General features: G+C 29.5%; 2 protein-coding genes and 1 long non-coding RNA gene across 6 annotated transcripts; 2 read left to right on the top strand and 1 right to left on the bottom strand.

Moving 5' to 3' along the window:
- The first annotated feature begins 30,129 nt into the window (after positions 1-30,129).
- Positions 30,130-128,318, top strand: LOC142332720 (MFS-type transporter SLC18B1-like). Of its 2 annotated transcripts, XM_075379307.1 has the most exons (14): positions 30,132-30,396; positions 36,863-37,255; positions 69,238-69,333; positions 82,491-82,564; positions 86,189-86,336; positions 96,296-96,364; positions 100,134-100,251; positions 103,684-103,799; positions 105,591-105,784; positions 109,510-109,605; positions 110,656-110,824; positions 113,090-113,327; positions 120,872-120,958; positions 127,588-128,318. In XM_075379307.1, the coding sequence occupies exons 2-14, from the start codon at positions 37,139-37,141 to the stop codon at positions 127,683-127,685; spliced, it is 1,620 nt and encodes a 539-aa protein (XP_075235422.1). In that variant the 5' UTR covers positions 30,132-30,396; positions 36,863-37,138; the 3' UTR covers positions 127,686-128,318. The 2 variants fall into 2 exon arrangements, with proteins under 2 accessions (XP_075235423.1, XP_075235422.1); XM_075379308.1 differs by lacking the exon at positions 120,872-120,958 and having other exon boundaries at positions 30,130-30,396.
- Positions 128,319-162,745: 34,427 nt separating this feature from the next.
- Positions 162,746-255,470, bottom strand: RhoGAP93B (MyTH4 and RhoGAP_KIAA1688 domain-containing protein RhoGAP93B). 3 transcript variants are annotated; one of them, XM_075380180.1, is made up of 24 exons: positions 255,164-255,470; positions 241,111-241,212; positions 239,358-239,496; positions 236,203-236,343; positions 234,610-234,761; positions 231,928-232,120; positions 227,123-227,438; positions 223,751-223,938; positions 220,188-220,480; positions 211,584-211,693; positions 209,397-209,717; positions 208,053-208,298; positions 202,980-203,120; positions 197,242-197,360; positions 193,204-193,344; positions 191,782-191,925; positions 188,251-188,477; positions 184,136-184,234; positions 180,751-180,913; positions 177,592-177,749; positions 175,246-175,507; positions 171,700-171,901; positions 167,157-167,294; positions 162,746-163,045 (listed from the first exon to the last, which is right to left on the bottom strand). In XM_075380180.1, the coding sequence occupies exons 1-22, from the start codon at positions 255,175-255,177 to the stop codon at positions 171,707-171,709; spliced, it is 3,864 nt and encodes a 1,287-aa protein (XP_075236295.1). In that variant the 5' UTR covers positions 255,178-255,470; the 3' UTR covers positions 162,746-163,045; positions 167,157-167,294; positions 171,700-171,706. The 3 variants fall into 3 exon arrangements, with proteins under 3 accessions (XP_075236295.1, XP_075236296.1, XP_075236294.1); XM_075380181.1 differs by having other exon boundaries at positions 171,708-171,901; XM_075380179.1 differs by having other exon boundaries at positions 171,713-171,901.
- LOC142333204 (uncharacterized) lies at positions 168,267-180,149 on the top strand. Its single transcript, XR_012758552.1, has 3 exons — positions 168,267-168,659; positions 178,447-178,581; positions 179,818-180,149. It is a non-coding gene; the product is annotated as an uncharacterized LOC142333204 (long non-coding RNA).
- Positions 255,471-261,251: the final 5,781 nt, after the last annotated feature.

The raw sequence follows: 261,251 nt of genomic DNA, 5'->3' as shown, positions 1-261,251 counted from the left end.
TCACCTTAATAGGTACTTACCTTAATAGTAACGGTCATATATATATTTTATAATCCATAATCACATTTTAATATGTCAAATGTTAAACGCAAGTGTTAGTTTACATTTGGAGACACTGAAAAGGTAAATTATCATAATATAACATTTCTAAAAAAATGACACTATTAATGATGTGATGCAGAATGGTCCTTTTCTAAATAGTGGACTTTATTCCACAAAAATTGGAAGAGATTTGTTACAAAAATTTTATTAAATTTTTTTATATTCTCCCAGAATATCAATAAAATATTCTCTCAGAATATTGTGGTTACTATGTACTACAACACCACAAGATTATTATCAACATAATTGAAGAAATTTGATCGATTAGTGAATACACAACATTCACTTATATAAAAAGGGTAAGAAAAGTTAGGAGATTAAAGCTTAATTTTTTCAAATTTTAGAAAATAAATATTTTTATTTTTTTTTAGCACAAAAAAAAATTCATTCCCTATTATAATTTTAATACTTGTACTATAATATATAATGAGATTTGTAATTTTTATCTTAATAGTAAAAGTCTCACACCTTCTGAAAAAAATTCAAAATTTTAAAAATACCACTAAATGTAAGTCTGAATTTTGAAAATGAAAACTAATTTTTATATCTAAATAAAACAGTATGAAATAAGGAAAGTAATGACTATTAAAAAAAAAAAAAAAAAAAAAAAAGATTCCAGTAAAAATTAAATAGGACTGGTGATACAGCTTAACAAGTACAGAAATATCTTGTATAGCGATTGAGTATGCTCAAAATCACACAGCATTGTACAGTCAGTTTTTGGTAGATTATTTTTTATATATATATATTTTTTTTGAGTATGTTATTTTATATTTTTATTTTATCAGGAGCATTGACATAGAAATGCATGAACTGAATTATATACATAACAAAAACCTTATCTTAAAAAAACATATAACCGTAATAAAAAAAATTGTGGCTGTGGACCATATTCTTGTGGTCTGCTATAATACAAAATTAAATGTTTCAGTACAGGAAAATTTATGATTGTACCCCTGGTACTGTAGTACAATATTGATAATTCAGTGGTCCAGAAACTATGATCAAAAAGTGTTATGATAAAGCAATGCTAAAAGAACTAACCATTATGGAATGTGTTACTGTACAAATTATTCTTATTATCATTAACATACAAAATTATGTAATGTGCATTACTGTATCATCATGTACTAGAAAAAATATGGTTTATGTTTTAAATAATAAAAATGTTGTATTATCTGAACAAAAAACATTAAATTGTATAAAGAATCAGACATTATGAATTAATATTATACTTAAATAATATTTTTTTAAATAAAATAATAAATAACAAGTGTTTGTCTTTTTTGTAAGCAACTGACTGAATATACTGACCTGAATATAATCAGAACACAAAATTTGAGTTATGTTTTTAAAATCTGAATATCATTAATAAAGTTAGCAACATTAGTGTACAACTCAAAAGTAGTGTAAAATATGTACAACTCAATCACCAGCTTTGATGCTTTGATGCTTAGTGCTTTGATGCTTTGATGCCACTAGTCCTTTGATACTTAGTCTCATGGAAAAATGTCATTCTGATAACTTAAACTTGTTTAAAGAAAAATAATACAAACACACAAAATTAATTAGTTTAAATGTAACAAATAATTAGTAATACTTCTATAATATATTAGTCATTAATACATACAAAATTAATTTGTTTTAAATGTAAAAAAAACAATCAGTATTACTTTTATATTATACGAGTATTACACCATTTATAAAGCTGAACACTGAATTTAATTACTAATTTTTTTATATAATAATAAATTTTATAAAAATAAAATTATAAACGTACGTTTGGAAAATAGTTTGCATTTAATAATTGTAAGATTAACTAAGTAAATATGAATAAGAATAATTGAAAAAAAAAAATGTTTTTCTTACTTTTACATTTCTTTTTCCCTTATAAATCTTATTATATCATATTCCTTACATTTTAGAGAAATATTGAGTAACAAGTTAATTAAAATTCATTAAATATTTCTGTTGACTGTAGAGTAAAATTGTTAGATAATCTATTTTCATGGAACTATAAAAAATTGATTTCAGTTGCAAATTATCTCTCTTCGAAACATCTTAACCAATCACTAATTTTTGTCATGATTAAAAAATATTTATTACGCCAACATATGTTCTTAACAATGGATTATTATCTTCCATTACTCTTCTTTCCATTTATTTGTGTATTTTTGGCAGAAAATTGTACTAGCATTTTTGGAATAATATAATTTTTTGATTATTACTTTACATTAAAAAAAGAATTAATAAAAAATGTAAAAAAAATAAATGTGCGATAATTTTACAAAAATTTTTAAAAACTTGCTTTATCCTTTTTAGTCATACTTTAATCAAATTATTATCAGACATTGCATGAGTTTAATTAGTAGCTTAATTTGGATTTCAAAAGATAACATCATACATTGAAATTTTTAATATATTTATAAAATATCAAACATTTACTATACAAAGTAACAAAATAGTGAAGTTTTTGATTATTTAAATACAATTGTTAATTAACAAAACTTTTTTTTGTCGATATATACATTTTACAAATTTATACCCATACGATGAGATAGTTGCAAAACTAATGGTGGAATATTGTATTGTTACCCGACCTTCATAACTGTGGAAAATTTTATCAACTGGCAATGTCAGAAAGTATGTTAAATTAAGGATGCAAGATTTGAGGACAAACATGAAAGAAAAAAAACATTGTGTGTTAAAGAAAAGCAAGTAAAAAGTTCTTTTTTTTAAATATTAAAAAAATTTCAAATTGAAGTGATTAAATACAAATTATTAAAAGCTGAAACTGAGATAATAATATCTGAACGATTGAATACTTATATATGAACAGAAATATTTATTGTGGAGACTAAGAAATGGCAATATCTTCCAGAACTGCTTGAAACACATCACTATCTTAAACTTAATTTTACACTGCTTTAAAATTTAACAGACAAAAATTAACATCAACTTGAGTTATAGATTTTGTTAATACAGTATTTTATATCTACAGCTATAAAAGTATTATATAAATTGTGTGGTAATAATGTTCAATGGGGGAGGGAGGGTAATGGATGGAGAACAATGCTTGATTGAAACCTTGAGGTTACTTCAGAAACTCATATTAGTTTTCATTATTGAAAAATGTATTGGCACATCTTTTTTGGTGCTGGTAAATATGATTCAAATTGTAATATTTAGTAAATTAAAAAGTCTTACAGGCACTTTTATCTAACAAATTTACAACCTTTGCTTTAAAACAAGTCATTAATGCTTAAAAAATTAAAAAATGATAAATTATCAAACCGGACTGCAAAATTATTTCTATTTTGTGATATACAGTTAATACTCTGGTAATAAGAAATTACCTCATTATATTACAGTCTCTATTTAGGCAACAGAAATACTTTCATGTTAAGTAGCGCCAATACTTTACATTAATTCATTTTCTATTTTTAATACATCAACACAAAAAATCATTCAACCAATTTCTTTAAAATTAAAATATTCCATTTTATTGAGATAATTACTCTATAATGATTTTTTTAAATAATAATAATTATGTACACCTTAATTTTCTACATAAATTATTTAAACACACATTTAATTATTAATCAATTAGTTCAATAAAATTGTTATTTTATTCAATACAAATTTTGTCATCACACACATAATTATATTATTATTATTGCATTACAATTGTTTAATACAATTATACATTTATGTATTAATAAGAAGTACAACTAAATTTCTTTTTATTTATTAGTTTTTTATTTCATAATGCTTCTTTCAACAAGAGTTTTCCATGGATTTCCTTGATTTCCTTTCAAAAACAAAAATACTGGAGCAATTTTTTTTTATGCACGGATTAGCATATTTATCAATTGCAACATGACCAGTATGTAATACATAATGTGTCTTCTGATCTGAATAGTTTCTTTTTGATTAATTATGTAATTTTATATTTTGATACAGCGAATGATAGTTTTTATACAAACTATAAAAGCAAACGCACAGTATATTAGACATCATTTTCTGATGAGGAACTGGCTGAATGATTTATCATTCAATTGGATATTTTCACTTCATATAGTTGAGGGAATATAAAGAGAAATTCTGTAAGAAAACTGAGCTTGTTCTCAGATCATTCTTTAGAATCTGATGGTATTTGTTTTAGCATTTATTTAATTTGAACAATAAACAATTATTTATCGCTTAACATATTGTTCCCATCACACATAAAGATTTCATAATCTTCCAGAACTACATGTAGTTGAAAATCCATTACCTGGAATCTGCTTTAAAACACTCTTATAGGAATGAATGTTTGTTTATATTATATTGTAATCCCTCTTTGATTAAATCATTATTCAGTTATTTCCCTTACTATGGATCTCTTTTCCCCTGTGAAGTTCCATGGATTTTGGCAAGATGTCCATCGGATCTAATGCTAACTTAGAGCAACCTGTTTCAGTTACTTTGTGCTTGCTGTTAAATAGATTGGTTGGGATGATTCTGTTCATGGATATATCAAGGGACTATGTTTTATAGAGTGGCTACACAAAAAGCCCAACTTTGAGTTCCTGGCTATGCATTTAGCATAAATCTGGGAGGTCTTGTATTCATTTCAAATATATACATACAAATATTCAGGGAATTTCTATATAAATATGCTCTGATCTTTACCTTCAGTCATCAACATTGTTTTTTTAGAAATGTTTTATAATAAAAAATATAAAGAATATTATGAGTATAAATATGATAATTTATTACAAGACCTGTTAATTTTAAAGGAAATAGTTCAATGAACTCTATGAAGAAATAACATTTGAACCAAATTGACAAAAAATACTAAGAAAAAAATTGCAGAAAGATAATGAATGACAATGTTACAAAAAATAATGTGAGAACATATGTATATATTTATATCATAAATACTTGTAATTTACATTCATAAACATACACACAAATTTGGTAATAATAAAAAGAGTTAATTTAAAAAAATTAATGTCCACTTTTGAAAGATTAAGTTTAAGTTTAATTTATTACAGGAAGCAAGATAACAAACATTGTGTGTGTGAGCGCACGCGCATAGATTAGTGTGTAAACACTCAATGCGTGTATGTATCTAGATCAATAAATATCTACAACATAAAAATATTTATTTTTTTCTATTATAATAAAAACTGTTTATAACTGTAAGTTTATACTTTTTAAGGCAGTTACATCTACCTTTCATTAGTAAAAAAATTAATCATAGAAGACTTGCAAACAATCAAAAAATAAAAATGTTAGCTTTTCATTACTTTTATATAAGCAAATAAAATTACACACGGGCCTACACACACACACACACACACACATGCACATGTGCACACGCACACATACATACACACACAAGTTTCGAACAGACAATCAAGGACAAATTCTATATGGAGGGTAAACGTATGTTTATATCTGATAAAATTATACTTTCTTTTATTAACTGATGACATAAATTTGATTTGTCTTTATTGTAAGTTTTATTTATTTTTTTATTCATACATCACAAAACATAATTTTTTCATGGATTAATGAATCCATTAACTACTCAGACAATGATAAAATAATTAAATAACATTGAAGAGCTTGTTAAATGCCCCAAATAAAAAAAGAGGTCACTATAACTGTTATTTTTAAACAGAGTAAAAAAAAACATATTTTTTAAACATGAGTAAATTCAATTATTAAACTAAACTAGTTCAATACTTTTAATCTGTGCTACAAATTTAGTGTTATAAAATTATTCAAATTAAACCGTCTAAAGAGGTTTACTTTTAATATTTTAAGAATTTTACTATACTTACTAATTCTGAAGTATTCAGCAGATGACCTTTGTTGTAATTGTCTCTTCGTCTGTATTTCTACATATGCTGAAATATCATTCCATTTTCTCACACAATCAAAAAATAAATAAATATGAATAAATAATTACTGATATTTTCTTGAACAATGGTTTACTTAGTTAACTAAAAAGCATCATAATTCTAATAGCAAATTTTAGTATAACATGAGTCCTTCTATTCAATTGGTACCACCCTATGGTCTTTAACTGTGTGTTGAATTATCTATTAGATTATAAGTTATATGTCTTTAGAAAGAACTTACATCACACTTCAATAATAGACAACAGACTGATGAAAATCTTTAAAAAATGTTGTGATACTCAAATTTGATAATTTATTGATATCCAAATCTACTATCTGCTGCTGCTATATACTGGAGCATTTAAAAGTTGTAATTTTTCACTTTACTAACTAGCAACAAACTAGTTTTATTTTCATTAATTTTTTTTTAAATGTGTGATTTTATTTTCACTTTCTAATTATGGTTATGGTAACATCATCAGCCAACCGCAGGTCCTAGTATTATCAAATAGATGTTTTCGCAGCACTTACACATATTACGAACAATAAAGTTTCAAGAACATTGACCTGTTGCATTCTAAACATTGTTAATGTTACTGGAAATTTATGCTATTACATTATGTAAAACTTGCAATTAAACATTTTCAGTTAGAAAGATTGTTTATCGTCTCTTATGCAATAACATTTCAGTTTCTCCAGTATGATATGGCCCCCGGTTCAAATAACATAGAGATGTTGCATACTAATCTATACATTCATATGTAGTCTTATATTCTAAATGTATATCACCTCTAACAATTAGTCCAGTATGCTAAGTTTTGATTTTACACAAATCAAAATAACCATTTGATAATATTTAATATTTTTTTAATGAATTGTAAAAGTCAATTCTCCTTTTGCAAGGAGGAAGGAATTAGCTCAAGTCCAGTTTTACCTGACAGATGCTTCATATATGATTTATTGTGCAGCCGCTGACTGTAAAAAAAATCCGCTGCACTTTGGAATAAAAATTCCAGAATCGATTCACTGTCAACACTCTACCAATTGCCAAGGATGTGCAGGCTCCTCATGTCCTGACACCCTTAGCAAGGAGAGCCTAGCGCAGTCAGACCTTCATGCATAGAATAATAATAATGCATAATGAATAACATAATCATTTGATCTGCAATTGATTGATGATGACACTACAACTAGAAAATGAAAATGAAATGAAACGTTTAGGAAAAAAAAGTAGAAATAAATAAAACTAGTTTCTTATCAATCGCTGAAATGAGAAATCACAACCTACTAATGAAGATAATGTTCCAGTAGATGGCACCAATCATATTTGGGCATCAATAAATTATCAAATTCAGGTATTACAGAATATCTATTAAAGATTTTTATCAGTCTATTGTCTATAATTGTGGTTGAAACATAGTAAGCATCCTTCTGATGGCCAATAACTTATACATGGATAATTCATCACTGAATTAAGTCATAGAGTGGCAGCAATTGAGAATAAAGGACTTGTATTATACAGAAATTTGCTATCAGAATTATGATACATTTTAAATAAACCACTGTTGAAGAAAATGTCAGTAATCATTTATTCTTATTTATTTATTCTTTGAATGAAAAAATGGACTTTAACATACGTAAAAGAAGTCTAGACAGAGACAATTACAACTATATATAAAAAACTTGTGAAAACTCAAATAATTCATCAAATGCTGATCACTGTGCCAAATAACCTCAAATAACAACAAAATAACTACCAAACACAACAAGAGAACCTAAAAAAGCTAGTACCAATTGCTATTAGTTGTGTTTGGTGGTTATTTTGTTGTTCATTGAACTACACATATACAAGGATATATATATAAAATATAGATATATCAAAGCTATTAGACAATAATTTGACATTACATAACTATTAGACACAACCAAAATAGAGCTACCATCTTCAAAAGGGCTAATATGTGTTATGAATATTTTTTATTTTAATTTTTTTATCAGTAACTAGATATTAACCATTTCAATCTATTGGATGAAGATAAATTGATTCTTTTATTTTGTTCATTTTAGAAAAAATAACCCTAAAAAATAATTAATACATTTTACTATAGTTTACAAATTACTGAATACATAAAATAAAGAAAAGAAATATATATATATATATATATATATATATATATATATATATATATATATATATATATATATATATATATATATATATACATTCATTTTTATTGTAACTTTATCATGTTGTCTACTACCTTACTGTTTAATAATTATTTTCCATACATTTATGTACTTTTAGACATTTAATTTTTTTTCATCTAAAATTTTATTTATATCAGTATTGTAGTTTTCTTCGCTGCTTTAAATTTTTATTACATATATATACTATAACTGAGTAATATTGATAATTAAAATGTATTTTTATTGTATTTCTTTATTATACATTACTTTTATATTTAGTAATACAGCTCTGATTAAGGCATTCCCATAATTTGCTTGATCCTTCGAGACAGTTGCTTAAGCAATTGCTTTTAATCATTCATAAAACTTCAACTAAATCAATCAGTCAATAAATAAAATAACTACAACTAACATAAGACAAATATCTCTTAGTGGGACATGATATATATAAATAAATTTATAATTTATATATATATATATATATATGTATGTATGCATACTTGTGTTATACGTATAATGTAAAACTACGTATTATATTAATACAAATTTAAAATATTTATCTTTACAACAGTAGCTTTGCAACTTTTTAATGAACTTTGGCCAGACAGATAGACAGGAATCCAATTTAAAGAATTTTTATACAATTTTACATTTATTTACTAAAAGTAGAAAATATCGACCAATTGGAGTTTCTTTAAAAAAAAAATCCAATGAAGATTAGATAAAACACAACCATGAAATACATATTTTTAATATTACATTTTGGGTACAAGGTGCAATATTTTGGTAAATAAAACTAACCAGATGGTATAAGCATGATCCTGTATAAGTAATAAATAAAACTATTCAAAAATTTTAAGGGAAATTATTAATATTTTTAATTTAATTAATAATCCTTGATTAAATTTCAATCCATGAAAACCATACCATGATCCATTTTTTTTTTTGTTTTTTTACAATGTTGTAGTGATTTATATCTATTTTAACAAGATGAGTTAAAATAATTGATCTAAAAACCGCAGTGCTAACCAAGTTAGCATAATTAAATCTTTTATTAACTTCAAGATGGATAAACAAACTGGTAACAGGAATTTTAACATCTGGGAAATCAAAAATTCTCAAGAAATTTTTACTAAAACAAATTTTTATAAAAAAAAAGAAAAACAGACACGAGATTTCATTTTATTTATTTGCTCTCAAAACTATAATAAACAAAAAGAGGCAAAAAACTTTAAATTACACATCTTTACTAATAAATTAAAAATAAAATAAAACAATAATAGTGTGAAAATATCTATAAAAAAAAAAAATCTATAATGAACAAAACAACAAATCTAACATTTAATACTTTGGCCTACAATAAAAAATCCCCTTATTATGTTTCATTTTATACTTTTAATTTAATTACCAAACGATTAAAAAATCTTCAGTTACTTTATTTAAAATTAAATGAAATCATTTTACAGAGAAGATATTAGTTTTAATGCATTCTTAAATAATATCAATTCAATAAATCTTTATGTTTTTTACACTCATGAAAGGATATTTAACAGCATACTACAATAAGCATTAAATCTTAAAAAAACAGTATGATTTGCAATATCGATTTTTTTTTGTTTTACAATAACTTTTTTTTCTATTATTAATGAATGGCTGTGTAAAATCTCAGAAGTCTTACTACTGGAAAAACAGGCAGTATTTCACAAAGGACAATCCTGTACTGACAATACATTTGTTCTAAAAATACTGACTGAAAAGAGATGAGAGTTTAATTTAGACACACCTCACCTTCATTGATTATAAGAAAGCTTTTCCACAGAGTAAAGAAATCACTTCTGTGGGATATCATGAATAAAAGAGGTTACCCCAAACACCTCATATAGGTTATTAAGAGTATGTACTATAGATAACATTAGATATATAGGTGATGAATTATTAAAAGAGATTTATATTAATCAAGGTATACGCCAGGCTTCAGCGTACTTCCTACATTCTTTAATATATATAGATGATATAATAAGGAAATTGAAAGTAGAAGTTAATCCAACAATTATTGTGGACAATGCAAACATAAAACACAATGCTATTTGGTGACAACCAAGTTATTATATAGCAGAGCAAATATGACCTTCAAAGAGCAGTATACAGATTACAACAAATTTGTTTACAGCACAATGTGAAAATTTCCGTACAGAAGACCATTCTTGGGGAAATAACCAGTCCATACGAAAACAGTTATAGATAACAAGTTTCTAGAGCAGATATCTCATTTCTGTTTTCTGGGTTGCGAAATTATATATAATGTAAATCAAGATATTCACCATAAACTTAACAAATTCCCATAAATGTGTGGAAAAATCTGGTAAACATTGATGAAAACGAGTAGGAAAGGAACAGACTAAAATTTTATAAACTATAGCCGTACCAGTTTTACTATATGGTATAGAGACATGAGTGTTAATACAGCATAAGAGCAGAATTCAAGCGTTGGAAATGCGGTTTCTGAGAGCTTTGAAAAGTTTTACAATACTGGTCAGGTTCTACAATGACAGTATCCAAAAGGTGTTAAATTTATTTAAGATAGAATTTTAGAGAATATAGCACAGCTGGAGAGAATGAAAGATTACTTAATAACAAGGTATGAAGATACAAACCTATAGGTCAAAGAAAGATGGGAAGACCAAGGAGGCGTTGTGACACATTGAGGCATTCTTTTGAGATCAGAACAAGCAATTCACCTATACCCTGAAGGGTAAAGAAGAAGAAGAAGACAATAATTTTCGACAAAATTAGAGTCAGCTTCTGGGACCAGTTTTAAGCAATTTTGAAGTTCAAAAGCCACATTTTGTGTTATGAAAGAGCGAGCATTAACAGCTATGGTCATTAATCATTAAGCCAGTGGAAATTGGTAGCATATGAAAAGATGCCATGTCTGACCAGGATTCGAACCCAGGACCTCCACATGAAATGCTGAGACACTACCTATCAGTCAAAATTCATATGAAACCATCAAATTTATTCCTTAATTTAAGTTTAAATGATTTCCCTATAGGTTGCAAAGTATAGGTTTTAATATTATGAAGTCATAACATGGAATATGTTCATTAAAAATTGAAGGATAAAATGTAATTCAAATATATTACTGTAAGAATAGAAGTACTTACTTCTGGACACAAAATTAAGACAGATGTATAAAAAGATATGTTATGATAGATGCTAAAACAATAGTAAATCATGGTTTTGCATGTAGCAGCAAGTTTAATTTTAGTAAGCTTTTTTTTAAAGTACTGATATATTTGTCAATAAACAGACTTCATTAGTACCTCGAGGAAACCATCAAGACCATCTCTGAAAAAGAACTCTAATGAACGGACGAGCCCTCAAACTGGGACTCACATCCGAAACAACTACAATAAAAAATGTATATCCAACAACACCAACATCAGCTGCTACAAAACCGTCATCCTACCCGAATGCTTGGATGCAGCAGAGTTCCTGGAAGCACTAACAAAACGCGACACCTGAGTACCTGAACGCAAAGAAAGAAAGTTCCTCAGATAAATACTAGACCGAAGGAAAACCAATAAGTTAACCAAATTCCAAACCGACAAGAAACTCTACACACACTGTGAAAAACTCACAGATATAATCCGAAAACGCAAGATTCAATTCTTCGGCCATATTTCTCGCGTGAATGACAAGTACTATAAAATGTATCTTCATGTACATAAAAACGCAAAACAACAGTAGATGGATAACCGCAAATATATGCAAGAAATAAAAAACACCGATGAAATAACAGAAGACCGGAACATTTTTGAAACAAAATCAAGAATTTCAATGAATTTCAAGAACTAAACAAAAACTAATCTACAACTTGACGTGATCTGAGGAGAGAAAACAGCTCCATTAAAAAAAAATTGCTGGAATAAAATGATTAAAAACCATACGTAACCTTTTTCACGCGGTCCATAAATAAACTAAATTGAAAACAACACACACAAATAAGCATTTTACGAAGAAAATTAAAAAAAATTATAATAATCAAAAGAAAGCCGTCTGTACGTAATATGTAATATAAATAAATTTCGTTCAACTGCGTAGTTAAAACGTACATTATTTCAATGGCCCGTAAATAACAAGACATTCTATAAACGGTTCATTCCCATTCAACACTGATGGACTACGTACTACGTACATTTATACACAAAACTTCGAAAATAAAAAATAAAAGATATGTATAAAAAAGGCGTTCTTATATAAAAACAAATATAAAGAAAACATTAATATAATTCTTGTAAAACTTCCTGCTACTTTAAATCGGTCTATAAAAGACTGTAAAAAAAATTTATATGTAAAAAGAAACGTTTAATTTTTTTTAAACCTAACTCGACTTTACGGCCCTGTTACAACCACAAAAGAAAATAATAAAAGCTATTATAAAAATTAAAAACACGAACTAAAAAAAAAAAGAAAAAAATATATGGAAATAAAGGAGTAAACATCAGTATGCAGAATTTAATTAAATAAAATAATGGGTGACAAATCAACTTTCTGACAGTTTTAATTTGTTTAAATACATTTTTCATGTTGTAGAAATAGAATAAGAAAATTTTTACTTTCAACGGAAATATTCTTCTATTCGAAAATATTCCTTTGAAGAGTGATTGTCCTATATTAAAGAGTTCTAAATAATAATTATTCTGTATTAAAGAGCCCCCGACTACCCTTAAATATTTTTGTTCATGGTCAAAAATTTTCTTATCGATGTACAACTTGGTAAGAACTTAAAACATTAGATAACCTTAAATGCCTACTACTTCTGCAACATGAAAAATATATTTAAACGAATTAAACTTGTCTGAAAGTTGAATGGTCATCCATTATTTTATTTAATTAAATACTGCATAACGATATTTAGTCATTTATTTCTGTACATTTTTTTTTTTTTTTAATTTTTATAATTGTTTTTATTATTTAATACTTTTTAGTGATCATAGAGAAAAGATCACGTTTCAAAATGTTATGGATATAACGAATTTAACGTACTGAGCCAAGTGAAGAAACTTTAAACATTTTTATTTATTTATTTAATTGGCGTATACCAATTTAAACTTATAGATTTCACAAGCGATTGAGCTCCTCAAAATACTTTTATCGTGGGGATCATGCAGCAATTTTCTGGGATTCAAACAACTAATGGCTAAACTCTCCAACTGTCTCAGCGACTCAGTGCTGTATAGGCCTCATCCTTAGCAAAGATGTCACTGCTCAGACCTACAACAGCTCTATTTATGGTAGTGGCTTGTAGTTTATGAACTGCCCAGCACAATACGTGTTTTTAGTGACAGCATACGCCGTTCTATTTGCCCTGATCCCCTCAAGCATCAAATTCGACAATATTGGGCTCGATCTTCATCCGATGCAGACAGCATTACCTTTAATTATATTGACATCAAACTCTACAAATACTGTTTGTAGGTTTGTAGGAGCTCGCTGGGCTAAAGCTGGTCTCGGCGTAGCGCAGGCCACTCGAGTTTTCTGAGTATATCATTTAATCTTTGTTCTGGTCTGTTCCATCGTGATTTTGTATTATACTAGCAAATACCTCGTTTGAATTTTGAAAATTAGAAGATCGGTTGCGAAGATATAACAATAATCCTAAATAACCGTGATCTCTTAGGTCGACAGCGTACTTGATGCATGTAAAAGTTAGCCTTCAACCTACTAACAAATATCCCCGTTTGAATTTTGAAAATCGGACGATTGTTTCGAGAGAAATTGTAACAGGACCCCATTGCACCTCCCAAAACAGTGCCCCAGGGGCACTCCTTCGGTTACCAGTTGATGGTAATGATTGGTCCAGTCTCGCATTAGGTGCTCGCATTACCTCAACAGCCACTCTAGCCGCAGTCCCCAAAAACAGAAATATTTTTAAACAATTTTTTTTTAAATTTATTTAATATTATTTTATTTTTATTTAACGTATATTTAATTCATTATTTTGGTAACATTATTCATTCGATTGATTCGAATCATTCAGTTCAAACCGCTACTCACACAGTGTAGAGGCTCACAGTTCACAGTTCATTAGTTCAATTCAATAACGTTTGTGGTTCAACCGGCAAATCTCCACTCTCTCTCTCTCTCTCTCTCTCTCTCTCTCTATATATATATATATATATATATATATATATATATATACACATACATACACACATTTATATAGTCATTGACACTCCCGGTAACGTAAGGATTCCAACTTGGGATCATACACCTAAATCGGTTCGGCCGTTGAGCCGCTACGGTTGAACAAACAAAAATAAATAAATAAACAAACAAACAGACAGACAGACATACAAACATATATACACCCTAAATACATTACACTCCTCTTTGGACAGTCGTATAAAAATGAATACTATTCGCCGGATTTAAAATAAAATAATTTCTATTTATAATACAGACAGGTATTTCAGTCAAGAATGATTTTTTTTTTTAATTAAAAAAAAAGTTGTAACTTTGTTTTGATAAGATGATTAAATGCTTACTCTGAAAAAAGTAACCATTATTACAAATGGGGATGATGTAATAATAAAAAAGACGCATTTAAAATAAGACCGTTTCATTGTAAAAAAATTTATTCTGAAAACTTCAAGTATTTTTTATTTCTCTTAAATTATATACCTTATACAACTTCTCTATATAATCGCCACATGAACTACCATATTTGTCGTAGCGATGCAATAGTTTCAATATACTCTTGTCGTATTCTTCTGCCGCCAGTCCATTCAGCCACTGATTAACAGCATTTTTAAGTTCATCGTCACCTGCAAATTGCTTACTACTCACAAATTCTTACAATTCCCCAAACAAATGGTAATCAGAAGGAGCTAAGTCCGAACTATATGGTCGAACTATTATGGAACTATATAATTTCCCATCCAAATGTTCTCAGTAAATCACGTGTCGGACCCGCAACATATGAATGTGCATTATCGTGCAGCAGGAAAACGCCGTCGGTCAGCCGCCCACGTCGCCGATTTTGAATGGCGCGCCTTAACTTACGTACAGTTTCGCAGAAGGCTTCTGCATTTACAGTCGTTCCGCGTGGAATGAAATCAATCAGCAGTACACCAAACCGATCCCAAAAGACTGTGGCTATCAGTTTGCGTCCAAATGGTTGTGGCTTGACCTTTGTTGGTCTGGTTGGTGATTGAGGATAACGCCTATCACTTGACTACCATTTTCTTTCTGGCATACGAAATCAATGTTTCATTGCCGGTAACAATTGAATTGAGGCACCTTTTTCTGTGTAGGGCATCAAGAATTCCAAAGCAGATCCCGTTCGGATTTTTTTGTGACGTTTCGTTAAGACATGCGGCACCCAACGTGAACAAACCTTTCTGAAACCTAAACGGTCATGAACAATGCTACCGATAACAGCTCTTGAAACATCAGAAAAAAGAAGGGCGAGATCGGAAATGGTTGAGCGACGATCTTTTCTGATTTCATCATCGACGCGTTTCAACAAGTTCTCCGTGATTATCCAAGGCCTCCCCAAACGTTCTTCATCATGCACATTAATTCTGTTATTTCTAAACCTTTCACATCATTTTCGGACGGTTCTTTCATTCATTACATTATCAACGTACACAGCAACCAAATGCCTATGAATTTGAGCCGGCTTAACGTTTTGATGATTTAAAAACGTATGACTCACGTATTTCACATTTGGCGGCAACATCGATTTTCCTATTCATTTTATAACGTAATAACTCAGACGAAATCAAAGATACTACAACGCGACAACTTACAAACAACAATGCAGTGTGTACATTACTAGCGTGGCCATGAACGACACAGGTTCGCCAACCTTAAGAAGAGAAATTTCCCAGCGGTCTTTAGAGATATCCCTCATATATATATATGTGTGTGTGTATGGATTAAGTAAATCAAATCCATGTCTGATAAAAATAAAGATCTAGTACAGCAGGACGCGATTGAAATAATTACAGCAAAGAAGAAGTTTCTTGTTGGTTTGGAATTTGTAGTTATATATAATTATATATGTATATAACTACAAATTCCAAACCAACAAGAAACTCCTTTGCTGTAATTATTTCAATCGCGTGATGCTTTTCTTGATGGTTATTTTTATCAGACATGGATTTGATTGACTTAATCCGTAAGGTACCACATAAACAACATGCTGTTCGTTTTTTACAATATTTATAGATCTATGTATAAAATTATGTGGCTCAAAAATCTCCAAAACTACTAGTTTAATTTCATTAAAATTTAGATGCTTTAGTAATGTATCTGAAGTTGTGCATGTGAAAATTTTAAGATTGGTTGAGTCGTTTTTGAGTTACGCTCAATTTAAGATAGAAAAAACTTCGGCAGGTCAAGGTAGAAGCGTGGTTCGTTATTATGATGCAAGTTGGAACGTTGCCATTTCTTTATCTGCGGTATCTATTGTTCGTTAGCAATATTAAACCAAATTAAAAAAAAAAAAATATTAAAACCAAATTTAATTAACGAAACGTCGGTTTACTTGCACAAGTGTTTTTTCGTTATTATATATCAACGAGCATATTTTTATGAAACTTATTAAACAAAGAACATACTAGTTTTTTAATTACATACTAGTTTACAAGAGATTATAGCTGCTAATAAAACACAAAAAACACGAACAGTAGGAAGATGTTGCAAATGTAGCAACAAACATTTGTTATATAAAACAAAGAAATTCGATCCTTAAAATTTTTATTCTACAATTAGAACTATTTGAACTAATTGATGGAGAAATAAAAAAAAAATTCATTTAACAATAATATAAAAAGTGTGTCCACAGATACGATAAAAATCGAGGGTCACACTTACAATGTAATAAGTGCAATATTACATCACGGATCTTCGATTCGTGAATATCATTGAACTATTTTTATTAAAAAAAGAACAATATGGTATGAAATTAATAATATGACTATCAACAAAAAGAAATTGCCCGAGAAATCAAGCCAAAACCATAATCAAACGTAAAATCCAATTCTCTGAAAAAGAAAAGGAAAGAAAGAAACAATACTGGACTAAAAGAAAGGGACAGAACACAACAAAGTGATTGATCCAATGTACCTCCAAGTCGGATTAAACAGAAAATAAAGAAAAATAAAGTAAAAGTAATATTATTATTAGTGTATGATTTTTTTAATAAATTATAACTTTCTTTGTAAGTGGCTGCGTAAACAATAATCTCTCAATTGTCTATTTTTATCATGTGAAGATATTTTACTGGTGACATCAAATCTAAAACAGACAAATTTTTTTTCTAACAGCTGATTAAACAGTTAGCTTTACCAAGTATACCTTCAGTTATTTTGTTTTGTTTTTTCTGTGTTATATATTCGCCGGAAGTTTATTAATTCCGTTCTAAATGTTCTTCTTATCGCTATAATTTGTCGTACATATCAGAATTATATTAATAGTATATAAAATGATGAACGCACGTACGCACTAAATTTCTTTGTATTTTTTTTTTTTTTTTTTATTTATTAATGCAAGGATAAATAATTTAGAAATATTTCACTTTGTTTTCTGGGAATTACTGAAATAATTTTTTTTTGTTCAACGAACTCTGAATTATGAAAAGGGCAAATGATTACTTAAAAATCAGGTCTTATTTCGAGAACAGATACATTTCCTAAATTAGGACTGCAATAGTAAAAAAAGGTCTTACTTATATTCACTATTGTGGAGGCTGAAATAAGGTGATATCCTGCAAAATTGAATGGGTCCCTGTCGTTACGTTTGCGCCACATAAATACACAAAATTAGGAGTCTAGCGTAGATCTCTATGTACTGTACTTGCGATACAAATTTTTAGTTGTGGTCCATTTAATCTCCATAGAATTTTTATGCGCCCCGGTAATAGAATCTCAAAAGTTAACAGAGTAAGTCAACAGGTTGATCTATAAAATTGTAACCTTGCAGATTACACCTTGATTCTGCCAATAATCAGAAAGAATGTTCTTCCCAGATCTAATATACTCTTTGATAACACTTATTAAAACGTCTTTCGTTCGACTTGGGACCGCATATACGAAACATCATTTTGTTTCTCTGTAAATTCCCGCAAACATCCACTGTTGAGGATAAGCGTCCCAACATTGTATTTCCCCTTGAAAAAATAGATTCGTTTATTTCCATGTTCAGACCATTTCTGCCTATTTTTATTCTGTTACGGAATAATATCTCCGCACACACGTCCCTTACAAAATTTCTCGAATCGCTTACAGCGGCTCTACCAATACGAAATTCTTCGTTACAAAAATTAAAACTAGTATATTCTCTAGTCCATGCGTACAGGAAATAAACAATAACTTCCAATTTCAGTTTTCTGAATTGAATTTAAACATTTTTTTATTATCTCTTTTTTATTTATTGTTGTATATCTATTATCTATTACATATATTTAACATGTTTTATTTTTATAACAAAATTCTAAATTAATAACAGGTTTTGGTAATAGAAATGTAGTCTCTTAACCTTTTTCGATATCAGTATCATTTTGTTAAACTTTTTACGCGGAAGAAAGATATCTGCGAGACTCATACCGTACAGTTTAAAATTTGAATGTAATTTTTTTGATAAGATATGCATTTTTATTTGAAAAAAATGGCAGATAGAGGTAAAATGAAGCAATGTAGGGCATTTGTCCACATTAGTTTTTTATTTTGATGTCCCAAAATCCTAAATTTGACCAGCACCTCTCCGGACGCACTACATATATATATAAACCTTTGGACTCTCATTGTGTTCGTTATCCACATGCTTATGCTTATGAAAATAATAATTAAAGCTGTTCCATTTATAAAAACTTTCAGTATATTAAAATCTCTTTAGAGCAATAGTTTGGTCAGCACAGAACTGGACACACAGAACTGGAGTGATTTAAAGTATGCGGGTTTCAGAATAGATGGTCTCATTTTAATAACAGTAGTTATACCGTCCTTCGAACGGGTTAAAAAAATACTGTGCACGATTCTTAGCGTTACTCGACAAACAAAACGAGGATATGACCACGCTTCGTTTCTCCTTTTATTGTTTTTTTTTTTTTTTTTTGTCAAGTAATCGCAGGTAATTATAGCCAGTCGCGTCGCGTCGCACTCACTTATTATGATTTTTGTAGAAAATTTAATTTCAGTTACTTCAAGTTGTGTTTGAATTCGATTTGACCAAAGGTTTGGCCATAGTAAAGTTGAATATCGGCAAAAAACATAATCTAGTTTTTACTACAAACCGTTAAAAGGGCCACCATTTTGAAAAGGTGAAATATTTCATAACGACAATAGACCTATGTTGTTTCTATATACACAAGTTATATTTATATAAAATTTCAGCTCAATCGGTGGAGTAGTTTTTGCGTGAAAGACTTACAGAAACCATTTGGTTTTTATACAAGATCAGATTTAATTAGTTGACGTTTCTTATATCTACTGGGGACACACCCATTATAAGTAGATACATCAATAATAGTTTTTCATAACTATTCATAAATAAATTTATGCCCATCATAAATTAGACGTACAGGAATAATAAAAACATTAAAAAAATATTAAATACTTCTTAAAAATGTAAAAATAAATAAGACGTAATCAATTTGTTTCATCAACATAGACAGTCCTTCCTCATTTACAATCATTTTAAAAAATTTCACTGTATTATTATACGCTACAAAATGGAAGCTTACGTTTTGTTCCTAATATCAGTTTTATCTTTTATTTTATTTTTTTATTGCAAAAAATTACAAAATATAACACATCAATATGATGCAACAATTTCATAATTTCATCATCGTATCGACTAATTAGAATTATGTAAAAAATGAAAAATATATTTACAAAAATAGATTTTATACTATTGCATAAATCTGGAATAATTATTAAGAAAAATTCCTTTATAACATATCTTAATTTTATGAACATAAATTTTATATCGTGTTAAAAAATAGCACATACTTGTATATTATCCTTAAACATGGTAACTTATTAATCAAAAATGTGAAGTTACATCGCGATCTTATCCAATTATCCAACAAGAACTTTTCAATAATTAAAGGTGAAAACTGAAAATCGAGTAAGTAGTTATAAACCCACCGGGTTGGTCTAGTGGTGAACGCGTCTTCCCAAATCAGCTGATTTGGAAGTCGAGAGTTCCAGCGTTCAAGTCCTAGAAAAGCTAGTTATTTTTACACAGATTTGAATACTAGATCGTGGATACCGGTGTTCTTTGGTGGTTGGGTTTCAATTAACCACACATCTCAGAAATGGTCGAACTGAGAATGTACAAGACTTTACACTTCATTTACACTCATATATATATCATCATCCTCTGAAGTATTATCTAAACGGTAGTTATCGGAGGCTAAACAGGAAAAAGAAAAAGAAAGTAAGTAGGGTAATAAGGTTTGGGAAGCTTTTACATTACCTTGGTTTCGAATTCTCAGTAAGAATCAAGGCATTTCATCAATTATTTCATCTATTTTGCAATCATTAAAATACGTGTAAAGATCGATTTTAACTAAAGATAGAATAAAATCGCTGAAATAGAATTATCCATTACAAACGACGAGAGAAGTAAATTTTCTCTTATAGGGCTGTGTACGGACAAAGTTGTTTGTATCGATCCAAGGAAAAATACAAAATTACATTACACTGTTTGAGGCTTTCTTATACCTTCAGGCAGTACTGAACTAGTGTAAAGTGATAGTAATGATATGAATACCATCGAATAAGTTTGTATTTATTTTTAAAACTGATAAAAATATCGGTAAATTTCAATGAAACTTTGGTTTTATATGGGAAATTATGAAACGGAAAGGTTGTCCGAAACAACACCGTTTTTTGGAATTAATGGGAAAAATAACAGAAATTAATTTAAAAAATAAAGCAGTTGTTAAACAATTGTAATCCGTCTCACACACTATTTTTAATATATACATTGATGACGTGTTACGAATGTGGAAAATGTTATCTTATTCTGGAATTAAGCTGGATGACGATGAGACGTGTAGTTCACTGTTTTATGCTAATGATATCGTCATAGCTCAACAAAGCGAAGTTGAATTAATAAAAGCAATAATTCTACAGAAATGTCTGCGTTTTACAGTCATACTATATCAGAAACAAAAATTAAGATTAAGGTCCAGCCAAATTACACTTAGAGAAAAAAAAATTGTTACCTGGACTTTTATAAGTGGAAATGGTAAAGGGGCTTATAATAAACGTAAAAAAATAAATGCGTGAGCGGAGGTGGAGGAGAGATAATTTAAGAGGTTGGGGTTTGAAAAAAAATGTCCAATACAAAAGTTGTAGATCACGCAAAAATTTACAACTCTCTTTATAACCTCAAAATTTCCGAGAAAAATGCGAAAAATCTTTTTCTTTTTTAAGTTTTTTATTTTTTAATTTCCGCAAAAATAATTTAATTTTGACGAAACTTGGTGAAAGTATACCTTTCTGTCTTAAATAACCACAAATTTTTTTGACTTCAACTTTCGCCGGAAATCGCAATAACACAATTTTTCACCCCTTTTCCACCCCCAAAATCAATCCTTCACCACCACCGCTACCGCATTTATTTTTTTCCGTTTATAAGCCCGTTTACAATTTCCACTTATAAAAGTCCAGTTAACAATTTTTTCCCTCTAAATGAATTATTTCGATCGGTCTCGTTATTTAGTCGTTGGTTGAGACATTTACAGTCATAAATTATAGTTTTGAAACTGGGCTAGGTGCGAGGTTCGTGCTAGTCCAGTGGGTACAAATCTAGGATAATAAAGGTGAAGATATCCATTGATATCTAAAGGGAAGACAATGGTTGTAGACGTTTTACTGATATAAGTGTCTACCGAGGCATTTACACCAGTGGCATCCCGACTGAGGCTGGTGACTATGAGATGTAATCAGTTAGAGGGTCCGTAGACGATCTCCGGTAAAACCGTTCAGAGCTAGGAACGGAGGGGGTGGTGTGGCGACCGGAATGGTCGCGAGGTGGTTGTCTTCTCCTACGGAGTTGGAATGTACTTCATATCGTTTGAAAGTTTAAAATGCATGTTCTTTCTTCAAACTCCTCACATTTTCATTCATATTATACAACTGTCGGGTAATAAATAGGCTATATTTGAAAGGTTAAAATCAACAGGAAGGAATGCAAAGAAGATTTATATTTGTGGGTTGGAAAATTAGTAAAATTTTTTGTAAAAAAAAATGGATAGGCCTATGAAGAAATTACGATCCCGAGCAACCCCGGGTATATAATATATATAAGTTAGTTTATTTATATCAATGAAGTTTGTTTATATCAAAGCAATTAAAAAGCTCAGATTTCAAGCTGTTACTGATTCCTAACATTTGTGATAAACTTGTATATAGCTACCCGATAAAAAATAGTCTGCAAAACGAAAGAATACTCAAAATCTATCAGTTCCTTAGATCATCCCACCCACACTGTAGATCTCAGATGAAGAAAGAGCTGCACTTACACAAACCAAAAAAAGGAAAAAAAGGTTCAAGAATAAGAAAAAGGGATAAAGAATGACAGACATCAAACCTCGAGGAAATATCACGGAGGGAATGAAACAACTGCCCAGCCAAAACATATATGATTAAAAATCTTCCTCAATGAGAAACCGGTATATTTTTTTCCAGGATGAATGAATTTGTGTTGATTAACTTAAATACCCGTTTGTTTCAAAATGAATATCGGGATTTTAAAGTTATGTAACATTTATTAAGTTTTACTTCCACTGATAAATTATACATAAAATGAAAGAGCAACTCAAACAGTTTTTCCTATAAGTGTTTAATGTGAGCACCATTCGCCACACGGCACACATCCAGCCGATAGGATAGTTCATCCCGTACTTCAATCAGCAAGTCTGAAATAACTGATGCGGCACCTGCTTCAATCCTGTGTCTAAAGTCGGGTAAGTCAGTCGGTAACGATGGCACATACACTTGATCCTTCAGAAATCCCCAAAGTTAAAAATTACACGGGGTCAGATAGGGCTAACGTGAAGGCCACGGCAAACAAGCCCTGTCATCCAGTCTTCGGCGATCGATCCAGCGGTGGGGGAGAATTTCATTCAACCGATCATGTACAGCATTATGCCCGTAAGAAGGCGCACCATCTTGTACCCAAATAAAATTCAGTGGTTCGTATTGCAGTTGAGGAAAGAGCCACAATTGTAGCATAACAAGACAGGTCATTCTGTGCACTTACTTCCGCGGAAAAGAACGGCCTGTAAACGTGCGTCGGGATACGGAAAAAAAAATATTGGCAAAAAGTGGGAAATCTCGTTCACATTGTAATATTTCGTGAGGATTTTCTGATCACCAAACATGCACATTATGAATGTTTACTTTTAAATTAACATGAAATGTTGATTCGTTACTGAATATTACACGATAAAGAAAGTCTACATCGTCACGGTGTATCATTTCATTTGCAGAGCTAGCACGCAAACCATAATCTGTTGGCTTTTAAACTTGCGCACAGGTAAAACCGTTTGAGTTGCTCTTTCACTTCATGTATAATTAATCAATGTACGTGAAACACGCGAAATATTACATAGCTTTAAAACTCCGATATTCACTTTGAAACACACGGTATATGTTAAAGAATAACATTTTAGCATTTTTACTTCACAAACCCGAAATACGAAAGAGTAGTCTCAAAAATATTTCTAATAATGCAATCTCGTCCATCCCAGCAATCATGTGATATATAAAACAATTCCAATGATATAAGCCATTCTTTTATACTCCTGCTGTAAGATTAAGTAAATAATGGAATTGCTTTTGTTGCCGCAAATACTAAATGGAAATCCTATTGACATCTCAATTAGATCCATTCTCGCTCTTCCTGTTTATGGCAATTTCAGGTGAATATTTGGTGATAAACCTAGGGATAGGGACAGCCAAAGTGGCCTAATAATGCAAGGAAAAGATGTTACAATAAACAAAAACGACTATTAAGTTATGACCAACTGATGAAAAGAGGGTTATTTGATATAAGCTAGAACAGTCTTCTAAAGCGGACTTCCCCTCTTAAGGATAACATGTAAATATGGAAAATAAATAAACAGAATACAAGTAGTGAAATTAAACAGGAAGAAAAAACAAAAATTTATACAATATTACAAATTATAGTCTACGAAATAAATGCAATATTACCAATTTTTTAAAAACTAAAATTAAAACTTTAAATTAAAATTAAAACCTATAATTACTATTATTTTTATCATAATTATCACATCAACCACTGGTAATTGCTCTTTATATTTACATAAAAAATAACACGCTAAAATACTAGGTCAATGTCAGGTCGGTGAAAAAAAAAAAATAATAAAAGAATATTAACATAAATTTAGAAATAAAAATTAAAAAATCTGAGTTCTTTTTTAAACCGATTACATCTGTACTAATAAATTAGTATGTATGTGCGCGTACGCAAGAATGGAACTTTTCCAATATATCAATATACTATATAACATAAAACCCCTATCAGAAATTTTAAACAAGCAGAATAATTTATAAAAATAACGATACTGACAAAACAAGAAAATTAATAAGCAGAAAAAAAAATCTGAATAAAAAAAAACATTTGACCATGAACTTAGTTAACTAATAATTGTCAGTTAATATACTGTGTATAAGAACAATTAACGTTGTAACCGCTAGTTTTATCTGGATGAAGTATCTTTTTGAACGAAAAAAGTTTGTCTTCGATATAATTTATCTCACGAACCACATATTAAAAAAATGAGCTTAGTAACAATACTAAACCTATTTATTCCCCAAATATCTCACTTATATATTATCAATATAAAGAGACAATATCTCTTTCGTTGCTCCCGATAACCGCGAAATCTACTGAACCAATCAGTACAAAATTTTAACTGTAGCTTCGTTTTGTCTCCCAGAATGTTTACCGCAGTTCAAACCTCACCAATCTTACACTACTATATAAATCATAAATAAAAAATCTGATGTGGACACCACATAACTTCCTTGAACGCCTATTAAATCACAAATATACATTTTTTGCTGCACTTCATCTAAACTTATTTCATTTGAAAGTGAGATACGATCCTCCAATTCTTTAATAAAGTGGATAATCACACAACTGCATCGTGGCAAACACCACATTGCATCACATTTTTTGTGGCGTCCGTTTTAGCATTTTATATTAGTTTATATATTTACTTTGTTTCACGCCGCTCCAGAAGTTATTTGGTGTAAGTGAGAACGTGTAAGATCCGTAACCATACACATTTCGGTTCGAATCCGACTTCATATATATATATTCTTTTTTTTAATTTAAATATATTGATTTATTAATAATTATTAACCTCAGTAAAAACTTCGAATTAAAATGAAAAATACATAAAATGTTATTTTACAAATAACTTCTGATTTGTTTCATATCTTTCTTCAATCAAGAGGTTAATAAGTATTAATAAATCAATATATTTAAATTAAAAAAAGTTTAAAAAAAGTAAATGAAGTCGGATTCGAACCGATGTGATATTTGAATCAAATATTTCATTAATAAAAGTTTATTTGGCTACAACTCTGGAACCAATGAAAATAAGTACCACTTATCAATATCGTTTAAAAGCTCTCAATGGTGGCTTATTACTGCAGTTAAGAAAAAATCCAAAATCCAAATTGTTTGGATTTTGGGCTTTTTTAGACACTCTTGGTCCAGCCGATTTAAATCCAAAGTGGAGGTGCATGACTAGATGTTACAATAGTCCTAAATCCAAAATTTCAACATTTTACGGCTAATCGTTCTTGAGTTATGCGAGATACATACGTCACGCCGAAACTAGTCAAAATGGATTTTCAGGAATGGTCAAAATGGATATTTCCGTTAAAATCTGAAAACCGAAAATTTTCACGATCATTACTTCCTTTACTTCATACAAGAAAGTAAAAATGGGATGATTAAACTACTAGACTTTACTACGCTGGAGCAAAGTAGTTTTTGAACCATTTCAATATCCTTCCCATTTCATAATTTTTTTTTTTGGAAACACATCCTTTACATGAAATCAACATTTCTGAGATAATTCTAAACAGTACAATAGCCTATTTCAAATAACATCATCAGGAACAAAAGTGAATTTAATACCTACTTTTGAAATACAGAGCCGAGTTTAATATTTTATTTGTAGTTTACTCGTTAAATTTGAAAATATTCCCCAATTGTTACAGACTTATTTTATATCTGAAATTGACCAAATACAAACCCGACTTTGAAAAGGGAACCTATTGAATTATTGGAAAAACATTTACAAGATAATAATGGTCTCGTAGATAATTTTAATCTTGAATCGAGATCTATTAATGAATAAAACTATTTGAAATTAATTATTCACGCTGACGGGATTCGGGAAGGTGAACTTAGAGGCCGACATAATCCGTCTACAATTGAGTAACTGTATTATTATTAGTGGACGAAGACAAAGGCCAGAGATATTGTGTTACATGGTCGATTATATGATCTGATGGTCGATTACAATGTGTTTCTGAGCTTCATTATTTTTACGATCCGTTACAGTAATATAAACAAGGAATATAATTTACTAAGAATTTTTATAGTTCTCGCATTTTATCATTTTTATGAGATTTTATTTTATCGTTATTCATAAAAATTAAACTATCCTTTCCGATAAGCTGTGAATAACGAAATCTCGGAGATCAACAGCCTACACATAATTATTAAAAAAATATTTCTAGTTTTGAAATTCTATACGCATAAAGCGCGGACGAAGCCGCGACTGAATGTGCTAGTAATAATAGTAATTAGTGAATAGCAGAAATCAAAACGTAAAACGTTTTTCGTTTGCGAATGAATATTTCTATAGGGGGACAACGAGTGTTTAAATTAATAATCAAAAGCAGTTTTTTTTTCAAATGACCAAAATTATCATTTGAGATGTATATGACTAGATTTTACGGTATCCCTAGTATATAATTGGAACCATATCCATTAACTTCCCGCCGATTTGTGGTTTTAAATTAATCCCAACTCGAGAAATACATGTTCCGATTTATGTATTCCTAGTTTTAAAAACTGTAACAGTTTCTTCTCTCTACGATTAATAAAACTTTTTTTGATTTGGTACTCGTAATTACCACCAACAATTCCGTCAGTATTAACAGTTACGACGTTGCATAAAGATGTTACTAACTTCGTTAACTTCTATGCCTAGGGTGTTCGGTCCTACTCACGCGCAAGAGTGGGTGGGTCGGAGCTCCCCGACGATGGCACAGGGGACCCTCGAGGGGTATATGGGGGGACGCGTAACTGAGAAGGGCAAGCGAAATGCGTGTCTGGATCAGGTAGGGTATGCACGGGAAGGGTAGCTCCCCTGCGGAGAAACATTTTCATCACCGGAAGCGGTGATTAGAATGTTTTCGAGGAGGCACGGGAGACCCCCCGATGGAATGTCCGAGTTCGGACGAGCTAGGAAAAGCAGACTGCGCTGCCACGACACTCTGAGGCGACTGTGTTAAGTTTTTTAGCGGGGGCTGGTCGTCTTGGGGGTGTTTTAAAAAATAAAAAAAAAACTTCGTTAACTATGTGATAAAAGGATATCGTTAATCATGAGTTACAATATGAATTGCTTATCATTTATGATAACACACCAAGTAGAATCGTATAACATTTTTCCAATTAAAATATCGAATACTTTCCCTCAATTTTTTAATTTAAAATGGGTAATTAGTTTACAAAATGGAATGTGGGATAAATACAGAACTTGTCATGTCGAAAAGCCGTTCTAGACGGAGCGGAGGAAAGGTTAACATGTAGTAAATCTTTTTTTTTTTTCATTTATTCACAGGTAAACAAACCGATAACAATAAAATTCCACGATAAAGAATTTAAAAAATTCTCAAATCCGGTTTGATTTTTTGAGACAGTTTCTAATCCGGCTTGTTTGTTATTGTTTGAAATGAATTTTTTAAATATAAATACATTAATTTTCTCAGAATTAAATTCTCTTTTTACTAAACCTTTCTATTTATTTATTATTCATTTAACAAAGCTATTGTATTACAAATCTAAAAAAAATTGGTTTTCGACATCGAATTTTATAAACATCGAATATAGTGTAAAAACTACTGGAGATACAGTTCTGGGACCTATTTTATCCTATTTCCCAGCTCAAATTACATAAGAAACTATCAAACTTACTCCTTAATTTGAGTTTCAAAAATTACAGTAGAGCTTCTTTTTATAAGAAAAAGTGAAATCCGGGCGAAATCTTTTACTAGTTGTAACTCAAAAACAAAGCGTTTCCAGACATATGTTTATATGAACTTTTTTCATTATTTTCACCAGTAGAACATATCCTGAAAGTTACTCCGGTTCTTCGTGGGACACTCTGTATTAAAAGATCAAAAGATATCGCAGATAAATAATTTTGTAAAACTGTTACCTGTTTTACAGGTAAAGGTTTTACAAAAGGTTTCCCCCTTCTACCAAGTACCAACAGCCTCTCATGAGGGAGAATGAGCGGGTAGAAGGTAAAAGAATATTCTATGTGCTAATCCTTTAGTTATATCAAAAGTGTTAGTAATAAAATCAAATTTCTTGAGCTTGTATTTGGTTTTTATCGGGCTATTTTATATTAATTTTCTAAGAATTAAATTTTCTATAAGTTTTAATAATAAATTTTACTCATTTAAATTTTTACTCACTGAAGATATGGTTTTATTCAATTGGTCAAAAACTATAAGAAACTATCAGGTTTACCCCTTAATTTGGGTTCCTAGAATTTCAGTATAAGTTTTCAGATTTCAACTGAAATATCCATTTTGACCATCCCTGAATCCATTTTAACTAGTTTCAGTGTGACGTCTCGCAGCGTGTACGTATGAATCTCGTATAACTAAAAAACGATTAGTCGTAGAAATGTGAAATTTTGGATTTAGGACTGTTGTAACATCTGATTGAGCACATCCCCTTTTGATTGCAATCGACTTGACCAAAAATGTGCAAAAAATACCAAAATCCCAAAACTTGGGATTTTTAACTTTTTCTTGACTGCAGTAATAAGCCGTCATTGAGAGATTTTCAACGATATATCATAAGTGGTACTTATTTTCATCGGTTCCAGTTATAGCCAAATAAAATTTTAATTAATGAAATATTTGGATCTTATAAGGGGCGCATCGATTCGAATTCGACTTCATTTCTTTTTTTTCAGTTATGAATTTTAATATAGTGATTTATTAATAATTATTAACCTGCGATTGTAAAAAATGTTTTACAATAAATAATAATAACAATAAAAAAAATAAAAAAAAATATGAAAAAAAATCAGAAGTCGTAGTGAAATAAAATTTTATGTACTTTTAAAAATGTGTATATGTAATTTAATGGGCGTACAAGGAAGTCATGTGGTGTCCACATCAGATTTTTACTTCTTTAGATAGAATTTAATGTGTAATTTTGTAACAAGGAATGTATATTAATAATACAATGATATAACGACCAAAATATATTTTAATCAAATTTTTCTTTAATTTATTTCACACCGAATTTTTTTTTTATATATTGGTGACAATATATTTAAAATAAGATTCCATTGTTCTAGAGGACATACTTATAAAATATCAACTAATTTTGTAAATGTAACAATTTGTCCGTCTTCCAACAAACAAATATATATATATATATATATATATATACATACACACAAAAAAAAGAGTGGTTGTACTACGGTCAGTATAAACTGAATCTATCTACAGTGCTAAGGTCGTCACTGATAAAAGGTTCTGAGCCTTTAATAATATTAAAATTACATATATATATTTAAATCAAATAGATAACAAAATATATAATATTACAGAAATAATAATTTAATTTATATTAAGAAGAAACAAATCAGTCTTTATGTGTTCGTAATTGTATGAAGAAGTGGAGACGAAATTGTATTTTCATCTTTAAATAACAAAAAGAACATACTAAAAAATCACTGCCGCCGCCATGTTGATAAAACTTTCTATTTATAATACTACGATAAATTAGTTGGTTTTTTTTGTTATTGTTTTAAAAGTGTAAAATTAGTGAATAATATATATTTTTTTGTAAAGGTAAAACAAATTTTCAACGGCTACGCTTATAAAAAGAGGTATTATTTTATTCTGTGGAAATTATTTTTTTAAGTTTTTTTTGTGTAAAATGCTCTCAATTAATTAAAAAGATTAAAAAACTTAATTAAAATTGTTTTAAATAAATATGTTGTTAAATTTTATCAAACCACGTTTAATTGCTATTTGATATTTATATTTGAACACAATATTTCACCTTTTCATTTCATTTATAAGTTTCATAGAAAAAAAAATTATAAATGAATCCATTACGTTCGACCGTTTATTAAAAAATCTTACACGACTGGTTAAACCATTTTTAATAGAAATAAAAACAGGAAAAGATTTTCAATTCGGCCCGTACAATTTTGTTTTTTTGTAATATATTTTCAAATTCTACCTTTTTTTTTATTAAATACACCAATTTCTAGGATTTATTATTATACGATGAAAATTTTTAACAATAAAAAATTACACAACCTAAATACACGCTAAAAAATATTTTTTATTTATTTAGGATTGTTAATATCATTAAAATAATAAAAATTATTTTCAAGTAAAATTTCATTTTCGTTAATATCTCATAAATATAAAATGTAATTAAAAAAAAACCGTTTTAAAAAAAATAAATGTTTGATTTTAATAATAAATAATCTTTATAAAGGTTAAGTGTAATAAATTAAGATAAAATATAATCGATATTTGTGTATTCAAGAGAAATGATATATTTATTGTTATCTAAACTCTCAATATTTGGTTATATTACATCGATTCTTTGCACTACTTTATTAATTCTTATAAAGGCGTACGTTTTTGGCCGTTTTTAAATATTCTCAGAAGTTTTTATATCGTTACTAATATTTTAATTTCAAAATAAACGATTCGAATCGATAAAAAAATAACGCTATAAATTAAATTTATTTTCATATTTTTTTTTTACAGTATTTCTAAAGACAGTTCATTCTATTCTGCAAACTTTAACTCAATTCAATATAAAAAGAAAATAATTAGTTATACAAAGCTAAAAACTACTCCTTCTACTTCCAGAATTCTGCCGAACGTGACGGAAAATCAAAGAATCTCTTCTAAATATACAATCTTTTTGTTTAAGGAGGAGGTATACGTTAAAAATACTGAAAAACACTTTTCATCAAAAACATTTTTTTCCTATAATCTTTTCTCTGAAATTTCCTGAAAATCTTGTTATATACATTTTTTTTTTTTTTTGGTTAAGTAAATAGAAAATTTTAAAATTACGTGCAAGTCAGTGTGAAAATTTCCTTTGTTTTTATTTTTAAAAAACACATGTTTATCAATAACTTTTGATAAATACAAGCTAGAGAGGTAAATTTTGTTTTGAAGGATATTTTTTCTTCTGTCAGTTTATATATTTTTGTCTGTGGCGGTAGCACTAGTTAGTTGTACGCTTACAATTTTGTTTACCAAAAAGTGGTCAAAACCAAACAAAACAGTATCGCGCTCTTACAGATCACGCAATTATAAAGCTACATACTATGGAAATATTATTTTGGCTAACACAAATAATAGTACAGCCGAAATGAAGCTTAATTTTAGCTACACTTAGACATTATACTTCAACTGATGATAAACCTACACATCATAAGCGCCCAACTGGAGAGGAATCTTGATGCTTTTGTAATTTTGTAATAAAGCGTAAGCACATGGGAAAAATAAAGATAATATATACATATAAACATAAAGATCAGTTTGTTTGTTTTCCATTATATTTCTCCTATATATGAAAGACTTACAGACAGCCGATTGCTTTCAAGGTGTAACAAAACCTAGAGTGTTTCTCGAAAAATCGTTGAGACGGCTGTATCGATCAGTACAATTTTGGAAATATATCATTTTTACTAGAGGTGAACAGAGCAGGGGTTTCCCCAGGGCTTTCATCCAGTATTCTTGGAAGAAAAATGGACAGGAGAAGAAAACGGAGAATCACTAAAATCACATACCAGGAAAGAAAGGGAAGGATACGTTTAAAGGATGAAGGTGTAACATATGTAGCAACGCAGACTGATTCAGAGGGAGTTTTCGTGTTTAATTACTGTTTATTTAGTTGATCTTATTTTGTTGTTTTCCGCAAATTTATTTTCTCCATATTTTCATTTGGTAGATCAATCTTCGGTTCTATTCTAAGTAGAAACATAATTTTTTTCAGGAGTTCAGAATTCTTTGATCTACGTTCTGATATAACTATATAGTGTTTTTGGTATAAGGTATTTAAAAAAAAAGTTACATCAATGAACTTGACTTTTCAACAAATAAAATTAAAAAATAAATAAATAGTTCCTTGGAAATAGTATACTTTTAATCTGTTCTTAGAGTTCATAAAACCAAGTTAGACATTTTAAATGACACTAGTTTTGCTTTTAACGTATACTTCCCCTTAAGTGATTTAGAAAATATGAAGGACAGTCACCTTCTGATGGTGTTTGTCGGGTAAAACTAAGAACCGGGAAAAATTAATTTTTATCTGTAAGAAGTACAGGTAACCAGCTATAACTAATATTTTTAAAATAAAGAACGACTATTTTAAAACCCACATTCTTAGATCACTCAAAATTTCGGGTCCTGAACTGACCAAATTGCTGCTCTAAAGAAATTACAATGCACTGATAATTGTTATAAATTAAACAGGCTTTACTTTTTATTTATTATTATTCCCACAAGCATGAGTTTAATGAACACTGCGAGGTCCAAGAGGCAGAGCTCTCTAACTAGACGGGAAGGACGAGCGAAGCGAGCCATGACCGGCTATATATCCCCTTACCACGATGGGTAAAGTAACTATAGTGCGGGCGAAGCCGTGACGGGGATGCTAGTATATACATAATTTGTACTACACTACCTTATCGCTAACTTACAAAACAAATCAATAATATTTTCTTAAGTTATAAGATTCGTTTTATTTATCGTGAGTAGTTCATCGTAAAATCGATTTTTAACAGTACACTTGAATGATTAATTTGTATAAAAATCTGGAAATCTCCAATTTTCCACTGCAATCTTTTTCATTGAGGATAGCTGCGTCTCTTGTTCGTATAATTAAACTTACTGCATCCCTGGAATCGGTAGTCCATTGTGTGTTGTTAATAGGAACCCAAAAATTAATGGTACCGGATAAACTAGAATCGCTAAAAACAGAATTTTTCAAATCTTTGAATTTTGACGTTTAGAAGTCGGCGCCAAATTATCTAAATTATTGGCAGCTTTTTCTTTTTAACAGTCGATGTAGTCCTCAAATATCGAATTTTTTTTTCACAGTGTTTAATTATATATTTATTTTTTAAAAAGTTAGACCTAACACTACCCGTAAAAAAAAGTAGTTTACTAACACTGAATAGTCTGAAACCTACTACTTATTAAAAACAATAAAAAAGAAGAATGCAACAACATAAATAGACTATAATCGATAATGAGCTAAGGCTCACTAAAATTAAAAGACTGTACATTATTTTTCACTGAATAATTTTATCTTAAAATGAATGATCATGTTTTGAATTTATCGGTTAAAATACTTTCAATACCAAAATGACAATTGTATATAATTTTGGCATTTTTATTTAAATAAAGAGGTTAAATTTAATTTAAGCTATAATAAATGTTATGATTTGCCTGATGATTTAACACACATCGTAGTCGATGACGTTACGTAGAGATAGTAGTTACAATGTCCAAATTTGAATAGGAACACCATATCTAATCGAAATTACTTCTTTTTTTTCTAATAACTGCTTTTATTGGATGTTATGAAAACTAACAGATGTAGTGTTAATATATGTATATATATACATATATACATAATATTACGTATATATATATATATATATATATATATATATATATATATACGTAATAACTTATGTCACGTGCTAATACCACACCTCATATAAACACACATATAACACGTGCTACAGGCTGATTTATATATATATATATATATATAAATTAATATTAAAAGTAATTTTTTTATTAACTCATCTTATTTAATACTAATTTTCAATTTTTTGTAATAACACTGAGAGCTTTTGAAGAGATTACAACTTCATAGAATTATTCATAAATTAAAAATTATTTTAAATATATATATGCTCTCCCAACCCAAAAATTACCTTCCAAGAAAATCTTTTGATTTATCTGTTTCACTATATTAAAAGGAAGAAATTAACAGAATTGCACTAGTACTACAAAAAAATGCATCTAAGATTTCTTTTTTGAGTGTGGAGGGTAAATTATGATGCAAGTTCATAGTAATATTATTATTAAAAGTTTAGATAAACTAATAAAATTTTCAAAAAATAGATATTTTTAAACTCTGTTCGGATCTCCGACCCGAAAAATGTCGCGAAAACTTTTTTGGTTTCACTTGTTCTACTACTGTGCTTAGAAAGACGTAATAAAAAATTCGGTTAAAAAGAATGCGATAAAAAAAGACAGCGTTTTTTTAGATTTTTGGGAAAGGGAGAATTTTTGAATTTTTTTTTTTAAATGCTAAGATAAGTGTACATGCATGTATGGATAATCTACAGTGGGGTTGTATTTCAAAGGTTTTGAGAAAATTGACTATTTCATCACCTAGGATGGAATACTAGTCTAGGTAGACTATCTACTCCATCACCTAAAGATATTGACCACAAACTTTTACCAACAAAAATCGACCGCTTTCCGCAAAAATCTATCTTTATTGCATATTTTTTAACCAAATATTTTATAATTTCTTTCTAGCCATAGTTGTAGTATAAGCAACCAAAAAGAAAAAAATACTTTGGGGACAATATTGGGATTTAGGGAGCCGATCAAAGATTAAAGTATCGATTTGTTTTTAATTTTTCACAACTTTTTTGTATTAACTTTTCGTCTACTTAACTTTTATTATAAACCTTTAGTATTTTAGAATTTAATCATAATTCACTCCCCCCCCCCCTCCCAAAAGAAATTTTAGGTAACTTTTTATTGGTTGTATGTTTTTTAGTGAAATTTTATTTCAATTTCTTCAATTTAACTTAGCAAACGTGGAAAAATCAAAAAAATTCTTGGAAGGTGATTTAGAGGTAGGAAGCACAAAAATAAAAAGCATGGTTTTTTAACTTTTTAAACTTTTTTGGTTTATTATCATAAAATGATAGTTTTACAATAAAACGTCATCATAAATTACCCCCACCCAAAAAAGAAATCTTAGATAATTTTTTTTTCACGTATAATTATTTTTTCAGTATATATGTGTGTGTATATATATAAGAATAAATAACCAACGCCAGGAAACTATTACAACTTCGTTGTCATTTCTTTTTTCTAGTAAACTTTTGCCCGATTTATAAAATCAAACCGAGTTTTCAATCAACAGCTTGAATAGTTCGGATCATTTCGATTTGAAAAAAAAATACTACATCTTTGACTATTCCTCGAAATAAAAAATCGTATGACGTAAACTTACACGGATCTGGTGGTCAATGTATTATTTCTTGGCTCCATCCACTGAATGGATAAAGGATCGAAATTTTTCATTACGGGAAATCATCATCAGATATGGTAATTTAGTTAAAATCTAAATCCTCTGAACCAGTCAAGCTGTCGATTAAAAATTGTGTTTGATTTTATAAATCGGGGCAAAATTTTATAACTTGACGAACATACTACAATGAAGAAGTGTTCCATCATTGTTGCTTACATAGGGACGGTCCATGTGAAAGAAAATAGCTCGGCAATAACATCTCAAGATATGAATCGGCTGTTATACTTCTATCAAAAAAACAAGATTCCTGCACTTTTTTGAGATAAAAACTTAATTCTTCTGTAAATTCCTTTTATATAAAACTACGCGAGGATTTTTATCATATCAATAAACACAATTATTTCGGCTTATTAGATCATTTAATCTGATGTGTGCTTCATCAAATGATATCTACACAACGAATGTCTCATAAATATCATTTTTCTATAAAAATCATCTTCACGAAGTAATCTGAGCCTCTAATATATTTGAATTCTAATTCTTATAGAACTTCCATAAAATTCTTCTGAGCACATCTAGCCAAACATGAGCACCTCTGGTTGACGTTTGAGGCTCTTTAATAATGTCTCCGAAAAAACATTTTTCTGAAACCTAACTAGTTATAGGCCTATCTGAGAGTGGAGCACCTCCAGTAATCTTGAAATTTGATGTTCATCTTACCAAATTTTGACGGGTAGGTAATGGACAACGAAATTTCGTAAGCAATTCCTAATGGGCTACAGTATAATTATTTTCACCAAAACTGAAGCATAAAAAACTTGTTTTATGTACTTAAATCTGTCCCCAATACAACTTAATTAATTACATTAAATATACATTTATCAAATTAGGAATATTTAATTCTGATAAAATAATTTTTGTTTTTGATAAAATTTATTCCTTCCTATTTTTTAATTATTATTTTTTTAACAAGCGAGAGAGCATTAATAAAATAAAAAATTTAATTCTTTTTTATTTTTACATTTTAGAATTGAAGTGTAAATTATAGGATTAAAACATTATAGATCGATTTATAAAACTGATTTTTTTTTTATTGTGACTACTTAAAAATATTAAAAGTGAGTATTTATTGTTATATTATTATATAACGAATTTTTTACGTAAAAAAGTATTAAATCGATTTTTTTTTTACATCGTAAACTTCGTATTTAAAAAAAAAATATAATTCAAAAATAAAGACATTTTCAATTTAAAAAAAAAAAACAGACGAACATTAATTTGTAACTAAGTGCGCATTAGTGAACATGATAAGTTTATCAAAATTTACTAGAAGACAACTTTTGACTTTGGTAGTTCTTAGCATTGGAGATTTTTGTAACGCAATTTGCGTATCACTGCAAGCACCGTTCTACCCACAAGAGGTAAGCAAAAATACTTATTATTTTATTTGTTCACTTTTTTTAATTTAACTATTGCAATTAAGTTCATTCATAAAAATTACAGAAACTTTCTAAAATATACTCACTACAGAAAAGTATTGTTATATCGTGATGGAATTCACTGGAAAGCAATTATTTTTTTACGGTATTAAATATTAGTAATAATACCAATTAACATTTAGCTATAATTGGACAAGAGTTATTAAGCAAATATATACAGAGTGATTCATGAAGAATGTAACAAACGATCAGGATAAGTTCTACTGGTTAAAATAAATAAAAAATGCCATATAAACATTGGTTCGGGAACGCTTAATTAGCCAGTGTCGACTGGTGAAAAATTTCGCCCTGGTTTCTTCGTCTTTGGTAAAATTAAGTAGGACTGTAATTCTTGGAACCCAAAATAAGGAGTAAATTTGTGGTTTTATATGAAATCTGACCTGCAGAATTAAAAAAATACAGGGTGTCCATAAAGTCTTTCCATGATTACAAAAATGTATTACAAAAACCTCTTAAAGTTACAGCTGTGCGGTTTGTGGCAAAACAAAGAGAAAATTATCAATTTTTTTTGCAATATCAATAAATTTCAACATGTGCGCCTTTTCTTGCTCGTAGAATGTCCAACTGATAATCCATTTCATGACATGTGAAAATTATGTCTGGTGAACGTGGTGGCCAGGGAGTGAGACCGTCGCGCCAGATCTATCTGCCGTGAAACGATTGGTTCAGAAAATCTTGAACTAGTAATCCCCGATGTAGTGGTGCGCCATTACAAACCACCCTAGGTGGCAAACCACCCTAGGTTGCAAGCACTGAAATATAGACATACTGGAATGGGCACTGCCTATGTCCAACGTGAGCGAAAAACGAACGTGAGACAGATAGATTTAGAGGTGTAATTATCATTGTCGCACAGTGCAGCGCATGCGTATTGTACCTAACGTACCGTCCCTTCAGAAAGTGATTCCATAAAACTTAATTGCAGTTATTATTAAGTGATAAAATCTCATAATTATATTTAATTGATAGAAAAATGTTAATGCTTATGAATATTAAATGAATTTTGAGTTAATCATTGTACCATATAAATGTTTTTATAAAAAATTTCTACAATAACTTGAATTATGAAAGATAACTTGTGATTTGTGATGAGAGAGATCGTCACAAACTTTTTGAACGGACTGTAGACAAAGAGAGGTATACCTCTAAATCAGCTATCTTTGTTAGCACGGATTTCTAACGCTAGTGCCCATTCCAGTATGTCTATATTTCAGTGGTTCCAAGTCATTTAGTTAAGGTACAGCAAAGTGTTGCAGCACATACAGATAAATGTTAGCTATTGCTCGATGAAATAGACGGGACCGATGGGTTCTGTTGTACATCAAACCGTACCATAGATTCACTTTAGGGGCATCTCTAATTTTTTTCTGGTAAAGTACGGATTTTCTGAGCCCCATATTCTCACATTATGCCCCCGTTTACTTTCCCTGACATGTGGAAAGTAGCCTCGTCTGAAAACATATACGGTGCAGGTACGCGTTGCCATTATCAATCCGCTGTAAAATCTCGGTTGCAAAGGCAACACGACGAGGGCCGTCATCTGGCTGTAGATATTGCAGTATCTGAACTTTATACGCGTGCAACCTTAGTTTCACGCAAAATCTTTTATAAAATTTTGTGCACTGTTGACCGAAGAATCCCTTGTTCACGAGATGCACGACGAGTAGATTTGGAATGGGTATGTAGAAATGTTTGCTGCTCAACTTCAATCTTCTCTTCACTAACGGACGACCACGGAAAGTCGACCACACTTCCATTCTCCTTAAATTTTGTATACCAAGCAACGATACTCTTGCTATCAGGTGCTGGTCGTCCATATTCCCTTCAAGAATTTCGCTGCACAGTAATCGGTGATTTCGACTCGTGATACCGCAACACGCATTTCGCTTTCTCCTTGATTGATGCCATTTTATAAAAAATTGATCACAGTGCCCTCTACTTGCAACAAATCAATATGAAAAAAAAATTGATATTTTTTTCTTTGTTTTGCCACAAACCACACAGCTGTAACTGTAATAGTATTTTTGTAATCACGAACAGACTTTATGGACACCCTGTCCCAGAACAATATTTTTATTAATTTTTCAGAAATGTGGGGTAAAGTACAAAATTTACGGTCGAAAAACGTACTATTTTATGTTTGGCGTAAAATAACTTTGTTAAATGGTTTTAAACAGATCTTGAACAGAACTTTACTTTGAGTACAAAATACACCTGAGTATATATGATTTATATCCGAGTACAAAATACAGAAACTAAATATAAACAAAAGAATTTCCAAGTTTAAAAAAAACTTCGAAATTCTAGTGAAACAGTTAAACCTCCCCTGTAAAAAAAATGTTTTTTAACCTCGTTTTATTGCTGCTACGATTTTTCTTTCTTTTTTTTTTTGGTAACTTTGATTACTTATAACTCTAAATTGAAGGCATTTATCGAGAAAACGTTTTCACCATCTCTTTTCTCCTAAAATTTTACATTAAAAACATGTATCACGTGACCACCTTCCTTTCTTAAAAAAAAATTTAATTCTATGTGCCGGATCTAAAACGGCGAGAAAATTTTCAAACACATCATAAAGTATTAATTTTGTAAATATGTAGATCCGCACTTGTTTTTACCTCCTAGTATCCCTGTTTTGAAATATAAAGCCGTTCTCATACTTTTATCGCTCTGTATAACCAAATTTTATTAAATCATTGAGAATATGTAATATCAACTTAGAAATAATAACTTTAAAATTAATAGAGTCCACTACGAAACGAAAAATGTTTTCAACTTGAAATTAGAGATGGAAAAAGGCAATAGTAATTTTAAAATGAATACATTACATTTTATGAAACGCATAGTGAACAATAAAATTGTGACAAAATTTTAATACTTCCTGCCATTGATTATTTATTCTTGTATAGTGGAAAAATAATTACACGTAAAAAAATTACCTAAGATTTCTTTTTATTGTAAAATTATCATTATATGTTAAAATAAACTAAAAAAAGTTTAAACTTCCCGATCATTTTTTCTGCTTCCCATCTTCCAAGAATTTTTTTTTGATTTTACTACGTTTGCTATATTAAGTGAGAGAAACTAAAAACAAAATTCCACTAAAAAATGTATAATCAACAAAAAATTACCTAAGATTTATTTTTTTGGTGTGTTGAATTACGATTTAATTTTGTTTTAATATTATTACTAAAGGTTTATAATAAAAGATAAATAAAATAAAAGTTTAATAAACTCAAAAAAGTTTTGAAAAATTAAAATATCGATATTTTTAAACTTTTAACGGCTCCTCCGTCCCCAATATTGCCAAAGTATTTTCTTGGATTGCTTACACTACTACTATGCCTAAGAAGACATTAATTTTTTTTTTATGCAATAAATAAAAATAATAACTTCTTTCGATTTTTGGGTAGGGGGAAATTTTTGGACAAAATTAAAAAAAAAATGGTAGATAAGAATGCACGTATGTACTGTACTTAAGGGTTTTAAAATAATCGGCCCCCATCTTAAAAATGTTAGTTATACAGTCCTTCGTACGGGTTAAAAAAACATTGTGCAGGATTCTTAAGAGTTACCCGACAAAAAAACACGAGGAGATGACCAGGCTTCGTTTCTCTTTTTATTTTTTTGTTTTTTTTGGTCAAGTAAATGCAGTCAATTACACCCTTTTTTTTTCTTTTTCCTGTTTAGCCTCCGGTAACTACCGTTTAGATAATTCTTCAGAGGATGAATGAGGATGTTATGTATGAGTGTAAATGAAGTGTAGTCTTGTACATTCTCAGTTCGACCATTCCTGAGATGTGTGGTTAATTGAAACCCAACCATCAAAGAACACCGGTATCCACGATCTAGTATTCAAATCCGTGTAAAAATAACTGGCTTTACTAGAACTTGAACGCTGTAACTCTCGGCTTCCAAATCAGCTGATTTGGGAAAACGCGTTAACCACTAGACCAACCCGGTGGGTTAGTCAATTACACCCAGTCGCGTCGCATCGCACTCACAGTAACAGTGGGTGTGGTTGTGTGCTCGTTGAGCCGCCGCATTGTACCCCGTCGCAACTTTAAAGCTAGTTTTATCAATAACCAAAAGATATATCGTAAAAGGCAAACCAGAACATTTTTTTGTAAAAAATTGAATTCAAATAGTTGAAGTGGTCTACGAATTCTATTAGACCAACGGTTTCCATAGTAAAGTTGAATATCGCAAAGAACATAATCCGGTTGTTACCGCAAGCCATTAAAACGACCACCATCTTGAAACGGTGAAATATTTCGTAACGGCAATAGTTCTATGTTCTTTCCAGGTATAAAAACTATGTTCATGCAAAATTTAAGCTCAATCGGTTGAGTAGTTTTCGGGTGAAACTCACTGACGCAATTACATTTATACTAGATTTATCAGGTTGTCGAATGTAAACACCTCGTAAAAACCTTTAGATTTAACTTCACCCTTTGATATATCGAGTTCAACATTTTTATAATCAAAGCGTAATACTAGGATTCTGTTTATAATTTAGATTTTAAGGATCTCTATCTGATGACCGTTTCTTATGACACAATTTTCAAAGAACTGTTGAAACTAACCGATTAGAAGACGTTCTCGAAGGGTGTGCTCCTTTTTACTTCCTTTTACGAAGTAAAGGAAGTATTGTGATCGCGAAAAATTTCGGTTTTCAAATATAAAATGAAATATTCATTTTGATCATTCCTGAATCCATTTTGACTAGTTTTGGCATGACGGCTGTACGTACCAATGTATTTCTCGTAACTCAAAAACGATGAACCGTAGGATGTTGAAATTTTGGATTTAGGACTGTTGCAATATCTAGCTGTGCACCTCCCTTTGATTGCAATCGACTGGGCAAAAGTGTCCAAAAAAGCTCAAAATCAAAAAAAAATTGAATTTTGGACTTTTTCATAACTGCAGTAATAAGCCCTACTGAGAGCTTTTCAACGATATACCATGGTACTTACTTTCATCGGTTCCAAAGTTACAGCCCAATAAAATTTTAATTAATGAAATATTTGGATCTTACAAGGCGAAGCCATATCGGTTCGAATCTGTCTTCATTTCCAAATTTTTTTAAAATTTAAATATATTAATAAAATGTTTAACCTTTAACTGTAAAAAAATACAATAAATAATAATTCAATAATAGAAATTTAAAAAAAATGAATAAAAATCATAAGTTATTAATGAAATAAAATTTTATGTACTTCAGAAATGTGTGTATGTAATTTAATAGGCGTACAACGAAGTCATTCGGTGAAACACCTGAATATTTAATATTAATTGAAAATTATAATTTAGGATCGTATTATTTTTATTCATGCATTTGATTCAGTCTACTTGATAATAAAAATCGCTATAAAATTTAGTAACCTATTTGATGTTAATAAAAACTAATATTTTAGAAATTGTGTAACTGTCCACTTTTATTAAAGAATTGGAGGATCGTATCTCACTTTCAAATGAAATAAGTTTAAATGAAGTGCAACAAAAATGTGTATATGTCTAATATGTAATTTATGTATATATAATACACGTGTACAAGGAAATTATGTGGTGTCCACAACAGATTTTTTTTTATAACTGTATTTATTGATTCTAATTCAAGGGGTGTTTGTAGAAGGATATTTAGACATACTACTATATAAATAACATATAATTTTGACCGTACTTATTTGAAGTAATTCAAAAAATCACCAACAGCCCGTTATATTTGTTTTGCCATTTTGATAAGAAGTTAATTTTTAATAATAAATTCTTCGATGAAATTAATGACATAAATGTTTTTATTTCTCAATCTAATATTAGTAACATGAAATAGGAACTACTCAATTTATCGGTAGAATGATTCATATAACTGAAGTTTATTTTTATAACTTTTATCTAATAATTTATATTTGAAATTGCAAATCATGCATTTATCGGTAGAATAATTAATTTTGTGCTGTAACATCATTTATATATAATTAAATTATTTACAGTTTAATGGAATTAATTTTTTTAATTGCAACTAAACATTTTTAATATGAAATATTATTTTATAGCGAGTTCATGATTTTTTAAAGTGAAATGATTTTTACCGAATTTCCCATTTCTGGACCGTGTGAACAAACTTTGTTTTTCCTTTGAAGCTTTGATCTTCTATCATCACTCAGACATTATTTTTCTTAATCTTTCTCTGTTCTTTTATAATTCTCCTTGTGTATTTCGTTTTTTTTCTCTTCCGTTTTGGATCACTTTAAATCTTTTATGTATTTTTTTCTTGAAAATTTCTCTTCCTAAAATATCTTCTACTATTTCAATCTCATAGAGATTTCCTCTCTCTCTAGAAGCCACTTTTTTATTTTTGAGGTTATCAAAGAAGAATCTTTCTTGTCAATCTTAGTTCATTCATCTTCATTAAATAAATGTAAAACATTATTTACCTTTTTAAATTGTGTCGATTATGCTGTCAAATTTTCTTTAAATTACTTCGTTTAATTACAAAATATTTCTATTATTTTCACACTTCCGGCCTAATATTTTTCTTTCCTTTTTCAAAATATTAGTCTTCCTCATTAATTATTTAATGTTACAGTTCAGCCGCATAAAGATTTTCATGTTTGAAAACCGTATTATAATGTCTGAATTTCACACACTAAGAAATCGATTTTTTCGCTTATAATTTTGTACGTATCTTCAGCGAAAACAATTTCTATATTTTTAAAATTCGTTTTAATCACACTCATTTAAAAATATACACCAGTATATTTTTACCAAATACTGATGCATTTGGTAATGCATTTCTCGTACCAGTATGTATCAAAAGACAGAAAAATTTTATCATGCATGATACGGATTGATATGGTTACAGTAACTAAAAGTAAAAAGGGAAATTATTTTAAAATACCTTACACGATCCCTTTTACATCATAATGATATTTTTTTAACGTCAAAGAAGATAAATTACAATCAAAAAAAAAAATTAACAAAACATATTTGTTGTAACGCTACAATAAAGCATGTCGTGCTTTTAATATAAGATATATTATCTGTATTTGACAATAACTAGATAAAAAAAATTATACACACTCATATAGAGGCTAAACTAAGGTCGAAGTTTATCCAATAATGATTATTTATTAATAAATACGACTATCTAATTAGCAATATAAATAAATCGTTAAAAATAATTTATGAGATTATGTAATTAAATGAGTACTCTCATCTTTATACAAAATTTTTAAACTCTTTTTTTTTTGTTTTTTAATGTTCTGACAAGTCAGCGACATTTATAACCAATCGCCATTGCAAAATTGTTAAGCTTACATACATTACACCGGATTTTATATCGAAAGCGGACACATTTCTTAAACTACTAACACAACAGTAAAAAATCTGATGTGGACACCACATAACTTCCTAATTAAATTTAATTAATTAAATTACATATACACATTGTTTTGCTGCACTTCATTTAAACTTATTTCATTTGATAGTGAGATAATACGGACCTCCAGTTCTTAATAAAGTGGAAAGTTACACAATTGCATTGTGGTGGACACCACATTGCATCACATTTTTTTGTGGTGTCTGTATCAGCATTTTATATTAATTAGTTTATATATTAATTTTGTTTCACGTCGTTATGTGTTGTAAGTGAGAACGTGTAGGATCCTTAACCATGTACACATCAGTTCGAATCCGAGTTCATATACATAACTTTTTTTAACTATTTCTTTTTTTTAATTTAAATATATTGACTTATTAATAATTATTAGTCTCTGATTGTAAACAAATTTTAATTAAAATGAAAAGTACATAAAATTTATTTCACTAATAACTTTTTATTTTTTAAAAGCTTTTAACTCGCTTTAGGAATAATCAAAACTTGCAACTGCTATATCTTTTCATCTATTGTAAGAAATTTGGTACACGTATGTAACTTCGATGACAATACAGCTCAACGGTGTCGGAATTTGATTTGACCCACCCCCACGCACTAAACCCAACGCTAAATCATGCATTTAGTTGAAAATTTTCATTTCCCATGAACTATTGTATGAAAATGATTGAAATTTGGTACACGTATGTAACTTCGATGTGTAAAAATAAATATTTTTACTTTTTTTTAGTCTTAAAAAAAAATACAAAAAAATTACAAAAATATGTTTGATTATATATAAGAAATTATTTTTTTAGCAAAGCTTTTATTTAACTAATATTAATAAAAAAAGAAAACAAATTAGAAAAACCCTCTAAAGAGTAAAAAATAAGAATTAAATCAAATTGAGAATTTTTAACAAAAAAATATAATATATTAACAAATATAAAAATGCACTGAAAAGTAAAAAATAAATTATATAAATATCTAATAAACAACCAATAAATAAAAAATAAATAAATGTAATAATTATTAAATTTTCAAATTAAAAGTAACGAAAATACTTAGTTAAATAAAAGCGTGGCTAGTTTTTATAACAATCTTTTCGAATAAGTATTTATAGACATTTGCTGTATTTTAAAATATATTTTTTGTTTAATGAGGTTGTTTAGTATATGTATATACTTTATTTATCTGTAATAAAATAACTCAAGTTTTAATTCTTTGATGGTTCAAATTTGAGATGAAAAATAAAAATTAAATTTAGAAATTTTGCACAAAGTTTTGAAGTCATGCACATTTTGACGGTAATCTAAAAAATTATTAATTATTATCATTATTACAATTGTAATCGTAATTATGAATTCATTAAATAAAAATTCATAATTAATTAAAATGAAACTTTTAGCGGAAAGATTCCAGCAGACCTTTCCACCTCCTCACGTAGTTATTGAAAATGAAAATTAATTGTTGTAAAAATAAATGTTTTTTAAATAAATGATAAAAACTGCGCCACGCTTTTATTAAAATAAATAGTTTCATTACTTTTAATTTTAAAATTTAATAATTATTACATTTATTTATTTTTTATTTATTAGATATTTAGATAATTTATTTTTTACTTTTCAGTGCATTTTTTATTTGTTAATATATTATATTTTTTTGTTAAAAATTCTCAAATTGAATTAGTTCTTACTTTTTAGAGGGGTTTTCTAATTTGTTTCCTTTTTTTATTAATGTTAATATTAATATTAGTTAAATAAAAGCTTTCTTAAAAAATAATTTCTTATATGTAATCAAATATATTTTTGTATTTTTTCATTTTTTTTTTTTTTATTGTTATAACTGAATTATTATTTATTGTAATTTTTTTACAATCAGAGGTTAATAGTTATTAATAAATCCAACCAGTGTTAGCTGTATGTGCGATGCAACTGGCTGCACCTGCCTCCAGTTACTTGAAAAGACTAAAAAACATAAAACGAAAGTAATTAAATTATTTTTTTTTTTTAATGAGAAATGAAGTATAAACACCTCACCTCCTAGTGGTGCTTGTCGGGTAACGCTAAAACCGGGAAAAATATAATTTTACCCGTACGAAGAAGGGTAACCAGTTATAACTACTATTTTTAAGATGGAGGCCGACTATTTTGAAACCCGCATTGCTCGCATAGCTAACTCAAAGTTTCGAGTCCTGTACTAACCAAACTGTTGGTCTGAAGAAATTACTATACACTGATAGTTTTTATAAACTGGAGAGGTTTTAATTGTTATTTATCATTATTATTCTCACAAGCATTAGTTTAATGAACATAAATATGGTTCAGGAGGCAAAGCCCTCTGACTGGTTTATATATATATGTGCGTGTGTTTGCTCTCTCCCCTCACTCACACTCTCTCTCTCTCTCTCTCTCTACCTCTCTCTCATTTAATAATGAGAGAGAGAGAGAGAATTTATATAAGAATTTATATGAGAGAGAGAGAGAGAGATAATAATAATTTGATAGAATTTTATGTAAACTTGAAATAGATTAATATTTAAATTAGCAAATAATATTTTTTCTCTTTTTTTTTACTTACCCGACTGTTAAATGGACACAACGGACAAAATTTTAAGTAATTTCTTTCTTCCTTAATATATCCCCGTCATTTTAAAATATTTACATCCAGACTATTAAAAATAATTAATTCATTACTTCGGAGGAAGAGTTTTAAAGGAGAGTATCAGACCTCAAACGAACATAATTTCTGTTTGGGCGGAGTTACGATGATATACTTGCAAGGTTACAATTATTCAGACCAAACTCTTAATCACTCGGTTAACTTTCGAGATCCAATTAACGTGGCACATACAAACACAGTGAAGCGTTTACGGACAGCACTGAAAAGACGGAATCGCAAAGAGTGTGGTACAGATTGAGAACTACGATAGACTCCTATTTATGCGAATTCATCTGTCCAACGTAACATCGACAGGGCTCGTTCGATCAAATTTTGGGGATATCACATTACTTTTGGTCTCCACAACAGTGAATATAAGTAAGACTTATCTTTTACTATTACAATAGAGGTTTAGGAAATGTATCCACTTTCGAAATAAGAGACGCACCAATATTTTTTTTCTTAATTAGATGTTTACAATATCTAAGGAGAATATTAAATCCACAGGTAACCAGTTTTAACATTTTACGGGTGAATAAGACGGAAAATTTTTTAAAGCCTACAGGAGTTCTTTAAATGTTAAATTCTAGATTCTAATAAAAATTGATTATAAAATAAATGTGAACTAAAAAATCCTTGCTTAATACAATTTTATCCTTATTATAGGTGATTTAAAGAAAAGAACTGGGTACTTTATAATAATGTCACCTTCAATTTTTCCATACTAATTGTTTGACTTTCTTTCTCTTATTTAATGAACGTTGTAAGGCACCGAGGAGAATAATGGAAAAAGAAATAAGCTTGCCAGACGGTCGAGTTGAACCCACCGGGTTGGTCTAGTGGTGAACGCGTCTTCCCAAATCAGCTGATTTGGAAGTCGAGAGTTACAGCGTTCAAGTCCTAGTAAAGCCAGCTATTTTTACACGGACTTGAATACTAGATCGTGAATACCGGTGTTCTTTGGTGGTTGGGTTCAATTAACCACACATCTCAGGTATGGTCGAACTGAGAATGTACAAGACTACACTTCATTCACACTCATACATATCATCCTCATTTATCCTCTGAAGTATTATCTAAATGGTAGTTACCGGAGGCTAAACAGGAAAAAGAAAGACGGTCGAGTTGATGGAAATTTACCAGTGTTTATGTTTACCAGTGGGTAAAATGTTTATACTTAAGCTTTTTCTTCTTCGAAAAGTCAGTAAAAATATTGTCGCGTGTTCGCGGCTCTATCAGGATATTGAGAGATTAACAAATTAAAATGTTTATATAATTACAATTCATTGGTTTAAAAACATAAGTAATACCAGACAAATTAATAATAATAATAGTACGACAATCATAAAACAAATAATAAAAAAAAAGTATAGCAATCACAGCCATAATAATAATCAGTATAATAGTAATAGTAATAATAATAGCAACAGAATATAAAAAAAAATCCCACATTAGTAATTAGAATAATGACAACGGTAAACAGTAATAATACTAAATGTCAATAATAAGGATAAACATAGATTACATACAAAACAAAGTTTAAAGTAACTGTCAGGATTTATTCACAGATAGATAAATAATGAAAACCAGAATTCAGTCCCATTGACAAAAGACATAGCACGACCGCTATTCTTAACACTTTTAACCACTAGTCTTGTATTAACAACAATAGTACAATAGATAAAACAAGTATAAAGTTCCTTCACAGCAAATATCTTTGCTATTCACAAATAAAACTACCCTAACAGTTTATGAATGAAATTTAATATATTATCTCTTTCACTTTTAGTTTTACAGTAACTCATCGATCCATTTCTTGTTTACGTGTACTGGAACTATTCGTGGCGTCACCTTAGTTGCATCGAACCTGCATTCGAAATTCTCTCCTTCACTGACCTCCTCGTAGAATACTCTCGCTGACTGCAGTCTCGCGGACTGATTCGCAGAACTCTCCTCGCGGAACTGACTTTTAACCGGTCTTCGCCAGAGTATTTATACTGTCCTATCTTTTTTACCTGCCGGACCGGGCCCAACTCGAAGCGCAAGAATGATCGACCGCTCTCTCATTTTCCCATAAAATTCCTAGCCTTGGTCCGGTAACTCTTCTCGCGGAACGACACGTGTTTAATGTATTAGTAAGCAGTATTACAAAGGACCATTGTTAAACGGACCTGTTACCTTTACTAACAGGGTTCCTTTTAGTCCCTTTCTGAATTCCTTCCATTATTATATTTTCTATTACTTTCTTCTTAATTAGCAGGAATCCGTTACTCAGGTCCGCTCTACCGGTCTTGTTACAATATCATAACAGTATAACAGCAAAATATATCAAAATTTTGGAACTTTGTTTTTTTGTCCCAAATTGTCTCGTGAAGTTGTATACCATTTAATAGCGTTTTACATAATTTTTTTTTTCTCCCCGACAATTATTTATTTGCTCTCGACCTACTATTACTTCCTGTACTATTACTATTGTATTAACTTCATATATTTATGTACAATGTTGAAAAAACAATAAGAATCTTAAAGGAATTGGTAAAATCGTCGAAATACACGAAGCTAAATGTGGTCGACGCAAGTACAATAAAGGTAGAATTATTAATGATGGGCAGCGAACTTTGATGGGATACAGCGCGATTCCAGAAAAATTTTTCTAGTACATATCGGCTCCCGGGTAACTCAGAGACATCGCTATAAATAATTAAAGAATACATTCTATTGAGCTGTAATACAATCAGACAATCTTATAACTACCCGCAATTTGAAGATTTAAAAATTTCGTAGACCCCGATAATAGATTAAATTCATACTCAAAATATCGAAAGGCTGTGACGTTAGTTCTACTACGAATCCTTAAATTTGATAATCACACGCAAATCGACTCTAAAACCGATATATTTGTTACAAGCATTGATTCCTCAAGCCAACAATGTAATCGGATACATTCATAAATATTTCTCATGAATCTTGAGGAATTCATATATGGATATTCAAACCTCGGCTACTCTAGGCATATATATATATATATATATATATATATATATATATATATATATATATATATATATTTAATTTTTTTAAATCACTTAAGGGGAAGTATACGTTAAAATCTATTTTTTTAAACAGAAGACTTATGGCTACAATTTTTTGTCATAGGTTTAAAAACATTATGGGTAATGTGTAGTATAATTTTAAGCCCCAATATTTACTTACAACCCCTGACGTAGGGGTTGAAGTAGCAAAAACTTGCCAGATAAATCATATTTTCATTAGTTTTGAACCTGCAACAGCAAAACTAGTGTCATTTAAAATGTCTAACTTGGATTTATGAACTCTAAGAACAGATTAAAAGTATACTATTTTCAAGGAACTATTTATTTATTTTTTAATTTTATTTGTTGAAAAGTCAAGTTCATTGATGTAACTATTTTTTTTTTTAAATACCTTATACCAAAAACACTATATATAGTTATATCAGAACGTATATCAAAGAATTCTGAATACCTGGAAAAAATTATGTTTCTACTTAGAATAGAACGGAAGATATGATTGATCTACCAAATGAAAATATGGAGAAAAAAAATTTGCGGAAAACAACAAAATAAGATTAACTAAATAAACAGTAATTAAACACGAAAACTCCCTCTGAATCAGTCTGAGTTGCTACATATGTTTACACCTTCATCCTGTACTTGTTTTTCTTCATACTTTAAATTCTTTAACCTTCTCTTTCTTTCCTGGTATGTAATTTTAGTGATTCTCCGTTTTCTTCTCCTGCCCATTTTCCTTCCAAGAATACGGGATGAAAGCCCTGGGGAAATCCCAGCTCTGTTCACCGCTAGTAAAAATGATATATTTCCAAAATTGTACTGATCGATACTTTCTGATACAGCCGTCTCAACGATTTTCCGAGAAACACTCTAGGTTTTGTATGAATTATTCGCCGTATGCAATTATTCAAACTTTCTTTAGCATACACCTTTAGTTGAAAGCAATCGGCTGTCTATAAGTCTTTCATATATAGGGAAAATATGATGGAAAAGAAACAAACTGATCTTTTTGTTTATATGTATCTATTATCTTTATTTTTCCCAGAAGTTTTGCTATGTCCTTAAGTTTTATTACAAAAGCATCAAGATTCCTCTCCAGTTGGGCGCTTATGATGTGTAGGTTTATCATCAGTTGAAGTGCAATGTCTAAGTGTAGCTAAAATTAAATGCTTCATTTCGGTTGTACTTTTATTTGTTTTATCCAAAATAGTATTTCCATAGTATTTAGCTTTTTAATTGCGTAGTCTGTAAGGGCACCATACTGTTTTATTTGGTTTTGACCACTTTTTGATAAACAAAATCGTAAGCGCACATAGCTAACTACTGCTACCGCCGCAAGAAAAATATATAAGCCGATAGAAGAAAAAATTTCCTACAAAAAAAATTACCTATCTAGTTTGTGTGTATCAAAAGTTATGGAGATTTGTAAACGTGTGTTTTTTTTTTTATAAAAACGGAAGAAATTTTTACAAAGACATGCCACGCAACTTTAATAGTCTCCATTTATTTAGAGATAACTTATAAATAAACTAAATATATAAAAATGTTTAGGAAATTTCAGAGAATAAAATACAGCATAAACTTTTTTTCAGTAATTTACGTATACTCCCTCCTTAACTACGTGTTAGAGAAGTGAAACGCAGTTATAATGTTGGAATCCAAAAACGATGTCAAGTTAGCTGATTACAAGAGTAAATTTTATTCTGTCCATTTCCGACCTTAAAAAAATTACTTTCTTATACAACAATTTATCGTAAATTTTCGTATAAGTTTTATAACTAGTAGGAAGAAACAGTTGAAAATGATATCTGCATATGGTATAAGATTATCAAATCCTGATATTTGATTTCACAAAATGTTGAAGTTGCATATGCGTTGAATTTCACCATATACCACAATAGTTTCAAATTACAGTCAATGTAACTTTAGTGTTAACACTAGTTTTTCCTAATTTTCGTTCTCCTATGGGAAAATGAATAAAAATTCTATCTTAGCAACAGCATTGCGTTAAAGGAATATCCCAGTGAGGTCTTAAGTTTCCAATTGTCGGTCTTAGGATCCCGTTTGGAAAACCAAGGATAAATTTTATCTTTTTAGATAATTGGGAATGGGAAATTTAGTGATCAAGCTTTTATTTCCTAATAGATTTCCCGGTAAAACTAACAAAGATAATCCAAAAATACTTGGACATATTTTCTTTTCAACAATCCATTCCACTCATGTTTGTAAAGTAAACAAACATTGTACTCGATTACTGATAGAACGTGACTTTGAGCTTACTGAAAACGCTTAACGCGGCATCCCACCTAATAATATTAAAATTTATACAGTTATTCGTTTGTGCGTTTATTTTCAGTTTTCTTATAGCTACTGACGCCTGATTGTGTAAGATATATATATATATATATATATATATATATATATATATATATATATTGCCCAATAGTGTAAAAGTGGTTTTACTAACCCAAACTAACGCTAGAACGATTTGTTTTATCAATTCTAAACGTAAATGAGAAGGATTTTTTACATATGCCAATATGAACAGTACAGCAAAATAAGTAATGAGGTAGGTATGTATATACAATTTAAAAAATTGGCAAAGTATTGTATCAGTTTCCCGGCAATTAATAATAAAAATTAAAAGAGTTACAGACAAAAAACAACAAAACCAGGATATTTAGAAACGGGGAAAAAATTTAAAGAAATTTTTTTCTATAGATATCCATATATAGAGTTAAGCTTAATATATTTTTCTAAATAAAGTTTTCTCTAAATTTAATACCCCCTTCAATAGAAGCTAAAATAAAAAAAGAACATTTTCAAAAGAATTTTTTTTATTTCACATCCGGGGTTTGTAATTTTTTAAAAAATGTACATTTTACGATAGCTTATATGAAGAATAAACTTTCAAAAAATTCAGAAAAAAATTTAAACCGAAGGGAGAGGGAGCAGCGAAAGAAAAGACATACATTTCAATTTTAAGAGGTGGGGGTTGATTTTCTTAAAAAGTTTTCTTTTCACGTATACTATTATATAAAGAGGAAGAGAGTTTTTGTTTGTTCGAGATAAACAAAAAACTACTCCATCAATCGCAATCAAATTTTTACCCATGTTTTTTGGCATAACTGAGAAGGTTTTAAGATATAATTCATCTCGAGAAAAATATATAAAATCTATTCAAAAAATAATCGACCGAGCGATTTTTGTAATGTGCAATTTTTTAATGATTGAACTTTTGTCCCGATGTCGTAGCCGTAAACACAGCTTCCGTCTCCCGTTACGATCCTTTGCATGAATATTTCATCGTCATCAACTTATTCAAGGAGTTGCCGGCAATTGTCCACTCGATGGTCTTTCTGCTGTTCGGTCACCAAACGAGGAACAAACTTTGCTGCAACTCGATGCATGTTCAATCTTTCAGTCGAAATGTCATGGCATGATCTTATCGAGATGCTAACCCCTTCTGCAAGTTCCCTGACAGTCAATCAGCGATTTGCAAGCACCAGATCGTTCATTTTCTGAACGTGTGTGTCACCAGTTGAAGTCAAAGACCTTCTTGGTCGAGGGTCATCTTCAATTGATTGACTACCACTTTTAAATCGTGAAAACCGTTCGCAGCATTGCGTACGAACCAGAGCATCATCTCCTTAAGCTTGTTTCAAAACTTGAAAAGTTTCTGTTGAAGTTTTCCCCAGTTTCACGCAAAATTTTACGTAGTATCATTACTCCCGAAAAACGCACATTACAAAATACCTACTAACACGTAAACACGTAGCACTCAAACAACAATAACGCGAAAACTAAACGGGATAACAAAAATCCAAGGACATGTGGTTACAGAGGAGGTTATGCGGAAAACAATGCTACCAACTGCACGTCACTAAAAAAACAATGCTACCAACTGCACGTCACTAAATATGTCCGTTGGCGCGTAATTAAAACTGTTCGGTTATTTTTTGAACAGACTTCGTGTATATACATATATATGCAGTGGTGGAGATTTGCCAGTTGAAGCGCTAACTTAAAAAATTGAATTAATGAACTGTGAGTCTTTATCACAGTGTGGGCTGGGTTTAAACTCAACGATTCGAACCAATCGAATGAATAATATTACAAAATTAATAGAATTAACAATTTTCAAAATTCAAACAAGGTTGAAAGCTAACCTTTGCATGCTTTATGTACACTTTCGATCTAACAGATACGGTTATTCGAAATTGTTATCTAAAAATGAAAAACTATTTATTAAAACGGGGAAATAATAAATAATCCATTACGGTACTGCATTTCTCATTTGGATCGCTAAGTGGCGAGCCGCTAAATTTTCACGCTCCTTTCTTTCAGCGAGCCGCTCCCCAAGATATTTTTCAATAGAGGTCTTATTGAAATTGAAGGCAACACATAGTGAGCGATTCATACTCAACGCCAAGCAAAATCTAATGAAGACAAATTGATGAAAATTTTTATACATGTTCTTCTTACGGTGTAAGGGCACACTAAGAAAGGAATTTTTTGAAATTCCGAGTTTAAAGGGGTAAAACAGAGTAACAATGAAATTTACTATTATTTTAGTTTCTCAGTAACAAACGAAGATATCAACTTGACTTTTTTTTGTGTGTGAAATCTTAATGTGAATATCTAATAACAAATTTCTAGATTTTTGAATTCCGAGTTTCAAGGGTTAAAATGGATTTTTGAATTTTTTTTGAAACCCAGCTATTTTTTTTTAAATTTATCGGTAACAAATGAAGAAATCAACGTGATTTTTGGTGAGTGTAATCTTCATGTGAATAGACCAATTTCTAGATTTTCGAAATTCGACCTTGAAAGGGGTGAGGAAAGGTAAAATGATTTAGAATTATTGAACAATGATTCTAAATCTTCCCAATCCCGACTATACTAAACGAAATATTCAGTAGATCTGGGCTGGCTCTTCAGATAAATATTTAAAAACCATTTTCGTGTTTTTTTTTTTAATTCCGATTTTTCTAAGGGGTGCGAAGGTAGGTGCTGTGGCTCAACCAGCACAGCCACTGCCACCATTACTGTATGTGTGACAGTTACTGTATACCATTACTGTATACCTGGCTTCAATTATTACTTGATTGAAAAACATAAAATAAAAAGGCTGACCGCTACGGAGAACGCAAGTAACAATATTGGCGAAGCTGCGACGGGAAGCTAGGTATTTATACATGCATTGTACGTAAAACATTTTCTTTAATAAATTTTTCTCTAAAATGCCTCTGAAAAATATGTAAATTGTTTTTTCCTCAATATCCCCCTTAAATATTTGAAAAAAATAATATGAACTGTGCCCCACATATAGAAATATTTGAGCCAAATTTGAATAAATTCAGTTTGGTCAATTCTGAGATATAAGGCCAACTGCAGTGCAACATACATATATATATATATATATATATATATATATATATGTTTACCTCGTTACCTTATTTGTATATATGTGATTACTTAGCACATAAATATATTTACACAGACAGATGTGTTTTTTTTTACTTTCCCGTCTAATGCTATAGCAAAACTATAGCTCTAGAAGGGAAAGTATTGTAATCGGAATTTGGGCATATGCGGTTTTCACCGGATCTTCAAGTTTTAATTCCTAAGGAACCCAAAAAACCGGATGGACATTTTCTGGATGTTCGTATGTACGTGTGTGTTCGGTGTTGTATTCTTTATATCTCCAGTATTACTGGATCGATTTTTACCAAACTTGGGTCAGATTACTTCTACATATGGGGCATTGATGTCATTCAATTTTCAATTTAAAAGGTCAAGAAGGGGGTGAGGCTGTACAGCAAGGTCATCATTTCGAGATTTCACCTAATTAAGGTCTTATTTTTCTTAGGCACATTTGTTAACAATTAAAAAATATATAATAAAAATAATAATATATTTGTAAAAAAACACCTTTTGCAAAATCTCATCCCGACACAAAAAACGCTGTTGTATTCGTCTCCTACGTTGTGACGTAACAAGTGAACGGTAGGTAGAATTAAATAAATGAATAATATTTAAAGCGTAAAAATTATTAAAGTGGCCGCTAGTACCACCACACCTGCGCGAATGAAATAAGGTATGCGCGCGCGCGCGCGCTTTAGTCAGAATCATTGAATTAAATGAAAAAAATAGATATACTTAAATAATATGAAAAATAATTTAAATTAATTTGTGCGTGTAAGCCGTGTATCAGAAAAACCCGCGTGACGAGAAAGTCGTACAACTGTGTTGTCAGCTTTTTTTTTTTGGTATCGAAGAACTAGTTTGATCCTAAAACATAAAGATTTACAAAAAACCGATACCCTATTTTTCACATCATCATATCTTCTCCTTCAATATAGTTTTTATAGCTAACTTCACCCGTAAAGTAAAATATTAAAATAAATATTTTACAAATTTCGAAATCAATTAAGGAAAGACTGATCAGTATAACTCCATAACAATTTTTTTTTTTTTGTTAGCTCTTAAATAATGAATTATCAAATTTATAATTCCTATCCTGCAACTAAATTGATCATTTGCATAAAAACAAATATCTTTATTTTTTATACATAACATATAATGTTAGGTCAACATGTATAAAAAATATATTAAAAAAATAAAATAAAACTACTGATAAACGGTCATGGACCCTATTTTAAGACCCTCAATTCTTAAATAGACCCTAAATATCATGTGGATTAAATAAAAAAACATGTGCGAAATAAATAAATTTAACTTAGTAATTGCATAACAAACATTTTTTGTTTGCTTTTTATTAAATTTTCATACAATTTAATAAGGCAAAATGTCACTGGATTCCATATTACACAATAATATTTTTTCTGTGATAAAAAATATTAAATACTTCTATGCAAAAATATTATATAAGTAACAGATAAAAATGTTATCTCGAATAAACCGCAAACAATCAATAATAATTTATAATTAGAAAATATTCCTGTCATCAAGAAAAAATAAAAAAAATATCTGTCAGAATAGATCAAAAATATAAACCCGATAAATATATTATTAATAACTAAACTTTTAATTAATCAAAATTAATTATAATAATTAATCGCTTTTTAAAAGATTATATTGAACTAATTTCATTAATTAAGATCTCTTTATTCCTTTTTCTACAAATCTAAACACATTATATATATATATATATATATATAAAGTGATTTAGAAAGAAAAAATAATAATTTGAGAACTAATTCTACAGCTTGAAATAAGGAAAAAAGTTTATACAAACATATAAGCGAAAAAGCTTTGTTATCGAGTTACGGATAGCGAAAATTTTTGCCCGAATTTCAGTTCCGCCGGCGAAATGAATTCATACTGAAATTTTTAAGGCAGTATAATTTATTTTCAAAATTAGTGATCATTCTTTTTTTTACAAAATATATTATTTAGGAGCAAGTATGACACTACGTGGAACTATACAGAAAATTCCATCTTCAACTCTGTGCAAAAAAATGAAATCGAAACACATTCTGTCAAGTTTAACCTTTCAATCGATCGTCCTACTACATTAAGTTTCTTTTATATTTCAATATAAGGAATTTTTTCTACGTATAACGACTCTATGTCTAAACAAATTTATATTGAGCTAATATATTTTTTTTCAAACCATTTATATACTAGATATCAACGAAAGAGATATGATGAACAAACAACTTATTTTTAAATAATATTTTTAGTAGTGTTTCGAATCGTACAGAGTTCATCCTGTAGAATTCGTTGTACGATAAAAACAATATGTCTCGTATTGAAACGAGGTCCCTATAGAAAAAATGGAATGTACCAAGTAAAAACCACATCGTGACTCGATTTATTTTCAATCGAAAATGTACGGGACTTTGACCGTACTTGAACGGTTCGCCAGAAGAGATTTCTAGGTAAGTTATACTCTTATATGGAAATAATGGTCTGTTTGGACATGTAAAATTTTTGTATTACAGATTCTTTAGAATTCTTGTATATATTTTATATTTTCATCTAACAATGTAACTTACAGATGTGGGAAAAATTAAATTTAAATCATTCTAATATATGGCATCATTCCGAGCCGACACCAATTTTGTCAACTTTGCTAACATCAGATTGCATTAAAGTTCGTGTATACTCGCTTGAATCAATATTTGTCCATTCTTTAAGTTCAATAATTCGCTCCAGCTCCATTTAAAATGCGCAGGATACCGAGCAAATCAAATTTTTTTTTTTTTTTTTTTTGTCTTCAGTCATTTGACTGGTTTGATGCAGCTCTCCAAGATTCCCTATCTAGTGCTAGTCGTTTCATTTCAGTATACCCTCTACATCCTACATCCCTAACAATTTGTTTTACATATTCCAAACGTGGCCTGCCTACACAATTTTTCCCTTCTACCTGTCCTTCCAAAATTAAAGCGACTATTCCAGGATGCCTTAGTATGTGGCCTATAAGTCTGTCTCTTCTTTTAACTATATTTTTCCAAATGCTTCTTTCTTCATCTATTTGCCGCAATACCTCCTCATTTGTCACTTTATCCACCCATCTGATTTTTAACATTCTCCTATAGCACCACATTTCAAACGCTTCTAACCTTTTCTTCTCAGATACTCCGATTGTCCAAGTTTCACTTCCATATAAAGTGACACTCCAAACATATACCTTCAAAAATCTTTTCCTGACATTTAAATTAATTTTTGATGTAAACAAATTATATTTCTTACTGAAGGCTCGTTTTGCTTGTGCTATTCGGCATTTTATATCGCTCCTGCTTCGTCCATCTTTAGTAATTCTACTTCCCAAATAACAAAATTCGTCTACCTCCATAATCTTTTCTCGTCCTATTTTCACATTCAGTGGTCCATCTGTGTTATTTCTACTACATTTCATTACTTTTGTTTTGTTCTTGTTTATTTTCATGCGATAGTTCTTGCGTAGGACTTCATCTATGCCGTTCATTGTTTCTTCTAAATCCTTTTTACTCTCGGCTAGAATTACTATATCATCAGCAAATCGTAGCATCTTTATCTTTTCACCTTGTACTGTTACTCCGAATCTAAATTGTTCTTTAACATCATTAACTGCTAGTTCCATGTAAAGATTAAAAAGTAACGGAAATAGAGAACATCCTTGTCGGACTCCCTTTCTTATTATGGCTTCTTTCTTATGTTCTTCAATTGCTACTGTTGCTGTTTGGTTCCTGTACATGTTAGCAATTGTTCTTCTATCTCTGTATTTGAACCCTAATTTTTTTAAAATGCTGAACATTTTATTCCAGTCTACGTTATCGAATGCCTTTTCTAGGTCTATAAACGCCAAGTATGTTGGTTTGTTTTTCTTTAATCTTCCTTCTACTATTAATCTGAGGCCTAAAATTGCTTCCCTTGTCCCTATACTTTTCCTGAAACCAAATTGGTCTTCTCCTAACACTTCCTCCACTCTCCTCTCAATTCTTCTGTATAGAATTCTAGTTAAGATTTTTGATGCATGACTAGTTAAACTAATTGTTCTGTATTCTTCACATTTATCTGCCCCTGATTTCTTTGGTATCATTACTATAACACTTTTTTTGAAGTCTGACGGAAATTCCCCTTTTTCATAAATATTACACACCAGTTTGTATAATCTATCAATCGCCTCCTCCCCTGCACTGCGCAGTAATTCTACAGGTATTCCGTCTATTCCAGGAGCCTTTCTGCCATTTAAATCTTTTAATGCTCTCTTAAATTCAGATCTCAGTATTGTTTCTCCCATTTCATCCTCCTCAACTTCCTCTTCTTCCTCTATAAAACCATTTTCTAATTCATATCCTCCGTATAAGTCTTCAATATATTCCACCCATCTATCGACTTTACCTTTCGTATTATATATAGGTGTACCATCTTTGTTTAACACATTATTAGATTTTAATTTATGTACCCCAAAAGTTTCTTTAACTTTCCTGTATGCTCCGTCTATTTTACCAATGTTCATTTCTCTTTCCACTTCTGAACACTTTTCTTTAATCCACTCTTCTTTCGCCAGTTTGCACTTCCTGTTTATAGCATTTCTTAATTGATCAAATCAAATTACCTGAATAAAATTGTTTTTTTCGTGGTGCATTTCTAATGTAGAGCCTCAACTTCTTGAAGTTAAAAAAGATACTGAAGCGGTGTTAGTGGGAGAACTCATCTAATCCGATAATATATGAAATTCAAATGAAAAGATAAAAGTGAAAATTAGTAGTAATTCATTAAAAAACTCTTAGCATAATTGGATAAAGTTATATTTCTTAGATGCTTGAATTTTTTTGGCGGACCGGACCTTTACATGGTCATAAATAGTATTATTTACTTTTATTATCACAATATTTAATTTAAAAATTTATTCAAATATTTTCGGTCCTAAATTACTTAATAGAATAAATTTTGAAAAAATTATTATTTAATTTCATTTGTTTCTAAAAACCGCTACCCCATATAAAAAAAGAAAAAAGTTTTTTTACTGCAAAAGAAATCATTGCTATCAGATAATTTTATGAATATTCTGTAGAAAATAAATAAAAAATAGAAAATAAGAATATATAGTATAGAAAAATAGAAAATATATTTTATAAATATATATCATATAATCTTTATATATAAAAATGTTAAGTTCGTTTGTGTACGCTTCAAAAACTCAAAATGTTCTGCACCGATTGAGCTCAAATTTTAGCACGATATATAACCCGCATCAAAGATTTTTTAATCTATTTTTCGCATCAGTCACAAACCCGCGACCGCGAGAAAACAGTATTTTTTAACGGTCAGCTGTGTACCAGTGACCGCGCCATCTGCCGGAAGCGAAGGGAACACTCGCCATACTAGCTAACGACAACCGCAGTCACATGTGAAACAATACCTGTTCCCAATTACGTTGTTTATTAACAAAAAAAAAAAAAAAACGTATCCACTTGCATCTGATTCAGATTATTATAAAATTTTAATTAAATATTCACTTTAATCGAGGTACTTTTGTGTGATCGTGTCGTGATTGAGCTGCGCCTTTCACCAAGCTCTGAATTTATTAGAAAACGACCAACAGTGGGATATATGTATTAATTACGCGTGCAACACTGCACATCCAAACCAAATTCGCGCATTATTCGCAATTATATTGGCCGCTTGCTTCCCTTCATCTCCCTCAGAGTTATGGGAAAGATATCGATCGCATATGGCTGAGGGTATTTTGCATAGAGTACGCCTAGAAAATAAATACCAGTATGACCGTGGAATTTACAAAAGCCATTTACAACGAAGCATTGATAAATATTGAAGACAAGTGCTTAGCTATTGCAAATAAAGTTCTTAGTCAATTGGGAATGCCAGCACCCACCCGAGCTGCGATTGCTTCATTTGATGTGGATTTTGACAAAAAAAGATTTTGAATCACTTCCATATTTTGGTCAATGTTGACTGTGGTGGCATTATTCTTTAGAGGCCCAATAATTTTTTGTGATGATATTGCACAGTACAAAATTACTTTAAATGGATATAAGAATTTTCTGGTAAAGCCTAAGTAAACAGCTGGTATCCTAAGAGTATTAATTTTGTTTATTTGCAGGCACTTAAATGAAACACATCAATCGTGCACAAGTTTAAAATACCTCTTGTAGGTTTTATGAAAACATGGCAACATTTAGCGCGCAGTAAATATATCTTTGGTAGAATAATTTTGAACAATGAATTGTAGGAGGGACATACGAATGGGATATACATGTAACCATTCACCATAGTGTATAAGGGGATATAAAATTCACTCTAGTATGGCACATGAAATTCCCAACTGGGCTTTATGCAAATGAGTTGTGATTCGTGAATCCTATACCGCATTTTCTGACCAGAGTTCTGATATTATCATTGGATCGTAAGATTCTTGTTCTACTGGTTTTTCACCAATATCAATAATACCAGCGACTCCACCAGTGGCCAACCCAACCAATAACACACATAACCACCCTGACCAAGCATCATGTGCACCTTTTACTAGATCGAATATAGATTTTTGTTTCCGTCGCATACGATCTCTTGCAATATCACGCTACCAATAAATAATGTAAAAATCATCATACTGCCTGTTAACAGGTATATCATCAGTAAAAATTATGAAATAACAACACAATTAATTCTATTTAATATTATATTACTTGAAAATGTAGTTCTTTTTCATCAACATAAATTTGTTAATAAAAAAAGAATTTCTTTTTTACTAGTGTTTATATAGTGAAGAAGAGTCAATCCATTTGAAGCGTCCTAAAAAGACAAAGTGGTTGCTTGACCAACTCAAAAAAAAATCTGAAACTTACCCACTTGTTTCCTACATCTTGCAGGACATTAAAAATATTTCTTTCTTTTTTTTTAATTTTTTATTTAAGCAGTTTAGCTGTGGCGGGCATAACTATTTTATTAGTACAAAATAATCATATATTTTAAATAATATTTTTTAAATGACTTTTTAAAGTCTATCATTTTCCAGTTTCCGAATCTTACAGAATACGGTTATTCAATGTACACATGCTTATTAAATATAATAATCATAATTGTTGTATATGACCTGATATAAATTGCAGAAGTCACTTTTGAAAATGACATAGCAATTCTCAAAAATAATAAACATCCCTTGCAGGGTTTACAAGAAGAAACTGGATTGAGGTTTTTACGGTAAAACTGGTTTCTCTTTAACGTTCGTAAGAAACGTAAAAAAAAAGAAAGTAACCTCTATTTTTATAAAAATAATAAGAAATTTAATAAGCAGAAAATACGTAAAGAAAAATAATATTACCGATCACGAACTAACCGTATGGCATAATGAAAAAAGTAAATTTCAAATCGCCTAGAGAACTGATGCACTACAAAAACCGTCGACTCAGTTTAACTCAACAATCAATCAAATATCTAACCACCTCGGTTTCATACAAGTTAATCTTCAGTAAGTCATTTGCGATACGAAAGATACAAAACGAAACGAAGCGTATGAAAAAAAATATTCGCTTACCATAAAATTTGTGTCAGAATTGAATCTAACCGAAGGCAAGTCTTCAAAGAGAAATTTTTTAAATCGGTAATATTTAATATGTTTGTAACATACCAGAGAAAATGTTGGTGAAGTACAACTAACAGAAAAAAAAAATTACAATAATTTTTACATGTCAAGGAATACGATTATAATTTTTTAATAATTTTAAAGTGTTATTCACGTTTCGTTAACATAAAAAAAATAAAATAAAATCGATATATTTGGGAAAACAAAGTTCTGAACAGACATAACAAAAATTTCCTTCTTTTGAAAACAGTTAAAAAAATAATTAGACATTGATAATTTACATTACGTAATAATAAATTTTCTATTTTATAAAACTATGAATAAATACAAAGAAGAAAAAAATAGTACGTGGCATTGACATATTTACTTAACCGTAAAAATAATATCATTAAAATTTTGAACAATATCAATTATTTATAATTATCATTAACACCGCTCGGTCACTAATTATTCAAAGTTAATTATTTCAGGGCCTTTTATCTAAATAAATTTTTTATTTATTTTAAAAATAGGATATTTCATCAGAATCATGAAAGAAATATTAAATATTACTGACATTAAAAAAATACACGCATTTCATTTATTAAATCTCCAAAAATATTCAATTTTTCTATGCAAATACAGAATTATAGGATTGCAATTATATAACAAAAAAAAAAAAAACTAAAGCAAAATCATTAACTAATAATGACTTTAACCCACCGGGTTAGTCTAGTGGTCAACTCGTCGTCGTAAATCAGCTGGTTTTGAAGTCGAGTACTCAGGTTCAAATCCTAACAAAGGTAGTTGCTTTTATGCGGATAAGAACATCGTGGATACGATGTTTTTTGGTGGTTTGGGTTTAAAGGTATTCGAATGAATGCCTTTAAAAAAAATACTTTTTATGATTACAGTCTTTTTCACCAAAGACGTCATTTTCAGCCTTAATATTTACAAAATAAACTTTCTAAAATGGTTTCAAATAATGATTGGAGAAAAAGTTTGAGAATTCTGGTGAAAAGAGCATACCAAATGACAAAACCATATTTAATCAATCGGTTTACAAAAATTATCGTCACGTTAGGTTTAATTATCATTGCATGATTTTAGCATGAGATGGTTGATTGTAAAATATAACGTCATTTTTAATGAAAAAAATTATAAAATTATAAAGGATATATATACTACTTTATGAAAAAAGTAAACTGCTGCTCATTAAAAAACCATATTTCATGACGTAGCATTTTAAAATTGATTGATTTACTGATTGGATTACTCTATCGATAATGGCCGTAGTCATAGCAACCAACATCAGTACCGCCGCCATGTAAAGTCTGCCCAGTAATAACATAAACCCTGATGTTGTAACTGATGATTGGTCGCTACGAAAAGACCACACCCTGCAATCCGGCAGTTACGGTTTAACAAAACGGAATTTTTTCTCCTTTTAATATTCAATTCTGAATAATAGTATAGGCGAAAATTTAAATTTCCTTATAAATTACTTTTAATAATATACATTTCGTTCTTTCTCAACGTTTTAGATATGTATTTTTCCCAATTATACGATATCAATACTCTTTTGGAAGAGAAAAAAATGTTAAAACCACCGACAGAAAAAAAACTGATACATTTTGGTATACTAGTATTCTCGAAAAAATACTTTGTAATTATGTACAGCTACGGAGGTATTTCTGATTATGATAAAATTTGGAACTTAACTTATTTAGAATATAAGTTATTTTTTACAATTGAAATTATTCATCGGAAACGCCTTTCACCCGAATTATATTCCCCGTTAAGTTTCACAGACCCGTACCAAAATATTCGTTATTTTGTGCACTACAAACCTATAATGTATATTATTTGCTGACTAAATAATATGGTTTCAGTTAAATTTATTTAAAAATAAGGTTAGATTTTCTTAAGATTAAGTTGAGCATAAGTAATTTTTAATTGTGATGATTTCATCAGACAAATGACGGTAAGTTTTTGTCAAATTTATAAATGACTTACAAAACAACCTAACCTTATTTTTATTAAGAATAGAAGTCTTTTGAATACTCGGAAGAATACAAACTAAAAGACATAGCATCATGATGAACTGCCATTTTTTTTTTTTTTTTTTTTTTTTTTTTTTGAGTCGAACGTATTTCTTCAAAATTCCGGACACTTTATTAATTACACGAGACGAAGGGACATTATCATTACATCTCAATTTTATTGCCAAAAATTGGATAGTAGGATAACAACTGTTACTCAGTGTAACCCGCTCTCAAAAGCTACCAACAAACATTTTTTAAATTTTATAATAAAATATATAATAGTAATTAAGCATTTAAACAGACATATATATAAAAAAAAAGGATCATTGATAATAAAAGTATGATTAATAATATTAAATTATAAACGATATTAATTACAGAATAGTCTAGCACACAAATATTAAAGATCAAAACAATCCCGAGATAAAGCTATTAAAAATTTATTTTTATTAAATTCTTTCATTTTTATGTCAAATAAAACAAAAAAATTATTAACCTTTAAACTGTTTTGAAAGAATATTAATGATTACCTATCAACATTTAATTCTAAGATAAACACACAAATACACACACATTAAAAACTGCTTTTCTTATATATTCCTAACATTAATAATATTGCATAACCATAAGAAAATGTATGTCTAACTATTAAAGATCATAAATAGTTGCAAAAAAAAAGGTAGACAAATGTCGACGGTTTCATTTAAACAAACGAGCTGAAACAACTGGCGTTCCTCAATTGTAATTTTTTATCGCTTGATCAGAAGCAAATACAAGGATAACAAAAGTTATTTATGATTTTATTTTGTTATTTTTTCCTTTGACAATGCCAATTAACAAGTAAATTAATAAAATTAAAATGGCTGAAATTAAACAAAAAAATTCTTTAAGAAAGTTTAATATTTTTTGCAACCTGAATACGATTGATTTTTGTTTTTGTTTTAAAAGAATGCATTTTCCGACAGGAAAGGGGAAGGACTTCGTTAAATATGTTTTAAAAATATTTTCCGTAGCAATTGTTGCAAATGTTAGGAGTCTAAGAATTAAAAAAAAACCAGAGATTCTAAAGCGAAAATGAAAAGTTTTCATCTAAATTCAAGTCTTACAACTCACCAAATGGACCGAGTTCCATAACTTATTTTATATTATACAGTAAGTTCTTGTAGAGATTCTTTTATTGTTCATATACTAAATTAAATGGAAAATTTTTTTTACCGAAAAATTCTGTTGTTTACAGACAATTTGAAGATTTTTACAGACTTTTCGGAGAAAACTACGGTATTACTTTCGGTCGCACGATCGTATTGCGGGGGGGGAGTGAAAATTAATTTTCTTTACGTTCTAAGATACGAGGAGTACGAAAATATATGTAATTTGTATATACCGGGTGATACGTAAAGTACTACACAAATTTAAAAGCAAATAAAAATTTATTTAGATAACTTACAGATTCGGTTGAGGTCTTATTTCATAGAAAAACACATCAAGTTTGAACCACACAATTAGTACCGAATTCGGCCTCCAGAGTTGTCACCACTGTTGTTAAGAACGGCTTCCCTCCGCCGATGGCGGTCCTGATCGTGACTTGGTAATGCCACGCGAGACACCATGATGGGACTACGTGATGGTGCGGGGATTATCCCGGCTCCTGCGCGGACCGGAATGGGGTTACGTTCCTCTTGTTAGGTGATCTAAATTGGTCGACTTATTTGGGTATAGGTCTGAATTTCTATGTTGCGTAAGATATAATTTTGATTGGTGTGAGTGCTTCACTGATTTTACTTTAAACGCGTTCGTTTTCTGAGGCATTCACAGTTACGAACGGTGCTGTCAAATCTGGACTAGACGCGAGGTTCCCGCTTCCACGTTTTCGGTTAGTTAGTATTAGGGAATCATGTTAGGTTAGATGTGAAGATGTCCGTTTGAGGCCTACGTGAAGGCGAAATTTGATACGTATTTTACTAATGCAAATATCTACCGAGGCATTTACATCGATGGCATCCCGACCCAGATCTGCCTGATGACTGTGATATGTAATCAGTTAGAGGGTCTAAAGACGACCTCCGGCAAAGCCCCTCAGGAGTGGAGGCGGTGGCGTGGCGACCGGTAACGTCACAAAGTGGGTGTCTTCCCCCTACGGAGTTGGGATGTTGTTAAAAACGGATATATTTACTGATGCGGAACGTGCTCGGTGTGTGTTTTTGGTTTCACGATTTGCGGTTAGCAACTGCAGTTCAACGTAATTTTCGTATAGTACGATCGGGAGCCTCTTAGTAGGCATACAATTTATTATTGGCACCAAATATATATACATATAAGAAATTATATTTTAAATGATTAGTAATTTCGTCCTCTACTTACCTCAAAACGTAAAGAAAATTCATTTTCATTCCCCAATATACATATATTGTATATACAGGCCTATCTATAAAATTTTGCGGCTCGAAAGTTTACAAAAGTGTTAGATTAATTTCACTGATATTTATATATGGTGTAGTAAAGTTGTGCATGTGTAAACTTGAAGAAGATTGGTTTAGTTGCTCTTTTGTTACGCTCAATTTAAGGTCGAAAAAATATGAGGTTATGTTGACTGTGTTGTGGTGTATTTTTAATACGCCTTATGCAGTGAGTCACAGTGATGAGAGATTTGAAACTTGTATGTAGGGTCTACTCGTTAATCGAACGTATGTAGTGCGATGTACTCTGAAAATCAGTCATTTCTAACAGCGAAATACTGAGGTCGTCGGAAACGAAAAGTTTGCCTTCTTGTACAGAACTGCATAAGAGATTTTTGTTTTTGTGAGTATGCGTTACGAACGTATCTTCAGTTGTTATATCTTAAGAACTAAGTAAGAAAAATAATTTTCATAGCATATTCAAGCTTATCTTTTCTGTGTTGTTATAGAGATTTTTTATACTATTTGAAGAAAATTTTTTCTGCTAAGATCGTCATAATTTTTCAATCGAGTACAATTATCTGCCTTTCATAATTAAATTAGATTTAATATGACGAAGCTAAGAAAGGTAGATAATTGTACTAAATACAAAAATGACAGAAACGTTACTTTTTTTTGTTTTTTCTATCTTTTTTACAAAATTCGATTTTAATATGACAACTATTAAAAAATGTGTTGCCCAGTTTTGCGCAAGAATAAGGACTTTTCGTTAATTTAATTTGGTTTTAATATATTTTTTTTTAATTTAGTTTAATATTGTTAACAATAGATACCGCAGATATAGAAACATCAACATTCCAACTTGCAACATCTTAAAAAACGATGCGCTCAAATTTTTTTGACCCTAAACTGAGCGTAACTCAAGAACAACTCAACCAATTTTCATCAAATTTTCACACACAAAACTTCAGATACATTAATAAAGTATATCTAAATTTCAATGAAATTGATCGAGTTTTAAGGTAAGTAAGTAAGTTTTGAATATTTCGAGCCACAAACTTTTATACATATATTTTCACCCCCACTTTTACTGTACGACCGAAAGTAAAACCGGCTTTTCGAAGAAGTATCATTAAAAACAAGTTTTAATATAATATCCAACATAGTTTTTTTGATCATGCGATTCGTAGAATCAAAATCTTGAAAGATAAAACTTTCTTTAAAGATGAATATTACGAGTATGACGCATAAGGACCTAAACAGAGTAGTACAAAGTATTGTTATGTTTTAAAACTGCATTTTTATACTACTTAAAATAATTTTTGATTTTATCCATTTCAGGCAGAGAAAAAAGGTGCAAAAGCAACAGAATACGGTCTAGTTTTTGGAGTTTTTGAGTTAATTGTATTTGCTGTAAGCCCATTTTACGGACAACACGTAAGTTTAAATTATTTATTACTAATAATCTTAAAAATTAATTTAATATTGTATTTTTGTACTGCAGGTTTTCAGTATGCAAAAACGATTTAAGTAACATTTTCTTTATAGATTTTCATGCAGTGTTTACATATATTCACCAGAATTAGATAAAAAATAAATCAACGGTAAATGCTATTTTATAATTATCTGAAACTCATCACTTATATTTTCCTCTTCTTTTTCATCTTCACTTCACAGATTTCGCAGTCTTCCTTGTTCCGAAATCCTGATCGTTACACGTACGATCTCTTTCCTGATGTTAACTGTTTGAGGGGAGCCTCTTGGTTACGGCCGAACAAGTATATGACGTAATCTTTTTCGGGGTATGGCGCCTACAGAGGCAGATTGGCTCAATCAGCCTGGTTGATTCTGGGTTGTGTCCGCAATATGGAATGTTGGATGATGCGTTTCACGAGTTTTATGAATGTTTGAGGTATGAATTGAAGCGTACGGAGATGATTTATCGGGTCGACATTAGATCTTTGAGAGAATTGGAAGAACCAGGCCGAGTGGACGATAGTAAAGGATTTTATGGTTTTCCTAGCTAAGAAAAGGATCGCTGAGGGAGTGTAGGTTCCCGCTTGAGTTTTCCATTTAGTGATTTTGTTATATTTTTAATTATATATTAGTTGCCGAGTTAGGCGTGTTGTAGTTCATCTTTACCTAATTTTGGATATAGTTAATTTCATTACGTTAATTCAGTCAGTTCAGTCTTGCTAAAGATTATTGACTCGTTTAGTTTTTTTGGGTTAATGTTTGATACCAAACAAGGTTGGTCTAGTAGTTAACGCATCTTCCCAAATCAGCTGATTTGGAAGTCGAGAGTTCCAGCGTTCAAGTCCTAGTAAAGTCAATTATTTTTACACGGATTTGAATACTACATCGTGGATAACGGTGTTCCTTGGTGGTTGGGCTTCAATTAACCACACATCTCAGGAATGGTCGAACTGAGACTGTAAAAAGACTACACTTCATTTATACTCATACATATCATCCTCTGAAGTATTATCTGAACGGTAAATATCAGAGGCTACACAGGAAAAAGAAAAAAAAGGGTTAATATTTGATAGTTAGTAGTACACCGATGGAAATGTCTTTTGCTTGAGGTTTTGAAGATGACTTCCGGTAAGTTCATCGGGGCTAGGTACAGAGGGGGTGGCGTGACGACCGGAATCGTCACATGGCGGGTCTTCTCTACGGGGTCAGGATATTCCGAAATCCTTGGGGTGTTGTGTATGAAGTCCTACGGCATAAGCGTATGAAAAATATTCTTTTGTCAGCTCTCTCAACCCAGCAGGGTGTTGTTTCTAATAAAGCTGAGATTTTAAATATTCTATTGAATGATTTACTGCCGGATGATGACCTGACTACTGAAACCTCATATCGTCTGCGAGTCCGAGAGGAAGTTGCTGCTTTTCGTTCTGATATTTTATCAGTGGAAATTACAGACGCAGATATACGTCAGGTAATTTGAAGTGTAGTAGAAATAAAGTTTCGGGTTTCATGGAATCACGTTGGAGCTCCTTCTCCGTTCTGTCGGAATTTGTGTTGGTACTTAGACTAAACGTTTTTAATAGGATGCTCTTTGGGGTGTTCTAAAATTGTTGTTTAAAAATGGTGACAAGGACCCTATTGTGAGCTCCTCTTATAGGCCTTTAACGCTTCTGCCAGTTATTGGAAAGGTTTTTAAGAAGATATTGCATCTTCGTATTACTGATAGATTGAATTGTAGAAAGGGGTTGGTAGTGATCAGTTTGCTTTTCGCCCAGGCAGGGCCACGGAAGATGTTTTTTTTAATGTTATGATCATTGTTTCTTCTAGTGCGTCAGAATATGACTTAAATATTTCTGTTCCGAAAGCCATATTCACATCGAATGATCTGCTCTAATAATCAGCTGATAAAGTAAACCACGCATGATAAACACGATTTGCCTTATATGATTCAGGTAACTACACCATTTTCTTTAAGAAAAAATTACTAATTCTTAACTGAAATCTTTAATTTTTATCCCATCCTTCAAAATGCAGACTGCTCTAATTAATATTACTTCAGCGTTAATTAATATTTTCTGTCTTTGACAGCAACAATATCTGTCACTTCCGTAAAAAGCACATCCGACACTGCCACTCATACAGAATTTCAGGCAATTTTCTTTTCTTGTTTTACGTTTTAAGGGTCTCGTGAGTGGCTCAGAATTAAGCTTAAACCATATTAAATTTATTTATCAGATAATGGTGGAAATTAAAGATAATTCAAATTCCAAGTAGCTACTAAAACTAGGAAGTACCTCCTTCAAGATCATCCCACATAAACTCCACTTTAGATTTCACTTGATCACAAATATTTTAAGTTTCATGGAAAATGAGAATTGTTAATAAACGTTGAATTATAATACAGAGTGTTTCAAAGAATAATAATTCACTTAAATATGAAGTGAACTCCTCTTAAAATCTACCTCCCACCTCTTAAAATTGAAATACTGTATATGTTTTTTGTCCTGGCAACGCCGATCAAGTTATACAATACCTTTCACAGCTTTCATTAGATTATATTATTATATGTAATAATTTTTGTATGCAATAATTATAAATATATTATTTTGATAGTATACTGTTATTATTTAATAATAACGTATATAAAAATATATCGATTAAGTTTTATAAATTTTCTTTAGTTTTTCTCTAAATCTAACACCTCTTCATTAAAGTCTAAAGTAAGAAAAGGAACATTTTCAATAAAAGTTTTCTGCATTTTAGGTCCGGGTTTTAAAAAACTTAAGATATTTCTTGATAGATTTATATATTAAGTATAAACTTTCAAAAAATTTAAACCGAAGGGAGATAAAGCAAAGAACAAAAAACATACATTTCAATTTTATGAGATGAGGGTTGATATTTAAAAAATAAATGTTTGTATTATTTATACTTGCACTGTACATAACAAATCTGCTTTAATAAATTTGTTTCCAAAGTACTTATGAAGAAAATCGAAATTGATTTTTTCGCGATATCTCCAACCTCTTAACAAATTTTGAAAAAAAAAATTAATATGATCAATCCCCTATATTTCAGCCAAATTTGAAGAAAATCTACAGTGACTAAAAACAGTACAACATATGTTTTAGAAAGAATTCATAAGAAAACTACCAATTGTAATGGATACCATGATTCGACTTCCGGAAAATTTCGAAATATCTTCGCGTCTCACATTCCCCAGACCCCAAAACCATCGTCAGCTCAAAAGTTTATATATGCATATTTCACTTTTTTGTGGACACGTTAACTGGCGTAATTTTGCGCCAATCACTTTCAAATTTTTCCTTAAAAATAACTCATCCCAAAATCCCGATAGAGTAAGTTAACGGCCAAAATCGGACCATGGGGATATTAATAGATGGGCTTTTTTCGAAAAAAACTAAATAGCACTATAACTTTCTTAAGTAAGATATCGAATTCGTTTAAAATTCCTATTATGCTCTGGATAAATGCCTAAAACTTATGTAAGTAACGTTTTCTGGTATGTCCAACCATTGGCCCAGGAGGTGGTAAAAATGGAGTTTTGAAGAAAAAAAAAATCATACCTCCCTTAATAGGCACAGTATCGAATCGGTTTAAAGTGGTCGTTAGTCCTCTAAACATTACCTAAAACTTTTGTCTGAAATAAGTTTTGATATGACCCGCCCTTACGGCAAGGGATAACCAAAATGTTGCTGGAATTGTAAGAAGATGGGGCTCGTCGTTTGCTAAACATGCAACCATTGTCGTATTGATTAAATTTGAAGTTTTTCTTAACTTTAAGGTGGAAATTTTTTTATCTCCTACTCAGCACCGATGAAATCTACCTCCGCCTTCCGGCGTGCCGAAAGGGATTTTTTTTGGTCTAAAACTAGTTCAACCCTAAAATGTAAAGACCTCCAAAAAAAAAAAAAAAGGATACCGCATTTTTGTCATGATTAGCAAGCATACTTTTCTCTTTAAAATAATTATTCTAACTATATTCTCCGAGAAAGTAAATTATTTTCATAAAATAAAAATAAAATTCAAAATTTTTATGTAAACTAATTTACTATTTTAGACAACTTACAAAAAAAATATACGTATATATATATATATATATATATATATATACTTCATGAAAAATATTATTAATATAAGAGATATCGACATTAATAGCATACAAAAACAAACTCTAACACTCTTAAGAGATTACGGTTTTTGAACGATACAATGAAATTCGTTGAAATTTGAAGCAATTTTCTATAACACTATTTGGAAATTAATTTTAACTTTTCCACATGGCCTACACGTATAGTAAAGTGCGATATTGACAAATAATGCGATGTTAAAATCAATCTTTCTTCAAAAAAAACTTTCTTTTGCAAGTTTTTGAGTATAAATGAGCCCGGTCTTCTTGAAAATAGCATCACTCTGATTTGTTTATTTGAAAAAAAACATAGAAAATATTTTATAAATTTCTATAGTAATTGTATCGATTACTTCTTGGCATATTATATCATAAACCAACTTTTTGTTGATGTAGTAAGTGTAAAGATTTTAAACTTGAAATATCGAATACAAAATTGAGAAGCCATAGATATAAGGCTACATATTTAATACAATAGAGCCTTCATAATTATTGTTGTACAAAAATTGTATACGAATGACCTAGATTTTTAAGAAACTTTGAACATAGAAATGTGTAAATGTCTAGACATTGTGAAATCATCTGGTCCATCAACTGAGGTCGATATGAATGTTAGTAATTAAGTACGTCATTATTACAATAAACACAAAAATAGTTACAGTAAAAGCGGTTTTTTTACAACAGTCAATATAAATTTTTTACAAAACAATTTTATCTAATTTATAAATTTATATGCAATTTCAAATGTTAAAAAAAAAACATTTTCAGTGGAAACTAAGTAAAGAGTAAACTAGACAACTAGTAATTACTAGTAAACTAGTAATTCGTAAATAAACTCTGCACAATGTGTATACTTTCCTTATATATACGAGATGTAATCAAAAAATACGGTGAATGAATTTTTATAGCGGCAACTGCCGACGCTACATCCATATGCTGTAATTTGTCCAATAGCGTGATCAACTATGACAGGCAGGGACAAGTTGTAACACGTTCGAGCACGCCAGTCAGCTGCCAGAGCCGCTAGAGTGAGGTTGTGTTTATCGTGTCTGTCGCGCAACATGGTTTTTGAACAACGCATTAACATTGTTTTAAGTTGCAAAAGAGTGCCAAAGAAGCTCACGAAATGTTAGAATCGGTGTACGGCGATAATGTGGTAACTTTGAAGACCGTGTACAAGTGGTATGACCGATTTAAAAACGGTAATGAGTCTGTTGAAGACGAGCAACGTGCGGGACGTCCAGTAACCTCAAAAACAATTGAAAATGTGCAAAAAGTGGAAACAATGGTTCGTTCAAACAGGCGAATGACTATTCGAGAGCTATCGGAAGACCTTAACATCTCGTACGGATCCGTTCAAAGCATTTTAACTAATGAATTGCAAATGAGACGAGCGAGTGCAAAATTCGTTCCCAGACTTTTGAGTGATGAACAGAAGGAAAATCGTGTGTCAATTTGCACGGAGTTGAAGGGTCGTCTTCATGCAGATCCGGACTTCATGGCCAAAATTGTAACTGGAGATGAAATTTGGGTCTATGGCTATGACCCTGAGACCAAAATGCAGAGTTCCCGATGGAAAACCAGTTCATCTCCTCGCCCTAAAAAGGCACGTCAGTCAAAATCCAACATCAAGGTCATGCTCGTTGTTTTTTTCGATAGTGAGGGCATAGTGCGAGCAGAGTTCATACCAAGGGGAACAACCGTAAACTCTGAATTTTATAAGGGTGTACTGCAACGTTTGCGAAACGACGTATGAAGAAAGCGACCAGAAAAATGGACCGATGGCTTCCTTCTTCACTACGACAACGCGCCGTGTCACACCTCGCTTCTCATTCGCGAGTTTTTGACCGAAAAAAGTGTTCCTGTCTGTCCACATCCGCCATACTCACCGGATTTAGCACCGTGCTACTTTTGGCTCTTCCCAAAAATTAAAACTGTGCTTAAAGGAAAACGTTTTGACACCATTGCTGTCAATGAGAGGGCCACGACCGAGCAGCTGAAAGCCCTTCCGAAAGATGCCTTCCAGAAATGCCTCCAGTCATGGAGTCAACGTTGGGATAAGTGCATTGCTAGCCAAGAACAGTACTTTGAAGGAGATTAAATCGAATTCTATGTAACCTTATTACTTTTTTTTAATAAAAAATTATTCACCGTATTTTTGATCACACCTCGTATACCGGGTGAGCAACATAAAACCGAATCGCTACAGAGTAAACACAATTGCAACATTTCATGAATTAAATGAAAAAATAATTAAAACGTTACAGGTTTTTAAGAGGAAGTTCTACTGTTGACCTTTTATTTTCTTTCAGATGATAACACTAAAGATCATTTAAAAGAAAATCACACGATCTGAAATTATTTTTATTAATTTTAATCGTGCTTAGAAATGAATTATAATATCTAACGATATAAAACCTGAAATAATTTTTGATATTCAAACTACTTTCATGAAAGAATTAAGAAAATTAATTAGTAAACCTTAGTGAAAAAATAATTCCCATATTCCAGACATCCTTATCTCTCGCTCGGTAGTCGTAGTCTATATACCTGTTCTTATTTTTAACAAGTAGGTTTCTTAAATACTTCAAAGAGGCTTCTTTATTAAAAGCTGAAGCCGTCTTTAATCCAACTTACATTTCTATTTTAATATATATATATTTTCAAGTTCGTTCAAAAACTCCGAACGAATTTTCAGTAAACAAAAATGAATTGTTAGATCATTATTTGGCAGACAAAAATAAGAAGCATGTAGACTAATTTGATTTAATTAATAAACTAAAAATTTTAATTTTTCAATGTATTTAAATTTACGTATAGTGATGGTTAAAAAAATGTTATAATTTCTTTGACATTATTTAAATTAAATAATCATACACTATTTAAAATAAAATTTACTGTTTTTAAATTACAGAAAAATCATTATCACTTTATCAAAGGGTTTTTTTTAATAATACTAATTAAACAAAGTGAAAAAAGAGAATTTTCTATATTGATTAATATATATAAATTACATGTGCTAAAATTATTTTCATATATTTGTATTTTTTGAAAGATTAAAAAAAATCATCCTCGATATTCCCAGTATTTTCTCATCCATAGAAAAATTACGGTATTCAACTCTCTTAGTAGCCTTTAACGAACTCTTGCGAATTTTACGACACTCGCCAAGGCACGGGTAGTAACTTATTTCGCACTCCCGCATTAATGGCTATAATTTGCTATGATATGCTCGTTGCATAATGTACTATTATAATACTTATTTCGTACCTTCATACGTTTCTTTTAAAATACCATTTCATCTATTTATTGATTTATTACTATGGATTTTATCTTTTACTTATTTATTTCTCTATTTTTACTTTCCCTTCTAGCGCTATAGCTGTAGAAGGGAAAGTATTGTAATCGGTCCAATTTGGGCACATGCAGTTTTCACCCGATCTTGAGTTTTGACACCAAAAAACCGAATGGAAATTTTCCTGATGTTAATGTTTATATATACGTGTGTGCGTTCGGTGTTGGCCTCTAAATCACCCTATATCTTCAGAACTAATGGACTGATTTTAACCAAAGTTGGACACATTTCTATATATGGGCATTGATGCCATTAAATTTTCAACTTAAAAGGTCAAGGGGATGAGGCTGTAGAGCAAGGTCACCCACAATATTTCGAGATTTCACATAATTAAGGTCTTATTTTTCTTAGGAACATTTATTAACAATTAAAAATAATATTTGCAAAAAACGTTTTTTGTAAAATCGCACTTCCACCCTCCAAAAAATGATTTAAACTAGTGGCTAAATGGGTAAACTGCGTCAACAGTACCTCCTGTCACCACAATGAACGCTAGTGTAGCACTGACGTGCTAAATTAAGTTGTGTGTGTAAGCCGCGCGACGGGAAAGTCCTACAACTCCGTTGTCAGTTTTTTTATTACGTATTTTGTGTCGTTGTTCTTATTAAGGTTTCACTACTTGATTCGTCCAGGCAAATAACGTGGCAGTACGGTTTATTTATCCACGAATAGTACCCCTTCCCGTTCTAGAAATGATATACAGAGATACAAATACCCGTATTTAATTTATTTTTAGTGATCCTTACAAGGGCATTAATCTATCGATACGTTTTTTCAAGGACTTTGAAGGGAGCGGGGCCTTTTTCAGATCCAAAATGGTAGATTCCAATTCCGAGCCCCATTTCTGAGTAAACTTTATTTACTAATTTTCGAGCGGATCAAGTACAGAGCGTTCAGAAAGTCGCTGTTGAGTATGCTTTAGAATTATGTGGTACATTTTGTTCTTTCGGCGTTAGGTTGATTGTCCTGTGGGTTTGTTGGGCGTTACACAGTAATAAACAAAGACCTCAGTTGTACAGTTTTGATTGAACGTGCTTCGTTTCGTTTATCGGAATCAATACTTGCAAGAAACGTAATGGTTCTTTCGGTAGAGGAACGCATTTTCTCGCTGAATACGTCTTTCGTGAAGGTGACAAGTATAGTGATTTAGTGAAGCGCATGTTTTCTGAAAAGTTTTCAAATACTCATGTTCTTCACCGCAATGCAATTCGAACTGTTATCGAAAAATTTCGGGCAACAGGCTCTATTGAAGGCGATGATCAAAGTGGAAGACTCCTAAATTAAACGTACAGAATCTGTTTGATAATTCGGATGCTATGCCCGAAAGCCCATCAAAGTCAACGTCTAAGTTAGCAAAGCGCAAGATATCGAACTTGCTAAGCTGTAGGACAAGAACTGAAACTTTTCTCCTACAAAGTAATGCGTTCAAGAACTGAAACCTACAGATCGTGCCAAAAGACTAAATTATCGTCAACAGTTTAAACATTTTATTGACCAAAATTCCGTAGATATCCTTGAAATTATGTTTTTTACAGATGAAGCGTAGTTTCATCTGAGCGGGTATATAATAAACAAAATACACGAATATGATCGATAAGTAACCCCGTATAAATTACAAAAAGTGAAATTGGAGTCTAGGTTGGTGCGAGTAAAACACGCATTGCGAGTCCAATTTTTTTTGTTGAAAATACAGATAATAGTTAACGTTATTGTGCTGTTTTAACAAATTCAATATTCAATTAAAAGTGGAAATTGATAAAGAATGGTTCCACAAGATGGTGCCAAAGCGCACACAACTAACTGTTTGCGCAAAGGTCAATGATTTTTTTGGTGAACGAATCATTTCCAGGGGTTTGTGGCCTGCTCGATAGCCCGATCTGACTCCTCTAATTACATTCTATGGGGGGTAGCGAAACAAGCAGTGTACCGCAATAGACCAAAAAATTGAGGAACTAAAAACTGCAATAAATGCATACGTACCAAACATTCTTGTATAACAGCTGGTTAAAGTCTATGAAAACAAATTGAAACGTTTGGAGTGTTGTATTGATGTTCAAGAAGATCATTTTCAACACCTTTTATAAAGTATTCCAGTCATTGTAATATCCTTAAAAATACAAAGTAATAATTAAGAAAGTTTCGTCATTACACTTTCATAATTCCAGTGCACAGCAACTTTCCGAACGCGCACTGCAGCATATTTCTATACCTGCAATCACAGTAATTGAGTGGCGAACTATCCAGTATCATAATCGTGAGATATCGGATTCAAATCGATTTTTTTTTAACTTTCATTATTTTCTGACAAATATTCTAACGCAGATCATTTTTTTTTTCTTAATAATATAGTATTTATAATACCATATTTATAAAATCTAGAAAATAAATTACCAACAAGAAATTTATGCAGTTTTTTTCTATATTCTTATAAATACTGTATTATGGTAATTTTTAATTATCAAAAATTATTAAAATTTAAAACAATAAGAGTTAAAAAAAACTGACATGCAGACTCGAATCTGAAACCTCCTCGATTATGATACTGGATTGCACGCCATTCAATTACTGCCGTTGATGAGACTTCAGATGTAAAATAAGCTACCGGAACCACTAGAAAACCTTAAAATGGAATTTAAAAGCAAACAGGGCCAAATTGGAAGCTGCTTCTGATTTAAAACCTGCTACCGCCCTGCAAAACGGAATCAATAAACTCCATTGAAAGCTGACCGCCAAACCCTAATTAGTGATACCTGATTAATTTTAAATACTTTTGGTTTTACAACCGACATGATAAGGAAAATTTTGGGGTACATAAATTAAAATCTAATAATGTGTTAAACAAAGATGGTACACCAATATATAATACGAAAGGTAAAGTCGATAGATGGGTGGAATATATTGAAGAGTTATACGGAGGAAATGAATTAGAAAATGGTGTTATAGAGGAAGAAGAGGAAGTTGAGGAGGATGAAATGGGAGAAACAATACTGAGATCTGAATTTAAGAGAGCATTAAAAGATTTAAATTGCAGAAAGGCTCCTGGAATAGACGGAATACCTGTAGAATTACTGCGCAGTGCAGGTGAGGAAGCGATTGATAGATTATACAAACTGGTGTGTAATATTTATGAAAAAGGGGAATTTCCGTCAGAATTCAAAAAAAGTGTTATAGTTATGATACCAAAGAAAGCAGGGGCAGATAAATGTGAAGAATACAGAACAATTAGTTTAACTAGTCATGCATCAAAAATCTTAACTAGAATTTTATACAGAAGAATTGAGAGGAGAGTGGAAGAAGTGTTAGGAGAAGACCAATTTGGTTTCAGGAAAAGTATAGGGACAAGGGAAGCAATTTTAGGCCTCAGATTAATAGTAGAAGGAAGATTAAAGAAAAACAAACCAACATACTTGGCGTTTATAGACCTAGAAAAGGCTTTCGATAACGTAGATTGGAATAAAATGTTCAGCATTTAAAAAAAAATAGGGTTCAAATACAGAGATAGAAGAACAATTGCTAACATGTACAGGAACCAAACAGCAACAATAACAATTGAAGAACATAAGAAAGAAGCCCTAATAAGAAAGGGAGTCCGACAAGGATGTTCCCTATCTCCGTTACTTTTTAATCTTTACATGGAACTAGCAGTTAATGATGTTAAAGAACAATTTAGATTCGGAGTAACAGTACAAGGTGAAAAGATAAAGATGCTACGATTTGCTGATGATATAGTAATTCTAGCCGAGAATAAAAAGGATTTAGAAGAAACAATGAACGGCATAGATGAAGTCCTACGCAAGAACTATCGCATGAAAATAAACAAGAACAAAACAAAAGTAATGAAATGTAGTAGAAATAACAAAGATGGACCACTGAATGTGAAAATAGGAGGAGAAAAGATTATGGAGGTAGAAGAATTTTGTTATTTGGGAAGTAAAATTACTAAAGATGGACGAAGCAGGAGCGATATAAAATGCCGAATAGCACAAGCTAAACGAGCCTTCAGTAAGAAATATAATTTGTTTACATCAAAAATTAATTTAAATCTCAGGAAAAGATTTTTGAAAGTGTATGTTTGGAGTGTCGCTTTATATGGAAGTGAAACTTGGACAATCGGAGTATCTGAGAAGAAAAGATTAGAAGCTTTTGAAATGCGGTGCTATAGGAGAATGATAAAAATCAGATGGGTGGATAAAGTGACAAATGAAGAGGTATTGCGGCAAATAGATGAAGAAAGAAGCATTTGGAAGAATATAGTTAAAAGAAGAGACAGACTTATAGGTCACATACTAAGGCATCCTGGAATAGTCGCTTTAATATTGGAAGGACAGGTAGAAGGGAAAAATTGTGTAGGCAGGCCACGTTTGGAGTATGTAAAACAAATTGTTGGGGATGTAGGATGTGGAGGGTATACTGAAATGAAACGACTAGCACTAGATAGGGAATCTTGGAGAGCTGCATCAAACCAGTCAAATGACTGAAGACAAAAAAAAAAAAAACCGACATGAAAGAATAAAAACTGCATTCCTATCATCCGCTAATACTACAACGGCACTGTGTATATGTAAATTTGAAAAAGCAAAATATATTATTTGATACCTAATATTATTATTAGGTAACTAATTCAGTAAAAATCAATGCAGCAGTTTTTGGGTTGCAAGGGTATAAATATATAAACAAACAAGCGTAAAAAAGGAATTTAAATCTAATATAAGTTCCTATATATAAAGAATGTTTGTTTCGTATGCGTTCCTATGTCATTCATTCAATTGCGGTGAAACTTTGTGAGTGGGCACGCCCGCGAAACTATCAAAATTATTTTGAACCCGCTAGGTGGCGCTGGGATTGAGATAATTCGAAAAATTGTATTTATGGTCCGATTTGGCTCATGTTCAGGAATATAAATTAATTACGTGAAAAGAAATATTTTTATAAAAAAATGGACCCGCTAGATGGCGCTGGAGTTGAGATGTTTAGAAAAATTGCATTTATAGTCTTTTGGCTCACATTTTAGAATATGTATTAGTTAAGTGAAAAGAAAACTTTTTTGCAAAAACTATACCCGCTAGGTAACGCCGGTGTCGAGATATTTACGAAACAAACAAACAAACAAATATACAAACAGACTTTCTTCTTCTATACATTTAAAAGACAATGTTCGTATGTGTGTCCGCTGTAAACTAAAAAACTATTGGACCGATTTACGCACGGGAAAATAAGAAAGGGAAAAGGGGAATAGAAGAAAGAGAAAAGTGGGAGGGGAAAGGCGTCAGAGAAAGGGAAAAATTGAAAAGAGGGAAAATTTGGAAAGAAATGCGGAAATAGAGAACAGGGAAACAGAGAAAAAGGGAAATACGGTAAAAAAGAAAGGTTAAATTTTGTGAAGTTCCGTAATGTTCAGTTTTTTAATGTTTTATCAAACTTTCAATTGTGTTCATTTAATACTCAAATCTAGCAATAGCGAAGCATTGCCGGGCCAGGTAGTACATACTTATAAATATCAACCGAGTAGAACATAAACTTTAAATAAAATAAATATATTATTATAAAGCTTTCTCAACATTATAATATTGATTTGTTATAAATACTTACATTCACAAACAATTTTTCTTTTTTCAGCTAAACAGAATAGGGCCTAAAGTCTTATTCAACGGTGGAATTTTAACGACAGGAGTTAGTGCCATATTATTTGGGTAAGATAATTTAATTTTAAACTTTTTTAACATTCAATAATTTAACGATGATTTGCCAAGAACCCAGTACCGGATTACAGAGGACTTTTTCATACTAACAAACACTAACACCACACAGCTCGAATTTATGATGAAATTCTTCAGAATTTTTTTATCATATAATAACTACTTATTATTGTTTTTAAGTAATTTAAATTTATTATTTCCTTAATCCAATTAGAATATTCAAATTTTACTTGTTCATTAATTATATTTTCATTGATGGTTTTTATTATGTACATTTCCTCGAGAGTAGGAAATTAAAATTATTTATTTCTAAAGTATAGGCGTTTCTACAGTTGAAAAAGTATGTTTTATTATCCCTAATCTGATCGGCGTAATAGGATAACTTTTTATTACACCGGTTGTCCGAAAAATATCTCCGGCGTTTTAAGAACAAATATAGTTTTTATTTTACAGCATTAAACAGCGTTTTTTTCGTAACATTGAAACGACAATTAAGTCTTAGTTTACACATTTTCCGTCAGATAGCAGAAGCAGCAGCGTTAAGACTGTTGCAGTGACGGATTTACCGTAAAGCAAAACAAGCAGCTGCTTGAGGCCTCACTTAAATTTTAATTTTGAAAAATAAAAGTAAAATTAACAAAAAATAAAGAATATATTTATGATACTTTATGTATTACTTATAACTTATGTATAATTGTAAATATTATCTTCAATTATGTAAAAGCTTCATTTATATTTACAGCATACATTATAATGACAGTATATTTTAAAATTGGTTTGTAATGCAAACCATTTTTTCCCGCGCGTTATTTCCATGTGTAACAAAAAGATGGCGCCTTGGTCAAACGTTTTATTCGTCTTTGTCTAAACCGGCAGAGATTCTTGAAGCATCTTGTTTCGTTGCTTGAGTCAAAGATACAAGATATGTATTCGAATCATACTATTTCAAAATTCAAACGAAAATTTAAAATCAATAAAATTCATTAAAAAATGTATCAGGTTGTGTCTGATTATTTCTGTTATCATAACCTATATGTTTATCAAATGAAATTTTGTAGGATAATAGGCAATTGGAACTTCCGAGAGGGGCCTCATAGGGGGGAGGGGGCCACAAAAATATTGATTTGCTTGGGGCCTCGTCCAAGGTAAATCCGGCACTGGACTGTTGTATAGGCTAAGCTTTTTATGAGCCCAGGTTTCAGTATAATGACCCACCAGCTTGGTCTAATGGTGAACGCGTCTTCGCAAATCAGCTGATTTGGTAGTCGAGAGTTCCAGCGTTTAAGTCCTAGTAAAGTCAGTTAATGGATTTGAATACTAGATCGTGGATACCGGTGTTCTTTGGTGGTTGGATTTCAATTAACCACACATCTCAGGAGTGGTCGAACTGAGACTGTACAAGACTACACTTCATTTACACTCATATATATCATCCTCTGAAGTATTATTTGAAAGGTAATTACCGGAGGCTAAACAGGAAAAATAAAAGAAAGGTTTCAGTATCATGGCGTCGCCACAAAAGAAAACACAATGCATGTAACACTTCGCCGAAACGAAATCACTGATTATCATACAAAGAAATTGTACGGGAGTCTATCGTAAAAATTCACCGAGTCACAAAAATAAATGGTATGAACAATTTCCGGAGACCGGAAGCGTTTTGAAAGGACACTCGCCTAAAACAATGAAAAACAGAATGAATTCTATTATATTTCCGAGGAAAACCAAAACGTTACTTCGTAGTGTCAGTCGTCAACTAAATGTTCCTAAAAGCGCTTTTACATGATGATATTCGCAAAAGATTATAATGTGCAGCTACTTTACGAAATTAAACCTAACGTTAAGCCACGATATGCTCAGTTTGAAACGACACTTCATTTATGCAAATGAACACTACTTGGAGTGAATTTTATTTTCTGAAAAAGCAACATTTCATGTTTATGGAGTCTGAATCGCCATAACAGTCGAATAAGAAGCTCAAAAAATACACAGGAATCGGTTGAATTCATCCGCAACTGTCCGAAAGTGAAATTTCTAGTGTAGTATCATGCATAAACGAATTTTTCGGTCTTTTTTCTATAAGCAAACTATTACGGGCAAATTTTATTCGAACAAGTTAGAAAACTTTATTTTTCCGCAGATTGAAAATATGGAAGGCCTAATTTTTCAACATAATGGAGCCTCTCCATATCAAGAAGAAATTATGCGGACTGCGCTAAATGACAGGTTCCTGGATAGGTAGAAAAACTGTTATCTCTTAGCCAGCACGAAATCCCGATTTGACGCTGATGGATTTCTTCTTTTGGGAGTACGTAAAAGACACCGTATACCAAGAAAAAATGCAATCACTCGACCACCTACGTCAAAGAATAACAGTAACCGTGTAAGCGATTCCTGCAGGCAATCTCATGAGAGAGCGGAAAAGATAGATTATCAGTTTGACGTCTGCAGGGCTGAAAACGATGTTCATATTGACTTACATTAAGAACAATAGCGCCTCGTAGCTAAAATTAGTGGGGAGGTGCTCCAAAAAACTTTTTTGGGCCTTTTCATGGCCACGGTTGAAGTTTTTTGTAAAATAAAAGAACCGAAAAAATGAATCTATTAGAATAGCTGGAAGCAGGATAATAATCTAATTCTACATTTTATCACATTCAAGAATACGTATTCGTATTAGATAACAACTTACTAAAACGTCCGCTTAAAAAACACTATAGTCCAACGATGCTTAATTTAAATTTCTATGTACACGGAAACAAATACATAATTAGTTTTTAATAATTAACTTCTCTTTTGCTCTTCCAGCATCGTTTTTGGGCAGATTTGGTAATCCTTGCTTTCCACGATCTTCTGATCAGTACTGAAAAAACCACTTTCATATTCCTTACGTTCCATACACACGCGGAGTAAAAAAAAATTACCTTCCACCAGCACGCCAGGGTCGGCACTGCAGGAGCGACAGTGCTTTCTCTCCCTCGCATGCAGCTTCTTATGTGCACAACAGCCAAACACCACGTATCTGGAACTGTGAAGCGCACAGTTCCATACAAAGCTTTTTATATTTTTTTCATAAACTGGGGTATAGCTACTGACATTAAGCTTAAGGATTATATATATATTGTACAAGTATAAAGAAAGAATTAAAGAAAAAAGGATTCATTATATTAAATGTTATTGATAATATCAAGAGGAAATAGGGTGTGCTCCAGGTCCACAGTGCCTATATGCAAGCCGCCACTGATTAAGAGGTAAAACAAATGTAGACTTTGTACTTTTAAGTAATAAAACACACTCGTTCGTAATTCTAAAGGTAAAAAATTAATTTAATTTAAAACCACAGTTTTTTCGACACCCAATATTTTCTATGTAAAATATTTTCAATTTTTCTCTTCGAATATTTTTTATTAATTTTTTACTTCTTTATTGCTAATTTTAATTGAAATTTCATAATTAGTTAAATGTTTTACGAAACATTTTATGTGCGAGTATCACAATTTAATATTTATTTTTATAAATAAATATATTATGAAGCTAGCATGCTGTTTGATAAATTATTTAATACACAGTTACATCCTGCTGAAAAATATTTATATCATTATTTTTTTCTTTTTGTTTCAGTTTACTAGACAAAATAGATGGACATTATCCATTCATAATATTATCATTTGCGATAAGAATTGTTGAAGCGCTTGGAAATGCAGCTTTTTTAATAGCTACATTTGCCATAATTGCGGTAGAATTTCCCGAAAACGTCGCCACAACATTCGTAAGTATTGTAACAAAAAATAATTATTAAAATTTAAATACAAAATGGTTTTTAACCGACCTCCATTGACTTGAAAGGTAACACCTCTACCTTTCATCCAGTAAATCCTGGGTTCGAATCCCAATCTAGTATTTTTGATGCGCTTCAAAAATTTATTTTTCATAGGGTTTTAATTAGGTAGTCAGCCTATAGTTGATTGAAAATGGAAATAAATAAAGTACTATTTTTTATAGTATCGACCAGCGGAATTAATTTACGAGTATCGTTAACAATTCTCATCAAAACCTTTAGAACGGTGAAAATAATTTTAACAGGACTTGAATTTTTAATCCTTAATGAGGTTAATATTCATAGAATGCAACATTTTTTTCACAAAAAAACCACATTTTAAACATAATTTATAAGGACCCTTTAACAAAACAAAATATTTGGTATTTAGGTAAAACCTAAAAATCCAATTAAATAAGTTATTTTACTCCAAACATAAAATAATTCTCGATAACTCGAATCTCAAGGGTACAAGAAATTACATCGAGTAATGTATAGTTCGAGTTATAGAGGTTAATTTTTAAACTTATTCGATCTAAACAATTGTGCTTACAAGTTGTAACCACAACTGTTGTAAATTAAGTTAAAAATTCAAATACGAGAACAAGGATCACGCAAAAGGGTTTATAAGTTATAATAAGCTTGTTTACAAAATTACGGATTCAAGTAAGCCAGGCTCCTCGTCAAGAACTTTTAAGATGTATAGAGGAAACGCTGAATAAGGTTTCGATTTAGACATGATTTTTCGAGTAATAAAGGTATAATTTGATCACTTCAACTTATAAAGGTATAATTTCCCACAATAATTTTTCTATTATCCACGCCTTTTTAGTAAAGCAGGTTTTCTCAAAGGAAACCAAAAAAAAATCGAGTTATCAAAGTTCATATTATCGAGAGTCGAATATATGTTTTTCGACCTAATTTTTGTCTTTTACCCCAGATTTCTCAAACACTACTAAAACTACAGTTCTGGGACCTATTTTTTTAATTTTTCAGTTCAGATTTCATATAAAACCTTTATAGTTTATATAAACCTTAAAATCTAATCCTTGAGTCCCAAAAATTACATTCTAGCTTAATTTTAGCAGAAATAAAGGCGAAATGTTTCGCCAACCGACACTCGCTAACGAAACGTTTCCGAACCTATGTTTATATGAACTTTCTTCTTTATTTTCACCAGCATAATATATCCTGAAAGTGTGTTACATTCTTCGTGAATCATTCTGTATAACGTAATTTATTTTGCTTTACATTTTTTATCTATACTATTATATAGACAGGACGAGAGTTTTTGTTTGTTTCAGAAAAACAAAGAAATAACTCGATCAATCACAACCAAATTTTTATCCATGCATCTTAGCATAACTAGAAGATTTTAAATATATTTCATCTCGAAAAATCTCTAAAATATACATATATGTACGTAGTACTGGAGATTTGCCGGCTGAAGCACAAACTTTAATTTAGTAAATTAATTAACTGTAAACTGTGAGCCTCTATCACTCTGTCTGAGCTGGGTTTGAACTGAATGATTCGAATCAATCGAATGAATATTACGAAAATAATAGCTTTAAATTTACGTTAATTAAATAATATTAAATAAATTTAAACAATTTTTGTTTAACAATAATGGGATTCCCCGTGGGGACTGCGTGTGAGGCTATTACAGGCGTGTAAGGTATGTAAGCACCACATGGGAGGCTAAACCAATTATCACCACCGACTGGTAACAAAAGGGATGCCCTGGGGCACCCCGTTCTGGGAGGTGCAATGGGGTGCTCTTATACTTCTCTGCAAACAATCGTCCGATTTTCAAAATTCAAACGGGGTATTTGTTAGTAAGTTGAAAGGTAACTTTTGCATGCATCAGGTACACTCTCGATTTAATAAATCACGGTTATTCGGAAATATATATAATATATATAAAGTTTGTCTGTTCGTTTGTTCTCGCATCACGCAAGAACCAAACGGCCGATTTCTTTAAAATTTGCAGGATAAATTCGTGTTACCGCAGGGAAGGTTTTAAGTCATCGACCGAGGCTCTACCCCTCTTGAAGGTTAAGATATTAAAAATATTCACTGATTTTTGGCCCCAAGGAGGGTGAGGTTGTGAATTAAAAATATATTCATTAAGGAAGAAATAGATTAATCGTTTTAATTTATTATATTTCTGTCACCACGGCAAAGAAATAAGTTATGAATTTTTCGTCGTCAAAGGTAAGTGTACTTTATTTACAATAATTACTATTATTTTATCTTTTGTAATTTAGTTTCTCTTCCAGATTTCTATAAAGGCTGAATACCATAATTATTATTTATCAGTATTATTCTCACAACCACCATAAGGATAACGTACAGTACGAAGGCCCAGGTGGTGGTGCCCTCTGGGTAGATGGGAATGGCGACCGAAGCAAGCTCTGTGGGTGCCCAGGGCGCCAGCCCCTTGGCAAATTGGGAACGGCATGGGAAGCGAGTTTTTCGGCCATGGGGTAGGCTCCATAGCCCGCGAGGAGACCCTGAGTTGGCTGCAGGATTCGCCTGGGCTGACCTGAGCCCCGACCGTCCAGGCTCTGACGAGACGGGCCGGCTAGTATTTTTATATTTAATAAGCGAATGTAAATTATTTATTTTGATCTACTAGATCATATATTCGAGTAAGCTGGCACAAGTCGGTTACGATTTAACATTAACATTAAAAAAAAAAATTAACAATTGAAAATAAAAACGACTTCACATTAACTCTTCAAAAATCTAAAAACATGCTTGTAATTGTGTCTCGGTGATAATCGCGGGTGGTATAACCAGGCGACTACAGCCGATGTCAGTATTATGAAGCCTTTCAAATACCACGTAAGAAAAGGAAACCAACCCCTAACTGCTTCCGGAGAAATAAAAAAGGCAAGTTCTTCACCAATAATGAAATGGATTTCTTATCGCCTGGAATAAAATAATATCTCATACCTTTAAAAAATGTAGCATCACAAATTCTATGAACGGAACAGAATACTACCTAATGCGATATAATACTGATATTCATACCGCTTCAAGAAATAGTAGATACTAAAAGTGACCGTTTATCTGATTGTAATAAGTATACAAAAATATTGAACTTTTTGCGCACGAAACAGCGTTACTGTATTCTAGCAAAGTCGAAGAAGACCGGCGTATAAGTAGCCATGAAATCGCCAAAGCCCTAAACATCCATCACAAAACATTGTTAAACCATTTAGAGAAAGTTGGCAAGATAAAAAAGCTCGACGTCTGGGTGTCACACGATCAAACTCAGAAAAATTTACTCGATCGAATTTCTATCAGCGAATCTCTACTGAAATGTAACGAAATCGAACCATTTGATCACGAGTGATGAAAAGTGGATAACCTACGACAACAATGTGCGAAAACAATTACGGTGAAGCTCCACAGTCTGCGGCAAAGAATTACTGACTCCTAGGAAGTTTATGATGCTGTGCGTTTGGTGTGATCGGAAAGGCATCGCGCTCACAAGCTCCTGCCGCCAGGCAGAACAATAGACTCAGATCTGTACTGTCAACCCATCGGGTTGGTCTAGTGGTTAACGCGTCTTCCCAAATCAGCTGATTTGGAAGTCGAGAGTTCCAGCGTTCAAGTCCTAGTAAAGCCAGCTATTTTTACACGGACTTGAATACTAGATCGTGGATACCGGTGTTCTTTGGTGGTTGGGTTTCAATTAACCCCCTCTTCTCAGGAATGGTCGAACTGAGAATGTACAAGACTACACTTCATTTACACTCATACATATCAACCTCTGAAGAATTATCTAAACGGTAGTTACCGGAGGCTAAACAGAAAAAAGAAAAGATCTGTACTGTCGACAATTAGCATGATTGCAACTAGTAATTCAAAAGAAACTACCTGTACTGGTAAAAATCGTATACCACGTTGAAAAGCCACCTTTCTTTTTCCTGTTTAGCCTCCGGTAACTACCGTTTAGATAATTCTTCAGAGGATGAATGAGGATGATATGTATGAGTGTAAATGAAGTGTAGTCTTGTACATTCTCAGTTCACGTTGAAAAGCCAGGCCGCATACATCTTAACGATCGTTTGAAATTGACAGAACCTGACCTGGAGGTTTTAATGCATCCAACATACAGCCCCGTCGACTATCATTTGTTTCGGTCTCTGCAGAACTCCCTGAATGTGTTAAGATAAGTTTCAAAAGAGACTGTGAAAACTACGTCTCATAATCTTTTGACAAGAAACCATAGAAGTTCTACAACGATGGGATTTTATGCTTTTGCCGAAAAAATGGGAGAAGGTCATTGGGAAAAAATGGTGCATATGTGGTCGTCTCATAATGTTATTTTCCAATAATAATGAGAAAACTATTCTAAATTTCGGTCACCAAAGGCCGAATACTTTTTAGACAACCCGATATTAATATTTATTCAACTTAAATTACCTATATGGAATTATCTTAAGTATTACGGTATTTTATTATTTAAATTTTATTTTTACGAGTAATTAGTTAATTAATTTATCTAATTTCTTTATGCAATCCTTTGAAGTAATTCTGATTTCTTTTCTTTTTTTTTGTAAATTAATATTTTTCTTACTTTAACAATTTTTTGTCTTAAAAACCTTTTAAAACTCTATGGTAAGGCTTACGATTCGAGCAAATAAGCCATGTATGCCTTCAATTGATGGCATAAAAATAATATTTCTAAAAGTATTGAATACTAAACAACATAGTAAAATTTTAACAAAATAACGATAATAAATTCATTATTACATCATTATTATAATTAATGTTTTTGTTTATTTTTTTCCGTTTCAATTTTTTTATATATTATTTAATTAATTCTAATTATGTCTTATTAACGTAATATCACTTGAATTATGTGTGGGCATGTTTGTTGCAAGCTACATATTATAAATCAATAAATATATATAATTTTAAAACGAACTTTTTTTGAGAGAGATTTTGCTTGAGGAATATATAACTCAACTTCAGAATTCAATCTTGAATAATAACCTTAAAATAAATAGTTTCCACTTAAAAAAAAATTGTTCAACCTAAAATTGAGAGGTTGAAAAAGATAATACCAAATTTAAAATTAATAATTTGCATATTAATAATGGTTCCATTTTGAAAATAATCTGCAATTAAACGATCTTTAAAAGGATATTAAATTTCACTCCTATATAAAAAGGAAATTGTGTTTTATTTTAATCCCGGCAACCGCAAAAACTACTAACAAAATTTTAACTGTAGTTTTCATATGACTTAAAATTTCACCAATCTCATCTAAATTCTGATGGGGACACCACATGACTTCCTTGTACGCCTATTAATTTAAATATACACATTTTTAAAAGTATATAAAATTTTTTTTCACTAATAACTTCTGATATCTTTTCATATATATATTTTTTTTATTATTATCATTACATTACTATTTATCGTAAAACTTTTTTTACAATCAGCAGTTAATAATTTTATTAATAAATCAATAAACTTAAATTAAAAAAAAAGGATATTATGTCTGATTTGAACTGATGTACCTTCCCCTTGTAAGATCAAAATATTTCATTCATTAATTAACATTTACGTGGCTATAACTCTGGAACCAATGAAAACAAGTACCGCTTATGAAATATCATTGAAAAACTCTCAATGAGGGCTGATGCAGTTAAGAAAAAGTCCAAAATTCAAATCTTTTGGATTTTGTGCTTTTTTGGTCCAGTCGATTGCAATCAAAAGGGGAGGTGCACAACCAGATGTTACAACAGTCCTAAATCAAAAATTTCAACATCCTACGGCTAATCGTTTTTGAGTTATGCGAGATACATACGTACGTACAGACATCACGCCGAAATTAGTGAAAATGGATTCAGGGATGGTCAAGATGAATATTTTAGTTGAAATCTGAAAACCGAAATTTTTCACGATCACAATACTTCCTTTTACGAAATAAAGGAATGAATGTTTGTTTGTTTCTTATGAGTTCCTATACCATTCATCCGATCGCGATTAAACTTTGGTGAGTTGTTGCGTGAACGCCCGCAAAGGTTTCTGAATTAGTTTGGACTCGCTAGGTGGCACTGGGAGTCGAGATAATTCGAAAAATTGTATTTATGGTCCGATTTGGTTCATATTCAAAATATATATTAGTTACGTGAAAAGAAAATTTTGTTAGAGAAAATATATCCGCTAGGTGGCACCAGTGTCGAGATATTTACGAAACAAATATACAGACTCTCTTCTTTTCACCCACCGCGTGAAAATCAGCTGATTTGGAAGTCGAGAGTTCGAGCGTTAGTAAGTCCTAGTAAAAGTAGTTACTTTTATGGATTTGAATATTAGATCGTGGATACCGGTGTTCTTTGGTGGTTGGGTTTCAATTAACCACACATCTCAGGAATAGTCGAACTGAGACTGTACAAGACTACACTTCATACTCATTCATCCTCTGAAGTAATACTTGAACGGCAATTCCCGGAGGCAAGGGTTTAAAGCTATTGAAATCCTGGATCTGACAAGTAGAAAGAAAGTTAGGAGTATTTTGAACCGACTATTGTGTTTAGAGAGTAGTTTAAATTAAATCCGATAGGTAGTGCTGTTTTGATAATTGGATTTATTTACATTCTTTTATAAAATGAAAGGTTAAATTTTATGAAGTTGCTTACTGTTAAGTTTTTTAATGTTTTATTAAACTTTCAATTGTGTTCATTTAATCTATATATATATACTCAAATCTAGCAATAGCGAACCATTGCCGGGCCTGCTAGTTACTGTATAAATCATAAATTAAAAAAAAAAAGCTGACAACAAAGTTGTAATACTTCCCTAGCATTGTTTATTCTTAACCCACCGGGTTGGTCTAGTGGTTAACGCGTCTTCCCAAATCAGCTGATTTGGAAGTCTAGAGTTACAGCGTTCAAGTCCTAGTAAAGCCAGCTATTTTTACACGGAATTGAATACTAGATCGTGAATACCGGTGTTCTTTGGTGGTTGGGTTCAATTAACCACACATCTCAGGTATGGTCGAACTGAGAATGTACAAGACTAACACTTCATTTACATTCATACATATCATCCTCATTCATCCTCTGAAGAATTATCTAAACGGTAGTTACCGTAGGCTAAACAGGAAAAAGAAAGAAGCATTGTTTATTCTTAAATAACAGAAAAATAATTACAGATGAAAAAGTTACCTATCATTCTCCTTTGCGATGGGACTAATTTATAACGAAGTTTTATTGTAAAATAATCATTATATGTTAAAATAAACCGAAAAAGTTTTAAAAAATTCAAATACCTGTATATCTTTATCTATATCAATATAGACTTCAGAAAATTATTATATTGTAAAAAGACCAGTATAACGGATTTCTTCCAATTAAGAAAGAGACAAAATAATAAAGAAAAGAATCCAGAAGGAAGTAAAAAATCCTTTTTTCGGAGTAACAGGTTAGTTTAACAATCTGTCCTTTTTAATACAGACAATGGAATCTCAAAAAAATTTTATTTGACCAGAAGTGTTACTGGACCCAAATACGAATTTATAGAAGAATGTAACGACACGGATTATGAAAATTATTACGCTTCAACGATTAAGGGATGAGGCAGGTACTGGTTGTGCAGGTCAGGAGATATAAATACTGCCAGGGACCAGCTGAATTAGTAATTCTGCAAGCCCAGTTCGGCGCGGTTGACAGCGACATCAGTAAGCATGTGGTAACGAGTGATGAGTATTTCACGAGCATTCCATTGTGGAGTGAGTGAATGCAGGAAGTTGTTAGATGCGTTATTGGTAAACAGTAGTGAAAATGACATTATTCTACTCACTCATAAAATGTAGGGTAGTTCTATTGTAAGCACTAAAATGTTTTGTGTTAAACTCGGTGAGAATGCTACTAAACCTTTTCAAAATTGAAAAGGACGTATGGAAATGACGCTCTGTCACGAGCCCAAATTTTTAGGTGGTTTAAAGCATTTTCAGATGGCCGGGAATCAGTTGCGGATGAGCCACGCTCTGGTAGACCGTTAACATCAAAAAGTGACGACAATGTTGAGCGAATCAGAGATTTGATACGGTACGACCGGCGATTAACTGTCAGAATAATTGCAGAACAATCGAATTGAACCACACCACAGTCCATCAAATTTTGACAAAAATAGAACGTGAAAAAAGTTTGAGCAAAATTGGTCCCAAAAAAACCTCACTGTTGAACAAAAAAAAAACAGGGTTGAAGTATGCCGTGATCTTCTAGGGCGAATTGAAACTGATCCTGATTTTCTAAAAAAATGTTATTTTTGGTGATGAATCTTAGATATATGAGTACGACCCAGAAACATAACGCCAGAGCAAGGAGTGGCACACTTCACACTCACCACATCCCAAAAAGCAAAAATGATCTAATCAAAAATAAAAACCATGCTAATTTGTTTCTTCGATAGTAATGACATTTTCCATAAGGAGGTTTTGCGTACAGGACAGACTATGCATTAACATGTTTACCGAGAAATTGTTGAAGGACTGTAGAAAAGAGTTGCCCACATGAGACCAGCCGTCAAAGACAACTGGATGCTGCATTATGACACTGCACTCTCAATTAATGAGTTTTTGGCAAAGAAAACCGATTCTGTAGTTCCTCAACCACCATATTCACCTGACTTGAGTCCCTGCGACTTTTTTTCTGTTCCCGACTTTAAAAAAAAAAACCTCAAAGGACACCATTTTGGAACAGTAGAAAACATAAAATAAATGTAAGCGACCATCTGAAGCATATTCTGGTTTCAAAGTTCCAACACTGCTAAGAGTGTGAAAACCGTTTGAAGCTTTGCACGGCTTCCCAAGGGAACTATTTCAAAGATGATAGAATCCATGTATAATTGGATTGTAGTTTTTCTTTAGTAATAACCTTTTCATTATCACTCTAAAATTGACTATCTGAATTTGAAAGATTTGAAATATCAAACCATTGCAACATCAAAAAATAGACTGATGAAACTCCTGGACTTTGCTGTGCTGAGGACAAAGTAACTTTTGATTTCATTAAAAATCTGATGATGGAAACAATCTTTTACCTAAACATTTTACTTTATCCGGTAAGCTGTGAATAATAACTCTGAAAGCAGCCCACACATAATTTCCAAAAATTATTTCCAATTGTAGAAATTCTATACACATGTAGTGCAGGCGAAGCCAGTAAGTGGAACGATAATTATTTATAATGATAATAGGTTGTTGAGGATATACAATATTATGAGTGGTAGATTCTTCTATCAGCTTAATGACTTTAGATCTATCTGCATTACTTTTACCTAACATAAATCATATAGGTTTATCGGTAGAACACTTAAAATTAATTTTGATTACTTCAAGTCTATTTTTATTACTTTTATCCAATAATAAAATTTGAAATTGCATATTATAATTTTATCAGTAAATTAGTTAATTTTGAGCTTTGACATTTTTTATAAAGTTAAACTGAATATAATTTAATCATTTTTTTTTTTTTTTTTTTTGAAATGCTACCTAAACATTACACTTTTAGTGAATTTTGTTTGTTTTTTTGACATGAATTAATCACATAAGTTTCAAAGAAATTGTTAGTGAGTTTATAATTCTTAAAGGGAACTATTTTATTAGATAAAATTTTATATTTAAAAAAAAAAGCAATTAATTTAGTTAGCTACATTTTATATTTTAAAAGTTCCTAAAAATCAATATCATTCTGCTTTAATTTATCATGATTTGAGTGTTGATATTCTATTCTGCATATAAAATCTCATAATAATCATATCAGTCCTTTAGTTAACTTTATGTAAAATAACCAGATGGATAATGGACACTGCATGAGAACAATCTATTTTATTTTAAATATACTAAAAAAATAATAACTAACAAACAATTATTTTTTCAGGCTTCATTAGAGACATGTTTCGGTCTTGGATTAATAGTTGGACCCACTGTGGGTGGAATATTATACCAGGTACGGAATATCAGTAATTACAATTTTTTTCATATCAACTGGGCTGGTCAAGTGGTTAACTCATAATCACAAATCAGTTGTTTAACAGCTGATTCTCGAAGTCGTAGGTTCTGAGGTTCAAATACCACTATAAAAGGTAGTTGTTTCCTTTTATATGAATTTAATTACTAGACGGTGGATAGTGTTTTTGGTGGTTAAGGTTCAATTAACCACACATTTCAGGAATGGTCAGCCTGAGTCTGTACAAGACTACACCTCATTTACATGTCATACATATCATCCTCACCGGGTCATGGGGGGCTTATTGTTCACTAGTTGGAACAGATCTAGTTGTAATATCACATTAGGAAAATGCAAAAAAAAATTCTATACCTTTCTGTAGTTCTACATAGATGAATGTTGTTAGAACATCTGCTTTTTTTTTATGGCGACTCAATAGTATAGACTCTTATTTGTCCAAGGATTGCATAAAAAATAAAAATTTTGACTGAGATGCATATCACATAAAGGTAAGGTACTTAAAAACCTAAATCTAGAAAATAAATAAAATGCAAACAAAAGTAACTGTAAGGAGTTGGATTTTAATTTAAGGCAAATCAGAAGCCCAGTCTACCTCAACCAACAATGCTTTCCTGATACTTCTAACCCAATTCCAGGATTCTGACCAAACTCAAAACTTAAACCACCTGATCAGAATCTGTAACTGGAAATACTCCAAAAATTAGTATTTTCCAAATGAATATTCCCTTGACAAAATACGTCATAAAAAAGAATTACAATATATAATTAGGAAACATAATACCTACAAAGGATAACCTGTAAGCAGGTTTGAGCCGCTTTTTATAATATTTCTAAAAAGATAATATAAGAACTAAAACTATTTTTAAAATAAATAGTAGCAACTAAACGTTACTAAATAAATAAATAAAAGTTCTTACAAACAAAACATTGTTAAAGATTGAGATCAATTAAAATTTAAACTTACCTTAGAAAATCAAGGAAAAAAAATTGTACATAATAATACTATAACAAATGAACACCCACACCAATGCATTAAAATTCAACATTCTAGATATAGTAAGACATTCTACAGTAACATTCTGGATACACTACTTTGTAACAATTCAAAGTAATACAAAGTAATGCTAAATAATCTTAGTATTAATATTATGACTATAATTATAATAATAAAAATACTTCAAGCACCTTCTGATATTCAAAAATACTTCTGATATTCAAGCACCTCAAATTTCAATAGTAACATTTTGGGTTTTTTCAAAACGTCCCAAAGTTTTTAAATAGCTGAACATTCGATGAATTGGTCAAATATTTAGTATTTTTGTTAGATTTTTGGCAGGACACTCAAAAAATGTGATGTGAAATATTTACCAGATTCTTAAATGAAAATGTCGAATATAATTTAACATACTTTAATGTAAAAATAATCTTACTGATTTTTTTTTAGGCTGTAAAGTGCAACAGTTCAAAATTAGCAAAAGGTATGTTGTTGTACAGTTTGAACAAAGATTCCAATAGATCCCTAACATTGCTACACCTGACACTCCCAAATACTGACAGACCTTTACCCAGAAACATGATTTAAAAACTAATGAGTTAAAATTACAAGTAGAAAAACATAATATTCCAAAAAAATATTAAACATTCTATTATTTAATTAGCAAAATTACAAAGTATGAAAAATATGTGTAGATAAAAAGCACATGCATACAGATTTATACGAGGGTTACTTTTTTCAAGGTCCGATCGGTCACGAAATTAAAACCAGTGAAAAATAAAAAATTTTTTATTTGTAACAAGTACTTACATAGTTACACTATTTCTCTACACAGTCACCACTCCGATTTAGACATTTATCGTAGCGTGGTACCAACTTTCCAATACCCTCGTCATTGAACAGAGCCGACTGTGTTTTCAACCATGTTTCTACACTGGTCTGCAGCTCTTGGTGGAATTCATGGAACGTGGCACAACTATCACTGCAGCCTCATACTGTGTACCCTTCAACATCTACGAAGGGCAATTCAGAATAAGCGGAGAGGAATGTTGTCATCAGGCATTGTCTTTCTCCATGACAATGCTCGGCCGCACACTGCAGCTGTAACAAAGAAGCTCCTGCAGCGTTTTCATTGGGAAGTGTTTGATCACCCACCATACAGCCCGGACTTGGCTCCATCCGATCTTCACCTCTTTGCTCACATGAAACGCAGGCTAGGAGGACAACATTTTGACACAGACATCGAGCTGCAGACTAGCATAGAAACATGGCTGAAAACACAGGCGGCTCTGTTCTATGACAAGGGTATTGGAAAGTTTGTACCATGCTACAACAAATGTCTAAATCGGAGTGGCGACTGTGTAGAGAAATAGCGTAACTATGTAAGTACTTGTTACAAATAAAAATTTTTTTATTTTCAGTGGTTTTAATTTTGTGACCGATCGAACCTTGAAAGCAAAATAACCCTCATATAAATAAAAACTGCGGATACCAAAATATATATGTAGATTTCAGAACTGAAAGAAATTCTCAATATAGTAGTGTGAATCTAGTAACACCAAAGAATAGGAAAATAGTAATAATAACAGTAATATTAAAATTATTACAATAGTAATAATAAAAATAATAACAGCACAAAAATAGACTAAAGTTTTTTTATTAAGAAGATTGTTAAAAAATTAGATGGGTAAATACAATTTGAAACAAAGAACACAGTAAGAGCATCATGTATATATTCAGGCATTTCTCTTCTTCAGCATTTTAACTTCCTATCTCCAAAATCAGGCTACATTCAGGCACAAAAGGTTCACTATTTTGTAATTTTTAAAAAATATTTAGAAAAGCAAGATTAGAATATAAAAAGATAAGTTTTATTTCAAAGTAAATATTATGAAATTAAAATATGACCAGACCCTAAATTAAATAAAAATCTTTATAAAATCAGCAAAAATAAAAAAAAAGGTTTCTTGAAAAAAAATTATATTAATCATTCACAAATGAGATGCATTTTTTCATAAAAATATAAAAACATGTAAAAGCAATTCACACTGAATCAATTTTTATAAACCAGCTCTCACTGAATAAAAAAATACCCGAACACAAACAATATAAAATTCTTACACAAAAACAATAAAGGACATCAATTAGACCCACTTGAGCAATTTAAAATAACACATAAAACCACATCCTAAATGAGTAAACACAATTCAAATTACACACACTTTTTGAAAAGAACACAAACAAAAAAAAGTCTTTTGAAACCCAATTCAAACTCAAACATACATTCCCAACTGCAGTCTCAAAAAGAACCTTAATATTGAGTGAAAATCAAGTTTTTTTTTTTATTTTTCAATTTAAGTTAAATGTACTGTAAATAATTTTTAAAAACTTTTACATTTTTAAAACATCGTACATTATAGATAACAAAATTTAAAGCTGGCATTATTAGTATGAAAGCAAAACCAGTTAAAATTTGAAACTAAAATGAAATACATTAGTTGGACTAATAACAATATTATAATTCATTCCAGATAATGAAACTTGAAGCAAATTGCATTTTATTAATCCACTACCACCAAAAGCAAATAATAAAAGTAACATAACATCAATGATTCAATAGTATTTTAAGAAAGCCATAAAAGTTATTGAACTAAGTTTCTTCCGATTATAGTACTCAAATACATATTGATTATTATTGTAGTCAAACTACTTTAAGATTACTATTTTTGAAAAAAATGTTATTATCCTTTTCAGGTGGGCGGTTACACAACACCATTCGTAGTGTTAGGCTCTGCACTGTTTTTATCTGCAATAATGACTGCTTTTGTCTTACCAGATCATCCAGACAGAGACATCGATTCAAAAGCTGGTTGTAAGTATTTTAAAAGCCTATTTAAAAAGCATAATTAGTATTAGTAATGATTTGGAGCAATCAACTGAAAATCTTGAAAATTTTGTTCCACTATAAATATTTGTTTCTGAAAAAAAATTATGCTCCAAATTGTGTGTGCATTATTAAATTTCAATAGCTGTCATGGCAATTATTTTACACGCTACTACATTAATTAGTATCTATTATAAACTCAGTATCATTTATGACTCCATAAATCCACAATGATTTTGTAGAAGTTGCCAATAAACAGTTGTACTAAAAGTCAATTCCAAGCTGCACTTTTGTACAGTTACTGGATAAGAAACAACAGTCCTTGAGCAGCTAATCAGTAGAATTACCTCTACTAAAGCACAAATACTGAACTTAACCTAAAAGTTCCTCCCCCACTCCTAGCACAGATCAATCCAGAGGTCTTGCAGAAAATTAACTAAATATTAAAAAAAAAGGGTAAATTCAAGTAAATGGAAAAATTGATGCTGTAAGAAAAATTTTATAGTAAAACCATGAAATGAAGCAAACAAAGTCATCCAAAGATGTGCTTTTCGAGTTTCTCTACAAGCAATGGGCATCCATCTCGCTCACAATCCATCAGGAGATAAACGAATCTTTTCCAAAGATCTTAGCTAGACATAATTGATAAATTATTCTGCTTCAACTGCTTAATATCCTGCAACAATTTTATAATTTCCAGATAATAAAAAGTCAGTTGAAAAAAGTTTCAGGCTTTCTATATTAACAAGCTTACTCATCCAAGGAATTATGTAGCGTGTAGAAAGATTCAATTGAAAAATAAACCATTCAGTTAGATCCTCAAAAGAGGTTTATATCTAACTGATAAGTCTAAAATCTAACATATGATCTACATAGACAACATTTACTTTTAAAAACTAACAATTTTACATTATTATGATCATATAAACTAGTAAACTGTACAATAATCTGATTACAACAATCCATTGTAACTAAACTAGTATCTTACAAATTACTGAAAAAAAAAATAACAGTAAAATATTTTTTAAGAAAGAAATAAAAATGTTATTTAATCAGATTTTTAAAAAACTATTTAACTTTATTTGATGGCAAAAGATTTATAAAAAAAAAGTTTAGTGACTTAACTGATCAATTTTCAATTTAATAATGAGTTCTTCCATTACTTCCTCAACATTTAATTAAATTCATATTGTAAGATTTAAATAGTAATAATATAAGTCATTTTTTCTTGACCTAGTACTTTATTCTCAAATATTAAAGTTTATTTTTTTTTTACTTTCTTTTCTTTAACTCAATCTTTTATATTTCATGTTTGTCCTCAAATCTTGCATCCTTAATTTAACATACTTCCTGACATTGCTGATTGATGAAATTTTGCACAATTACTATCGGGTGACTATATTGTCCCCCGATACAGTATTTCACCATTACTTTTACAAACGTCCCGCCTGTGCAGGGGTAAATTAAGGGTGCGGCTTTAGAAAATTGCAAAATCTGCAAAACGGCTATTCAGGGTTTTGGGGGTTTCAGATGATAAATCCGATAACTGTTTGACATTAAAAAAAAAAAAAAAACAACAAAAACTTGATACAGGAATTGTTGTGGTTTCAAATTGTACATTTCGTCATCACTCATGTACACCATATATATTTATATACACAAGAAATTTGAATATATGATGTTATCTTTTGAAATCCAAATTAACCTACTAATTAAACTCATGCAATGTATGATAATATTTTGATTTACATTATGACAAAAGTATAAAGCAAGTTTTTAAAAATTTTGAAAAATTTTTTAAGTATTATTCTAAATTAATCATGTAAACACAAAAACTAAAGTCTTTTATATAAAGACTAGAGCATGTCAACATAATCTAGTTTAAACTACTTTTAAACTAGTATTTAAAATAGACTACAGTTAGTCAGAATTTCATTAAAAAACATTTAATTATTATTTGAGAAACTACAACTTAAGTAAACCTATACTGATTACATGTTTTTGTCACAAAAGAGGGCAGAACCCGAATACAGGCGGCACAGACTTCCTCAAGGAAAACTGTTCTGCCTCTCCCCAATTCTGGGACAAGCAGTTATGTCTCCTAGAAAAATAATACAAGTTTAATTATAACATGTAGTTGTTATATCCAGTTCATTCTTATAACCTGCAATTTTATCACTAGTTTTTAAAATTGCAAGTCACACTACATTACAACCAAGACTTCAAGATTTGGATATTGTTAATCAAAACCCAACATCAATTGAAAATAGAGAACAGATAAACAATTAATTTAATATTTATCTTATATCTGTTAATCATAGAAAGTGTTTAACTTTTATAATATCCAAATTATATATAAACTATAACAGAGATAATATTACAAGTTGCAGTTCCTAAAAAAATACATTTTTCTATTGTTTTCAGTTTTATTTTTGTTGATACACAACCTGTACAGTCTTAGGAAAGATTAAAAGGTGTTCATCTAATAAGCAATTCAGCTCCAAATAGGGCTTTTTGTATTGTCTTTCGATAGAGAACAGAGAGAACTTGGATAGGCTGATGCAATAAATCAAGAAGGTCTTATGTTCTTAATAGTAATTCAACTGTTAGGAAAAATTCAAATAAAATTATCAGAAATGAAAGGATTATGAATAATGGTAGAGTAGATGGTGATAAGAAGGAATATGCCTAGAATTGGACCGTGGAATGAGTAAAAAATCATCCAGTTCAAGGAATATTTATGCTCTTTTCAGATTAAAAGCGATGATCCTGTACAGAATCTCTTGGCAGAACCAGATATCTTTACACAGGGCAGAAACAGAAAATTACATAAATAATTTTACGTAAACCGGCTTAAATATATGCTGCAACAAACTTTCTTTTTTTTTAACTGATGTTGAAGCTCAGGCTTTTTTAAAAAATTCTCCCATTCACAGTATTGTACGGCATGTAGAAGAGTCCAATTAAGAAATCCTCATATATAATAAAGTGTTCACTAAACCCCCCACCACTAGAGGATATTAATTTAAATAATAAAACAATGAAATAAAATAAGCTTTAAAAAGTTTATAACTTTTTAATGAAGCACATTGGGACATTTAGTGTTAGTAATTTAATAACAGAAGGAAGCAAGCAAATAAACGAATATAGACTGAAAAAGAAATATAATACATTTAAAAGATAACTGAAGAAATTTAACGTGAAAGTTATGTTCAGAATAAAAGATTAGTAATGTAAAATACAATGAAACCGAGGAGTGAAGAAAAACGAAAAAAAAATAGTTTTATAAAATTAATTTAATTCAACTTTTCCCTAAACAAAAATGTCCAACAACATAACAGAACTCAAAAAAAATTGCATAATGTGGCTAAAACATTGAATAAAATAAATAATGATCACTACATTTTGTGTATTTTATAGCCAGCCTGATGCAAGTAATTAGAATTCCAGGAGTACTACTAGCAGCAGCAAGTATAATTGTGACATCAATGAGTATTGGATTTTTATCAGCAACACTTGAGCCTCATCTGCGGCAGGTAAATACATAAATTAACATAATTTTACAATTAGAAGACTGAATGTAGATTTTATCTCTTCCAAACAGTTAATCTATATTTTTGTTTGCTGCTACTGTAGTAAATAATATATATAATGCAATAGTTTTTAACAGAAAGGGGTATATTAATTTGTAGATTAACAGTTTTGTAAACAGCCATCATACATTTTGTGTTGCATTTAACAAATTGAGCGCTATATGAAAATAAATTAATAAAATGAAATTATGTACAAAACAGAAGTTTTAATCATAAATAACTGTAAAAGGTTTATCCCAAGTCAAAAATAACCTTACTACATTAGCAAAATATCAGAAGCACTGTATCCAGGGATTTGACATTTCAAAGAGATGATGTCAAGAAGGCAGCTTTATTTTATCCCCATATTTTTTTTTTCAAATTTTTTTAAACATATGAGCAGAAAATGGTAAAAAATATGTTAATGAAAGCCATTTAAAAGCACTTAATTATGTACTGACAAAGCACAATGCTGTGTACTAAAACTCTTAAGAAACAAATACCCGTATTAAGCTTAAAGGAATGAACTGACAAAAGGCAAGCGACTTAATGCTTAACATCAAAGGCATACTAAATCGAGGGGGACTTTAGGAGTAGATCCTGTTAAGAGTGAAGGAAAAACCACAACTTGGCTTGAAGATGAAAACTTCTTCAATCCCTTACGACATCACCTTGACTAAGAAAAATAGTAACCACCATTTTGAAAAGGGCAATTGTAAAAAGTCATATAGCTAACAGCAAGCCACTTCATGCAAAATTTAATCAAAATCTGAAAATGCATTTAGCCATAACTGTTACTCTCCCCCCACATAACTTATACACATACATGCTCACAAACAGATGAATTGCTTGAAAAGGCACTTCATACGTTTAATTCATCTCTTAAATCCCTCGGTCAACTATCTATATTAATTTATCTTATGGCTGCAAGTCAAGTAACAAGATGCTAGTAAAGTATCTGACAAACTAAGTACTAACTAAAGTTGCTTAACCTGGGATAAAGATGCTCACAATATATATATAGCTCCTTTACTGAGCAGAGTAAAAGTCCTACTTGTATGACTGAATATCACTTGCATTTCAGTGGAGTTGGTATAGCAATGTACAACAGTGTATTTAGGGAAATTAATTTTATAAAAGAGTAATTATTTTGTTTTTGCAAGTGATTTGTTATTCATGAAAGATTCCATACAGTTGTCAGTTATATGAAAAAATAGAACTTCTTGTCAAATTTTCCTGTAGACTATAACTTCATTTTAAAATTATTATAAATTGTAAATTATCCAATCGCAATTTATTGGAATTTGTTCTTTCACTGGCTTTTCAAAGGTATTCATAAGCCTTTTCCTCTATTCCTCTACAGAGTTTATGTCTACTGAAAATTCAACTGCTAATCATTTGAATATCTTTATTAAATTCTGTAATGATTTCAAAATTATGGAATATTTTATTTTTTGTTGAAACTGGTTGTTAAGTTAAAAATTATGAAAGAAGAGATCTATGTGTTCAGTGTAGAAGAAAATAACTATCATCAGATTTAATCATGGAATAAAACAGAATAATTACTGAAAATATAGCACGTAAAATTTAATAAGCCAGCTAGATGGTAAATGATACCACTAGCGCTCATAAGCCATGAAATGAATGGATGTTCAACTTTACGATAACATTTGTATAAATAAGAATAATAATTTAATTTTAATAACATTTTATAAATCTGAAACAATAATTTGTTTTCATGTTAAAATGTTACAGTTTAATTTACAACCGGCAGTGTTAGGACTGATGTTTGTAATCAATGGAGGAACATATGCCTTGACTGCACCATGCTGGGGTTGGCTATGCGATGGTAGTAGATTACAACCAAAAGTAGCAACAGTTATTGGATGTATTTTACTTATAATAGCTTTTCTGATAATAGGACCAGCTCCATTTTTCAATTTAAAACCGTAAGTTTATGTAGTATTATTATTGACATGTAGATTTACAATTAAATTACTTAAAACTACCTGACTACAGAATAAAAAAAAATGAAAACAAGTTTTACATTTTTCAAGACATTTTCTATGAGATCATGCAATAAAATAGCTAACATTTATAAATTCATATATTATATTATTAAGGTTACCTTTGTATGTTTCTGTATAAAAGAAAAGAATATAATAGTAACAAAACATTTTTAATATGTGGCTGGAGGTCAAAAATGCACCCAATGATACCTATTTCTCAACTCTTTTATGATAACTTGTACCAGATGTTCTCCACTTGTACTTGACGGATTATATCTTTGCCAATCAGTTTAACTCAATTTAAAGTGGCAACAGAACATAAAAGGGTGGTATTACTTTATTCCTAATTCATCTTCTGTTTAATATGTACAATTTCATTTGATTCACATGAATTTACTTTAAAAAAGCAACCTTTTTTTAATATGTATAAAATATAATACAACTTCATAATTGTATGCTTGCGTGAAGCACATAGAAAATTTAAAAAAAAAGCATGATGCCTTATATCCTAGTAACTAATTTGTATCTAATAACTACCTTTTCTCAAGTATATTACAATAAAATAAATTGAGTTAAGTCGTAACAAAGTAGATGTACTGGAAAGTGTATTAGAAACAGATTTTGGGTTCTTATTTACTTACAATAAATAAATTTCAATTGAAATTTAAACAGTAACAGTTCAATTGAAATTTAAACACTTAACCCTAGTTAAGTGATATCTGTACTGATATTAAAAAAATCCTTATAACTGTTACACTTCAACAAAGAAAAAGAACTGTAACATCATTAATAATGAAGATTACATTATGGACTACTATTACTTATAAGAAACTATGTTTCAAATAATTTTCTTTTGAGAGTTACTATATATTGCCTCCTTTGATTGAAAATATTAAATTAGATTTTTATTTTAAAATATAGATTTATCCATAATGTAATAACTGTTGTTTTCATTATCACTGTTTTCTTACACAGCTTATCAAAAAGAACAAACCAGTTTTTTAATAACCCATTCTGGGCTAATATAGTTGTTTTGAAAAATAACCAAACCCTGGTAAGCCAATCTCAGTTAGGCGTGGCATTTTTCATATGCTAACAAAATTCCATTCTACATTCCCAACTACAAGTTTTTGTTATGAATTAATTCATCAAGCAAAAAATAAAACTAACATAAAACAATTACAAAGTAAAATGGTATTTTAAGTCTTTATTTTTTAACATTATTTTGAAGAGTAGTTATTATTTAATAGTTTATACTCCAATAAAGTAACATTACACATACCTTCACCTATACGTTTACTTCAATTTATTTTTCTATGCAATAGTTATCTGTATAACTGTGTAATGCGTAAATTATTGTAAATAATAAAATAGGCAAAAATATTTTCTTAAATATAGAAGAAAAAATTACATATTTAAGGGGAATAATTGCTGAAGGAGATTTTCACAAAAATGTGTGGGAACAGCTTATTTAATCTTATATGAGGTCTGTTCAAAAAATATGTAAACTAACATCATAAAACAAAATGTACTTTATTTAGAAGTTACTTGTCTGGGCCCCCTTCAAAATACTTTCCTCCCTGATGCACACACTTATCCCAACAGTGTTTCTACTTTTGAAAACAGTCCTGGAATGCTTCTTTTGTGATGTTCTTCAGTTCCTTCGTCGCATTTACCTCAATCTCGGGAATCGTCTCAAATCTTCTTCCTTTCAAAGGTCTTTTGAGTTTGGGAAACAATAAGTCACAAGGAGCAAGGTCAGGTGAGTAGGATGGGTGGGGAAGAACAGTGATCGAGCATTTGGCCAAAAACTCACGAGTTCTGAGGGGTGGAGCATTGCAGTGATGAAAAAACCATTCACCACTCTTCCATATTTCTGGCCTTTTCCACCGGATAATGTCCTGCAGACATTTGAGAAGTTCAATTTAGTAAGTCTGGTTCACTGTGGAGCCTTAGGGAAGATACTCACGGTGGACTTCACCCTGAGCATCAAAAAAAACTGTCAACATCACCTTCACATTGGAACAAACTTGGCAAGCTTTTTTTGGTCTAGGAGATGTTTCACCCACCCACTGAAACGATTGAATCTCTGTTTCGAAGTCAGAACCATACACCCAAGATTCATCACATGTTATGATCCTTGACAAGAACTTTTCATCTTCTGAACGTTCAAGCAATTCTTGACAAGCCTGGACACGATGGCTTTTTGGTCTCCGTCATCAGGCGTGGAACAAATTTTGCAGCAACGTGGTGTATCTTTATTTTTCGGTAAAAATCTCATAACATGATCCAACTAATATCCCACACTCTTAAGCAAGCTCTCTGATGGTCAGACAGTGTGAGTCGTCAGTAGATATGGAAGGATGTCCAGGATGCTCATCATCTTCAATCAACTGACGACCATCTTTAAAACATCCATGCTACTTAAAACATGTCGCATGCTTCATAGCAACGTTGCCGTAAGCAGTCTTGAGCATATCAAAAGTTTCACTCGCAGATTTTCTGAGTTTAACACAAAATTTCACAGCAACTCTGCTCGTTCAAGTCACTCATTCTAAAATCCACCAAACGAAAAAAACACACTTTACAACCACGTATTTAAGTATCCAATAATGATATCTGCAATCAAAAAACTGCGTTGTAATCAGCAGATGTGTATGAACATGGTGACGCCAAGCGGATTTGACTGGAACAAACTAGACCTGAGCAATTCAAACAGTCTACATATTTCTTGAACAGACTCGTAAATATGGTGAGAATCAAAAAATGAATTTGAATAATGAAAGAATGTCCGTTTCTGAAATGTAACTAATATTGTTGAGCATAAATAAAGCAAAACAAAGCAAGTTAGATAATGTATTAATCAGTGCATTTCTTTGTATTATGATTTCAAATATAATTATGAATTACTTTAAAAGTAGCAGTGTAGTCCCAACTAAATCAGTAAACTCCATTTTTTACAACCTGGTGATTCCGCAACAGGTACAACTCAGGAAGTATCATCTAGTAAACTGAAGGTGTCAAGTAACAATAAAGCCAATACATCTACAGTGATAACTCTTCCTAGAATGCCATTCTGCTTCAAAGTGAGATAAAAAGTTTTCATAGGGTTAGTATATGCTTTCATCTCTGCAGTCAGCTGACACAGTAGCCAACTGGTTTCTGGCATCATTACTTGGTGTGTTGGAACTAGATGAGGAGAGTTTGTTACAAAACTAACATTATCTAGGAACTTCTTAGTCCAGTAATACACCTCGTATTGTAATAGTTATGCAACAATTAACAAACTTTTATTCTTCAATGAAATTTTATGGGTTTTTCTCTTTCATTAAAGCCCCAACTCTACAATATTGTTTCTCTCTGCTACATAATTCAAGTGGACCCAACAATTACATTACTGCTGCAGTAATGTTATGTTCTGGAATTGTGCTGCTGACAAACTTGTCACAAACAATTACAAACTTTGTATTTTCCTGACAAACTTTTAAGTATTACTGTTGGCAACTTATAAAATAGTAGCATAGTATTTTGGATTTTCAGTGCACCTTAAAGGTCCTTATAACCATAATATTTGTACATAATTTTATAATTTATAATTGAAAACTTTTATTTAAGAAATAAATTAATATTTTTAAAAAAATTATAAATCTTTATTTTTTTAACAGGAGTCTCTGGTTAACAATAGTTGGACTTGTGATGCATGGCCTTGGAATAGCAGCTCAACTGGTATCATCGTTTACTGATGCACTTCGCACTGCTATGCAAGTTATCTTTTACATTCTCTTAATAAATGAAAATATAACTTATCAATAACGAAAGTACATCAATAACTAAGAAACTGTTTGATAATAAAATTTTGAGCTTTTAATAGACTATGTTTTTACCATTCACTTAGGTGTAATTAAACCAAAACACACAATGGTGTAATTCCACTGGTTACAGTTACAGTTCTATTTTGATTTTCTTGTAATGTCTTTTTTTATGAAGAAAATTCTGAATCCCTTATGGTAATTATAACAAATAGTATTTTGAGCCTGTCCAAAGAGATCAACTAGAAAAATGTAAGAGATAAAGTAACAGCCTAAAAATAAACCAATTTAGCCCACATATCATTGGAAAAAGTTGCTTCTGTTAGAATAATAGTTTGAAATTTTAGAAAAAATGTTATTGTATAATGTCCACTAATTCCCATGAAACAAAAACACATAACTACCTAATTAAATAATTAATATTAAAATTCCTGCTGGATGAAAACTAACCCTTTTTTACTTCCTGTAGTATTGTATATTGGCTTTTTGGCATCTCCTAATCACCTCGCCTAAAGGTCACCAAAAAACAGACCCAGTAATACATTACTTTTAATATAATGAGGATGGTTGAGAGTAAATTTTCTCAACCACCTTAATGTAGTTGTTGAGAGACCAATAGAAATGTAAGATAATCTCCAATTCATCTCAATTTCAAAAGACACTAGATATACAAAGATTTAAAAAAAAAACACAAAATGGAAGATGATGTATGCCATTTTTCAATGCATGGACATTCCAATGAAAGGAATAGTGATTGTGGCATGGTAATTAGAAAACACAATTAACCTCTTTAACATAAATGGAAGTCTAATATCTTAGGAAAACTAATTAAACAGTTCTAAGATCTGATGTAAATACAAACTCATTAACACTACAATTTTCTACCTCAGTTAACTTAAAATAATAAACATCATAAATAGATCACTGTATTCACCCACCATTAAATCCTTCATTTACTCCAAATAAACTGAGTTTTTGTACATATTTAATTTTTTCTTACAGTGCCTATGGCTTTCCAAACAATCTTGAAACATATGGTTTAATATCCGGACTTTGGACATCAACATTTGCATTAGGTGCATTCATTGGTCCATCAGTTGCTGGCATCCTATATGATACATGGGACTTCCCAAGAGCCACCCTATTTATTGTTGCTTTAAGTAGTATTGTTGTAAGTAACTTATAATCTATACTTATATGATAGTTATTTTATATTATTTTAATAGTGTGTAAATTTCATTTCAATAAGACATAATCAAGCGGGGTTGAAAGCGCTAAATATTAAGATAGAAATACATAGTATAAAAAAAAATGTCCTACTTCAGCAATAAATTTACAAAAGGCTGTTATTTAAAAATAATAATAATGTTCACTGCATTATCTTACAACTAATGATTCTGAACACAGGAAGTAAAGATAAAATACTAAAAGCCACCAGGATCATTTTCCATAGAATTTTTAAGCTGAAGAATAACAATTAAAACAATAATAATAATAATAACTAATGCCAAGAATTAGAAATAAATTCTTAAAAATACTAAGTATATTATTATACAGGAACTACTAAAATAAAGAAACTCAGGTTTTTGAGCTGCAGTTTACAAAGAATACGATGCTACAATAAAGAAATTTTCTGGGTGAATAAAACACAAAATAAAATTTTTAGTAAAATTAAAGACAAGAATAAAAAAAATTTAATCTACGACAGAATAATGTAGAATACAGAATAAATTAACTAAACTACAAATTTATGCATATAAAATTAATTACAAATAAATTATAAATAAAGTGAAGAAGATAAAAATTATGAAGGAAGATAACCAATTAAAGTACTATGTCCCAAAGAAGTGGGAAATTTAATGATATAAGAAAAACAGGTAATTTAGGATTTGACCTTAAATGTATGGAATGTCTTCGAACTGACATCTTGCAGATGACAACTATCTCCAAAAAGATATTCTTTTTTTCTTTTAGGAACATTGTCCATGATTTTGCATTAACGTTTCATTTCAAATTTTGGTATTTTCTCCCAGATCTTAATTTCCAATTTTTAAATAATAGCAAGTCAACTAGATTTTATTTTACTTTTTTAAATTTCTCAAGGGTTTCTCTGAATATAAATTTAAAAAAAATATATATATATATATACATGTGTGTGTGTGTGTGTGTGTGTGTGCACATGCATTAAATCATAATTCTAAATCTACGTGTTGTTCTCATTCACTACTGGAATTTTCTGCAGTCCAGTAGTAAGAAAGGGCATAATGCCAAACAATGCATTATGTTATTATATTGTTTCAATATGTTATTAATATGGCTTTCTGTGAAATGGACACTAACAAAATGGGGATTTCATCTTTTCCACGTTCAAGTACTGAACAACAGATTCTTAATATCTTCATGTTCACTTATTAAAAAAATTTTTAATGAACTGTTACACAATCCTGAATTCTTATATAACCTGTATCTTGTAATAATGGAACTTTTTAAATCAGTTGTCATAATTCTTTTAAGACTTGAAAGACAAAAAGAACTTTAACAACCTTATAGAACTAATAAAACTATATCTGTGGTCTTCTTATGAAATCAGGTAACCAAAATGATATCATCTAGAAAACAAGTAGTTCCTATACTAACAGATTTTTTTTTTTACTGATCCAATCCAGTATCAAAAAAATTCTACATCCAACATTAACTGGATAACCTAAATAAACATTATTGTGAACAATATCAATTCATGCTACGTACCAAACCAATTTGCTTCTTAACAACTAACTATAAAGTAACGACTACATATCACAACTAAACATAATAAACACCTCACAAAGTTTTCTTTTTTCTTAAATAGTATGACTGGAAAATTACAATTGCAAAGTAACGTACAATAAAAGATATTTCTATCATTGACTCACATCCAATTGTCTCAATTTTGGTACTATTTAAGGTTGTATTTGTTAATTTTTTTATGAGTTGGCTATCATATAAGTCAGTAAATATAGCAGCTGACCGTCAGCTCAAATATAAGAAATTTAAGAAATATAAGAAATGTAATTTTACTACTACACAGCTCTTTTTCCCGATTTATTTTATTCATAGAAGAATCCTTACCTAAATAATCAGTATGAAAACAGGACAAAACATGCTCCTTTTTAAAACAACAGTAAGTCACAACAAATTTCACTTCCTTGAAAAAAATCTTTGGTGTTATTTAACATTTTTTTGTATTAAAGCAATATTCTATATGCCTTTTCAAACAAAATGTTTTGATACATTAAAACATTAATTTTTTTAATATAATTTTAAAATACTGCAAAACAAACCAAATCATCCTACTGCTACTTCTACTATCAACTTCAGTTATTGTGTATATTTTTTTATTACTAATTTCATTATAGGCTTATTCGTTTATTAATATGTAATTTTTTATTTTTTTCAGGGAGGTATAGTTTTATTATTTATTTGTTGTTCAAAACCAAAGCCTATGTATAAAGAAATTCCAAACTTGACTGCAGAAGAAAATCATGCCAAGACTAGTAACACAGGTCTAATACAAAAAGCAAGTAGCAATGGATATATTAACCATGTGGGTTCAGCAGCTACACAATCTATATCATGTGAAAAGCCTCCAGGAATAAATGGAATTATAGCATGCAGCAGTTATAAAAACAGATTAGGTAAATATAACTTCTCTTCAATTAATATTAAATAAACAGTGTTCGTAAATCAGTTATACAAAACTAATATTTAACTAAAGAAATTAAGAAATGTAATGAATTTTGTAAAAGAGCTGTTAATGCATAATGCCAGTAGGACAAAAAAAATAATATCTGAATTTAAAATATATACAGTAGCGTATTATTATTTTTAATTAAAATTATTAATGGTATTTCAGAATTCATTTTCAATCTTCAAAAAAGGTTATTTGTGACTTTCTAAATCAATTTTACATGCATGGAACTACTCCCAATTAAGCTCCCAGTTGTTTACTTTGTCTTCTAGGATTTGTATATACCTCAGCGAAGAAAATATATAGTGAAATATTTTATGTGCACAGATAAATTTCAGTCAGTTTCCATGCTAATATAAATACAAAGTGATTAAACATCAAAAGATGTGATAGATCTTGATGTGACACATCAAAAGATAGATGCTTTCAATAGTTTGTAAAAAAATTGATTTTTCTAATTTGGAAATTATTGGTTATTATACAGATTTACAGGAAATTTCTTAAAGTTTGTTTCTATAAGTGTTTTATGAATGTACCACAAGTCACACAACAGATATCTAGTCAAATTCATTTCAAATAAGTTAAAGTATACCTCACCCAATATTAGCAGCAACATTTCTAATACATTTTTTATAAGTCATCTGCATCAACATGAAAGGGAAGGCAAAAATTTTTGAAAGTAATCATAAGGCATTATGTCTGGACTTCTTTGTGATCAACATATCACTGCCATATTTACATCAATTGTATGGCCACTTCAAAATCTTGGAAGGTGTTCATCCAGATAATTTCAAACCTTAACGTGCCATTGAGGTGAACCTAAGCCATAAAATGTGAGTGAAGTTATCAGTGTCTTCCTCATGATGAAAATGGCATTAGCCATTCACTTTAACATTCTGATTTAAATTGTTTGAGAAAAAAGAAGTCCATATACTTTTTTGTGGAAAATAGCACAAAACACTATTTTAGGTAAACTACATATATTTTGCAAAATTTTTGTAAGGGGTTTCCTACCTCCATATTCATATGTTGTATCTATTAACCTTTTCAGTAATGTAAAACACACTCATGACCAAAACTTGTTTTTCTGATATTGGAGGTCTTCCAGAATGTTTCTTTTTATGTAGATATCCTGTGTTTTCTAATTACTTTTCCAGTTGTAGATGGATTGTCTTGTTAAATCAGACTTTGTTCTGATGCATTATAGTACAATGGTACGTAATAGTTGGTTTTAGATAATTTGAGTACACAAGAAACTTTCTCCACATGGGGAGAGACCCATGTCTGATTGTGTGACACAATAGTAATATTAACTTCAATACTATTTTGGTAACATCTAAACAAGAAGAAATCACCATTCAAAAGTAACATTTGTGGAGAAATTACCATATGAGTTTGGTGCGTCTGATGACCATTTTTGCAAAAATTTCATTTGTGCACTATTCATTTAACTTCTGACTTACACCACACCTATACTAACAGTACTGAATCCTAATAAAAGGAAAAAAGAAACTGCAGTCAATTTCAAGAAAACTGCTGTACCATGCAGTAATTGAATTTTCTGTAACTGTAGTACATTATTACATCCTTAAAATCACAGAAACAACTAGATACGAGTCAAATTTCAGACTGAGATTAAAGTGTGACAATCATATAACATCTTGTGGATAAGTTATGAATTAACAGACTATGAAGTACAAAAACTTGAAACTTTACCAGACTCAGCTCTGTATAATAAAATTCATTACATTAATCTATTATTTTTTTTTTTTTTTAATTAGCTTAAAAATTAAATAATGCAATTGTAAAACTGATTTTTTTTTTTTTTAACACCATGTACATGAGATCATACATAATGGAAAAATATACTGCACTTACATCTGCAAACTCATCTGTTTCATTCATGATTTGACACTGTAGATACTAATTAGTAACAAAACATAACATAAAACCAGTCTGATAGAAAATTTACCACTTTTGCATGTTGAATAACTACTTTCACAATTTTGCATCATTAAATTAAAAAAAAAAGTTACTTTTATTTTAAATAAAATCTTATGGATTTCATAAGAAAGCTACCCATTGTAATGGATATCATGATTCAACTTCCGGAAAATTTTGACATACCTTCCGTTTCACATCCTCCAGACTTATATATATATATATATATATATATATATATATATTTCATTCACTTTCTAGTGTACATAATAACTACCGTAATTTAGCGCCAATCACTTTCAAATTGATACATAAAATATAACGACCCAAAATCTCAGTAGAGTTCGTTAATGGGCAAAATCGGACCATGGGGGTGGAAAAAGCCTTGCCAGCTTTTTCGAAAAAACAAAATGTCACTATAACTTTCTTATTAAGTAAAATTTATTCATTTAAAGTTCCTACTATTCTTTGGATAAGGGCCTAAAAGTAAATTTTTTTGATATCACCAACCACTGACCCAGGGGAAAGAAAAACTGGGATTTCGAAGACAAAAAAAATCATATCTCCCTTAATAGGAACAGTATCAAATAAGTTTAAAGTGGTCATTAGTCCTCTAAACATTATCTAAAACTTTTGTCTGAAACAATTTTTTATATGACCAACCCTCATGGCAAGGGTTAACCAAAATATTGCTGGAATTATAATATGATGGGGCTAGTCATATGCTTAATACGTGAAACTTTTTTCACATGCAACCATTGTCGTATTGAGTAAATTTGAAGTTTTTCTTAAGTTTAAGGTAGAAACCTTTTTATCCCCTACTTAGCACTGGTGAAATCTACCTCTGCCTTCTAGCATGCCGAAAGGGATTTTTTTTAATTACGTTACAGCTTAATCAATAAGTGTAACCAGAATCTATTGCTATGGTTGTAAATCCCAGTAATTAATAAAAACATCATCATTGAAAATGAACTGAATGATTTAACTTTGATGATCTACAGGGATCACTGGTTTATTAAAATGAATCTTTCATCGTTAGCATTTTATCATTACATCACATCCTCTAATTTTTTTATACTACCCAAAACAATATTCAAGGTTGCAGTTTTAACATCTTACCTGGAACATTGTTACATTATCAGAAACAGTCAGCTGTTTTTAAGATCCCCAGTCATTAAACAATGAAAGATTTCTTTCAAGAAATGATTTAGGTATAATTTAATCCAACACTTTTACATGTAACATTTAAAAAACTGAAAACGTTCTCCATCTTCTTCCTAATCAAGAGTTTTTTAAAAACTGCCACGCATGAAAATTTAAAAACATAAAGCAAAAAAAATTCTTAATTTTTTCTAAATATAGTAAAGAATAAACACTTAGCAAATCCTTCTATAAATAAACCTAAAAAAATAAACATTTTAACTCTTTTAACACCAATCAAAACTTTGATTAGATAAAACTGAAAAAGTTCAATTAATGGCTGAAAAATAAATTTCTACTCATTTTTAAATTGTAAGCTTTAGGATTTAAAAGGTTTTATATATTTTATTCAAATTCTTTATGGTTTAAAGTATTTTCAGTTTTTTTCTTTATCCACTTATTTGGCTAATGGCCTAACCAGTGCACAGAGAGTACTAATTTATCTTTCATTATATTTACAAAAAATTATGATTATTTTGTTTTCAGTATTCATGGTTTTTTTATTAACTTATCCCATATACAAAGCTAGGGATCACACAAAGTGGCAGATTATAAAACAACTTGTACTATAGTACGTAGTTGACTGTAAATTATAATACAATTACAAATAACATTTATATCAATTATAATAAAGTAAAAGTATAAAAATCAATAAACACTAAACGCATAATCAAAAATTTCACTAAAGAAATATGAAAAATGTTTTAGGTTACGCATTGGTCATAGTACAAACAATAAAAAACCAATTTAAAAAATAAATTTACAAAAATATAACCTAAATTTTTAGTATTCCAACTGAACACAGGTTATTTTATTCACTAATAATTTTTTAACGATTACTTTTTTTAAAGTAACAGAACATTTCAATCATTTGAGGAAATAGTATAAATAAACATACACAATCAACTGATGAGCTCCAAATGAGTGCAGCACATTTATATACTGAGTATTTGTTTTAAAACCCAACCAGAGCAAAATACTTTTTATAAAAGTAAAGACAATAATTTCAGAAGAAGAGGTTGGCAGCACTACCTATTGTTGTTTTACAATCAGTTATTTTTTAATATGTTATCTGTGTTTCCTAATAAGAATAAATGGTTTTCAACATTGAAGAAAGTATTTTGATTATGCAAAATTACGCAACAACTAAATCTTTTTTTTGTGACAAGAAGCTTTTCAATTGTAGTTCCTGGATAAGAATGTACCGAATAAATCTTCAATTCATCGTTTGATAAAGAAATATAGTAGGAAGTATATATTTATATTATATATATATATATATATATATATATATATATATATTTTCATAAAAATAGTTGGAAACATTCAGTAAATGACGAATACTGAAGAAGTTAGAGTAAGCGTTTTAAACTCGCCTAACAAATCATTATGAAAACTTGTGCAACAAAAAGAAATATCTCTGTATAGTGCCTTTAAAGCTGCCTGGCTACTTACCTTAAAACCATATCGAATTCATGTTCATATGAATTACACTTGGTTGATTATGCTGCTAGGCTCCACTACTGTCAATGGTTCAACAGTTTGTTCGGGAGAGTATTAAAGTGTTGGATAATATATTTTTTACAGGTGAGGTATGGTTTCATTTGAGTGGTTACATTAACAGTTGGGAATGATCACTACTAGAGCTGCAAATAATTCTCACATCATCCAATCATGACCTCTACACCCACAGAAAATTGATGTGTGGTGTGCAATTTCCATGCAAAGAATAACTGAGCCCATATTCTTTGAAAACACTCTTAATGCAGAACTCTACCAAGAAATTTTAACACAATCTATTGCAATTTAGAATTAAATGAGAGATTCTTGGTTTCAACAAGATGGGGCCACATGTCACATGGCAAGAGCAACAATGAACCTTTGAGAAAGTTCTTTTGGTGAAATAGTAACATTGAATGGCTTATGGCCAGCTAGGTCACCCCTAATATTTCTCCAGCAGGTTTTCTCTGCAGATATCTAAAATATTGTGTATTTAAAAATAATGCACATACCAATGAAGAACTGAAAGCCAACATAACTCAAGAATTATGAGATATGAAGAGGTACATGAAAAATGGTTGCAAGAAAAATGAAAAAAGTAAAAGGCTTGCGTTAACATTTATTATTAAAAAAAACTGATCTCAATACTGTTTTGCACAAATAATTGTAATATTTATAAATATAGCAAATTACTTTTCCTTAAATTGAAAACCACTTAATATTTTTTTTGCAACTGGGTTCTTTTTGTGGGTTGCGTTTTAAAACGAATACCTTGTATTTAAAGGAATGAAGTCTGTACCATATTTTCTAAATCAACTTTCTGGGGATATTATAACAATTTTAATTTTAAAATGTACAAAACTACTGTGGTTTAATTCTCAGATAGACAAATCGTACTATATTCCCATTAACAACAGTAGAATTTTTATAGGGTATAATGTGAAATTTTTGATTTTATTACAAACAAATTCATACCATAACTCTGTATAGTATTTAAAACATCTTAATAGAACTTTAAACGTATCATAATTAAATACTTATTATGTCTAAGTATGAGTAGATTCCCATCCATTAAAACATTAATCAGCAAATATTAAATCATTTGGAAGATGTTAGAAAATAAAAAATCCTAACTTATATATACATTTTTATGGATAAAAAATAAATAAAAATAATTTATGAGCAAATTATTAATAATTTTCATAAATTTGCAACATTTCCTAAGAAATTAAAATAGTTACTTATTCCTAAAAAAAAATAACACCTCTATAAAACCAAGACTCACTATATTTTCTAATAAACAACACAAAACTTCTTAAGCCTACATGGAGCAATATTATACTTCCACTGCTACTTACAACAAATTACTGATCCACTAAAAAAATCATTCCACTGTATATATTTTCAGAATCAATACTACATGGTTGATGAGTTTCAAGAAATCTTAACAACATATATGTCTTAATTACATTGTGATCTCATAATATATTTGAAGAGTTCTGTTGTTTATCTGATATGTTACTTTTGTTAAATTTAGTGTGTACATTTCCTATTATTCAAGCATGCTAAGCTTGAGACTATTATGTGGTGTTAAAATTTGCATGTTGTAGTAAATAACTTTGTGTAAAATTTTTTCTAGACTTATTGGGAATGGTTATATTACTTGCTGGTTATATATTTACTGTATTAACAATCACTATTGTTTCACTGGTGTGCGTTTAATAAAATGTCTTGTATTCTCCAATAAGTTTTCTTTTAACAAAAAATATTTTAATTACATTTCATCATGCTAATTTATGATATTAATTTTTAATGATTAATTGAATAAATTTTAAAATATTTCAGTTATTTTCATTTACACCAAAATAACTTCAATTTCATTTAAAGCCATCTTAACACAGCTGTTGTTTTTTCATTACAGTTTTTTACACATGAACTTCTTTAAATCAAAGGAAAAACCACTGTAATGTTTCAATTTGCTTCAGTTTTATATTACGAATGGACAATTTTGTGTAATTTACATTCTGACAATTATAGACCACAAAACTACCATCAAATTTCAACTTCAACAGAATATTAAATTTGTTTCTTTATTTATTAAAATAACACTTTCAATTTCAATCTACAAGGAAAACTAAAGTCATGTAGGATAATCATACTCTTGAAGATTCTTTGAAGATTCACCAACCAGAAAAAGACAAGCCCTAAAGTATACTAATCAATTTATGCATTATTATGATTGACACACTACAACCTGTATTATATTATTAAACAATATCTTACAGAAGCATACATTTAATCATATTCAGAAATGCATTAAAATTTTATTGGTTCAAAATTGAAAAAAGAGTAGTTTTAATGATCATGTAAGAAACCACACTTTGCTTTTTATATGAAACTTTTCACCAAGCAGTTACAAAATCACCATCAAATGCACCAAATTCAACAATATTATCAGTTATAAACAATAACTAAATCTCATGCTGTTTCTCCCCAAGATCTTCTCCTTTTCTGTCATGAATCTAGTCTTCCATTACTCAGAAATTGAATACACATCAATTCATAAAGTACATCATTTGATGCCTTTGATAAAATTCCTGTAGGTAAGGATCACAATTTTCTATTTAAATATCTTTTGGTTAAAAAAAAAAAATTGGACTGAAATTTTTCTCAATTTTGTTATAAAAGGATTATATGGTGAAAAAATATAACTATGTTACACAGTATCTTAGGTGGCATGAAATAAATTTATATTACTTAACCTTTAATTTTATTATAATGTATTTGGAAAAAAAAATTATGATTTTTTATCAAAAAGAAATATAACACTATTTGAATTATTATTGATAGGTCTAGGTGTCATAGGCTCACCACAGTGGCTGACGAAGGAACTGTATAACAGTTCAGAAAGGATCTACCAATCAAACAATACAGAAAGTGAGTTAAGCATTTCATTTTTTCAAGTTTATTATATTTCATCACAGAAAAATCAAAATAGTAAACTGGATTGAAGTTTTTGTATGATTTATTATTAATTTAATACTCTAATGAGTAGCAAATTTAATAAAAAAACCTATAGAAATTGACAAAAAGTTATACTGAAATATGCAATTAATTTAACAAAATCTGTTCAATCCTGAACTTCTCTAAAAATATTTAAACAGCAGAATTAAAAATCTTAACTAGAGTTTAACCTAGTAACAACAAAAAAAAAGTATATATTTGTTATGCAAATGTGTTGTCAAAAAGAATGCATGAAAATTATAAAATTTAACTAAAAGTTAATGAGCAAACTATAACAGACATACATTCACAAATATTTACAATTATTATCCTAGTAAAGGTTAGTAGCTTTGTAAGGATTTAAATACTACAGTGGATACCAGTAGTGTTGGGATTCAATTAACCACATCTCAGGAATAGTCGGCCTTTATTTGTACAAGACTACGCCTCGTTTACATGTCATACATATCATTTCACTGGGCCATAGGGGGTTGGTTACTATTAACTAATTGAACAGATTGCAATGTACATAATGGGAAAAAGATTATCTTGTCATAATAAATAGTATGATTCATTTTCTGAATAATCAGTTGCTGCTTCAGTTCCTGAATAAGACCATTTTTTTACTAAGCATCACATTCCACATATTCTCATTAAGAAAGAAAATATAATAAAAGTTCATAAGGTTAAACAAGGAATCTACTATTTAGTATAGTTATTAATGCAATAATAAAAAACAAAAGGTTTTGTAATATAACATAAATCAACTGAACAACAACCAATCTATTAATTCTGTTTTCAGCGTCAATGAGATTCAGTGAAATGCAACATCACAGAATTGGATGAATTGAATAAGGGAACTGTCAAACCCTCAAATAAATTGTCATAGCCAATTGAACGTGTAGGCTAAAATTAAAATTATCTTTTTCTAGAATAAACACTTATAAAACTATGTAAAAACACAAGTATAATTCAATATTTGGCAAAATTTATAAAAAATATGATTTTAACATATTTCTAAAAATAATACTTACAAATACAAAATTACAATAATACATTTAGTAAAACTTCGACAGTTCTCTGAACGTCATAATGAAACTTATCAAAAAATGACACTGCTTAACTCTTACACAAATGCAGTTTTACTCTACAACTGTGTAAACAAACAAATAGTACGCTGAACATACAGAGTAAACGAAAAACTACAAAAAATTTTCGCCGGTACGCGCGTAGACACCACAATAACCTACCGTAACGTAACTTCCATTCCCTCACGTTCAAACTTTGGTTAAACAGTGCTTACCACTGTAGAGTGCGTTGATATCAGTATGAATGCAACTCACTGATGTAACTAAAGAAATTTTACTTTCTTTACACTTTATTTGACTTTTACTAGTTCAAAAAAATATAGAACTTAGTTGATTGGTTAGTTAGCTTTAAGCGATCATCAACAGAAATTATCTCTTCTTATACTGGGTAGTGTTTAAATTATTTTTCAGAATGTAATTCTGAACTCCATTATCTATAAAACGTTTACTAGCAGATCAAGAATATCCTCGTTTCACATAGTCCATAAACAGACCTCTGTGTAATCTACATAAAAATTATTAATTTCTTTCCAACTTAAGAAAAAATCTTTAATGATACCGATGGATTAAAGAGAATGCTGCCTAATTTCTTTAAGTACATATATACATTCATAAGAGTGACACGCGGGTCAATTCACAACAAAAAATCGCCTGAATCTCTGATTTATGGTTGTCTGAACTGCAGCCAGTTCAGACAACTGATATAATCAAAGTTAGTAACTAACTTTGATTATTGATGTTTTTTCTCAAAAAATCCACTACATTTTTTCTGCTCGTTTCATATTGACAGTATCTTTTTATGGTAAGATTTATTAAAAATATTTTCATAAGTAATCTTACTAAATTATTAGTTTGTTTACTCAATTCTCATATGTATCATAATTAAAATCATCAGCCTTCTAAGTGTAGTTGCCTTATTTTGTTAGTATTTCTGTAATTTCTTTTACAATAAAGTTTCAAAAATAGCAGTAGGTGACATTAAATAAGGTCACTTTGAAAATTATAAAATCAATCTCAAAAATACTATGATTAATGAGAAATCAAGTGGTTTCTCAATGTATTCTTCATAAAGCAAAATATACAGTTTGTAGAAAAATAAATAAGAATTACATTCTTAGATCCTTATCTTACTTAAAAAAAAAAAAAAAAAATGGTGAAAAATATTTCACTTCAAATGAGAGATTGATATTTAAGTAAATCTGTTAAAAAAATATATGATTTAAAACTCTTATATACACTATCAGATATAACACTGAGAACTTCAAAATCCTGAAACGAAAATGAACACTAATGATAAATTTGCACTGCCTTGTGTACACCACACTTACTATTATAAATGTTATAAAATAATAAAAATCACTACCGTATTCACTAAAAACGGAATTTTTTTAAGATTATACAGTCAGCGTCTTCCTTACTTATACTGCATATGATAAGCAATCTGTTTTAAAAAACTTAGAAACTCTATTTATTTAATAGGTTTTATGAAACCTATTTAAAATACTGTATTTTACGTGTATTAATTTTTACATTTATTGATTGATTGAACATGTATTGATTTATTTTGTAAAATTTACTATTTAAATTTTTTTTTTTTGTTAATTTTTCATTACATGAAACATTTGCATGTTGGGGTTGGTATGTCTGCCTGTATGACGTTTTAATGAATTAATGTCCAAAGATTTATTCTTAAAGTGTTTGGTGTACATAGCACTCATAAAAATTCCTCACACTAACAATAAAAAAAATTAAAAACACAATAAATTTGATAAAAACATCATACTGAATGGATAAACCAATGCAGATCAACTGTACGGTTTTATTATCCAGTAAACAGATATCTTCATCATATTAAGATAAACAATACCATTCACTGATACTGGGATCATAGTCTTGAGAAGTCATGAATTTTATTAATTTATAATTGTTGATTTATGGATAAAGTTTATACATCATCAGCACCTAATGCAAATATATTGTTTTTATAAACTTTCTCATAATTGTATACTTCCTTTCACAATAATATGTAAATTAGAATGAAACAGGCAGTTTTACTAATAAAATAGTAATCGATGTGCCTTGTTGAAAATCAATAACTATTGAATCTTTCAACAGTATCCATAGTAATGCATGCTGTTGAATATTTTGTTATAAAAAAGCACGTGAGGGATGAATTATCACAAAATTAATTAATTGCTTATAAGATATCTTTTCATTTATTTGTTAATTCTGTTTTCTTTTTTTTACAAACTTTTTGAAGAAAAGAATTACTGTCAGTCATGATAGGAGTTGGGGGTATAAATTAATTTTCTTGTGTTTTGAGGCATGAGGAGTAGGAAAGTACCAAACACTTAAATTTTGGTTTCCTTTTTTTTTATATATATATATTTGCCTATGTATAAAATTTTGTGGTTTGAAAATCTACAAAACTACAAAAATTGATTTCATTGAAATTTAGGTATGCTCCAATAGTGTATCTTAAGTTGTGAATATGAAAATTTAATGAAGATTGGTTGAGTCGTCGTTCTTAAGTTAAGCTGAATTTAAGGTAAAATAAAATTTTAGTAGGGCAACTTATTAGCATGGTTCATTATGATGCTGCAAGTTGGATTGTTGACTTTTTTATCTGCAGTATCTGTTTATTGTTACCAATATTGTTATTGACTGATGAAAAGTATTATTGATTATACTGAGATTGTCTTTGTTATTGTTCATTTAGTTCTAATTTATTTTATTTATTTAGCTTATGGCACTAAGACAACACCAGTTACAGTCAAAAAATTACAAACAAACATGTAACAAATTAATATAAACTACTGATTCTGGAGTTGCCATCAGAAAATCTTAAGGAGTCCCTTCATAAGCTGTCCTAGGGCAAACTTCTGTGATATGTTAACAGTTTGATTTTCATCACACTCACAAAGGGGCATTGGTGTTTTACTCCATTTATACAGGAAATAGGCACACCTACCAAGCTGAGTTCATATTCTGTTTAACGTTGACCATGACTTATGTGGCAAGTCAAAACCCAGCAGCTTTTGAGCAATACATGAAATTTGGTTATTCTGCTTTGTGGTCCATTATTGATGCCAGGTGTGTCAGGTATTGCTTCCTCTGGCAGCAATTGTCATTTTGATAGATGGTTTTTTAGATTGAAGGCAATCAAGATTGGCATCCTTAATGTCCTCATGTAATGGTAGGATTCAATTGTCCATAATCTTCTTGTACTCTCTTATAAGAGTGTTAATTCGGTGCAGATTTGGTGGTGATATTTGGCTCAATACTGGGAGCCATTCCACAGGAGTAGACCTGATAATCCCAGCAATCATTCTCATAGTGTTAAGTTAGGCCTCAATTCTTTGAACAGAAGAGCTGATCAATATTGGCGCACAATATTCTGCAACTGAGAAGACGAGGTTCAGAGCAGATGCATGCAAAGTAGAAGCCGATGCTCCCCATAGAGCTTGTATAATGTTGTTTCTCGTTTTCAATTTCTCTGCAATTCTCATTAGGTGCTCCTTAAATGAAAACATTCTATCAAGTGTCACGCTTAGGTATTTTGGTGTCTTATTGTGAAAGAGCCATGTATTCTTGAACAGCATTTTAAGCTCTTTATTAGCGACGTTATTTAGATGGAAGCATGATGCCTCTGTTTTACTAGCATTTGGTTTCATCCACAAGGTGACAAGGTGACAAGGTGTCATCTTTGGAAGTACCTTCCCAGTTTCTCCAGGTCGACCATCAGGACCTCCTCTGACTCTTCAAATGATCTAACTTTGTTGTTAGCACCCAGTCATCGGCGTAGCCATGCTTTTTAGATCTTGTCTTTAGCATGTAAAGGAGAGGCGCAAGTACAGACTCTTGTGGTAGGACATTCTTGAGTTTCCTTTGTGAGCTTATATCAGATCCCAAGATAACCTGGAACAGTGTGTCATTCAGCATGTTATTAAGCAGGCAAGCTGTTAATTTGCATGGGATTACACAGAGGACCTTACAAATCATGGCTTCTCTCCAGACAGTGTTATAAGTGGCTGATAAATCAATAAATGCAGCAGAGGTTTTAAGATTTCTTTGGAACCCTGCTTCAATGTACGTTGTGAGCGAGAGAACTTGGGAACTTGGTCGGTGCAACTTTGTTTTGGTCTAAACCTGCTTGTTCAATCAGTATAACATCAAATATTCTCCGACAGATTCTGTTGTAGATAAGGCTTTCTAGTAATTTATGTATCACTGATAGCAATGCTGTAGGCCTGTAGCTCTTAGGTAAGTTTGCTGGATTCCCGGGTTTTAAGATGGCTACTACCTTCAATTGTTTGAACTCTCTGGGTACGCTGCCAAAACAAGACTTTTGCTGTCAGTTGCGGTGAAACATAGATCCAGGTTATACTCCCACTTCCAAGCCGCTGATTTAAATAAAAAAATAAAGTAAATTGGTAAATAAATAAAAGTAAATTGGTCTTAATTTAAAAGTAAATTGATCAAAGATAAGACTAAAATTCTCATCCTCAGCCTTCATCTCACCAAAGCCTCACCGTTTGCATCACAATACTTCCTTGTATTTCCACTGCTTGTGATGACACCCAAGTAGACAGCAGGGTGAGGTTGTATTTGGATTGCTGATGTTGGCCACGAGTCAGCTGGTGGTTTATAGATATTGAACACTGTTATACGTCCGATTTTATCTACAACATTATGAATTTCATTGCCCATGGAGGTGTAGATGAAAGTGGCGTTTTCTGTATCGTGACTAATGTAAGTAGTGACGTCGTATGCATTACGGTATGTGGCACCAAGTAATTCATATCCAGGTATTTTGCCCCTTTTCCATAACTGAATCTCAGTGTTACAATGTGTTTCCTGGATTTCAACCAGATCAATATTGTTATTCTTCACTAGTTTTGATAAATACTGGCTCTTAGAATAACTTATGCTTTCCAAATTTATGTGGCAAATTTAGACTGAAGGTCCAAGATTTCTTGTTGTATATTAAATGTCATTACCATTGTAGTGTTAATTATTAATTACCAATAAGGTTGTCATGAGCCATAAGCTACTTCCAAAAATGTTGTTGAGAATAACTAGTACTTCATGTTAGAGAAGAAAATGAGTGAAATGAAGAGAAAATAAGTGATATAAGGTTTCCTGTTCTTCACTTAGCCAATTGTACAGTTGCAACCAACAAAAATGTACTTTATAATACAGCCTTTCAAGTAACACCTTCATTCTGTTTACTGTAGGTACAGCAACTCATATTAGTAACTTTTGTATCAGATGTTTTACATTCATTAGTCATAATAATTTTCATTAATCTAAAACTAAGTTGTTTAATATTTAAAAAGTATTTTCATTTTTGACATACTATTTAGGAAAAATCATTATTACAGCACACATATTTTGTATTACATAAATCTAATTATTTTTCTTAATGTACTAATATAGTAAATACCATAATGTTTTAACTTTTTTCCACTTTAGGTAACTGGCATCGCAAGGAGAGTGGTGCAACACTTGGAAATCAGTTTAGTGCAAGTTATGGCAGCCTAGATACAAGACCAATGTTGGATACAGTATAATTAATGTAACAATATAATTGTGTTAAAATGTATAATAAACATTTTTTTTTATAGCCTAACTAGGCATTGAAACTAAAATAGGTCATTGTGAGTTCTTAAAGATATAGTCATGATTTTTTATTGCTGTTAATATAAAGTAATCAAGAATATAATAATATTCATGTATAAAACAGATTTCAATTTATTTTTTCTTAGAATTGACAATATTATGTTAGATATAAAATGCAAAAACCTATCAGGAATTTACTATTTTACAAAAGTCTAAATTTCACAAATAAATTATTATTTTTTAATATTTAATAATAATTATTTAATTTTTTATAATTTAATAAACTAACTGCACTATTATCACTTTTAAAATTTAAATATTATACCTAATATCTAGGCATAAATTTATTGATTAAAAAACAAAATGTAAATACTGCAACATTAAATAAAAACAGGGTCATAGGGTGAAATAAACAAAATTACTGTATTACTTTATACATAATTACATGTTGTAAGATAAGGAATGGGACGTTAGGAGTAGTTTTAACTAAATTAGTAATTTATTATTTTAAAATATTTATAACTGAAAACTTGTTTTATTGATTGTAATATTTTATTAAATATATTAGTTTGAATTTTACTAAATAGTATTTATTTAGCTGTTTTATGCTTACATACTTTTAAAAAAAAATTTCACAGTTTAATTCATTAAATTACTGTGTGTGTGTGTGTGTGTGTGTATACAACATATGCAAATAAAAATGCAATTTTATTATAAAGGAACATTTTTACAATTTACTCGTACTTGTAATTATTGTATTTACAGTTTTAAAAGTATTGTTTTTATTAAATAAAAATCAAATGTTGTATATATTTATTATAAATACTTTTATCGATAAAAATAGCTTTCTAATATCAGTTTAGTTATTTATTAATGCATACCTTACATCTTTTTATCTCAATTACATACTTTACTTCATACAAGATTAATTATGTTCACCCTTAATACAATTAAAAATATTACCCTTGGTATCAATATGGCAACTATTTTATACAACTTGGAAAATTTTCACTTTTGAATGCATGATGCAGATAACATATAATTTTGTACAATGCAAAATTACTCTTTACATGTAAAATGTCAGTATTTAGTGTGTATCTCAATTAAAGAAGTTTACCAAACATTCCTCATATCCCATCCCAACCTAATGATAAATATTACTGCAGAAATATAAAATATAACAAGAACGTTGAGAACAGTATCCTGTTCGGTACAATGTTTTGGATGAATGTTTAGAACAAAATTATGTTTTAACTATTTTTCCAGATAAGTTTCAGTTATTTGTACATATAAATGCAGTTATTTATGTAATATTAATAAAATTAACATTTAAAAATAATGTTGTACTTTTAAACTAACAGTCACTATGGCTTGCATTTACATAACAGGAATTCTTAAAAGGAATTTTTTTCCTTAGATTAATCCCACAGTAAATAATCATGCGGATTTAAATTCAAGGTAATAAAAAATATTATAGTACATTAATCTGGATGATTATAAAACATATTAACCTAACACTTCATTCAAGAAAATTTAATGAAACAGTTGATTTGGCAATGTGATATTTATCTCATAAATTAATTCCTAACTTGTTCAGATAGACCTGAACAATCAAAATATATTTATACGTTATCTTTAGTGGAGGTACAGTTAATTTGATTATTTTCACATGTAACATAGTTCTGAGACTGAACCCCAGCCATTACTTAAAGGATCCATTACCTGTCTTCAGGTGCTTCATTAATTTCTTGAAATTAACAAACAATTTTTATAATGATATATAAGTTGGTTAAGAAAAAATTGTTGACGAGGATTGTTCTGCTGATTGGAAGGGGTCTTAAGCTTTGTTTTGAGTGAGGTTGTTTGCCTTGTATGTCGAGGTCCTTTGATATATCCTTTTTTATCACCCATCTCTTCTCCATTTTTGATTCTGTAGGTGTTGGTCAGACCTATTAAATTCTTGCTCTGAGGATGTCAGGCTCTCTAAAATCTTGGTATAATTTTAAGGGGTACTTTTTGGACTAACTCAGAGATGTTTCCCTTTATCGCATAAAGTTATCCTAATCCCTTCTAAAGTACACCAACCTGGTGCACTTTAGCACCCGTTTTTTTTAGTTTTCTTTAATAAAAATCTGTTATACCTCTGTTGCTAAAAGCAGTACATTCTATTTATTTCAATTTTTAGACAGATTGCCGAGCTCCTTTGAACTGTGTATCAAGAGTTTTCCATACCTCATGAAAATCTCTTAATTACTTTTCTAGATTACATTTTTGATATTGAACATGCATTAATAACCTAACATGAACTTTGTTCAGTATGGCAGTGAATAATTTTAGATAATCACTGTATAAACAAAACACTGGTGGCATTTACAGTTACATCTGGAATTGATTTGCTATGGCAGTGAATTAATGTACTAATTTTAGACACATTACTCTACCTAACACAAAAATGATAAAAATGGACTTTGTTCACTTAATTTTTTTTTAGTTTATAATATTCTAAATGAAGAAAATTAAAAATGTTGTATGAACTGATTATTAATTATTAACCTATCTATTTGTTTTATGAAAGTACAATGCATAAATATTTTGGTTATTATTTTCAAGTTTCTTTGAATTTTTAAAATGTATGTTTTTTAAGAAAATTATGAAAAAAACAAGTTTCTCTATGATACTATTGGTCAGTTCAATGTTATTTATGTATTTTATTTAATGTAAGAAAAATTAAATGTCATCTGAAGAAATTGTTTTTTAAATTCATAAAGTAAAAGTGTTTTTATGTAGGTTGCATCTTTTAAATGTTTTAATATTATATAATTTTTTGTTAATATTATTATTATTAATCTATTTTTTTTATTTTTTTTATTTTGTTCATTTAAAATATTATAAGATAAAAATGAAAAATCTAATATAGATTTATAAATCTAAATATGAGGGGTTCGTGAAAAATTAAAGATATTCGGATTGAATATCTTCTATTAGTAATTTATATACAACTTTCCTAGCATTATTACAAATAAGTTAACCTGCAAAAACTGGCATATGGTTTTTTTAATTTCTCAATGTTTTGAGACCCAGGAAACCAAAAAACAAAAAAAAGGATTAATGTTTGTATGTTATGCATTAGAGTGATTGAAGCCTAATAACTTTTTTGAAGTGACTTCTCAAGCGGCAGATAGATAATTTCTTGATATGACAAACATCAGCCATCTGCCAAGTGAGATCAAAATAATTAAATAATTGATTATCTCTTCATGATAATAAAACAAAAAAAGGAAAAACCATAAAATAATAACGGTAGTAGAATAAGATAAACTAAACTATGGACTAAGCCGGCCTCTGAATTAGATCCATAGTTAGGGGGGTAGCGTCTCTGCCTTTCATCTGGAGGTCCTGGGTTCAAATCCCAGTCAAGGCATGGCATTTCCACACGCTACTTGTCATTCATCTCATCCTTTGAAGCAATACCTAATGGTGGTCCCAGAGGTAAAAAAAAAAACAAATAACTATGGACTAAAGCTTATAGGAACAAAAATAAAGCTTATATATTTTCTCTAGTCTTCTCACTTTCTTCTTTAGGGAAACCATTTACTTCACTGCAGTTATGTATGTTTTGATAAAACAAATGACATTGTAATGGTAAATACTTAAGCAAAATTAAAAGGTCTGTATATGAATAGTGATATCGGTTTTGGATCGACTCTAATGACATCAAGTACATCTGGAAACTTGACAACATTCTTTCTCTCAAATTTCTTCGTAAATTAACTGCAAGAAATTCTTTGTCAACATCAGTTTCATTTTTATAAAATAATTCACCAATATTTTCTTGCTGAACTTTAATGTGAACAAATCATAACAGGAATATTAGCTGCTTATTAAAAACTTTCCTGTAAATAAATGGAGGTGTCTTACGATACAGTGATTTAAAATTCTTGTAATCATGTAATTTCCAAAACATAACACTTTTTTGAACATTGGTAAACCACCAATCCCTAGGTGTCAATATCTGTAAGTAATTCAATATTTTCTTCTTGTTTCATTCTATCAGCACATGGTCATTGTCCACTTCCATATGCTTACTACAGCCTTTTAATGAGAATTTATGACTAATATTCTTTATCTGTGTATATCAGTGTAAAATACATAACAGCCAAATTTTTGTTTTGGCCACAGCAATTGTCTGACCATAATACTATTTCTTCAATTTCTTAATTGGGAATGTTTTGTTCAGACCACTTTAGACTGCAAGAAGCTATTTCAATCCCACCTCATCCCACATCATATAGAATGAAGTCGCATCATTGGAATCATAAATTGTGAAATTAAAACATCCACAACTTCCTGTAGTAGAAACATTTGGTCATTGTTAAACAGTGGTATTGGTAAAAAAATTTTACCAATACTGTGAACACTTTTACTGTTCTTAGCAACTTGAGTATCTACTTTTTTGTTCATACCGCTTTTATCACAAAAGCGGTAGGAATCTTAAGGAATCACTCCTTAAGATGCAATTCATAATTACTTACAATAAATTTTTTTACCATCTGAATTTAATTCACCCTTTAATTTTGCTAGATATGAATCATAGGTATTGCAGATATCTGTTTATGCTGCTTGAATATTTGTTGAATAATCTATGTAAATCCACTTTTTCTTTACCTATCTTACTTTCAGCACAGAATTCTTGATGCAATGAATATAATTTCTTTAAATTAAAATCAGGACTTAAAAACTGTCTCTTAATTTTCAAGCATGAATAGTGGCTCTCATATCTTGGGATAACATTTGTGTTGAAAATATTTTGAATTATTTCTTTGGGCATTTTCATGACAAGTGTATGCCATCCTCTTTTGACTATTTCTACAATCCCTTCAGGTTCTTGTTTTTTAATTGCATTAACTATGACTGTATTAGATATAGCTAGTGTGTTTAAAAACATCAATTTAAACATAAATGATGTATAAATAAGGGTGTAAACTATAATGACTGGTTTTGTATCATCTGCACCTATACATCTTTCTTTTGGTCTTACTTTAATGCAGGACGCAATGAACTGTCTTTAAATTGCGACCATTTTTTGAATCCCAGTTAGCCTTAAAAATTTTATTCCATTAAAATTCAGTAATTTTTTGATAACACTTTTGGCAACATACACAGAGGCTTAATTTCTTTTGGAGCTATTTCTTTGTCCATTTTATTTGTATAGCTTTCACCAGCTATGTACTTCTGTTTGGTGTACAAGGTTTTCAACCTTGCTATTCAATAATTGTTTTACTTAATACCTTTCTCTAAGGTTTACGTGTTTATTCTCTGATTTAGAACACATCTGAAGATGATACAAATCCTCATCCTCTGAAATACAAATCTTTTTCTAACAAATCTAATTCTTCACTTGATCATTTTGGGAGCAATTGAGAGAAGCTGTGGTTCCCTCACAGCCTTGTTCGTTTGAGGATAAAGGATATGGTTGTTTACATAATTTTCTACAGTAACATTTTTTCACGGTTGTTTTTGCATGTTTACAGATTCAATAAAATGAAACCTTTATAATTATGCAGCTAGCCGAAAAGTCGAATATTTTAACATTTTTGTTAATTAAAACTATTACTATTATAAAATATTTTTATTTCACAAAAATATAAAATATTTTTAAGATCACATTAAGACTGATACAAAGCATTTACACAGTTAAGACTTTTCCCAGATGCCAGGATAAAATTATCCACATTAAAGCAGGAAAATGCATAATTGTTATTGTAACCAGCTGTGAACCAGAAAACTATAATATAATTTTTTATAAAAAAAAATGTTCCCTGATTTACTAAAAGCTATTTTTCAATTTCATGATTACTGAACAATCATGAGGCAAGTTTCTTATCGATACAGCATCTTAATCTAAAAGCCAAGGCTATATATTATGCTCCAAGACAGCCTTGCAACATAAAAGCCTGAGTGGGTGATCTTAAAGAAAGTGGCACTAAGATCTTTGAGTATAAAACAGAGTATAGTTGCAATTAGCACATGTTGAGCAAACTGCTGGAACTCTGGCATATCATGAAAACTACTTCTAGTAACTAAGTAAAACATTAGGAAAAATTAGCATATTTAAGGGTTTCTTTCAACAGCTATTGAAATCTTTGTGTTAATTGAAGACTAAACCTAAGGGTAGAAAAATGTTACTTTCATGTTGATTTGATGTTATTTCATTTGTTAACATGAAAAACATTTTTAGCCTATGATGTTACAACTTTATTGTTTTTTTAACATATTTAAACACTAATTAAAAACTATTATTTTAACAAAACAGATCTTGTTCAAAAGAATAAATATGAATAACTGATTGAAAATTTTATTTAACAAAAAAACATGTACAAAATTATTAGAGTTGTGAGTGCTTGACACCTTAGATGCGCACTAAAATGAAATGAGTACAATTATAAATAATTACTTTACATAACATGACTTTAAAATATGTTAAAATACAATAATATTGTACCACTGGAAATTACATTTTTGTATGTGTAAAAAAAATGAGTACATTTTCTGTAATTTAATTTTTTTTTGTACACAAGTAGAAACAATTCTCTATAGATCCCCATACCTTAAACTTAATTAATATAACCAGATCGGCTACATAGGCATCACACAGACTTTTCTGGCGTTAGCACTTTCAGTTGACCACTTTTGGCTGCATCTACCACATTCACTGTCTCTTGGAACTTGTACAGCTGCTGGATGGAGGCATTGTTTGGTGCATCCACACCATAATTTTCTGTGAAGACATTCCGAGTCTGGGCATAAATGGCACATCTAATGTATTAGGAGACAACAAATATTCCTTTTTGAACACTTTGCATATGAAGCAAACATATCTACAAAATTTTGTATCTATAGGCTGGGGGCTTTGATGAGTGAATGAATCAGTCAGGGCATCTTCATTTACAGATATAGATGGTTTTTCTTAATGTGCTTCTGTAAGAATTGCAATTTCTCTTGTGCGTCGTCGTCCCATTGACCTGTTTTTCTAATTATTTTTATTTATCAATAATTTTTTTATTTCTAATTAAATTTAGTACTTGTTAAAAAATTTATTTTGTTATAAAACTTCGTTCACACACTTTCCTTATTCTCTTCTCTCATTCTTTTGTTAGTTTCTGTCTCTTTTAATCTGTATATACACATAGAATGCATTTATTAATACGTTTAGGTATGATTAATACATACCTTTATGGCTGATGAATTCATTCATTATTTTGTTTAGAATACTGATACATGTATCAATATAACAAAATATTTTATTAATATATAATAGCACCCCCCCCCCCCTCAACACTGTTATCGGCTTCGCTCTTGCTATATTGTTACTTGCATTTCCTGAAGCAGTCAATCTTTTTGTTTTATGTTTTTTAGTCAAGTAACTGGAGGCAGGTGCAGTCAGTCACACATACAGTAACAGTAGCAGTGGTTGTGTTGGTTGAGCTACAATGCCATATACCTTCACTTCACTTAAAAAATCAGAATTAAAAAAAACCCAAAAACTGTTTTTAACTACTTATTTGAAGAGCATTTGCAAGACCAAATCTACTGTGAATATCTCATTTAGTATAGTTGGGATTGGGAAATTTTACAATCACTGTTCAAACTTTTTTTATCTTTTTTTCACACCCCCTCAAGGTCGAGTTTCAAAAGGCTAGAAATTGGTTTACTCACATTAAGATTACACACACCAAAAATCAGGTCAATTCATTTGTTACCAAGAAATAAAAATATTAAAAAATCCATTTTAACTCTTGAAACTCTGAATTTCAAAAAATCTAGAATTGGTTTTACATATTCAAATGAAGATTACACACACAAAATATCTTCATTTGTTACAGAAAACTTAAAAAAAAGTAGTAAAAATCATTGTTATCCAATTTAACCCCTTTAAACTTGGAATTTTATAAAATCCTTTCTAGGTGTGCAATTACACTATAAGAACATGTATACGAATTTTCATTAATTTATGTTCAGTAGTTTATGCTGGGCATTCTTTATGAATCTCTCACAATATGTTTTCAGTAAGACCTCTATTGAAAATATCTCTACTGAAAAATATCTTAGAAGCGGCTCACTGTAAGAAAGGAGCATAAGAATTTAGCACCTCGCTACCTAGAAGCCAGATGAGAAGTACATCACTGTAATGGATAATTTATTATTTACACGTTTTAATTTCATTTTTTTAAAATATATCCAAATAATCGTGATCTATCAGATTGAGTATGTACCTGATGCATGCCAAAGTTAGCCTTCAACATACTAACAAATACCCTGTTTTAACTTTGAAAATCGGATGATTGTTTGTAGAGATAAAACAGCACCCTAAAGCACCACACAAAACAGCATCCCAGGAGCACCCCTTTTGTTACCAGTTGATGATTGGTCTGCCAACCACAAGATGTTCACGCTCACCTCACTACTCAGGCCTCATGTGCAATCCCCATGGGAAGCCCATTCACATTATTGTTAAAAGAGAATTTTTTTTACTTATTTACTATTATTTTATTTAAGGTAAATTTAATTCTATTATTTTTCTAATATTATTTGTTCAATTAATTTGAATTATTCAGTTCAAACCCAAGTCACACAGTGATAGACTCACAGTTCATTAAAGTTTGTGCCTCAACCAGCAAATCTTCACTACTACACATATTTTTTTTTTTCAAGATGAAATCATCTAAAATATTTTTCACATATGTCAAAAAACATGGGTAAAAATTTGGTTGCGATTGATCAAGTAGATTTTTATTTATCCCAAAGAAACAAAAACCTTCTTCCACTTTAATCATGTATATACATATATATAATGAATTAATACTGATTTTTATATAATGAAATAAATATATTTACACCTGAATTCATTCCTGAAATGTGTTATTAAAGAAGGAAGCTACATAGAATCTGAATTTGCATAAAAGTATTTATAACTTCTTTGAGGATAAGTCAATTATTATATGCAATTTAGTTAATTTTTGTTTATGTTGGAAGTACAATCATGTTACGTAGATTATGGTTGTGTGGTTTAATTGTTATGTCTGAGCAGGTTTGATGCTACTAGGTTAGTTCCATTATTGCTGCCCTGCTGTTAACCATGGCTGCTCTGCTTTCTGTTAACACCAAAGAAGAGCAATGTTCAGTGATCCATTTTTTGTGGTTGGAAGATGGTATCAGGGGCAAAAATTCATCAAAGACGTTTGATACAGTACGGGAACAGTGTGTTGCTGCAACTGAGTGTCTACAAATGGATTGAAAAATTAAAAAATGGTCGCAACAAGTATTACGCATGACAAAGGAGCCGGATGACCGTTTACCGCCACAAATGAGGAAAACATTGACCGTGCATGTGACATGGTTTTCTTAGACAGACGAGTAACTATTGATGAAATGGCACATCGTCTACAAATTAGTCACGGTTCTACCTACGAAATCATCCACAACAAACTTGGGTTTCATAAAGTCTGTGCAAGATGGGTCTCAAAACAACTCACACAGTTGCATAAAAAAATGTGCTTGGACATCTGCCAAAAACATTTGGATTGCTATGGTAACAAATGGGACATCTTCTTAGACAGAATCATCACTGGTGACGAAACATGGATCCATCATTATGAGCCGGAGAGTATGGAATGGAAACATCCAAATTTGCCCTGCAAAAAAAGTTCAAGACTCAACCATCCACAGAAAAACTGATGTTTTTGGTTTTTTGGGACTCACAAGGCCCAGTACTGGAACATTATGAGGAAAGGGGCACAACAATAAACAGTGCACGTTACAGTGAGATGCTTACTGCCAAGCTGAAGCCTGCAATTCAAAGCAAACGCCGAGGACTGCTGTCAAAAGGTGTTGTGTTGTTGCACGACAATGCCCATTCACATACTGCTGAAACACTCCAGAAACTCAACTTTGAAGTACTGGCTCATCCTCCTGATCTTGCCTTTTCTGACTACCACTTGTTTGGTCCACTCAAAGAGGCATTAAGGAGCTGTCGATTTACCTCAGGCGAAACAGTGAAAGAAGCAGTCATTCCTGGCTTGCAGCTCAGCTGAAAACCTTCTTTTATGAGGGCATCATGAAGCTTGTATACAACGATGGACCAAGTGTGTTAAAATGCAAGGGAATTATGTTGAAAAATGATGTACATGTAAGTTTCCTACTTGTATTGCAATAAAATTTATAACTACATTGTGGATAATAATTTGACACCCTCGTATAATGATTAGAACAGTACTGATAGCTGTAATGATTCCACCATTTAACATGGTTTATAATTCAAAGATTTTAAAGACATATCTGCTTAATTTTAAAACATGATAAAGTAAAATTAAAGATCATGGGCAAAATAGTGAAATGCACTGACTAGAAAAAGATTTTATGTAGGTTGATCATCACTTTTCTGTACCCTTTGCTTTAATTATCCTTGGATGACTAGCACAGAAACTGGGGTTTAGCAAACATCCTAATCCCATCTGTGACGGCACTTTCTAACAGCAGGACAGTTACCTTGAGTTTGAATTAATTTTGTGTACCGGTGTAATTGTCCAAGAGCTACATTTTTTCCCATCTTATGTTGTAAAGAAATCCAAATTAGTGGCTGAAATCCTAACTGAGTAAAGCTAGTCTATTTTTGTTAAATCTAAGAAAATAGCTGTTTTTACTTCATCATTATAATTCTAGTGAAGAAACAAAAAAAGTCTAAATCAAAGATTAGTAAAAAGTAATGAAAAAACTTCCAATAAAAAAATAATCCAAAGTTAAAAGAATAAAAACTGAGAAACAATTACTTAATTCTGGATAGATGATTGATTAATTCTGCTGTGATATGTCCTACACTTCATAAGGGCATAATCATCTAGAAAACAGTAAGTGGTGAGATTTGTCTATGACAAATCCATAAAATAACAATTATCAGCAACACAGGCTTATCAAGAAAATTGTAGGCTGAAACCTTATTGTTTCAGCTTTGACCTTTGCGTTCTGCTCTTTTTAGCATGGTGTGAATTTCTCACACCATTTCTCCTTATGTACAAGGATATGGGACAAACCTGGACTACAGTAGACCTCATTTTAGCCAATGACATGACAATAAATGCTGCGAAACATTTAGAAGGATAACATGTAATCACAAAATATTATCGATCGATCAAATAAATTAAAAATTTGGTTAAAATATAACAAAATAAAAACATACATAAAATATTATTTTTTATTATCATTATTATTTATTTAAAATAATTAAATAATCATATGCATTATAATAATAATGATAATTTTACAATAAATACAAAACTATGTACCACTGGTAACTCTTAAATACATACGTACATTCATACAAGAATGAAGAAAACTTCAGTATAAAAAAAATTAAAGAAAGAAGTATATAAATGTAATATGCTGAAACAAAATGCACACTGTAACAATAAATATTAATAAGCAATTGTATTACTACTCATATTATGATGATTATACGTATTACATACAAGTAAATAACAAAATGCAATAAAATCCAAATTACGTGCATCATAAACAAACAAATTGAAAAAAAGCAGTAAATCAAAAGATCATAACTTTGGGAAGACATATTTTAATAATTATATAATAATAATTATATAAAATGAAATATTAATAGAATAATAAAAATAAATATAAACACATTACTTATCATTATTATCAAATAATCATTATCATTAAAGGTGTTATTTATTGATTAATAAAATATAATTTAAAAAAATATTGTAAATATATTTACAATTATTTATTTTTACGTGTACATTATATATTATGAGCAATACGCAAAAATTATGAAAAAAATAAAAAAGTGATTAAAGAAAAAACAATTCAAAAGTTTTAATGACAAATTTTATTACATTAACAATTTTATGCAGTAAAACCTTTCATAAATGGACTTTGAATGATTTTTTTTTTAGTTTTAGAAAAAAATATTGCTTACCTATAATACACAGCATTACCATTTTAACATAAATATAAAATATACAAAGCAAACAAAAATAACAATTATTTTTTGGCATGATGAACTACACGATTGGCTGCAATTTTATAGTGAGCATTAACTAATATAAACTGCCTCCCTTACAACCATATGGTTCTACAACACTTAGAAAACCCTGTAATAGCATCCTGTATATTGTACAATATGAAGTATGGAAACATTATAACAGCCAGAATTATGAAATCCATTTAGACATAGAACAACAAAGTGCATATCCAGAAAGAATAATTTTTTGTTGTTGTGGTACTTTTCATTCCTAATGACACTAACTGTGCATGCTTTTTGAAACATCCTACTTTTGCAATAATGAAGAAAACAAATATAAATAGAAAAAATATGTAAAAATTAATTAATAGATTTTAGAGGTACTCTTAATAATCATACGATGGTTAAAATCAATGAGAGAGAGAGAGCTTTTGAGAGATGGAAATATAATAAATGCCAACTAGTGAAGAGGGATAAAAAGATATATTTTTTTATTGTGACAGACAAATGTAATGAAAATACAGTCCCCAAGTTATATCAATTCATACCTATGTAAGAAATTTCCGGTAGAAGTAAAACTTACGAATGGTACTTACATTTGAAGTCATTCTAAGTAATTTGAAGTAATTGAGGTATTTTGAAAGCCATCTAATGAGCGAGGCATGAAATAAATGCTAATTTGGCAATGCTGCACTCGTTATAAACTATACAAAACATCCTGGGGTACGCTGCATCAGCACCATTGTTCGGTCTGCAGCCTGTGCATGTTTGGCAGAAGTAACGTACAATTGTCTTATACAAAAACTTACAATGCCTGATGCTAAAAAAACTCTGATACTCTTGACTCAAAATATGAACCATCTCGGAAACAAAGTGCAATAAGCATGGAACAGAAACTGCAAATTATAAAAAAATAATCTGGTTATGTATTATGAGTTCAATTTATCTAATAAACAATTTTGCCATTTATTTAGCCTATAAATTAAATCAGATTCAAATGAATTTTAATAAATAGATTGTAAAAGTTTGAGCAAATTATTATTTAGACCACTAGATGAGCCTACTTATTCATTTAGCTAAGAGAAATCCAGTAAATCCTTTAACAATCAAACTGTATTAAATGACCTTTCTTAACAACCTATCACAGGCAGAGATCACATCAAGAACCACAACACTGCAATTTAATTAAAATGAAGGCAGACTATCCACATTCTTTTTCCAATAGTTCATTATTACTTTCATAAGAATCTTTGTCTCTTCTATATGGTCTATCAGAGACAACAAACAAAGTTAAATGTCATCTAGATAAGATTTATAAAGAAATGTTCACAGTTAAAAGAAAAATAAAACTTCAATACCTGTTAAAAGATTTTAAATAAATTCATAATGGAATTCACATTATACATATCTAAATAATACCTTTAATGAGATTTAATTTAAAATATTCTGTAAACAGTTTATGTGTTATGTTTATCATAAGGAGTCTACTGGCATCTGGCTTAATCTTTATTATTATCATCATTATTACGGTTTTTACTTTTCTAGGGACAGAGACCTAGCTTTACCAAAAAGGCACTTCGCTTATTGTGCTATCACTGGACAGGAAAGTCCCTGAATCAATCCACAGGCAGCCTTATTTCTAGATACCTAGAATCATTACTAAAAGATCAGCAACTTGGTAAAAAGAAATACTCAGGTAGATGGGCGCTTAATTAAAACAGCTCCTATACTACTGTATACTTACTAGAAAAATTATTTTAGTTTTAGTAGAAGAAATAAATTAAAATTACGAAAAATAAGTCAAATTCTCATTTTAGATATAATACTTTTCCAATAAACAGAGTATCCTGTTAGAAAGGTTTTACATACCATATATATCAACTGAATGTTAATTTTCACATAATAATGTTAATTTTACATAATAAATATACATAATTATTTTTTTACATTATCATACATTGACATTTTTTTTAGATTCTTAGATAATTTACATTAATATCGATACAATTTTAGTAACTATTTTAATGAATATTATTCATTAAACAATCCAAATATTAAATATCTTAAGTAATTGAGTCCAAATAAATTTTATTTTAACTTATTTCCAGTGACACAACATAATACACTGTTACCAACAACTTGAAAATAATTATAATAAAATGAATTTAAATTACTAATATTAACTTACTTGGACTTACATTATTTTCCCATGAATATAGATTAGGCACAGCCCATTAAATATTATGTATATAAATAGGATAATTATGGTGTTGACATTTTCAATTTCTACGATGTATTGTTATATTTACAAATATTTTTATATACAGTATATTTAGTTTTTATTTAGTAATTAGTGCAGTTTATTGCTTGATAAATCTATATTTAATTATGATTAAAAAAAATGTTAGGAAAATTCAGTTTCATTTTTAATTAAAAAAATGGTAATACTTTAAGAATACAACATGATAGTCAAATAAAGCACATATGTCTAGAATACAAGATTTGAATGAAATGAAAAAGATTTGTATGAAAGGAACATTGCTTAATTAAATAGAATTCAAGATAGATTAATAAAAACTTAACATAATGCCTTGCTACTAAACATGTAAAATTAAAAAAAATGGTAAATAGAACTCTTATTCTGTTCAGCAACATTGCCACTCAACAGTATAGATGCAAAGAATACATCAAAATTCATTGCGCTTTATATAATAAACGCCTACTGTAATGAATGAAGTAAATATTTGTTTAGCAGTATGTTCTAAGTTTAATGAACACTACAGAACATAATCATGATGAAAAGGTAAGAAATAACTTGTGTTCAAGGGATGATCTTAAAGAGAAATGAGGGCTTAAATTCTAGAAAACTAATGTTTAATGATTAATATTCTTAAAATGGAATTTCTGGATATTTATGAAAATTGAAAAAATACATACTCTTACTTAAATTAAAAAATTGGCTTGAATTCTCAACAATTTTAAAACAGTAAGCAGTTACAAAAATTGGAGCTCAGAATCGGGTGATATTAAAGACGATGGCTTACTACAAACAGAATATAAAAAAGTTAATAATATTGTGAAAATAAGTAGTGGATATAACCCAATAACTACCAGGCATAAACGTACTAAATTTTTTCTAAATAATCTCTTTATTTATTCAATTATTAAGTATATAAAGCTAGAAATATTTTCATATCAACAAAAAAATCTATTATCGCTCAAGGATAAAATGTTTTGTTTACGCACCTTTGGGAAAAAGCGAAACTGTCATCATTTTCTGAACAATATAGTAATAAAACATACAAAAAATTTATATTACAATGTATTAAATTGAAAGTAATACAGTTACAAATAAACTTTAATTTAGGTTTTTTATAAAAAAATTATTTATTTTCTTTGCTGCGAATGAAATTCTTGAAAACATTTTAAATGTAGACACACTTAATATTTTATACAAAAAAAATTACAGGGTTTTTGCATAGCTTACACCTTTATCTAGCTTTTTTCACAAGCTCTGAAATAACAAGCCCTATTTGATCATAATGGACATCTTCTGGCAAACTGTTTTTTTGAACGATGACCCTTGGTTGCTATTGGTGGTGAAGGAAAATTATTAACTCTTTTCTTCATTCTCAGCAATGCTTTGTAGTATTTTTATTTCTTTGTTCTTATCACCAATAATACAAGACCTAAAATCAATTTTACTGATTTAACTGTTGTTTGCAAGTCTGTATATTTTCCATGAATCTACTATAACAGAATCAACAGCATTCGTAAACAATAGCCACCACCATTTTTTTTCCACTCTTAAATTCTATAATTTCCAATACCATTGTAATGGGAATCAATGCCAGCCATACTTGTGATATATTCTGCTATCATTAATGGGTTAGAAAAATGGTGTCTTTTCTTTCTTTTCAGCTGAATCTTTTCTTATTTGATTAATGTGTATATGCCACTATAGTTACTGGCACTTACCACTGTTATGATTCCATCTACAAAATTTGTTTTTTCATCAAATGTACCTCCATTTATATTTTCTGCTATTGTTTCAAACTGTCCATTAACAATAGCTTAATGGACAATTAAGAAACCTGTTTTCTCTGACATTGTTCATCAACTTTAGGTGGAATATAAGTTGCATCGATGGACAGTTGCTTGTGAAATATTATCTTTATCTTCTAAAATGCAGTTCTTCAAGTCTCAATAGTTTTTCAAAACTTCACATTTTAACAAATTCTTAGGCTTCAATAAAACAAAATTAATACGTTTAAATACATTACACGGGTATCACAAATTAAATATATTTCACTGACATATGAAATTGATTGAGCACATAGTCATAGAAATTGAATGTTTTATAAAATAATGATTTCTATAAAAATAGTGAACTCAAAACAAAATGTAGTAACTAAAGAAAACGCAATATCAATGTGATAAAATGTAGACAAAATTAAAATTTAACAATTCAAACATAAAAAAATAGTACAACACGGGATTGCAAAATTATTTGTAATGTAAGAATAACATGTTGCACGCCTAGCATGTGATTCATCACTCCATAAACCAAAGTGCGTTATTGCACCATTATTTTTAACAACCAGTATTCATTATCAATTTTTAAAATAAATAAAATGAATAAAAGAAACTCTTAAATAAACAAATAAAATAGAAATATTATTTTTAACAAACATATCGTGATCATTATATACCTATGCAGAAGAGGTTACACAATATCGTAAAATATAGTAAGTTGATATGTAAATAAACTTGCTAATTAAAACCCTATTACAATACAATTTTTTTTTGTGATAATACCTAAAAAAAAATAAAGGCAATATCACACAATGCGAAAAATCTTGTAGAAATTAAAAAGGAAAAATATTTATGAATAGGTTCATCTAAGCACCATTGGCTGTTAACTGGTTAACCTGTTACACATATTGATTCTTTTTAATAATTTTTGAATGACCAACCAATATATGAATACCAGATTTGAGCCAAGTAAACCAAGAAGGGGCAAATACATAATTAATTAATTTATATTGCAATGCATAGCGTGTTATTAAAAAAAGTACATTCATTTACATCTGAGAAATTTTAAGTTAGTTTTGCTACAAAACATAAAAGTTAAAATAGTGATTCTCAATAAATCTTAAAAATAAAATTATATAATTTGTAATTCTGTAATACTTTTTGTATAAAAAGAAAAGAGAGGATAATATATAATTTTTTAGAGATCCTAAGAGAAGACATAACACAAAGAAAGTTGTAATATAAACACTCATTTTGCTTCATGCTGAAAAATATTTACACTGGAATTACACATTTATACAAATTTTATAACTATCAACTTTTAATCATTTTTTTTTTTAATTGGCATAAAATAAATTATTTATTTTAAAGTAAATAAAATATAATTGTTATGTTAAACATTACAATCTGTATATATAATTCATAAAAAATATAAATATTTTAATATATTATAATAAAATTACCTGTTTTAAAGGGGTTTTCGTATACATAAAATGGGATATAATCAGATTTTAATAGAAATATTTTTTTATTTTTAAATTCTGTAAGGTACAATAATTTTTTTAAAGTTGCAACTATTAAAATTGCAGCTTCATACTAAGGACACTGTAGTGAATTAAATTATCATTTTTCCAACCTTCCCATTCTTAATCATGTTCCCTTTTCAACATTGCAGTGATTTTTTTTTTTTTATTAAAATATTGTTAGTTAATTTGATTTTAAAATATCCACGTATTTTTAGTATACAATTTCAAAAAATAAAATTCTTCACAAAGAAAGACAGATTTAAGACAACCTAAATTAAAGTTTATGTATTTTACTGATTCTTTTCAGCATTAAGAGTTTCAATTTATTTGAAGAAAACCGGTAACAGTTATGATAAATTCATGTTTTACTAATTGTAAAGCAGATTTAACATTTTCATAACTTCATTAAAAGCATATTAAAAAATTTATCTGATGAATGGTTTTGAGATAGCAGTCATTTAAAAATTTCAATTTCAACCCATAATAAAGTTAGGAAACATTTTTTAAAAATAAACTATGTAGTTTAACAACACCAAGCATAATTTCATTATTTTTATTAACAATGGAATATGAAGAAAAAAATCCATATAAATTGCTCATGATTTGCTAATAAGAATAGTTATTTCACAATATTTCTAAGCTGCATAGAAATGTATCATGTCTATACTATGAGAATGTCTGTACTATAATGAAAATTATTCTTTCCTTCATAACCCTTTTTACATCTTATAGTTAACTGAAATTATATTCATACAATAACAGCATTATTAAAACCCATCAATCAATATATGTTACAATTCTAACTTTACTGAAAACCAAAACAGCACATTTTTTTTAATGTTCTTCCCATCAAAACTGAATATTCTAACACAAAATATCCTTTAATGTTGCATTTTTTATATAGTTTGTTTATAAAGTTCCTGAATGTTAAAACTGTATCCACTGTAGGGAGAATTGGTAAATAACTAGGAGCAAAAACATTGTACAAACTTCAATATGATTTATATTTAAATTTTTCCATCAAATGCTACATATTATGTTACAACTTTTCAAAAGATAAGCATTTCTTTTAGAATGCATACAATAAAGTAAAAAGTGAGGAAAATTTTTGTTCTTAAGATTAGACTTCTATGAGGATGATATTGGCTTTCTGCAGATGACCATATAATATTAGTCAACTCATTTAAGTGATTTTTTTAAAAAATTTCTTGTAAATAGTTAGGATGAAAAATTGGACTCATGAAAGAATTTAGTTTTAAAAAATCGGAAGTTTGGAAAATATTATGATAAATGAGTGTGGAATTTTATGTTTATTCATATACATATAGATTGCTGTTCTCTTTTAAAAACCACTAAGAATATTTTTAAAAGGAGTCTGGTTTTGTAAGCATTTCTAAATACTATTCAAATAATAATTAATAAAATTATTTAAAAATATTAGAGAACAGGAGATTTTAATTTTCAGGACTGAAAAGATTTAAATTAAAAAAATTCTACTACATGATTAACGAATAAAATAAATTAAAATTGCAAATTTTTGTTTCATGGATGTTTAGAAAAAAAAATCATAACAATTATGAAATAGAACTTTTCTGAAAGATTCTTATTTCCAAGGACAACTGTTTTGTAAAAATTATGATGAATTATTACACAGTATTTTATTTACGTATTGTACTAAATGTATAATAAATAATAAGTGTCCCATTAAATACTCTGGAATTTAAAAGTTGCACCATTTTGGAACAATCAAGTTACAGATAAAATTTGAAGACTAGGCAGATTTCATTGTGCAACGTTTTACAATAAAAAAATGTATTAAAAAAGTGCAAAACTTAATTCATAAATAAAATCGAAACTACAGAGAAGCTGACCATTCTGATTACATAATTCAACATTTCAGCCCAAATTACATTACAATAGTGTAATTTTATTTTTAATTTGCTTTAGGAAAGTACCTAAATTATTTTATTGCGAATTCTGAAAAATTACTTTTTTAGGAACACTTGATGTTTGATTCTAGTGCAATAAAGCAGTTCAAAACAACTATTGCACTATTTGTTGACAGGGTTATCTACAACGTTCCTGCATTCTAAATTCTATAGAATAGTTACAACTGGTCATTATATTTTCTTAAAAACCACATGCACAATTCATAGGATACAGCATTTAGCAAACTCCTTTGTGCATTTTTCAGTTTAGTTGTGACAAGACAATGGTAATATGAATGCTAAATACTGTCCTTAAGGTGTTGGTGCTGAAATTAAGGTGGATCACAGAATTACAATAATAGTATTTTATCATTGTTTTAAAAGCAATTTTACCTTCTATTAAAGTTGCAGCTTCATTCACTTTAAAACAGGGATTTTCATGTAAAAATTTCATTCTGTAATGGCTGCTATTCCATAATCATTCTAACAATACTGTTTAGTTTATTTTAACTCATCTCTACTTTACCATTAAATAAATTAACTACAAAACAAAATCATTAACTTATTTTAAAAATGCCAAAATTGTCAACAGAAAATTAACCTGATTAAAATTATTTTCCAAAAAACTAACAGAAGTTTAAATATTAGTATACTTATATAAAAAATAAATATTTAGATAAAAAATTTAATTATTAGAAATAAAATCGACTAAAATAATTCAAATAAATAAAATCCACTTTAATAAGTCAATATTATTAAAAAATAAATTCACTAAATAATTCACACATATACTGTATATACATGTGGGCTCCAATTATTACAAATTATATTTACATTACTTTACAATGTGGTGGCATAGAAAAATAATACAATATTACACTATTATTCGAATCTGCATTATAAATAATTATAATTAAAATAAAATTTATTTTTTTTGCTGTTAAATTATACATTACTTTAATAAGGCCAAGAACAGTTCAATAAAAACAGCAAATAAAAAATAACAATAAAATACATGTTAATGTTTGCATATATTAAGTAAACTACAGGCACTCTGTACAACTAATGGTAATGGGAAAATGTAGTTAATTACTTATTTACTGATCGATTAACTAGTCTCATTTTAATAAATAACAAAAATTATGAATAACCATTTTTATTTTTTTTTTATTTTTTATTACATCTAAATAATGTTAGCTGGATACAAGATCTTTAAGTAAAATGTAAATTTTTGCTAATATCCAAAACTTATATAAGAATAATGTGGGTTTTGAGTGGGAACTGATGTAGATACAGAGAAGTAAGTAATATACTCCTAAAATGCATTAAATAGTTAATGAGAAAAAAAAGAAAATTGATAGTAATATAATAACAAAATTGTATACTTGACATAGAAAAAAAAATGCTTTAACAGAAAAAAAAATCTAACTAACTTGTCATTAAAATTAAATTATGAACATTTTTTTTTTTTTAAATCAAGCAAGTAACATACTTACTTCCTGCTAAATTAATTTAAAACCACTTATGCAGTAACTTTATATTTTCTACGATTATAATTAGGTTATTAACAGTTGCATTTTTTTTCCAAATATTTTTAATACATTTTATGTTCATGACTTTTCCTGTTTTGTTAACTCTATGGCATCAAACATGCCAGTAGACATAAAATCTTAAAGTTTTACAACAGTTTTTCTAGGTTCTATTAAACAAATACTGAAAAACTTCTTTTTCTTTCTATTAAGTAATGTAATATGATGTTAGTGAATTTTACTTGTAATTTTTAATATTAACAAATTATGAATAATATTGGTACAATAAACAAAAAATATATAATAAAATGGGTATAATTATCATCAGACCGGCTGTTTCAACATAAGCTATTAATTAATTAAGGCAAATACATGGCGGTAAGCTGTAACTAGCAAGATATTATAGTACAAATACATCAAACTTATTTATTATACACTAAATTTTTTTCTTGACAATGTCTGAAATATGCATTTAACAATAAAACTGGGATGAATGAAAACTTATGCAATATATAATCAACTAAGTATACTATGATGTAAATATCTATAGCCATTACAGAAATTTAAAAAAATCTTTAAAGAATCAGAATAAAAAAAAAAATAATGTCATACTTTGTATTAACAAGTATCATCCAAAAAGTAAAGATCACCAACACAGGGTAAGCAACATAAAATTGAACCCATATTGTGAAACTGCTACCAATACTATTTGTGAAAGACTTTCACATAACTAGTGTGACCAATGAATGTATATGACACTATTGATTGTTGTGCAAGTGCAGTTATATGTTTGTGTAAAATGCCTTATTCAATCCAGGAGAGGAGAACTATAGTTGAAGCCTATATTCGTTCTAGATCGTTTAAAGAATCACTTCAAGTATTTGTAGAAAAATCTCTGAATACCCGAATCCCAGCAAAGAGTAGCATACACGATTTAGTTAAAAAAATGGCAAACAACAAGTTCAGTTTCAAATGCAAAATGAAATAGGAAACTTACCGTTAGGACTCCACAGGTCATTGCAAATATTGAAAGAATTACTGCCAGTCCAGAAAAATCACTGTTCAAGTTATCCCAACAATCTGGTGTTAAATACACATCTTGGTCATAAAATTCTTCATGATATAAAATTCAAACCCTACTGCATTACAACTGTAACAATTGAAGGAGACAGAAAAACCGAAAGGACTTGATTACTGCAACTGGCTTCCAAAAACATTGTTGGTGGACAGATAGATATGATGCCATATTTCACGTCAGATGAGGCACGGTTTCATTTATCCAGCCGTGTTAATTCACAGAACACCAGGTATTGGTTGGTGAAGAATCATCACGAGATATTCAAGCATCCACTACATGATGAAAAAATTGGTGTTTGGTGTGCAATTTCCGGTAATCGTATAGAGAGACCAATATTTTTCGACCAGACAGTCAATACACAAGTTTATCTCACAATTTTCTTAGAGTTCTATGTGCAATTAACTGATAAAGAAAAAGAATACAGGTTCTTCCAACAAGATGGAGCAACGTCACATCAAACGTTTCACTGAATCAAGCAGTCAGCAGAGGATGGTGACCTGCATGTTCCCGAGTTGTCTACTTGCGATTTTTTTCTTTGGGGCTACTTACTAGGAGAGAGTTTATGCATCTAATTTCCACAGTATTGATGGACTGAAGGTGGACATTCAACGAAATATCAATGCAATTGACAACAACGTTTTGCATCAGACAACTCTCAATATGATCAGTCGAGCACAAGTGCATTGATGATCTGGGTGGTCATTTTGAACATCTTTTGCAACAATAAGGTAAATAAATACAACATTTAAATAATGTTTTTCTTATTTAATTTATCCATCACATTCAAAAAATTTCATTCCAACATAAACTACCGATTCTGTAGCGGTTACGTTATGGGTTCGGTTTTATGTTGTACATCCTTTAAAAAAATATTTTTGCCAAAAAAATAAAAATTAACTAATTTGGCGGTTCCTTAATCAATACATATTCTTACAACATGAGGATTAGTGTTTCCTAATTTCTAGAACTGGCAAGACATATTTTTAGACTGTGTCCACATAAATCTGATTTCATCTACATTAGATGCTTTTTTTATTTATACATTTTAATATCTGATAACACTGCCCTAATTTTCCTTTTTATAGCTGTATTTTAATGATGTGAAATAGAATATCCATTAGTTTTCACATGTTTTTATATACAGATACATTACAACCTAACAAAGAATTTGTTAGATTTCTATCTTTTTAATTACCTTTGTTTGCATTTATGATGTTTCTTATTAGTATTTTTTTTTTTTTTAATTAAAAATAGTGATGATTGAAAAATAGTGAAAATTTTAGATGGTATTCGATGTAAGTAACATCTGAAAAAATTACCAAAACTCAGAACAAAATTGTTTAACAGTTAACAGATATATAACGCTAAACAAAACAGCAAAGTATTGTATGATTTTCCCTGGCTACATCAGTTAAGTCATTCCATACCTTGCCCAGCTTTTTCATGCCAAAGCCTTTTGGTAAAACTTGAAAGTCTTAGCAATTCAACCATTAAAAGCATTACTTTTAATTTCATAATAAACATTTAAATATAAGCAACAAAAAAAATTTCTTAATTTTTTTTTTAAATTTTGGAGGCCAGTATCATCAAGGTTTTTTTTTACTGATTATGATTAGTAAAATAAGATTTAAACATTAAAATTTCAAGTAAACAATCATTGAGTTTGGGGACTTCCTTATCTGTGGGGACAATTTGGTCAAATTTTTTTTATAAAGATGTGATCCTTCACAAAAAAATAAATTTATAAAAATGACTGTTTCCAAATATTGGAAAAAATCACAAATTTTTTTTTAAATATTAAAAACCAAAGGGAGATGAATAAAAAACAAAATTTCAATTTTAAGAGGTACAGATTGATATTTAAAAAAAATTATTTATAATGTTACAGGTACAAATTTACTTTGATAAAGTTTTCTCTAAAATGCCTCTGAAGAAAATCAAATATGTTTTTTGTAATATCCCTCAAAATGAAATGCCCCACGTATAGAAATATTAAAGTCAAATCTGAAGAAAATTAGTTTTGATCAAACTCGAGATATAAGGCCAAAAGCAGTGTAACAAATACATTCGCAAATAAAAAACATATGTTTTTTTGGTCTAGATAAAATAGTTGAACCCTAAATGTAAAAATTTGCAAAGGCTGATACCCCACTTTTGATACTATTTTAGGTACATCCTTGTAGATATAAGTAGCTAATTTATATATATATATAATATATAATTATATTATATATTATATATATATATATGTAATAACTGTATTGTAGCTCTATAGTTTGTATGTTTCATTTTAGAAGAACACCTTTTAAATTTCTGTCACTGCCAGAAAAATATAATTTTGGTTTAATCTTAGTAATAGGTTTACTTTTAAATTATAAAAGGTCTAAAGATTTAAAAGGAACCAAATGAAACCAATAAATGTCCTTTCTAATATAAAACATTACTGCTCTTCCAAAGAAAATTTCACAATAAATAATTGTAATTTAATCTCACATTAAAAAAGGATTAATTTAAAACAGAAATTAACTACTTATGGCAAATATCACCACTATGAAATTAGTGATTACAGCAAATATAATATCATAGCAGATGTTGAGTTCAGTAGTATTCAAGTAATATTTACTACAAGAACTTTACTACTCTCTTTCTGTTTAGCCTCCGGAACCACCGTAAGGTATTATATGGGAGGATGAAATGAATGTGAATGAAGTGTAGTCTTGTACAGTCTCAGGTGAACCACTTCTCAGAAGTGGTCGACCTGAGACTGTACAACTTGATTTGACGAGTGCAGTTGTATTTTCGACCCTCCAAGTTTTGGTATTGCTGCTGTGGTTTTATTTCATGTTTTATTGTTCTTTAGGTTATCAGAACTGATATCTTTATTTCTTCAATTGTTCATATTCGAAATAAGGAGTCTCCAAAGATGAACTTTCTGTTTATGTGATTTCTCTTTCTGTGATTGGGAATCCTGGCTGGGAATCAAGTGGTTAAACTGGATGGAAGAGGGTACAATGGTGGTGTCCGGTGCAGGGGGAACTACTGGCAAAGTGGATGAAGAGGAGGAGGAAATGCCTTGGTTTTAATCCAGGCGTCTTACTCAAATATGTGAAAGAGATGAGCGAGCTGCTTTGTAAGAATAAGAATAAGAATACAAAGACAGAAATCAAGGATTGTTCTAAGAACATGGATGGAATAGCAGGAATGGTGGAGATGTTGTGCAATGTTTTGGAGGAACAACTGCTGCCAAGCAAATTATGGATAAATTGGAGGGTACCACAGTGATGACTGGTAGGGGCGTATGATAAGTACATTTATTGATAAAGGACATTGACACCCTTACACGGAGAAGGATCTGGTGTGAAACATACAAAAGATTACTGGAGACACGATAACGATAGATGTCATCTCCCTGAGGTTGTCATTTGTAGATAAAGGTGGGAACGGTTGCGGTTCCACCTCTGCTGACTGATGAACTGCTGAAGATTGGGTGCATTCACATCAGATGGGTGGCTTGTCATGTTTCAAGGAAGTCCACCGAAGAGTGATATTTTTGATGCTGGCGGTAGGGCACTGTGCAGGAGGGGGCAAGCTTTAATTGCAGGTGGCGAGGGGTATCTTCAGAAAGATTGTCAAGTGGAAGCCAAATGTTCCTTATGCAATGTTAGGAGACATTCACTTGTGGGCTATGGCTGCAGGGCCAGCAGCAAGAAATGAGACCTGTGCACCTTCGTTACTGAGGATGGCCTAGCGTTGGGACAGTCCTGCCCACCTTCAATGATTGGATGAGGACTCTCTTGGTGCTTCATAATGGAGGGGTAAGTAATGGTAAGAGTAAGTAAGTGGGGGATCCCTTAGGGGTTCCTCATTAGAGGTAAGGTATCAAGAATGAAGTGATGAATGAAGAATGAATGACTATTACAGCCATGGCATGTAATTTAAGACTAGGTCCCTGCTACCTCAGGAAGAACCTTAGTTCCTGTCGAGGTAGTTTTGTGGCGATGGCACCCCCTGGAGCTGTGTGAATGCTTACTTGCGGGTCTGGCTCCAGGGAGGTAAACAAAAGTGAACTCAAAAACAAAAAAAATACCAGAACTTGTTTGTGTATGATCCTATACATTCTACTGCTTGTTTATAAACAATCAATTGATTAAAAAAAAAAAAATATTTCACACTTTAAATATGACTTTTATATTTTCTGATTTGCTGTAGTTTATTTATAACCTTTCTAACTTCTTACTAGTATGTTTTGCTTGTTTTCTGTACAATTTGTGAAAAAGAGTAAAAAATTATTTGATAAATAATTGGGGAAGAAAAAATCAGATTAATGTTATACATAAATTAAAATATTTATTTTATAATTTATTTTTACTAAATAAGAAACAATTTTTTAATCAAGTAAATTTATTTTTTATCACGTTTAATATAATTTTAAAAGAAAAATAGTTTAAAGTACTCAGCAATTTACTAAGTAATGGTGATACCAGGTAATCTTAATGATTTAAAAATATAGCTTTTTATAGGGCAACACTTCTAAAAATGTGATTATATAGGCTAAATAGCAGACAGTTGGAATATTTCATTCAACTGAATCATTAGTAGCTGGAGCAAGTATAAATAAGTGAAACAAAATATTATTTTAAACATAAAATTCTGATTAAATTTAGTTTCAAAATTAATTTTTAATCACCTACTAAAATCACTGTTGCATTATGTAGCAAAAAATTGTTGTTAGTTTGTAACAAATTTCTTCATCACCATAAAAAAATCACACTAAAAAATTGAATAAAAAGCTGCCTAATCTTTCTCTAGCAAATTTAATTCTGATAAAGTATACCAAAAACAGAGAACCTGATGAAAGTAACAAAAGTTCATGAAAATATTTAATTTTAAAATACAAAAAACAATTGATGATCTTTACTTTACAGTATTCCTGAATTATATTACAAAGTTCTCAAATATTTATACCTAATTCCATTTTTTAATTTTTTTTGTCTATACAATATACAAATAAACACAAAAATTTTTTAAAGTAACATTTACAAATAAAAGTCACTTCTGAAACACAAACACAAAAATAAACTGGATATTGTAATATAAATAATATAACTAAAATAAACATATTTTTTTTAAACTAATAAACAACCAAACAAAGTGAAAACAACCAAAAGTATACAATTTTTCTTTTTTAATATAAGGTGCATTATTTTTCTCAGTTATGAACTTAAAGTACTGCTGATCTCTGTGATTAGAGTACTAGCATCTTGGCCTTTCATCTGGAGGTCCCAGATTTGTATCCAGGTCAGGCATGATATTTTTCATAAGCTACAAAACTACCCTTAAAAATTGTTTAAATCTGTGAAATCTATGCCAATATATGTAAAAGAACTTATAAATATCAAAGGAGACACATATTTAATTACGATAGTTAAACATTTTTTTGCTGTGACTGTGCATGTTATAGCTAAGCTTTATTATGCACAGAACCATCCAAAATGAACAAACTGTCTTCTCAAAAAAAAATTTATGAAAAAAAGCATATAAAAGCTTTGCAGAATTGTTATTTTTTGTAAAAGAGACTCAAACGGTGCTAACACAGCCAAAGACTCAATTGAGTATAATGAATCAGAGGTACTAACACATCTCAAAACCTCAACAGACTTTGAATGTGTTAGCACCTCCACTCGAGCAGTCTTCTACCAAATGTCACTTATCTATAATCAAATTTAATAAATGAGTACTTCTTTCATTGTTCAGAGGGGCAAAAATGAAATAAAAGTTAACATAGCTACTTTTGTTAAAAACATTTATACCATTGAATTTTTTTACTTTTAAAATATAAGTACATTATTTTATTCAGTTTACAAATAGGTATTAATTTGTAGGATTACAACTTCAAAATTAATAATGATATAATTTTTAAAAAGAGTAATTTAAAAAACAGTAAGTTTAAACCTAATTTTGAAAATATAAATATATAGGAAAAATAGAATCCTGAAATTAAAAGGCATAATTGGTTATTAGTAAACAAAGCATGGTTTATAGACTTACACAGATTCAACTTATGTAAAAACCTCTGAAATGTAAACCTCCTGATATAAATCAAAATAGACTAGGGTTTTTTTGGGAGGTTTATTATCATGGTTAATAATTAATTTTTTTGTAATACTAGAAAAGTTTATATATATGCGGTATAATCATTAGGCCTTATAATCACAAAAAAAACTATATATACTTGAACCAAATAACAGAAAAATCTGCTTAAAATACTAAACAAAAAACTTTACATTCATTAAACAGATGTTAAAAGTAAACAAGTTCTTTTATTGTTTTTATAACAAGAACTTTGGCAGAAATAGGTTCAACAGTTTAAATTTTTGTAATTTTCATAAAATTATCATTAGTGCAAAAATGAACCGATTCCAACAAAATCTTATTAAAAAAAATTTGAACAGTAAATAATGTTAACAAACGTATTTGATCAAATTCATAATATATCATTAATTAGTTTCAGCATAAGTCTACTCTATTAAAAAATTTTAATATATATCTTGTTACATTTAAAAATTAACTTTCAAGATTTTTTTAAGTATTACCAATTACATAAAATCATTACAATATAAATTATAAAAAAGTATGTATGATTAATAAAAACCTTTTTTACAAAATTTTAGGATAAATCCATAATCATTCATTCTATAATAGAAGATAACGAACAGTCATAAAAGATTTTAATAAAATAAAATGAATAGAAAGAGATACATAAAAATAAAATAAACTGTGTACAATAATAAAAAAAAAACCTTAAGTATTTGCTGTCTATTTAGGTAATAATAAGCTTTCTATTCATCCCATACCAAAACTATTATTTTTTATTTATAGATTTTGAAAGTATAAACAACACTTTTTGAAATCACTTCAAAAACTTCATTAATTTGAATATTGCAACATACATAAACTAATCTAGCAGCAGTAAATTAATTATATGAGAAAAATAACTTTTTTTATAGAGAAAAGAAACAAATTTTTTTTAAAACAAGAAACAATCATTATTTATTAAAAATATATATCAAACTAAAAATAAAAAAAAAAAAAACCTATCAGTCTGTTATTTAATCAGTGATGTAAATGGATATACAATTATTGTAGCATATAATAATAATCATAAATAAGTATTAATAATAAATATTATCGCACTAAAACTATTATCACTATGACAACTAAGTACTACTTCTACAACTAATTATAAATAACAATAAACAAAAGCATTTGTAAAATAAGCTTCAACAAATTGCTGATAAAATATAATATAAATAATAATAATAATATAATAATAAGTAAGTATTAACTAGGCCATTATCTATTTTAAATAATGCTATAAAGATAAATTGATTATTTATCAACCATTACCTTATATGCTGCTTTTTGGAATACATTTGACACAGAAATAATTATAGAATTAAAAAATATTTTAAATGGAATTGGAGAATATCATAAAGGATATTCAATTTGAGGACTGGGCAAAAAAGAATCTTTACACTAAAGATATTAATATAAATGATTTTTGAGTTATATAAATATATCTTATCTAAGATATTATTGTGGGATAATAGCTAACTTTATAGGAAAGAACGTATCTACTTAAAATTATGAAGGATGGTACAATAATAGAGTAAAATATTACTCGGTTCCAAGTGGATTAGATCCATCAGACCCTGTATTGCCAACCCTTTGTTGTAATTGAAATAAGAACACAAATAAAATTTTTTAAATAAGAATTTTTATTGGATCTTTTAGAGTAGATGATAATCCATATTATTTCTCGGTTTCATGTATTAAGATTACTCTCAATTTATTACAAAGAGAGAAATCTCTAATTTCACTTTTACATCTAGTCAGTTACTAGAATTGAATCCTTTGTTATTGCAATGGGAAGACTTGGGTAAATATGATTCTGATATTAAAAGGACTAATCATAAATATACAGTACTGGGAGATTTAGCTGTTTATTGTAAATTGTTACTACCTGCTGAACAATTGACAGAAGTTAATTGAGAAACATTAAGAGTTCTTTTCTCAGTAGCAAAACCAATATCAAGTGAATACAAAGCAAAAATTTAATAAGGGATAGTAAAGATCCTGGTAGCTGCAACTGTGGAAAGCGCTTTAAATCTTAGAAGTATTTCCAAGACAAGGATAAACAAACAACTGATATGATAAAGTAAGACTATTATTTTATGCCTGACCAGATTTGAATCCCTATCAGGCATGACATTTTTCATAACTACAAATCTCCGTTTCATCTCTAAACACAAGCTTTGACCTTATGTGATAAACTGATCTTAAAAAAATAAATAAACCTTGCTTCAAACAAATCAACATTTTTCTTTTAAAATGAATTCAGGGGAGCAGCTTAAGGCAGTGTTTGACATTTGCAGGTTTGTCATTATATATATGTGAAAGGGAGTTAGCATTCTCCAACTTACGTTTTAATAAAATTAAAATGAAATGGTTGTTTTGAAACTGCTTTATTAAATAGTCACCTCCATAAAACCTGTTGTGCAATTACAACATCTGTCACTCATATTACCTTAATATAATTCAGAACTAGAAGTAAACTAAACATTTTAAGAGACTTAATAAAATCAGAACTTTTGACTATAGTTTTCATGAAAATTTATTAAAAAGTTCTTTGGAAAAAGCTTACTTAAAGTTAAACAAAAATATATTTATTTTTTGACACTATTTATTTTCTACACATTTACCACATTCAGAAGCAAAATGTTTTTGTTCATCTTGTTATTTCGTAAGAACTTCCAAATTTTTTTAACAGAATATTTCAGAGTTATAAAGAAAATTTTTAAGATCATTTTATAACTTTACTGCTAATAAAAATAATAACTGCAATAAAAAGTATAGAAATACATAGTCTGCACCAATATTTAATTACCTTTAACTATTACTTCTTCTGTAATATATAAAATAAAGGCATAAAGAAAAATTAAAATGCTGATCAAAAGAAATTAATACTTATTAAAATTAATGTCAATAAATACAAATCTATCTGTAATTATGATCTAATTGGAGTCATTACGGCTTAGGAAATATAAGGAATTTATTTTATGAGATTCTCACTTTAAATATACTATATATAAATTTCAATATTCTCTCAGACTTTTCACAACCACTTCTTATCCGCATTCAACTACATTTGTAACATAATATGAAAACCTAAAAAATTTTTTTTAAAAATGAGGAACTAATTCAATATAATAAAAGTATAAAACAAGTTTTTGTTTTCAATTTAATATACACTTTTATCAAATTAATAATAAATACAAAAACGTGTTTGGATATGCCACATGCTGCAACTCAGTAGTTTGTTTAGATTAGGTTAGGTTTTTTTTTTATTGCAAAAAATCCATTTTTTTAATAACACTAACAGAAATAAAAGTGGATTGAACAAATTATTGGGAACTGCAAAGGATGGAATATATAAAAAAGGTTACTTGGTAATAATCATGCCATAAATAAATTACTGGTAAAAAATAGAAACTGATGGAAGACTGAAATAACCATAAGATTACAATGTTCTGCTTTATGGCAAATCCATATTTAAATAAGAATAAAAACTTTTATGGATCAATAGAATTTGAATGGATGCATTACCAATGTTTATTAAGTAACTGTTATTTGTTCAACAAAATAATATTAACAATACTTTTGAATTTATAGAATATTTTTATACAAAAAAAAAATTGTTAAAAACAATAAAAATAATCTTATATATACATAAAATGTATAATACAATAAACAAATGAAATTCATAAAATAATTTTCAGTTCAGATTAAAAGATTGTATTTGCTCTTTTTACCATAATTCAATTCTATGTAATCAAAACATTACAATTTAAATAATAATAAGTACCAGACTATTAATTTATTTTGAGATCTTTTCAACTGGTACAGTAAAAAAATAATCAAAAATATGGTAAATTCATTCAAATGAGATCTGAAGTAAAAGAAAAAATATATGTTCTAAAATTATGAGATTACATTCAAATAAATTAACTTAACAAGATTAGTTTTTAAAATTTTTTAGATTCTGAGTTAAAAAGAAATTTAACACAACAGCAAGATTTTAGCATTTTTAACATACAAGGATCATTCAGAAATTAAAGTAACAAACGTCTAAATAAAAAGTAAGAAATTTTAAAAATCGTAAGTTCTTATCTTTGCTATCAATGGCAGAGTCTTACAAAAAATACAGTAATTAAATTTTTACTAAAATAAGATTTTAACAAGTTTATATTCTTCAAAATATATTTTACACATTACCACGATAATTTATTTCTTTAATAGCTAACATCACCAGCAACTATAATAAAAAAGAATTGACAATTCTACAAAAACAGCGCTTATCAGTTTCTAGCAAACTGGTAACCAATGATATGTATTATTTTTTTTAGGAAACAAAAGTTATATTGTAACAGCTGATTTTTCTACTGAAACTAACATGTTTGCGTACCTCCAATCTTACACAATTACATTTATTGAACCCTCTACTCATTTTTACTAATAATTCTTGTCTAATGTATTAGTTAAGTGTTTTAAATAAGTAGCATCTAATTTATATAAGTTTATTAATACAAAATCAATATCTGGTTGGATAATGAAGATGTTATCACTAAAATATATTTTTTTCCCCTAATATGTACGTTGCAATCTATTCAACTGGTAATCAATAAGCAACCCCCACGGCCCAATGAAATGAAGATGAACTATATGACATGCAAATGAGATGCAGTCTTGTACAGACTCAGGCCGACCATTCCTGAGATGTGTGGTTACTTGAACTCCATCACCAAAGTGCACCAGTATCTGTTGGCTAGTATTCAAATCTGAATAAAAGCAACTTAACTTTTACTAGGATTTGAAACTCAGAACCTTCGACTTTGAAAATCAGCTGTTAAAAAACTGATTTGCAATGAGTTATAACTAGACCAGCCCGATGGGCACTAAAATATACAGGGAAAAAATTACTACAAAACAAGAAAGATTTAGCACATAGACACTACTGAGGGAAGAAGAATCATTCAAGAAAATTGCAATAACCTTTACTAATAATATAAGCATTTAACTGAGGTAACTGGCCAATAATAATTTAACCTTACCTAACTAAAGATTAATTTATGTAGCATGTTAATAGATACATTTCTTCAATTTTATTCTTTTAAATCTGTTACCTACTTTTTAGCCTGTATATGCATTTTTATAACTTTTTATTGTTTTTACATTCCAAAGGTACAAGACTGAAGTGTTTTACTGCCATATATTTATTTGAAATTTTCAATAATACACCAACAAAACATCTTATTATAAACAATTAATTGGACCTATTTCTTTTCATAAAATAAAATAGTTCATTCCTCCAAGCAGAAACTAATTAATGATAGATTTTAGTTCTGATTCTGAGCAGGAAACCATAAGCAGAGAATACTCTTGTGCACTAGCAATTAAATTTCAAATAATAATCAACTGTAATGAAGTTACTCAGGCAAAAGATATGCAACAAACTTTTGTTATAGTTCTCTTATGGCTTATTTAATAAAGGAATTTCATATTTGATATAATTGTGCTGAAGTGTAAAGTAGTTGCTCGATGTCATGGTAAAAAAAATAAAAAACGTAATGTCACATTAAGTCATTTTTAACAGAGGTAATTAAAATATCCAATTACAGACAACCCACATGATTATTTAAAAGAAAATTTAACAGAGAATTAATGTATTATTTTCAAAGATTATAAATTTAATATTAAATTATGACAACCAGAAACTGATACATACATTTTCTGATATTAAACTTCACTTGATGGTTACTTTGAGAAATAGTAATCAAGAAAATTGCAAATTAAAAATTTCAAAACTTAAAGCACAAAAGGTCTGATAATGGTGATATTATATATAATTATATGAGTTTACCTCATGCTAATTGCAAGCTTTATCAATATTTTTTCTTTGGTGCAGTGCATATAATATGGCTCATGATAAAGTGATTGGTTACATCTACAGTGAGTCGACAAGGAAGAAATATGAAAATTATGTTACACTGAATCTTCTTAATTGTTTTACACTTAATGAAATCACAATTCAAAAACTTACTCAGCAATGAAGCTCCTGATCAAAATAAAAATTATGTTAAAAATAGTCCATTTCTTATTGAGCTTGCCATCATCAAATGTTAAAATTCCTCGTTAAGAGGAACCACTTTCAAACCACCTGGATTTTTCTATATTTAAGAATAAAGTAGAATCTTAAAATTCTGTCATCAATGTAAACGAAGGAGATTTTTTCAGTGTAAAAAGTAATGGTCCATTTTTCTTAAAGCCTACTCACCCAACAATTAAATTAAAATCATTAAACATGTTCAAAATTACAAAAAAAATAAGTAGCACTTAAATATTTATGACAGTTACCATGGGCTATGGAGGTTATCAATTATAATGTTTATATTTGGCTGCTGTAAAAATCAACATGAAATCATTTCTACAATAAAAATTACATCAAGTTTTTCAAAAAAAGACCTTTAGAAACTTTGTCAAGTGCTTAAAAATCTTAACTCAACCACATTTTACAAATCATTTCATACTGATGTCAAAACAAAAATATTCAATCCCAATGAGGAAGGCATAATAGAATTGGACGTCACAGTTCAATTGTAAAAATATTAACATCTTTTAATAATATTTTATAAACAATATTTTTAATATGATATAGATTATTTTGAGTCTAAATTCTATAAATAAAACTATTTATTCTTATTTAATAATTAGTGTTTCTAAAAAAACTGTACTTACAAACAAAAAATACAATGCTTCTTTCTTGTTTTTACTTCATAAATGTTCTCAAATAAATGTAAAAATGTTATTATAAGTGTTAGTTTAATACAAGGTAAAAATTTTATTTTAAAATCTTGCATATTGAGAGAACATTTTTTTTTTGCTTTTCCTGAAAACTTGTTGTCTTGACAAGTGCCGTTTTTGTAAGAATTTAAAATAACCGATTCAAAAATATTCTAAAACATATTGTCATTAATTGTCTAATAATGGCAAGTCCTTTTTACACTTTTGTAGAACAACATCCAATGAAACATTTTTGATTTCAGTGGACGTAGAACTATCTGAAATTTAATCCCAAATACACATAAACAATACACTAAAATTTAAATGAATAATGCAAATTTTAAAAAGTAGGCCAAATGAACATTCAAATGCAGTAAGTTTAACTGATAAACAATGTGAAGGATGACACTGGTTTTAAGTTCAGCTTTGAAATGATTTAAGAAGATAAGCAACTTAAAACAGAAACAACTGTTAAAATTATTATGATAATACTGACAACAGTTCACTCAATAATTCATACCAAACTGAGCAAACTACTGTAAAACATGTGCAAGGTGTGTAAAAGAAAAAAAGGTAAGTTTCAAGGTCATTTACAATCATAATGTAATGAGACTTAATGATTTGACTGAAGGAACTAGTTTTTGAAAAAAAAAACAACTTTTAATGAGAACTGAAACCTGGATCCATTATTATGGACTGGAATCAAAGCCCCGAACAAAACTTTCGAGTTCTTCAATCTGTAAAAAATCTAAAACCAACTGAAGCTATTATAGATCCAATCTTGTGATCCACACACTGTGCATTCACCGTTTCAAACTAATAAAAAATTAGACTGAAGATTCTGTTACATCCATCTTAATATATAGATCTTACCTAACCTATCATAATTCATAGTTTTTTGTTTAAACAACTTAAGTAGTCATTAAATGAGTAAAGTTTCATATCAACAAAAAGTAAAGACAAATATATAAAACTAGCTCAGAATTTAAGAAAAAGTAATTATTGTTTGTTAAAGGTACAGTAATGGAAAACATATACAACTACTGCTACAGATTACTTTAAAAATTGATAAATCACTAAATTTGCAAATAAACTGTATCAAAACAACAGTTATTTTTTTTTACTTTCTCTTATTGCATTACCTTAGATCCTGAATAAGATTGTTTTCATTATGTAAAAGAGACAAAGAAGAATGGAAAGCAAAAAAAGAAAAAAAAAGATGAATATAACATAAAATTTAAGCAAGGTTTATATTCACAGACAACTTATATTCAGAATGTAAATAAAATACTATTAGTCATAAGAAGCAGTTAGAAATCAGGACACACTCAATTTTATAAGTTCTTAATAGACTTTAAATAAATATAAGGCAGTAAAGATCAAAGATACACTATCAGAACTTTTGTCCTCTAAGAAAAGCATGAGTAAATAACTATGTAGAATTTATGAGATGGAAAAAGTCATAAGAAGCAGTTAGAAATCAGGACACACTCAATTTTATAAGTTCTTAATAGACTTCAAATAAAAATAAAGCAGTAAAGATCAAAGATACACTATCAGAACTTTTGTCCTCTAAGAAAAGCATGAGTAAATAACTATGTAGAATTTATAAGATGGAAAAATCCAGATTTAAAAAAAGGATTAATTTCTATTAAATAAAAAGGAAGACCGCATAAAAGTGAAAATGACTATACTCAAACAAGACAAGAAATCTAAAATATGGACATAGAGAAAGATGATGCAGATCATAGATATGTTAGTGCCATAACCATAAGGGATGTAGGTGTGAGATTTGACATGAGCCACAAATCATTCCTGAAATTGATATTGTCAATATTAAAATAACATAAACCCCAAAAATAGGTTTAAAATGAAAGTGTAAAAAAAAAAAAATACCAAAAAGAAAAATTAGATTAGGAGGCATGATTTTAAAAAGTATTGCAATAATGAAAGAGATAGGAAATGATGAAGATAAAGATATTGAATGTTTTAGAGAAGGAAGGAATACACAAAGAATTGCAGAAGAGAGCACACACAACTTACACGTGTGGTAAAAAACAAGTGGGCCTAATCAAAATAGTATGCTTAATAATAAATTACTTTTATTAAGGTAAATATTTATTCTTACACGAATAGAATTTATGGTAAATTTTTACTCATGCATACATGAACACTAAATTTTCTTTTCATTACATCAAATTTTCTTTTCTTTCAGAGTTATGAGCCAAGACTTAACAGATCTAATTAAATTTGTTTATATTAACAAGCAAGCTACATCTCTGCTAAGCACCGATATGTTTGTGTAATATATAAATACACTGAATTTTCAAATTACACAAGATGATATATATATAAGGTAATACAATAAGTAAGTTTCAGCACACTTATAGAAAAAATACTATAAAGATTTTTCACAAATTACAGAGTAGTTTAATTGTTTTAAAAATGTTTTAACTAGACAGTGAACAATGTATTGATAATTTATTAAATATGCTGAAAATAGTCGTCATTGTGAAATGGAACAATTTAATCATGGAAGGTCATCGGCTATGTCTGTGTATGTAAGTGCCATAACCACGAGGGATGTAGGTAGGAGATTTAACATGGGCTACAAATCATTCCTGAAATTGATACAGCCGATATTAGAATAACAAACATTCCAGTCCAGGCTTACTGAAGACAATGAGGAGTGAAGTGGTTTATGGTTGTCTTCCTCACTAAGTCAAATATGCAGCTGTCTATCAACATGGAAAGCTCACAAAAAAGCAGATAAATTCAATCCTACAAGCAACACCTTCACAATTTTACCATAGGTACCTACTGTATAATGAACATCATTAAACCCATCTGATGCCTCTTTACCTTAAACACATTAAGTCATAGCCATAAGAAAGATCGGGATAGATAATGACTACAAATGCTAATTTAATAATATATATGTGTAGGGTGGTACGGGATTTGTAAGCAAATCACTTTCCAATGTACATAAACAGAAACATCAAAGCCTACCAGTTACGTTTATATACTGCAGACTGTGACCAATGGTGTTGAATCTTCATTATAACATGAACACAAGTCAGAAACCAATGGTAACCTAAATAACATTTCTTCCATCATTGCATGCAAAGTGGCTATGAGTATGCATTACACAATCATACACATAGCTGTCTGCCTAGCAGCGAACCAACTTGTCCAAAGAGCTAGATAAAATGACATATTTCCAGTAAAATCTAAGACCACTACAATGAGCTAAAAATAAAACAAAAAAACTTGTTTCAAGTACAAAAAATTCAGATACTTTTTGAATAAACCTTGTATACCATATTACTCAAAGGATATATGTGAGGCATGATTCACATATATCTGAGATTAATAATAATAATAATTTATCAAAGAAGGAACTAAGAAAATATTTATAAAAGAAACTAACAGGAGCTCTACTTAAAAAACAATTTTTATGAAATTAAAGATAAGGCAAGGTCAACTTATTAAACAAGGGAAAGTAATCAATAAGATGTATACATCTCTTGATAAAAATTACAAATAACTTAACTACATACAAGCGATAACTACAATATTATAATAAAAATAACAATAACATGATGAAAGAAAAAAACAGAAAAATCTATACACCATAAAATACATATCGCAATTAACACACACCATATTTAATAATCGCACACAATGATTATTGTAACTATTATTATAATATAATCGGTATCTTATTTAGAAAATAGCCTAACTTATTGTAATCAAAAAAAAAAAATATATATATATATAAATTGTATAATGAACAATAAGAAACAAAAACCAATCGTCTGGTATTTATTTTTTTATTAATTATTTTAGTTATTACTTAAATTAGGCTATAACTTCATGTTAACTAAATAATAATTATCTTAATGATAATAAATTAATAATTATATTTTATTTAAATTAAAATATACAATTCAACTATTTATATTTATATGTATATACGCTTTGGTATTCAATGACTCATTAACAATGATTACAATCAAAATTTTAAATTAGTAATTATTACTTGCTAATATTAATTAATATCAATCAAACTAATAACTTGCTAAATCTTATATATAATACAATTATTATTATTACTTATATATGTAATCAAATATCGAAGCGGCTGTTATACAGCAAAAATGTTTTATATTAATAATTTATATTATTTTTATCATATTTTTAAAATATATTAATATACTATATAATATGATACATAAATTATTTTTCACTTTACATTATCTTTTTTTTAAAGATATTAATAAAATAATAACATTACATAAACCATTTCACTTATGGTAAAATTCTTGAAGAAAATGGATTATTTATTTTACTTTACTAACATTATTTATATATTTAGTTAATACTTACACATTCAGCTAATCATTGTTGATCTATCAAACATTCACATGTGTTAGTTTTAAGAGATTGTTTTACTTGCATACATTCAACCTTTTTTTCAAATATTAATTACAGCTGCTATTTTTAATCCTTTCTTCAAGTTCTTTTCTGAAATCATTAAATAAAAAAACAGAAAATTAATTGTTTTGTCATTAAAACTGTAATAACATGTATTCAACTGTCAAAATAAAAATTTCATCAGAACACAATGGAATATACTTCATGTAATCACTGATAAGGAGTAGTTAAAGATTTCTTTTATTGTTATAATATGCATTCACTCATTTTATTACATTGCAAATTCCTTTATGGCTTATACATATAGCTTTGTTTCAATAAATTTTCTAATTTTAGTAAAAATATTTTATATTTTTTATTATTTAAAAATTAAATTTAATTCAATATCGATTAGTATTTATTTTATATTATCTAAATTCTATATAAAATAAATACACTGCAAACTTTGATCGTTACAACTTCAATTTTTTGTTACAATTTGTTAAGGCCTTTTAAAAATAAATCTGATACGATTGAAAATAAGGGTACTCTGTATGTTTATAACTTGTACTCTGCATTTTTTATTTTGAAAATTAAGTTATCCTTTTCCATTATGTACCTTCTTATTTTTTCTGTTTTCTCTAACTGAGATTTCATGAGTTTCTCATTAACAGAAATTTTTCTAGTGGTACTTGTTTGTTATTGCTCCACCACTTTTTTATGCAATTTCTTCAGATTTCAGGAGAAAATGAATAACATTTATTTAAGGAGGAAAAAGTATACATTTTTAATGAAAAATAAAAATTGCAAAACCCTTTAAATTATGTTGACTGTGTGTACTGACAAATCATACGTATATCAGCATAACCTATGCTTGCTTCACTCGCTAACCTTGTCTAATTAATATTAAATAGAGTATAATATGCGTGCTTTAATGTTAATTAGATGAAGTTAGCGAGCATAGGTTATGCTGATATAAGTATGATTCATCAGTAAACAGAATTGACGTAATCTAAAGCAAACAATCTACACTTGCTAATAAGACAAATTTTTTGTTTAATACATTGTAATAATACATTTTATATGTTCTTTTTTGTAAAGAAGTTGCCTAAAAAAAGTGCCAGTGTGATAACAAACAAGTACCTATCTGATGTTTATATCAAGGAAATAAAAACAAGGTGATATTAAGTATAAAAATGGATTCATATAGTGGATCATATAAGTACAGCTCTGCATAGTTATAAAATTATTACTTTATGATGTTTGAAATTTTAACAATTTCAAACTTCTTGGGTCTCCCATATTGATGGAATTTTTTAAACAAAAATAGGAAGGTGGACATGTGATATATGATTTTAGTAAAATTTTACAAGGAAAACTATAGAAAAAACTGTTTCTCGACAAGACGCCATAATTTTCAAGTCATAAGCAATCAAAGTTAAAAAAGTGGAAAAATCACAGTAGTAATAAAACAAGGTAAAATGCCCAGCAATAACTTTTTTATTTTGTACTACCTTTAGAATTAAATCTAATAAAATTTAAACAGTAAATGCTAGAATTAATGACCCAAACACTAATACTAATAATAATAATAATAATAATAATAATAATAATAATACTAATACACTAGTCTTCACAATAATAAATAACAATTAAACAATACTCAACTAATTATTTGCAACACTACTACAAATTAAACGGCTAGGTCAACTGATATCATTTATTTTAATTACAACAATAGTTAATTTAAAAATTTATTTAAATGTTTTTGGTCTTAAATTACTTAATGCAATAAATTTTGAAAGGTTAAGGGTAAATTATACAAAAGTGAGAATTCGCATTAACAATATTTTTCAAGCAAAAGCATTGTTTATTCTTATAAATTATAAACTATAAAATATCAACATCAATTCGAACTTTAGTAATATGTTGTATTATTGTTTGACATTAAATATTTTTCACTGTAAAAATTAGTCTATCTAATGGTTAATTAACTCACGTGCCATTATTTATTGGTTTATCTGCTATTAATAAAATGGTCTTGATCCTACAGGCCACATAACATTTGATTAGATGTTCAGACCCCAACTAGGCTAAAAACTTAATAGTTTTTTTCATATTTATAATTTACATGTTAAACAAATTCTGTCTCTAAAAGTTTTTTTTTACCAATTTTATATTTTTTCCCTAATTACTATTTAAATTAAAGGATGAACATAGTTCTACAATAATTAATAATAACCATAATTTTGTTAATCCATTAATACAAAAAGTAAAAAAAAATTATTATAAAGTAAGGACAAGTAGAAAATCAAATGATTTCAGATGTTAGAATTCTTCAGAGACCAGTAATGTCTCTCGGGGATCACAAATGCTAAATAACACAAACAAATTTTTTATATTTCAATTTTACTGGAATCACTTATACAACTAAGAAAATAGTCTTAACATGGCCCAGAGCGACTGATCACAGACTTTTGCTATAATGAAAAAAGGAAAAACCAAATAATTGTTATATTTATATTTTTAATGTGTTTTAAAGACATATTTTAATCCTTATAATTCTTCTTTTCATTTGAAAAACTAAATTATAAAAAATGTTCCAAATTTTTGTTCATGGACTTGCTTAGGCTTACATTAAAACTTGAATCATTTTTTGTGATACTGATATTTTTGTTGCTGGATAGCATCTTTGAGTTCTGCAATTGAAAGTGAGCAAATTTTAGACTTTATATTTGAGACAATACCAAAGAAAAACATGGCAAGCCAACAGAATGATACAATGACAAAAGGAGATGGAAAGAGTTCCTGAGAAAAAAAATATATAGCAGGTTGTCAAATGAGTGAATTAAAATTTTACAAATTGAGCTTTATAAAAAGTCATGCAACACTGTCATGTCAATTAGAAGTAACAATCAACTGTTCTCAAAAAAGTATGGGCCTATCATTCTGAACTTTAACATCGCATACAATGAGGTAATGTGTCCATTATTAAGTTCTTACTGGTAAAGCTTTTATTTCAAATCAGTAACAAAAATTTGCTTATTTATACATTTTGAAATATGAATATCAGCTTTATAAGTTGAAAGAACATCACCTTCAATGTTTGCAGAATAACCTAAAATACAGTTCTGCGAGATATCCAATCATTTACACTTAACTCGTATAAACCATTTTTTTGTTAAGTGAAATTAAAGTTTTACTTTACACTTCAATTGGAAAATGTCAACATAGTTGCACACTTTTGCAAATGAATGGCATCACTGCCTGCATTATGGCTTCAATGTTTTTGGGAATCTTCATATTATATACATGTCTGGTAGATTTATTTTTATACGCATAACAGATATTTATAAAATTATTTATGCTGAAAATATTGTACTTCTGATGGAACACTTATAATTCAACCTTACATTAAATAATACATCAAACATTACGTTATCACCAGAAGAATAATTGCAATAAAAAAAAGTGTGTTTTAATAACAAAAGCACAATGATCACATCATGGTGGCTTTTAAAGTAGTATGAGTAGCACTACTTTTTATAATAAATCCACTTATTCACAGTAAAACCAATGGTTACAAAACCATTAGAGCAATTTTTCAGAAATGAAAAACCTTAAGATTTATACACTGTACGGGAGCTAAGAGAAAAATTACTGTAAGTACAAAATCTGATAATAATACTATCTAATCCTATATTCACATTTATACAGAGAACAACTGTTTAATGGAAATGCAGCAACAACTGGAGTTACTCTGAAAGCGCATATGAAGTTGAATACAGTTAGACCCTTCATTTACAAATGGTCATTATCATAACTCACTAAATTTATTATAATCAAGTACACATATCTTTATGACCATGAAGTATCTGGATGATTCTGGGTTTAAATCCCAGTCAGGTATTTTTGATATGCCACAAAATATATAATATTCCCATTTACAACCTTTAAAGTTTATATGATAAATTAGTCACCCAAAAAACACAAGCAACTGATAATTTACTTAAAGAAAAGGAATATTAATCACTGTCTAATTACATAAATATACAAAGATGTTTCAACATATTGTTTTTATTATCATCTGAATTAAGAAATTAGTCTGGACAAAATGTGCATCCATAAATTTATTTAATGTTGATGAAATTATTTTTTTGTGTGCAAAGAAATCAATTGAGAATGTTTCTAAAAGCGAGAAAAATGTCAGGACAAAAAAGAAAAGTCAAAAATAGTATTTTAAAGGAGCCAAAGTAATGTCTCTTTAATAATAACAACTATTTTAGAAAATGGTTATTGTTGGGCACCTCCTCATACACAATGTAGCATATTCTTTTTAATGTAATATAAAAACAATATTTTCAGGCATAATAAATTGTGTTAGTTTAGTATAACTATCCTAAATAACTGACCGCTAAGAAATAGCAACTCTTATTTACAAACTTCAATTACAATTACCCTTTCTATCATTAATTGTTTTCTGTATAAACATGACTTAGGTTTTAATAAATCGTACTATTATACTATACTATGTTGTCCATGAAGCTGGTGTCTAAACACTGGATTAAAGTTCTCATGAAGGCCATCTCTTTACGAGCATTATCGAATATAACGTGTGGATCTTGCGAGGTACACCGAAGGCAATTTGGTGCCATCATCATCGCAAGATTGCTCGCATCCATTTTTGTTTGTTGAACAACTTCAGGACGTGCAAATATCTGAAACAAAATTTAAAAAAAATTACAAATTTCTTAAAAAGAAATTAAGCCACTAGAAATTTAATATATTTTTATTATTGAACACCATTCTGGGCTTATCTGATTTCCTAAATTAACATCTGCACTCACTGATGTAAAATACTGTCTTATCAAGAAACCAAACATGTTTTATGCAAAACCTTTATAACTGTTTTAGAACAAAATGTTTATTTAAATACTACAGCCATCAAAATTTTACTTTTACAGATGCAATTGTTTATAATTCAAGAACTTAACTACTCAAAATTTTCTTCTACTACCTATTAACAATTTCATGGAGAATCACAGACATTTTCAGTTTCTTTGATTTTATTACTAACAATTCTTTCATTTTCACATGATACAATAGTCTCTTATATTCAGTCTAAAAATTATTAAAAGTCTTTTTAGCAAATTTTACTTGAAACCACAGAATTCATGATGCTTTTTCTGTTTTTACATATATTATGAGTGAACACAAGTACCTTTTCTTTATGAAATCAGATTACTGTTAATCTAAGAAAATAAATCTGAGTTCAGCAGTAAATATTGTAAATGTATCTCTCTATCTTCAGTAGTACGTGATTAATTGTTTAATGCTGTACATTTTACAATCTAGTAAAGTTTATTATGCTCTGTGAAATATATATATTTCTTCTTTTTACTTTCCCAGCTGCTGCGATATATGCTGCTATAGCTATAACAGGAAAGTATATAGATCAGTAAAAAAAATTGTATTTTAAGTTAAGCGTTAAAACCATTACAAAATAAAATAATTTATGGAAAATCTTTTACTTCAATGCTCCCAAATCCAGTTATGCGTTAAAACCATTACAAAATAAAATAATTTATGGAAAATCTTTTACTTCAATGCTCCCAAATCCAAAAAATCTATTTTTGTAGGACGGACGGTTGTTTATATGTATGTGTGTTCAGATGTATCTGGTTTTATAACTCTGGACCCCATCAACTGATTTTCTTCAAACTTTGTATATGTTACTACCTTTGGATGGAGAGGGAGTGAGTTTGGACAAAATAAAATTTCAAATCTTACTGGGGCACTTTAGCAAAACAAAATTTTCTTGCAATGTTGAAGTATTTTTATCATTACCAAAAATATTTATTTAACATTCATCCCCTCACCAAAAAGAGACTTCCTTTTTTTACCTATATCTTGCTTTAGAAAAATATTAATGTGAGTTTTTTAATCTATATTTTCTACATCGATAAACTTTCAAATCACTATAAAAATGTTTTGTCCATCCCAGTAGTATATGGTAACAAACACTATTTTTTTTAATTTTTAACAAATTTATTTTAAATTTAAGTTGTAAGTTAACCATTACATTTAAAATATAAAAATCTTAATTTTTGATGACCCTTATCTTTAGTATTTCTTGAAAAAAAAATTAGCCAAAAGTTTTCACCCCTTCCCAGAAAATTACAACTTCATTTAATTACAATTTGTATTTAGAAAACTGTATTTTATTATATTTGTATTTTCTAAACAATTTTAAAAAGTTTTTTTAAAATTTACTATCACCACTTTGATATTATTTTCTTAAAAATTAATTTTACCCAAATGCTTTTCCTTGAAGGGAAGCATTGGGTAAACATTTTGGAGGCTTCCAAGCTACCAAGGGGGTTTTGGAAGCTTCCAAAATGAACATCCTTTTTACAATCTCAAAATTTTAATGCTCTAAATGTATTTTCTTAAACAATAAAGTCACTAAAATAGCTTAATACCCCATCCATTATGAGGAAGCTCTCAAATTATTAAAATCATAAATGAATTGCATAACTTTCCCGGTTATGCCAATCACAAGTTATGCAACTGAATGCTGGTTTTTTATAAAGTTTTCTTTATGATTTCAATTGAAGAAGAATGTTGAGGTGCATTTTCAGAAAAAGTATCAAATTTTCAAAATATTACAAAAATGGTTGATACACTACAACTAAAAGACAATTTTGTTGAAAATGTGATCAATGGTACCAAAACATATTTTTTTTACTTTTTTCACTTTAAATTTTACTGAGCCAAACTAATATGGAAAGTTAAGAAACCTAATACAGGGGTAGGGTGAAAAGTTCCAGGCCTGGATAAGAAAACAACATTTTTCTGGATACACTTTGATTTATATTTTAACATAATCACCATTAAGTCTGTATACTTAACCCAGCGTTCCATAAGAACACTTATGCCAGTTCAGTATGTAGATCTATCCAAATCCTTAAAATAACTATCTACAGCGACAATAATTCATTATTGATCGAAAATCTCTTTCCTCTAACCTAAAAAAAGTCATTTTTTTAGGTCAGGAAACTAGTGATAACTGGAAGTCAGATCAGGTGAATATGAAAGGTTGGAGCAATTCGTGATTTTTGCCATTGCAATGACTTAAATACAAGCTGGAGCATTGTCTTGATGGAAAAGTGCTTTTTTTGTCAAATGCAATTGGTTTTCCTTAATTTTATCACAGAGATTCTGCAAATAATCACACTTTATTGTTTCACTCTTTTTAAGATAATCACTGAAAATTATTCCTAGTGTATCTCAAAAAGCAGTTTCTGTAACTTTTTCACTTTTTTTGGAGCAGACTGACATTTTCAATCCATTGTTTTGACTGTAGTTTTGTCTCAGGAGTGGAGTGATGAACTCGTTTCATTAACCATCACAAATTGACTAAAAAGTCCTCTGGATTGTGCATAAAGAGCTGGAGACAATCACTTGAAATGTTTTTCTGTCACAGTTTCTGGTTAGGCATGAGCAAATAAAGCACACTTTTAGTGCACAGCTTGTTCATGCCCAAATGTTCGTGCAAAATATTAAAACACACATGTTCTATTAACAAGCCCACAGAGAGCTAACTCGTTCATTATCATTTGTCAATCTGCCAAAACTACTTTATTAGTGTAGTCACTTCAGAAGGGCATCCACTGCATGGTTCATTGCTAGTGCATGTTCGACCCATTTTAAACTCTGCAACCCAGTGTTTAACTGTCATATTTGATGGAGACGTCTCTCTGTGTTTTATTAAATTTTTCTTTAATCTCCTTTGGACTTTAAGCCTTTCAAAAAAAAAGTATTTAATCATGCATTAATTATCAAATTTGATGGACTGTAAACACTATATTACGTGATGCAGACACTTGAAACTCTAATAATAAACTAAATGTAAAATAGTAAGAACGGAATCATGTGGCATCGTCGAGAAGTTAAGCGTATTAATGCCATCTCTGTATGAGGCCTGGAACATTTTACTCCACCCTTGTAAAGTTCACATAATTATAACTTATCTAACAAACAACATAAAATATACACTTACCTGTAGGAAACGAATCAGGTACGACAGTACTAATCTATTAATCTCTGGTAGACTATCAACAATTGACAATACACGATCTGGATTATCATGATACTGTATACAATCATTGTATAATGAATCTGGTATCAAAGGTTCATACAATTCACGATACCATAATTTTAATAACGAAGCTGGTGTATGAGCATCTGTGCAATCAGTCGGACGTTCCCATCTATCTAATTGCATTTTTAATGAAGTAACTTCATCTACATCTGCTGAAACTCTATAAAAATAAACATAAAAATTTAATACAAAATATTGCACCACGGGTATTACATTTTGTTTTATTAGCATAAACACTTAACACCAACATGCAGTACACCGTTTGTAACATCAGAGCCCAATCACATATTAGCTCAAAAATTTATTTAGTTTTTTCATTATGTTTGGTGTGATAACGAATCTTTGATTATGGACCTGAAGGATATAAAAAGTACAATGGATAATGATTTTGATACATATGGAATAATATTATTTTCTTGCTAGAAAACTCAACTCTAGCGATTAGATTCAGTATCATATTTCTTGATGTATAATGTTCATGTGCCATTTTTACAGTTGTAGAATCACTAATATCTCTCATTTTTATGTATTAAAAAAATACAACAAAAACTACAGATAAAAACTATTAACATAATAACTAAGCAATGAAACATAGTAAAAAAAAAAACTGCTAACCAATCCTCATGCTCAGCACTTACCACAATACTGAAACTACGTTAATAAAAAATAAGATAAGCATGGATTAATTGAAATTTAAATTAACTTTGCCTATAGCAATAAGCAAGTATAATGATGTACGTGATGGAGTTGATGTTATTAATCTCTCTATATTACTTTAATTACAAGTTTTTAAGAGTTCTTAAAATGGTGAATAGTTTTCATCTGTGAAAGTTACATGGCAGTTTTCATGTGTATAACGGGACCTTAAAAAAATATGGCTGAAACATTGATAATACAAGTTTATGGAAATGCTAATCGAAGAACTAATCGTTTACGAGATGTTTAATAATCAAAATCTAGTAAATATGTTAAATAAAAAAAAAAACATTTTTTGCACAAAAATCCTAAGAACTCAAGCAAGGACTGTGCAGTTTGCAAATTTATAAGTGCTGGGATGAATAAGGTAATATATTTCTATTCAGAAATTTTCCTGAGGAAACATAGTTTATATACATGAAACTATTTAAATGGTACCACACAATGAAAATTGTGGTCATGACCAAAATAAAACTTTAAAATTATTATACATTTATTCTACTTTTCATGGTATTTGGTTTTTTGAATATATTATATCACTGTAATAAAAACTTAATAAAAAATTCATACAATAATCAGCAAATGTTAAGGTAACAAACAAGATTTCATGAATCTGAGTAGAAAATGTTAACTGATGCAATACACTTTTGGAGTATTACTTACGGTTATGACATGTAAAGTATTTGAGATAAAGGTGAAATTAATCAAAATTTTTTTCTCTGAATAATAACTTTCATTACACACCCAGTCCCTGTTATGAATGAGTGAAGGTGTCATTTGTAGAACTGAATACATCTGCAACAATATGGGCTTTATAATTGATTCAGCTCAATGGGAAACTATATCAAAACTCATTTTTCTTGTTTTATTAAACAAGGGGTAGATGTTATTTTTTTAAATGGATGCCATCGTTTTAAGCGACTTCATGTCTTGAATCAAGTTATGAAATACTGTTATAGTATGTCATCAGACATACTTTAAAATTATTTAATAAAAAAAAAATATATAATGAAGTATGTATTCGTAAAAGTAATTTATAAAATATAAATATCTACAACATTATTTGAAGCTCACCAATATTTTCATTAAAACAGGCACTATTTAAAAATATTTTCAGTTGTTTTTCATAATCAATTCTATGATAATTGAAGAATAAATAAATTAATTAAATAATAATAAAATCACATTATTGTGATAAAAATATCACACATTTTTTAGCAGTACTGATTTTTCATTTAAAACGTTTTTAATTCATTAGCTTTGAACACTGTACATACAGAATACCTCAAGAGAATGAGATAAAAATGTACACAAAAACGCATAGAACATAAAGAGAAAACCAAGAAAAAAAATGTTTTTATAAGACTGAAAAGACGCATAGCAAGAATGGAGACATCTTGGAAAAACAAATAAAACAGTTACAAGAAGGTAAAATAGTTATGAAATAAAAAGAGAAGTGTGGATAAAATTAATTATCATTATTTTTAAAGGTAACTAGTTTACATTAATTATCAAAATCAATGAATAAATTAAAATTTATCATATTACCTGAAAATTCCTTCAGTTTGAGCACCCTGCAACCTCAGAACTTCTTCTGATAATGTAGTCTGTACCCACGGTAACTTGCAATGTGGGAACCTCTCTCTTTGTAAAGCCATAACCTCTTGTAATGTTGAGCCGAACATACTTGGTCTAAATATTTGTAGCTGAAACAGATGAACAATTTTAAATGAGAAAAAAATCACAGATACTGTAAACCCCTTCACAGGAAAAGACAAGGTAGAAACTTAAATGTTCTAATATTTATGAATTAATTTAATAAAAAATAAACTAGCATTTTTATTAAAGTGAAAAGTAAAAAGAACATTAATAATTTAGCTACATACTTTTATCATTTTTATTAATATTATCATTTATTAAAATTATTTTAAATTTTATTTATTATAAATTATGTATGTTACATAATTTTTTCTTTTGAAGGCCTTTTGAGTTAATTATCAGCTCCTTCCCCAGTGAATAATCTAACAATATTGTTGTTAATGGTACTGACCTTAAAAAAATTTAGAAACTCCTTAAGCAAGAATCAAATACAATATACCATATGTATATTACATTTGTTAAATAATATACTGTTTTTAACAAATTTGATGTATTTGTAAATTTCATATTATTTAATGTAATGGAGCGCTTGGTTTTTATATCGTAAAAGTAAAATTTGCCTAATGTAATTAATATCTTTATATATGTTCCCATATGGAACCAAATGGTTCCATATGGGGAACCATTTGGTTCCCCATATGGAACTATCTGGGGGTATAGTAAATACCCCCAGATAGGGGTATGGGGGGTATCTGTAAATCTTGATTCTGCTGTGTGTAATATCTGTGTTCTTTTTATTTACAGGTGAATACGAGTATGTATAAAATATTCCAGGACTAAGGCTATAAAAATGAAACTAATGGTGCAATCTCGTCAGTGAGGTTGTAACTTGTCGAGAAAAGCATTGTGATCAATGTAACCAAAGATTGTTCAGTTTGGGTAAGCAGTTTGTGTAGTATATTTATTTTTCTGAAAGCATTTTTGTGTCTATTATCGGATTTTTAACAAACTGAGCATGAAAACATAAAATCTGTTTTTTGTTCAGAAATAAGGCTACAGAAAAATTTGAAATGGTAAAAAAAATCTCATCATTCATCAATGAATTACTGTAATTGCAATGATAAAACATGGTAATAAAATTATGTCTCCTCTGTTTATGTTAAAGTGGTTTGTGACCAGCCTGCTGAGCTGGTCTAGTCGTTAACTCATCATCGTAAATCAGCTGATTTTGAAGCCGAGAGTTCTAACGTTCAAATCAGTTAAGGCAATAACTTCTATTCAGATTTGAATACTAGATCATGATACTGGTATTCTTTGGTGGTTGGGTTTCAATTAACCACACTTCTCAGGAGTGGTTGTCCTGAGACTGTACAAAGACTACACACTTCATTAACGTTCATACATATCATCCTTTGAAATAATAACTTATGGTAGTTCTGGAAACTAAACAGAAAAAAAAGAGAAAGTGGTTCACGATGATTGGATGTAATTAGAAAACTATGAGGAAGGTGTACGCCAATAACTACCTATAACAATGAAAATGTTGAATGGATGCGTGAATTATGACTGTTGTCTACCAAGATTACTGAAACATAATTGGATCGAATTCATCATGTGCAACCACATTTTTATAAAACGACAGATTGGCTTCTGCTTCACGACAATGTGTCAGCACATACAGTCATCAATGTACGACAGTTTTTGGCCGAATGACAGATGAGAGTGAAAGACCATCCTCTATACTCATCAGATATAGCCCCTGTTTTCTAAAGTCTGTAAAGGGAGGAGTTGTAGGAGTTGAAAGATGGTACACAAGAAAGTGAAAACAAGCATTCCAAAGGCACTCCAAAAGAAGACTTCTTCACTGCTTTTAATGACCTTTTATAAATGTGCTGATCGCACTTAAACACGAACACAGAAATTTTATTTAAGATTACATAATTGAAGGAAAGCATTGATGAAGGAACATTATGTAGAAGCTTAAATACAATTTACTTTTTTCAGGTTTTTTTTTTTTTTTTTTATAGCCTCAGCCCTGGAATATTTTGAACAGAATAAGTAAGTCTAGTCTATCCAATGGAGTTGGACAAACTTAATGAAATCACTACAGTTTGATTTGCTTATTCATTGGTTACTGTGTTGTTAATGTATGTTGTTTTCTTTTTTTGTTTTCAGTATGATCTTTTACATTTTATGTATTGTTTTGAAAGTCGCACAGTAACTTTCTTTCCTGAAAATGTCACTAATTTTCTATGACAATTAGATAACTATTATGTATCTTCTATAACATATTGTCTATAAAAAGTGAGTGGATAGCCGTTCGTATATTTTTATTTTATTGAATTCTTTAGAGACAGCTGCAAAAGACAAGTGCATTAGGTGAGTAACATGTGTTAGAAAATTATGTTTGTGTAGCTTTTACACATGTTTTGTCATACTGTTCAATAAATAGTTCATTATGTAAAAAACTTTTCCATAAATATATATTTATAAATTATAAATATTCTGAGCAATTGGTATTATCATTTATTTGTGTCATTGAATATATATGAATAGAACAATATTTATTATTTAGTTGCTCAAGTTGTTTTTATAAACTTATTTCCTTTTTTATTTTTTCTATCTAATCTAATCTAATCACGAGCAGGTTTTTCCAAAACCTTATGCACAACATAACTTAGAAGCCAAGTTTGTTACACTGTCAAAAATAAAAATAAAAAATAATTACACTGTTTTTAAAACTATCAATCTATTGTTAGCAAAACTTTATTTGTTTTTACCAACAACAAAAAGAAAACATCATTTTAGAGCAAATTTATAGTGCACAAGGTTAGCCATCCTGTCCTCATGTTTGTGGGTGTAGCAACCAACATATTAAAAATAACCTTTGTAGAACATTTGTTATATTTTAAATAATATTATCAGGAGCAAATCATCTTTTATTATATAACGAAGTACATTTTTCATTTTATTATGTAAGAAATCATTCATGGCTAAACAAAGCCAATACTAGGAATAAAATTCTGGGCAAAAGTATATACAAATGTATATATGCATGCTCTTTGGAATAAAAAAAGTCAACAAATGAAAAAAATTGTATATACATACCCTAGACTGATCAATTTCTTCTAATGTAGGTTTCCTTGGAGGCCGTTTCCCACCTATACCAACTCTTTCTAATCTCTTACAAGCAACACTAGCATAATGGCTAACCTGTACATGTATAGGCCACTTTCCAACTTCAGGAAAATCAAAACTAGGATCACGGTGCCTAAAATAAATTAAAAAAATCAATCTTATTAAATAAAGCTTTGATAAACATACATGAAACAATCTACAAAAATCTGTTATCCACTATGTTTTAGATATAAGGCCAAGAATGTAATTCTCATGCTAAAGTTATAGAGAGATAATCAAATAAAGATGTACAATTTGAAATGAGATGACAGCAGAGTAGGATCATGGATAGTAACAAATAAAAAAAACTGTAGGAGTTGAACTTTCACATTTTGATATTACTTTCCAATGGATAAGTAACTTTCTACATTTAGACCTGAATTTGTAATAGGTGTAGAGTATAATATACGTGAAGACCTTTTCGTAAATAATTTATTTTAATAAAAATGTTATATGTGAAATGTGAACAAACAATTCTGAACAAAAACCTATTAAACTGTAATATTGATATGAATGAACAGAAGCAGTTACAACTGTTTTGATCTAATATGGAGGTTGACAACAACTAATAAAAATTTATAATTTTGACTGGTTTTTAAAATAAAATCATTCTAATTATACATTAGATTTTTTAAGAGGTGTCTGTTCTCCTTTTATGAGGATCAGTCAAATGTAAATTGAAATTTTTTTGTAACAACCAAATGCATAAATGTGTGTTTGGTTGCACTATCTAAACAGGCAGTGGGTAGGCCTAAATTAATTGTATGAAATTATATGCCTTAAATTTTTATTTATAAGTGAAATTTTATAAAGATTACACCCCAGTTTGGCAATTAGACTATATCAATAAACACAAGTCATTGTATGCCACAAATTGTTCTCTGGTGGTTGCAACAGTGTAACTCAAGGAAAATTGTACTCCATTGAAAATTGTACTGTTGAAAGTCCTTCTTTTGCCCTGGTTTGTCACACAGTGAGTACACTATCATTTGTTTAGAACACTAAACAAAGTATTATGGGGACATTTTTCAGATGATAAAAGGTAGAATTTATATGCTTTCGCTTTGGACATTCCCCATTATTTTTTACAAAAATGGAATCAAACATTCCACCAATTTAGTGGAAAAATTATGTAGATATAAATATATTACAGAACACAGTACAGGAGTACTTTATAAATTAATTAATTAGTTTCTAAAAAAATTCCAGTTTATATATGACTTATCCTCATAAATGATACTTATATATTTGAAAATGAACAATTACTCTAAAAAAGAAAAAGCAGAGTAGCCATTAGAGCTTAAATTATAAATAAGAGAGCTTATGTTGATTGATGATTTGGCAAAATCTAGTGTTTCCAGAATTCTCAGTTCACAAAATAGTTTGGAGTGATAAATATAGAACAAAATAGAAAACAAACACCAGAAGGAACAAAATATTAAAAATGAATTGCAAGATTCATCTGAAAATATCATATAAGGGACCTTCAGAGCTTTACACTACTATTAACATTGATTCATCAACAGTAAGATGTCCTTGAATGTGGACAGAAAAACAAAAAAATATGATATAAAAACGAAAGATGAACTGATTAGACCCAAGGTCATAAGAAGATGGTAAAATACCTTCACAAAACAATATTTTCAGGCTACTTTACCTCAAGAGAGCTTGAGAAACTACTGCAAATGAAGAATGATTTTTTTAAAAATACACTGTCCACTTAGGACAAGAACTCTACCCAGATCTTTTCAAAAAGAGTATTTTATATAATGTACCTTTGGCTATGGTACATTTCAGCATGACCCTGATCATAGTCTTCAAATGATTAAGTAATTTGCATGAAAACTATAACAATGTCTTCGATTGGATAGGAATTTTCCTGCCTTATGAACTCTAAAAGGAACACCATGAACTACTTAAAATAAAAGCATATTTAGTTATCAAAGTGATAAAGGTAAAACTAAATAAAAATGAACTAAAATATGGTTGTTCTAAACTAACTGAATCAATGCTGAAACAAGAGCTAATTTCATCCAAAAGAAAGGAAGAATGAAACTGAATGTAATCACCCTATTCCTCATTTATAAAAATAAAAAGATAATGTTTTTAAAGGTTTTTACTTTATCACAATTAATGTAAACAAAAAATATAGTTTTACTTGATATGAAGAAATGGAATATCTATATGCAATTAATAGAACTTGTTACACTATAGCAGTACCATTACTCTTCATAACCAATTCTTCCATCAATATACTACACATTATTTTCATAACTTATAAAATTAATATTAGCAAATATAAATTCCTAATACTAATGAATAGCATGCAGTGTCTCTAAAATGTAACGCACAGTTGCTTATAACTTGCAGATAAAAAGAGATAGTCAAACAAAACAAGTATGGCATAAAAATACATTTTATTTATTATAAAAAAATTACATTTATTTTTCCACGTAGTCACAATTTATAGCTACACATACTCCCAATGGTGAACCAATTTTCTCATTCTATCACTGAAGAAGCTGACAGTCTTTTTTTGGTCCACAACCTCATTATGTTCTTTCAGTTCATCATCCACAGTGAAATGATTATCCTTAATATCACTCTTTAATGACAGAAAAAAGAGAAAGTTGTAGGGAGACAAACCTGGCGAGTATGGAGAGTGACACTATAATGCTAAGCCACACACGATGTGCGTGGCTGAGCATTATCATGTTGCAGAATTATTGATTCTATGGATTGTCAAACACAACAATCCATAGTGTTTTAGTACCTCTATGTATAACACAACATTTATAATTGATCCAGCTCCCAGGTAGTGAGAGTCACATATACATGTTTGGAATCCCAGAATACTCTCAATATGAAGTTCATTCTCAATATTTGCTTTTTCAGCTTCTAGTGCATAATATTTTATTGCCCAACTACTTACACTTCTTTGATAAACAGTTTCATCATTTTAAATTTCTTTTAGACAACAATGTATGTGCGTACTTGGCTCCATAACAATGGGGACTGACAGAAAATAAGAGGACATGGGTCTATGAATTTTGGATGAGAGGAAGTTGGTAGTAGGAGAATGAAACTATAAGATAGACACACCTGGCACTTTGTGCAAAAATTTTCACTTTATGTATTAAATCTGAGCCATCCTATGTACATACAGGATGATGATTTACAATTTTCTAATCTTCGACCTCATATTTCCAACAATGTATAACTTTAAAAAAAAACCATATGCCTTAAACTGAATGAATAACTTGTAAATACAATAAAACATTTAATACACACATGACTCATTTTAATTACTATTTACCTGTTCATATAACCATCCAGATATGCTTGAAATTTTGGTGATGGTGGGAAAAAAGATAAACATATTGCTAACAACTCCCAACCACGTCTCAAACTTTCTCTGTATTTAAGAAAGAAAAGCAAATATTACCATATTCAAGTAAAAATAATTCACATAACAAAAAAAATAAAAAATAAAAACACTAATTATTTAATCCTAAAGAAGTTTAAATCTAATCAGTCTAAAGTTGGAACTCATACTTTGATGATAAGTAGAATGTACACAATTTGTTTATGGCTTTTTCTGCAATATAGGAATATAATAAAACAGAATGTTTAAAATAATTTGTGAATGTAATTACTTAAATATGATTCAATTTTTCTCATTGTATAAGTTCTGTAAAAATTCTGCCATTAGCAACTGTAGCTATGTGTAAAGTTAATGTTTCAAATCAATTGAAAAATTTCCAAAAACTATTCACTTAAACAGTAAATACTATATAAAAACTGCAAGTAATTAAGGTTTGTAAGAAAGTTATCAGTTTTCAGAAAGCAATACAAGAAGAAACTTTAAAATGCATATTGCCATTAGATGATAGTGGTGTATAGTTATCTATTTGCTTTACAGTCTGCAATGACTGAATTTGTTTATGTATAACTTGTTGTGCAACAACAGCTGAAAATGAATAAATATTTTTCTGTTATTGTAGGAAATTTTCAGAACTTTATTCATAGTTAAAAAAATATTAAAATAAAATAATAAACTTTAGCATTACAGTAATTTGTCAACACCACTGTTATAAATGTAACATTAGTTACATTTACAGAACAGATGTAATAGCTGCTCGCAACTGGTCTGCATCTGTACATACAATTATTTTGACAAGTGGCAGTTTAGAAATCTTTAGTTATACTTTTTGTGTAATCAAAAGTTAAATTATACCTCACACAGTATGTCTGAAAAGTTCCCGAACTAGTAAAGTTCTGCAGTCAATACAAGTAGAGCAATCTCTAAGACAACCTATGTAGTATGATGTCTGACGAGTGTGTGTACAAAATTTCATCACATTTTTCACTCCAGTCTCAAGTTATATTCAGCCACGTACATTGTGTTCATGTGAACTTGTGCGTGCTCGCAACATGGAACAGAGAAGCGCAATAAAATTTTGTGTTCGATGTCAAAAAGTTTTTGCTGAAATTTATTTGATAAAACAGCAACCATTCAGTGATGAAGCTGTATCTGGTACCTACAACGTACATGTGGTGGAAGCGGTTTAAAGACTGTAAAGAATCGTTGGATGATGACGAACAAAGCGGGAGGCCATCAACAACTGTTTACAACAAAATCATTGTGAAAGTGTGTGCTCAAATGATCAAACCGTGAATTCTAAATTCTATTTGGAAGTAATGAAATGCCTGATGTGTCACATTTGTTGATTCCGGCCCTGAATATAGGAATCCGGGCAGCTGGGCTCTCTTGCACGACAATGCCTCGGCACATATGGCAACACCTTTTCATTCAACTTGGCTCCAGCAGACTAGTTTTTTGTTCCCAAAACTCAAGTTTAAGATGAAAGGCTGCTTTATCAATGGCATTCTGGCCATCCAATGGGGCGTGCACCAAGCAGTTGAACATGATCCCACAAAGTGATTTCTCCAGACTGTTTGACGGACTCTACCGGCGCTGCAACGAGTGTATAACTACAGAAGGGTTCTATTTAGAGGGCTGATGTGAGTAAATTCGTTTATCTTTAAATCTGTGTTTTTATTTAATTTAGTTGGGAACTTTTCAGATATACGATGTATATAATAATAAATTATATTCAAATGAAAAAAACCAAATATCATTTTAAGCAAAAATAATATATAAATCAAAAATGCAACAAAAAAAAAATACAAACTGTTTAATCAAAGATCTTATAATTCAATATTATGATAAATAGCTGGCTGGGTTATGATGTGTATAAGCACCAGCCTAAACAAGAATTTTTAATTGCAGTAGTCTCCATATTATATCCAAATTAAATAATCCAGGAGACTCAAGTACAGTAGTCTCTGTATGATATCGAAAAAGTGAAATAGCAATTCTTTATTTCAGAGATATAACCAAAAGTTATTTTGTATTTATAATATTTTGATTTGTGATGACAGTTTTGAATCCTCACAAACTTCTCAAATCAAGGAATATTAAAAATACATTAACTGATAAAGAATGAGTCTAAAAAAAATCATCAACCCAATTTTACAGTTTTTTTTAGTGTACAAATACACTAAATTATTTTTTAATTTCAGACTTTGCTCTATTTCTATACCCTCAGCTCTTGCTAGAAGACTGTTTACAATACAGCCCACTGGTCTACAATGTGAATAATCACTATGATGTTATGAGTCCGTGAATCAACATCACTAGGTTTCAAATTCATAATGGTTAACTGTTATGGAGATTTCCTTGATTAACACAGATCAAATTTAAATACAGTAAGTATTATTTATAGTGATATCAGATATAGTGACCAAAAACTTGCCTCTTGGTTTTGGCATGTTGTTAATACATAAATACAGTATGTATATTGTTTATAATTACACATAAGTTATAGTGACATAACAGTTATTATGACTTATTTAGTATTTATTTTTTCTACTGCAATGTAACATTTTATCGCTTATAATGACAGATGGAAGTTACTCGTCAGTAACATAGTATACCTACATTTTAGTTACAGAAATATTTTGACGGTTAAAATGAGTCACCTTTTCCTTTTTACGTGCATATGAACTATAGTTCTTGTTTTTCTTATTTTCTTCCTGTACCAGATTATTGTAAACTGAAGCAGCCACATTCAGTTATTATTAATCTTTTGCTGTGACCATATCACATCATGAGGGTAGGGTATTTTAGTTTATGTATCCTGTGTAATTCATTTATAGTGATTTAATTATGACTTCGTGAAAAACATTCATGACAAGAGGAAAAGGTGCACATTATCTAGCGATTAGAGAATGGTGGAATTAATAAGGATATTGCCCAAGAATTTAGCGTAGGTCATTCAATAACATCAGTGATATGGAAGAACTGTGAAAAAATTTAAGAAAAATTTTGAAACAAATTCTATGAAATCAAAAAAATTATGGCCTAGTCTAGATAAGAATGTAATTATGGCTGTAGTGTCAAGCACTGTTAAAATTATTTAAATACCAGAGGGCTAGTGATATCCATATTAGCACCTTGGATACAATGGTTCTGTCAGCATCATGACAAGAGGCAAGGTCGGAGCAGAGCAGCTCCAACCGGTGTGTGAAAAAATGGCTAAAACCATTTGGCCAAAATTAAAAGAGGGCTGCTATTCAATCAAAAAAATCTGTAATGCCTAAATAAAGTGTAAAGTAAAATAAGTGGCTTCTGGTTTTACAATGTGTTGTAGCGTCTTATTTTTGCATTTATTGTTAGGCACTTTTTATTGTAAGTGCACCAGGTTAATTTTCGAGCTTTAGCTAGTTTGTTTCTTCTTATTTGGATTGAGGTTTTTTCATTTAGGTTGTTTGTTACTTCACAGAGGTTTTTAAATCAGGTTACTATTTTGATTTTATAACTGTTTATGTTTACTTCTTTTAATCGTGTTTGTTTTTGCGACATAATTTCTGTCTTTTCAAATTATATTTTGAGGCCAATTTTATTTGCAATATTTTGAAATTCTAATATCTGTGATTTAATTTCAACAATATAGTTTGCTAGCAGTGCAAACTATCTGTAAGAGAGGTTAACCACAGCCATAAACATTAAGTATGATGATAGTTATAATGGAGTGATAGTCACTGACTTTCATCTGTAAGTTCTAAGTTAAAATACCAGTCAGGCTTGGCATTTTTCATAAACTACAAAATTCAATCTCTCTCATTATCAACATAGAAACCATAATTGGACATCAGCATGTTGTTGGTTAAGAAATTAAATAGATGCGTAAAATAAAATATTATTTAATAATATATAGTATTCAACTAATAAGTTCTATCCTACAGATAGAAATTTATTATTCATAATATTATACTTTGCTAATTAATATTTATATTACACACTATTTTTTTAAATCTTTTTATAATTAAGTTTCTAAGGTTTCGTTAAGAAAAATAAATCATTACCTTCTAGGATTTTCAGTCGTCTGCCTGCAGATTTGTATGTATATTTCATCTCGTAATGCTGGTTTTGAATATCCAAAACTACAAATCTCTAATGCGACTGAATTAAGGGTCATACCAACTTTAGCTTTACGATCACTCATATAAGTCTGCACTAATTTAAATAATTCTGTTGCATCTTTTTTTAATGCTTTATCTGAATGTACTAACATCGGTTTTCTAATTGGATCCTGTAAAAAGAAATTTACTACACACATAACAAATAAATCATACAAACAATTAAAATAAAAAGCATAGTTATTAATATATAAAATAAATATATTAGTAAAGAATACACATAGTTACAAATAGTGTCCAAAGTCCTAACAAAATCACTGATTCTTAAATTATTAAATAATAATTTTAGAATTTTGGCTTTTTGAAGCTAAAAAGGCTTTACTGATATCAAATACAAAATTATACAATAGTGTTACTAACTCTTTCATTTGGATATGTTGGCTGAAAATAAATGCTGTGATAGCTGAAGGAAAACTCTCAGTATAAATAAAGTAAGGAATTTTATTTCCTTAATAAAAGGTAAATGACATCACAGCACGCACACCTAGTTTAATTTAAATTATATTAACATAGAAAATTTAAAATAGTGAAAGAAAAAGTTATACTAGTCAATTAATGACAGTTGTCAATAATTCTTATGCAACAGGAATACCACAAATATTTTTTGGAATTAAAAAAAGTTTAATTAAATTTTTATCACCTAAGAACAAGTGCATACTGAGAATAATACACCTATATTATACAAGTGTATATAGTATAATTTTTTTTCAATTTTTTAAAAATTTATTTAAACATTTATATATATATATAGCCTATGACACTTCGGTAATGTAAGGATTCCAACGTGGAGTTATTCACCTACATCAGTTCAGGCACTGAGCTGCAATTTTTACATGTCTGCCCAAAAAGGAGTGTACTATATTTTCCATGTATATATGTTTGTTCCACCATAGCACCACCTCATCAGCTCAACCAATTTAGCTGCATGACCTTTTGTTGGACCCTTGCATTACCGAGAATGCCGTAGGCTACATAAATGTGTGTGTGTATGTGTGTGTGTATGTGTGTGTGTGTGTGTGTGTGTGTGTGTGTGTGTGTGTGTGTGTGTGTGTGTGTGTGTGTGTGTGTGTGTGCATGCGTGTATAATAATGGAGATTTGTTGGTTGAAGCATAATGTTTGATGAATTAAATTAATGAACTGTGAACTTTGAGCCTCTATCACTGTGTGAGTTAGGTTGAACTGAATGATTTGAATTATTCGAATTAATAATATTACAAAAATAAAAGAATTCATTTTAAGCTAAATAAAATAATATTAAATAAATTCAAAAAAATTCTGTTTAATAATAATGGGGTTCCCATGGGGACAGCGTGTGAGACTAAAGTGGTGAGGTGATGTGAGACCTCGTGCAAGGTTAGAGCAATCATCACCATCAACTGTTAACAAACAGGGTACCCATGGCACCCCACTGTTTTGGGTGCTGCAATATGCTCTTACAATATCTGCAAATAATAGTCTGATTTTCAAAATTCAAACAGGGTATTTGTTAGTAGGTTGAAGGCTAATTTTTGCATGCATCAGATACACTCTCAATCTAATAGAACAAGGTTATTCAGAAATATTGTTATACCAATCTTCTGACTTCAAAATTCAAATGGGGTAATTGCTAGTAAAATACAAAATCATGATGAAACCAAACGAACAAAAATTAACTGATATACTCAGAAGTGGAGTTTATTTACTTTTTTATTTATTTAGTTTTTTATTATAGTTTTATTTATTTTAAATAAAACTCCTTTTATTTACTATCGTGTAAATACATTGCACTTTTTTTTTAAAAAAAGGAGTGCAATGTATTTAAGGTGTATGTATGTTTATTCCACTGTAGCAGCTCAACGGCTGAACCGATTAAGATATATGATGCCACATTGAAATCCTTATGTTATCAGGAGTGTCAGAGGCTATATACATATATATATATATATATGTTTAAGTAGATTTGAAAACAAGATTATACTACAACAAAATTGTCACCCACATGCTCTTTAATTATCCTATATTAAACATTAAGACAACAGTCAACAACTTCACACATATGAAATATGAGGTTTCTGAATACTTCAGAATGAAGCTGTTTAAAAATGACTCGTTCATCAGATAGATTTTTTAAATTTATATATATATAAAATTATTTTATTGATTAATATAATATAAATATATACAGGTATAAATTTATGGTGGGTTTTGAGAATCCAGATATATATTTCAGCAGAACTTAGTATAACTTCATGTTTTTGCTATAATTATCGACAACGCATTGAAGGGACCCCACAAATCAAAACTGTTAAGAGTTTAAACTTTACTGTAATTTTTGTAAACTGAAATTTTTGTATTTATTAATTTTTATTATTAATAATAAAAAATTAACATGAACAGTAAAAAAAAAATTAATTAAATTTTTTATATAATAAATCGATCTGTTATTATTAATAAAAAATAAAATTATTAATAATGAAAAAAAATAACACAATGAATCATGTGATTCAATCATGCTGGAGAGAGGTTTTTGGTATGCCAAATTGAATCTGACAATATTCTAATATAAATATCAATCGTGTTTTTAACGAAAATCCACCAAATGAAAACAATATATTCAAATTAGATTTCCATGAGGACATCAATTACAGGGCGTCAGTTGAAGTTATACACAAGGAATCCAAAGAAATCAGGTAAGACAGTTTTAAAGAATTAGCTCTTAAAAATCCAGTAATCAAAAAATTCTGAAAAAATCCTGTCAGTCTATAAACTAGTTATTCATATAATATAACCTCCAAAGGGAATAAGATAATGTTCAATGATATTTTCATTTGTCAGGCCGTGTTTAATGACGATATCACGGCATGAGAATACAAACTGCACACACTTATTGAACATGAATGTGGAAATTCTTAAGTGAAAATATGGGGGATGTACCTTCAAAAAATTATTTTTGCATGTTGGAATTATATGTAGGGCCCCCCAAGCTATATGTAAAAATATGTACCTCATCAAAATTATGCGCCTTAAAATTAAAGAAATATAATAAAAGTTTCTAGAAATGAGATAAAAAATGGTTGTTAGGAAGGGAAGATGGTGAAAGGCAGTACTACTGTAATCAGTACCTCTCACAACATTTGCCTTCTTGGGTTATATCAACGAAACTGTGTATAATGTACATAAACTATATTGAACAACTGAAAACAAGAATCCCAGTGGATGTTGAATCAGTCATACCTGATTGCTTTGTTATGTGTGATAAGGACATACAATCATTTACATGTTTACATAGTAAAATAGAAGACACATCAAACTGAATTAAACATTCAAAAAACTCAGAAAGTTACTATTTTGTTCATTATAAATTCAGTATGTATGATAAAAAAATAGCTCTGAAACCCACCACAACTTTATAGAATTTTTATATATGAAACACATACCTTTGACCATGATAACATATCCCTTACAGAGAATTTCTTCCTAAATATACCTTTCTTGTGTATGTTAAGATTGTCTTGTGCATATTTTTCTATATCACTTTCGGATGGCAACTTCTTATCTCTGTTTAAAACTACCCTTGACAACTGTTAACAGTATAAAAAAATTTTATAAAATAAATTTGGAAGATACACATAATAAATAGTTGCTACACTTTAAACTTCAGAAAGCCCTCAAAATACAGTAAAGTAATAAATGCTGATAGCAGTAACATATGTAAACAACTTTTTGGCCTTGATTATTATCTTGTTTACTTTACTAATATTTATTAATAATTTAAAAAATTAGAATGCTATGATTTATAAAAAAAGAAAGATTGTTAATTCTAAAAATTAGCCTTTTCCAACCCTGCATTTAAATTTAAAAAATTAGCCTATCACATTACCACATGTGCAGCTACATCACTCTTTATAAGCATTTTTTACTTAAACATGTTGAAATGTTTAAAACCATAACACACACACACACAAACATACCAAATATTCATTCACATATACATGACTGTGCCCTAGTTTAACCCCATCCTTTTTATTTAAAATATTGAGAAATGAAAAAATTGGATACAAAGATTTTTGACCAATCACAATAGTTCATTTTATACATTGCTATAATAGTTGAGAATGCAAAAAGTGGATTAAAAATTTATTAAATAGAAAACAGATAAACATTTTTTTTTGAAAAATGGACACCCAATATTGCACTATTATTTAAAAATCATCATATTCTATAAATACAAGTAATACATAATTCAATTACTGAGGATGTAACTACTGAACATACTAAAGAAATTCTTGCTTTATACATTAGGAATATATACATATAACAGTAGCAAATGACAATCGATAAGATGAGGAAAATTACAAAAAGATGTATAATTGAGGACTTGCTTAAAAAGACTTATTAAAAAACCATGTACCTACAACTCTATGCCTCATTGATGAAGCACTGTATATTCTAGCAGAAATAATCTGAAAAATTGAACTCAAAGTAATAGATAAGGGAACTCAAAGAGGACTACTATGAACTTTAAAAAAGAACCTATGAAAAATACTAAGTATAAATTATGTTGAGTACAGAATACAATCATTTGAATGAACAAGCAGAGTAGTACAGAGTACATTCATCTGAATGTACAACTTTTATATTAATAGGCCTCAATTAAACCTGTACAAATTATTTTGCGTTTAAGATTTTAATATTAAATTAATGATAATATGAATTTTATAAGGAATTTTCTTCATCTTTAAATAAAAAAAATTGTCACTGTACTACTTTACGTATTACACTGAAGTAAATATTTCCAAATATATGTATACAAATATAAAAAATAAGAAAAAATAGAAATCAATAAAAAAAAATCATACCTGATCAAGTTGCATGCTAGCAGACAATGGGGAAGGTGATGAAGGTAAGGAATGGGGATTAGAAGGTGGACGATGAAGAAACACAGTGGAAGGAGGTGACGGAGAACTGCATCTTGATGTACCTAATCCCATCATTATTCTCTATAATGAAGAAAAAAGGGATAAATATATAATAAAAATAAATAAACAATTAGGAATAAAAGTAAAAAAAATGCAAAACTTAAATTATGCAAAAAAAATAATAACTAACTTGTCACAGAAACTAATTTGCCTACATTTTTTTCAATAAGGAGTCATTTTTGACTATGTAGTCTGTTATCAAACTTCTACATATAACTTCCAAGATTTATCTATAAATATGTGCGTTTATATATGAGATAGCCTCAAAAAGTTCCTAGAATATATTATTTTACAAAAATCATGTACATTAAATAATTATATTACATTCTTCAAAACAGTTTCCTTCTACAACTACTCACTTATGTCAACTTTTATAAAAATTACCGAAATCATCCTTGGAACCCATTTTTTTGAAACTTTCAGTTATTTTGTCACATCGAGTCCCTGTATTGTTCTCATCCTTCATAGTCGATTTCAAACAAGGAAACAAATAAAAAATCAGCTGGTGCAAATTGGATGTGCATGACAGATGCTCTGAAGAGAATACATCATGTCATGCAAAATACTACTTGACCAGGTATTGATCAATTTGCTGGGGCACTGATATGAAAAAAATTCTAATTACTTGTTTTCCATTCTTAAGGACGTTTTCCTCTGATCTTATCCTGTAAATGATAAAATATAATGTTGAACACTTCTTCCTTGCTTGCTATTTGGTCTTGTAGAATGTCCTCCTGATGGAAAATACCTGAGTATAATAAAACTTCCAATATAATAGCATTTTCTTTGTCTAAACTCAGTCTAAATAAAAATTTTGTAACTGAGGAGATATAACTTTTACTCCAACAACAGATTGATGATGATTTTGTATATTCATAATGAAAAAAATCTGATCTCTTTTAAGTGTATTATTCAGAAAATGTTTGTCTTGATCAGTCTTGGCAGTAAGATCATATACCAGTATCAATCCTGTTTCTTTTTGATTGGCAAAAAACAACTTTGAAATACTTTGACACATAATGCATTCTCAAATTATTGTGGAGACCATTGTTGTACTAACAGATCTTCAATTGTTTTTAACATGGTTAATGTTTTCAATAATCACAGTAATAAATAAATGGATGTTGCAATAAATATTATTTAAATTGTCATGGCCCTTAGAGAAAACCTTGTGCAATCCACAAACTTGTTTTTTTTCATTAAACCACAACGTCACATAAATATACAGCTGTTGTAAAATAGTGTTAGTAGAGAAAAACAAAACACCAAACAAATCATGAATGCCTGTCAACCTACGAATAAACTCCCACGCCACAATCCAATTTCAAGCAGAAATTGGAGCTCATAAACCTTTTGAGGATATCTCACACAGTAAATAGAACAAACAAGTAACATATAAATAAAAAAAAAGAAAAATGTAAAAGTTGACAAGAAAATAAGATAATGAAAACAGAATTTCACAATCACAAAATGAATGTTAAATTGCCAATAGACTGCATACTGGGAAAATGAGAACTGAACTTACTGCAAAGGGTGAAAATATAAATTAAACCACCGTTCTTTTCTAGAATATATCTTAATGTTTCAACATGTGCGGTATAATTGACAACAAAAAATATGTGTACTCATCTGGTTCAAATTTCATTATGATAAAATAAACACAAATCAAATTAGATAACTGAACAATTTAACGAGCACAATTTTTGTTTAACTTATATATCTTACAACACATATATCAACTGTACAGAATATTACTTTAAAGTTATAGATTATTACAAATCCTGGCACACAGGTCAAGATTCTGAAACTAAAGTTTTTTTTTTAAATCTGCCAATCATGAACATGTTTTTACTAGCAGCAAACTAGTAGTCACTTCTATTTGTACTTGTGAAACTCTACAACTTGAGACTTAAGAATGCTTATTTACAAAATGTTTACTATATGTTTTTGGAATAATAGGCTGAGCTTGTCATCGTTAGTGCCCTGCACCAAAGTAAGAAATAAATGGATAATTATTTTATGACATTAATTAATCTTTTTAAGATTCATGTTACCCCTCTGTACTGTTAAATTATTTTTAAAATTTTAATGGGAAGACATGTCTTCCCATAATTTTATCATGATAGCACTTTCAGGGATCACACACCCTCAGTCATGATGAACTATTTATTTAATTAAATGGTTGTGAATTACTAAATAAATTAAAGAGTTTAACTGTAAATAAAGATAGTAGAATGGTTAATTATGACATAACTAACATGTATCCTAGCATATCTATGTATAGAGCACACCATAAAAATTATAAAAAATAAAAATAAATTAAAAAGTAACTAAGATCCAAAATTTATTACATCTGTCATTATTAAAAGAAATGTATGTCATCAAAACTATTTTGAATTTAATAACAAATAATATACACAAAAAATACCATACCCATAGGATTTCCACTATCAGTAATTATGTCAGAAATAAATATACAGGATTTTGAGGGTAAATTAGTGCATGGCATCACTCAAAGTTTTAATAAGGACATGGTATGTTGACAATTATAACTCGGTAATAAACAATCAACATAAAGTAATATGAAGCAAATTAAATTCCAAAAATTAAATTTTAATTTTTTTGGGGGTTTTCTAGGTGAAAAACGCTTTTGTGCTATCACCGCCCAGATACTAGGATAAATTGGTTGTAATAAAAAAAAAGAAGAAGATATCACATTATATATCTAAATTAAAATAATAAAACCACCATCTGTTTTACAGTAAATGGCATGAATAGCTGAAACACTACAGTAATTCAAGTAGTTGAATATAAACGAATGGCCCTAAGAAATTGTAAAAAAAGACATTTCATTATCTCCAAGAATAGTTCGCATGTTAGCCCATAAGTTAAATTTGTGATGCAATACTCCATAATAAATACAACCCACAAGGATGTAGTGGACTGTTAGTTGGCAGTTGCTGCAGCAAGCACAAAACAAAGGGGTGCATCCCCCCTTTTCATAAACAGCAGATAATAACCTCCTCTCAACGGTTATTTCTGCATGAGGAGCTCAATGGTGAAACAATGTTCTTAATTGGGTTAAGTTTATTGTTCATGGTAGCACTCCAATCATCTTGCCGCTTATCAAGAACCACCCTCTTCAGAAAATAGACAAGATCGTTCGAAGTAACATGATTTGTGAAAGTTGCACTTTCACTTTGCCTTTGCGCATTATTTTAAGTTGTATTTCTATTATTACACAAGTGTATTTTTCCAGAAACCTTTTTATTTAAGACTTTATTACTGTATAATGAGTAATACACTATTTTAAAAGAGCTGAAATATTCCAAAAAAATATTTCTGGTTCAGAAATCAACAGTAATTCTGATGATACTAATTCAATGTTGCTACATTTTATACACAAGCAAGTTTCACCTAAAATGAAACTCATAAAATTTAATTTTTTTTTCTATCTGACACAATTTACTTTTAAAAAAGAGTTACTTTAAGCAATTTTTACCAGTACTTAACATAAAGGATGGTAGTTAGCGCACCATAAGATGGTAGATTTCTTATGGTTACTGCATTGCTACAGCAATTTATTAATTTTCAACAGCTAATTAGAAATCAATTTTGGAATAGTCCTCAGACATTTTTGATACCTAAACCAGGTTCTTTAATAATAAATTAAAAAGTACAATAGAATATTATTCTTATCTATAAAATGTAAAAAAAAAATACAATAATAAAGTGTAAAAAGGTTTTTGAGCAGTAACCTTTTCTGTTCCATACTTTAAAAAACTAATGCCAAATAATCCATGCACAACAAATACTTCTTGCAAACAAATTAAAATAATAAAATGAATTATAATAGTAAAATTATTTTACAAAAAAGAAGGTTCTGAATAAAAAAAAAATACAAAAAAAATCACAAACCTCAGATCTCTCTAATATAGGTGAATATAATACAGGAGCCTGTACAGGTGGATCTTTTTTACGTTTTAATGATGCATGCTGTGTTTCCAAGGGTAAAGAAGGGACCATTCCGATTGAACCTAAAAGTAATCAATACTGAAAGTGTAAATAAATATATTTTTACATACAATGTACATGACTAGTTATAATTTAAACAAAAATATATAATAAAATGAAAATTTCTAAAAAGTGTAACAATATGCATCTGGGAACAATACAGGGAAGCGTACAGAAATGGAAAGCTTTCAGTCATTTATTGCAAAGCATGATGTTAGCAGGACTATTATGAAATCATTTTATGCTCAATTAATACAGAATAATAAAAGCAATTCATAAAAGGAGTACAATGAGGCTATGTGATAAGAATTTCATTGTCACTTTCAAATTTGGTGCTATCAATCGGTTCCATCAGTTCACACTATAAAGATGTGAACTGTTTAGTAAGAAATGTCCACACCCAATAAAAATTATATTAATGCCAGAAACTATTGAACCCTCAGATCTTCATTTCTGCACAGTTCAAAGCATATCATGTCAAGTCATTGGGTATGTCTCATTACAATTTGGGCAGATATTCACTGTAGAAAGTTTCACCTTCATCCATAAAAAAATTCAGGTAACCAAAGAACTGAGACCATGATTTTAATGGGAGAGTTTTTTTTCTTAACAGTTCATAGCAAAAATCTGATAAAAACATAAACCTACAAAAAAGAAATTATGGCTATCTGATGGAGTCCACTTTTATTTAAAATGGTTATTAATAAATAGAAGTTCCACTACTGGTCTGCAAAGAATCCTTGCCTTTTACACCAGCTACTGTTACAGAGTGAAAAGTTACAATGCGATTTCAAATGTCATTAGAAGGAAGTATAAGGCTATTCTTTTGAAAAAAATGACAGTTACCTGGTTACCATGACTACAGAATGTTACAAAACGATTGAAACATTTCTCAACAGTGAACTGAACAGTTATCCAGCAGTGAATGTACAAGGAGCTTCTCCAATAAACAATTCTAAAATGTGTAGATAATACTCTAATGTAACCTGCAATTTATCAAATTTTAATCTTGTGACTCATCAAGTTCTTATCTGTGCACACCATAAAATTGTAACTTAACTAAGAGAAACTGGATTAAGTAAATCCCTATTATAAAAACATTGTAATCATAAAAGTAAACCGCCTCAAGAAATATCCCCAAAGCTTTTTACTAAACAAACACAATACTAGAGAGATAACTATAGCACCCAAAAAGGATTTTATTCATTAACAGAAGGCATTTTTGAAACTACACCACAGCCACAATTCACATAAAGAAATAAACATGAATTGTTTGTTATCAGTGCTCTTCTATTGCCCGCATACAGTTTATCAATGACAAAGTGCATTTAGACATTCTTTTACATGTTGAAGGATCAGTCATAAAAGCAGTCTCTGAAGCATCTTTCAACAAATCAATATTTCTTAGTTACATTTTCTTTTTCTTTGATTTCCCAGAAGAAGGATAAGTCTAGACTTCTACCCAGACACTGAATTTAAAAGCCTAATTATTCACCAACCTTCAAAATATTTATTAAGAATCTCCTAGTGATTGAGCTCCTTACCCTTAACAGACTAGAGACCATTTTGCTATAAAACAGCATTTAATTCCATACCAGTCGATCAAAGATTAGAAATTAAATACTTTTCAACTATGTTAATGTATGAAAGTTACCTTCTTTCAAAAAGTATGATTCCAAAGATTTCATTGCCCTCATCATTACTTATGATGGGTGGCTTTGAATACATTGTTCTCTGATCTTCAGGTAAATGGTACATTTGCTGAAGATAAAAACTGGTCTCTTATGTCTGAAAATTGGAAGAATGCCTACGAAGAGCCTCAGATCCTACAAATGACACAAGTAAATTTGCAACAAGTTTCTCTTAAAGCCACATCCCAGCTAGAAAGCTAGCTTAAACCCTACATCATTTTTCATTATTTTCTGAATTGTTGAATAAAGAATATTTAGCTTTTCCTGGTTGCCTTAAAATATCATAAACATCTTCAACAACATCAGAACTATTCAGTCAATTGGGAAGATATCCAGATTATTTCAAATCCAAAACTGACTCTGTGACAAAGGCTTTTTCCCCCCACTTTCAGACTGTTCTAATGGAGCTTTCTTACCAAAACGCTGAATGAATCTGTCTTTTATGTTATCATTTGCATTTGTACAAGCATGCCATGTATTCATGACACAGGCAAGTACCTCTGTCCATTTTAACTTAACACGCACAAAACCAAATCAAATTTCTAAATATGTAAAAAATAAAATCTACTCCAAACAAACCTGATACTTTGCTGAGTAGATGACAGCAGCTGATTAATCTTTGCTATCACGTAATGATATACAGTGTTACCAACCTGTATGTTATATCATAGAAAGGACTTTGTAGCCGGTCTGAACGGCTACAAAGAATGTGAATGTGTCGGTTCAATAACACAATTCCAATTGCAAGATGCAGATCACACTTTTATTCCTGCAAATTTATTGTACTCCTACTCTTCAATCAAGATTTTTTAAATTAAAAACATAAGTAGTTTAGCGCAATGGAGCACAATGAGAAAAAACTATCTCAACAAAGCTGAACTCATATGCAACAAAATAGTAATGTTAATTTTATTTTGATAAAATAACACATAATATTATAAAATTAAGGCCTCTCAGTGATTTTTGTGGGTGACCTTTCTTTTTGTGGCTGAAGGTGTGATCCTAACAGGTATTCCATGGTGAGGATGCCAGGACTGAAGAGCCAATACTTTCTTTGTAACTGGTGAGAAGACCATCGACGGATGTACAGACTTGGGGACTCTGTTTACTGTCTTGATACCTGCATAAAAATCCTAATGACCAAAGTGCTATCAAGTAAAGTGCGGCAAAGGTAAAGATTTTAGCATCCACCTAAAGTCTTTGTAATACAAATACTGTATAATAATATAATCAGATTATTCTATTCATTTTTTAAAATAAAAAGTCAGGGACAGGTTATTTTATATAGGATGACAATATGTGTTCTATGTTCCACATACAGATTTGTTAACTTTTAATGCTGAACTTCTGGCCCCAAGTACAGTATTCTTCAATTCTTATTTAATAAGAATAAAATCAATATATTTCCTCATCCCGGATGCTTTTTAGCCATAAACCATGCGACTGATTCTCTTTTTTTGTCTTCAGTCATTTGACTGGTTTGATGCAGCTCTCCAAGATTCCCTATCTAGTGCTAGTCATTTCATTTCAGTATACCCTCTACATCCTACATCCCTAACAATTTGTTTTACATATTCCAAACGTGGCCTGCCTACACAATTTTTCCCTTCTACCTGTCCTTCCAATATTAAAGCGACTATTCCAGGATGCCTTAGTATGTGGCCTATAAGTCTGTCTCTTCTTTTAACTATATTTTTCCAAATGCTTCTTTCTTCATCTATTTGCCGCAATACCTCTTCATTTGTCACTTTATCCACCCATCTGATTTTTAACATTCTCCTATAGCACCACATTTCAAAAGCTTCTAATCTTTTCTTCTCAGATACTGATTCTCACATGAAAAATTATTTTAAGAAATATAACAGTAAAGGAATAGAATCTTGCTTTTACAAGATTCCCTGACACTGCAATATTTTTGGTAAGAACAAATGGTTAAGCAAGAATTACATTCAGGATTGACCAATTTACAAAACTCCACCAGCAATAGATGTTTCTACTACTAAATAGTGGAGAAACATTCTAATCTTGAGTAACATGATGGAGAAATGTAGATGCCTGTGTCATCTTTATAACCCAACCTGCCCTCTCTTACAAAACTGTATACTGTGCAATATGATGAAAAATTGCTATTTTTGTGAACACAGACAAAAATATAACATCTGACAATATCATCATACCAGTAATGTTTTCAACTCCTGAATCATCAGATTACGAGATGAACAGCATTATCATACTATACTCTTCTTCAGTAAATTAGAATAGGTACCTTTCCTGTTATATGCTCTGCACCCTGTTTTTTTTGTTAAAACTCAGGGATTTATATAAAATTATGATTTAATATCATTTAAATCATTACATTAAATAATATATAGATAAATAATTTTGTATAACTGTTACCAACACTGGTCTTTACTGCTTACAAATAAGACATCTGGTACTGTCTATTTATATGCAATGTTAATATCTCGTTCTGTGCAAAAGAAAAAATTAATGTACCTGCATAATAATATCCTGTTACTCAAACTATTGTTAAGGTTAGTTTTAGACAAGTTTGTAATGTAAAAATGTGTGAGTTAAGTGTGTAACAGCATAATTTTTAAAAGAACTTTATAAGTTACTTTTCTTTGCACAGCAAGTCTGATTTTTAAATCATCTAATTACAAAATAGTATGTAAACGTTTACATTTTTGTTAATATTCTACTACTGTATGTTTCTTTATAAAGTTAAGGTGATGTTTTGTTAGCTGCTGTGTAATAATATGCTGTAAAATCATCACTAAAAAGCATTTAATGGGTGACATGACTATATGAGTCAAGCATGTCCTGCTTTACTCTAATTTTTCGCAATGTTTGAATGAAAAAGTACTACTAGTCTTGTGTTCACATGGTTGTAGATTCCAAACTAAGTAAATATGTGGGAAAAACAACAACAGCAATTCATAAATAACGCTTAAAGAAAGGAGTGTGGAGAGCATAACAAAAGAGATCCAATTAGAATAGAACATATTAAGGAAACTGCTAACCAGTGAGGAGTTAATTACTACTCTTTTTGCAAATAAGTTGCAATGCTTCCTGCATTGATCTGTAGGAGATATTGGATTAATGACTTACCTATGCTGTTGGGACAATCATAAAAAGTAAGAAAAAAAATGATATTAAAATAAATCTACTCTTAAAATAATAAAATAAAGAAATTAAATGATTGAAGTTAAGAAAAAGTGAAGGCAATCAGTAATTCAAATTAGTAATTATACATAATTTTGAATGCATAATTCTAAGAATTTCCACTAAAAGTAATCCTTTTATTTTCAGGGATAGAAAATGCTACCTACTAATGGAAAAACCCTCAAAAATTTCAATTACATTGTAGAAATAAAATTAAAAAAGCAAATGACAATATTTTATCACAAAATTAATTTTTTAAATTAATTCTAAGAAAAGGTTTTTTCTTAGAAGTTATATCCTTTTCCCCTAGGGCTTTCTTGATTAACAGGATTTCTGCAGTTAGTAGCTCTTTGCAACATTGACTCAAATAAAGCATATCCATTAAATAATTAATTTTAAAAAATGTCTAGAGTTACTGCAGCCTAACCAGAGATATAAAACAAATATTAAATGAAAACTGTATTTTCATAGAAAGAAAATTAATTATGGAAAATATCTTATTTTTAAGATAAGTTAGTTTTCAAAATCCTTGACTAAAAATCATAATTATCAAAGTTAAAAGAGTTTTCAAGGTATTTTAAAAAAATTATAAAAATCACAGAAACTTCTAGCAAAAATCTCAGAAGCAATAGGAGATATGAATCGTACCAATGAATGCACTATTATGAAAGCTGACCACACTGTACTAGTAAATCACACAGTTAAAGACAGAAACAACACAATAATTATATTAAAATAAAAACATAAATACATAGACAATTAATTACATTTTGTACAGATACATACCAGAGCCAATGGATGATATATGATTTAGTCGAGCAGAATGTTGGTGGGAGGTGGACAATGATGTTAAATTACTATTATAACCACTAGATGCTGCCATTCTTGACTCTAAAGAATCCACAACATAATCGCTAACTCTTCCATCTAATAAAAAAAAACCGTTCCTCATAAATGAACCGATCTATATTATAAATACCTAAGCTCATAAAAAAAATAAAATAATTTGTCAACAACAACCTATTCACAAAGAACCAGACCAAATTAGCATAAAAAAAAGAAGCATTTTAATTGTCTCTCAAAGCAGAAACTATTTTAGTTTTTAAAAGTTATGTGACTTCAAATATAATTATGACTCTGACAAAGATTCATTCAATTGAGATTTTTTATCTCCAAGTTGACCAATCAATATCTTATTATGTATGAAATCAAATCATAAAATTAAAATTGATACAGTTATAAATACCTTCATTGTTATTGCTACAAAATGAAGTAATGAATATTTTTTTATTTATTAAAAATTGAAATTTTATAAAAATTAAGTGTATTTTGCAGAATACATTTTTTTATAGATTCTTGTAATTACTGTAACTTTTGTTCTGAAATCATTTGTAAAGTTAATTAATAAAAACAACTTACATATACCTACATATAAAAAAATAATTCAAACTGTGTATGCCTCCCTGTCTCTTGAAAAAACTACCGAAGTGAAATTTCACAGTTTTTCATGTTCAACTTTATTGATAATTTTCTCATAGAAAGAAGAGAGGTAGGTAAATAAACCACTGGACCAATCTTTTATTTTGAGAAAATATGAATAACCTTTTGTTTCATCCTTTCAGGATCAGTAATTTTTTAGTTATTATTTTTTCCGTAAACCCTTACTATCACAAAAATAGGTGTGCGCCACAGGCAAATTTCTAAATAATAAATTTAAAAAAAAATAGTTTTAAGGTTCTGAGACATGTAGGAAACAAGTGGGCAAGTTTCAATTTTTTTTTTTAATTGGGTCAAGCAACCACCCTTGGGTTACTTCAAATGGATTGACCCATTAAGGAAATTCCTTGTTTAGTTATTAGGATAAGCGTCTTTGGATACATTTATACAGCAATAATAGAAAAATGATGAAAATTTCAAGTTTACATCCAGAAACCTTTTTTGTTTTCTGCCTTGAGATATTTATGTTAACTTTTTTCTATTTAATAAAGAAAAACTATGTAAAAGTAAACAAGCTTTTCTAATACTAACTATCACAGTTAAATTCCGTGCAATTTCCTGCTTAATTTTATGTATAATACATAGGATAAAGAATGGTAATTTTTTTTATAGATTCTTGTAATTACTGTAACTTTTGTTCTGAAATCATTTGCCAATTTAGAGTTAAACATTTGTAAAGTTAATTAATAAAAACAAGAAAGGGATAGTCTCATAAGTTTTCCACGCAATTCACCATGTTGGAAAAGACTATTATTACAAATGCAATAATTATAAAATTTTTTTTCAAAATCCTAAAAAGTGCTTTCTACAGAGAAAATAAGATTACTGAAAACTTCTACAATTTAATAGGATTCAATATCTTTGAATTCTCTGATTGAGAATCAAAGTACTGAAGAAGAGTACACAGAATACAATACTCCAATAAGTAACACTAAATTTATTTAATGATTTCACACCAGGTCTCTTAGATAGTAATGGAGTAACATTTAAGGAGTAACATTTTTAAATAGTAAAAAAAAAAATAAAAGCAATAGCTAAAAAACTAATAAATAAATCTAAATTTTGGTTGTTATCAAGTCAGTACCAAATTAAAAACATATAAGTAAACCATAATGTAATAGACTTTAATGACGTTAAAATTTAAAAAAATAATAAATATGTAAACTTTTGTGCTTTTTTTAAAATTTAATTTTTCTTTAAAGTTTATTAAGATGTTTTGCTTTACTTTTAAAGTTTATTAAGATGTTTTGCTTTACTTAAAGTACAGTTAGATCTACGAAACTCCCTACCTAGATGAAAAAATAAAAATTGTAAGGAATGAATAACCTAAGGCCCCTGCATTGTGAAAAAAATAAGAAAAGAAATACTGAGAAGCAGTACACAAATTATAAACAAGTTCTCACCAAAGCTCTCAGGAATGTGAGATATGTATTATTTATATTTAATGAGTGGCATTCAAATAAGGAGCCATTCTACAGTTACTTCTTACTAGCCAATAGCAAGCTCTTTATAATATGAATGCAAATAATGATAAGACTATAACTCATTCTATAACTTTGTAACCATTCAACATTTTGTTGGTTACGAACGATATATATATTATGACATAAAGAAAAAAGTTTCAATATTTTAAAAATTAGTTAATATTCATTTGGCTTAGCTGATATTAAAAACAGAAAATAGGCAATAGTATTATATTATTTTAATAGTTAAATAAACGTAATTAGTTTGATAAGAAATTGTATTACATAACTTTGTTTTTTGATGTATGACATGGTCTGGATAGCCAGACGGTGATGTCATCGTGGAATGGTGTGAGCATATACATTCTCAGAAAAAAGTGTGTACGTGCTAAAATACGAACAGGCGTCTGGTGGGGGAAGCCACCAGACGCCTGTTCGGGGCATTCTTTGTTTCGGGGCTAGTGTGAATTTAGCAGTCATGGAGTGGAGATGTGTTTTGAGTTGGATCGCACAGAAGTGATGATGTGTTCTTTGTTCGATGAGACAGGACAGTGAGACTGGGTAAATAGGTGTATTCGATGAGAGGTCATCATTATTTTTATATGTGCAGGAAAGTATCCTTATGTATATGAAGAGAAAAATTAGTAATATGGATTCCATATAACCCTTATATAAATAATATGTTTAACTTATGTTAAGAAAAAATTATCTTCTTGTATTGTTAACGTTAATTACGTTATTTTATATATTTTTTAAATATGACAGACGAGTAGTGTGGAAATGTGTTTTCTATGATTCCATATATATGATTCAAAATAATTTTGATATGCTTAATATGTTCAATTTATGTTAAAAAATTATTTTTTGTATTGTTAATGTTAATAATTTTTTTTAATTTTAATAATATACATGTGATCAAACTACATAGCCCTAGTAAATTTTTTCGTTGTTCCCCCCTTAACTTGAATTGTTTTGTGATTGAGCTTTTATTTTATATTGATTCTACAATGAGCTTTTCAAATTAAATTTTCTTTTTTTTAATTTGGAAGTAAGCTCGCAACTGTTGGTTGGCAAAAACTTGGTGTTTCTACCAGCGGAAGAAGTGATTCAAGTAATGAATCACTTCTTCCACTGATAGATACATCAAGTGTCAATCCATCACTATGTTGCATCACAGAGCACTGCAGTACAAAAAATAGGGTTTGTCATTTACATAAATGTATCACATGAGATGATTGGTCAGGTTATAAATACAGTGCGTTCGTAAAGTCGCTGTGCAGGAAACTTTAGAATTATGTGGTGCATTCTGTTCTTTCAGCATTAGGTTGGTTGCCCTGTGGGTTCACTGAGCATTGCTTAGTAAAAAACCAACGTGTCACTTGTTGAGTTGAGATTGAACGTGCTTCATCTCATTTCATTTATCGGAATCAATAGTTGCAAGAAACGTAATGGTTCTTTCAGTAGAGGAACGCATTTTCTTGCTGAACACGTCTTTTCTAAAGGTAACAAGTATAGTAATTTAATGAAGCACAAGTTTTCTGAAAAGTTTCTAAATAGTCCTATTCTTCAACGCAATACAGTTGGAACTCTTATCAAAAAATGTCAAGCAACAGGCTCTATTGAAGACATTGACTGAAGTGGAAGACTATCTAAATTAAATGAACAGAAGCTGCTTACTACTTTGGATGCTATGGTGGAAAGTCAAAGTCAATGTGTAAGTTAGCACAGCAGCAAGATAGTGGACTTGCTACCACACATAAAGCTGTAAGAAAAGAACTGAAACCTACAGATCATGTCAGAAAATTAAATTACAGTCAACAATTTAAACTTTTTATTCACCAAAATTATGTGGGTATCCTCAACATTACATTTTTTACAGATAAATCTGGGAGGGTATATTAATTCACAAAGTACACAACTGCGGTCGACAACTAATCCCTATGAACTGCATGAACAATATGTACACAATACGAAAATTGGAGTCCGAGTAGGTGTGTGTAGAACAGGCATTGTGGGTCTAATCTTTTTTGAAAATGCAGCTAACAGAGATCATTATTAAGCTGTTTTAACAAACTTGATTAATAAGTTAACAGAAATGGAAACTCAATCATGGTTGGTTCCAACAAGATGACGCCACAGCACACTCAGCTAACAGGTTAATGACTTTTTTTACGAATGACTTTGGTGAACGAATCATTTTGAGGAGTTTGTGGCCTACACTATCACCCCATCTGACTTTTCCAGATTACTTTATATAAGTGGCAACCAAACAAGCAGTGTATTGCAACAGACCATGCACAACTGATTAACTAAAAACCGCATATAAATGAGGCATTCCAGTATATCAGCTGGTTAAATTGTTTGAAAATAAATTGAAACATTTGCAGTGTTATATTGGTCTTGGAGGAAGTCATTTTCAACACCTTTTATAAACTATTACAGTTATTGTAATATCAATTTCTATAAAATAATGAAATAAAAATACAAAATAATACTTATGAAAGTTTCATCATTGCACTTCCATTATTCCAGCAACTTTCCAAAGTTACAGTTACTGTTTGCACAGTGCAGATGTCTCACAAATTAAGATCACAGAATAATACATCAAAATTTCAGCTAAAAACATTTTAAAATATAATTCTGGACATTTTTTATAGATAATTATGCATAAAGTTATTTGTAAAAAAAAACCCGTTTTATGAACATATTCCTATAGCCACAGGATATCAATATATAGATAGGACATAGATATCTAAATCGTACTATATCTATACTGCAAATATAGGAATCATTGCGGCGTTGTTACACTTCGATATAATTTTAATTAACAATGAATATGTAAAATATTGAATTCCAGCACTACTCAAATAAACAGAATTTAATAATGGTATTTACATACCATGTACATGAATTGGTTGAGAATAATTAAGTCTAGTAGAATGATACTGTTCTACAGTATCTAGATAACTGGGTTCATCATGTAAATATTCTTGTGAACTAGAATCATCCTGGTTTGACATAGCTTCATCATCAGCAAATTCATCACTATCATATTCAACACCACTTCTAATAATAGGCCCATCATCTTCTTCTGATTGTAGTGAGTCAGCTTCTTCTGCTAAACTATCTGTAAACCTGTAGCACCCTGAAAAAAAAATAAAGTAAAGAAACTTAATGCTAAACTTAAAGAGAAATAATAAATTAGTAATAATAACAGCTGTTATTAACTTACTTATCTAGTCATTAGTTACACTGAGCAACAAGGTGATTCTGACATATTTCTGCTGAAGATTTCAACCTCAGCAAGTATGAACTTGTCAGAGATTTGTCCATGACAAACAGGCATTTCTGGGCTATGTCTGGTAAGCTGGGCTCGAGGGCTACTACATGATTGAATGGCTATCAGAAAGCTTTTCCTGTTGCATGATAGAGCCAATCTGACCACATGGTGGTCACATATTAAAGTAAAATTAAAAAAACTAATTTGATACTAAAAGACTAAAATGTAAAACTTTTTCAATTTTTTTTAAGTTTTGACTTTTTGAAATCGGCAACAAATCAAAAATAATTTTCAACTTAACTGATAATTCAGCACAGACTTGAAAAATGCAGACTTTATAACAAGTTTAAAAAGCACATATTTTTATATTATTTTTAAGTTTATTTCATTTTATTTATTTATTTTTTAAATTCAAACCAGATATACCTTCATCTGCAAATAGACTCATCAGAATCAACCTTTGCAAATTACCTCGTACAGGGGGGACTTGCATGTTAAAGCATAAAAGGTTATGCAAACTTTTATTCAGAGGAAATAATTATGAAATCAACTATACAAAATTTTAAAGTATATTAAATTTAGAAAAAACCACTACTACACAGTCAAATGTATTGTATTATATTGACCACATACTGAATGGGTCGTCTAACCGTTTTAAAATTATGCTGTTAACAGTGCAAACTATAATACTGCTGAGGAAGAGACTTGATCACTGTCTTGAAAATGTTTTATGGAAGCATATTTTCAGATTTTTAGAAAGTACATTTTAACCACTCCATACAAATGGGAACATGATTTCATCATGTTCAACAGAGATCAGAAAAATTATTCTTAAAACTGAATCAAACCTTCATTAAATTTTAGACTAATATTTTCCTAACGATACTTATCATGCATCAAAGAAGGCAAGGAACAAAAACTAACATGTTAATAAAATAAAAGTAATTAACTTGTCAAAAATACCTGATAATTTTGCTTGTTCTAATATATATTGCTGTAAAGGTAACAAATGTGAATGCATTTCAGTATCATGTATGAACACAGAAGGTGAAGTGGTAGCGGGTTGATTAGAATATATCGGTGAATTAGCGGTCATTAATTTATTACTACTACGTTGTTGGCATATTCCTGTAACATTTGTACGATCTCTATCAGTTCTATCCCTATCTCTGTCTCTGTCTCGATCTCTCTCACGGTCTCCTTTATCACGTTCACGTTCATCCTGATGGTTATACATATGCCCATGAGTTGGTTGATGATGATTAATCCCTCTTTTTGATAGAACTGTAAATTTAAAATAAAAACATTTAAAATTTAAAGATTTCAACTATTCAAAAAATATAATAAATAATACTGTACTAAAAAAAAAATATAGCGATTATAAATTTCAAATAAAATTAAACTTGACAAAAAGAAAAGAATATTTATTTAAAAAATTGAAATATATTCATTAAGAAAGTTAGGCTGCAGTAAATTTAAAACAAGTTGAAATTAAGAAATATCTGTAAATATTTACATGAACAGATATCCAATAGTATCACACGGTGGTTTGTAATGGCTATAGTCATATCAGAGGTATAAAAAGAAAAGGAAGGAAACAAAGAACTTTCTTCAATTATAATTTAGTAACATGCTTTTTTTTTGGAAATGAAAATTCTTTAGAACGAGCAACAAGCTTTTTTTATATATTCTTACAGTTTTTTCATTAACTAATTTCTGAATATGAAGTCAGCAGAAAAAATGCATAAAAAGATATCAAGATAGTATTATATTATTTTAATAGTTAAATAAACGTAATTAGTTTGATAAGAAATTGTATTACATAACTTTGTTTTTTGAAGTCTGACATGGTCTGGATAGCCAGACGGTGATGTCATCGTCGGCTGGTGAGTGCATATACATTCTCAGAAAAAAGTGTGTGCGTGGATAGATACGAACGGGTGTCTGGTGGGGGAAGTCAGTCTAACATTTTTTTTTGTTTCAGGTGTGGTGTGAATTTAGCAGTCATGGAGAAAGGACGTGTTTAAGTTAGAACGCACGGAAGTGGTGATATGTTCTTTGTTCGATATGACAGGACAGTGAGACTGGGTAAATAGGTATATTCAATGCGAGGTCATCATTATTTTTATATGATTTTTCATCATTATTTTCATTATTTTAAAGAAAAAGATTAATAAGATAGATTTTTTTTAATATACGACAAACAAGTAGTGTGGAAATGTGTTTTCTATGATTACATATATATGATTCAAAATATATGATTCCATATAATTTTGATATGTTTAATTAATGTTAAAAAAATTATTTTTTGTATTGTTAATGTTAATTATTTTTTTATTTTTAATAATATACTTGTGTGTCAGACTACATAACCAAAGTACACTATTTCGTTATTCCCGCTTTAATTTGAATTATTTAGTTATTAAGCTTTTATTTTATATTGTATAATTGATTCACTTGAGCTTTTCAAATTAAAATTTTTTTGCTTTTTTCATTGGTAGTAAGCTCGCAATCCCTTATCTGTTAACATTTCTCTTAATTTAAAAAAAAAAATTAATAACTCGTGCAACTGAATTTAAAAAAATATATTAAAAAAATTTTCTCATTATCACATTTAAGCTTCATTATAAAACCTATATAAAATCATTTCCTTGCATATTCACCTAACTTTTACATAAAAAAGGTTAGTTAAAAAAAGTGTGTTAATTAAGCAAATAAATAAGAGTATATATATTTTTTCAGTTTTAATTTTGGCACTTTAGGACCATGTTCTATCCTCCTTGATTTCTATTTTCTTCCTTCCCAGTTCCTCTTCATTCTCTCCACATGTTATTTGCATTCTTCCTACCATTTTATTTTTAAATCTTCTTTTCTGGTCTTTTTTTCTTTAACACCCTCCAACAACATATTTTTGGTTTTAAAGATGCCTCTACTTTATAATACCTTTTTCTGTTATATTTTAACATTTTTTTACTTCTTCAATTCACTTTATTTCTGTTTTCCTATTGTAGAAGAAATCAAAAGATTTGCTTAAATTAACCTGTTCCTTTACTCATTCTGACAGGGTGACTGAGGAACATTACTTCGGCTTTAAAAAGAAGTATTTATTAATATTAAAAAAAAAAAAGAAGTAAATTCAAAAGCACTAACCAGAATCTGTAGATATATTATCAATCTGTTGTGGAACTGGAGGACTATAAGACACACTAGAACTGATATCATCTTCATCATTATCGCTACTTGAAATACCGATGTCCCTGCTATAAATTAACAGAAAATAAAATAAATCACATTAAATGAATTATTCAGTACAGCTTATTTAAAATAATTCAATAATCATTAAACAAATATATATTAAGTTTATTTCTTAACAGCATTCAATGAGGTTCTCTTTAGAAAAAATAAGAGATCTGCGAAAGGACTGATTAATAAACATGATAGAAGATTAAGAGTTGAACCACAGGAGAGAACAAAGTAAACAATGAAGATTTTACAATTCACAAAGAACTAAATGTCAGAACTCCAATGGAAGAAAGAAACTTAAACATAACTGAAAAAACTAGAGGATAGCCTACTCTTTGATTATGTGTATATATTACTTCTAATGCATTGTTAGAAGTTCACAAAAAATAAATAAATACTTTTCCACATATATAAGTTGCAGTGTTAATAATAAAAGTATTACTACCTCATATTACAGTAGTTAATACTGTTTCATTATTACTAATCTAAGTTTGAAAAATTGATTCTTCATTATTGCTTATAATTAATAAAATCTACTTTACATTTTATATAATATAATGTTAGAGATAAATTCATAAGGATAATGCTTAACAATTAATATCTGTATTAACCCACACATCCCTTAGTTGCATTTTTGCAAATAAAAGTTTTGAGTTCTAAACATATTTCTAATGCAGTACTAAAACAGCTTTAATTCGACTGTCTATTATGTGTTCCTTGGATAGTGCTGCTATCTATTAGATACTGTCCTCTCACTGATGACAAAATTTATTAAGTCACGTAACATTATTGTTATAGACCTAGAAAACAGCTGCACATACATATAGTAAACGTTAAGTATTCTATTATAAAACATAATTTATTTTATTTGCTTTCTTTTTATAAATGTATAAATTGTATTTGAAAGTTATTTTTATCAATTTTACAGTAATTAATATTTTTCTATGAGCATTAACTTGATGTTGTATTTTTGCATCAATGGGAAAATATATATAAGAAAATTCATCAGAACTAGGACTGATTTTATATAACACATCAAATTTTTACTGAAATAAACAAGTAAAAGCCATAAATAAAGTAGTAAATTTATATATATTTACTGTAATCTTTTTTCTAGAGTTCTAAATTTGGATGAGATTCTTCAAGTACTTGAAGTCTTAAAGATGATGATTCTGAAGAACTTCAAAGTTCAGAAAGTGAAAAATATTTTTCTCTCCTCCTGATGTTAAAGAAGACAGTGCTGCAGAGGGTAATGGAGCAACAGTATGTAATATAAACAGCCATCAGCTTATTTCAGAGGCAGTGTTGGTGCTTAAAGGCAATGAAGACGATCAAATTGGAGCTGAACACTCAACCTTCTGATTTTGTTACAACTTCGATAATTGATAATACATATGATCCCATTGTAAAAAAAAATCAAAATATAAAAGGTCAAACCATAAGCGGGTAAAGAGAGAGACTTAGCAATACAATAATTTTTTAAATGAAAATGAATTTATCAACCACATCCTATAGATAGACCACTGACACCTTTACATTGATTTGAATTATTTTTTAATAATGATTTGATGCTTCAAATAGTAAAACAAACTGTAACATATTTAGTTCAAAAGGCCAAAAATAACTTCACATTTTCCCCTCAGGAACTGAAGGTTTTTCTGGGAGTAATCATTTTAAGTGGATATGTTCCAGTTCCTCAACCGCGAATGCAGTGGAAAGAAAGTGCAGATACTAGAAATGAGGCTATTTTTAAGGATATTAGAAGGAACAGATTCGAAGATGAGATTCATACATTTAAATGATAACAGTCAGCTTGAAGAAATGACAGATTGTCAAAAATTAGACCCTACCTCAATAAAGTGTGAGATTTCTTTTTACATTTGGAATTTGGAAAAAGGAATCAATCAAGCATTGATGTGGGCATGGACTAAAGCAGTTTGTAAGAGGTAAGCAAATTAGATTTGGCTACAAAATCTGGTGCCACAATCTCAGATTAAGTTATCTTATAAATTTTGATGTGTACCAGAGAGCTAAGGGCCCATCTAATAGATACAAAGAAAAGTTTAGGCTTAGAAGGTATTCCTTCTGTTTGTGGATGCTCTTCAAGACAAAGATCATAAACACAATTCCACAACATATTTTTGCTGAAAATTATTTTTTGTCATTTTCTGTCATCGATAAATTTATTAGTTAAATACTGGACTGACTGGAGCTCCCAAAACAAACAGAACTGAAAACTGTCTTCTCACTGATGTTTTAGTGATGAAAAAAATTATGCATGGAACATATGAAGTGGTCTCTTGCCTATCGAGTAAACAATTCATTGTATACTGATGGAATGACAATTCAGTGGTCACTATTGCTTGTGTGCCAACTGAACCAACACAACAGGTCAAAAGGTACTCCTCCTCTTTTCAAAAATTGTCCTAAATCCAAAATTTCAACATCCTATGGCTAATCGTTTTTGAGTTATGCGAGATATGTACGTACAGACATCACACCAAAACTAGACAAAATGAATTCAGGGATGGTCAAAATGGATACTTCCGTTGAAATCTGGAAACCGAAATTTTTCGTCATCAGAATACTTCCTTTACTTCAAACAAGTAAATAAAAAAGAAAGTTACAATCTCTTAGCCTGACATTGTTATGACTTATCATAATAAGTAATAAAATGGTAACAATGGTTGGTTCCTTCCGTATCGTAATGTGGGAGGAACCAGCCGAATGGATCAGAAAATTGAATGTTATCAAAGCAACATTTGTTCTAAAAAATGGTGGTGGCCATTGTTTGTTTGGGGCATTGATATAGCAGTTCAAAATGCATTTTTTATCTATAACCATTCCAATGAAGTAACAGGGGGAGAGAGCAGTGACTTCTGCAGTTTCAAAGAATTATTTATTTGTCTCTTCTTGAAAAATATGGCCAGCCAAGATCTAGACCTGGAAGGCTAGTTACACCTATTCCCAGTAAGGTATTCAAAGATGTACAATTTAACAACAAAAAGCACATACATATTATTCAACAGACGAGATCACTATGTGTTTTTTGCAAATCGCAAATAGAAATGTGATGTAACAAAACATAATAAATGTTTTACATAGTTTCATGAAAATAATTAATTTTGTTACGTAAACAGTGTATGACTTTTATTTAGTTATGTATGTATATTTTTAGTTGTATTTTCTCCTAGTTGTGTGCAAAAGCATCCCCATATTGTAATAACTAGGTAACATAATTTTAATTTCCATTGTCTTGTCTGTTAATGCATAAAAACAAACAAATTATTAAAAATTAAAAATAATCTTATTTATTCATTAAACATTTTAAGTCTCAACCTCTTCTCTTCATATATTACTCTAAAAATATAACGATAATACATGATAAAATTATATTTTATGTGCCCATTGTTGTATTTTCATAACATGGGTTAATTTGGGGCATGTACAAGGAAATTTCTAAAAAATAACATTTTCTGCTAATAGAACCCTACTCAAGTAATATTGAAAGTTTCATCACATTTTACAACCCTACATATTTCTGGGCATATATGGATTAATATTAAATTGCACTGAGAGAAATCGGAAGACTTATTGGTAACAAAGATTAATTTGAATGAGATTAAAGCATGTTATATTCTAAAAAAAAAAGAAGCATTATTTTCCCAGATTCACTGTTTACAGATTTTTATTTCAAAGAGCTCCAGAATCCTTAAAATTAATAATCTGCTGTAAATTAATATGATTCACTTTCAAGAAAATTTTTAAATTAAAAGTATAGCTTTAATATAACTATAGCTTTATGATATTAGAAGAACATTAATGAAACTGGATACCACCTTACACTTGTCTATAGGATTCTACAACTTAATAAGATTAAGATCTCATGCATAGAAATACTTTGATCTAATTAAGTGTGCGTTAGTTAGTTTGATTTATTAAATTAAATTTATTTTAGGTACGCCTTCATCAGGTTGTGGCACAAACTTTTACAGAGGTTAGAACTTCTGTAGATGAATACTTTTTCCAAACTTCATGAGTTTTAGTCAACAAATTTTGGAAATACAAATCAAAAATTAAAAAAACATAAGCTATATTTCCATCCCCAAGTACAACCGACTTAAAATTTTAACTTTAAATAACTCGCACAAATATCACTACACAAAATTTCAAGTTCCTATGGCCAACAAAAAAAATTGAAATTTTAAAATGGTATTAAGCACCCATCTCCTTGTCTGGTTATATTCAAAATCCAATGCCATTAATGGTCCACATTCAGAAATATTTGGCCTAATTTCAAAAATTAATGTTCAGACAGTCTCCAGAGATATTTATCAAAATATGGATAACTTTTATATGTATGCACATACACACAACAAACTCATTCAGTTTTCCGAGGAATTCTTGTGTTTTCTAATTAGAAAAGGATCATAAAATATCATAATTTGAAAAAACCCAGCGACTTAAAATTTTGATTGCTCATTATAGTTTTCCTTATAGCTACACCTGTTGCCAGCAACTATACAGATATTAAAAAAAAAAAAGAAAGTAAAAATTCATTCAGAAAATGCATAAAAATATTGTTCTAAGAGAATACCAGAAATATCTCAGTAGTCACGAACATATTATATTACATACAGAGTATGAATTAACTTTAACACTATACTCACAGTGTAATTTAAAAATTCTTGCAAACATAGATTAAACACTTTATTTTCTAATTGCGGCTACCAAAAGATTTGGCCAAAATTTTAGCATAAGATCATTCATACACCAACTGATTCAAATTTTATAAACATATCCTGATATTATAGTAAATTAATGATTCAATCTACAAACTCAAAGAAAGATCCAGAATAATTTGATTCAAAACCTAAACTTTTAAAAATAAAAAGAAAAATTTGTATAGAAAACAACATTAAAGTGGCAAATTTTAACATTCAACACTGAATAACTACAAACATTTCCAAAGAAAGTAAAAGCACTTCCAAATAAATAGAACACAAATTAAAGTGCAAACCTCAGATATAACTTAAAGATATAAGCAAACCTAGGGCTAAACAATGATGATGGGGTTACACTGTATCACTAGTCTACTTTACATTTAGCATTTAATTTTTTTTAAATTTTCACATAAAAATATGAAAATAAAATTTTATTCATATTCTAACAGGCACCAAAAATAAAATTATATATATTTGTTACCTAGATCATACGTAACTGATTGTTTCAAACCACCATTAAAATTATTAGCAATTATGATTTTATCACCACAGGCTTTCGCTGTCTTTATAACATCATAATTTGGAACAGTGCCATTTAAATTATTAAACAATTATCATCAAACATTTTCTGACGAATTAGTTTACTGGGGAAAAAAAAATGATATACCATATGTACCCAAATACAGGCCCAGGCTTTTTCCTACATTTTCTTCTATAAAATGGAGGGTCAATCTATATGCGAGACCAATTTACAATTGGATTCAATACAACTGGGTATTTGTTTGGTAGTTATTTTCATTTCTGTATTCATGATGGGGGACTTATTACATAATAATAAAACTACCTTCAATAATTAGCATTTTCTATTGCTATTAATAAAAGTACCTAATTAATGAAAAATGTTGGATAGATGACTACCCAATTTGTTCCAAACATTTTTGATATCATGAAACAAGCTTCCTCAAACCCACTGCATAAAATTCCACTGCCTAGGATTGTAGCCATTCATGCACCAAGAATTTCAACTCCTCACTTTTCTTGAATTGTTGAGACGTAAGCCAGTTTTTGAGGTGTAGGAAAAGATGGTAGTCACCAGACGCGATATCAGGACTGTAAGGGAATGATAAAAAAATCTCCCATCAAAGTTTTGAATCAACATCGTGTGTGTGTACATGCAACATCGTGAAGAACAATTCTTGATCTCAGCATTCCCCATTGTCAGTTTTGAATGGCACGACGAAATTTAGAAACTGTTTCACAATAGACTTGTGATGTGATGTGATGGATGTTCCAGGTTCCATGAAATCAATCAAAAGCACCCTTTTCGTCCCAGAATAGAGTTGTCATGACTTCCCTTTGCAACTGGGCTTATTTGAATTTTTTCAGTTCAGGTGAATCAGAATGACAGCCACTGCATGGAATGTTGTTTCATCTAAGCATTGACATATGAAATCCAGATTCATCACCAGTGATGATAAGAAGAAATTTGTCTCCCTCGTGGTTGTGGTTGAGAAAACATGTGCAGATAACACTCTGTGATATTTGTGAGCACTTGTCAACATTTTCAGCACCCATCATGCACACAGTTTAAGATAGCCTAGAATGTCAGTCACAACTCTTAACAATGTTGTCTTTGAAACTTCTGGAAATTCTAGAGATAGATTGCTGACTCTAAAGCCATGATTTTCTCTTACTTTTACAATCCCACATTCAATGAGATCATTGGTCTGGACACTAGGCTTGTCACTTCTCTGTTAGTCATGAAGATTTTAATGGCCTTCCTTAAACTCATGACACCATTGTCTCACTTTTCCTTCACTCATTGCAATAGGCCCATAAATTTCACAGAATTGATGGTGAATTTCAGCAGCATTATGTCTCTTGCACTTCTCTTGCGCTTAGAGATTTAATAACTGATCAAACTTCACAAATAGCAGAATTTGTTATTACTGCAATCATTTTAACTAACTGTCTCACAAAGACAAACAACAAACTGATGGCAATGTGGTGGTTACATGCCCAACAGATCACTTAAAGCTACTGTGCATGTGCAAACAAATCAGTGGTGCTAATCACTTTTCTAACTCATTGTCCCTTACTTTTTGAACATAACCTCATGTAATACAGTTGCTGTGCACTGGAATTATGGAAGTGTAATGATGAAACATTTTTAATTATACTTTGTATTTTTATTTCATTATTTTATAGTAACGAATATTACAATAACTGATTTAGTTTATAAAAGGTGTTGAAAATGACCTCCTGCAATATCAATACAAACTGCTCACAATTCAATTTGCTTTCAAGCATTTTAACCAGCTGATGTACTAGAATGTCTATGCCATTATTGCTGTTTTTAGTTTGTCAATTTTGTGTGGTCTGTTGCCATACACTGCTTGTTTCACTGCCCCCTATAGAAAGTAATCAGGGGGAGTCAGATCATGTGATCATGCAGGCCACAAACCCCTCGAAATGATTCATTCTCAATACCACCCTTCCAGATGAAACCATACTTCATCTGTAAAAAAACTAATGTCAAGGATACCTACAAAATTTTTATTATAAAATGTTTAAATAATTGATAATAATTTACTCTTTTGGCATGAACTGTATGTAGGTTTCTGTTCTTGAACACACATTACTTTGTACTTTGGGGGTAAAAGTTTCAGTTTTTTTCTTATAGCTTTATATGCAGTAGCAAGTCCAATATCTTGCTGCTATGCTAACTTACACATTGACTTTGATTAACTTTCAGCCACAGCATCCGAAATATCAAGCAGCTTCTGTTTGTTTAGTTTCGGTGGTCTTTCACTTCGATCAGAGTCTTCAACAGAGCCAGTTCCTCAAAATGTTTGATAGATGTTTGAACAGATTTGTGGTGAGAAACAGAAATATATCAGAACTTTTCAGAAAACTTGTGCTTCACTAAATTAGTATACCTGTCACCTTCAGGAAATACATGTTCAACAAGAAAAATACGTTCCTCTACCGAAAGAACTATTAAGTTTCTCGCAACTACTGATTCCAATAAATCAAACAAAATGACGAAGCATGTTTAATCATAGCCCAATACAACTGATTTCTTGGTTTATTACTGAGCAATGTCCAATGTACCAACAGCACAATTAACCCAATACTGAAAATTTTCTACCAAAATGTTTTTCCTGAAAATTAAGATTGAAAAATGACTTAAAAATATTGATCAATAAAAAAAATTAATAAATGTAATATGAGAATTAAAAATAATAATGCATATTAATTAAAAATATACTACAATACTAATAAAACAATACAAAGAAAATAAAGTATTAAATGTTTATATTTAATTAAATATAAAACAGTTGTCATTTAAATATTTATTATTTTAAATATTAGTATAATATTGAATCTACATTCTATATTTTACAAGTTTTTATAAATAAAAATAAAACAAACTATTTAATAAAAAAAAAACATGAAATACTGTTTTATTGTTTTAGGCAATCTCAATTGAATAATTTCTATATTTTTTCTTAAATTTATTTATCAATTAATATTTACGAATATTTTTTTTTAAGTTTTACATATATATATATATATATATATATATATATATATAGATATAGACATATTTTTTTAATTTATAAAATACCGAGATGACCATCTGGTTTTAAATTCTACGTATATTCTTTTCAATAAGGCTTATCTTATTTTTATAAATAAATTTTTTGATAAATATTATTTTCACGTACAGAAATTTTCACTAAGAAAATATTAATAAAAAAATAATAATAAAAATCAAAAATACCTATTTGTATTAGGATTAGGTGGATCTCTTCTTCTGCCAGTTGGTGCAAGAGTAGATGAATTAGATGAAGACGATCTTGAATGCCGTGGAGGTGGTACACTACTGGCAAGATTAGCGTAATCAGGACTTAATTTAGGGCAACGATGATGATGGTGATGATGTTTTCTTCTTGCTTGGGGAGTAGATTCAATAGATCTTCTTCCAGGTGTTAAATGTGCACCTGGTACAAAATATTTTTCGTGCATTGAATCTTCCTCTTCTTGATCCAATGAAAGCGTAGATGCCACAGGAAGCTATAGCATAAATATAAATTAAAATAAAAATACTATTATTGTAGCCATTATAGTACTACTGTATTTTACCATTACTGTAATAGTACAATATATTTAATCCCAATAAAACTTCATCCAAGAAGTACAGAATGCTGTATTTATATTATTTAATGTGATGAAAAAACTCCTATCTGTTATAGGATTTAAAACTTTAATAAAGACTATTCAAAAGAAAGAAAATAAACCTTATACTGTGGGATTTATTAAATACAAAAGATATTTATAAATTAGTTACAAGAAATTGTTACAACTTGAGAATATATAATGCAGATAAGTCCAGCAACAAAAGTCATTGTTTTAACAGTTAAACACTAAGTAAACGTATAAAAGAAAAGAAACAAAACTTCTTGAATTTGAAGGAAGATCCATACTTTATAAAAGAAAATATTAATATGCAGAATAGATTATATGGATATATGTAATTAAACTGTATATAGCCAGATATTATTTAACTAAAATAAAATATTTATTTGCAATACTTTACTAAGATCTGAATCTGAGGTCTTAAACATTTAAACAAAATCAGAAACAGTAGGAATTGACTATATTCCATCTAAATTTCTCTGCACGCTGGAAGAAGCAAGATTTAATTAAATAAGTTTTACACATCAGTATACAACATTTATGAAACTGGGGAAGTTTTCTTTGATGTAAATTAAAATATCTTTTATTACATCAAGAAAAGATACAAGAAAAATAATTTCATTATAAGTTTAAAATCTCATGCTTCCCAATTAACTAAAATAATTTAAAGAAGATAGAAACTAAGGAAGAAACTATATTAAACAGAAATACATTTTATCTCACAAAGAAAACAGGAAAAATACACATTTAACAATTTTACATACATGGTAACTTCATTTAAAGAAAAAAAAAGTAGAATAGAACTGTAAACAGATTAAAATACATGATGATAAGATTATAAGTACAGATGAAATAGATATAATTAAATAAGAAAACAAAATGAGAAAATGCAAGCGGAAGTAAAAGAAACAATTTAATTCTTATATGAAAAAAAATTAGTACAAGAACTGAAACAAAAATTAAATAACAATACAGGGACAAAAAACCGATACAAGATTTGTTAATGATTTTGCAATGTGCCTGAAACTTGGAATGAGTTAGAGATAATAATAAATAATATGTATTCTTTGTTGAAGAAAGCTCAACTTTAAAGTAAACAAAAGTAAAATAAAATGAAAAGCAACACAAAGGAAGAAAGTTGGGGGTTATATATTAAAGCAAGAGATACCAGTTATAACAGAAGTCACAGGAATTTATTTATAGAGCAAAATTATAAAGGATGAACAAAATAAAGATATTACAAACAGACTTAGATAAGCCAGAAAATTTAGAAAAGAAATCTGCTGGTAACAAATGGACATTTACAGATAGAAATTCGTTAAAACAATTGTATGAAGTACACTGCTTTATGCCTATGAAACATGGATAATATAAAAACCAGAAAATTAAAACAGAGGTTTTTGAGATAAGAATGTTATATATAGTAAAGAGTTGCAAAATTAGGTGGGGATTGATAAAATATGAAACAAAGATGTTTTAAGACAACTGGCGAAGATAGAACTAAGAACCAGGATCTTGATAAAATAAAGATAAGGGTTGCTGGCCAGAAATTAAAGCAGCCAGGGAAAATGAATTTGTTTCTAAAAAATGTAAATGAAACCAGGAAAAGCAAATAAAAATTATAATATTTGAAAGATACCTGAGGTTGTAGGATGTAAGGAGTATATTGAGATTAAGAATTGGCAAAGTACAGTGGCATCAAATGTAACCACTCTAAATTTTGTTGGTTACGAACAAAATATATTCTGTCATAAAGAAAAAAGTTTCAATATTTTAAAAAGTAGTTAATATTCATTTGGCTTAGCTGATATTAAAAACAGAAAATAGGCAATAGTATTATATTATTTTAATAGTTAAATAAACGTAATTAGTTTGATAAGAAATTGTATTATATAACTTTGTTTTTTGATGTATGACATGGTCTGGATAGCCAGACGGTGATGTCATCGTGGGCTGGTGTGAGCATATACATTCTCAGAAAAAAGTGTGTACGTGCATAAATACGAATGGGCATTCTTTGACTGACATTCTTTGTTTCGGGGCTGGTGTGAATTTAGCAGTCATGGAGTGGAGACGTGTTTTGAGTTGGCTCGCACGGAAGTGGTGATGTGTTCTTGGTTTGATGAGACAGGACAGTGAGACTGGGTAAATAGGTGTATTCGATGTGAGGTCATCATTATTTTTATATGTGCAGGAAAGTATCCTTATGTATATGAAGAAAAAAATTAATGATATGATTCAAAATATATGATTCCATATAATTCTGATGTAAATAATATGTTTACTAATGTTAAAAAAAATTATTTTCTTGTATTGTTAACGTTAATTATGTTATTTTATATACTTTTTTAAATATGACAGACTAATAGTGTGGAAATGTGTTTTCTATGATTCCATATATATGATTCCATGTAATTCTGATATAAATAATATGTTTAACTAATATTAAAAAAAATTATTTTCTTGTATTGTTAATGTTAATTACTTTATTTTATATTTTTTTTAAATATGACAAGACGAGTAGTGTGGAAATGTGTTTTCTATGATTCCATATATATGATTCAAAAATATATGATTCCATATAATTCTGATATAAATAATATGTTTAAAAAAAATTATTTTCTTGTATTGTTAATGTTAATTACTTTATTTTATATTTTTTTTAAATATGACAGACGAGTAGTGTGGAAATGTGTTTTCTATGACTATATATATATATATATGATTCAAAATAATTTTGATATGCTTAATATGTTCAATTTATGTTAAAAAATTATTTTTCGCATTGTTAATGTTAATTATATTTTTAATTTTAATAATTTACATGTGATCAGACTACATAGCCCTAGTACATTTTTTCGTTGTTCCCCCCCTTAATTTGAATTGTTTTGTGATTGAGCTTTTATTTTATATTGATTCTACAATGAGCTTTTCAAATTAAATTTTCTTTATTTTTAATTTGGAAGTAAGCTCACACAAACAAGTAATCCCTCTCCACCTCCAAAAAAGAAAAAACATTTTAGTGATAACAGATTTCAACATATTTAAAAAATAAAACTTATTAAAAGATTACATTTAAAAAGTTCATGATTGTCAAATGAAATAATTAATTCTCACTGTGATTAATATTAAAAATTAATTACTTACTGTTGGGGTTTGTTCAACAGATGAACTAATAGGTGGTGTTTGACGTTGAGCAAAACTATGACTACGTGATATTGATAACTGGTTATTTGATAAAGACGATGGGATAAGTGGGCGCGGTGAACGACCAGTTGTACCAGTACCTCCACTACTACGATTTTCATGACCTAGGCTATAACCACCTCCAACACCTGTAAGTATAATTAAATCCAGTTAATACATAACTAAGTTAAACTAATCAATGAAAATGAATAACCATAACAAAAATATGGTACCTAATGCATGCTGTAATGTCTGCAAAAGAATTATAAAATCTAATAAAATGATATAAAACTTCAATGCTTAAGTGTGACATTAATTTGTTTACTACTGCATTTTTTGACTATACAATGCTGGCAGTTTCAGAAAATATAACTGAAATTTGGTACTAGCTGAAGTACACAATCTTTGCAGACAAATACTGAAGTATAAACCTTAACAATCCCTTTTTAGCCAAAATTAAAATAAAAATAATTTTTACTTACAAGGAATGTTCAATAATTAACGAGACAAACTGATGTAGAGAAAAACAAATTTATTCAGTGACAATGAAACTTACACTACTTTTCAACATAGTCTCAAACACATTTATACACTTGTCTCACCATTCTGTGAGCTTTCTGATTCCCACAACATAGAAGTCTTTCCTTGCTGTCTGAACCATTCATGTATCACTTTGTTTACTGCTTCGTTATCGTCGAACTTCTTGCTGGATAAAAAGTCTTTGAGTGAATCGAAGAAATGAAAATCAGATGGGGGCGAGGTCTGAGCTGTAAGGAGGAAGTGGTAACACCTCCCAAGCCAACTTTTCAAGCATTTTTTCTGTTCTCTGAGCGATGTTGAAGTGCACATTGTCATGCAAGACAATCACACTTTTAGAGAGAGCACCCTGATGTTTTCACCTGATTGCGGGTCTCACTTTCTGTTGGAGCATGTTAGAATAGTACTCACTGTTCACGCAGTACATTCTTCTAAATAATCACTAAAAATTGGGCCTTGCAAATCCCAGACAACCATCAACATTACGTTATCAGCTGATACATGAGTTTTAGATTTTTTTTGGGGGCAAATCTGGATGTTTCCAATCAAGACTGCCATCTGGATTCAAGCTCAAAACTGTGTATTCACATTTACACAAGTTGTTATACAATCTAGAAAGTCATAGTCATTACCTTCGCTTCAAACTGTTCTTTAAGCTCAGAACAAATGCGAATCTGGGTGTCTTTACGGGCTTGAGTCAACTGTCTTGGAACCCATCTTGAACACATTTTGCAATAATTCAGCATGTCATGAATGACTGAATGCGGGGTTCCAACACTTTACACAAACTAGCAATTTGGGAAATGACTCTCCTGTCTTTGCAAATAAAATATAAGATTGTTTATGCGATTTTGCAGTGCAGTAATCAAAACTTCAACAGTCTTCCAGAGGGATGGATATCAGTCACACTTGTTCTGTCTGAATTAAACTGATCCACCCACTTACACACGTTACTGCGGTTTTAACATTTTTCACCATACTGTTTCATCATTCTTGAACAAATTTTTGCTGGTTTCACACTTTCTGATAGCAAAAATCGTATCACTGAACATTGCTCTTCCGGCATACACATTTCAAGCAGAGCTGACATTCTGAAATCAACAAAAGAGGATATGTTTAGATTAATTATAGTCAAACAACTGATTAAATGTGTTCCTAAGGTTGCCAACTTGACCCTAAAAAATTTCATTGTCATTAAATGAACAGTTTTTTCTTTACGTCAATTTGTCTCATTAATTATTACACGTCCCTTGTACTTTCCCTAAAGAAAAGGCCCTTTAAATAAATTCTGAAATACTTATTTCATAGTTCACATTTTGCAGAATTATTAGTTTCTACTCAACATAATACAGATATTCTGAGATGTCAAGTCTAAATATCAGAAATGCAATTGTTAAAAATATGAAAATGACTAATAATCTAAAATATTCAGCTGGTGCAGTTAAAAGAAAACCCCTAATTTACTTTAACAGATACTGTTAATAGTTAATTGAAGAAATGAATCTTATTCTCTATCATAAAATAAATAGGAACTACAACATCTATCTTTAACTCTTTCTCAGACATGAGACTGGTTAAAAAGGGAGGTGAGTTTCCTTAAAAAGGGAACTGTGTTTCCTTTTACAACTGGTATAAAGGGAAAAGTTGAGATGAACTTTCATAAAATGTAGATATCATTCACACTGAGTTTAAAGTTTCTAAGTTAAATTTTTTTTTTTAAATAGAGGGATTAGTGAGGCAGTCAAGCCTTTCCCATGAATATAAAAACTTAATACATTTTTAATTTAAAAAAATTTAATTTATTGAAGTAAAAAAATGTTTCAATAAACATGGATAAAAAAATTTTATTTAAAGCAATTACTAAACATTTGGTCATCTGTTAAGGAACTGTTTATACAAGCATCAACAAATTTTCTTTAAAATAAATAAAACATTTAAGATTATATGATATTTTTTAAGGAATAGGAAGACTGATTCATCACTTCAGTTGCTAATTAGGATGTCTGTATGATCTCCAAACAGGAAATAGAATGCTTGGGAAATAGGAAATCTGCAATTGGGTCTACCTGTGTGGAACCAGGGCAATAACAGTTGTCTAATTCCCATAACATTCATACAAGGAAGAAATAAAAGAAAAGAAAATGAAAGGAAAGAAAACTGAATCCTTTTCTATTAATAATTAACCCAAAAGTAACTTCCTCTTTGCATTTACCATCTTATCAAGTATCAATGTTTAAAATATATGAAGATTGTGAGAATATTAGTTAAAAGTTATTGCCATTTTTAAGAATACATAATAAAACCTTAAGGATTAACCTAACCTACAGTACAAAACAGGCAGTAACCTGAAAAGTAGCAAATAAAAAAAAAGAGAAAATCTGATAACCTAATAAACAGTCTGAGAAAACCTAATAAACAAATATAATAATTTTATCAAACATGGCCTGTTGGTATGATTATATAATTAATAATTAAAAATTCCAGTTACCAACAATTTTTTTATATATTCGTTCAAGCGCTTTTAAGATAAAATTTTATCATTAGGAACTTAAAAAATGTGTTATAATCTTAATAAAACTAAAACTTCTTCATCATGTAAATTTGTCTATGTAACGTAATATAATAACAGTGGTCGTCAAATGTTTAAAATTATGTCGACCTATCGTGCTGTCATTATGAATGTCTCCACCATATTATAAGTTAAGTCGACATAATTTTAAGCATTTGACGATAATGGTGGAGAGTAAAAGTAAAAGAAATTAAGTAACTTAAATTAAAAAAGTGATTTTCACTTACTAATATCGACATCAAAACTTTTCTGTTTAGTAGGCAGATGATGTGTAGAGGCATTTGATGCACTCCGCTGAACACTAACACCACTAGAAGAATGTGTTTGAGGTTTTTCTTTAATATGAGGCTGTTGATGTATTTGGTGTTGAGACTGAGGTGGCTGTAGTTGGTGATGATTGGAACTATCAGTTAAAGGTTTCTTTTTCAACTGTGGTGTAGAGGTTGATGTTGATAAAGTCATACCAGATATTACTGGCTGATGATGATTTGGCGATTCTAATGAGTTACGGCTTAACGATACACAACTTGAATCACTGGTATCCTAAAACCAATAAAAGCAATTAATTTAAAAGTTTAAATTAGAAACTCTATATGACGAGAAAAGTTTTATTGTTAATACAACCAAAGTGTAAAAAACAACACTGTACACTGTAATAAGTAATGACAGCTACACAGTAATGCTATAAAACTTAAGTTCACAGGCAATTACTACTCTTTAAAAATTATCCTTAACGCTTTCCAGACTTTTTGTACTGTATGGGCCGCCTTCTTGACTGATTCAACTAATTTACAATAGCATTTTCTTATGTTTTAGAGAACACTACAATATTATACGTCCTTTGTAATATAGGTGAATAACACTGGTTGACTGTTTTTTGTAACAGTTATGACAACACTCTCTTTTGTACTTCATCTTATTAGTTATTAAAATATTTATATACTGAAATGTCCTACCACATCCTATTTCCAAGTACCTGTCAACCTATTTTGAATATCTGGAATTGTTGATACCTGGCTTTACGGTGTATTCCCACTGCATTCCAACAAAGTTTTTAAAGATTCTGTTTCTTTAAAGTTTTAGTTTGATACTGTCTTGCGTACAGTCCAGTGTATTTTAGTGATTTTGTTATATTTTACAAAAATGGCAAGTTCTAGTCATCGATGTTGCAAAAATCTAGCTGTTAAGTTTTATTATACATGTGGAAGATTTACTTTAATGTCACACATTAGATCTCACGAAGTCAAAAAAGCCTACTTTTACATTTTAAATGCAAATTGGAGATAAACTTTGGGCACCTCATGTTTGCTGTGTACGTTGTCATGTAAATCTAATGCAACTGATGCATCACAGGAAAGATTCTATGGAGAGTGCTATTCCTATAGTGTGGAAAGAACCTTCTGGCCATGTACGTGATTGTTACTTCTGTATTACTAAAACAAAGGGGCATTTAAAAAAGCAAAAGGGTAAAATTGGGTATCCAAATTAGTCTTCAGCACTAAGGTTCATCCTCACAGCCAGGAATTGTCAGTGTTGACTGCACCTTTCAACTTAATAATGTTATGTTTCCTGATAATTCTTATTCTTCATCAGGATCCACAACTTCCTGAGACTAGTAGTGACCCTACATTTTACCAACTACCAGTGAGCCTTATTTAATAACTCAAAACAAATTAAATGATTTGGTACGTGAACTGGGTTTGTCAAAACAAATTCTGAACTTCTTGAATTCCAGACTTCAACAGTGGAACCTTTAGATAAAAACAAAAGCACTTCACTACCGAAAATGGAATATAACATTTTCAAATCTTTATAAAGTAGAATGATCGCTTTGCGTCTTATGATATTGATGGTTTATTGAATAAACTTAATATGGAACATATACCTTCAGAGTTGTGTATTTTTGTAAATTCATCTAAATACAGCCTAAAAGCAGTCTTGTTTCACAATGGAAATGAAAAGCCATCTACTCCTTCACATCATTTAGTGACAATGAAAGAAAACTAAGATAACTTGGCTCCCATACTAAATCAAGTTAAATATTAACAGTACCAGTGATATTTGTGGAGATTTAAAAGTGACAGGTTGAACTTCAAGGGAGTTTTACAAAGTATTGTTGTTTTTATGCCTATGGGACATGTCAGACAACACAAAAATGTTTCATTAAGAAAGATTGGCCTCATAGAACTTATTTTAAACCAGGTACTTCAGATATAAAGCATGCTCCCCTCAATGATCTGAAAATGATGCCTCTCCTGTTTCTCCATAATAAGCTTAACCCGAGAAAGGTCACATTGCATGGTAAGGACTGTATTGTAATATATATAATGTTAGAATTTATTGTAGTCACATCTCATGGTGATATCACTCTTGTGTTATTGTTCTTTGGAATGTTGATGAGGGATTGCATATACATTTATTGCTCATTACGCCATCAGTCTCTTGCAGGCCTGTGTGTAGTTCTATGGGTGTTAGTAATAATTAACACCCATAGAGTGAGTACATGATGAATGAAATGTTGAGGAGAATAAATCAAACCTGCAAGGAGTATGGGATGAAGATAAATACAAAGATGACAAGAAGCATGATAATTAACAAATCAACCAAAAGGACAACGATTAGGATTGGGGGAAATAAAGTTGAGCAAGTGGCATCTTTCAAGTACCTGGGATGCATCATTAAGGAAGATATGAAATGTGATCAGGAAGTTAAAATATGAATTGCTAGAGCAAAGGAAGCATTCAGCAAAATGAGGAGTGCTATGTAGCAAACTAGATCTGCGACTATGGAAAAACTTGCAATATGTTTTGTGTGGAGTGTGGCCCTTTATGGGGCAGAGTCATGGACTATTAGGAAAGGAGAGGAGAGAAGATTGGAGGCCTTTGAAATGTGGGTTTGGAGGATGGAAAAGATCAGCTAGACGGAAAGAGTTCAGAATGAGGATGTGCTTCATAGAGTAGAAGAGAGGGTGATTATTGAAATTATAAAAAGAAAAAAATGCAGTTGGTGGGGAGACACTGGCTGAGACGTGACTGCCTGTTGGTGACGGCATTGGAAGGATTTGTAACTGGGAGGAAAGCAAGAGGTCGGAGACGAATGAAAATGATAGACAATATAAAAAGGGAAGAAATTTACTATAAAATGAAATGGATGGCACAGAATCAAGCAGAGTGGAGGGCGGCCATGTGAAAACCTGCCTTTGGGCAGAACACTTTTTATTATTATACTACTTCAACAGATGAGTACAATAGAAATTTTAAAAAGATTAAAAATTACTAATTTTAAATTCAAGATAGAAACATCTTATTAATTAGTAATTTGATAAAACTTACATGTAGATTTAATGGAAAACAGAAGTTATAAAACTTTTGGTGTAGTATATGTTAATCATATGTATTAAACCTCCCTGAAACTGTGTGACAAGCAAAAATAAGAACTATACGTAGCAAAATGCAATCAGATGAATTATAATTTTCTTCTTCAGAATTAAAAAATAATTCTACTAAGATACAAGTAATTTTTAAAATTCATTCTTTTATTTCTATTATGTTCAATGATTATAATGAAAATGTAAAACCTGATTAAAAAATTTCAAGAGTTTTGAGAAATATATTTTGTTAAGAACTGATAAAGTTCAGAACTTTCTCCAAATGTTTCTCTGTTTTAATATAATTCCTGTCACTATTAAGCAATATCTAAACTTCAGTTTTATATATTTTTTTTTTTTTAAATGGATGTTTCTTACATAGGTAGATCAGGTTTACATCAAATTATAGTAACATGTAATTTTTGGATAAGTACTTTACTTCCCTTTACACTATATTAAGTAAAATTCCTAACCATTTCCCTAATACTGTGTTGAATTGATAGAAAGTTATATGTGAATGTGTCATGATTGTGCTTCTTTCTTATTCCTTGCAGCAGGATTTTCACTCTATATGAAATTAAAATATTAGAATCCTCTTTTTATTATACAGGAAAATATTCTATGGATCAATACTTGAGTAACCACTGTTTTTTGTTTTTTTTTTTTCAATTATTCAACATCCTAAAATCTCATAATTCTAAAAATGAGAAAAAAAATTTAGGGTGCAAATCTTTGTATGGCTACTTTTTGCTTAAAATCTCCTATACCTAAAATCAATTGTAGAGGGCATTGATGCTATTCAACCTTTTTTTACAACCAAACAAGGGATGGGATAGTTTCACTTTCCTGTTATTAAGTAGCAATAGAAAAAATTTAATAAAATGTCCTTCAAGCCAAACCCTCCTCCTGCTTCTGTGAATAAATAGATTTAATTTGCATGTTAACCATTTTTAATTTTCAACACTTAATTAAAATATATATAAAGTGAAAAGGAACTGGAGGGCACACAGCTCCCCACCAGGGAGCCCGGGGAAGGTAATAGAATAATTTAAAAAATATACAATTTATCTAATTAACAAATCATATTAGATCCTCTTTTATAAGTTCCAAAGGTTAACAGTAACTTTCAAATTTACCACTAGGGAAAAGATTTTTTTTTTAATTTCAGTTCAAGAGCTGAAAATTCAACAACACTGCTGCTAACTTGTCTACCATAGAAAAGCTTTTATGTTTAATCTGATATGGATAAATCAAACACATATGTAGGAACTGTATAATGAATGCTTTACACAAAGTAATTTCTTAGTTTTACTGTTATTTTACAGTTTAGAATATACATTTTTGAAAAGGGGAAGATATTTTATATTATGTACAATGTAGTGATTGAGAAATAAATACGTAATTATAATATGCATTATGAATAAATAAATTACTACTTGACTGTACATTGAAACTCATAATAAATTCAAATACATTAAATAACCATTAAAACACTATTTAATGTTTACAAGAACTGATCAAAAAATAAAATGTAATTTTGCTTATGGTTTTGCAAAGTAAACCTATTAAACTATTAAACCTATTTGGAGAAATAATAACATAGTTTATTTACTAGAAATTAAATTTTTAATTCCAAATTTAAAAACAAAAATTTAATTATCACACCTGTGTGCGAGTTGTTCTGGAATACCATGAGCCTTGGCTGCCTCTTCTTGGCCGACCACTATCTGCACTTCTACCTGGAGTTGTTTGTTGTGGCTGTGTCTGTGTTAGTGGCTGTGTACTGCTGGTGGTTGTATTCACTTGTTCTTTTTGCTCCTTTACAGCTGCCTGTTCTAATTTTGCTTGCTGCTGTTGTCTGAAAATTTACAAACAAAAGGGAAAAAAGTAAGTCAAAATTTATAACTATTCACTTAGGCTTCTACCATATTCATTTTGAATTAAATATTTTTCGGTTCATCCAAAAATTTAGTATATAAATAATATTTTTACTGATTTATCAAGTAATAATCATGTATCACTTTAGTATTTTTATTTTTGTTTTTAAGCTTTATCCACCTTAAACAAATCATTATTAAAAAAAAATTAGAAATGCTATCAATAAAATATTACGAAAATCATTGTATGCAGCTTGATCTAGTAACTACAGACTGGAGCTTATAACAAGATTAATGGGCTAAGTTATAGCATTATTTACAATATTTGCTGGTTTCACACATATAACTAGATTTTACAATTAAAAAAAGCCAGAAAATAAATACGAAAACATAAAATAAAGACTAAGAAATAACATTATTAATGGCCGAGCCTCCAGATGACAAATTTCTTTTTTGGAAGTTAGATTTTTGAGGGATATAGCATAATGAATACAAATGTATTTTTAGAATTATGTAAATTTTTTTCAGGAGTTTATTCTTTAGAGCTATATGTATTAAAAAAACATTTTTTATAATCCCAATTGTGCGTGGGCTCCGCGCTACGCTAGCCTAAAATTTTAATGTAAAAAGGCCACCTTTCTAGTTAATATTAACTGATACTGCATGAACAATAATAGAAATAAGCATTAAGGTTTATTCTCTTGGAACAGGAGTGTAGTTCTGTATTTCAACAGTCAACATCAATATGAGATGGGAGATTAGATAAATGTTTAAATATATCATCATTCTAAAATATATGGTGTTACTATGCAATCACATTTGAATAGAAAACATATAAAATAATTTTATAAAGAAAAAAGGAATAGACAAGTATTTTTTCTAGCGCTTCTAAATCATTTATTGATAAGACATATAGAATGATCTCATTAATGTAAATAAAATAAATACATGCATGAAGAAGCATTTTCTTCTTAGAATAAGCATCAAATATAATAATTACACCCAACCTCTAAGAATTTAAATTAAAAGGTTATTAATGCAGTATCCAGTGACATGAGAAGTAAATATTGGGCAGGCAATTACTGAACCATTAGTTTGACTTCTAGTTTGAACTAGAAATTTGATGAAATAATCTTTAGATTTCTTCAGAAATAGAAACCATTGCGAACTCAACGAGCTTCAGTAGAGAAGCAACTGCCCTGCTGGATACTAGGTGTCAGTATGACAGAAACAGGGTGGCTGAACTAGCTCCAGAGACACTCATTCAAGAAAGAAGGAATAAAGCATACGGAAAGGGGAAGGGAAGACAGCAGAACACTACTACCAGAAGAACTGCCTCTGACTGAATAGTTTACTGTATTGGACAGGATAAATTGGCGATTGAAAGAATAATATTAAATTAATTTAAAAGAATTGTAATACATAAAAATCTTTGATGAAAATATTGCAACATTTACATACTTTTTTCTGTGGTAATTGCTTATAAAATGTATGCAAGTTACAGAGACTAACATTTCTACATTCAATTTGGACATATGACAGGAAAAGTTTTCTTCACTCTCTTGGGTTGAGAACAGTAATTGCAGTTTTTTTATACTGAAAATTACTACTTTATTTCTAGAAAGCTTTATTTCCTCCAATTACTTTTAATATCTTTTATTTTCAACAATAAATTCTTCATATTTTTCTGATTATATAAAAAAAAGTTTCTTTGTGTATCTGAGTAAAACATACAAATAAAAAAGTTTCTTTGTGTATCTGAGTAAAAGCGTGCTTTTTATTATACTTTTTAATTAAATCTGACTCCAATGAAAGAAATTTAAGATTTAAATAGTTAATCAGAAATTCTTCATAAAATAACAATTAAAAAAATAAGTAAAATAATTATTTTAAACCACTTATACTACAAAAAAAGACAGTGTAAAAAATTACAACCTAATTATACTATTCCAAAAAAATTTGCAATATTTTAAAAAGAAAAAAATTAAAAAGAAATTATTCCAGGTTTTTTGTGTATATTAGCATCAAACTCTTACACACAAAAACTTTAGTTGGAAACAAAACTCAATTTAATCAATTGCTACTAAATTTGAGCCAAATAATGCAAGGTTAAAACATCATTTACTGAACTTCCATCAGAATTGGGATAAACGAAATAAATTAAAATGTGGCACAAGATAAATGTTAAAGCAAAAGAGATGTACTGTGATAATAAAAAAAAGAAAGAGAAAACAAAACCAGTGATGCAGTTCTGCATCTCACTTTTATTTGGTTAAATATAACTCCAGAACTACTCTACATTGAAAGTATCAAAATAATTTCAATTATTTTTTAAGCAAATTATATACAATATCTTAAGACAACTCTAATAAAATAAAAATAGATTTATTACTCTTTCTAATAGTTATAGAATAATTCAAACCAACAACTGTATGAAGACAGTGAGGGGACAGGGAGAAAGAAATAATACCTGTGATGGTGATGGTGGTGGTGGTGATGGGTACGGCGATTTGCTCTAGGTGATGAAAGAGGAGATGTTTGCGTTTCAGTTGTGGTAGTCAAACCAGTCTTGTGAACAGCACCCGTACGTACTGCTTTATTGACTCCCACATCACTACCTTCCTGAGTAATCAAATAATACGTCTGATCAATCTAGTATAATTTTATTATTTAATATATTAAGAACAACATATTATAAAAGCAACTGTTTTTACTAACCTTATATTAAATATTCATTACTAACCAAAAGTAAATTTTTTTGACCAACTAATCACAAAAATATAGATTAACCACTCAATTGAATTTTTATCCTGACTAAGCAGATTATTTTTTTAGGTCTTAGGCATTTTCATTATTTGATGCTACAGCATGTGAATAACAACTGAAATCAGTGAATAATCAACAGATTAACTTGATATAACTGATATCTAAATTTCTACAATTATATTTTTCATGTTATTTTCAGAATAGCATCATATACACTTAAAACATTTTTATAAATTCTAATAACCTTGTTTATTTGCTGAACCTGCACAACTACACCATGCCATGCGTGAAGCCTACTAGTTGCACATGTACCTACTAGTTACACCTATAAATACGACTAATATATCATTATGTAAATTATTTAGGATCCAAGTAATAACGTACAATATTAAATTGCTAATGTTTGCTTTACCTGCTGTTGTAGTAATTATATTTCAACTTGTCTTATCTTATAGTTATATCGCTGTTGGTCTTCTCCCATCATATTACATGTCCAAACTATGTAAGTTTGAGCATAATTCTCTCCAGCAGGATCTACATTCCCATCTTTTCTCTGATTAAACCATTCCTTATCCTACACCTCTTTATCTTTCCTAATCTCTTCTTTTTAATCTTTATTTCAGTCACCAGTTCCTCATTTTCACTCTTTCTTCTGTCTACGTATCTACTGCTTAGATTAAAAATGGGATTTATCCCATTGTTAATCTACGCTGCAGTAGATTTCTTTATTTCATATTACATTTCTGATATTCTGAAAGAAGTCACTTTGCTTTCTACATTCCTATTTATACCTCCTTTTTTAACTTCTCACCTTCTGAGAAAAGTCCTTCATGCAAACTCTTCTATCATTTCTATAATTTTTTTCCATTTAGCATTACTCTATGTCTTTCCATATTTCTCTTAAGCAATTGCCTTACTCTTTTTGTCAAATTTCATCCCATACTTCATTTTTTTTATTTTGCTGTTTTATTCTATTCCATCTCACCTTTTTTCCTCCATCCCTAACTCACTAAATCATTTTCCAGTAATATACCACTTATTCTTACCACTGCTTTCTTCATACACTTCTGTACCCTGTACAGTGAAATTCAGAAAGGACAATTCAGTTACCCATCACAAAATGCTATTTCAACCTGCTGCAATTTTTTTAAGCCTTGTTTTGTAATAGTTCTGGCCACTCTTCCACATCTGCTTTATATTCTCATCACACATTAAATGTGATTACTGAACTAAAAGTAAAACTAAACTAAAGTTACAGCATATAAACTAATATTCTTTTTAAATACTGAAAACTTACTTTATTAAAAACATGCTGATGAGTTCTGGAAACAGTTCTACCAGGTGTTTGGGTACCAACTGATTCTTTATTTTTTCTAGAGGTTGTCGAAGATTCAGAAGATTCTTCGACACAAGCAGGTTCAGTGTTCTGTTTAAGTGTCTGTTTAAAAAAAATAAATAAATATACATAATTCTAAAATTGACATAAGCAAATCCATAAATATAATTAAAAAAATACAATAAATTTTATATATCTTTTATACTCAATGGAGAATAAAAGATTCTCCATTGAGAAAGATTTTTGGTTATGTTTACATTATTCATAAGACAATTATTTAAATATAAAAATACAAACCCTTCACAGTATTATAAAAGCTAGATCCTTTCTCTTACATGTGCTTCAAATAAATTTTATTTTGTCTAAAATTTTCCTGGTTTAACAAATAATTAATAACAAACCTTTTACATTTAATAAAGATCAAGAAAATGAAAGCATGTGTGTGAGGTATAACGAAATGAACAAGAAATTTGTTTACTGGATAGAAGGATAGCTATGGGAAGGAAGAGAGGATACAATTCAGATGATGATTATTTATTAGTTGAATTGAGCTAGAAATAAAGATTATGGAGGTACAAGAAAATGAGGAAAATTGAGGGGTAGATCAGATTAAAAAAAAAAACTGAAAGGAGATTAGGGAAGGGTAAATAGGAAAATATTGGTATAGACAGAAAATGGTCAGAGATAAATTAATAAACCAGAAAAGCAATTATAAATAAAATGGTGATGACAGGTAATGGCAGAAAAGTAATTGTTAGATGATAAGTGCAGGAAGACATCAATTCACTGAGTAATACCAGAAAATTGATAATCTACACACTGCCATGGAAATGTTGATGAACAGAAAATAGTTCCAACAGCCATGGACACACAGACTCATCTATAATTAAAAGTATGATATTTCCCACAATTTAAACTGTAAAGCAATATATTTATTTATAAAGCTTTCAGTTTGAATTAAGTATGTTAAATTAAAAAAATAGCACATGGATACAGCTGTGTGCACTATAAAAATTAAAAACCGTACATTTAATCTCTATTTTTTTTTTTTTATTACTTTTAAGACCATAATGGATCACTTTCGTTCATTTTTTTTTTTTTTTTGGCAAGTTCTTTCTTTTCTTGCTGATTTGTTGTTTTTCAGTTTTTCTTTTTTACCAGTAATTTCTAAGGGTTTCAGATCTTCTTGCCCTTTCTTGTTCAGAGTACACCCGGCTTATTGTTTTCTTGGGTTTTGATAGGAATCTTATTTCTTTATTTTTTAATTCTCATAGTTTCCGGTTTTCGTTTTTAGGTTTTCACGGGTTATGTCTAATTCCTCCATGTCTTTCTGTACTTCGTATAACCAGTTCGGTCTGCTTTTCTTGTTCCAGAAAAATTTGATTATCCGTCAGATAAGTCTGGTCTCTCCCATTCTGAAAATATGTCTTAGAAAGGAAATTCTCTTCTTTCTAAATTTATTAGTTATCAAGATGATAGTTTTGTAAATCTCTTCGTTTGGAATAATTCTCCAAATCCCGACTTTTTTAATGTTTTTCCCGATGCATCGTCGTAGAATCTGTCTTTCAATCTTTTCCAGTTTGTCGGTAAACCTTGTCTGGTACGGTCCAAATATGGTTTCGCATCCGTAAAGTATTTCTGGTTGGATAACTGAGTTATAATGTCTTATTTTTGTGTTTATTGACATGCATTTTTTGTTACAGATGTTTTATGTTTTTATTGTGGCTTTGATGAGTTTATTTAATCTATATATATATATATATATTAAATACACAACATAAACCACATAGTCGGAATATTGAGATGACTTATCTTACCTTAATTTTATCATGAAAGTACTTTCGTGGGCATCCTTAGTCATGATTGTATTATTTAAATAAAGTTCATATTAATAATTAAAAATACTAAGATACACTATGTAGATGGTGTACTGTACATTGAGTTATGTACAATTTGTTTGTAACATTATTAATGTAACAAACATTACAACATTTACATGGTTTATTTTAGTATTTTTAATTTTTAAAATATGTATTTTAATTAAATAAATAATTCAAACATGACTGAAGATACAAGATCCTTCATGATAAAATTAAGGTAAGATATATCTTATCTCAATATTCTGAACTAGGTGCTTTATATTATAGAATTTTAAATATAACAGTATAGAGAAATAATATGAACCTTAAGAGATTAATTTTAGTAAAATATATATATAAATATAACAAGAGCAGATTGATAAGTCAGTGACTTCTCAGAAGGTGGTGCTTCAGCTGCTATTTTCTCTCAATCTTTTATAAATCTTATCTAGACTTGCATAGAAAGTTTAGTCATTCTAATAATTAGTAGATATTTGGCAGCATTTGAAAGTTGATGTGTCAAAGTAATGTGGAATACATGGAAAAACACGAATTCCATGTACTCATAAGATATTACTAATTGCAAGGAAAAACAATAAAAGAAACAGAACAAAAGCTTCTAAACTACTACGGGAAGTCTGCTTCTTCGCATGGAAAGTTTCAAAGTGATTTATTGAATTTCACTGTGGTAGTACAAAGTACAAATGTGATGCTGAACGTTTATGAAATGAATCGATTACAAGTCGAATACAATCAATATGATATTCATCATATTGAATGATCAATAACATCCATGATATCATACAAGATCGCCAAAGGTACATGAGAATGTAAACATTTCTACTGAAAATATATGGTGAACTTTATATGAGTGGCAAAAATATAATTTATATAATTATTTATTATAATTCTTATACTTATACTTCATTAACTTTAAAGTTTTCAGAAACTTTAAAAAATCTACAAGAAATTCCTACTGTTTTAAGTTTCGAGGAACAATCCGGTAAAGTTTCATTAAAATCCATTTATTCCTTCAGAAACAATTATACAAGAAACACAAAAATGTAAAGGAACAAGAGAGCTAAGATAACAGACATCTTCTTTCAGCAGACAAATTATCACTAAAAAGTTATATTTAATACTAATATTATTATTATTATTATTATTATTATTATTATTACTGGCAAAGTAACCTGGCAAATCTACTTTAACCCATAAATGACAAATGACACTGTTATTACTATTACAACTACTAACCTGCAATTTGGCAAGAGGAATAATATCACAATTATGCGGCCTATGCCATACAGTCTTTTGCGAAGTGGCATTGTAATAATAGAACCTACTAGTATTCTGATCAAACAGCTCCCACCACTGATTATTATCCGTCTTTTTCCTGTAAAATATATAGCATTTAAACAACCATAAATAATTTATATACAAAAAGTTTAACAGATTAAATAACTTCTACAAACAAAAATTGTCATTAATGCTACAAACTCTATTTAAAGTAAAAGCCTATTTTACAGTTCTATAACCAAATTTACTAAACCTGTATATCTTAAACTTTTCACTATTTAATTCAACTAAAATCAAATGGCCTATTTTCATCCAATGAATGTGTTAACTCTTCCACGCTAATAAAAACTACTTTGTTTTAATAGTTCAACAATAATCTTAGATGTAATTCATATACTATTATTCTAAATGCAATTTTCATTGTTTTGTGAAGTGCTGCATACTCAATGTAGTAAATTGTGAAAATTTCTAGTGTTTCACAAAGATGTGGAGCTGTTTTCTGGTTATAGTTTAAATATATTTTTTTCTGTAAAAAAATTTTTTTAAGTAAGTTGTATTTATCCAAATCTGTATAATTATGATTAATTTTTCACCGAGCATGTTAAGTGAAATAATTCTTTTTTCATGCAGCATTTATGTGTATTTTTGTAATTTTGACTATGATATAACAGTGTATTTCAAAATTTTTATTTTATATGTTCTAAAGATTTAAGCGAGAAAAATGAATATTACCTACTGTTAATATTAAATCATTAATCAAATATAAACTAAATATAAATTTCTTGAAAAGAGATAAAACAAATTTCTATAAATCTCTGCCTTAAGAAGAGGTAAATAGTAAATTTGTACTTTAAATTAATGGTTTTTTTTTTAGTTATTTACCAAGTAATTAAATAATATAAAATAGTGAAATTTCTTTGTAAATGACTCCTTCTCTGACAAAAATATATGACAGTCACATTAATTATGAGGTGAAAAGATCAATAAGTAACCAACAACACAACCTCAACTTCTTCCTTCATTTTGTTCTCTATCCACCAAACTAATTTTCAATATTAAATATGAAATGCACCTTAAACATCTCCAAAGTCAGTTTTTTTCCTTTTTTTTTTTTTTTTTTTTTTTATTGTCTTGCTAATATAAATCACTACACTTCACAAGAATATTTTCAAAATTTCCTTCTAATTCCTAAATCTTTGATACTAGGTTTCTTTTCTGTATTAAAATTTTACTATCTTGCGGAAATCTAATATTTATTTTATTTACTCTTTTTTATAATATTTCTTTAAATTCAATAAAAAAGGTGATAAAATCTTTTGAATGTTACATTTAAAAAGAAATGTTAAAACATTAAATGTTCTATAAAAATTAAAATGAATTGTTTTAAGAGCAATTGGAAAAAAAAAAGTATGGGAAAATTTTGTAAACGGAAGAAAAATGTTGGTAGAATTAAGATACCCAGGGATAAGAATTTGGACCTCATGTAACAGATAATTCAGGATGAAGGATTTAGAAAAATGTCAAGACTAAAAGGTTAGTACAGAATAGAAAGGAATGAATAGTATGGAAAAAGTATATTGACCTGGTTAAACCAAGAAAAAACCGAACTAGATACTATCAAACATAGTACAACCTATACATTAGAACTACACTGCAAGGTACTATTGTAAAAGACGATGTAATAAGATACTAAAAAAAACTGAATACTTACACAGGAACACCAGTTGGAGGATCCCACACACATTCTCCAGTTGTCAGGTTAGCATACATATGCTCTTTAGTGCGAGGTTCAATTATCTCAACCCACTCCATTCTGAAACAAAATCAAATTTATTAACTTTTACTTTGTCAATAACAATTTTACTGTTACTTTTATCATTCTAACAAATTTAACATTCAAATTTGGTGATTTTCTAATTTATAGTGTTTAGTGTTACTAAACACTTTAGTGTTTCATTGTTACTAACACTGCACACCTATTCCTTTTATCCCTATTCTCTTTTCCACTTTTTTCTTGTTCCACTCCATTAAAGTGGAAGAGATGAGATGGCCAAGCAACTGACCAAACTTTCCCTAGTAACTGATAATAATGCACATTAAAACAATGATTTGGAAATGCTACACACGAGCAAAAGAGAAATATTCTTCTAAAAAACAACAGGAAGAATATATTAAGGTTATGTGAACGATCAAGAGTAAAGTCATTATGAGTCAAGTCATGTAAATTCATGTGGAAAAATGACAATAATGGCATCACCAAATTTATGTCACAAACACCAGACTTTTTCATAAGTAAAAAAAAATACCCTAAAAAGAATAGAAATGTTTGTGTAGACAGATCTTGGATAATATTTTACGGCTTAGAACCTAATGTTAATGGACAAAAAAAAAAGATTTTTGATATTTTGCCTGAAATGAGGAATAAGTTAAAAATAATGAATGAAATAGAAGCATTGCTAGAGGGGCAATTTAATTTTAAAATAAACAACAATATAAAGGTAACTGAAAAATTACAAAAATGGGGAGATAATCAAGAGTTAAGCACTAAAATAAAACAAGATACACTAAAATTCAGACAAAAAAGTAATTTGAATGAATCAAACAGATTTAGAAATTAACTTGTTAATTAAAAAAATATTGTTATATGTAATCCATTTATTAAGGCAGAACATAGCTTTTCTAGAAGTCAGAACAAGTTTGTGGTTCTAGAGTTTAGGAGAACAGTAAAGGAAACCAAAAATTACTATATATAAAACAGGCTATTGAGAATGCAGGACAAAAGAAGTATGTCGAGGCTAAGGAATGAATTGTGAATAACAATCTGTTAAAAAATAATGTTCCTTATAAAAAAAAAAAACTAGCTACCAGTCGCAGCTTTGTCTGCGCTATGTGTTTACTTGCATTTTCCATAGCAGTCAAGTCAATCTTTTTATTTTATTTTTTAGTGAAGTAACGGGAGGCAGGTGCAACCATTCACACAAACAGTAACAGTGGCAGTGGCTGTGTTAGTTGAGCCACAGTGCTATATACACCTTTGCACCCCTTCAAAAAAACTTGAGAATGGTTTTTAAACATTTATCTATACAGTATTTTCCGCCCAAATCTACTAAATATCTTGTTTAGTATAGTCAGGACTGAGAAAATTTACAATTAAATCATTGTTCAAAATTTTTTTTACCTTTCTTCAACCTCATTCAAGGTCAAATTTCAAAAATCTAGAAATTGGTTTATTCACATGAAGATTACACTTACCAAAAATCAGATTGATCTCTTCATCTGTCATGTAAAAATTTAAAAATAATTGCAGGGTTTCAAAAAAAATTCAAAAATCCATTTTAATCCTTAAAACTCAGAATTTCAAAAAATCTAGTAATTAGTTTTTAGATACTCACATGAAGAGTACACACATACAAAAAAAAACCCAAGCTGATATCTTCATTTGTTAAAAAGACATTAAAAAATTGTTCTTTCATTGTTACTCCATTTTATCTCTTTAAACTCTGAATTTAAAAAAATCCTTTCTCAGTATGTAGTTACCGGAAAAAGGCATATATACTACTTTTCATAAATTTATCTTCAATACACTTTGCATGGTGTTGATTATGAATCACTCTATGTTATCTTTACTAAGACCTCTATTAAAAATATCTCTACACTGAAAAATACCTTAGGAGTGGTGGCTCACTGTATGAAAGGAGCATAAGAATTTAACAGCTCACCACCTAGCGGCCCAAATGAGAAGTGCAGCACTGTAATGGAATTATTTATTATTTACACATTTTAATAAATAATTTTTCAACACTTCCAAATAACCATTATCTGTTAGATTGAGAGTGTACCTGATGCACTGCAAAGCTTAGCCTTCAACTTACTAACAAATACTCCATTTGAATTTTGAAAATTGGACGATTGTTTGCAAAGATATTATAAGAGCACCCCCATTGCACCTCCCAAAACAATGCTCCAGGGGCACCCTGTTTATTACCAATTGATGACAGTTGGTATAGCCTCCCACAAAGTTCTTGCATGTCTCACCACTCTAGCCTCACACGCAGTCCCCATGGGAAGTCTGTTATTGTTAAAAATAATTTTTTTAAATTTATTTAATATTATTTTATTTAATTAATATTTTTGTAACATTATTCATTCGATCGATCTAATTCATTCAGTTCACGCCCACCTCACACAGTGATAGACTAACAGTTCATTAAAGCACCACCAAATCTCTTCAACCAAATCTCTTCAATTTGGTGGTTCCAACCACCAAATCTCTACTACTATATAAATATATATATATATATATATATATATATATATATATATATATAATTTTTTTTCTCGAGATGAAATATATCCAAAAACCTTCTGTTATGCCCAAAAATTGATAAAAATTTGGTTGCAATTGATCGAGTAGTTTTTTTGTTTATCCTGAATAAACAAAACCCTCTTCTTGTTTGCACAGTAGTATATACATAAAAAATAAATAAAAGAAATGACTTCAAAAAAAATACAAAATGACCCTAAAAAATAATAAGGTAAAGTTCACAAATATAAACAGAAATAAAGATAAGTACTTTAAAAGTGAGAGAGGTTTAAATTTTTGTTTTGATCAGTGATCAATAATAAAATATGGTCTGTAATACTCAAGGTGTAAACAATAAGACGACAAAAAAAAAATATATAGTCAAGAAGATAGCACAGAATCTACAGAGAACAAAGACATGTAAAACTGGATGAATGAGGAAGACTCAACAGATGTGATAAAAACGGAAATGAAATTAGTATTATAACAAAAACCTATCTGAACAGAGCTAAACAGGAGAGTTAAATAATGATATTAACAAACTATATTAGAATGAGTAAAAAAGAACTGTAAAGCTTGGAAACAAGTAAAAATTAGCACAAACTGTTCAAGATGTTGAAAGCAGTAATATGCAGGAGGCTACTAAAAGATCGTACTAAGATTATGAAAAAGGTTAAAAGACCACAGATTAAAAATCATTTTTTTAAATTTACTCAATACAGGTAGAAAAAAAATAATAAAACAACAACTTTCTCCTCAAATATACGGAATAGAAATGAGATACCAGTGTTGATTTAAATATAAGTATAGCACAAAGAATATAAGACTTTTGCAAATCCTAAAGGCAGCAAGAGAGATTAAAAATTTACTTCAGTTATTTGTCACAATTGGAATTATTTATCGGAAACACCTTCAACCTGAATTATGCCCTTCCTAAGTTACACAAAGAACCTGCATCCAAAATTTTTGTTATTTTGTACTGTACTATGTGGTCGGGAAGAAGTTTTTTAAACTGTAATAAATACGGCTTAACTGTGCTCTACTACTGTTAATTCTGGTTGTAAGAGACCATACGAAGGCAACAGTGGAAACATTGATGGAAATATCTGTCAAGACATTTGCATTGGTGGCATTCTAGCAAGAGGCCAAACTGATGACTGTGTTGTGTTATCAAGTTTAAAAGACGACCACCAGTAAAGCCCATCAGTGCTAGAAGCAGAAGGTGGTGTGGCAATTGAAATTGTCACAAGGCGTGTGGTGTTCCCCTACCACACCAGGGTCAGGATGCTACCAATTCTCACCACTGTTGCCGGAAAAAGTGGGGAAGATAAGCCATGGTGGGGATCATCCGGTGTGTTCATTCATGGTGGGATGACTAAAGTCATAGTAAAGTGTGGAACAATGGTGGATGGATATGAGTGCAATCACTGTCGAAGAGCATTTGTTAGCTTGTGTGTGGGTCCATAAACGTCCACCCACTAGTAAAACACTGAAGAAGATTATGTGAATGACTTCTTTGTGAGTTTAGAATATAATTACCATCAAGGCAAACATTACTGACATAAGAGAAGGCTAAGTATCTGGAAGTGTTCTTGATGCACCACACAGTGGGAGGCCAAGCACTGGAGCTAAGGCATGGAGGCATCAATTCAATGATCACAGATATAATCAACAAGCAAACTTCTGCAGAGTTAGGCAAGATCAATAATGTGAGGCCATATGTGCAAGAACTTGAAAGTTAAATGTTTTCATCCAGTTATAGTTAATTAGTCAAGTGACATCCAGCTCTCTGGAGTTTTGTACAGAAGAGTTCCAAAAACACAGATACATCAACAATGAGCAGCTCTGAGACTATGTTTGATCACTATTTGAAATGCATCACCTGAGATATGCTCTTGTGAATGAACAATCAGACATGGAGACACATACACCTGTGCTTTGAACACAGTGGAACCCACATAGATGTTTCACAGAAGGTAAGCTGCAACTATCTTAATAATTTCATAATTAGCATAAAGGGACTTCCTACCCATCTCATACATGTGTAATATGCATTATTTGCCGACTAAAAATAATTTTGTTCCAGTTAAATTTAGTTAATTAACTTGCCCAACTGCAAGTTGAATAAAAAGAGCCTAATGCTCTCTTCCTCAAGCAAATCATTACTTGTGTGAAATAATGAGGATTATTTCTCCTCATTGTCTTCAAACATTTATCAAAAGATGTTTCTGATGAAAAATTTCAATTGTAACGAATAACTTAGATCCAAAATAATGATACTCACTAATTCTGAGATATATTGATAGGTGAAGTATACCAGAAGATTGAAAACACAACAAATAATTCATTCTTATATATGAAAAGGCAATTGCGATGTTCTGCAAGAAATGTAGATCAAATATCCTACTGTTTCATGTATTCAGAGATTTTAGGTCATTGAAATGTAAAGATGTTGGTATTTAAAGACTTGAGATTTTTAAATACATTTCATTTCATGAATTCTAAATTGATTTGGATAATCATGTCCAAAAAAAAGGGAATTATCACAGCAAAGATGGTTTTACAACAGGAAAAATGTACAAGACTTTTTACTTAAGAAATACTGAGGAAAGATAGAAATACAGAAAGGAACTAAATGTATTTCCATCGACTTCCAGCAAGTATTTGACTCCACCCCCAGGGAAAAGTCAGTTATGGTACTAATGGATAATAGCTACTGCAAAACATAAGCAGCTCAATCACAGCTGAAATAATAAAGAAAATAGACTGAAACATCCAAAGGATGTTTTGAATTTTATTTTGAATTTATTTTTATACATAATAACATGACAGGTTCTATAGGACCGACTACCAAAGAGGAAATAGCTTTCTCAGTGAAACAGTCATAAAGTACAAAGATACTGTATAACAGAATCAAGGAAAAAAGTTTAATTTAATAATTATATGCATAAGTTCAAAAAGTCAACTTTTTTATAAACTTGCCTTCAAACTTTCAAGGCAATGAGGAGAAAAACTTCACAGAAATAATGAGGATTTACTTGAGGAAGAGAGCATCATAAGGTTCTTTAGCCTAACTTCAGAAATCATTTCTTTTAAGTTCAAATTTAAATGATTAAAATTATAATAGTTTAATGATTTACTAAACCTATGCAAAAAATAAGAAAATAATAGTAGGTAAGTGATCCTAAAGAAGACAGATCTACTTCAGTGTTTCACTATTAATTACTTTGCACACCTATTCCTTCATCTTTGTTCCTTTTATAATTTTCCCTTTCCCTTCTCTTAATCTGAAATTGACCTTGGAAAGGATTACAACTGCACTAGAATTCACTTTTCAAACTGTATTTCAGTTACAAATAATATCATAAAACCAATTCAAATCAGAAGTCTGATAGAATATTAGAAAGAAATCCTTATTTAGCATAAATCCAATTTCAAATTACTTTTATAAACTCTTTAAAAAAAATTAAAACAGAATGAATAAGTCTAGTTTTATGTTGTGTTAAGTAAAATAAAACAGAATTTTCCAAGTGGACGGTTCTTTTAAAATTTTTCCTTAAAAGTTCAGTAACAGGTATAATAATCATAAAATGATATAAAAACGCAATATGCTGTGGAAGCACAAATTTACCAGTGTTAAGTTTTCCAGTCACTTAACAAATATTTATATAAAGAAAAGGGTTATTGGCAACTTTTTACAGGTTGTTATAATGGATAATGAAAAAGACCAAACAGAAGCCAGAGAGGCTTTGAGACAAATCGTTGGTGTTTGACAGCTATTGAAGAAATTATTAGATTAAAGAATATTGAAACTGTCAAGGAAAGAATGAAGTAAAAAAAAAAAAATTTTGTTCAGACATGTTGAACGATCGAGAGCAAATAAAAGTCCTGAAAAAGGCTTTGCTATAGAATATTACAGGAATTCAGATAAATATTTTTAAAGAAGACAACCTAGGCAAGCAAGCCTTAAAGGCAGAAAAATATTAAATCAATTAGTTGTAATAAGATACAACAATCACTTTTAAATAATATAAAACCAATTCTAACAATTAAAATAAAAAAAATTAAACCACTGCCCTTGATAAAAATAAACCACAAAATATAATAACTTTGGTAAATAACATTAAAAAAAATGTTTTTGACTCTGTAAAAGAAGAAAACTAGAGTGACAAATAAACAAAATAGAGAATTAAACAATTTTCATTAAACATCCTGCATTATCCAAGCAGAAAAATTTTAAATTCTACAATGACTGGATTATGTAGCAATGCATTAAGATAAAAGATACATTTAAAAAAATCTTATTCACTAGAACATAAAAAAGAGAAATCTAGACGAGAACAAAAATTGACAAACTGATAAAACCAAAATGATATAAAAGTTTAAAATTATTAAAAACTGATAAATTACTTGCTTTAAATTATATAGAATAGTTCTTCCAAAGAACTTTCACAGCTAATTCAGCACCTTATGCAGAAGAGTTTTTGATAGCAGTGTTCTTAGTGGTTCTCACCTTAACAATGCTAAGAAATCCCCTGAAATATAGAAATGAATATTATATTCAATCTAAATTGTGTTTATTAATTTAATGTTGTTTTTGCCGCACTTAAATGACTGAATACTACCTTAGACCTATAAACATGGTGTACAAAATAAGAATAGAATCAATAACACACCTAATGACAAACAATTCATAATACTAATATACCGGGTGATGATTTGAAAAGTTACCACATTTATAATTCAGTAGCTATCAGTCCCATCATATTTTTTTTTTTGCTGGGATGTATACCATTTTCAGGAAGAGCCTTTTTAAAATTATTTTCTAAGGGGTGGAACCCACCCTTTCTGCTACACCAACCCCAATTCAAAAATCTTAAATGGCAATGGTAACATTTAATTACATTAATTGACAACCGGAAAAAATTATGAATTTTTGTGAAAAGAAAATTAAAATCCGCTCATCCCTTCGCTTGGTAGGTATGAAAAACCATTTGGTAATACTTTTATTGAATTTTACTCAAACAAAAATAACTATAAAATTATGTGATATTACTTCTTAAAACATTGAAATGGTTTAACACAAAATTTTGCACTTGCATGTTTTCTAAATTTTCAGGGGTTGAAAACTTATTTTTTTTAAATGAGACGAAGAAGCTTGTGACACCTCATTAAAAGGCCCTTTGAATGACAAGTAATTTGATACAAATAAAATAAAAATTGGTTCACTGGTATGAAGTTATGATTAAAAATGTGTTTTTTTTTTAGGTTATGTTGAGATACAGTGTTACTGACCCAAAGCATTAGATCTTAAATCATCCGTTCTTGTTAAAAATATGGGTTTTAGGTTTCTCCAGCATTGACAAAATGTACCAGTAAACACAGCATTAAAACATCAGTTAAACATACGAAAAACCAATAATAAGATACCTACTTCTTAGCTGACAACATGTTGAAAAATTGATTACCTTGTTATAAACAGGTTATAATTTTCTGCCAAACCGATTTTGAGACAGGTAGTGTTTGCAACAGAAAACATAGTGGTCAACCAACTCGCTTAACAGATGACGTTTTAGAGAATGTGAAAATAAGATTGCTCAATTCTCCTCGGAAAAGTTTACAAAAACTTTCCATGCAAGTTGGTTTGTCATACTCAAGTGTTCAGAAAGCTGTTAAAAAATTGAAATTATATTCATATCGCATACGATTATTCCAAGAGCTTCAGCCTCCAGATTTAAACAAGCGATTGCAATATTGCTGTTGTTTTAGTACTCTCTCAAAATCGCTTTGCTAGCCTAGAAATTGGCATTTTTTCTGGGAGAGGAACGCCAACAAATTTAATTTGAAATAATTCTTTTACACTCGTGTATGATTTCGTAGCAAAATATTGTTCAACAATGAAAACTCGTTCTATGGTAAAAGACATTCTGTTCGTAACACGACCGGAAACAGCACAAAAGTTTATACAGCTCAAGGAGAATCAACTCACACTGCCGTATTTATACCGGTTGAGTAGCGCTACCAACTTTGTGTCACAAAACAAAATTTCCCTTTCTTAGAATAAAATTACCAGACATTAACAATTGGGTAACAGGACTAAAAAATCACTAAATCATATATATATATATAAAAATTCAAAAAATCCCAAAAATAATTTTTAATTATTCATCTGAAGCCGACCTCCGTGGCACAAAATGCTAGTGTCTCCGCCTTTCATCCAGAGGTCTGGGTTCGAATCCCAGTCAGGCATGGCACTTTCACACACACTACAAATCATTCATCTAACCCTCTGAAGTAATACCTAAATGGTACACCCGGAAGTTAAAAGAAAAAATATATTTATCTGGAGAATATTTGTAAGTGTAAATCTACTGAATATCTCATTTGGTATAGTTGGAATTGGGAAAATTTTCTATCATTGTTCAAAATATTTTTACCTTTCTTCACCCCTTTCAAGGTCAAATTTTAAGAAATATAGAAACTGGTTTTTAAATACTAACAAGAAGATAACATACATTAAAAAAAAAAATAAAGTTGATATCTACATTTATACCAAGAAATTATATACACTGACAAAGGTAATTAAGATGGGAAATTTGTTCATGTGAATATATAAACAGTTCAAGGTTTCCTAATAAGTTTCTAAAATGGATATCTTTCCCAAAGAAGGATAACAATGAAATAGAAGAAGCAATGAAAGGAAAAACCTATCAGGGGTTGAATGTGAAGATATGTAGAAGTGGAAACTGAATGTGAATGGCTGAAATTGACGACCAACTAAGCAAAAGTAAGAAATAAGGGTTAATTGAAAAAATTAAATGGAGGTATAAAAAATAATATTGAAGATATCAATGAAATTGAGAACAAAAAAGATAATTAAAAAAAAAATGTGTAGTAAAGTTTTTAAAATTTTATCAACAATGAAAATGTCTATTTTATCAGAGATAAAATAAAATATCAAACAATCAATAAATCCTGATAAAAACTAGTTTTTCAACTAGTGCTTTTGAACATGTGCTGCAAAGTTTCATGAGGGTTTACACTACCCCACATTTGACACTTATGAGTGTTCACCTGGCCACTGATGTGAAATGTTGTTGATGATCAAAAAATTACACTGTCTAAAAATGTATCATTATCTGCAATTTGTATTCGTTGCTTGCTAACTGTATTAAATCACTGTAAATTGTGATAAAATTTTGTTTCTTCTAACGGAAATTCGTGAATGAAACCTGAAATGATGAGAACTCAAACACTGAATGCAAGGAAGAAAACATGTCATAAGGAAGTATCCCAGCCAATGGATAAAATATTAATTTACTTAAAATGTCAATTGAATAATGCAAAGCAAGATTCAGTGGTGATTAACTGTCTCTACAAATGGCTAATAAATAACCTGATTAATACACTAAAAGTATTTTGTTAAAAAATTAGCACCTTTTTTTAAAATAATTAAATATATTAAAAACTTTTGAATGGCAGAAAGGATCCTGGGACAGACAATACCTGCAGAATTACGGTGCATTGCAGGTGAGGAAGCACTAGACAGATTTTAAAAACTGGTAATATTTACAAAAAAGGGGAAGTTCCATCAGACTTCAAAAAAGAGTGTTACTATCATGATACCAAAGAAAGCAGGAGCAGATAAATGTGAAGAATACACAACGGTTAACTTAACTACTCGTGCATCAAAAATTGTAACTAGAATTCTGTACAGAAGAATTGAGAGGAGAGTGGAACAAGTATTTGGTTTCACAAATTGTATAGGGATTAGGGAAGCCAACTTTAGCATTCTGATTAATAGTAGAAGGAAGATTAAAAAAAAAAAACCAACATAAATGGTATTTATAGACTTAGAAATGGCATTTGATAACATAGACAAGAATAAAATGTTCAGCATTTTAAAAAAATTAGTTCAAATACAGAAATAGAAGAATTGCTAACATTTACAAGAACCTAACTACAACAGTAATAATCAAAGAGTATAAGAAAGAAGCAGTAATAAAAAAATGAGACCAACAAGGATGTTCCCTATCACCATTACTTTTTAATTTTTAAATAGAATTATCAGTTAATGATGTTAAAGAACTATTTACATCTGGAAAAACAGTGCAAGGTGAAAAGAATAAAATGCTAAGATTTGCTCATGATACAGTAATTCTAGCCTAGAATAAAAAAAGATTTATAAGAAACAATGAATGGCATGGATGAGGTCTACTCAAGTACTACCGCATGAAAATAAACAAAAACAAAATGAAATTAAAGAAATGTAGAAGAAGTAAAGTAGATGGACCACTGAATACAAAAATAGGACAAGAGAAGACTATGGAGGTATAAGAATTTTGTTATTTGGGAAGTAGAATTACTAAAAAGATGGGCAAAGCAGGAGAGATATAAAATGCCAAACACCACAGGTGAAACGAGCTTTCAGTCAGAACTATAAATTTCTTACATCAAAAATTAATTCAAACATTTTTGAAAGTATACGTTTGGAGCATAGCTTTATACGGAAGTTAAACTTGGACGATCAAAATACCTGAAAAGAAAGATTAAAAGCTTTTGAAATGTGGTGCTATAGGAGAATGTTAAAAATCAGATGGGTGGATAAAGTGACAAATGAAGGTGTTACGACAAATTGATGAAGAAAGAAGCATTTGGAAAAATATAGCTAAAAGAAGAGACAGCCTTATAGGCCACATCTTAAGGCATCCTGGAATAGTTGCTTTGATATTGGAGGAACAGGTAGATGGGAAAAATTGTGCAGGAAGGCAAACAACATTTGGAATATGTAAAACAAATTGTTTGGGGTGTAAAATGTAGTAGGTATACCGAAATGAAACGACTGGCACTAGATAATCTTTACCTCTTTTTAAAGAGCTGCACCAGTTCAAATGACTGAAGACAAAAAACATATATTTTTTGTTTCTTCAACTGAATTAATGCTTCACACCCAATACTTCACATTTTTGTATCAATTCAAACTTATTGTGTTCCTATATTTAAATTCATTTAAAAGTGTACCACCTAGAAGTTCACGATTTTCTTGATACTAAATTTTCAGGTCGGTGGGGATTGCTCGTGAATGTCCACTTTATGGCCATCTTGCTCCCAAGATTTGACCTTGCTAGATTATTTTCTTGTGGGGTTTTATTAAAGATTGGGTTATGTACCACTGTTGTGTGCTGATCTTGTTGAGCTAAGACTTTAAATTAACACCACAGCTGTAGAAGTAACGCCCAACTTACTGACTAGTCTGAAATGAAATTGACTTCAGGTGCAATGTATGTCGCATTACAAATGGAAACCATATCAAACCAAAGTGAATCTTGGCTGACAAACTTGATATGTTTTTTTATGAAATGAGACCTCAACTGAATCTGAAAGTTATCTCAATAAATTTTTAAAGTTAGAAGTCACTTCTTAAGTCACTCATATGCCTAATGTAGGCGTATTATTGTACAGTAACCTATGTTTCATACATTCAAATTTTCATTTTCTCTTAAGTGCAGCCAATTAATGATATAAAAATGTTAAAACTGGTAATCAGAATATTCATAATGAAAAAAAAAAATATGAAGTTCAAACGGTACTTAATTATTGCACATACTTTGTATTTCATAAATTAACTTAAAATAAAACAAGATACATAAATTGGTAACACAAAAGAGAAGGTTATATTTTCAAAAGAAGTACAAAATATACAATTATCAAATTATACTTTTTATTGACTGTATACCACTGACAGTATATTCTTAACTTTTTTAAAATACCTTTTAAACACATTGTCTCAAAAATATGAAGCATTATGTATATGCAGCATAACCTACGGTACAACTGCCTATAATCTTTTAACTGTATGTATGTAACAAACAGAGATGAATTTGAAACCTTGTAAGTAAGTAAACACATCATGCAACAACATTCTTATTATGTGATAAGAGGACATGATCAAAAAATTTACAAAGTTAAAAAAAATTACAGGTTCTCAATAAAATCATTCCCAAACTGTTTTCATAAGTCTGGAAATTAGCTAATTTAACTGACACTGTAAAAATATTAAACAACAGAAAAACTTATTAAAAAAGCAAATGACACATTAAATTGTACTTAAAGCAAGTAAAACTAAAATACTAAATTAAATATGTAGTTAACTAAGTATTTAGTTAGTTAAATTAAGTATTAGCAGAAATATTATAAAGCAGGAAGTATAGGCCTATCAGATATAAAACGTGTGGTTGTAAAAAGAAAATTTTGGTCCATTACATTGAACAGATTTCTCACATTACATGTATTCTTTAATATCATAATGTTCTTCAGAATAGGGCTACTGTTAACTATTACAACCATATTTCACAAATATTTCCCTTAATAAAAACAAAACTGAACTAAACAATTTTTTCATCTCAAATAGATTTGCTACAGTAATTTTCAATAAATTTTTACAGTAATCTCAATAGATTATAATATAGTACAGAACTGACAATTAATTCTAAGGAATAAAAGCAATGAAAAATTCATCCAAAGTTAAAATAACTAGTTCATAAATAACCAGTAAAATCTCATTTCATTCAAACTAAAATCTTACACATCATAAAAATTTTACCTTATTGGAATTAACAATACTTTTTTAATGAAAAATCTGACAAGATGCAATTCTTTACTCCAAACAGTTTTTGCATTGTTTATTATTTCTTTAAATTTATTTCCCTACATCATAATTAACAATTTTTAAGTAATAAAAATTACACAAAAACAACACTAGAACTAGATTTTAAGAGTATGAATTTACAGTTATTACAACAAACATAATCATTAAAACAGAAACACTTCATTTTACTATAATACATTATACATAAAAAGATAAGCATGAAATATTTATCTTAATTAATTGTTGGCAATCTAATTGGAAAAAATGCTTAATTGAAATGGTTTCAGTGTTACTTCAATGTAATGGTAAATTTCATGTATGTGTTAATTAAACTGCGACTTCTAATTATAAAAACTACACTGCATAAAATAATGAATTTAACCTAAATTAATGATTCCAAAAGTTATACAGATTTCTTTTAACAAAGAATATTTACTTACGGTAAAGGTCCTACGTTCATTTTGCATAAAAGAGCTAAATCTCTTTCAACATAACAAAAAATAAACTGCCTGCTAATCAAATAAGATAGTATTAATGTAAACAAACGTAATATCAAACCATAAAAATAACTTATACACGATTAAACTTTTTCACAAATAAACGATAAAGATAACATTACCTCACTCTTTATAACAAGGATATAACTTAAGTTAACTGAAACTAATTTAATTGAAAATACGGGTTAATTCTGAATACTACTACAGAAATATAGACAAATCCTGGGCCAGGCCCCAACTTTTACGTATTGATTGCGGTATACATTACATTACAAAATAAAACTTACAAAACATATAAAACAATATAAATACATACCGTTCAGATGCCATATTTTCTAGAAGTTCAAAAAATAAATACTCTAATAATTCAACTTCTTATTGCAAAAATATTAATATTGGAACTTTTACCATAAAACACATAGTCCGTAACGGCAGACATATCTACAGAACACCACCGAACCAAACTGTTTCGCAACGTCTAAATTAAAATAAAAATAACAAGGAACATATTTCTTTATTTACATCATAAAATAAAACAGAATGTAAACGTGTTCTTAAAAGTAAAAGGGTATTCATTTTACAACTAATAAAAATATAGTAATAATTCGTTGACTACCCGAGTAATTATAAGCTGCCCTTGGAATACGAAGATATAAATACAGAAAAAAAAAATTGTGAAAAAATATTGTATTTAAAAAACTATAAGGTATTTTCGAATATTGTAAATAAAAAAAACAATTGTTTATCATTATACAAAAGGAAAAGACGCCTTTTAAAAAAAATTATATGTATATATAAATGTTACTTTATAACCTTTTTTAAATACCTCACCATGGCAAATTGAAATATTAAATTTATATTGAATAAAAAATATTTACTAAAATAAATTGTATATATGCATTGTTTAAAAAGATATATAATACGATACTTTTGGAAATGTTACATTAAAATACCAAAAGTCACAAAACGCATGTCCCAACTATGAATTGTATTGTAAAGTTGCCACATTATTAAGTCAGAATTTGTTTTGTAAGCTTATGTCTGCATTTATTAGTTTAACAGATTTTATATTTATTCGCGTATTACTGTTTGTTATGTTAATAGATTCGATAAAATTTTTTATTTTCTGGATTAGCCTTCAATTATCTCTTTGTTTAATAGCATTGGGATATTTAATATTTTATTTTGCTATTTTACTCACCATCAAAAGTAACTGTTTCTTAGAAAAATACATTATTTAAAATCTTCTGGTGAAAAGATGTTTTAGAATGCGTTGGTAATTATTAAACATTATCAAATTACCAAACAATTTAGAACATCTTAAAGCCTTATTCTAACCTTAAGAATTTTCAAGCAATAAAACAGAAATAAATGTTCAATAATGATTAAGGGACTGTTAGTGTAGAATGTTGATGCTTGGGATTTCACAAATTTCAAAGCAAAACAATCTAGTTTTATTTTTTTCAGATGAGATAAATTTGATAGTTTTTTAAGAAGTTATCCAACAAATGAGGTATAGCACTTTTATGAAACATAAAGAAATAAATCTTTTATTCATATCAGTAGAGAAAAGGGGTATTTTTCCCCTTTCCTTAAAAAAACCCCACAACAGTTTTATTTTAATGTTGCATATTAAGCTGTACAGGCACAAATTATTGGGTACTTTTTTGGAATCAAACGGCCACTTTTTTTTCAATTATTTTTCTTTCAAATCTGTAGGTATTTGGAGACATTTACAAAGAAATTATAAATCTAACCAAACTTAACCTACACTCGCTTTGCTTGCTGTTCAAGGTTAGAGCCTTCAATTCAATGCCTTTCTCCTTTGAATTAATTTTCCTAACAATATGAAACTACAGCTTCACAGTGCAGACTGATTATAGCAGACACCATTGTCTAATAATAGTGTGCAGTGTGGTACTAAGTAACCAGACATGTTGAATTACCCACCGGGTTGGTCTAGTGGTGAATGCGTCTTACCAAATCAGCTGATTTGGAAGTCGAGAGTTCCAGTGTTCAAGTCCTAGTAAAGCCAGTTATTTTTACACTGATTTGAATACTAGATTGTGGATACCGGTGTTCCTTGGTGGCTGGTTTTCAATTAACCACACATCTCAGGAATGGTCGAACTGAGAATGTACAAGACTACACTTCATTTACACTCACATATCATACTCATTCATCCTCTGAAGAATTATCTAAACGGTAGTTACCGGAGGCTAAACAGGAAAAAGAAAAGACATGTTGAATTAGTTTAAACATGAGCAATTATTTATATATAACATAAACAAAAACTGTTGTGGGGGAAAAACAGAAAAGGTGTGGAAAAAGTTAATATTCAATAATGATACTTGGCATTTTAATACCCTTTAGGTAGATTTGATATATCAATGATGACTTGCACAAGGTGAATACTCCATCAGTCTGTTCCCCAGTACAGAGTAAAAAATCGAGGCATTTCTTTCATAAAAATTGCGAAAACAAAATAAATAAAAAATCGCATGGTTTCTGAATTAGAAAATTTTCTGAAAAAAAAAACTAAAAAACAAAACAACTTAATTTTATGTATTAATGACCACAAAACTTTCAAGGCACTACTCCAGTAATTTATATATATATATAAAAAGCAATCTCTCTCTCTCTCTCTCTCTCTCTGTGTGTGTGTGTGTGTGAGAGCACATGTGGGCGCGATACAGTGCAGAGACTGCTGCACCTACAAGTACGAAATTTGATACGAAGGTGGCCCAGGTAGGAGCTGAAACATCTTGAAGCGATTCTTTCAGTTTTTGATGTACATTTGTCGTTATTCAATGTTTTATTGGTTTTTTGTCATTTTCAGCAGTTCCATATTAAAATTGTTGAAAGTCCAGAAGTTGAACAATTACAGAAAAATTTTTTATACCACTTGGAATGGTATTTAATACCTTCCTTCCAAAACGAGACCAATTTCAAATCTGTACGATAGACGCAATTAGTTGAATTGATGCTATAAAGCTGCTGAGGTATCAAATCGGTGAGATGTATGATGCATTGCTTAGCATTTACGAGAACAAAGGTGTAGATAGTTCAATAAGAGATGAAGCATCTGGGTTACTTACGCAAATTCAACAATTCAAATTTCTTTGTTCTGTCGTGATATGGTATGAGGTATTAAATCATGTCAATCCCATTAGTAAACGAATGGAGGGGAAAAATTATGATATTGCATTGGCAATTAAACTTTTGGAAAGTTCCAATTGCTTTTTAGGAATTTGAGATCAGACAATCACTGTAATGCCATCCTTGTTGATACTGGCAAAATGGCATCTGAAATAGATGCAGGTAAAGATTTTGAATCAATACCTAAACATCAAGTTTGTCTGCAAAAAAAGACATTCTGATTATGAAAATCAGGATGAACTCATAATCGATGCACAGGAAAAGTACAAAATTGAATTCTTGTACCTGTTTACTTTGGTTGACAGTTACTTCTGTTTTTTATATCATATATATAAACTAAGAGATGTTAGTTCTTCTGTAGTTTTGGCCAAGAGCAAAGATTTGGAAACCATTTTAACAGATGGAGAGTCATCGGATACAAACACCTTGGAACTTTGTGATGAAATATCAGTGCTGTGTTCTCTATTGGAAAAAGATTTACCTACCACCTTTGGAAGTTTTGAAATTGATAACAAAAATGAATTTTGCTTCAAACTTGAGTATTGCTCTAAGAATTTTACTAACTCTTCCAATATTCAGGAAATGTAATTTTTCCAAATTAAAAATAATCAAGAACTATTTTCAAACAACAACATCTCAAACAAGACTGTCAAACCTCGCTATATTAGGAATTTATAATGAACTCAGTAACACTTTAGATGTTTAATAATAATAAAAAAAAAATTGTCTGAATTATACTCCTGTTAATTGGTTTTTTAAATGAATTATTTTAAATGAAAAGTTATAAGTATTTGTGTCAATTACTGAGTTACACTGTTGTTGTATGGACATTTGCTAAAAATGTAAAAAAGACCATATACCTTTTTTTTAGAATGCTTACATTGTAGTTCCATAGGGGCACAATTTATTACTTTTGCACGGAATGGTTCAAAGGCTAAATCCAATTCTGCTTACACTGGCAATGAATGTCTACCTAAAAAAACAAAACAGTTTGATCCATATTTAAAGTTAGATGGTTACATCCATCCAGTGAATAATTTTTTGAATTGCTAATGTAGAATTTTCAAATTCTTTTAACTACATTCAGATGCAGTTGTCTTCTGCAAATGAATGATTTAAGATTTTGAGGTAGCTCATTAATAACAATAATCAAAGATTATAATCAATATACTATAGATTATAGTATATTATAATAATATAGTATAAGTCTATACTATATTATTATAGTATCAGTATTAATATACTATATTATTATCATCTCAGTAACTGAGGATATTAATCTAAGGCACTCTACATTTTACGTCTTGAAGTGAGGGTATGTATTCTTATCAAAAGATGAATTTCAACTGGCTGTTAATGGCATATAAGGTATGATTAGCCAGTTTTACACAACTCTGATATCTCAGCTTTACATCAGTAAAAAATGAAATAATCAAACATTTTACTGAGATCGCAAAAAAAATTGAAAATGGAATCTTTTTGTTAAAATATTTTCTAATTCAAGAATTGTTAAAAGTCTTAATTATCATAAAATTTTCAAACGCACAAAAAATAAATTGGCCTATAATTTTGTAAAAAGTGACAAATCTTTCTTAATAACAAAGGAAGTCTTAAGACAGCTGAGAAATACAACATTACTGAAAGTGAATTAATTAAATTTTAAGAGAATAATAGCTTCTATGACTTCTTTTAAAATATTGACAGGAATTATTTCATCAAACCCACTGAATGCTTACTAGGTATATTTTTAGTATTCCAGTGAATATTACTTTGTATATTTCTGGGTACAACTTGAATTATAGTAAATTTATTTGATAAAAAGTCTTATAGTCTTAATGAAACTATACAGTGCTGTTAAAAGTAAAAATCTTTGTATACTAAACATTTCTGAAATAAGCTTAAATAGTTTCAGTCATCATTTTGAACAAGCCTTGTATGACTGCTAAAGATAAATAGTTAGAAACTTCTAGACTAATGCAGTATTAAGCTACTTTATCAGCATATTTGTTTTCTCATCATGTGCTAATAAAACAAAGAATTATTTATGTACTTTTATATATGCCATGGTATAGTTTCAAAATTATATTTTGGTTATTGTACTTTGGAAATGCTTTGTAATTTTAGATAGTGAAATATTTTTATTTTACTAAAAAGTTCCAAATTTTATGGCCATTGAAGGTGGAGCTTAATTTCAGTTCAGTTGTGTGTGCATTGAACAACTTTGTTTGAAATGTTGAAATCCTTTGAATGTTAAAAAAAACTATGGCAAAAACTCTGACACCATTTTTTATCCTCAAATTACTAAAATTTAAGATAAAAATCTTTTGCTTATTATTCATTCAATTTATAATAACGTTCATGACACAAAATAGTAAATTAATTTTTTTAACGAAAAATAAAATTTTTGTCATTTTCCCACATATTTTTATAGATGATTCATTACCAGAAAACTTATGTAATTTGTGAGCAGTATAAGAAGTAGAAAATATTAATTTATAATTATACCATAAAAAAAATATATATATATTGAAACATTTGTTTTTACACTTATGGCTGTCCGTGGCTGTATATGAGTACTTGGCATGTATAGTAGCGTGTAAGTTAATCCAAACACAGGTAATTTTTTTTGTTTATTTTTATGTTGTGGCAATATTGTTTGACCACAACCATTCTTTTAGTTGTCTATGTAATGTGAGGTTATTTTTCTTTGGTTATTTAGCCATTTTCATGTTATAAACATGAAAATTTTGTTGAAATTTTTGTGAAAGTTATTTCATTTTTTATTACAAAATTATAATTTTTGTTCTTTGTGTCTTAAATATATAATAATGGACATAACTCCAAGAAAGCATTTGAAAATTGTTTCTCTTACTAAGCATATTAATATGACACAATGACAAATAGCTTCCGAGTGTGGTGTTGGACAGTGGATGATATTTTAAAACAATTTTAAAAAACTGGTTCCTTTTTTACCTCAAAGGAAAGGAAAATGTGGCTATAAAAAACCACTCAAAACATAGGATCGGTTATTAGTGAGAAAAAGTAAATTTGATCAAAAATTCTACATGCAAAAAAAATCTGTTGCGAGTCAAAGCACATGCTGACTAAACCAAAGAAGGTGGAAAAATAATATGTTTCTGATGAGTCACATTTTTATTTTCAGGAGCAAAGGGTTCCATATGTTAGAAAAGTATCAGATGAAAATACTGGCTCATATCCAAAAATCAGTTAAACAACCCCAGAAA

Source organism: Lycorma delicatula, chromosome 12, assembly GCF_047948215.1.
Source record: "Lycorma delicatula isolate Av1 chromosome 12, ASM4794821v1, whole genome shotgun sequence".
In the NCBI taxonomy this organism is placed as follows: Eukaryota; Metazoa; Arthropoda; class Insecta; order Hemiptera; family Fulgoridae; genus Lycorma; species Lycorma delicatula.
The sequence above is the reverse complement of the archived record's forward strand: the minus strand, read 5'-3'. Positions and strand labels throughout refer to the sequence as shown.

Excerpts from the sequence above, each read along its gene's own strand:
- RhoGAP93B (XM_075380179.1), bottom strand. Across the intron at positions 211,694-220,187 it reads CCTAATCCTAATACAAATAG|CAGGGACATCGGTATTTCAA; the intron begins GTATTTTTGATT and ends GTTAATTTATAG. Across the intron at positions 177,750-180,750 it reads AAGAAATTGATCAGTCTAGG|CTACAAATATTTAGACCAAG; the intron begins GTATGTATATAC and ends CATCTGTTTCAG.
- LOC142332720 (XM_075379307.1), top strand. The coding sequence starts at position 37,139 with ATGATAAGTTTATCAAAATTTACTAGAAGACAACTTTTGACTTTGGTA. Across the intron at positions 100,252-103,683 it reads CATCGATTCAAAAGCTGGTT|CCAGCCTGATGCAAGTAATT; the intron begins GTAAGTATTTTA and ends TGTATTTTATAG. Across the intron at positions 105,785-109,509 it reads CCATTTTTCAATTTAAAACC|GAGTCTCTGGTTAACAATAG; the intron begins GTAAGTTTATGT and ends TTTTTTTAACAG.